This window comes from Gouania willdenowi, chromosome 22 (genome assembly GCF_900634775.1).
Source record: "Gouania willdenowi chromosome 22, fGouWil2.1, whole genome shotgun sequence".
Taxonomy (NCBI): Eukaryota; Metazoa; Chordata; class Actinopteri; order Blenniiformes; family Gobiesocidae; genus Gouania; species Gouania willdenowi.
The window spans coordinates 11,684,660-11,960,608 of record NC_041065.1 but is presented as its reverse complement, the minus strand read 5'-3'; the positions used below and the strand labels follow the sequence as shown (position 1 = coordinate 11,960,608).

General features: G+C 38.1%; 5 protein-coding genes and 1 pseudogene across 6 annotated transcripts; 1 reads left to right on the top strand and 5 right to left on the bottom strand.

Moving 5' to 3' along the window:
- Window positions 1-32,062: 32,062 nt before the first annotated feature.
- mbip (MAP3K12 binding inhibitory protein 1) lies at window positions 32,063-42,086 on the bottom strand. The gene is made up of 9 exons (XM_028438105.1): window positions 41,959-42,086; window positions 40,582-40,698; window positions 40,183-40,392; window positions 37,688-37,784; window positions 37,266-37,331; window positions 35,571-35,729; window positions 34,420-34,517; window positions 32,732-32,770; window positions 32,063-32,638 (listed from the first exon to the last, which is right to left on the bottom strand). The coding sequence occupies exons 1-9, from the start codon at window positions 42,076-42,078 to the stop codon at window positions 32,531-32,533; spliced, it is 1,014 nt and encodes a 337-aa protein (XP_028293906.1). The 5' UTR covers window positions 42,079-42,086; the 3' UTR covers window positions 32,063-32,530.
- A 20,500-nt stretch (window positions 42,087-62,586) lies between these two features.
- nkx2.1 (NK2 homeobox 1) lies at window positions 62,587-65,458 on the bottom strand. The gene is made up of 2 exons (XM_028438113.1): window positions 64,844-65,458; window positions 62,587-63,781 (listed from the first exon to the last, which is right to left on the bottom strand). The coding sequence occupies exons 1-2, from the start codon at window positions 65,346-65,348 to the stop codon at window positions 63,102-63,104; spliced, it is 1,185 nt and encodes a 394-aa protein (XP_028293914.1). The 5' UTR covers window positions 65,349-65,458; the 3' UTR covers window positions 62,587-63,101.
- Window positions 65,459-72,937: 7,479 nt separating this feature from the next.
- On the bottom strand, window positions 72,938-74,589 carry nkx2.9 (NK2 transcription factor related, locus 9 (Drosophila)). The gene is made up of 2 exons (XM_028438114.1): window positions 74,445-74,589; window positions 72,938-73,509 (listed from the first exon to the last, which is right to left on the bottom strand). The coding sequence occupies exons 1-2, from the start codon at window positions 74,587-74,589 to the stop codon at window positions 72,938-72,940; spliced, it is 717 nt and encodes a 238-aa protein (XP_028293915.1).
- Window positions 74,590-90,455: 15,866 nt separating this feature from the next.
- Window positions 90,456-99,437, top strand: pax9 (paired box 9). The gene is made up of 4 exons (XM_028437849.1): window positions 90,456-90,626; window positions 91,072-91,689; window positions 93,312-93,451; window positions 98,629-99,437. The coding sequence occupies exons 1-4, from the start codon at window positions 90,623-90,625 to the stop codon at window positions 98,881-98,883; spliced, it is 1,017 nt and encodes a 338-aa protein (XP_028293650.1). The 5' UTR covers window positions 90,456-90,622; the 3' UTR covers window positions 98,884-99,437.
- An 8,739-nt stretch (window positions 99,438-108,176) lies between these two features.
- Window positions 108,177-235,163, bottom strand: slc25a21 (solute carrier family 25 member 21). 2 transcript variants are annotated; one of them, XM_028438562.1, is made up of 11 exons: window positions 234,921-235,163; window positions 234,750-234,850; window positions 146,749-146,797; window positions 133,295-133,378; window positions 122,534-122,600; window positions 121,132-121,191; window positions 115,613-115,720; window positions 115,358-115,522; window positions 112,925-113,106; window positions 109,818-109,870; window positions 108,177-108,950 (listed from the first exon to the last, which is right to left on the bottom strand). In XM_028438562.1, exons 2-11 carry the CDS (start codon window positions 234,820-234,822, stop codon window positions 108,889-108,891), a joined length of 903 nt encoding a protein of 300 aa, XP_028294363.1. In that variant the 5' UTR covers window positions 234,823-234,850; window positions 234,921-235,163; the 3' UTR covers window positions 108,177-108,888. The 2 variants fall into 2 exon arrangements, with proteins under 2 accessions (XP_028294363.1, XP_028294364.1); XM_028438563.1 differs by lacking the exon at window positions 234,921-235,163 and having other exon boundaries at window positions 234,750-234,914.
- Window positions 235,164-253,486: 18,323 nt separating this feature from the next.
- Window positions 253,487-260,928, bottom strand: LOC114456382 (splicing factor YJU2-like; annotated as a pseudogene).
- Window positions 260,929-275,949: the final 15,021 nt, after the last annotated feature.

Below are 275,949 nucleotides of genomic sequence, written 5' to 3'. Positions count from 1 at the left end.
AAAAAGATTGTTGAACATTTTATCTATAAAAAAAATAGGCACTGTCAGTGAAAATAAAAGTGCTCCTATAAAGGATATTTGTGTGTAAAGGTATCAGATGTATTCAGAGTGGATCCTCCACACACTGCTGTTGGCTGTCCTCTCATTGGCCCACTCAACCACCTTAAATCCAAGCCGTAGAGATGCCCCCGCTGCTCGTCATGACACAAGTTTAAGAGAAATATCTGTGGCTTAAACGCGTGGCATGGTGTTTTGCATGGGCATCAGAGTGTGTTTGTATGAAGGGATGCACTTGACCTCCTCCCTCTCAAGGAGCAACGGAGGAGACAGTGGAGAGCTTCTCAGGACTGTCACTCACACGTTCTGCTCGGGGGGTTGTTGGTGCTGCTGATGCTGCTGCTGCTGCTGCTGCTGATGATGATGATGATGCTGATGCTGCTGCTGCTGCTGATGCTGATGCTGATGCTGCTGCTGATGCTGCTACTGCTGCACGACTCGGAGGAGGAAACTGTGAATAAATGAGTGTGTGGAGTATTTGTTTTTGTACATTTGTTATGTGGTACTCTACATTTATGGTTACAATTAACCATGTGTTCACTTTGTCGACTAAAAATTGTCATAGTTTTTGTTGTCTAAGTGACACAGTAACTATATGACTAATTTAAAAAATAAACGTTAACAAAAACTACATCAAAATATCAGAGGTGAACGTAATGGTGCTCACGTTACTGTAATTGAGTTGGTTTTTTGTGTATATTTCTAATTCAGTCATTTTAGTTGTACTCAACTACGTTTTATATGAAGTCAAATAATTCGATACATTTCTACACCCAACCGTTACTGAGTAAATTATTATTTTTTTTTTGTTTTAAAATGATCAACGGACATTGTGAAACTCCAAAAATTTGCAATGACCAGACAACAATCAAATGCATTACATCATAACCGACCAATCAGATTAAACGTATAACGCACAGCACCAAAACAGCATTGAATGTTGTTTATTTTCTCAGTTTTAGAGATCATAAATTGAGCATTTTTTTTTTTTAAATTTTATTTTGAATCTCATTGTTGTTATATTATTTTAAAAACTATTTCTACATTTTGACAAACCTTTTATTTTATACAGATGCCTTTGTAGAAAATAAATAAGGTTCGATTGGGCAAGATTTGGTCTCTTCCTTTTTAAGTTTACACATGAGATGTTTACTGTATGCAAGGGAACCATGGCAACAATTATTACTAAAAATAAACGTGGGGGGTGAAAATAACTAGTAACTTTTACTTTGAGTACTATTTAATTGAGCTACTTTTTACTTGTACTTGAGTATTTTATGTATGACTTACTTGTACTTGAGTACAATTTCAATCAAGTAACAGTCCGTCTACTTGAGCAGGATATATCAGTACTTTTTTCGCCTCTGCAAAATATGTTTAAAGTATATTTTTGTTGAATATTGGTCATGTTATTGTTTATATGATGTTATTACTGCTGATTTTAATGTTCTTGTTGATTTTTGGGCTGTTGGATGTTTTCTGTTCCACTTTTTGCCTTATAAAAGCAAAACAATGATTTTGTCACATGGGACGAAATCCAATCAGATCTGATCGCATCACATCAGTCTGTGTGTATTTACAAACATTAATACCATTCAATATCCGTCCGTCCATCCATCCGTCTTCATACCCACTTATTCCCGTTTTATCAGGGTCGCGGGGGTCTGCCGGTGCCAATCTCCGGCTCTCATAGGGAACTGGGCGGGGGTACACCCTGGACAGGGCGCCAGTCCATCACAGGGCAACACAACCATTCAATATCATGTGGATAAATAGTATTTAAATATTTAAAATATGCATTAACTCTGTCATGCATCATAACTGTCATTTATTTGACTAAAACTAGACTATAACTGAAATAGTCCTTATGACTAAATTTTGTCTATATTGCATAGACTAAAACTAAATTTAAAATAAATTCCAGCCAAATGTAACACTGTTACCAAAGTAGGATAACAAAAAGGAATAAAGGAACTACTCAAGCTTTAGTTTCTACTCCACATTTTTATATTAACCGGTCTGAATTCTGAGCAAACTTCACTCTGCTCTACCTTTAGCCGAGAGGAAAAAATATACAATGTAAATGCTAATGTAATTTCTTATTGAAGGTCACGCGGCTCTTGTCAATGCACTGCTGTGTGATATCCTTGACCCTTTGACCTACAAAGATATAATTGACAGACGGTTTTCAGGGTTTCAAAACACGCAATTGTGCAAATAAATAGGAGTAAAGGTCACCCTGAAAAAAAAAAAAAAAAAAATGCAATGAACAAGAAAATGCAAATCATTATAGCAAAGAGCGATATGTGGATGCACAGTAATCATCATATATTCATAGCCTTAGCAAACAAGAGCATAAACGTAAGCATGAGCACCAAGTACTGTGTCATCTTTGCCAGATATTGCAGTTATGTGGATCAGTGATCCTCCTCATCATGGAACTATGATCATTGACACTTTAAAAACTCGGAAGAAATGTCTTTCTCCATTAAAATCCATACAGTAGTTTCAAATGTATTTGGAACGCCCATTGTATTTATTTATTTTTTATTTTATTTTTTTTTTTTAAATCGTGATAAAATGAGCAATCTTGATCAGATCCAGATGTAACTTGCTGAATTGAGGAACCAATCCTACATACAGTAACTGAGTCGCATTTCATAAATATTGGTCGACTACAAAACATACTACATGAACATTTGCCAATGATAGGAGATGTAGAGATGTTTTTTTTTTTTTTTTTTTTTTTTGAAACAATTTTAGAATCTGATCCGGACCCTCTCCAAAATATCATGCTCTGCATAGCGTAAGGTCTATATTTGGGTCAAATTCAGTTCAAATTCATCAAATAGTTTTGATGTATTCCTGCTAACAGTCAAACAAATAAAATAAAATAAACGCTAGTGAAAATATTCATACAGTGCTTCCTTCACTGTTGTGCTTAATCAGTTTTTATTCTTGTTTTACTTTGTTTATTTTATTGTTTTGCTGTTGTTTTGTGCACAACACTTTGGATTAGCTGTGTCTGCCTTACAGAGCTATATAAATAGAGTTGAATAATCAACACAAAAATAAAATAATCCAACATCATATAATAACCACATATATACTGTTTTCATTTCCAACGTTCCCTGTCAAAAAATAAATTAAAAAAATAAAAAATACGATAAAAAATTACTCATTCACTTTATTAGTTAGGGGAGTAAGCAACATCTGTAGCTACAGCTGCTCGGTGGTAGCCAGTGAGACGCGTAGCATGCAGAAGATACAGCAATAATAAAGCTATAATGGGATTCTAACAGGGTTGGGGTCAATTATAATTGTAATTGCGTAATTGATAATTATTTACAATTATGACGTAATTATAACTGTAATTGTAATTTTTTTCATCTGTTCCTGTTGTAATCATAATGAAATTGTAATTGACTTTAGAAAATTGACGTTGTAATTGTAATTGCCCTGAAAATTCTATAAAAATGGTGCATTTTAATGAATCATATAAAATATAATGTTACAGCTGTATGTACAGTTCTACATATATTAACAATTATTAAAACACGTTTCATATCAAGCTTTCCCACATTTTACCATTTCAAAAATTCAATTGAGGTGTATACTGACACCCACACCAAAAATATTAAAAACCTATCATTTCATTGATTAGGAAGCCTAACAAGGTAATAGGAAAGACATTAGATTTGTTTTTAGTGTATTTTACAGCTGATTTATGACCTGTTAGCGATGCTAACAGAAAGCTAACACAAGAGGAAGGTTAACTTTTATTAGGTTATTTAATTCAGGCTCAGTAATTGTGATTAATTGTAATTGAGAACGTAATTGTTATTGACTTTCAGGGGAAAATAATAATTGTAATGTAATTGTAACTGAAAAATGTAATAGACCCCAACCCTGGATTCAAACCCCCCTACCCACGTTGATCGGACCACCCCCTTTACTCCTGATCCACTACTTCCCAAATCGTGCAGATTTCCTCCCTAAACCTGCTCCCATAATTCCTTCAAAACTATAAATCATGGCTTTTGTTTTTGTTTTCGTCCCTGTCTCATCACTGTGAAGGCGATAGGGCTGATTGGGATTTTTTCAAAGCCGGAGCGGGAAAAACGTGTGGGTGTGAGGTTGGGGGGGGGGTGTAGGTGTTTGCGTCAGAAAAAAGACAATACAATTAAATGATTATTGCACAGCGGGCCCACTGACAATTAAAACTATTATAGAAATTAAAATGGTATTATGTCACAGTGGAAAGCTGATGATACCCGTGCCGTCTTATTTAAAAGCAATTTTCATAATTCCAGAAAATTATGGCATATTCATTCATTTACTGGGTGAGGAGGGCTAAGAGCGGCTACTAATGAAATGCAATCATTAGCATCCAAACAAAGTAATTGGGTAGTATTTTTATCCTTGGAGATAGGTGATAAGGCACAATCACCCCCATCACCCCCATCAAAATGCAAAAAGCAAGTAATTAAAGCAGAGACAAAGATGAGACCAGCGCTGTGCTGTGCCGTACACCTCTGAAAACAGCACTGATTGCCTTGATTAGAGACCTTAATGTGTCCTCTGATTTTGTTTATGGGCCTCGCAAAAAAAAAAAGGAAGAAGGTTTGTGCAGGGAAAACGGGTGTGGGTTAGGAATTTGTTCAAGAAGTTGTTCAGAAACTAAAAACATCTGAGAAAATGTAAGATATAAGAACATATAATCCATCCTCCTCCTCCTTGGCGATGGAGCTGGTAAAGCACAGCTAAATCCACATTTAGCTCAGTTCGATACTAGCTCCTTGTACATACTTAAGGTAATGGAAAATAGTGCTGCTGTGTGTAACAATTACCAACCTGATCCAGAGTACAGAACTCCATGAAGAAAGAAAAAAAAAAGGGAGAATGGGTGAACGTGGCGAGGTGAGCCAGAGAAGAAGAGAGAGGTTGAAGTGAGAGGAAGATGGGCACATGAAGAGTCTTGAGAAAAAGAGCTCCTTGCACACTCGTCTGTCTAGTGGGGGACACTATTCTCGCTCCCTTTTCTTGGCTGCCACCTCTGTGGCATTTGGAGATGCTTCTGCCCCTACTATTTCCACCAGCAGAACACACCCACCCACCCCCGCCTACAATCCTCCCTCACCTCGCCTGCTATCCTCAGAGAGCATTATCAGGCCCTCCTGGAAGGGAGTCAAGAATATAATGCGAGGGGCCACCTTCTAAAAAAGACCCAGAGGAACCTTTTCTACTCGTGTCGTCCCCTCATTAAGGGCTCCTCGCTCTGTGCTTCAGACTTCCATCTTTCCTCTTTCTCTGCTCCAAGCTTCTCCCAGCAGATTCTGTAGCCACACACACACACACGCCCCGAAGCCCGGGGAGGGAGCTAATCTCTTGCTAGTGGGGAAGAGAGTTGACACGGTGACCTCCACCCACCCCGCACACCGCACCTCCACCTCCTCTGTGATGGACTGACGAGAGGATAACAAAAAGCGCCTGAAGGGAACAGAAACTCTTCGTCTTATAGCCTTGGCCCTGGAGCCCACCATTCCATTTTGCAGCCCTGTGAAAGTAGGGCTTTTTATCTCAAAAGATCAACACATTTCTCTCCTGCAGGCACCTACACTATTTCTGTCTCCCATTTCCTCCCTCTCCCCTTCTTTCTATACACCTTTCTCATTCTTACTCTTTGGCAAATGGGAAAAGTGTCCTTGGTTGGATTCTGTTTTTCAAAGGAATCAATTCTCCTTTGTACACACTTGATCTGACCCTGTGACAGGTATTAAGTGGGTCTTCTGCCTGATACAGAGGACTCGTGTTCTGTGTGCTGATGGACGGAGCCCATTATCACACACAAGTGCAAGCGCACGATCCCACATCGACACTCAAAAAAAACTGCATTTGTTCATACGCCTTTGGACATGCAAGTTGGCAACCTTGTGTGCAAGACAATGGTTTCATGGGCTGCACTGACTACACACTCCACTCGCACGTATAAATATATATATATATATAGACAAGCTCACGGACACACACAAACACGTACAGACAGATACACATGCACACGTCAGCTCAATCCATGAAGCACATGAGTTGATGAGCGGAGAACGCCACAGATGATTGTTTGTGATGGAGGTTTAATATTGTCTCATGTGCAGGTGAATCCAAGCTAATGACTCTGACAGCAACCATGAGAGGGCGCGAGAGGTCAGACGAGAAACGGGGTCGAACATGAGGACTCATAACGTGAGGGAATAGTAGAAACATAGCAATTTAGTCAAGCGTGGTATGACATTTTGGCCATTTCTGTTGCCAAAATTGATTTTATTGTGGGGTTTTTTTTGGCTTAGTTGGAGTTCAGATAAGCTAGAAACATTGGGGTTACATTTTTCCCTTTGACCCCATTTTATGTCACACTTGTCTTGTATATATTAATTGTTTGCATGGTGTAGAAGTTACTTTCAGCCATAGCCATGTGGGAATTATATAAATGTTGTCATATGAATGAAAATTATTTGAAATAAAACTGAACATCACTATAGGTTATTGAGTGAAGACAAAAACTAAATTTTAGACAAATACAGTATATATCCATCACAGCAATAGCTAATTGAAAACAATAGACAATGTCAAATATTCTGGAGGCCATATTGGATTTTCAAGATGGCAGCCACTACATAATCAGTTTAAAGGGGACAGATTATGCTATTTTTTCACCCACCTCCATTTATTCTTATTTTCCCGAACTTACCTGTTTTCTAGAGTTTTAGCCCTCTGAAAAGTGACTTTCTGAGCAGCTCTAAAAATTGGGCTGTTTCGGGGCCTACTTATGTGTATTCATGAGTAGGGGCGTGTCTATAGACGCTGACTTTCATGCCTCGCTTTTTCACGAGGGAAATCAGTGATCACCAAAGTGATTTTATTGTGCCATCCTCACACTGCGTATTTATTGTTTTCAGCCAAAAAACTGCACATTACAGTAAAACACATGGCTATTTATGCGGCTATTGTTATTGTGAGTCTGTCTCAACAAATAGTGCATACACTACGGTGTACGTTCCCTGTGGAGGCACGGCACCGGCAGCAGACAAGTTCTGTATTTTGTTTTACCGGTAGCCATCACTCCTTCGCTAGCAAGATAAACAATGGCAGACTTTTGCAAAAGTTTTCATCAGGATGGGGGTGGAGTCCATGGGTGGAGATACCAGCGGAGGCGGGGGGTATTTTCTTTCCCGATTTCACTGGTGACATCACAAATGTAGAAAATTTGAAACGGAGCACTTTTCTCTGTGTTGTAAGACTCACACAGACCACAAACAAAAGACTTCATGGATTCATTTCATATATTGTGTGCCGTGTGGACACTCAAGTTACCTCATTGGTGTTCAAAAACACTGCAAAAGTGGATTTTTCATTATATGTCCCCTTTAATGTATACCATAATTTTACTTACATTCAAAAACATAGGTTTAGACTCCGAGTTTATGATTATATGTAACCTAGAAGGGTCATTATGTGGCATATTCAACCTGGAGGCTGCCATTTTGAAAATAGTGTCCTAAGACAAGGTTGAGGGGTGGGAAAATTTGAACCCTGATATTTTGCGCTTATTTGACCCCTAAACAAGCCAAAAAATCAATAAAATCAATTTTGGCAAGAACTTTAGACATATTTCTGATATGCCGCACCAGACTAATAAGATTGTAGCTGCTGCGCAGCAATGGTAGGGGGTCAGGGAATGTTAGGCAATACTGACTAAATGGTAAATGTTAAAATGGATTACAACTAAAAAGCATCTTTATGACAAAGTAGTTCAGTGTCTTGCCCAAGGAGACTTCGATACATAGCCAGGTATAGCCTTGCGATCGAACCTACAACCTCTCAATCAGAAGATGAACCCTCTACCAAGTGAGCCACAGTTGCTTATCGGTTATAAGTTATCGTGTAGGAAGATGAAAAGGTTCTTGTGCATTTTACATCAGTTGAGGCTTGAACTCACCATTTCTGGAACAAGAGACGAATGTTTTATGTCACAGAGTTGTTAATTAGTAAGAAGAGACAATGTTTATGATTAAAGCGTCTTCATTATCAATAAATTAATCAACAATAACACTAAAAAAAGTGGTCTGGCTTAGTTAAATCTTTAAAGAAACTTACCAGTGTCATGTACTGAGTTCACATCGTACTGAGATTGTACAGTATATGCACATGTGCGCACATATGCACGACCAAAAAATTGAAAAAAATGTATTCATTTTTGTTTACTTTTGTTTTCAAAGCGAACGGACACGGGTTTTATTTGTTTATTGGATTATGTTAGGGTTAGGATTATACTCTCAGTACGGAGGTAAACTCAGTACATGACACCAGACTAAACCTTTTGATAGAGGTGTATATTTGATTGAAGTGTTCAGTTAGTTTTATAAATTTAGTAAATAGGGCAGTGTTTTTCCATCTTGGGGTCGTGACCCCATGTGGAGTCGCCTGGAGTTTAAATGAGGTCACCTAAAATGTCTATTAAAAAAAACACTGTTTAAAAATGTGTTTTTAAATGTTTTTTTTCTTTTAAATAATTTTTTCCAGTTATAACTACACTGTAACGACTTCAAATAAAAAGCAGTATAAAAATACCTGCGCTGGCAAAACCTGTCACTAATCCAGGCTACGCCAGGCTGTATTTGTAACACGGTATAAACAAACGGTTTTAAATTCAACTTCGCCCAAAATACAGAGCTCAAATCAATCCAAAGTGGGAACAAATTTAGGAGTTTCCTTTCCGAAGGCTTGTAAAAACACATATTAGGCTAGTATTCATTAAAATGTCTATATTGAATAAAGGATGACAGAGCACTGGTAATTTCCTCTGTATGTGAGACCAGTGACCCTGTTTTACTATGAATCATATAATAAGGCTGAGATAAAACACTTTTAAAAGACCGTCAAAAGTTCTGGTAAAAAAATGGCCTGACCTTAGACGGAACACTCCAGATATCGGCTCCTTTCAGCCTCATTGATGTTATAAAAGTGAGTAAAAAAACGTGACTTGTTAACCGCTGAAATGTAAAATTTGCCAAAAGAACAGATTTTTATTTGCATGTTTGAATGGTTCAGAATCTGTTTTCATCTCATCAACGTGATATTGTTACAACTTATAGGCCTAACGTGTGAAATGTGCAGCTGGCAGTGCACCAATTGGACCTAATTCATCTTTAATTATTCTTTTTATTAATGGTTTTACTTTTTATGTAATGGAGATTTTCTAGCTAATTATTCATTGTTTTTACTTTTTATTTGGTAAATTCAAAAAGATTATTGTCTATACATTTGTGTTGGTTTAACTTTAATTCTGATTAATGGCAGAAGAAAATGTTACAGCCAGCTTATGTTGTTGGTTTTAAAAGCTGGGCTGTACTGAAAGTGTTATTAATTAACTAGCCGTACATGAATCTGTTTTGCTGTTTTTAACGTTTTAAATGAATACTAACAAATATTGATTTAATGCCCTTTAAAGGCATTATAGTCTATATCAAGGGTTCTCAACCTTAGGGTCAGGACCCCATTTGGGTTTGTGAGAAACTGGGAAGGGGTCGCCAGATGCCTTCAAGAAATGCATTTATTTATTTTTAATCAAATATTTTTTGAACAATTTGAGCCCATTTTTGCTTATTTTTACCATTTTTCTGCAACTACACCAAACTTGCCATATTTTAACCTATTTTCATCACTTTGTCTTGCCATATTTTTTGCTCCTTTTAATGCATTTTTGCTACATTATTCTCATTTCTGCCACTTCTCCATCAAATTTCAATGCCTTTTCTGCATATTGTTTCCACATTCAAGTCATTTTCAGCACTTATAAACCCTTTCCACCACTTTACCACCTGATGTCACATATATTGACCCATTATTGTCACTTTAAAGCTCCTTTCCCCATATTTTATGCTTTTTTTTTTTTTAATATTTAACCACATTCATGATTTGTAATGTCCAATATTTGCCAGTTTATACTAATTACTCCTACTGTTGAAACTATACATTATACCCCAACCCCCCTCACCCAATTTCTGCCACTTTTAAGCCAATATTGACACTTTAAACCCTTTTCATGTAAGTTTTTTGGCCACTCTTATTTGCAACTTAACCAAATTCTGTGGTTCTTTTCCACCATTTTTGGTCACTTTTTTTTAACCCATTTCGCTTCTGGATAACAGTGGATATTATTCAGATAAATAAATAACTGTGGTTACCACAGATTCATAGAACAATGGACCACAATTTTGCTGATTTTATGGATGGGCTTGAGAAAGGTTCATGTCTGTGCTCAACCACCTAAGTGGGGGGTCGCCAGTCTCTGGAACTTATATTTTGAGGGTCGTACTGAAACGATTGAGAACACATGGTCGATATGTACGATGCTGTCTACAGTCTACGTATTTCCACTTCTACTTGTATGATTTTCTACCAACGGAATAAGAAGGTCAAGCCTCATCCATGCCTTAATACAGTTAAGATTATACACATTTATATATGTTAACATCACAATAATAAACAATTGAATAGAATGTTAATTTTAGATTCCATTCAACTTGGATATAAAACTAGCTTTGTATCTCTGATTTAGCTCCTCAGAGAAGACTTATCTCCTCATTCTCTGCCTGGTTTTCTCAATGCTCTTTAATTGTCTGTGATTTTACACTTTTTGGCACGTCTGGATGCTGATACAAAAACTCAGAGTTGAAAAGGCAAGAAAAAAAAATGAGAAGAGAGAGTGCAGAGAAATGAAAAGAAAAGAAAAAGAGAAAAGAAAAGAAAAGACTCTACAGAAGAATGCGTTTGATTAGCGCAAGTAATGCCTGGGCGCAAGTTCACCATTGTGTTCTTTGGTAGACGTGTGAGTTGTACAGTGAGCAGAGAGGCTGAGAAACGTGCACACTGACATTTCTTAATCAAATATGGCAATCAGGGGGCCAACCAACAGCATACCATTTGCAATCCCTTTAATTCATAATCAAAAGCTGAGCAAATGAGGGAGAAATTGAGAAAGACTGAGAGGAGAAAGAGAGAGAGAGAGAGAGAGAGATGCAGGCCACTACATCTCTTTTCGCTGGGCCGGTGAGAGCCATGTAGAATTAATCAGAGGCCATTAGGCTGTATTTACTTACCCCTGCAGGGGCTCAGATCTCGCTCTCCCTCTTTCCCTGATATGATCCTACTCTGCCCCAACCCACAGAGCAGGGCTAAAGAAGAATGGCATAATGAGAACAGTCCCTCATACAAGTACATATGTGTGCCAGAGCGTGCGTCTGGACGTTCTGCTGCATCATGAGGGTGCTGTATGTGCCCAAGGACCTGAGTGGTGCAGGGAAGAGAGGATCTGGAGAGATGCTCTTAAATCAGAGTGTGTAATCCCTGGTGGGGTCAGCCTGTGGCCTCTGATGTTGACTCACAACACAAGCTATCACACATCCCTTCTCTCTCCCTTCTTTCTCCTAATGCACTGCTGCTATTACTCACCCAGACCCTTCCAACTGCCTGGGGCCAAAATCTCTGTAATAATGGGTTTGTGTCCCCCTGAAACGTTTTGGTGCAAAATTTACGATATTTGAAGAACATGGGGAAACAAACGCCCTTAAAGAAATTATATTCTCAAATCCATAAGCATACATTTCTGTTTTATAAATGTCTATTTGTTAAAAATCCATGCAACCTTTTTATTGGAACCAGTGTTCTCCAGCTAGTGTTCATGCCCTACATCAATAAGGCTTGGCTGCTTATTTTCTTTCCTTGGCCCACTTTTGAAAAGACTCTCAAAGAGCTGCAATTTTAAGTTGCTCTGACCCTTTTAGACTTCCCCAAATCTTTATGATTGTCATATTTTCTCCTGCTTTCAACAGTCTTAACTTTGAGGACAACATTTTAATTTGTCTACCTACAGTATAAATCTGTTCCACAAACAGGATTCTTCAGTAGTCGTCATGTTGCGGCTAAATTAGTGTTCGTTTTTTGTGGTCGGTGAAAGGTTTGACTGAACTGTCACGGCTGATGCTTGAAAGGATAATGTTGCATATTTGTCATTTCTGAAAGGAGTTGAAAGGTAATTTCAAAGCAAAATGATAAGAAATGGTGGAATATACAGTAACGAGTAATATAAAATTCACTTTTAAGGTTTCTTCAGTCATTTTTTTGCATAGGAAAGCGAGGAGATATACGCTTTTGGAATATAATAAAAAATAACCTTCACAAAGACTAAATATACATATATATATATATAGAATTTATTTTAACATTAGCGGTATAGAATTTTTTAGCTATTAAAGTGCACCAGGTGGGCTGTACCCCCTGGACGGAATGCCAGTCCATCTACAAAAATTAGGTAATTCAAACTTTAAACAAAGCAAAACTCGAATAAAATTTGTACCATGATAGCTTTCGTTGTTCAAAATAGACAATAATTAATACTTGACATAAGAAAAAAAATCATCAGTCCAGTTTCTGACTTGCTTGCTCCTTTTATCAGGGTCGCGGGGGTCTGCTGGGGCTTATCTCCAGCTCTCATTGGGCGTTAGGTGGGGGTACACCCTGGACAGGGCGCCAGTCCATCCCAGCAACTTGTATACATTTTACAATAAATTCCCAAACTCAAGAAAACCATGGCTCACTTGAAAATAATAATAATCTGCCTTCTATAAACACACAATGTCATAGAATTCAATCACATTGCGTTACCCTGTTTTGATGACGTTGTATTTTGGTATAATTATGTATCTGTAAATATTTTGTTGAGTAAATACAAAATAATGTCATTTAAAGATGATGAGGGACCCTCAGGTGGCCACGACCCAAATTGAGAACCACTGGTTCATACACTACTTGTCCCACCATGCCTCAAAACCTCCACCATCATCCCCATCCCGAAGAAGGCAGCAGTGGACAGCCCGAACGACTATAGGCCTGTTGCACTTACGCCTGTAGTCATGAAGTGCTTTGAAAGACTGGTCTGTCAGCACATTCGGTCCCGTCTGCCTCCCACTCTGGACCCCCACCAGTTTGCCTACAGGGCAAACCGATCCACCGTGGACACTATCACCATAGCGCTCCACACTGCGCTGAGTCATCTGGAGCATCAGGGAAGCTACGTCAGTATGCTCTTGCTGGACTTCAGCTCAGCATTTAACCACATTATCCCAGACATCCTGGTCCAGAAACTAAGTCACCTGGGGGTCTCCACCCCCATCTGCTTCTGGATTAAAGATTTTCTGACAAACCGCCCACAATCTGTCAGACTCGGCCCCCACCTGTCCAGCACCATCTCACTCAGCACTGGCTCTCCACAAGGATGTGTTTTGAGCCCCCTCCTGTTCACGCTCTACACATCCGACTGCTCCCCGACTCATCTATCAAACTCCATTATAAAGTTCGCAGATGACACCACCGTGGTTGGGCTCATCTCAGCGGGGGATGAGTCTGACTACAGAGATGAGGTGACTACGTGGTGTTCAGTTAATAACCTCCAACTGAACACCACAAAAACAAAAGAACTGATCATGGACTTCAGGAAGAGCCGAGCGGACCCAGCCCCTCCCTATATCCACGGAGACCGAGTGGAGAGGGTCCACAGCATGAGGTTCCTGGGCGTGCAGATCTCCGATGATCTCTCCTGGACTGCAAATACCACGGCGGTGGTGAGGAAGGCTCAACAGCGTCTCCATTTCCTGAGAGTGCTCAGGAAGAACAACCTGGAGGAGAGGCTGCTGGTGACCTTCTACAGAGGTCCCCACAGAGAGCATCCTGACGTACTGCATTACAGCGTGGTATGCAGGGTGCACAGCAGCAGACAGGAGAGCGCTGCAGAGGGTCATCTGCACAGCCCAGAAGATCACTGGCTGCTCTCTGCCCAGCCTGGACGACATTGCTAACTCTCGCTACCTCAGCAGAGCAGGCAACATCATCAAGGACTCCTCCCACCCCAGTAACCACTTGTTTGACCTGTTACCATTGGGCCGACGGTACAGGTGGCACAAAACCAGGACAAACAGACTCAGGGATAGCTTCTTTCCCAGAGCTATCACTGAAACAAACAAATCCGTTCACATCGCTCACACATACTGATCATATTGATCTTGTGCAATAAAACATTTTGTTGTTATTTGTAGATCTGTACATTCAAGCTGCTATCTGTGTATTTATCTGTACATATTATTGTGTCATATTTAAATTTTCTATTGTTTTTGCTGTGTTTTTATATTTATTTTCTTCTCTCACTGGCACCTTGGAGTTGTACTCAAATTTTGTTGTACCCTGTACAAGGACAATAAAAAGATATTCTATTCTATTCTATTCTATTCAGTTGCAACTCTTTTAAAACTTGCACAATTGGAATATTTTCCTATTTTTTTTTTTTTTTTCAACCCCATTATAATCCCTTGTTTTCTAACGAAGGCTCTGTTTTCTGTTGAATCTTTTTAAATGTGGCGACACTTCAAAGTCCGCGTCAGTGACCTACCACGCCATTACAGCACAAGCCTTTTTAAACAACTGATAATGAGACAAAGGAGGCTGCGACATACTTTCTGTGGGCGATATGAGCAAACAGTTGATGACGTTTACTCAAGATTACCACAGTTCACCACCAAAGAAGTTTGCCTCGGAAAAAGAAACATTCAGCAGAGCAGAGAAATAACTGAAAGAACAAAAGGAAGGTAATTCAATGCTTGAGTCATTTAGTCCACATTGTTGTTTGTCTGTTTGTTGGGTGTGTCACAGGAGTGGGGGAATGCAGACTCTGCAGGTAAATAATTTGCCCAGGGTCTAAATGGCAGAGAATGAAACTCTGGCGCTATAACATTATCATATAGTTTGTTGACTAAGAAAACAGGCAAGAGAACGCGCAAAATCTGCACTGTTGAACCAGCATGTGGTGTGTTTGTGTGAGTGACGTGCCATGGAAATAAACTTCTAAAAAGTTCAGTGTTTACTTTTCCTGTGAGTGCCCTACAGAGCCAGACAGACGGCTGTCTCTGCCACTCGGCTCCGACTGCACTTGCACCATCAAAAACATCCCGACAACTGAGGCAGATTCCTTCCAGAACGTGTAATTTTCTCATTTAGCTCACAAGCATTTGGCTCGACACCAATTAACACGAGGCCCTGACCTCAGCTGTCTGCACCAGGATACATGCAGCACCACGTGACACACCTCAATCAGCCTCTCCACTCTCTTTTCTGTTTTGCAGCCATCAAATCATCCCCATATGCATAATTCATACATCTCAGAGTTTGGAGTTTATTATAGCTCCTCTTCTATTGTGAGTGCATGATCATATGTCAGTTTCATTTCTATAAAAACACAAAAATGAAGTTTAAAAGTGTGTGTGTGTGTGTGTGGGGGGGGGGGGGTTGTACAGTTTTAGAGGAAGGGGGGGGGCAGATTTACGGTACTTTGCGTGTTTACACTTTAACTGATTTGAAGATGTCATTGAAGTCAGAGGTAATGTTTTGGACATTCAGAACATGTGCTGAGCTAGAATGCAAAATAACACTTTTCTAATGCAATACCCTTTCTCACCATAGGGGGGTGGGGTCATACCAAAGTGCTAGTGCTGTCACCCATGGCCTCTCCATGATTTAGTCATGAACGTCAATAAGAAGGGTGTCACTGGGTTTGAAATTATCAACATTAAATGTGAATTTTTACATGAAAATGATAAAGAAACCAATGTTCTGTATTTAAAAAATGCTGGAAATGAAAGTGAATGTATTTCATTTGGGGACAAAAAATGTTTTATTATTAAAATATGACATTTTGAAGTATATGCCGCCATCAACACACTTGTGAGCTAATTGTAGTAGACGTGACATCGCAGGCACTTCTTCTATAAATTAGATCACCCATTTATTTTTTCATTAACCTTATGTGCTCATATTATATAATCTCTTTGGCTCGTATCATATCTGATTAGTGGCCTGATACCTTTATTTTGATTTAATTGGATGATGCTTGCACCCGTGGCAGAGCTCAGGATGTGTGCCCATGACCAGGTGTTTACGTATGTAAATGTATACGTGCACATGCGAGCTCGCTCCTGTCAGTCCATTAGCACGTGTGTGAGTGTGCAGCATGCACATGTCTCTCCTCCTTGACGTTGTCTGTGCACCCCACCAGGCAGCTCTTGGCCTCCTCCTTTCATTGCTAAGAAACCATCCATTCTGTGTGAGTAATCAGAGCTGTGCCTCCAGGAGCCCAGCCAAGCCTCTCATCCTTGGGCTGCTCAAGAGCTGCTTTAATTAACCATCATACCACAGATGGGATCGATTTTTACCCCCTCCCCTACTCCTCCACTCCTCCTCTCCCTCTATCTCACTCTTTCTCTATGCCTCCATAGATCTCTCTCTCCATTCTATCTGTGCTGCTTCTTTCCTGCACCCCTCTCTCCCATACACAAGCCCCATAATTGCACTGGAACTGTGCCAGCCGTCAGTCGGGTCCCAGACTGCAGGCCTCCCCTCTCCCTCTGTTCTCCCCTGGCCTCACCTGCTCGATACCTTATTAGTGTCAGGATCTGGAGAGAGTCATTGCGGATTAACTAAAGAGATGTGAGATTGATTTCTGCCCCTGCAGATAAAATTGAAGTTTTCTTCTTGTCCGTGCACGACGGCAGCACATCTCTGAGAGCGAGAAAGAAAGAAAGAAAGAAAGAAAGATGTAACCCGAACGGGAAGAAAGGGCTTCAACCTTGTGGGAAAATATTAAATGCATGTGCATGTTGTGTGTGTTCATGCATTATCCTTCTCTAGTATGTATAAGAGTTTTTGAAATGAGGGTTTGCTAATTTGCTATTAGAAGACCCACTTAAGTCTCTGCCTCTCTCACAACAAATTAATCCCCCCTCGTGCTTTTACCTTCATTGGTTTTCATGTAGTGCTATGAAGGCACAAGGCAGACCCCTATGGCCCCCAGGCTACACCGCATTCTAAAAGCTCCATCTTCCATTATGCATAAATGCACAGGAACATTGGGGGAAAAAAAGGGAAGATGGGGGGGTGAGTATATATGTGGATCTACGTTCACCATAAATCTAAAACTTCAATTTCAGACTCTAATCTGTTGTAATAGTCACACGAAATTACCTGCTCAGGAAAATCTGTCCACCAAAATAGCACTCCATTGATTATTCATGGCTCAGGGAAAGGCTGTATATGTGTCAACGAGGTCTGGAGGTCTCGATTAACATCTGTTTCAGAGGTGGGTGCATTCGTAGCGGTGGGGGAAGAGAGAGGGGGGGGGGGGGGGGGGGCGTGGATGCGAATGTGTGGAGAGTTGCAGGAGGTTGGGGCGGCGGCAGGGTGGAGGGGTGTCTCCTCAGGATTGTGCTGTAATCACAGGCCTTCGTCTACACGGCACATCTCAAGAGCGGTGTCAGCTGGGCTCTCTTCTGTTTGCTAATAGCAGGAGGTCAGGCCTCACTCACAAAGAGGTGCGTTTGATCCCCAGGTACGGGACGCACAGGGAAGAAGATGACACTCTTGAATACTAACAGGTCGCGGCAGATGAATGCAGCTGGAGTGTCTGACATAAGTAACGTCTCTAACTGTTTATTGGCTCTAAACTCACAAAGTCAGCAGTTTTTTTACGAATCAAAACACTGACAATATAAGCAGGTACAAAAAGACGAGAACCTCTTCGCGGCTTACTTTTGGAGCGAAAGAAACTTTTCGAACAAATCTGCCAAGTTCTTGTTGTTCTGTGACAACAGGTGCGTTGCCTTTGTGCGTTACAGCTGCTGATTTCTAGAGTGTTGTTTGTGCGTCTTCGCGGGAGCCATTGTTGTGTGTCAGTTCACAGGTCCCAGGGCCCAGCTGCCCGAGTGAGGCAGAAGAGTCAGACAGCATTGTGGTGTGATTTCCTCCTCTCCTTGCAGATGGAGTGTTTTTGTCAGATCGAGGTTCACTGTGATTGCCTCTTCGCCACCCGTGTCAGCCCAGGATAATACCGCAGCCGTCCCCCCCAAGAGAACAAACAAGATCAGCACAATCCATTTACTTTTTCTTTTTTTTCTAGCAAAATGGAATAATTTCAAAGAGACAATCCCAGGTTGTCTACGAAGCGCTGGTGAAAATCAAAAGACAACCATTATGGCAAAAATTGTGAGAGAGGTGCCCCCCGTTTTCCCCTTGGTGCTCCCAAATACTATGGCCAGTTCTAACTAGCAAGCACAGGCACGGATAGACGATGAGAGGGAATTGAAGAGCAAAGCTAGCAATCTCACCAAACACAGCTCTGAGGGGACACATGAAAGACCCGTGCACACACACTGCACATGAATGAGCTGCAAGTTTAGCCCCTGTGCATGCCCCCTCCCTATGAGCAGCCGCACTCACATCTTTGTATTCAAAATAGGCCTATAGTGGTGTTATCTATGAGTCCATACATCCGCAGCGATCTGGGTTCTATGGTAACCTTCCCTTTTACAATCCAAATGACACTTCAGCAAAGTGCGGTATGCTGAGAGAGGGCGGGAGTTGGGAGGCTTTCCCTTAGAAAGAGCTGAGAGGATCTTATTGGGAAAAGGGGCTAAGAGTGTTGTTGTTGTGAGGATCTGACTCCATATTCTTGGGTCATAGATTTTCAAGAACCACACCTCTCTTTCCATTTTCTCTTCCTGTTGCCACAGCACATCAATCAGGACACAACGTCCTATAGCCCCCTAGAAATGAATCTCCTCCTAGAGATATCAGGCCGACGAGACTTGAGAATCGTAGTTTGGTTGTGTAATAAAGAAAGGATGAGGTGTGAAAACTGAAAAATGCTTTCTTCTGCACATTATGCTCCAAAATGGATGATCAAAAGCACCTTATCTACACTTACCAGCTGGATGTTTTTTTTCTGTGTGTGTGCATTTTGGAGGAAATAACTCTTCACATATTTCTCAAGAACTTGGCTTGACACATGACAGGTTTGATGCTCCTCCATGCACAGGTGCTTGGAGGACAATATCAGAGTGCTGGTCTATTATTGTACAGTGTGAATGAATGAAGAGTGATTGAGTGCAATACTCAATGCCACCTATATAAAGCAGAAGTATTGCAATGTGAGGGATGGAGAGAAAGAGAGAGGTTGAGAGAGCTCTAGAGGCTTAAATGAGGTGAAGGGAAGTGGAAGTGTCCAGTAGGGGGTCTGCTACTGTGGGAAGAAGAGGGGGAGAGAGAGAGTGAGAGCAGGAAGGTAACAAGGAAGGAGGGAGTTGGGGGGTGGGGTGGGGGGTTGCTGGGCCAATGCATGAGGGGTTAGGGCTAAGTGTCTCATCAGCATCCAGCTCAGGTGCTGCCAGGGCCCACGCACTAACTATGCCCTGACTTGATTGTAATTGCTTGAATTCGGCTCCCGCTGCTCCCTCCTGGCAGTATCACAGGCACATTTAACTCCAAAGAGCCCGAGGACTGTGCAGCAGGCCACAGACTGCAGCTGACTGCCTCTTGTTGAAGCCTGTTGGCTGCAGGGGATGCTCTGTGGCAGGGATGGAGGTCACAGGTGCATGTATACACCCCCACCCCCTCCTCCTTCAGCCCTTCATGTGCAACTTTGTTAACATAAAACAAGTGCATCGCGCTGATACCGACAGTAACGGCATGACTGAGGAGTTAGCGGTTTTTAATATCACCACACTGGGATATAAAATTGACCTCTAAATGGCTTTGCACTTTCATACTTGACAACAAAAGCTTGCACTTTTGGGTTTGGAGCAATAAATGATACAACTATGATACTTGACAATATATCAGCAATAAATTTTAGATGATCAGGTCAAAAAACAACACTTATGTGCTCTGTTTGCTTGTGGGTATTGGCTCCAATGCCAAACTAAAGCACAGTTATGGAATATACTTCATTCAACACAACATATTGCAATTGCTGTATCTGAAAATACTTTGCACATGTGGTTTTCTTTCTGGTATCAACCTGTTAATGCCACAAATGGCATTAACAGGAACCAAAAAGGGTCAAATTGCAACATAAGATGAAAAACACTCCATTTCAGTACCTTTGCTAAACCCCAGAGAAGCGAAATGGTGTCGGTGTTAACTAAATTACCCATGAGAGGACTGAAATAAGCTCATATTCTGGTGAACAAAAGTTGCTGGAACAGAAGATGTACTGATTACTAATAATGTTCACATTTTAGCTGTTGCAGAAACCTATCTTAATCATAAGTTTGCAGATGATGCTATACATGTGCAGGGTTATTGTGTTTTTAAGAAAGACAGGAGCCTGTATGGTGGAGGGCTAGCCAGATACATCCAGAGTCATATTCCAGCAAAGAGGAGACAAGACCTCATCATGCCAGTTGGTGTGGTGTGGTGTGGTGTGGTGTGGTGGTTACAGGTATTACCGTATGTCAAACCAATATTGGATGGATGCTGCGACAGGCCACCATGTGCAAACAGCTTGTATCGGAGAGATTTGTGTGGAAATAATTGTGCAAGTAATTCATCAACCAACAAGAATGCTCGTAGTTTTGTCCAGGAGATCATCTACTTGTTTGGAAGAATGGATAACCTAGACGGAAAGCTTTTAGAAATACTGTAGGTGGCTTGTTGTCACATATTTAACAATAGCATAGGAAAAAAAATCTTCCCTTCACTTTGGAAAGTGGCAAAGGTTTTTCCTTTAAATGTGCCGCAAGTGGGTTTTAGTGGCGCAAACAGTACGACGTCGAACAATCAGTCTGCTACCAATTCTTGGCAAACTGTTGGAAAAGATGGTTTCTGAACAAATACAGTGTTTTTTCAAATAAAATAGTTTAATGACTGACTTTCAGCATACCAACCGTGGAGGATACACAATGACAACAGCATTAACATAAATGACAGATGACAGAAAAACTTCTATAAATTCATTAACAACAATAATTTAATGGGGGCTGTGCTACTAGATTTTAGTTCAGGTAATTGATGTATTAGATCAGTGGTTCTCAAACGTTTTTGGCTCAAGTGGTACCCCTTTCTCTTACTTTTGAATGAAAGTTTCCCCCTTTGTCCGACTACAACATTTTGCTCAGAATTCTGTGAAAAAAAACTACAGAGCATAATGATGGCATGAATGAGTGTTAAAACAAATTTTAAAGAATTTAATTTTGTAAATGAGTGGAATTAAACATTATTTAGTGCCTTTCTTTTTTATCATTTACAATGATTTCTATCATCATTTTGCATGTTTTTGTTGTCATTTTGTGTATCTTCTTGTTGTTTGTCTGTTCCTTCTGTTATTTAGAATATTTTTTTCTTATTTTGAGTGTTTTTGTTGTCGTTTCTGTGTGTTGTTTGTATAATTTTAATTATTGTCTCTCACTGTGTCTGTTTTTGGTGTGGTTTGGTTGTTTCTTATGTCATTTTGCATGTTTCTCTGCTATTTTTGTCCATTTTGTAGTGATCTTGTGTGTTTTTCTCTCATTTTGTGCATCTTTTTTGGCGTCATTTTGTGTATTTTGTTGTCTATTCAGTATGTTTGTCTCTTATTTACTTTTGTTGTCATGTTGTGAGTTGCTGATAGTATCATTTTTAACTAAAAATAAACATTATAAAACCTCATGTTTTTAATGCTTTCATTTGTTAATTTCCCTCTCTGTCTCTCTCTCAAGTATCCCCTGTAGTGTCATCGCGTACCCCTAGGGGTACACAAACTCCTACTGCAATCAACAGTAATGTGGGCATGGAGTAATAAGTTAGTTATAAATTACAATAGATTGAAATGGTCAAAGCAGATTGAAAAAACTCTTGCACATGGGGAGTTTTAAACTTAACAATGTATCTCTTAAATTGTTCAAACATTCATTCTTGCCCATATGGATTACTGTCCACTTAAAATAATAATAACTGTATGTTGTTTTAGTGGACTTATCATTATTCACCATTCTGAGATACATTTATAGACAATTATTTTAAGATATATTGTAAATACTGTTTGCTAGGTTTATTGCTGTTGACTTATTGTTTATTATTTTTATGTTGTTTGTATTTTGTGTTTGTATTGTGTTTTGTTTAAATGTACTATTATTATTATTATTATTATTCCTGGGCTGCTATGGCCAATCAGAGATGGTTACAAGACACATGCTTGTATGTGCTGCAGCGAGTCTCTGAGTGCGCTAACAACTACACTAGGGTCCTATAAAATCCACGTTAACAGGATCACAGAATCAACCAATGAAAACGGAATCTACTGTTGAACGCGGAAATGGACAGAATCGGGTTTAAACGCTGTCACCGTGAGGAGAAGGACATTTTTTTTTACACGGAAATGTCCTTCCACTCTCTTCATGGCCATCCTGGCCGCTTCAAACACCACCGCCGAATCTGCAAAAAACTACGCAAATCATCCCTGACTCATAAATCAGAGCCGACCAGTGCGCGCTTAACTTAAACGTGTATGGAGCTCCGTCCGTTTCTCATGTAGCGCTGCTGTTTGTTGTGACACATAGTTTTATTTTTTTTTTGTACTTATTTTGATTCCTCACAGTACAAAAATCGTGAATCGAATCGCAATATCTGTCACAAAAATCATGTAGCCCTACACAGCGGTCCGTGTTTCTAGACGGGTCGGGTGGGTGGCCGACATCGCCACCAACCCCTTACACCAACTGTTGTGATCCGGTCCCCGTGTCGGGGCGCACTGAGGACAGTCCGTGCCCTGGGTGAGGTGGCTTCGTCCTCGCCGGAGAGCGGAGAGGACTCAGTGAGGAAACCATGTCCACGCCCCCGGAAAGCGGAGAGTTGGGAGCGGGGCGGTGCCTTTGCCGCCAGGTCCTTCCAGGCCACAATATGTTTGAGTCTCCGCGCACAGCGGAGTCCAAACTATCCGCACTTCTCGGAGCCTAAACGGCAGCTAAAGGGCTGCAGGGGTCCTTAGGTAACAACGGAAGCACCAAGGCAGATTGCCTGTATTAAATAGACGCTGCGGCTAAGGAATGTGTTTCTCGGTTATGCAGATAAAAAGAGAGATAAAACAACCCACGCACACCTTGGAGTCCCTATTGTGTCCATGTGTGCAACAATTATTACGACGGTACAGATTTAAAAAAAGGAAAAAACAACATAAAACCCCCCCACTTTGCTGAAAACTGAACGTGCTGTGGAGCAACATTACAACGTCGGGGGCCCATACACTCAACAGTGCTGGCGAGAACCCAGCGATTTATAAGAACATTTGGATGCCATTACGGTACATTTTTAAATGTGTGAGTTATGTGGAAAAGCACATGGGTTTTAAGACAATCATGTTACACTCCTACGTAGCGTTAGCTTGTAGCTTGTGTCCAATCCAAGCTAAAGCACTAAACATATACTTATTATTTTATAAAACACAGTTTTAATCTTTAAACATGTAACGTCTACAGCTGCTTTTCTTCTCTTTCTTGTATGACAAACTGGGCTTAAAATCTGCAGCTCTTGAACCTACGAGCCGCCTAGTGACATTTGTGAGTGACACGTCAGTGAATGAAGGACTCCCCTTCACACAGCAACAATAGCCCTCATTCAAACACAACATACCAAATTATGAGCACAAATAGATTTCCCAATGGTAATACGTAATCTACGGTTCCTCATCGAGCAGCTTTATGAACTGCAGCAGGGTTAACTTTAAAAAGTTAGCCTATGGTGCTCCTCATCCTGTGATCATAGGCCTGTCTGTAATGAAGAACAGGCTTGTTGCCTACAGGTGGTCTCTTTAAAAAGACCAGAGCCACAGCACTCGTGATGGGGGGGGGGAAAAAAACTGCCATGGCAAAATGTGTCAGAATCTAATGTTCTTCAGAGTGAAAAGCCTGTTTTCTGCCTTTTGTTCCCAGCTAGAGAATCAGCCTTGTTCCTCATTGTTCAGGGCACAAACGAGCAACAGTCTTTTTTGACACGGAGCCACAGATGAATAAAGACTGGAGCTGACTAGTCACAGGAGAGAGCTTTCTTTTTGGAGGGCTTGGAGCCTATTAAGAGTTTGTGAGATATGAATGGATATGAATCCTCTCCTTCCACCCCACAAAAATACAGGACCCTCAGAAGACAAGGAACACCTCAGTGTCTTTTTTAACTGAGGTTCCCAAGGATGTGTCGGGACCGGAGAGGGACTGATTGACAGGCTGGAATTACATGAAGTCAATAAGGAAGTGGCTCTTTGTTCATTTGAAAAGGTACACTATGGCCACCCAAACTTAGAGCACTAACTACTGACACTAACGTTGACATAATGACTTTCTTATCTTCATATGAGCAGCAGAAGTAAGAACAAACTACTTTTGTGGTACATACAGGAAGTTACACTTGATCTAAATTCACCATCTGCGTTGCCTAATGTGCAAATGTAATAAAACGGAGAGGATAAATATAATGAGTTGTTCAGTGAACCACTTCATACAGATGCCCGTCAGTGCGTTTGGCTCAATGGGCAGATGATGGGTGGATCCCAGTAAAAGCAAGCCCACTAAATACAAGCTTTTGTCCAACTCCACAATCCATTTGTTACACAGAGACCAATTTGTGCTCATTAACCCTCATGAGGGGACCGTGTCTGAGACAAAAGCTACCCAGGGAACAATGGGAGTGACCCACCCCCTTCCCTCACGTCCGTGCTGCCACAGCTCAAGTGCTCCCCTTCCCAGCACACTGTGGCCCCTCACGGCTCAGACGCTTCCAGTCTGTGAAGGAGGGAGATGGCGGAAACCCAACAAGCACAGCACACCTGAAAGAGTGAGTGAAAGGAAATGTCTCCGTTTTCGCAAAGTGAATGAAATACCTTCAGAAACCCACAAAGCAGCGTTCCCATTGAATTCCTGCTCACTCTCAATCAACACAGAGGCCAAATCTTGACAAGACGCACAAAAAGTGACTTTGTAAAAAGGACTGAGGTTACAGTAATTTCTTAAATGAACTTTTGGGTCACAATCCCAGCACAATTAATGCTAAAAATAAAAACACACAAAAAAAAAAACACACTACATATTTTTATTTACTCAAAAGAGCCACAAAACATATATTTTTTTTTAAATAGCAAAAACATTTTTGTAGATATTTTCCATTTAATTCCTATTAATTTCTTACTGTCAAAAGACTCAGAGTATATACAACATTTATTTATAGTTATTATTATTTAAAACAATGAAAAACAGTCTAGCAGTTCTTAATTAGCAATGAGAACTACATACAGAAATGAATAGTATATATACCATGTTAGTATTTACTAATATTGATATTTTACATATACAATATCATATATAATATTTATTTATACTAGTAAAATATAATAACTATATCTATATAATCTTACATATATCTTATACAGTATATATGTACAAGTATATATCAGTAAGCTACATACTGATATAAACTAGTATATATTATATGTATATCTGTATATCCATCCATCCATTTTCAGACCCACTTGTTCCTTTTTCCAGGGTTTCAGGGATAGTAGTATATATAATACCTGTTATTATAGTACAATAACACGCATATATACTATATATTATATATATTTACTTGTGTGTGTGTGTGTGTGTAAATATATATATATATATATATATATACGTACATGTGTAAAATACATTTTGTTTTATATATATATATATATATTAGTACGATAAATATCTATAACATGTATACAGTATTAAATATAAAATATATACAAGTACATGTGTAAAATACATCTTATATATTAGTATATATCAGAATATATAAGATATATAGTATTTATCATATATATAGGTATAGTAAATATGAGTTTGACGTTTTGGTATTTAAATTGAAGATATAATGAAGTGTCGTTATTCCAGTTCAGCTCTGAGGGATTTTTTGTTAGTTTGTTGCCAACTCCTCATCAACTCTCAGGGGACATAACGCGATTCATTTTTATGCTGTTCATGGATTCCTGCTGTTTAAAGTAAAGAAGCAGTTTAATTACAACAGAAGGCACGGTGCACGTTGGACAGGTGGTCAGTCCATCGAAAAACAGATGCACACAATTTGTACAAACCACAAGGTTTTAACTTTTAACTTGCTTGTTTGTAAACTGTGCAGGGAGTCAGAGTACGTACAGAAAAGCTTTCCACTCAGACCAGTGAGAACATGCAAACAAATGTAATTATTAACCAAGTGGCCAAATGTTGCCAGTTCTGCTTTACCTTTTTTTTTTTTTTTTACCGACCACATATCCTGTATAAACTATGCTGTATTAATTTATTGATTGTTGTTTTATGTCACAGGAATTATCGAAAAATGTGTTTGTCACACATAACACAATATCACAAACTAAAAATACTGATTTACAGTAAATAGATATAATTATGTGTTTAATTATGACTAAACTTCATCATTATGTTCAAGTTTCATTTAATCAGACTAATCAACTTTTTTCAGGAAATTTACTTGAAAAAAGTAAATAAGTAAAAGTCGCTTTGATGTGTCCTCCTAAGGGAACATCACAGCGATCAGCAGATGCCTCTGAGGAAGACTGACAGTTGGCAGTTGAAACATGTCAGGAGATCAAAGTAAATTTTCTGAAAAAAAGTTGACTGAATAAATGAAACCTTTACATATTCTTTCAAAAAAATTACGACAAAATGAACTTGCTGGAATTAATTACCTGAAATTATAGTTTTGCCAAAGAAATACAACACAACTATAGTTTGCAGAATAGAACATTGACTGTTATAATTCATTAATTCAAGGTATTGCAATTTCCAGAAAAACATGCTATTCAGTAAGTATTAAGGGTGTTGAAAAAAATCGATTTGGCATATCGTGATATTACGCCGCGCGATTCTTGGATCAATTCAAAATGCATCCATATCTATTTCTTAATATTTTTTTTTTAAACCTTTATTTAACCAGAAAAATCTTCTCCACTGCAGGAGACATTGTAACTACACAAAGAAGTGCTGCAACCTGGGCATGTTGACCAGCTTGTGTTTTTTCAATAAAATCTAAAAAGTAAGTACTGACATTCTGCATTAATTTGTTGTTCTAGACATATACCTCAGTTATGTTGAACTGAAGTCAAAGTTTATAAGCCACAGGCAGATTGTTTATTTTTTATTTGAAGATGTTGACACATGGCATGTTAAAGCCAATGTTTTGACTGTAAAATATGCCAATAAAATATATTTCATACATAATGTTCTCATGAAGGTGGACACATTTACAGATTAGTTGTTTCTAAAGTCATATATTTAAAAAAAAAAACAAAAAAAAAAACGCAATAATCACCTTACACTTCATATCGCCACCTATGTACAGTATCAAGATACGAATCGTATCGCCAGATGCCAGGCAATACACATCCCTAGTAAATATATAAGAATCTGTTGTTTGTTTTGGTATAAAATGCCAATTTATTCTTGTGATTTAGTATCGTTTCTTATTTTAAGGTAAACATGATCAGCTGCATGTCTCAATTTAAAAGCTAAAGTAATGGTGCTGAAGACATATGCTTATAACAGAGGATAAAGTCCTGATGATCGCTTCAGTTAAAGCTTTGGATTAAAAAAAAAAAAGAAGCCTCTGATGGAACATGTCACAGTGTCAAACGCAGCGGCGTCCCCATTTAATGCTGGTTTGTTGGGTCTTCACTGTGTTTTCCAAACAGAGATGCTGTAATCAGGTCATTTGTTATAATGACAACTATTATCGTCACTCAGCAGTCAGGCAGATAAATCATCAGGTGCTCTCTCTCTCTCTCTCTGTGTGTGTGTGTGTGTGTCTCATCTCAATTACACACACCAACACAGTGACAGACGCACACACACACACACACACACACACAATTCACTTCATTAGTCTGGGAGCTTTGCAACGCTACAGATCCAGTTTGTTTTCAATTTTACATACAATTGTACATTAATACTATAACAGCAGTGAGTAATAACAGTATTAGTGTAATCATGGCAGGTTCATGATGACGAGTGAAGTCGTGTTACTAAATATACAAAGACCTGTGTGAAATAGTCACTGTGCATTACACAAGCGAGCACTCAAAAGTCATAACTACATGACCATTATTTTTCTATTCATAATTACTCAAGAATAAGAATTATTATACAATTAAACTATATATTGTGTGATGAATCTTGTTATGTAATGTATGGCACAAATACTGAATATTTTTTTTAAGTTTACTTTATGCTTTGGCTATTGTGTTTTATTTTGGTTTTGTTTTCTTTTTTGTGTGAATGTTGTTAGTACATCTTATCTAATGTGTTTGTAACTGTGATGCATATACAGTATAGTCAGTGATGTAGACACCAGTATAGCTAATGGGGATCTAAATAAAACAAACCAACCAATCAGACACAGAAGAAAAATGCTCTATTTACTCAATTACCACTTAATTAATCAACATTTTACTAAAGTTACTACTCAAAGTCAACTTTATTGTTACTAAGTTTAAATGTCATATTTATTGAGTGACTCACATTGCCAGAGGTGAAAGTAAGGGATTACAAGTACTCATGTTACTGTAATTGAGTAGCTTTTATGTTTTAAAAGAAATAGTAATGTGTTACATTTTTACACCACACAGTTCCTGAGCAATTTGTATTATATTATTTTCATTCTATTCCCGTTCACAAAATTGTGGCACATTTAGCATTGCACTGTTTTAGAGTTCGTAAAAGTAGCTATAGCCTGAGAAGTATTTTATTTTGTATTTCATTTCATTTTATTTTAAACAGATTCAATTCCAATTGTGCAAGTTTTGGTCTCTTCCTTTTTAAGTTTATACATGAGATGTTAATTGTATGCAAGGGAACCGTGGCAAGATTTATTACCAAAAAAAAATGTGGGGGTGAAAGTAACTAGTAACTTTTACTTTGTGTACTATTTAATTACACTACTTTTCACTTGTGCTTGAGTTTTTTAGGCCGGGCTACAAGACTCAAAACACCACTCACTTTGTTCTTCTTCTCGTTGTGTACACTAGTTAAAATCACTACTCCTCTGTTACTTGTGAATGGATCAAACTGAAAATTGGTAGCTATCTACGGATGTGTACGCATCAACGCTCAGGGCCCGATTGTCGATTAAGGGCCTAGGGGGGCCCCAAAAGAAAAAAAAAAACGTTGGGTGGCGGGGTGGTGCGGTGGGTTGCTCCGCCGGCCGGCCTGGGCGTCTTCGCCTGGTTCCCTGGGTCGCGTCTTCGCTGAGCGTGCCGCTGGCGCGGTGGGCAGGGTCGCCCCCTCCCCCTCGGGGGCTCACTTGGGGGACCGCAGGGGCCGGCTTGTGTAGCTTCGGGGGGAGGGAAGGGTGAGTTGTGGGGCCTCGCCCACGCTGGGGCCTCCCCTGGGCCGTGCTAGGTGGGTGTGTGTGGGGGCGCGGCCGGTGGCTCCTGTCCTGGCAGATCCTAGTGGTTGGTCTGCTGGCTGGGGGCGCCGGGCCCCGTGGGTGCCGTGTCTGGGCGGGGGTGCCCCGGGGGTGGGTCTCTGGGTGCGCCCTCCCACCGTCTGCCCGGGGACGAGCTGCGGTTCGGCGAGGTGCCGCGCCGCCTTGGGCGGGGTGGGGCTGTTGGCTGGGGCCTGCTGTCGTCCGGGCTGTGCTGGCGTCGGGGGTGTCTCATGTCGGCGCGGGGGTGATTGGGGGTGGTCTCCGTGGGTGGGGGGGGCTCTGCTGGCGACATTGATGTGGGGTTACGGTGCCTGGCTGGGGGGGCATGGGTTCGCCTACCTATCGGTCCGTGGCTGGCAGGGTGGCCCTGCTTGGGTGGTTGGTGGTGTCCTCCCTCGTCGGGGGGGCTGGGGCCACCCACCTGTGGAGGGTGCTATGTCGTGCGGGCCTGTGCTGGCCCTGGTGTGGGAGCTGGCCTCTCTCCTGCGCGGTCGCCGCCTGCTTTGGCGGGGCGGACCGCTCTGGGCCGGCTGGCGGCGGGGGTCGCCTCCTGGACTGCTGGGGGATGTGGCTGGTGCCTGGCTCCGCCTGGGGGGGGAGTCCCGCCGTGCTCCGTATGGCCGCCGCGGTTCGGGGGGTGCCGCGGGGGGTCTCCGGTTGTGCTACTCGGCGCGTCTCTGGGGCCCGCGGTGCCGTGTGCCCGTCTGCGCCGTCTGCCCTCTCCGGTGGCCCGCCGTGCGGACGGGCCGGGCTCCTACCAGACAGGCCTCCTACATGGACACTTCACATCACTCACACCCAGCTGGTCTGGCTCACCCACTTGTTGCACCAGACTCACATACCCAACCATTGGGGGGCTGGATGGTGGGGCTGGGGGTGGAGGGGGCCGCCGCCTGCGCTACTAAGTAGTGGCGCGGGGGCGGCACTCCCACCTCTGGCTGCCCTACTAATCCCTCCAATTTTAATTACACCTCAACACACCACCCCCCGGAGGGTGGGACCACCACTTCCACCCTCCGGAGCTATTGCACCACATACACATATATACACATAGGCTGGATGGGGAGCCCCGCACCCTCCATCCACCCTTTTTTAATAGCACTTCATACATTCACTAAACACATACATTCACTCAGGGGATAGGGAAGTGCCTCTCCATTGGGGCGCATCGCGCGGGCGGCATCAAGGAAAGGCGATCTGGCGCGCTGCTCTCGGTGCTGCTTCCGTTCCGGGTCCTTCTGGCCTGGGGTCCGGACCCTGCTGGCTCTGGGCCCACCGGCGGGCGCCCGCCGGCTGCCGATTCCGCGCGGCACTGGCCGTCTGCTGGGCGGGGGCCTTGGCTCCTCTGCTGGGGTCTCGGGCGGGGGGCTCTCTGGGCCCTTCCCTCGGGGGGTTGGGTGCTTGGGTGTGGGTGGGGCTGGATGCTGGCGGGGGGCCTTGGGGTTGGTGGGGGGATGCGCTGGGTGCTCGGCTGCTTGGGGCTTCCTTGGATGTGTGTGTGGGGGGCGGTGGCTGCCTCTCGGCCTTGGATCTTGTCGGCATCTTGTCGGTTGCTCGGCCGCGGGGGGGTTGCCTGGGGCTCCCTGGCCTCCGCTCTTTCAGCTGGCCTGGCTGCATCTGCGGGCTTGCAGTTGCGTTTTTTTTTTTTTGCACATATACTGGTATACGATGCACTGGCACGCCTTGGGATCTGGGATAAAACTCATACTGGGCTTAACCTTAGACACGTTAATCCCAAATACCTGCTTTAGGTACTACCATTCACTCATTCCCCCTGTTCACAGCCACCACCATTATAGCTAAGCTTTACACTTGTCACCATACTGGCTGGATTACACAACATAATAAGCACAATATATTCTACAACCTCACATCTCACCCTCACTGCAAAACAGTCTATTCTTCCCCACCTTTTCTATTTCCTGCCTTGAGTCTCTCCTCCCTGCTCCCTTTCCCCCTCCCCCTCTACTTAGGTGTAACACTGCTCTCCCTTTTTATATCCTCCCTATAATAAAAGATTTCTTACCCTTCCTTAGGGAGGGCTGGTGATGGTCACAATTAAGCAATAAAATAAATCAATGTATTTTATTGCAATAACAAAATATGCATTGCTGTCTCATAATGAGTGCACTTCCTGTGGTGTTGACCTTTGACAGCATGTGCAGACAAGTAAAAAAAAAAAAAAGGAAAGTCGATTTCTCATTTATTTGCGAGTAAAATATTACGACGGTTGGTGGGGCCGAATCATTGGCACATACCAATATATAAATGGGGCCCAATACCCCGTATTTGTCACGGGGGCGCCAGGGGGACCCCATTCTTCAAATGACTACTCCTCCGTTAGTTCTCATTAGATCGGAATGCGGTTTGGTATGAATACTCTATGAATGAATATGATGAGACGCTCAGAGCCCCTTTTTGAAATCCCACCACTCATTTCTGATAATTTCCAAATTTATGGGACATTGTCGTGTGATATATCATTTCAAAGGTAATTCAACGTAGATTATGATTATGTCTCGCACAATTTAATTAGGGGCCCGGGGGCCCACCCCCTTTTTAAGGCAATTTCCATTAGTTGTTTTCTATTTATTTGTGAGTCAAATATTACGACAGTTGGTGGTTAATGCTTGTTAAATCGAGCTGTAATTTGACATGGATATTCTATGAGCGGATGTCAAGAGCCTCTCTGAGACCTTTTTGAAAGGGGGGGGACACCCCCTTTTCTGGTATTTTCTCATTTTATCAGAGCATAGTCGTGTGATATGTCGTTCCAAAGGTAATTCAATGCAGATTACGATTTTACGCCGCACAATTTCATTTGTTTTACTCAGTGGAACCGAGTCATTTCACTGAATTCTCGGGAATGTGGTACGTACCATTTGGCGCGGAAATGTTCCGCATTCCTGGCCGTAGTTCATCACATTTTGTTTATGTATGACTTAATAGTACTTGAATACAATTTCAATCAAGTAACAGTACTTCTACTTGAGTAGGATATATATCAGTATACTCTTTACACCTCTGGATATTGCTTTATGGTTCATAATGAAGAATGCCAAAACAAACAAAAAAAACTAATGGTACAAATACACAGTTATGTACATTGAATGCATTAGAGAGGACAATCTGGTCCATATCCAGGATCGAAGTCCGTCACCTTCCTCATGAGCGCTGCCTTCACTGCACTGATCTTCTCATCCAACTCACTCAGACTGCAGGACTGAGAGAGAACGGCTCATTACTCACTCACAACAACTCAGCCTTCCACTTCCAGCTGCTCCGAGAACAGGAAACAAACATTGTTTTTTTTTACCTGGGCCATGGCTGTTTTTGGTCGTTTGTGCAGGTGGCTCTAAAAGACACAGAAACACATGTTTGACCCTTTGTTAAGTGGCTCAAGCTCTGAGAGCCTGACCTCAGCGGTTTTCTTCCAAATGTCCCACAAGGTCAAGAATAGAAACATTTAGACAAGAAACATTGAAAAACGTCGATTTTTTTGTTGGTATTTTTTTTTGCATTGAACTCAGACTACAATGGGTACTTTGACTATAGTTGGAAGAAAAATAAAGGACGGTGGTATGGCCCAGCATGTCCTTGATAACCCCAGAAGTGGACTTCATCTATTCAACCACTTTAGAGCTTTGTTATGATTCTACTTTGTAGATTTTAACTGAAAAAAAAAAAAACCTGCACTGCAGTTTTATATTTTATTATGCTTTGTGGTTACTGCTCCACATAAGATGGAAACGTCCCTGAAATCATGCACCGGCTGCGTCCCGCCTTTCAGCGAACACCAAAGCGCTGAGAGAGGAAAGGAAGAAAACAGGGGAAGTGGGGGAACTCCACGTATAAAAGCCCCCCCATCCTCATCAGTTTATCCCAAGACTCTTGACGTCTCTTGCTCTGCTCACACAACCATGCAGTGAGTCAAAAGCAGATGGAGAGCAGCGTACTCACAGAAGCAGCATGCTGTGCTGAGAAATAGTACCATGAAGAGACATGCAGCATCTCAAGAACACTTGGGGAGCTCGCTCACTGGACCCACTCCTTCAGCATGGGAAATATCAGTCTGTGTGTGCGGATGTCTCACAGCTCCAATATGGAGTCCAACAAAGTAATTATTACCCACTAGAGTGTATTTTTTACCCTTAAACTGTTCTTACAAGAAACATTTAAATATAATCAAACTTGAATTTATCAAATTGAAGAGAACTCTAATATAATTTTTTGTATGTGTATTTGTTTCACTTCATCATTAAAGAATAAATAAAAATGGTTTTAGTTGACCTGTCACTAGGAGGGAAACTCAAAAATGCCTTGATTATGGGCGGGGCTCCTGGAGCAGTTAAGACACGCCCAGTCTATTCTACAGTATAAAATCTCCAAAAAAACAATCTTCAGAGATTCTCAACTGGTGGGTCGCAAACATGTACTGGGTGGGTCGCAGACAGCTGGTTAAAAATAAATAAATACTTAATGTCTCTCGTGTTGGATTTGTCTTTTATTTTGAAAGAAACTTTTCTTTTGACAGGCATGCTGTGAAATACATATTGCACAGGAACATATAAAGATTTATGTTTCAAAAAAACATTACATATGTGTGTGTTTTCAACAACTGATTTTGATTTTGAAAAACTTCAGATCTCTACAGCGTGCACGCACCCTCAGTCCCTCGCACACAGTGCGATTTTTTTTACTAACCAACTGATCTGTTGTGCAGACCACCCAGCAGCAGCACAAGCCATGTTGCAGCTGTGCCGACATCAGCTCGTGTTATGAAGGGGTAGTGTGTTCAGCTGCAGCTGAGGGGAGGGGCTGCAAGTGTGTCTGTTTGCGTCTGCAGCAGCGAATAAAGTTGTGTCAAATGAAAAGGGGGAGGGGTAAGAAAACTGGAGATGAACTATAAATATTAAGAGATGAACACGGCGCTGTTACTGTCAATACTTTATCGTATCCGATACTCACCTTTTGGTATCAACACTAGTTAATACTGATACTCACTGTGGTCTGAAAGTACTCCGGTGAAAGTCCCTCCAACTCCAAAATACGATCCTCTAACTTTTTCAGTCTCTGGTAGACACTCAGAGGAACTGAAGCCACTGTGAAACACCACAGGTTTAATCACCATAATGCTGCACATTTGTTTATGTTTACAGCAGATTATAATGAAAATATTAAAGAGTCGCACAAAGAAACTTAAAGCTGCTACACCAGATACCTTTTTACTAGATAAAATCATAGTGTATACCTCATAAATCAATAAATTACACATCATTTACTGCTAAATGAAATTAATATGGTTTTTATCTCCACCATAAACATTCCGTTTGACATCTTCGCACATTGCATTGTGGGATGTAGAGTCCTGTAAACAGACGCATAGGAGAGTTTTGACTTCATTTTTACTTGGATTTCTTGTGTTTCATAACCAGACAAGGACGACAGTGATTCATTTGACACCATATTGCAGGGGTCCCCAGTCCTGGTCCTCAAGGGCTACTATCCAGCATGTTTTAGATGTTTCCCTCTTCCAACACACCTGATTGAAATGACCAGGATCGTTATCAGGATTCTGCAGAGCTTGATGATGAGTTCATCAGGTGTGTTGGAAGAGGGAAACATCTAAAACATGCTGGGTAGTGGCCCTTGTGGACCGTATTATATTGGTTTATTCCCGGTATTCCCCGTGATTTTGGAATGAAGTAAAAACACTTCCATGAATTCGTCTCCACAACTCCATATCCCACAATGCAATCTGCAAAAATGTCAAGAAATGGACCGTTTACGATGGAGATGAAGACAAACTTTCGAGGTGCAATTTTATTTCTTTTTGGGGTAAATGATGTTTGATTCAATGATATTTGAGGCCTACACTATAATTTTATTTAATTAAAATTTTTACATTAATACTTTTATCTTCTATCCACTGGAACATACGTTTACCATGTTTGCCAATGGTCGAAACATCTTGGCTTTTTAATTATTTGGCCATTATAATAGAGGCTTTTTATAATCTTTCCATTTTCTGATTTTTTCAATTTTGGAGTGCCTGTTTTCCCCATTTTTGATTACTTTTACCATGTTTTCCAATGAACTCCTCCAATCAAGGAAGGGAAATAATAGCAATAATATCTATTTTTCCCTTTTCTCACCTGTTGGGAGTTTCAGGTGAGCTTCGATGCTTTGAAGTCTTTCTTCGAGTGCAGCGTTTCCACAGTTTCTGGCCGATGGCCCCTGTTGTGCCGCCCCAGCCTCTCCTTGACCTCCCCCACAGCGTGTCTGTGGTCCGTGTGCGTTCACCACGCGGGAGACTGCTCAGCCAAACAAAGGCCAAAGCCTGAGTTAACCACAGAGCACCAAACCTTCACAGGAAATACTTCAATCAAGACGTTTAACTTTTCTAATGAAAACAGTAACGATCCTATCTTCATTGCAATGTACTGGTGTTTTGTTTTTTAACAGTTAAATGGGAGTTTCTCAACATCATCACAAAAAGTGTGTTGAAGATCCATTTTTAGTAGGTTGCAGGCAGGGCTGGGGTAAATTATAATCACAAAATGTATAGGTAATTACAATTATGACATAATTAATTTTAAAAATCTGTTGCTGTTGTAATTGAATTCAGATTATTTACTTTGTAATTGGCATAGAAATTCTATAAAAACTGTCAATTATAATCTAATTAAATGCAAAACTGGGGAACTATGTTACAGTTCTATGGCTTACACATACGTAGTTAATTATTAAAATATGTTTCATATCAAGTTTTCCTGTAATTTCTCTTGAGGATAATTGTACCATTTTTGTAAAACGATTGAAATCTAGGCCTATACTGCCAGAAAAACGGCTTAGACGACCACACCAAAAATATTAAAACCAATATTTTTATGGATAAGGAAGCGTAACAAGGTAACCACAAGATGACATAAGTTTTTTGTGTGTTTTACAGCTGATTTAAGACAAGGGTGAAAACTGACCTGTTATCATAAGAAATGCTAACAGAAAGCTAACAGAACGCTAACACAAGTGAAAGGTTGAGTCTTATGGGGTGATTTATTTCAGACTCAGTAATTGTGATTAACTGAAATTGATCGTAATTGAGCTGTTATTAAACATGGATAATAAAAGACGTAATTGTAATTGAAAAATGTAACTGACCCCAACCCTGGTTGCAGGCAATGGCCAAATAATTATTTTTAGCTTGTGAATCAAAAATACTGATGCCTTTCTTGGCCTGTAATTGAAAATAAAAAAACATTTTTTGTTAATTATCTTGGCTTCTGTTCAAACCCACCCATTTGTCATGAAATGAATTCCTTAAGCAAAGTCACAGCTTGTTTTTGTGTTAAATGTTGACTGAGAATCACTGCCTTAAAAAATAAAGCTGTATTATGAGTTGTGTATCACTGTATGGCAGGGTTGGGGTCAATTACAATTACATCTCCCAATTAAAATTACAATTAGTATTTTTCCCCAACAAGTCAATTACATTTTCAACTCCGAAAGTTCAATTACAATTAATCACAATTACTGAGCCTTTAATAAATATGCCAATAAACCCTAACCTTTATGCTTACAATTCCATTATGATTACAACCACAACAGATTTTTCCAATTACATTTACAAACATCATTATGTCATAATTGCAATTAATTACCAATTAAGTGATTACAATTATAATTGACCCCAACCGTGCTGTATGGTGTAAATTGGAACATTTACCTGAAAAAATACATTATGGTGCAATTAACTGATTACTGGGAGTTTTCTGCCTGTGCATCAAATTATAAACTGTAATTACAAGATGCCATTTAAAATGTAGTTTAAAAATGTCACGTTTCTTTACCTTTAATGTGGCTTTTAAAGCCGGGGTATGGGGTAAACACTGCATCCGTTCTGGCACAGCTGTTTTCTGCAGGATCAAATATGACATAAATTGCAATGAGTATCCACATGAGTTGGAAAGTAATTAAAAGAAAATAAATGAATCGAAGGAAAATGTAACCCTCAACTTAGTGCTTCGCCTGATTTCTATCCGTGGTGTCATACACAAGTGAGCTGAATTTTAAAAAGCTCCCCTATCTTGTGTTTTTCTGCACTAAGCGGGTCGTGTTTTGAGGCCGAGTGTGTTAGCTACTTCAGCTCCACTCTTGGAGCAGTTCAGCCTGACCTCTCGCCTGTGGAAATCAGCTCTCTCCCAAACATTGGCAATCTGTGTGCAGGCTCCCTCTCCACCCTGCCCCCCCTCAACCTCTCTCCCATTCTCACCCTGATTGCAGTCGATCACGTTGCAGAACTCGCGAACATTGTTTTCATTGATCTCCATCTGCTTGCGTTCCATAAATGCAGATATCCTCCGCTCGATCTATGGGTTTGGAAAGAGGACACGACACAAACCATGTGACACACAGGATGGATGGGCTGTTCATTAGTCACCAGAATTCAATATTTTATTTATTTTTTTTTACCTACTTGTTGCTAATGAACTGGGACAAAGTAGGAGGAGGGATTTGCATCACACAAATGAGAGATTTAGCACAAAGTAATTCCACATAGCCAAAAAAAAAAAGTTGAACTGCCTGCCATCATTGGATGATAGAGTATGAATACTGTTTGCTTGGCTACTAAAATAAATGCACAACAGAATGGGGCCTCTCGTCCTTCATCCACATGCAATCTCAGAGTAATGAGCATCCACTTCATAATTCATCAAGGACCTGGCCCTCTCTCAAAACCCTCCAGCAATGTGTAGAGCCTCAGATTTTTGCGTTTCAAATTTTCCCCAATTCCCTTTCAGTTTACCCAATCCCCGTCATCTCTGTGTCCGTTTACACATAGCCGTTTAGTTTCCGTTTCATCTGCTTTCCATAATAAGGTGACATCACAGAACATTCCCCAAAATCCAGCCAAACATGTCTAATACGACTAATGGAATTAACTAAAGTCATAAATTCTATATTTATACACAGCAGAAATGCACTGAAACAAGCACGTGGAGAGTGGTGGCCTAGTGGTTAAGGACACTGGCCTTAATCAGAGGGTTCCCGGTTCAAGCCTCACCTGGGCCATCACTGTGGGATGTTGAGCAAGTCCCTTAACCCCGAACAGCTCCCCAGGTGCCGCAAAATGGCTGCCGACTGCTCCCCAGGGATGGGTTAAATTGCAGAGGACAAATTTCAATATATATGTGAAACAACATATATACATGACGAATAAAGGCTTAAAGCCCAGTTTAATTAATTACGTGCTGAGATTTTGAGTGAGATCTGACATCCAGCGTTGTGCTATACTTGCTAAAGCAACACATTGGACCAGAGGTCACCAACATGGTGCGCACTGATAAATACAGATGACAGATGTAGTCAGTGCCTATATTAACATTCTTTTTTTTCTGTAACGGTCTATTTTCACTGAAACATTGACAAATGTTTTCAAGTGTCACAGTTGTGAATACTGATATGATAAGATATGTAATATTTTATGAAAATCCACTTTCCTTAAAAAACATAATGGTTAATTTGTATACAAACTTGTCCCAAAACATGGGAACAATATCACTGTGTCATAGCTATTTAATTTAAAAGGCAAATTCCATCCTATTGCTACATAATGTCCGATTTTGCACGAGAATTGACATATCCGTCTCACTGACCACCTGTATACTAAGACGAATTGCATGTAAATGTGATATTTTCCTAAAACATTCATGCGAGGGTATATTCATTGTCATGTTGCAAATTCTGCTTAATCTTTAGGCCGGGCTACCAGACTCAAAACACCACTCACTTGGTTCTTCTTCTTCTTCTTCTTCTTGTGTACACTAGTTAATATCGCTACTCCGCTGTTATTCGTGAACGGATCAGGCTGAAATTTGGTAGCTATCTATGGATGTGTACGCAACAACACTCGTAGCCCGATTTTTGATTTGGACCCCAGGGGCCCAAAAGAAAAAAACTAAAGTCAATTTCTCAATTATTTGCCAGTCAAATATTACGACAGGTGGTGGTACCGAATCATTGACACATACTAATATATGAATGTGGCCCGTTACTCCGTATGTGCCACGGGGGCCCCAGGGAGCGGCATTTTCTTTACTCAGTGGAACAGAGTCATTTGACTGGATTCTCGGGAACGTGGTACGTGCTATTCTGTGCAGAGACGTTTCGCGGGCGCGGCCGTAGTTCATCAGAACTTGTTTTTAAAGAATAAAATAAAAGTACTTTTGAAAACAAGAGTACTCAGAGAATAGGGGTTATTAAGGAACCAACCCAAATGATAGACAGGGATTTTTTTTTTTACATCTAAACAGATACAAACTCAGCATATTGATCCAGATCCCCTCCAAGAGTCAATGGAATCTGCCATGGCCTTTGGTTAAATATTGGTCAAAATGTATTAAGTAATTTTAACCTTATGCTGTTAACAGTAAAACAAACAACAAAATAAATGTCTGTGAAAGGATGAACTCCTTTATGGAGGTAATAAAAAACAACAAATAATAATAATATTGCCATTTCTGTATTGTCTGTCCATTTTCCACGATCACATAAAATCAAAGGCCATTATTGTTTCTCCACTTCCCCAGCCCACCACTAAAGGACCCTTTTTTCTCTGCCCATTCATCTTATCAGGTCTCCATGAAGCACTTGCTTTTCTACGGAGAATCACGTGCATAATGCACATCCGTGGGAAGAATTACTAATGATAATTCATTTGCTTGACAGAGTAAAGAGGGTTCTAAAATGTTAACCCCAGAAACCAACCTCTGACTTCCCAGCTCTGATTTGAACCATGACATCATCAGATGGGGTCCTGCTGTCTGTAGCCCCCGAGCTACAGGGACGGTTCTCAGACGAGGCGGCTCTCAGCTGTTTGGGTAAAGATGAGGTGATGACATCATCTGGTTTGCTGCCTTGTGCAGATGATGAATCAGGGTTTGCATCCAGTTGGGTTTTGAGACTTTCGGAAAGAGCCTATTTATATATTAAGAAAAAAAAAAAAGGAGTGAACAATCAATACTCCAAATCGATCATAATTCTTATTTAGGTCATTTACAACAGATACAAATGTAGTTCTAATGCAAAGATCCATAATTGTAGGTAAATAACACTTGAATTGAAATGTTTTAGTTACATTATATAAATGACACAGGTGAAAATTACCTGCATTTTTGTGATGTGCTCCTGCAAGCAATTGTACACGTGAGCTGTCTGAGATGAAGGAAGAGTCGCAGCACTGGGGTTGACTTGGACTTTAAGGACATCATCATCTAAATTGAGCTTCGATTCAAAACACACATGGTTAGCGTCACAAACATCAGAACAATGGCGGTGCTGAAATCATAATATCTTTCATTGTTTCATAAATAATTACCTCCACCAGGACTGTTTTATTTTTACTAGCTTTTACTCATTTGTTTGTCTTTTAGGAGAATGAATTATGGTGATATAATGTGTTGTCCAAAACAAGTCTTTTTTGTCAATGGAACTTAACTATAAACAAAGGTTATAAATAAATAAATACTACCAATAAGGCTGAGCAATATATCGTGATTCAAGATATATCGAGTGTTCTATTTTGGCGGTACAGAAAATGACAATATTGCCTATATTGAGATATATCTATTTTTTTTAAACTTGTTTTTATTTACACAATCACAGTACAAATTACATCATAGAAGTATTTAATATTATTCATAGAGTACAGTCAGACGCTGTTGTCCTGTACAATTTTTTTTCATTTTTCTGAGATATAAATTTTGTATTATAATACTTGTTTTAGGAGTTGCTGCGTTCACTACTTCTCAGAACATGTAAAGCTCAGTTAGATGACCTTTATTTAAACAAGCCACACTACAGAACTCACTCACACGTGCTGTCCCTTAGAGCAGAAAAAGACAAGAGTGGCACATATTGATATTGTGCATTTGTTTGTTAATAAATGTGTCCGTGTGGCATTTTTCATCAACACATTTAACCCAGAATTGTCTTTCTGGTACGCCTTTATTTAGTTAAATATATTGAGATTAATATCATATATCGCCAGATATGAGTTTTGGTCCATATCGCCTAGCGCTAACTACTAATGCAACAGGTGTATACACTAGGGTACGTTTTTGTAACTCCTCGTACAATGTAAAGGAAATAATGGGTCATTCTTAGGAGCACCGTGGAAGGAAAAACTAGATTTTAAAAGCCAGTTTACTCGGTCACATAACAGTATGCTACAGAGAGTGAACAGCTTAGTAGAAATGTATTTTTTGGAGAGACAAATCACACTTTTTTGTATTTGTTACCAAAAAAAATCAATGCATAAAAATAATTTAAAAAAAATAAAAAAAATACAGTGTTGAATCTTGATATGATTATAAACACTGACTAAGCCAGAATAAGCTTTATCAGAGGAAAAACAACATGCAACGAGGAATGCTAACAAAGCCAGATGCTAAAAACATTAGCATGTTTCACACTGACCAAACCCACAGAAATACCGGAAGCTCAGAGCTTTCAGTAACAACAGCCTAAACAGTTCAAACCAACCTGTTTAGAGAAGTCTGACAGAATGGTTAACAGCCTGCTCACACATGCCCCGTGGTTAGACATGTTGGTACCCTCACAGGGAGGAGAACAGCTTCCCTTCTGCTTCATCGTCTCCACCATTACTGTGTGACGCGGGTAAAAGCTGCGCGCTGATTGGCTGGGATGCAGCGGCTACGAGCGCGTGCACGTTCATCAAATTGACGTTGCGTGCGCGCACTCAATGGCTAAATTAATTCTGCTTCTTCACTTCCTGTTTTATCACAGCATTGCTTGCTTTACTTCAATTTCTTCATTTAAATAAATGTATGAATATGGACTTGTCACACATTGAACTTGCTCAACTGTGTATTTATTTCTTTTGTACGTGCAATATATATTGTTTTGTGCACTTGTATTGTGAATTGTCTCCAAACAGAAGCAGTGCTTTATTGGAGATTCGATGGTACACGTAAATACGTTCTTTCTTTCTTTCTTTCTTTTTTTTTTTTTTTAACTTTCTTTAATGCTTTATTAAACATCCATAATTATAGGTTCTGATAGTTTACAACAATCACAAAATATTCTGAATTTAGTTTTACATGAATTGTAGCATTGAAGCATGGTAAAATTTGATAATTCGACACGTAATATTTTTTGTTGCCTTTTTTCCCACATCATAAACAATCTTTTTGTTTTGTTTTGTTTTGTTTTGTTGTGTTCCACTATCTTGTGAACAACCCTTTTCTGTACATGAAGTACTCAGAATTGTCAAAAACATTTAAACCCTTTTTTTCCAGGCATGTGACATTTAATACATTTTGAACCTTAACATACATATCAAACATTCTTATACCTACACACATCCAAAAATATATACACCATTTGATGTTAGTAAATAAATTAATTATATTTTATGAAAAAATAATTATACAAAAAATTTAATAAACTATGTTTAATTATACCCACATATACTTATCAACATACATACATACATACATATCTCATATCTGATTATTATGCCTGAAAAGGGGTAGGAAGAGGTAAACTTATCAAATCCTACCCCTTCGCCAATATTTAATAGTTATATATTATAATTGTCTTTCTGTATTAAAAATAGTATTATATATGTAATTATATATACATAATATTATTATTATAACTAATAAGGGCTGTAATCTAATATAGATGTCTTATATATACATATAAATGTATATATACATAGACATATTTATCAGATAAACACACACACACACACACACACATATATAAACACAAAATGTCAAGTTTGCATTCATATACATTCATTCACACAGTGCTCCCTTGTTTTGACATTACAAGTGCATACTGGTGAACAGGTTATACAAAAAACAATGTGAAGTCTTCCAATATGAAATCTGTAAAAATGAAGTTTTGAACTTTATAATTGTTTTTTTCAGATTTTGTCAAAATGGTCCTTTTTTTTGTGAAAAGCCTTTTAAATCGTTACATCACTTGCATCAAAAATGTAATAGCTTTTAGTGCTATATTGGGGGGGAGGGATTTGGGTAGGAGTATTGACAGAAATTGTTCAGGTGCTTACCAATATTAATTGATGTAAACGACAAGACAAATTTCATCTTTAATTGCTGTACCCACCTGAAGTGAACTGAAAAGTGTAGGTTTTTTTCCAAAATATTTGAACTTGCTGTTGAGATGTAGAAAAGTTATATAATTTGTATATAATTAGAAATATCTTGTGCTTAGACTATCTAATTGTAGGGTCAATGACTGCATTTAAGTGCATTCTCTGTCACTTTGGTCTGTGTGCACTGCAGCAGGGCACTGAGATGGGAACTTTTTTTCTTCTCTCTTGAGTGATTGTGGGAAAATCTTTTTTTTTTTTTTTTTTACTATTCAGACTTTTTTTTCCTTTTCATTTAATGAGGAGAGCGACTGAGGCAACAGCAGAAAAAGAACAATTAGAGAAGAGACGGTAGAACCAATCAGCACTCAATAATGTTCTCTAGACGGGTCAATCATTTTAGCATGAGGTCCAAAGACAAGCCCTTTTTTTTTTAGCCTAATTCACCACTGAGGTGACGTCCTCCCACAAAACAGGAAGAAGAGAACACTAACATGCTCTGAGATGATTCAAAGCAAACCTGTTTTTTCCAGTTTGCTTAAATAAAGTTCATCCCCTGTGACTATTTTATTAAGGGGATGTATAAAGACAAAAAAACATTTAAGTTTTACAGGGCTTTGATCACTGAACTTGTCTTTCTTTTTGTTTGTTTTTTGCACCATTGCTGTGCACATTCTAGTGGTTAATCCTCATTTTTGTTAATAATTGCAAAGAAATACAAAAAAACTACATAAAATGGTGTCATTTGTGCAAATAACACACTTATTTCTACCATTGCAGCATCTATACTCTTTCTTTAGTCATTTTATTACTTTTTTTTTTTTACTTCATGCAGATTTTTAAAGAAATATACAAGCACTCACGCAAAAACCCATGGAAATAACCCCTTTGACAAGAAAAAGATTTACCCTTACAATGACTCCATGATTACCCCATGCACACAGCCCATGTTTCATTTCCTTTATTCAAAGCTAATTGTAAGTGCAGCTTTAAAAGCTACAGTATGTCATTACTAACACATTCTTATTACAAAGTACAGGTCACAGGATGTACAGCCAACACACCAAGGTTAATGCAACTAAAATGACAAGGAGAAAAACACAGCCAGAAAATTCAAAATAAGAATACAAATACAGAAAAATATTTCACATACAAAACCATAACATAAATGCACAAAAATTACTTGAAAAAGACAATATGACAACAAAAATACATGAAATTACCCTTAAAGCATGCACACAAGATTACTAAAAGATGCACAAAATGACATCAAAAATACATAAAATCACAGAAATACACAAAATGGCAACAAAATACACAAAAGTTCTCAAAAAACAAGCACTGACAGCAAAATTACACAAAAAGACTTGATAACCACAATATAACAACAAAAACACGTATAAGATTACTACAAAATACACAAAATGTCAACAAAAATACGCCAAATTATATTAATATACAAAACAACAACACAAATACAAAATAAATGACTCAAAAACAATTAAATATGATGACAAAAATACACAAAATGACTGCAAAAACATGAAAAATCACAGAAATGTACAAAATGACAACAAAAATACAGAAGATGACAATAAAAAAAAATTTCAAAATGAATCCAAAAACACAAAGCAACAATAGGTGCAAGTTGTTTTCTGTATTAATGCTCAGATTCTTCATTATTTCAAATACTGACATGAATGTGGATAATGTGGCCCTCGTATCAGAGAATCACATCATTTTTGTGGCCCCAGCTGTGACAGAAGTTGCCCATCTAGGAAGACAGCGCTACATTTGTGCTCTTCACAATGAAACTTTTTAATTAATTATTTTTTTTTTTTTTACAAAAGTTGTTTCTTTTCTGCTGCAGAGCTTAACAACATTATTTTTCTTTTGTTCACAAGAGTGTACTTGGGACTGAGAGTCCGTTTGTGTTTTACAGGAAGCAAGGAGCCGCAGGAGGAGGAAGAGGAGTGGGAGAAGGAGGAGGAGGAGGAAGAGTGAAGAGGGATTGTTGCTGCTTCTTGCCTCAGTCACATCGGCCACCTGCGGGAAAAGAGAAAGGTCCACTTTACAGCCTGGCTGCTGTGTGGTGGCAGATGATGTTGACAGAGCATGAGACAGAGTAAAGGCCTGACAGGGAGGTCAGGAGAAAGAGAGAGCACAATGTAGAGAGCCAAGTGGATTGGCCTGGGAAGGTTTTGTCTAGTTTTACAGAGAGAAGAATAATTAAATGTACTCCTTTCTCACAGGCTTCTGGCTAAGCTTCCCACTCACCAGCTGACGGAGGATTTAGGGTTTTATGAAGGGTACAAACTTCAGAGTTTATGAATGTAGATAACCCAAAATGTGTACCATTTTCCTTCTACTATACTTGCTGCCATAAGCCCTAACTAAAAACAATCGTAGGAAATGCTTATGAACAATAATAATATAGAAGTGAAGCCTATACTGAGTGCAGGTTGAGCTCATTCATTTTTCATAAGTTTAAAAAAAAAAAAAAACAATCAAAGAATAAACACAGTTCCAGGACAGTACATTCATTTTACACATAAAGCTGCAGTATGTAAATTTTTTTGCTGTCATTTGGTCAAAAATCCATTATCACCTTTTAGCATATTGTTATTCAAAGTGTTCTGAGAGTATACTGGACCTCTACTCCTTCTTTAGAAATCCAGGAGCATGACACTACTTTTCAGCCAATCAGAGATCATTTTGCAAACAGAGTGCTCCATGAGCTGTTTTGGGGTGTTACTGTTGGCTGCCCGACTAAAGTCGATGCGCATTCACATCCTATCTGTATTAAAAGAGCAATGACGGACCTTCCAGCAGGAAAAGTCCCCGTGGCAGTCACAAGGCAAAGCAAGCCAAAAAAAGAAAGACCGACATGGAGAAACATCAGTCTAAAGGCCCAAACATACTCGGGCAGAATGGACTCCGCGGAGTTCCACGCGGACTCAATGTAAATGTAAATGACTGCGTGTTGTCTACCTCACATACTGGTATTTAGAGGCAAAGAGATAACAGAAGGGATAAATTGCGTGTAAACCTAGGAGAAGCACATCCAAGGTAGAAATAACATGCACTATTCTTTTGCAATCTGGACGTGGAGTGGTGTGGGTCAACTCTGACTGGTAGCTGGGATTGCTGTGGCTACCTGTGACCGCTTTGGGATGGGGGAGGGGCCGCTGCTCAGCACAGAACGAGAAAGAGTCTTTAAAACATCAGAAAACACTCCAATAACACATAGACACGTTGATCCCAAATACCTGTTTTAGGTACTACCACTCAGTCCTTCCCTCTGTTCACGGCCACCACCATTATACGTAAGCTGGGTGCTGTGTCACCCACTTCCAATTTCTCAACAATTGTCACTACACTGGCTAAACTGATTACACAACACAATAAGTGCCATATGCACAATCTTAAAAGATTCATTCCTCTGGCAAAGGGAGTCGGCAGAACCACCACAAGGACTGTTCATAAACTAATTCTAATAAAGTCATCTCACTAACATCTCTAAGTAATGATGCTCCAATAGTGGGAAGGTGGGGCCCTTTACTTCTCACTGAAAAGAGCCTTAATATCAACAAAGTGCAAAGGATCCTTGTGAAGTTATTAACAGGCTTTTATGGCTATACCAATGTTTCAATCAGCTATGAGAAGATGCAATTCCACTTGCACTCAAGCACTTCTTCTATGTGCTCTTGCAAAATCAGGTTAACAGTCTGCTTTGCATCTAATTCAAGAGGTCATGTTTTTTGTTGTGTTTTGTTGTTTTTTAACCTATATTTAGATCTATATCCAATAGTCAGGCTTTGGTCAGAATTATGAATTGATTTATCAGGTTTAGAGGAAGGACACAGTGTGTTAAATCTATAGCAAAAAAAAAAATCCTATCATGGGTTTTTATCACATAAAGACATTGTGTAGGCGTCAAAGATAAATAAATCGGAGATCATCTACCTCAGAATGAAAAGATATAAAAGATGGCAATTGCTCCCTATAAGTTTGTTTTCATTCCCACTGTAAATTATAAACATTATTGACATTAGAAATGAAAAGATCTGCGCATTGCATTGTGGGATGTGGAGTAAATGGAATTCTTATCATAATGTCTTATTTTATGACACATTTCTGGTGTTCCCATTGGACTGAAAGTCGAGGCAAATAATGGTGGATGTTTATTTCGAGGTGATATCACAGGCAATGCCGGGAAAGAACTAGAACAAAAATGGTGTCAAGCCAATCATTGTTAACTTTGTCTGATGAAGAAACACAAGAAAATAAGAATGAAGTTTAAAAAAAAAACACACACTTCTATGCATCCATCGATGGGACTCCACATCCCACAATGCAATGCACGAAACTTGACGGACAATGTCAATAAGAGAGTGTTTAAAGTGAGGATTCAAATCAAATGATTTTCAATGAAGCGTACATTGCGTTTTTATCCGATGATAAAAAATAAATATTGTTTCCAGCAGGTTTACGTTTCAGTCTGAAATAAAAAGTGAGAATGTGAATCGTTCCCACTTTTAAGTTCCAAATTTTTAACCCTAGACTTCTATGGGCAGCTTTAGCTCAGTGTGACCAGAGCCTGCTTCTACCTTCATAATGTCTACAAACTTGTGCTCATTGACAATAAACACATACAGCTGGAGGAGTTTGCAATTCGTTGTGGCAATGCATTTTTTTCTAGTTCACATTACTGCCAATACCATTTTCATTTACTGGCGTCAAGTTTTAATTTATCGGCTAAGTTCTGAATAGATAAAACCAAATATTAAAAGTGGGGTTTATCTATGTTTTCATTCCCACTCATTAGGAGGCAAATGTGAGTTTTTGTCCATCAAATTCACAACTGGTCAGCTGCAGCATTTGAAGGAAGACATCCCCGGTAGCGGGCAAAGCTTAAATGACTGAAGTGAAGTGCAGTGAGTCAGAGTGCTCCAATCACTCAGCAGTCTTTCCCTGAGAGGCTGTATGTTGATAGTTCCCTTGTTATTACATCCTCAGTCAGAACTATGGAGACTCGTCTGAATCATGGCCAGCTGCCAGCACCAGATATACTTAGTCAGCCGTGCAGTATTTAGAAGGGATGATGCTGGATAAATGATAAATAAGAGATGCCACGGTTGGGGGTATACGAGCATGTCAATGATATTTTGTGCTGTGTTAAGTGGCAGCAGTAAAACATCAAACACCAAAGGGATGTTTGCACATATTATGGTAAAGTAAAGGCTTTTTTTATCATATATTTACACTTTTGTACATGAAAAGAAAAAACGATGAATTATAAACTGGTTATAAAGGGCCTTTTTTGTTTGATGAAGGAACAAATCTGATTTATTCTTAAAAATCTTGCATATTCCCACGCACTATGGGATTTTCTCTTATATTTCCAGGTAATCCACCCAAATGGGACTTGTAAATCACTCCTTTTAGTGTACCCACAAATACATCTTTCTGTATTCATCTCCCAGTTGATGACAGCATCCCTGCCCCCACCTTCAGCTGACTGCACCTGTCACCTGGGGGCCTCTGCCAGTATCAATTTATATAACCTCATTTAGCAGTTCACAAATCAGAGCCATTAAGAGCAACTAACAGGAACCAAGGCTTCTAATTTAGCTTGCCTTTCACAGTGGGAAAATTGTTCAGCTCAGACCTCCAAATAAAGGTTCAGGTCTTGGCTTTGATTGTTGATTGTGATGGTAAATGTACAGATGATTAGAACAGATTTTCCTCCTGTATTGATTTCCTGCCAAAAACACAGCAGGCACGGGTCCTTTACTGGGAAGCCATGATCTTGTTTTTTTTAGGGAGGTATTGTATGTCAAATAAAATGCAAATATTAAAAAAAAGTATTTTATTCACTGCTGGATGTATTCTTGGCAGTGTTCATTATGTTGGCTAAAAATTTTCATCATCATTTTTGTCGACTATGTTCTCAATAAATAGACTATGACTAATTAAAAAAATACATGTGAATGAAAAATAAATAAAAACGTATTGATATTTTTGTCGTCTAATAAAAACTAATCTATAATGTTGACATGGGACGAAATCCAATCACAACTCAGTTTCTTTCTGGTATCCAATCAAAATGACTTTTGTTACATGCACGATGGGATAAGTCTTATCATACATCAGGATGATAAATGTAATTGAAGCTGTAAAGAAAATAATAAACTCCTATGTAGGCCTGGGACGAAAACAGATTTTGCTGAATGATGTATTGTCCCACAAATTATTGCCGATAAACGATTATTGTCAACATTTTTTTTAGACCAAATGAATCACTAATGTATCATAATAATGCAAGTACAACCTTTCAAGTGCAATCAACTTAGTATTGTTTACCTTTGTACAGTAACTGGAACGTCAAGAACTTTTAAATATTTTTAAACAAAGAAAAGAAACAATTAAAATAAAATGGACTGTCAGTCTCTGTTAGCAACACACACAAAAAAACACCTCAAATGCTAAACCACACACAACCAAAGCAATAAATAAAATGGTTTATCAAGTCTCTCTCAAAAAACAAAATTGCATTGCATTGTATCAGACCAAATGGACTCATGTCAGATGAAAAAGCTTCACTTGTCAAACCAAACGCCATCAAGTGAAAAAGACTCAGACTTCAAAATAAAAGTGCGCATCGTACTGAGATTGCGCACACGCACACGCGCACACATGCCCACTACCGGAAAATTAACTTTTGCTAAAAAATAAAATAAAATAAATAGTAATTAATTTTTGTTTATTTTTGTTTTCAAAGTGAACTGACACATGTTTTATTTGTTTATTGGATTAGGTTAGGGTTAGGGTTAAAATCTCAGTACGGAGGTAAACTCAGTACGTGACACCGTAAACATGGCGTTTTATTTTGAAGGAACTGAAAAAAACACATGAAGAAGTAAGTTGAAAAGCCGTTCTTTCCTTTCATTTTTTTTTTAAAGTTAAGATCTATCAACGTATTGTTTGATTAATAAATACATAGTTTAATGAAAAGTTGATATATCTTAACCTTTAAAATAAAACAGAAAATAACAACATTCCACTTACTCTCGTATTGATGATGTCATTTGTATTTCCAGTTTCTTCACAATATGTCATGTCGTGTTTTACATCCTCAGGCCAAGTCTGACGACTTTTATTTTGAAGTCTGTGGCCGTGTCATTTGAGGAAGGTTTTGCTGAGACATGAGTCAGTTTGGTCTGAAACATGACCCCACTCTAAGACCTGAGGATGTCCTAAAATGTACATCTTACCCAAATTCATTTCTCCATCAAACTTGGCCCAAATCTGCTTCCACAAAAGCTAATGTAATATTTCTGAATAATTTCAAAACTTTTTTTTTTTTAGCTGCAAGGACAATATTTTTGAAGACTCGTTCAAAATGTAAATGCTTTTTTAGCGAGAGCTGCGAAACCCAATCAGAGTTATGAATAGCGAAAGTCAAGTGCCTAAAAATTATTTTTCCCCCTGCATTCAATTTGCCAAAGATGGAGATTGTAGAATAAAGACGTTGATTCGGATTTGATCACCACCAAACTTGGTCATATGCTGTCATGAACATCTACTTTTTGTACTATTAGCACAGATTTATTTTGGAGGGCGGGCATGTTTGATTAATCATCAAATCAGCACTCTTCACAGCATTTCACGCCATATGTTTGCACTTCAGACTGCTGGGTGCTGGTGAGGAGGAGGACGCTCTGCCTGGGATGCAACCAGCCGCCTACGGATTATATCTGCAACTGTGATTGCATAATATCAGTCAGATAACCAGAAGCTGCCATTAAAGTGGGCCCATTGAGTTGTCAAGGTTCAGCCCATGTGAGCAGAAAGACCCAGACACCTGTACTGACTGTATAAAAGCATTGAGGATCAGGCTCAGTAAAAAAAAAAAAAAAAAAAATGAAAAAGTTTATGAGGTGTTATTCAGTGAAGTGGTCGTGTCCAGCGTTGGTCCAGCTCATTTTTAGTCGTTTCACTTGAGGGTAATTTATTACAAGTGTGCAGAGTAGGTCTGTGTGGGGGTTGGGATTTTTCAGAATGGTGCTTGAAAATGCTATAGCAACCAACAAGAGGTTGTGGGTCTTTGGTAAAAGCAACTCAGCTTGTGTAAAAAGCAGGGGAGCCAGTGGATGATATTGAGGGTGAAATTTAATATTAAACTCAGGTAAACAACACTGTTGACTTTTTTTTTTTTTTTTTTTTTTTAAATCCACATAGGCAAAAAAAAAAAAAAAAAAAAAAAACTTGAACTAAATTTTTACAATAATGGCAAAATGTGCCTTTTTTTTGGTCATTTTCTCCCCCAGCCATATAATAGTTACTGCTGTAAACATAGACTCCATTAAAAGTGACTTGACTTTCCTAATCCTTCCCTTATTTTACTTTAAATCATTAGTGGACCATAGTAGACCTAATGTTTCAGTTGAAAAACAGAATATTAAATGGTTGCTTTTTCATATCAAACCTATGGTAAATAAGAAAAAAATAAAATAAAATATTTGACTAATTGGCAAAGGTTTTTGCATTAATGTGGGGTTAAAACAGTTGCTTATTCCACTGTTGTCTGTTTTTTTTATTTTTCTTCTATTTTTAGCTATAGTTTGTATATTCTTTTCTTATAATCCTTTTTTTAGGCTTAAGTCGCTTTAAAAATAATAATAATAAATAAACAAACCAAAAACACCTCAAATGTATTTGTTTGAAGGTTTTTGTCATTTTATAAGGATTTGGCTTCTCTGATGAAATCTCTGAAATGATGACAATGTTAGTATGTTTTGCATTGTAATACCCATTCAGACAACAGATAAACTAAACAATGTAGAATATTGTTATGATCCTTTCTCCTATTGGTGGCCATGGCCTTATGTTTGGGTGTTTGTTTACCAAAGGAATGCTACTGTCACATTAATGTTAAAAACTTCAGATGGAAAAGTCTTGCACATTTAAAAAAAAAACTCAAACTTCCTCCCTGTGAAGCCATGAACCCTAAAAAAAAAAAAAAAAAGCGAGCTTGGACCCCAGCCAGTGTGATCTCCATCAGACATTTTAAAAGCACAATTGGATGAGCCAACTGTTGTTGGTGGTGTGTATAGCTGGGAGGAATTACTTTTAATGAACATGTAATCAATGGAAATAGACTGAACGGTTTCAAAGCAAACAGCAATTCTAATTGATTTGCAGATCTCTTTTTTAGGGGGGGGGGGGGTCCTCTGTGACTCCCTTTGTCAGGCCTTTCTATTGATTACCTGCTCTGTGTATCGCTCCGCATGTGTTTTCCTTCATTAACAGATAACGGGTTCCTGATTACTCCCATCCCAGGGTTTAATGTTGCTTAATGTCTACTTTGTCCTCGTGTCATGGCGGAGGGCAGTGGGGATAATGACAGTGTGGGTGGGCCACGGTGGGGCCAATTGCGCCCAGGCTGGAGGCTGTATGGGGATCGGTGGAGAGGTTAAAAAAGCACATCTTTCACTGCTTGTTGCATCGCAGCATGTGGTCTTATTCTGTTAAAGGGCCTTTTTTTAACCAACATAGTGCTGCTTGGTGTGTGCAACATGCATGTGCTCCTCTGCTTTAACATAAACGTTAACATGCAGATATACTCAACCTTTTTTGGCCCATGTATCCCTGTTTTCTTATTTCTGAATCCAAGTATCACTTTGTCCGACGACAATACTTTGCTCAGAATTCTATGAAAAAATAACTGTAGAGAATAACAATGGAATTTATCACTGATAACACACATTTTAAAGAATCTAATTTTGTAAATAAATGGAATGAAACCATATTTAGTGCCTCCTGAATAGATTTATTTCTATAGTTTCTATCATATCCAGTCATCTTCCCCCTGGTGTGGGACCAAGACTGACCCTTGTCTTTTCAGTTCACGATCTGATCAAGATCCTTTTTATTATCATAACTATGATTATCATTTTTAACTAGAAATAAACATGATAAAACCAAATACTTTTAATGCTTTCATTTGTTAATTTACTTTCTCTCTCTTTCTAGTACCCCCTGTAGTGCCATAACGTACCCCTAGTGCAAAGATGGGCAACTTCTATCTCAAACGGGGCCACAAAAAATGTGATTCTCTAATCCGAGGGCCACATTTTGTGTAATTTTGAATTCCATTTGTAGATTTTCTTGTCAATATGGCAAATATTTGTTGCCTTTTCATGTGTTTTTTTCAGTTAATTATGTGTGGTTTTGTCATATTTTTTTTCTGTTATTGTCATTTTGTGCATTTTTCTGTCATTTTGTGTGTCTTTTAAGTCCTTTTGTATATATTGTTGTTTTTGGAGTCATTTTGTGTTTTTTAAGTGGTTGTTTAGTGTGTCTTTGTTGTCATTTGGTGTGTTTTATGACAACATTTTTGTAATTTTTCTTTTATTATAATCTTTTTGTGTTTTTGTTGTTACTTTTTGTACTTTTATTGATATTTTTCCCATTTTGCTGTTGATTTCTTGGTTTCTGGAGTTTTGTGTGTATTATGTTGTTCTTTGTATAACTTCCAACTTCATGGATTACAATTTTGTTTTGGTGGGCCACACAAAATTAGAACAAGGGCCACATGTGGCCCCTGGTTCGCCGGTTGCCATATGTCTGCCCTAGGCGTACTGGCAGTGCCTGATCCTTATGGATCCTTTTAACGTATGTGCGTAGGCTACGTCACTTCCTTCACTCGCAATCTATACGACAGAGCTCCTTGGGTGTGATAATCGAATGTAAACCGACCATACGTTTGTTGAAAATTATCATGCTATTTTGTGGTTTTTAATTTTTTATTAAAAACAAAAAATTGAAAATAAAGACAAAAAGGAAAAACCACCGCAAGATGATATAGACCCCTTAGTGACCCACGTCACGAGTAACAGGAAACAGGAAACACAGCTGGCTAAAGACTGTGGAGGCTAGTGATGTTACAGCTTTGTTGTGTGTTTGGGTACCAGAATAGGACGAATAACATTAGTGGACGTTAAACGAAAGTTTTATAGGAATTCCAGCGGACACTCGTGCTCAGAAAAATCGAAGACAATTGTGGTTTAGCCTCCAAGGCTAAGCCCCGCCCAACAAAATACGTCACAATGTTTACAAACAATTAAAGGGTCTATATACGAAAACGGATCACAACATTGACAATAATAAACAAACAGAAAATAGAATTAAACTTTAAATAAATCGTGATTCACTCAAAACATGATTTTTTTTTTATTATTATGTTTTGAAAAGCTTCTGCAATATACAGCTGACAAAGCAAAAAATATATATATACTCACATAAAATATAAAAGTGCAGACTGATAATGCAACGTACTATACAAAAAACATAGATTTCTAATTTTTCTGAAAAAGCAGAAGAATTTAAAAAATAATAATAAAAAAAAGAAGAAGAAGAAGAAGAAGAAGAAGAAGAAGAAGAAGAAGAAGAAAAAGAAGAAGAAGAAGAAGAAGAAGAAGAAGAAGAAGAAGAAGAAGAAGAAGAAGAAGAAGAAGAAGAAGAAGAAGAAGAAGAAAAAAAGGCCGACCGGATGTAGACGCGTTTCGCGCATGCGTTGAAAGGATCTGCAAGGGTCAGGCCCTCAAAAGGATTGTGCACTGACAGGTACACGTACCCCTATTTGAGAAACCCTGGATTAGATGATATAAGCACGTCTAATTCCGTTCATTTGGCCTTTTCACTTGACCAAGTCAGTAATAAATCACAAGGCTTCGTCATACTGAGCAATTCGACACTAGGACATGACAATAGAGCTGAGAATTGCATGTTAGTTAATTGTTAATTTAAGCGACACGCGGCGGTTAATTATGTCAGCACAGCCAAAGCCATTTGCATGATGGACCGTGTGCACCTGCCAGGGCTAACTATATAATTACCGAACAGCAGAGGGGCAATTTTTGACTGTCGCCCCTTTTGTGTCACATGAATTCCTCGTAATGACATATTTCATTTGGGGGGCAAATATCACCCCCTCCTCCTTGGAAACCAAACAAAACAGCCGAGTCTCAACAGGTTTTTATTATATGGGCCCTATTTACATCCACCTCCAGCCCGTGGTTCATTAACCTGTAGTAATGTGTGAGTTAAATGGGCCCCGTGGAGCCTTTTCTCCGCACTACTGAGGTGAAAATGGACCTGCAGGCCTTTTCATAACAGTGATTGCAGTCTGAACTCATTAAGCTATCTAATGTCTAGGCTTTGGGATCTTGATTGCGTATTGTGCAGCAACATTCAAGGCCTTTTTTTTTTTTTTTTTTTAAACCCCCAAAGAGACGGAAACCCCACTGTTCACTTCCACATGAGCATGGAGTGACTGCGTAAGACCCCAAGTTAGTAAACACGTGTTGTTCATAGGATTCATGCGTTTACACTGAATTCAACACAATATTTAATATGAACTCAATATATATAATGTATCACAAGGTAATGGATTACAAGTACTCACGCTACTAATTGACTTTCACTGAGTTATTTTTTTTTTATTTTTTTATTCTGATTCTGATTCTGATTTATGGGTACTTGTACTTTTTTGAGTATATTTCTTAATCAGTCATTTTACTTGTACTTAAGTACATTTTAAAAGAATTAAAGTAATTTGTGACATTTCTATTATTTTTTGTGATTTTTTTTGTCTTTTTTAACACCCAGCCACTTTCTATTATTATTATTATTATTATTATTATTATTATTATTATTATTATTATTATTATTATTATTATCCACATGGCATTGGCATATTTGACAAGACTTAGAGTTCATACATTTAGCTATGCTTAGATTTTTTTCAAATTTTGAATTTAATTAATTGGAGTTTTTTTTTTTTTTTTAAATAATTGTACATTTTGACAAACCTTTTATTTTATACAGATGCCTTTGTGTACAATAAATTCAATTCCAATTGTGCACGATTTGGGTCGCTTCCTGTTTATACATGAGATGTTTACTGTATGCAAAGGAACCGTGGGAAGATGTATTACCAAAATTTAAAAATGGGGGGTTGAAAGTAACTAGTAACTTTTACTTTGAGTACTATTCAATTGCGACAAGTTTTACTTGTACTTGAGTATTTTATGTATGACTTACTTGTACTTCAATTGCATGCTTTTGCTTGATCAGTACTTTTTACATCTCTAATGTACAATATATAGGAATGTTTAAAACCATAACTAAGTAAAGTGGTTTCCAACCGTAATCATTTTGACAGAACATTTTGAGTGAGTTTTAGTCGTAGTCTTTTCACTAAAATGCAACTTAGTCACCAGGACTATTTCAGTTATAGTCTAGTTTCAGCCAACAAAATGACGGTAAGAACTAAAGAATTTAGTTACAGATACAGTTGACCGAAATATAAAGCAAATATGATTTGATACCATTTATCAGCCTGATATTGGATGGTATTAATGTGTATAAATACACACACTGATCTGATGTGATTAATGCTTAAGATGAGTTCTGATTGGATGTCGTGCCATGAGAAGAAATGTAGTTTGTTTTTATTTGTACACAAAAATATATATTTGAATATAGTTTGCATTTACATGTTTTTTTTTTTTTAAATTATTCATAGTCTGGTTATTGTCACTTAAAACAATGTAGCAGACAAAAACTATGGAGACAATTAACACTGGTTCCCAAACTGGGGGGCATGAGGACATGACGGAGCAGCTTAAGGGCCTCAAGCATTATTCTAAGAAAATGAGCTTTGGCTCAATAAACTTATACCGTTATGTTATTTTTATGAGTTTCGATGAGTAGTCACATATTGAAAAATAAAATGTCAATAAAGGTTAAATTTGACTAATTTTGTTGAAATTTTGTTGTGATAGGGAGGGGGGGCTGAAAAGTTTTCATTCTTCAAAGGGGGGAACAACAGATTTGAAAACCATTGACTTATACAAAGTAGCCTTTTTTTTTTTTTTTTGCCAAAATTGACCAATTTCATGCATAAATATTGCCTTTGTGCAGTTTTGTTCTATAATTTATTTTTTTATTTTTTTTTAATTGACATTAAGTAAGATAGCTTTTGGGTTAGCAGCATGTAAGTAATGAACATTTCTATAGGGGCGGGGGGGGGATGGAGGGTTAACCTTGGACTATTCAACGCTTCATTAAATAGATAAGTTATTGCTGTGAGCCTATGGAGTGAGCAGTGGCACCCTGGTTGTTCTGGAGGGTCTGGTGTTAACAGGGTTAGTGATGGCTGGTTGCTTTCTAAAGGCCTCCTGCTGGCACCGTACACAGACATGACAGCTCTGCTTTAGTCTGGACTCCTTTAATTGGCGTGTTTAAGGGGCTGTGGCGCACACACACGTAAAAAAGTGCAGTTAACTCATTACAGGCCAGCATTCTAAATATAATTTCATATTACCATAGATATATATCGCATGTAAAATCTCGGAAATGTAAAAAGTTACTTTGAATAAACAAAAATAACAAATTGAAATCATTAGTCTTTACTTATCAGATGGAGCAAGTAAATCTCATAATTCACATTGAAATATTTTGCTTCAATTGGTAGAACCTATACAAATTTGTCAAAAAAACAACCTCTATCTTAAAAAAAAAAAAAATTCTAGTTATACTTTGGACCACTCTGCAACATTTGTGATATTATTTTTTTTTAGTTGTTTCTATTGTTTTGTTGTTGTTGTTGTAGTTTTAAACATTGATATCATCATTATGGTATAAAGTACCACCATCAGTTATATCATGAAATTTCCATTATATGAGGGTCACATCTTTAATTAACTCTCTTTAAAGGTTTCTCATTGCTAAATATTCTTAATAATAGAGAGTAAAGAAAAAAAACATCAGTGATGCTAAAGATGGTAATACAGTTTTAAAGCTATAATATTCATTTTTAAAAGTGTGTTAATATTTCTGGTGCATTCATAGCTAAACAGAGAGTTTTAAAGGTTAAAATCAAGTAAATGTAAAAACCGCAAGCAAGATTTAACACTAATCACACTGAAAACAACAAACAAATAACATATGCTTCTGTATGCATTTAAATAATATTTTTTTTTCTCTTGAAATGTTCAACATAGTTTTTTTTTTAACTTTTTCTCACCAAAATGCGACTTGTCAGCTCTATCCATGCAAATACATCCGTAAATGAGTTGTTTAAATGCAAAGTTTGTTGAAGTGTTGTTGTTTTGTTTTGTTTTGTTTTTTCTTGCCTAATTCAATATGAATAGAATATATAACACAAAAAGCACACTTAGATTTTAAGGTTTGCTATAAACCCATCAACATGTTTTTATATTGACAAAAAAACATGCCTATAACTGCTTTAAGGAGAATTATACATCTCTTTATTAGTCTCCTAACCTTTTTATTCAAACATTAGGTATTTTAAGTGAGGGAATCATCCATTTTTTTTCTTCCAAGCCATAATATTTAAAAAGAGGACAAATTGTTAAGTCGTAAAGAGATTTGCCTTGAAAGAAAAGACGTATTAAAGCGTTTTCTTCAGCATGAATGAGAGGGAAAAGAGTCCCTCACTGAACTGTAAATGCTACATTTTCATGCCTGCGACAATTATGCTGAAAGGTCAAGTATTGCAGCATCCTGTGTTCTGCTTTGCATGCAAAGTATTTCAGTTCGCAAATGACCCTCATCTGCACTCTTTGCACAATGGCTTGAAGAACCAGATAAATGGAGGACAATTAAAGATTTTTTTTTTTTTTTTTTTTTTTGCTGCTGGTTTGCTATAGCAGAGAGAGGATTGCAGTTGCTGAGTAATTGTGCTGTTTCTGACGTACATGAATGAACGCCTTGGACTGTAGTGCATTGAAATGTTGGAGTGGGAGAAGAAAAACAGGATTATTCGGACTCAAAGACAAAAAGAAGTATCTGAATATATTTAGAGTAACAGGTGCGCGATAAGGAATATGCATTTTCAGCACCATGGACAGCGCCCAAGAAAAATATTTGAAAACAAAAGCACATATTTATCAGTCATTGTTGTCCTGTTAGTTTGTGAGCTACATTAAATGTTTGGGGTTTTTTGTTTTTATTTCCAAACTAAAGTTATGAAATTATGGATATTATCATATAGGTAAAATGCACAAAGCACCCTATTACCTATTATTGTTTATATATATATATATATATATCTGTACTGTTATTTTTGACCAATATCTATTATTCATTTCATTTATTTTATTGTATAGTTTATTTTTGCCTTAATTTTTCCTTCTTTTTTTTTTTTTTTGCATTTTTCTTTCTTGTTTGCTTGCTCTTTGTGTCTTTGGCTGCAGTATTGTGTCCTTTAAAATAAAGGATAATATAATCCAATAATCTAATCAGATTACTTTTACATTTCAACAAGAAAATGTGTTGTACTTAATCTTATTTGAGGTGTGATTAGTATTAGTTCAAATATGATCCTTCATACAATATATGCAAAAAAATCTCCAATATTATTGCATTTGGAGTTTGTTTGTTTTTTGTTTTTGTTTTTTTTTAATCTGAGACGGACATTCGAATTAGAAATATTGAATCTGCTTGTTGAGTTACTGACTTAAGTGAATTTATATGAATAGGATGCACAATTTTCCTGCATATTTATTTATTTTTTATTTTATTATTTTATTATTTTGTCTATTTCCATGCGTATTATTCAGGTTAATATGCTCTGAAACTTTCCGTCCGTATCGCACGCTCATAATAAACAGGGGAACTAATTCAGCAGCTCGTCGCTAACTCAAATATGATTAGGTTGAGATTAGAGACTAATTGCTTGGGGTTCACGGAGACAGCCCCTCATAATAGCAGGAGGACTTGGGGAGTCGCTCTGTGTGTTTCTACAAAAGGGAATGATGAGAGTACACACGCTTCCAACAAGTCATTCTCAACAGCTACAAGCTCCACACAAAGACCACACACCGCGCTAAAGACATGTTAATGTAATCCCAAACTTCTCACTTCTCTGGCAAACAAAATACCTAATAGGAGATAGTTACTGATGCTGCAACGGTTTCACTTAAAAGTGTCCCCCAAAAAAAGGCTTTGGAGAGACTTCATGGTGGCTGATTGAATTGTGTTTCTAAATGACAGCAGAACCCATGATTGGAAAAAATGCTCTTAATTTAAAAAAAAAAAGTAATAATAAAACAAAATAAATTGTGTATTTTTCCATAAATTAGATCAATACACGCCATCACGAAAAAGCAATCCTGAAACGTCTTAAGCATAATTGTCTTAAAGGGTTAATTTTCAATAACGTGCAACAAAAAAAACCAAAAAAATAAATTATTATTATTAATAATAATAATAATAATAATAATAATAATAATAATAATAATAATAATTTTCAAACACCATGTGCAAGACATATCACAGTTATGCCTTTAAAGTCAAAGACATGACGACCTAAAAATTATCCAGTTATTACCAGGTCAACTTTGGAACAACAGAGCTAAATAGCCTTATTTTACATTACAGATTGGTAAAATGCTAAAATAATATTCACATTTTACTGAGAAATAATATTTCAAAAATGTTAAAATGAAAAAAAAAAAGTTTAAAAAGGTTTTTTGTGTGCACATATTTTACATGAAGAAAATTACTATTGTACATCTATTGCTAGATATGAAACAAAAGAGAAGATGTGTTATTTATTCATAATGATGGTAATTCTTCTGGTCAGGCGTATAGTTCAGAAGATCAATGTGGGCTTTTTGTCGCTGCTGAAGTCATTTCAGCGTGACACTCCTCACTTTGGGAAAAAAAAACCACAAATTGTGGTGTTCCTTTGGCTTTATTTATAGCTAATCAAAAAATAAATCATTTTTGGATTTTTTTTAAATTAAAAAACTCAATAAAAAAACTTAATAGCTAAATAGATTCATGACTATTTTCAGAGGTTTACATGACCGATGAAGATCGGCAACATCTCCTAAATCTATGAATTTAGATTCAAATGATAATAGCCTGTAATCATAACAATAATTTATCTCACTGCTCCGGGACCAAAACTCATTTTTCTGTCACAAAAATAAATTTAAATGAATTTTAAAAGTCCTTTTTTTTTGTTTTGCCATCATTGCATCCCGAATTTGTTTTTAAAATTATAGTTTAAGAATATCTGACATTGCTGACTTGAAAACAGTTTATTTCTGTCCAAAATGAAAATTACCCATGTTTACCCCGTCGCTTAGCAACCGTGGAGTCATAAGAATGGTCTCTAATGATTACTATAGCTTTTATGATCCAATACAGAAAAATAAATCACAGGTTGCGGTTTAATATTACCACCGCTGTGTATCTGAACGTAGACTATCACATGCAGGCGATTGACCTGTTTGTTTTTTTAATTTTTTTATTTAGAAAAAAACATTTGGAATGTGTTTGTTATTCACACCCAACATCAACAACATGTCACGGTTTCCTTTCAGTTGGTGCGAGTGATTGATTGATTGATTGATTGATTGATTGATTATTGATCAACCAGTTGATAACCTCGTGGACAACTGCAGAGAATAATACAGGCCTATGTTTGGTGAGGGATTTCATCGATAAGCTGCCCTTTAAGAAGTGCTGTTTGATGTTTGGGAGCCGAAACCTCACCTTTCTGACTCACACCGAGAGAAAACACACACACACACACACACACACACACACACACACACACACACGCAAAGAAAGAGAAAAGAAAGAGCAAATAAATGGTCCGTTTACTCTGCAGGGCACGCTTGTGTTACCTGAAGCCTCAAAGCGATAAGAAGGACCGCAGTTTGTGAAGAAATGAGTCAGAAAAACTAGATTTTTTTTTGTAATTTGTATATAATAATAATAATAATAATAATAATAATAATAATAATAATAATAATAATAATAATAATAATAATAATAATAATAATTTGAAGTCTTTCTCTCTATCATCGTTTACAATCGTGTGTGAAAATATTTCACAAGAAATTGACCTGTTTTGTTTCCATAATTTATTATTAGCACTGTTTTGTAGTCAAATATATAAGTTACAAAGGAGAGGGGGAGAAAAAACATATACAAATACCAATTAAACGACAACAAACTGTCAATATTCGTCAAAAAGGTTTGTACAACAAATAATTAAAAGTCAAACCTTTTCACGGAGATTTACAAGCTAAATCTACGGTGTACAGGAGTTAGAAATCATTCACTGCATTTTTTTTTTTTTTTTTTTTTTAATTATTATTATTATTATTACAGCACCCATATAATATGGTCCACGTGGTCAGGTTCAACTGTTTGTTTTCCACCAATTATCCTACATGGTCTATATTTGGGTGCTGACTTTTTTTTTTCCGATATAATTTACATAAATAAATCCCAACACTTGCGTCCACTTTTTTTTTCTGGACAGGATGTTATAGTTCCAAATAGTCACAGTTCCGTCCGTCCGCACAAAAAAAGCGCACATTTACAGGGACGCGTGGTCGCGCCTTGGGAGGGGAAAAAAAAGGAAAAAGAAAGCATTGTGTTTTCTTTCTTTCGATAGATTTTAGATGATAACAGGAGTCTCTTGTTGTCACCACGTCCTGCCGTACAACAGGGCTGAGCACTGCAGGGCCGAGCCGTACTCTGCACCGGGGGAGTTGAGGTGGGAGAGCCCGGACACTTGGCTCTGCAGGGACGGTGGACTGGCGGAGTGCGGTGCCAGGTCTGGGGAGTGACCCGTGCTTCCCACCTGCTGGTGCTGCCCGAGGCCGGAAGTGTTGTTGGACATGATCATGACATTGCCTCCCTGCTGGTGGTGAGTCTGTGCGGAGGATGAGGGCGTGTGGCCGCTGCCTTGGCACGGCTTTCCGTCCTTCACCAGCACCGGAACAGCCACCCTCCGTGGTGACTGTTGCTGCTGCTGCTGCTGCTGCTGACAGGAACCTCCATCCTGCTGCATCTGCTGCTGGGACACCTTGTCCTTGGCCTGTCTCTTCATCTTATACCGGTGGTTCTGGAACCAGATCTTCACCTGTGTGGGGGTGAGGTGGATCAGACTGGCCAGGTGTTCCCTCTCCGGTGCAGAGAGGTATTTCTGCTGCTTGAAGCGTCGCTCCAGCTCGTACACCTGCGCCTGGGAGAACAGCACCCTCCTCTTTCTCCTCGGGGTGCTGGACAGAGATCCCATGCCTTTACCCACGTCTGCCAGGGCGCTGAGGCTGCCCATGCTGCCCATGTTCATGCCCGAAGAAGATCCCATGAAGCGAGAAACTGTGGGGAGAAAAACACACATCATATATATATATCAGCATGTCCACTTACTATATGTGCAATATTATTATAAAACCCCACTTACCGCTTATTTATATTTTTCTGTACTGTTATCTTGGTCAATATTTATTATTTATTTTATCATTTATGATTTGTTTTATTTTGATTTGTTCCCTTAATTTTTTTTCCTTTCTGTACAATATTTGTATTTAGCTTTCTTTGGCTGCTGTAAGTGTGAATTCCTACACTGTGGGATAAAATAAAGTATAATCTAATCTAATCTAATCTAAACTGAAAACTAAAAGAGGATTAAGAATACATGCTTTTATAAATTAACAGCATGAATAGCACTATTACTAGCACTATTGTGAATTATCATCACCATTACTATTATATCACTATTACAAATTAAGATTTCTTTTTGGTCACATTCGACAAGTCTGGAAATTAAATAATCAATCTAGTGAGCATAAAATTACATAAACTGGTCATTATTATCACAATCGTGTATAGTTATTAACATAATGGTAGACATTGTTTAATATGCAGTAATAAAGCTGATCATTCTGTGACAGCAATAATTACACTTTCCATAATTATCTTCCCGTATTTTATTTTATTCTTAATTTTCTCATACTATTTCTTTTTTCTTCCTTTATTTGAAAAATATACATTGTACAACAACGATGGCAAAGCACATGCACTCAATTTTATTTTTATTTTTACTTAATATGATTATGTTAACAATTTCCATAAATACAGTTATGTTAGAAATGATTAAGCAATAATATTAATATCTAAATAATTTACTAAAGTGCAAGCAAAAACACCATAAGTAACTTCAGCATTATTTAGTCAACTCATATTAAATAAATAAATCAGTGTCCAGTAAGAACAAAAAAAAAAATGTACTAATTAAAGTGAAAGGTGCTTTAAATTCAGGAAGTAGTATGGGCTCAATAGGACCCGGATCATATAAACCTGCAGGTGTGTGTGAGAGAGAGAGTGTGTGTGCGTGTGTGTGTGAGTGTGTGTGTGTGTGTGTGTGTGTGTGGTACTCACTGGTAGAGAAACGCGGGTCGGGGTTGGCTCCGTACCATCCGGTGGCCGTGGCGCTGCCCCTCATCCCGTCCTGGTAGGACGGCAGGTCGCCCATGTTGCCCAGGTTGCCGTTGCAGTATCCTCCCATTGCCGTGTGTGACAGCTGAGAAACACCTGCCGCAGTCATGTGGTAAGCCGCAGACACACTTCCATTATGGCCCATGTGGTGCTGCTGCATCGCCGCCTGAGAGACCTGAGGCTGCCGGTAGGAAGTGAGCGGAGCCCCCAGGTTGTTGTTCTCCATACTTACTTTCTTATAGCTCTCCTCAAGAGGACTCAAGATATCGGAAACAGAAAAAGGGGTCGTATGCTTGGGGCTCATCGACATTGTTCTGTGGCTGGAGAGGGAGAAATTAGAAGGCAAGGCAATCTCTCCTTCTCTCTCTTTTTTTTTTTTGGCCAATGCCCCTCTGGTTCCTGTTGTCTCAACGTCGATCTTGCTAGATGAAGACGTAGGAGAGCGCATCGAGTCCGCCCTAATTGGATCGAGTGGGAGCTCAGTGCAGGCTTGGGTTTGTTTTAGCGTGGTGCCAGGTTTAAGGCTACCATCAGAGGCGGGGCATCCGCAACAATACAGTAACAGTTCTAGCCTCCTTTCGCCGTGCGTAATTTCACTTAGCAGACATGTGCACTCCTCCCACACCAACAATAACACAAGCGCCCGTGCGTAAAAGTCCACGGCACAGGTGTCCGCGTGCTCTGCGTTGCTGTTGTTGCTGACAAATAAACAAACACTGCATCACCTCAGATCGCAGTGACCAATACACTTTATTAACTGTAGTGATGTTTACGAGGGCCTCTTGATGAAAGAAGGGCCTATATGGACTTGAGAATTGGAGAACCCACTCCTCAGTTGAACTACTGACTTTTAATGGCCATGAGAGGCCTTCAGTGATTGCAGGATTGTTTGTGTTATGCCTTATCGTACTCAGACATGCAAAAGTGCACTTGCAGGGAAGGGAAAATGACTGATACTGATAAGTAAATAAATACACATCCGAGTGTTAAGTGCCATGCGTAAATGATAACCCCCCCCCTCCCCCCTCCCCCTCCTTGTAGTTTTATTCCTTTGGATGTCATTGGACGCAAAAGCAGCATGTTTCCTAAATTCAGATCCACACACTCTCTACTGAGAGACCCAGTACACACACCCACACACACACACACCCACACATACACACAAACACACACACACATACACAAAAAGCAAGAGTCAGGGCTCGGAGAGGCTCTCATGTGAAGTTAACGGCGTTCAAGTAGCTTCTCTCCCGAAGCATAACGCCAGGTAGCCCTCAGTAACATCTTGCCTTAATGCTCAAGGAGCCATTACACTACAAACCAATCATATATCATCCCTAAAATATTACACAAAGCCATGTGAACACAATTTGCCCTTTGAGGCATGGGAAATATGTATTCTGATGCGTTTGTCCACTTTTAGCTAAACAATTAGATATAGAAAATAATAATAATAATAATAATAATAATAATAATAAAAATTATTATTATTATTATTATTATTATTATTAGTCAACTTGGCAAGTTAATAAGTTAACAACCACAGCCAACACATGTAGCTTTTTCTTTTCTACATGCATACATTAAATTGATCTAAGCCTTTGCATAACGCAAGTCATTATCACACGAACTAAAAAAAAAAAAATAATAATAATAATAATAATAATAATAATAATAATAATAATAATAATAATAATAGTTATTGTTTATTATTTGTTTCTAATTATGCAAAATAATTGAATATAAATATTTTTAATATATATATATATAAATGAATATAATAGCGTAAATTTAATATCACTTTTGGATAGGTTTGTAATAGACAAACAAATTGGGGGAAAAAAGAAAAAATGTAAAAAAAAAAAAAAAAATAGATTTAATATAAAAGAGTAAAACACAAAAACCTATTGGAAATTATACCTGATTTATTCCTTCTGATAAATTCCTTATTCCGTTATGACGGGAGACGTGCTCGTCAAAAAAAACAAAAAAAAAAAAAAACAAAGCCTTGCGTTAATACTCAGATCACTGGTGGTTTGTTACGGAGATAACTGGTAACCAGTGCCTTTAACTGGCTTATGGCTGCATATTTCACGGCTGGTATCTGGTGCTGGTGGTGTGTTATTCTGATTTAAAGAAGACTAGGATTCACAATTCTCAGTCCACAATTATCCCCCAGTAGCAGAAACAATATTCTCATGTCCAATTTATTCAACAGGTTTAGTGGCCTATGCGCACAGATGCAGTCCAAGGCTAAACATCACCACTAAATAAGGAACATTTGTTTGCTTTGAAAGTGGAGCTACATGGCAATTAAAAATCCCAGCATCTACCTTCACCCACAAGGTAAATGTGCCTGCATGTGCGTTCTCTGATTAGGGAATCTTTGATAGATATGTATAATCATTTAAATCAGTTCCCTTTCCCTGTTCTGGCACACGGTTATTATGGTCAATTAGTGACAGTTAGCCCTAATGTTTCTGCTAATTCCTGGAAATAACGAGGACACATTGAAGTAGTAGGTCTTATACACAATGAGCTTTTTGTGATTCAGAATCCACTGCGTGTTTATGAACTGATCAGTGCATTACATATCCATGAGGGATAAAAATAAAAAAAACTTCATAGTGACAGACAATTAAAAGTAAATTAAGGTAAAATAAAGCCATTATTTTTTTGACAAAAACAAATTAAACCTGGTTACAAATGTTTTTCAGCTATTTAACAAAGGGGCCAAATTTATTCAACACTTTGCTTCTTATGAAATGAGCAACAAAACACATATATACGGTATTTTATTCTCATGAATATGATATTTATTTTCCGCACAAGTGGGTCTAATTAATTAGCTTATAATGACATGTAAAATATGATGATTCGATATAGATGTAAGCTAAATTATTTATTTATTTATTTATTTATTTATTTATTTATTTATTTATTTATTTATTTATTTATTTATTTATCTTGACTGTGTGGTTTGGGGTTGTATAAGGGTTTCCCCCGTTTACAAATAAACTTTGCAAACTCTAACATATACATATCCATTACGGAAGCGGATTAGGGTGGATTTTGATGGTCAAAATAATTTTGGACAAATCAATAATAAAGTCGAAATGTCCAGATTTAATTTAAAATTTCAAAAAAATGTAACTCAAATTATGATATCGTGATAAAAAGGTTAAAAGAAAAAAAAGTCGGTTTGCTAATAAAGTCAAATCTACGGAAGCTGACGAGGGAGGTTAACGTAAGGCGACTGTTTGCCTCAAATACTTTTTTGTTTTTCCCTTCAAAACCTCTACATTTCTCGAGTCGTTCTAAATAACTCAGTCACAGAAATGTTGTAAGAAAGAATTAAAAAAGAATAGAAAAAAGAGGACAGGGTCACGTGACATAACACGTCAAACGATAATAAGTAACCCCGCCTCTTCCCTCGCTTACAAGTTCTTCTTTGTGTGCGTTTATGTTAAAAACAATATAGTCTAATATTAAATATGTACATTTTAGTGGTTTATCACACATTTTAGTATTTTTAAAATCAATATTACTCTTAGAAAGCTTAATATTGCACACATTATGGCTAATGCAGGATTTGTTTTCCTGCATTTTATTTGGAGTCTGAAGACAAAAATGTGTAAAGATGCAGTAAAGCGCGCCCCCTGGTGGTACAAATATGTTCTTTATTCCATCGTGTTCAAAGACAATGATAATGTGTCCTTTTCCGCCATCTAGTGGACAGCTGGTTCAGGCTCTCAATAATCTTAGGAAATGAGAGAAAACAGCCAAGATAAAGGATAGTAAAGTAAACATTAGATTATTTGGGAATGAGTTTCTGACTTTCAAACCATGAGAACATAATTATATGAAATCATAAACTTTTTAATGCTAATTTCAAACTTGATAATGCCTTAAATCAGTGTTTTTCAGCATTGGAGTTGTGACCCCATCTAGAGTTGCCTGAAATGTCTTGTAATAATAATAATAACAATAATAATAATAATAATAATAATAATAATAATAATAAAATACCTATACCTATTTCTACTTTCTATTTCTACTTTCACTTTCTCAAATATAACTTATATATACACACACACACACACACACACACACACACACACACACACACACACACACACACACACACACACACACACTGGTGCATCTTTTCAATTTGTGCATGAGTAACAAAGATGCAGAACAAACATTAATAAAATAACTAATTAAAAAAAAAAAAAAAACAAACATCTCTGGGTTCACCATAAATTTGTGATATAAAAATGGGGTCACGACCTGAAAAAGATTGTGAACCACTGCCTTACATGAATATGCTGGTTGTAGATCACTTTAACTCTAATTCCTCTAACACCTTCTGTATCACAGATTGATCGAGGTTGTACAGTTTCAACGCATCATTCATGTATATGATAAATATTGATATGTATTTTGAGTGGATCAAACTAATCAAATCATTGGGTCAGAAAAAAGGTTGCATGACTACATCATGAATATACATGTGCAAAGTTAAATAAAGATGCCTTTATACAGAATTTAACGGTAGAAGCATGAAAATCAGAAGAAGCTGCAAAATGAAATGTTAAAATCAGGGCAGATTAAATTTAAAATATATTTGTCTATGAACAATGAACAGTGTTCCACGAGGGAAACTTATAAACTAATATGCATGTATTTTTGTATTGCAACATGACTCAAATAATGCTCGCAACATGAATAATAATTTATTGAGCCTATAAATACATTTATTTAGCATGTAATTGCAGTTTTTTAGACATCCTCACGTCTAGAAATACATATAGAGGTGGATTCATAGCTTATTCTGCAGATAAATTTTGATAAATATCAGCTTATTAAGCAGCACATATAATAATGATTTTTCTTAAAAACCAATGTGAAACTTTAAAAAACTCTCAACATAATTCATTGTTCTTCCTTGTGTTCTCACTTTAAAATGCATGGGTTTCATTTATGTTGTGTCTGAAATGAGAAATGTCTTCCTGTTCTGAAAAGGGAAGAGGTCTATAACCCCTTAGTGAGTGAACTCTTTATTCTGCAGTATTCAAAATAACTTAAATAAACTCTAAAGCACTGACACTATAGATATATGGATATTAATCCCACTCAAAACAGAAATTAAAGCAGTTTGTTGACATGGTAGACTATTTGCTGTGTTTATTTATTGTTTTAAAGTTTGTTTTATGGCATTAAATGTATAAAGATGCTCATTACCAAAGAGCGAGCCTATAAATAACCACGCAAATTGTGGCTATTTCACGTCTTTATGTTAATTTAAGGAAAAACATGAATAAAAATTAAACAAATCAACCTCTGCCTTAACCCTAAACCATCCTAAAACATGGGTTTGTATTTTAAATTATTTACCCAATAGTTTAGTGGTCTGGGGTTAAAGACAGGTTTCTATACCCATGCTCATATCTTTGCGTATAGTGTTTACTGTCCATATAAAGATAATTAATGCAATCTCAACAGTATTGTGTTCCAACTTAACTAAGGACTTTATAGATAAGTTTTCCATGATATCAAAGCAATGTAAATAATAAAAAGTTGACTTTACTTAAAAAAAAAAAAATATATATATATATATATATATATATATATGCAAACTTGTTATTTCAGATGTGATATACTAGTTTATTAACTTATAAGTTAAACAAATGTAATTGCTCGAAGTCAACATAAATTAGTTTTTTTAATGCAATTCTAAAAAAAAAAAAAAACCTAATTTTATGTTGACTTGGACTAATTAGATTTGATGAATTTGCTAATTATTCTTTATGCTGTGATCATGGAAAACTGTGTTATCTAAAAAGTTGTTGTTAAATTGGGAAACAATATTGTTGAAATTGCATTAATTATCTTTAAAGGTAAACATGCACTCTCCACTCAAATGTAATTGATCAACAATGTTTTTAAGGCAAAGAGTTTGCTTTTTTATTATTATTATTAAAAAATATATATAGATAAAGTCAACTTTTTATTGTAGAACTGAAAACTTTTTTTTTTTCTCTCTCGCTCCAGTAATTTGTACTTAACAATATTATAACAAGGGCTGCACCTGCAAATGGCCCACGGGCTTTGAGTGGGAAATATCCTAAAAACAGTATAAATTTTAAATAAAATTAGACAAAAAAATAAGACTTTAAACTTTGACGAAGCAAATCATTCTTTGCAAAGGTTGCAGATATTCATACCTTGGGCAAAAATGTGCTGAGAATGCCTACTATCAAATTAAAAGCCTACAGGATTGAAGATGATTTGTATTTTTTTAAGAGAGGAAAAGCTAAATCACTTCAATGATTAACTGGTTGAAAATCATGTGATTTTGATGTGAATCTAGTAACAACTCAGCAAAACTCCCCCTGTGGCCTACTTTATGTGGACCTTATAACTATCCTGAAAGGGGCCCCAGGGACAGGCAGTGAGTAAAACTATAGGATGGGCAGACCAACACCACCCAGTCCTTTTCAGACGATTCCTCCGACCAACTTAAAAAACCAATGGCAACCTCTAAAAGCCTGTCTTTGTCACCCTTAAACCCTGAGATGCTCAAAAACACCATTGTGCAGTTAAACCTCATAAATTTGTCGCAGGGACTGATTAAACATCTCTGGAATTGAAACACTAAAGATTTTGTCTCGGTCCCTTTGGCACCGGGGGGACAATGGTTCATTCACAGAGAGACACCCAGACAAAAAGCGTGTTTAAGGGGAGAGGCAGCGAGCTGAGGGGTTCGGCCAGTCCCCTCCATATGTGATACAAGGTGGCCCCAGTGAAGATGACAAAGGGCCAGGTGACAGGGACGATGGGCTGCAGGGTCACAGGACGAGCAAACAACATTATAGTGGGCGTGGAAGCACACACACACACATATATATATAGGACCCCCTCCTCACTGACATGATTTTAAACACTGAGCCATATTTCATTATATGACATTCAAATAAGTGGGGCCATGGCCTGTGGGAGAAGACTGCAAAATAAAAATCAGACAAAGCAACATTTCTATTCTAATTTCTGTGATTTGAAAACACAAGAAAACAACTAAATACATTTCAATTAAAAAATAATTAAAAAAGCAAAACAAAAAAAAAATTTAAAAAAAATTTAACCAGTGTATAATCACCTTGATTTTTCCTAAAATAAAATAACACATTTCTTTAAATCCTTGGTGCACACATGCACTTATATACAGAATTAACTAAAAGCTGTATTTATCCCCTTAGAATAACAAAAGTTAATTGTAAAAGTGAATGGGTGCTTGTGGTCCCAGACAACAACAGGCTGCTGCAGTCAGAGGGCCTGTAATGTTTACTGGCTATTCTTATGCGTTGCCCCAATCCAGATCTTCTAAGAATAGATGTTTGCTCAGCTTTTGGCTGCATAATTGAAAGTTTTAACATTAGAAAGGAGTATAGGACAGTGCCTGTCATGGCTCACTGCATGGGTTATAGATTTCTAGAATATACAAATGAGTGTGTTACTTTATTTCAGACTGCAAAATAAATGAAATAAAGTTGGTGTCCTTTATACTTGGGGGGGGACTCCACAAAACTATAATACAACATATATAGGAACATTTTTATTTTCAATTTTGTCAACATAAAAAGGTTAAACATTACATTTCCTTCATGAGCCAATAATCCTTATTGGCTTTGTTGCTACATCATTTTTCTATTACCGCCCATGGCAGCCTACTGGATCCAGTTGTTTCTCACATACAATCAGGCTCATATGTTATAAATTCATTATTAAAAAATAAAAATAAAAAATACGTATGTTCGAAAAAAAAAAAAAAAAAATCTACATACATCAATAATAGGCAAAAAAAAAAAAAAAAAACATTTTCAAAACTCGTTTACATTTAAAATACGCGTCAAAAAATCAGCAAAAAAAGTGTGCAAATTCTATTGATATAGAAGTAAATACATCAATTCCGAAACATTCAGAAAACATTTGATGCTATTCTAAATGAGTTTGTGCAGTGTATAATGTGGCCTTTCATTTGAGGGGATTGAAGTGGAGCGAGTCGCTCCAAAAGTCTCTCCAGGCGCATCTGGAGGCCGCAGCCGCCGGGAAGTGCTGCTGGTACCGAGGAGGAAGAGCCACCGGGGAGGGATGCTGCAGGGCCGGGTAGGACAAAGGGAAAGGTACCGCCTGGGAGGAAGTAAAGCAGCCAATTTTGTCTGTTTCCAATAAACAGGGATGGAAAGGTTTCCCATCACGGACCAGGATGGGAACGACGACCCTGCGCAGCACCGGAGGCTGAAGCGGTATCTCCAGATCCTGCATCAAACCCTCAGCTCGGCCCCTCTTCATCTTGTAGCGATGATTCTGGAACCAGATCTTCACCTGGGTTGGGGTTAAGCTGAGGAGCCGAGCCAGCTGCTCTCTCTCCGGGCCGGACAGGTAGCGCTGCTGGCGGAAGCGCCTCTCCAGCTCCAGGGTCTGCGCTTTGGAGAACAAAACGCGGCGTTTCTTCATCTTTTTGCAGCGCTCTGTCACTGAGAGCTGGGGGGCGTCATCGGGTTTGGTCGAGTCTGGGGAGGCCTCAAAGCTGCCTTCATCAGAAGCTATAGAAACAGATAAAACAAGGTGAAAACACATTAATCACTGTATAAAATATTATATTTGATTACCAATACCTTTTGTTTTATTAATATTATCGAAAATACATATAGATAGATAGATAGATAGATAGATAGATAGATAGATAGATAGATAGATAGATAGATAGATAGATAGATAGATAGATAGATAGATCTATTATTGAAATCAATAATTACATTCTATAGAGTGAAATATAACATGTTTCATATTATTTTACTGCCTAAAATGGTAGTAAATGTTTTCCTTACACATATAGGGACTCGGCTCTGGATCGATCTATCTATCTATCTATCTATCTATCTATCTATCTATCTATCTATCTATCTATCTATCTATCTATCTATCTATCTATCTATCTATCTAGCGATGTATTTTTGATACTAATAAAAAAGGTATTGGTAATAATAACATCTATTGATTGATAGATAGATCGATATCTATTATAAATTAATACAATCAATAAATACATTCTAAAGAGTGAATTAAAACATTTTTCATATTATTTTACTGTCTAAAAAGGTAAAAATGTTTTCCTATAGGGAATTGCCTCCGGATCTATCTATCTATCTATCTATCTATCTATCTATCTATCTATCTATCTATCTATCTATCTATCTATCTATCCTTCCTATCTATCTATCTATCTATCTATCTATCCTTCCTATCTATCTATCTATCTATCTATCTATCTATCTATCTATCTATCTATCTATCTATCTATCTATCTATCTATCTATCTATCTATCTATCTATCTATCTATCTATCTATCTATCTATCTATCTATCTATCTATCTATCTATCTATCTATAATATATACATACATTCTATATAGTGAATTATAACATCAATATTTCATATAATTTTACTGTCTATAACGGTAGTAAATGTTTTCCTTACACATGCATGGACTGGGCTCCGAGTCTATCCAGGAGGTGTAGGGGGAGCTGGAGGAGCAGGTGGAGTAAGAGGCTGATTCCTCCCTCTCAGGCAGGTCCAGGATGCTCCGGACGGAGAAGCTGAACTTGTTGGGTGCAGCAGCCATGGCCCCCTCCTCGAATGTTATGTTAACTTTGTTTTCCCACGAGCAGAAACAAACACTCCAAGTATCCAAAAGAGCCGCTGCGGATCCACTTTACGCACAGTCCAAACAGAACAGCGATGTTTACACACACACACAAACACACACACACAAACACACGCACGCACGCACAGCTCTCCAGAAGCTGCAAACAAACACACGGGCTCTCGCTTATAAAGCCTCCTCCTCCGCAGAGTACCTGAAAGGCTGGAGTGCTGTCACCCAATGGTGGTAAAGGTGTGGTGCCAGACCCTGAGAGCGTCAACAATGAGCGAAGGAAACAGTGCTCATCATTACGGATTCGGCCCGTATAGCGTCCAACAGATAATGGTGATTGTTGGAGCTCAATCACGTCTTGGGTGGCAGCTGACAGCAGAAGCCCATCCCATCCACATCCTCAGCCCCCCCTCCTCTGCTCCACCCTCCCTCTTTCACGCGTCCAAACAACGTGTCTAATATCTGCATACAAAGTGAGCAATTAGCCTGAGTTGGTTTAACTAATACGTCCATTAGTGCGTGAGAAGTTCTGTGGAAGTTTTATGGGCGGCGGAACCCCGGCAATAATGTTTGCACACATGCTCGTGACTTTTTACAAACTCCCATTAGATACAGATGATGGCCAAATAATAATAATATTTTTTTTTTAGACAAAAACTTATAATGAAAAACATAGTTGAGTAATATTTATTTATTTATTTATTTTTTGTTGTTGTTTTTTTGTTTTTTTTTTAAAGAAAGAAGATAGGGATTAGGATCAACTGTTAATTCAGGATTTATTTATCATTCATTGATATACAAGCACTTATAGGCGTTTGGCTTGTTTTAAAGGACGATTTTCAGAATCAGAATAAGATTCTGAATAAGAGATATAGGCTACAGTATTGTATACTATAACTACAAGTAATACAATTATATTGTAAGTACACATACGAGTGTAGTGTGCAATACTTTACTTGCATCTTGAAAACAAATGTTTTCTCAACACAAGAAATTTAGTTTCATGTATAAAATCATAATAATAACAATAACATTTAATATAGAAGAAAAAATACAGAGATGAAATATATATATATATATATATATATATATATATATTTGTATGTATATGCGTGCATGTCATATATTGTCATTTTAAAATATCCATCCATCCTGACCCACTTTGTCCTATTTCAAGGTGTCAGGGTCATTTTTAAAATATTATTTATTAATTAACAGCTTAAAATGCGTGTGCTGACTTTTAGCAATTAATAAAAGTGCCAAATTAATTCTTACATCTTTCTAGATCTGCCTCCCATGCCTCTGACGCTGAAATGTTTTTTTTTTTTCTTTTATATATAATCAAATTGAATAAAACTGAACCTGACAGGCCATGATCGATCGTCTTGAGGCAAGATTTTATTAATTTGTAATTAAGTTTACTTAAAAGTCATTTATCATCCTGCAAGCGGTGGATTTAACTGGAATATTACAGTCAGAAATGTGTTGGTTTTCTCTGTTGTGGACATGGTTTGAAGAGTCCCATCATCCTGTAATATAAAACATATATAATGCAAAGTTTGCAGAGGGCTGTTTGATATTGATACGGACTCTCATCCACTTCAGTGAGGTGTGTGAGGGCCGTGGCGGAGCGTGTTGCTGATGGTGATGGTGATGGTGGTGGTGGTGGTGGTGGTCAGGACTCCCCATGTCGTCCTGGGTGGTCGGCCGAGGGGGGAACACAAATACATGCCAGCCACAGAAGGGGAACAAAGGGGGGAAATGTAGCTCCGCGTCCGAGACCCGTTGGAAGCATTTGTTCCAGTCAAGATTTTGCATTTGTTCAGTCTGGCAATAATGCGTGATTGACGCCCCGCAACAATGTGCTTTAACTTAGCAGGATAAATCCGAGCTTGTTTCGTGTTGTCATGGTTTTGAATGGAGCTGAATGGGATGTGGGGACACTGTCTATCTGCTGCTCTGCTTCCACATAGCCCTGCTGCAACGTCACGTGTCATTTAGCTGCACTTTACATTCAGCATCCTCACACATCACATAAAAACATACCTCATCCAAGCTTAAGATGTTTGCAAAGAACACGAACACAGCAGCACGGTGTCAAACTCAAGGTCCGGGGGCCAAATCCGGGTTCTCAAAACATCAACACATTTTGCCACGGTCATTAAATCACAACCCTCATTAAAATGTTTTAAATCAATGTGTCAAAAGTCTTACATTTTAACACACAAGTATGAATTTATGATTGTAATTAGTCTCAGATTTCAAAATAAATGCTAACATTGTTTGTTTGCTTTTTTTATTTTTCTTAATGCCTTTTCTTAATGGTTTTTATTTTTTGTATTTTTGTTGTTGTTTTATAGATTTCTGGCTATTTTTGTCATGTGTTATTGGAGTGATTTTGATTATTTTAGTCTAAGTTTTTTGCGTGTATTTTACTGTCATTTTGTGTATTTTTGTGTGTTTAATTTGGGAGGCCAACAGTTGCCCGTCTACACTAGACACTGGAAAAAAGTGACCCTAACCCTATAAGTAATTGATGTGGCGCTTTTTCCCCCTAATTGTGTTTACTGTGAAGTTGGTCTTGAATTTAAATTCAAATGGCAATAAAAAGCCTTAAAAAGTCTTGAATTTAATTTGACTGAAGCTGTAGGAACCCATGGTCTATTTTGTAAAACATAAATCTATCTATTTTCCTGTGCAACATGCATTTCACAGCATGCCTGTCAATAGAAAAGTTTCTTTCAAAATAAAAGACAAGTCCAACACGAGAGACATTAAGTATATATTTTTGACCAGCTGTCTGCGATCCACCCAGTACAGGTCCGCGACCCACCAGTTGAGAATCGCTGCTTTGGATCATCCAATTCGAAAACATGAATCATTGTGTAAATGAAACTCAACAATATTTGCAGAGGCTCACAGTTTTCCCAGTGCTTATATCACATGATGGCAGTCGTCGAAAAAAAAAAAATCATATAAAATCCTTTAATTTTCCTCAAATTATTACATAATATTTACCTTAATTGAATAAAAATGTTTCACAAAATCTAGGAAATTGAAACTAAAGATCCGTATAACACTTGTTACTTGGATATCTTACATAATTTGTATTTTATATATACAAAGAAGTGTAAATGGCACAATAATGTTGAAATTACCCATTTTCCGGCTTAAAATCTGTGGCCCTTGAGATTAAACTGTTCCGTATTTGGCCCCTGAACTAAAATGTGTTTGACGCCCCTGCTTTAGAGCGCAACATCTCCAACCAAATGTGTACACAACACATGACAAACAGCAAGGGATTACAGTAGCACACTGGGTGGAGTGGATGGTTTGCAGAGGGCACTCCAATGGAGAGCAGAAACTATACGTAAAGCAAAGAGGAGTCATGTCCAAAGAGTGGGAATTTCTTCACCACAATGACCCAGCAGCCCCTTAATCTATTTAACACCCAGTGAGAGGGCTCTCTGCAGCCCACAAGTGCTCTCCACGACCAAATATTTACTCTCTTGTTCAGATCTCCATTCCCAGTCCCTCCACATCACAACCCAGTCTGCATGGTGTTTCTCTCACAGATCACATCCATCAGTCAGTGGCTTCAAACACAGTCAAAAAGGTTTCCTCAGATAAATTCCATATTTATGAAGTTTGTGAGTCCCATCATCAACCCTCAAGAAAAAAAAAAAAGTTACAAACATTGCAAATATATATAGTTTATGGCCTCTCTGTGTGGGGTTTACATGTTCTCCCTGCACATATAGTTTCCCCCACATTCCAAAACATGCTGAGTCTCTTTAAGATGATGTGAAATGACAGTTAATACATAACACATTTGTGGAGAAGTTTTTTTTATCTGATCCAGAAACTCAAAATTAAATGAAACCAAAAAAAAGCTTGCACGAGTATAGATTAACACTTTATCAGATATAGTTAAAAACGAAGAGAAAAAAAAGTCATATATGTGAATGAACTTATTAAAAAATATTAAAGCTTTATTTATTTATTTATTTATTTATTGACTGTGTATTACCCACTGAAAACCAATTGAATAAACTAGTTTAGGTCCATTTCGTTCATCCAAAAAAAAAAAAAAAAAAAAAAAAAAAAAAAAAAAAAAATGTTTAAACAAATGTATGATTGCTTTGTAGGATTTGAGAATATATATTTTTAAAAAGATGGACAAGTGTTCTAATTTCCTAATTTGTTGTGTCCACTATATTGTTTCTTATTTCATTACTCATAAAACAAAAGCAGAATTATTTGATTGACAAAAAAAAAACAAAATATAAAACCATTTTTTTTTTTAAATTGTAGCCTAATAATAAACTGCAGTCTATCCCAAACTTATATTTTCGCTGTGCCCAGTTTATTCAGCTTGTAAATCCTGAATGAAAGTTTTCAATGTCTCATTTTAATGAATGGTTTAATTAAGCTTTTTTTAAAAAAAATTTATTTAAACAGAAAAGCACTTGATAATCTTTAATTTTCCTAATTACAGCAATTCTTTGACTTTCATAGAATTGTTCTTCCATGAGGTCGTATAGTCAGTATTTCACTTTAAAGACTTTTATTTGATTAATTGTCTATCCTAAGGGAGAGACTGACTGATTGTCCATTATTCAAACAGCCACAATGAGCTGACTGTTAAAGCCATGGCTGAGTGTAACACATGCTGCACCTGCTGGTCTCTCCTTCTCCAGTAAATGCCTCATCCTCTGGGAGGGAAGGAAGGGATCAGTGAGAATAATAACTTTATCTTTAAACTCTCGTGAGGTTCCTGGCTTGGCCATGCAGCTGCAGCTGTTTTGATGCTAAATGAATCTCTGGTTAAACTGTATAAGCAGACTCAACTGTTTATTTTCTTCTTTAACCAATCTTTGAGCATCAGAAAACTCTTTTTGTGTATGATTAAAAACATCAACAACAACAAATAAATAAATAAACCCCACCTTTCATTTCTAAACCAGTAGATGAAATTATAGTTAAATGTATTTATTTCCTATAAATAACTCTGCTTTGATCTGCCAAACATTGTCCTCCTTCTCTCAATGTTAAAGACAAATTGTCCAAAAATTAATAATTTTTTTTTTATTCCCCACAATCTCATATACTGCATTCTGTTTGGTGGAATGGTGCTTTATTTGTTTTCGCAAATTGAGTTCACTTCTATCATTTGTTCTTTCAGTTCATCACCATATATCAATACATCAGGGTGACTATGCTTAAATATATAGAATCTCTCCCGGTGTGTGCTGAACCCACTTAGTATGAACTATGTCTTGTAACCATTGCAGTTTATTGGATCATTCAAGGTATTATTATTATTATTATTATTATTATTATTATTATTATTATTACTATTATTTGCAAGCACCACAATCCATTTTGATATCTCTGCTATGAAGAAAAATATATTTCTTCTGAAATTTTGTTATCGTATAAGCCTTTTATATTGTCTTATCTTGTCTTACAATATAATATATTAAAATATATATTCATAAGCTCCTATTCTGTACTTGTTATTGCTCTTTATTGGGACTATATAATAATAATAATAATAATAATAATAATAATAATAATAATAATAATAATAATAATAATAATAATGGCATTTGAATATCTATTTTGCCTGATCACTTTGAATTAAAAATTAAATTAATGTGTTAAAACATGGCTGAAAAATCTGAGTTTACAGCCTGATGTGTATGAAGTCTGATGATGATCCACATTATATTTTTTCTATATAAGCAGAATAAATAAATAATCCATTTAAAAGTGAAATAAACTCTGAGTAATAAAGAATACAGCAGTGCTCAAAAAGCTTTAACTTTAACCACAAACTCCAAGCAATCGATAAGGGAGGAATCAGAGCAACTTCCAACATGTGTGATACTCGGTTGCCCTCTACAGGTCAGATATTTAAAACTTCTTTATTAGTATTAAAGAAAACTAAACAAATCAACATCGACACACAAAAAAAGTAATTATTATGTTAAGAGAAAACAGAACTTAAAATACTTCTTATTAGTTAGACTTTTAAATGTTTCCTTTGTAATGAAGGGGAAAGTTGGGACGTTAGAGAATCTATTATCATCTTATTTGCATACTTTTACTCTTCAAAATTAATTTTCTTGAACATAAATCTAACGAGTTTTGGAACTGACATCATAACTCCACATTATGGGATTGCTCTAATAAAAAATGAATATTGCCTTTATATATATACTGTATATATATATATTTTTTTTTTTTTTTTTTTTTTTTTAAATCAAACTAAATAATTCTTCTCTGAATCCATGAGGTTTAAAATTGACCAAATCCCTCTCCCTTAGGTCAGCATAAAACACATATATCTATTGAATCAAGTTTAGTGACACCGAAATCACATTTGTCCATTAATGTTGTATTAGTGAGTTTAAACCAGAAATGTTTTTCTAAATAAAGTTGTATTTTGCTTGGTCATTTGATTTAATAAAATGAAGTGGAATAGCGATGGAAGAGGCTGGAGACAAAACTTCAATTTTAGTAACAAAAAAAAAAAAAAAAACACCTGAAGATTGAAAAAATAAATCCATTTGTAACCAAGAATTAAGCTTAGCTTTACGTTTGTTTATATCCTAATACTGAATTATTTTTTATTCATGTCCTTTGATATCATTACACCCATGTTTGCTCCAACCAACCAACCATCCAACCAACCATCCAACCAACCAAACCGTGTCAAAGCATGAGGCGGGGACTGTGTGAACGGCAGTGACAGTCGTTTAAAGACCGCCAGATGGCGCTAATGCACTTTACTGCATAGGAACCTGTTGGATAAACACCGACGCCCATAGACACTGGTTTATCATTGGCAATAACAATAATAATAGTAATAAAAATGAAAATGTGCGAATAAATTAATTAATAATAAAGTCAAGGTATATGTATATATATATATATATAAGACCGAAAAAAGCCTACATGATCCCTTCCCTATAGCTTTATCACAGCCAACTATTCTATTCACTTTGTCCATACTTCCTTCATTATATAAATAGTCTATTTAGTGGAGCCTATATATATACAAACCACACCAGTGACTGAGGCCCCAGCGTTGATTTAAATCTACAAAATTAGGAGAAATAAATCAGTTACATACAATTTACTAGCATGTTTCAAAGAGTGAAAATAATGAAATGTTCTTTAAAAGGTCTTAATATATAATCCCCTAATTTCCATTCATTTGTTTTCTGGCTCCGTGCACGCTGGTGATTAAAGAGCCCAAATGTAGCAGAGTTAGTGTTTTGTCTAAGCCCTCACTGACATTATACATCTGACTTCTCTGACCTCTGTTTGTTTATAAGGAAATTGAAAACTAGCTGTGCTGCAGTAATCTAATAACACTGTGTAAAAATGTGACGCTCCTTTGCCCAAATCTGACTAATTGCACAAGTGTTCCTGCGCTTATGAAGTCATCCTAATGGATGAGAAATGTAATCGAAGTCTATTCCAGGTATGACTGAACGATTCCACCATAACGCAGCAGTGTGGTCTGTATCAACACCCCATTTGCACTTTCCTGCCCAAGGAGAGCGCTGCGCTATGGCGCAGTAAAAGTGGAGCTCCTTTTTCCCCCCAAAGTGTCCTTGGTTGGCGACAAGGAGAACTTTAAATTAGAGTGCAATGAAATATTCAATCCTAATGGATGCCAGGTGCTAGACGAGCCGATGTCAAAGTGATGTATGCGTAAAAGTGTCGTAAATATTGTTTCTGTTTGGGCTCGTGCGCTGCGCAAAAAGCCTCTGAAACACGACGTCGTTAACCTGCGTCCGTCCTCATTAAGGCCGCATTAAAGGTACATGAGAAGTGAAGAGAAGTTGTAGTAGAAGAAGAGAAGTGCTAACCTGCACCAAGGATTTAATGGTCTCACAGCTCCAAAGGTTACAGTATGCCCTTTAATGATGATATCGCACTATATCTGCACAACAGAACAAACACACACTGTTATAATATCTGATTGAAGACAAATGTCTTCAAAGAGAGAGGACGTTTCCATCTCCACGTGATAGTGCGCCTTTGTGGCGTTCTGGGGCGTCAACGTATACAGAACCCGCAGCGCACAATCCACCATAACTTCCACCATGTGTGTGTACCTTAATGCACATGTCAATCAGTGCGTGTGCAGCTATTACGAGACGACAAGACTTCAGCCACTTTTTCTAAACCGGGAATTACGCACAAATTCCCTTAGTAACTTATACTAGAGGCCGTTTTGAGTTGCACATTGTAGTGTGTGGAACAATGGTAATGTATCATTTACCATTACACAGTGCAGGGAAAGTGAAGGAACGGCCTGGCAGCGTTTATTGTGCGCGTTTTAGTCAGAAAGAAAGATAAGAAACTGCAGAGTGTAATAAGTGGGGGGAAAGCCAATAGCAAGAGTCAAAGTATCACATTTGAAACCATTTGGATTGGTACCTATATCAACGAAATAATAATAATAATAATAATAATAATAATAATAATAATAATAATAATAATAATAATAATAATTTCTTGTTGCACTACAATATTTATTTTTAGCGATTTTTGTCGTCTAATATTTGATTCGTCGTTGACACCGTGAAGCGACCCCAATTACCGTTAATTGACGAATATAATTAATAATTGCTGTAGATTAAAATACAATATACGAATCTTTTTTTTTTTAACATATATGATCACCTTGTGTAAACTACACAGCGTCGTTATTATTATAAAAGGAAACCGACTTTTTTTCTGTATTTAACCCTTTAGGAACATATGGATTAAATAATCCGTCGTTGACTTATTCTTGCTGTACGACTATAGAAACATGCGTCAAAGAAGAGATAGGTCAAATATAAATATCTTTAAAAGAAAATCTGTACGATTCAACAATATTTGTCATTTATCAAATATCATCCAAAGTTGTACATTTAATTGTAAAATAAAAGCCAGTATCTTCTATTCAGTTCCGATGTTTTCATTCCCTTTTTAATTATTTTAGATCTAAAATAAGATTCAGGCCTTTATTTCTGATATTATTTATATCTATTGCATTTCAGATTAAAGCTTCGCAAGTGAGCGTACCGCCACTTACTCTAATTTTCGTGATCTCATTACATTTCTGACGAGACTGAAAAATAGAAAGATTACGATATAATCTGTAATTAAGAAAAATTAAAGACGGAATAAATTAATTTACTGCGCAAAGGAAAAAAAAAACGGTAAATGCAGCATGAAACGAATTCAAGATGTCTTCAATAAACTCTGAATTTCATATCGAATGTTTGATGTTAAAAGGCGTGTTTTTGTCTCAATTGTGTTCAACCTTTATTTTGGATATTAAATGTTTAATGCATGTGAAATGGAATTATGCATTATAGATTCAATAACGGGTGCACTTTGAATGGGAGCTGTACTCTATATTGATTTTAATCAGATTAGTTTCATGGATGTAAACGAAAAGTATAATAGTTGCATAATTTGGGTCAAACATACAGATGATTTCTGCACATATTGGGGAAAAAAACACAAGTTTATATTTTAGACTTTTTATTGGCACTTTGAACTAAAAATGAACTAATACAATAAGGATTTAACTTTAAATGTCAATTATTTCCAGAATTATAATTAAATATAATCCATCTGCATCTGGAAATAAACTATGGAATGCACATCATGAGTTTTTTTTTTTCTTTCTTTTTCCATGGACACGCTTCACCAAAGGCCTCCTTCAACAGTCTGATCGCTCTCACATTCTCAATAATCCCAATGAAACGCACCAAAGACAGGGGCGTCTGATTTGTGGAGCCCAGTAGGTGTTTTCTAACAACTGGTTGTTGGTTCCTCAAGTTCTCACTTGTCAAAAATGAAATAAATTCAAAACAAAAGAATGACTCCGTCTCTCTGCTCGTACATTATAGGAATTTATGAGGCAGGAGTGTCAGTGTCATCTTAGTTTATGACTGTTTTACGAGTACAGTCAGAACCCTATACACAGGTAAACAACTATTACTCCTTTCTCTGACGATAATCAATCACATAATGTGTTAAAAAAAAATTCTTACACAGAGAAAAGGAATGTAAATCCAAGATATGGTGATTTTTTGATGTTTGAGTAATCACAGTTATTAAAAATGAATAATTGGGGAAAAAAATCATACAAGCACATTTATTGTGACAATAAATAAAATGAATCTAAAGTATTATTTTTCATTTATCATGATTTAAATTTACACCTTACACAATAAGGGGAGAGCAGCAAACACTTCCAGATGCAGGGAGAAACGCGTGAAATAAACAAGTGCATCAGTGTTGTATATTTGGCTTCTCGTGTGTTTGCTTTTGCAAGGTAAACAGAAAGTGTGAAGAAGAAAAAAAAATCACATCAAAGACAATTCACGAGTAAAAATGAAAGTTAGACTTAATCTTAATTTTAATGAGCAAAACATCCAAATTTTGCAATAATAAATGGCTCATATTGAAATACAACCATAGCTGGGGTTTACAGAGGATTGCATGAATGTGAAAAACACCCAGTTAGCAGCAGGGCTTTAGGTCAAGATAAAAGGATTTAAGTCATTTCTTAGCAAGCTTGAACTTTAAGGCTAAACATGCAGCAGAATATCAAATTATTTGCCATTTTTGTGAGCTCACAGCAGGAAAATTAGGCTGAAGTTCACACATAGGCTTGTAAAAACTGAACAATTGGTGATTGGATGAAAAAAAACCCTATTATGATTATTTATGATATTTCTGGCATCAATAAGCTGCTTTCACACAAAAAAACAAATAGTGTTAGAACAGGAAGGCCTGAGGTATACTGCTTATTATTAATGTGTTTTTAGCACACCAGCATTATTATTAGAGTTATTTATTTACATAAGTTCCAATCCTGACTCCTTTAACACCAAAATATCGTCAGATGTCTGACACATGATGTAACAATGCTCGAACATTTACTTCAGGGGCCACAGTCAGCAAACTCAATCCAAAATTGTGACTTATGCAACAAAAAGTTAAAGCTGTCGCGTCTCTGCATGTATGAAAGCGATTCAGCCGCAGTTCCAAATCTTTAACCTAATTCCAGCAAGTTCATGTTGTCTTTTTTTTTTTTTAATAATATGTTAAGGTTTCATTTATTCAGACGACTGGATTCTGAAGAAAACTGGCAGTTGGCATTAAAACATGTCAGAAGATCAAAGTCAATTTCCTGAGAAAAAAAAAAAAAAAGTTGTTTGAATAAATGAAACCTTAACAAATTATCTGCATTTTTTTTTGTTTGTTCTGAACCTGCTTGACATACAATGACGACCCATCTCTGTGTGTTTGGATATTTGCATGTTTGGGTGGAAACAAGCTGGATTAAACAAATGGACTATTTTAGAAATAGCTTTTGTAAAATAATGTGGACAAAAAATTGTCTTAGAATATTTGGGGGAAAAATGTTGGATGTTTCCTTCTGTGGCCATAAAACTATTGGTTGGGAATCACTATATTACAGCACCTTGAAACAGTATTCTAGGGAGTTTTTTTTAATTCATTATGTAGCTTGTTTCATTTCTAAAATCAGAAAATGTCCCTTATTTTATGATCCAGACACGTGTGCAGCCAGCACGTTTCTGCATGGTGTCACAAACTGTCGCACGGCCCTTTAAAGAAGGAAAATCTGAATCTGAAAAGCAGAAATGGAAGGAAAATAATATCATGAACGCCTGCACATGCATTGTTCATTTAGCTGTTGCTGGTTTAGAGAGACTGTCCAAACCAACATCTATAATTATGTTAGAAAAAGTTCAACAGGGTCAAAAAGACATCAAATTTTGGAAATCTGCATGGCCTGATGTTCAAGGCAAAAATAATAAGCACAAGTTTGAAATAATTGATGCTCTCTTTGATCTAATGGTGGAAACCACAAGCAGAAAAATGCTGGAACAAAACCATTTACACAACAATAGGCCTGCTATTTATTTTATTTGGAATTTGTTCACAAAAAAAAAAAAAAAAATGTGCAAAATGACAGGATGTCTTTTTATTTTTCATTTTTTTCATTTTTTTTTTAATCTCCATAACAATAAATAATGTTGGGCCCAAACACATGAATCATGCTGTCTAAGGTTTTATTGAAACATGCAAATATGAGTTCTAATTCCTAATCATGAAGTGGAGATAAATCCAAGGGTTGAAATTCCAAAAGTCTAACATTCAGGTATGAAGACATCTCGTCCCATCATCAATCTCTTCCCTCATGCACCCAGAGGGTGTGTCTGCGCCCTCCTGCAGGGAACATGTCCAAACTATCATTTTGCAATTTGTCCGACATGGTGATGCGTTGCACAGGCGCTCTGAAGGACTCAATTTGACATGGAAGTCTTTGACTGTGTGTTGTATTAGTACACACAGCACATATAGTGCATGGGCGCGTGACAGCCATGATGCAGAACGTGCACAAACCATGCGTCAGTCTGCAAACAGTCCGTAGACAAGGAAGGAACAGACAATGACACGGGCTGGTAGCTTCAAGCTACTGAAAAGAAACTAATTATAGACTTGATGATTATTATTATTATTATTATTATTATTATTATTATTATTATTATTATTATTATTATTATTATTATTTGGTAATTTACTGATTATTTGCAGCTGTGCATGTCACTTTACGTGGTTCCCAACCTTTTCCTTGTCGTGACCCCATTTTCATATCACAAATTTCTGGCAATTTCTTTCTCTAAAATTACTATTTTGATCATGTTTGTGATAATGTATTACAAATACAGAGTGCAGCCATGATTAGTGCACAAAGTGACAATATGTGCGCCAGATCAGTGTTTTTTTTTTTTTTTCATACTGAATTTTAAGTTGAAACTATTATACACTTGTTTGAGATTGTGTGCATGTGGTGTTTTAATTTGAAAAATAGTTTGAGCTTTCTGCACTGTACATCTGTTTCTGTGATATTACACATTGTTCTTTAACTGTGAATAATAATAATAAATGTGTAAATAAATTACATTTTTATTTGTTATTATTACTAGACATTTCAGGTGACCCCATTCTTTTTCCAGGAGACTCCAGGGTTGAAAATCACTGGTTTAGCTGGATTATTTCCCAGCTCCTGATTGATGTTATTAATTAAATAAATGTAAGTTTAAACCTGCAATACCCCCCCCCCCCCACACACACACACACACACGCTGCCCCCGTACCATCAAGTCATCACCTCGTATACGCATAATAATGTGTTAGTGCGGCCTAAACTCTTTTACTCTCATTATGACCTTTGTGTCTATAAGCAGAGGCTCCATGTAAAAGTTTCCTTTTTAATATATTTCCACCAAAAAAAAAAAAGAAAGAAAAAAAAAGTGACATCAAGCACTTCCACTATTACATAAGGATGAGACTCTGAAAACCACTGAAAATAAATATAAAAACACACATTTATTTCTCATTTGAAGAATGGGTTCAGTTTGAATTATTTACGCTTTAATTTAACAGTAACCAAGCAAATACAGAGGAATAGTCAGGGAACATTAGCTCCTTAAATAAGCTTCTGTGAACTTTCAGTACAGGCTTTTAGCAAATATCCCTAATTGTGCGTCCACCTTTTGATGTTGGCACGCACTTTGATCCCTTTAGACTGTACCCAGATGAAGGTCAGTCATGCGCCGTGGCGTTTTTGAAGCATAACTCGAGAAAACTTAAAGCATGTGTCAAACGGGATGAGAGAGAGAGAGAGAGAGAGAGAGAGAGAGAGAGAGAGAGAGAGAGAGAGAGAGAGAGAGAGAGAGAGGGACGAAGGCGCAAAATTATGGCCTGTGTTTGTTTCTCATGTCGGGAAGCAACAAATCTTCCTTATGGGGTTTCAACTGCCTCTGCACGTTTTATTCTAATGGTATTATATATATAATCCCAGTGATATTTGTCTGCAAGATATGACTAAAAAAAACCACTGTGTGGATTTAATAGAGATTACATAATTGTATTTTGTTATAACTCCAAATATCTGCATACTATTAGGGGTTGAGAGATTGATTTGATCAAAAAGGGCAAAATAATAATAATGTAATTGGGGTGCAGATGTGCGTCTGGCACATATAACGCAACATAAATGATAATATAAATGAAAAATCCCATCTGAAAATCCATTTGCATTATTTAATACTACTAGTTTGGAGTCTAAAATTGATTAAAGGTGCTATTTTAGAATAGAATTTAAACAAAGGTCACAGTGAATTTGTTTTGATCTGTGCACAGGCCTTTTTTCTCAATTCATTTATTATTTACTTCCAGTTGGAAAAACAAAAAAACTCATCGTGAAATATGGAATTTATTTTGCATTGAACACTACTTCTACTACTACTACTACTACTACTACTACTACTACTACTACTACTACTACTACTAATACCATACTACTACTACTTCTACTACTACTACTTCTACTACTACTTCTACTACTACTACTACTACTACTACTACTAATACCATACTACTACTACTTCTACTACTACTACTTCTACTACTACTTCTACTACTACTACTACTACTACTACTACTACTACTACTACTACTACTACTAATACTACTACTACTACTACTACTACTACTAATACCATACTACTACTACTACTACTACTACTAATACCATACTACTACTACTACTACTACTACTAATACCACCACTACTACTACTACTGTGTCAGACCTGTTTCTGTTACTGTGAAATAACCTGGAACTAAACATATCAACCCTGGAACAACCTGTCACTGCGAAATGTTCATGGACATAATTTTTTCATTTAAATGTTCACCTGCACTACTCATCAATGCACTACTGCACTATTATCTTATTATTATTATTATTGTATTTTTATTTTTTTTAATTATTATTATTATTATTATTATTATTATTATTATTATTATTATTATCTTGTTAGTTTTATTTAGTTTGCACATATTAGTCTAACCTCTCTTATATTTATGTTTATACTTCTTTTTTTTAATTTATTTTTCTTTATTCTAGTTGATTGTTATTATTTAATGTTACACTACCTGAGAGAGCACAGGTCACCAAAAGAAATTCCTCGTGTGTATTCATACACCCCTGGCCAATAAAGTTGATTCTGATTCTGATTCTGATACTACTACTACTACTACTACTACTACTACTACTACTACTACTACTACTACTACTACTAATACCACTACTACTACTACTACTACTACTACTACTACTACTACTAATAATAATAATAATAATAATAATAATAAACTGATAATCACGATCATTTTGAAGGCGTTATTTGATTAAAGGGGGAAGTTAAAGGTGGAGTGTTTGAGCAACAAAGCTAATTGAAAGGGTGAAATCTGCACATTTTGTTTGTTTTTATAAAACATGTTATTATTATTATTATTATTATTATTATTATTATTATTATTATTATTATTATTATTATTATTATTATTATTATTATTATTATTATTATTATTATTATTATTATTTACTTATCGTAGTATCCATCAACCACATCATGTTTAATAGAGTAAAGATCAGATTCAAAGTCTTGATATTCCACCAAACTGTTGGGACTCACATCTGTGACCAACAGACCTCTGTTTAACCGTGTGATGGGAGCGCAGGGTGGGCGGGGCTTTGAGTGGAGGGGGAGGGAGGGGCTCCTGTCATGTCAAACTTGTTCCAACCAATAGCAGCTCAGCTCTGTGACATCTCCGACGTGGATATGGAATAACGGACCAATCGTTGCGGAGAAGAAACTTCAGATGCCCCGCCTTTTAGCGTTTGGCTAAATTGAAACGTAAAGTCTGTCTCCAGCAGCGCCAGGAAACACACACGGACACTTTGGTTCCTCTTGTTCTTTGACTTTATCGCACTAGACGCGGAGTGTTGGACTGTGGACACGCTGGACGCGGAGCGGAACCCACGCGGGAGGCACGAACCGGACACCGTGTTGTTCTTTTACAGCTTGAACGCGATGGGTGAGTTGCATTAAAATGCGTTTGAAGGGATGAATGTGCGACTGTGAGGTACAAATAAAACTGTGTCTGTCTATGAGTGTGTGTGTGTGTGTGTCGGCTCACTTCAAACAGAAACAAACAGTTTCAATCATATTAGACAAATATGCACGCGAGCTTCACTCACACCTGGTATGCACGTGAACTTATAATTGCAATACGTGTGGTTTTAGTAGTGACTGTTTATCATTATGTGGTAGCATGGGCTGAATTATCATTAGCTCAAGCCTCACAATGAAATAATAATAATAAAAAATAATAATAATAATAAAAAAAAAAACTGTTAAGAACTTAAATAAATACGTTGTGTTTTTGGCTTAATTCTATTTAAATGATGGTTGTGTGTGTGTGTGTGTGTGTGTTCCATCAATCATTGTGCTTTCCTCTGTGTGTGTGTTGGACTCCATAGAACCAGCCTTCGGTGAGGTGAACCAGCTCGGCGGTGTTTTCGTGAATGGCAGGCCGCTCCCTAACGCCATCCGGCTCCGGATCGTAGAGCTGGCCCAGCTCGGGATTCGACCCTGTGACATTAGCCGACAACTGCGGGTCTCCCACGGCTGCGTCAGTAAAATCCTGGCCCGCTACAACGAAACGGGCTCCATCCTCCCGGGGGCCATCGGAGGCAGCAAACCTCGGGTCACCACGCCCACAGTGGTCAAACACATACGGACATACAAGCAGAGGGACCCGGGGATTTTTGCGTGGGAGATCCGGGACAGGCTACTCGCTGACGGGGTCTGCGACAAGTTCAACCTCCCCTCCGTCAGCTCCATTAGCCGGATCCTCCGGAACAAGATCGGGAATCTGACCCAGCAAAGCCAGTACGAGTCTAGCAAACAGGCGCCCCATCCACCACCCCATCAACCAACGTTACCCTACAACCACTTGTACTCATACCCGGCTTCCAAAGTGCCCACCCCCCCGGGTATGCACTCCCTCCCCGGACACATGGCCATGCACAGGATATGGCCCTCATCGCACTCGGTCACTGATATTCTGGGGATACGGTCCATTACAGAGCAACAAAGTAAGCATGTCCACACAAAGGGGGCGGGTACATGTTTATTCCACACCACATAACTAACTTACTTTTAAAAGGCTTTACATGACTTACTTACTTTACTGTGACTTTGTGTTAAATAGATCTGGCGTTAGTTTCTATGTTCAGGAGCGTTTTTTTTTTTTTTGTTGTTGTTGTTGGTCCCAAGAAATTACAAAGTTAAAGGGCCTCTGTGGGGTGAGAAAGGCTAAATACTATGACATGAGTGAATACTGATGACCGATTGCACAGTTAGCTTAGAAACAGATGGTGCATGCAGCCTGATTTTCAGTAATAACTAAATAGCGAGTATATTTAAATGGAAACTGGAAGATGGAGTGTATCAAAATAAGTGGCGCTGCAACGTTTGAGTAAAGTTCTCTGCTGCATGCGTTGTGTTTATCCATGTAGGCCACATGCAGGTAGGCCCACATAGTTTCCCGTGCTCACCGAGACCGCAACTGTTTTGGAAACAGTGAAACAGGATCCGGCATAAATCAGTGTTAATGGTCGGCTCGGTGCTATGAGAGGGATTTCCTCAGCTGAAGGGAAATGAGAAGGATTGCTGTCAGGATTCAAACCTTAGCAAGACAACCGCTGTAATGCAGTGGCTGTGTCTACGAGGAACAACTGGCGCTTTTTTAAACGACGCTGAATGATGAGAAGGCATTTGGAGGAAGGTTTGACGCACGATAGATGAGAATCTCTATTTGGATTAAGTTTTTACGCACGGTAGATGATGATCTCCATTTGGATTAAGGATCTACGCATGACAATATCTGCAATATTTTCAAGAGAAATGTATAGAGATCGCACAACTTAAAACAAATAAGACGCAGAGGTTGGAGCAAAATGTACATTTTACATGAGCTTTGTTTAAACGTCTCCACTCGGTCCTGCTGTTGTTGCTTTCCCGACTTTAAACATCGGGGTTTGCTAAACATAATATCCATTACGCACAACAGAAGGAGACGGTTAAAGTAGCCCAAATTGAATTTGTCGGCGACAGGAGGAGAATTTGGTGGGTTGAAAATGTCCCCGGCCCACCACCAAAGAGTCGCCTCACATGAAACCGCTCCTCGGCTGGGCCTCACGTTTCATCTGATCTTCAAGTAAAAACATAAATATTTAGCCTCATTTTATTCGAACGCTTTAAGGGTACGGAAAGTAAAAACACGCGAGACTATTTCACTTTTCTTATGTAATCTGTCACAACTTTGAGTATATACTTTTTAATAACAATAAAATCTTACAAAGTAAGACTTTAATTTTATTCTCAATGTTTTAAATTTCTTATTATATTTGTTAAAAGGTGAAATAGTGATATATAAATATAAATAAATATATATATATATGATTTTTTTTTTTTTTTCTTTTTTTTTTGTAAAAGCGTGTTACAAAAATACTTTTACGCACAGGGGTGTTTTAGACATTCGTGCGTAAAATGAGAAATTACTCCAGCGCAAGATGTCACAGGCTTTTTCTCTCATTCACTCACCTGCGGCTGATGGATGAATGAAGCGGACTCTTTTAACCAAAACACAAACAAACAAACAAACAAAACCCCTCCCTGATTCCACTCTTTTCTTCTTTGTTTCTCTTCTGCCCAGTTAGTGACTGTCCACCTTTTTCCAGCACCAAACTAGAAGAATGGAGCGCTATAAACAGGACTAATTTCCCACCATCAAGCTCTCCGCTAGTCAATGGCATGGATAAACCGCATTTAGAGCCTGAGGCAAAATACGCACAGGTAAATAATAATAATAATAATTATCATAATAATAATAATAATAATAATAAAAAAGTTTCTCTTTTCTTTAAAAAAAAACAAAAAAACAACAAAAAAACGCTTTATTGTATTGCAGTTGGAAAAGACAGTTTGTATTTAATTAAAAATATTAAGGCTGACATTGTTAGAATAAGAATAAATACATCATGAATAATTTATTTTATTCTGGAAATTTCGACAAATATTATTGTGGGAGTTTTGTTTTTTTTTTAACCATCCTAATGCTGTCCATCTGTTGGCTGGAAATCAGCAGTGCATTGTTCTTGTATGAAATCTTATTTCATTATTATTTTGGCTTCACTTTAGCTTCAGACCACACTCCCCTGGCCTGTGCTTTATGAATGATTACTGTGTAATTCAGCGAGCTGAAGTGCATCGGGCTTTTTCCAAAATGACTGTATGCAATTTAATAGCTCCATTGTCATTGTATTAAAAATAGAACACACACACACACACACACACACACACACACACGCACACACGCACACACACGTCGCACCTTATTAATGATGTTTGTAATAACCCTGTTGTCCAAATTGGCTCCAGTCGTTAAATTACATTTACAGGGATAATTACAGTTTTACTCAGCTTTAAATATATATATATATATATATATATATATATATATATATACAAAGATTGATTTCTGCAGCAATATTTAAAATAATTTTAAAGTGGAATAGGCGGATTTAGACGTATGAAAATAAAATATTTAAATGTATGCACCAAAATCGCAATTATTATTATTATTATTATTATTATTATTATTATTATTATTATTATTATTATTATTATTATTATTATTAATAATAAAAAATAATAATAATCATAATAATCTTTTTCTTGACATATTTTTCTGCTTAAAGACTGTTGTGATCAATGCAACAATGGCTCTTTTTTTTTTTTTTTTACTACAATTTCAAGTAGTTGTTGATCCTCCTGTGTGACACACACACACACACACACACACACACAAATTCCACGCATGCTTGAACAGGATCTACGGTGATGTTTTCCGTCACAGGGGAGATTTCACGCTCATTACGCAAAACGTGCGCAGATCACTGTTGCGCAGGACGGTTCACGGGGGGTCGCATCTTTAGAAAAGCTCCGTTTTTTAAAGCACCGATACGTTATTTCGTCTATAAATGACGTATAGATATATTCATAATTGTATAAAAACGAATAATATCCAAGCAGGCGCAGTCACTAAAACAATGTGGAGACTGATTTTAACCCTGAAACTACTTCATTCGATGGTGACAAAACGACGCGCATGCACAGAAAAGCCATTAAATATGGATTTTATTTTTTAAAATTAATTCTATGTTATTTTAAAAATTTCTTTATTCACAAATTAAAAATAACACTTCAAATAATTTTTAAACCTAAATTTAAGACTATTTAGGACAATAAAGCCAACTTAATTAATTTTCTTGAAGTTTATTTAAGAAAAAAAAATGCGATTTTATAAAACCAAATACAAGCACATTTTTTTCTCTAAAATAGGCCTGAATGGTTTAAATATGTTGCACACGGGCGGTTTGAAGGTCAAAGCTGGTTGGTACCCACGGGAATCTTTTAATATTAGTTTTTGCAGGAAGTTGAGCATCCTTTCATTTAAAGAGATTTAATTTAATTTAATTTAATTTAATTTAATGGTTTCCTCTGTGCGCTGGTTTGGAGGCGACACATACAACCCAAACACGTGATTATATATCGATCTTTACTTTTACAAAATATTTATTTTTTTATTTTTATTTTTTTTAATTTACAGCTCATTTAAGGCAAGGTAAAAATATTTGTAAATCACATTTCATACACAAGACAATTCAATGTTTTTACATGATTAAAAAGTGCAACAGAAAACATTTAGGCAGTTTAAAAATCAGTAAAAACATTAAATCAATAATAATATGATTGAAAATCTACCCCACAGTCTACTGCTTATGACCGAGAATAAGAATTATAGCATACGTCTATATTAAAATATATATATAAATTATATTGGCTTTTTGCATGATGGATGACATTTTCCAATTCAGATTTGTCATTATCTATAACGTGTCCTTTATATGTTGTCATGCCACAAAGAAAATTAATGTATGTGTCCCCATTAAAAAAAACAAAAACAAAAAAAAAAAAACAGTTTAGTATGAATTAGTATAATCATCAAATAAGAAAAGTAAATACATGCACATATTTGTAAACCTGGTTAAGTTGTGTACTTTGTGTCAAAGTGGTGCCGTAAACGTATACGGTCATGCAATGATGGATTGCATTTTCCTGCTAAAGCTTTTCGTTGTTGTTGTTGTTGTTGTTGTTGTTGTTGTTAGTGTATTCTACATGTAGCTGTTATGCAGAATAAGACATTTGTGATTGCAGTATATACGTGCGTACCTTTAACACAAGGGGAAGTCTTTATAGCACTGACTAAAATATATGTATGTGTGTCTGAGAGTGAGGGAAAGACATCCATCAGACACCCACAGGCCCATGCATGCAAACACACACACACACACACACACACACACACATCCTTTTTCTGTATATTTGTATGTTTATAATCACCACAAATGCCAGTTTACAGGATCATTTTTAAGATGTGCTTTAGAGAGCCACTCAGTCTCCGTCATTCAGGGCAAGTCGTGAAAATATGTTTAAGGATCAGAAAAGGTCTCAATTGTAGAAATAACTCTCAGGTCCCGGACCACCCAGGAACCAGAATTGGGCCTCCCTGCTCAAATAGTTTTGGGTGAATTCCTCATGTTTGGTCCTGTCGTTGTGCCAGAGAAGCAAAGCCCATTCATGCCGTATATTCTCTATCATATTTCCCCTCCTCCTGCCTTTTCATTCTCAATCTATCATGACATCTGTTTTGTGGCAGTCCCCGAGCAGCCTGTCTCCCATCGTCTGGGCTCAGTATATCAACACGGAGAGAGCAATGACCACTTACCACTAGAAAACAGTGACAGGGCGATCATGCATGTACGCCTTTAAACTTTCCTTAATCTGTTCCAGGGGCACAAGAGCACATAATTGATCATTCATACTTTCATCAAAATTGGGAAAATGGGATTTTTATGTGGTGGCTGTGAAGTTAGGGTTCAGGTAATTTACCCAGCACCCCTTTCACTTTCTTAAACATAGTTTCTTTTTGCATGTTTCCACTGCAGTGTGTGTGTGTGTGTGTGTGTGTGTGTGTGTGTGTGTGTGTGTGTGTGTGTGTGTGTGTGTGTGTGTGTGTGTGTGTGTGTGTGTGTGTGTGTGTGTGTGTGTGTGTGTGTGTGTGTGTGTGTGTGTGTGTGTGCGCGCGCGCGCGCGTGCGTGCGTGCGTAGCTCCTTTTACCAAATAACAGACAACAGTTTGTTTAATGTCAATTGTTAAATTATCTAAATATTAAAGACAAATATAATCTAAGGATATATATTGTATTTTCATCTAATTTGTTGGATAAAAATGATGTGAGCAGTTTGCAGTTATGGCTACAGATATAGCTTCCCTCCAGTAGGACGCCTTTGGTGTGATAAAATAAAGGGGGTTTTTTGCTTTTTGTTCTTGAGAAAATTAATTAATTTTAGAGCTCAACCGATAAAGGATTTATATATATATATAAGCGGATATATGAAATGGAATAGATAGAATCTTTTATTGATCCACAGAGGAGAAAATCACTTTTTCAGCAACATAATAATACAAGAGCAGATAGTAAAAATAAATATTAACACAAGATAATTGTGCAAAAACACAAGGTAATTGTACAAAAACATAAGATAATAGTGCAAAATATAATAGTGCAGAAAAAATAAGATAATAGTGCAGAAAAACACAAGGTAATAGTGCAAAAACATAAGGTATTAGTGCAAAAACATGAGATTATAGTGCAAAAACACAAGGTAATAATGCAGAAAAACACCAGGTAATAGTGCAAAAACACAAGATAATTGTACAAAAACATAAGATAATAGTGAAAAATATAATAGTGCAGAAAAAATAAGATAATAGTGCAGAAAAACACAAGGTAATAGTGCAAAAACATAAGGTATTAGTGCAAAAACATGAGATTATAGTGCAAAAACACAAGGTAATAATGCAGAAAAACACCAGGTAATAGTGCAAAAACACAAGATAATTGTACAAAAACATAAGATAATAGTGAAAAATATAATAGTGCAGAAAAAATAAGATAATAGTGCAGAAAAACACAAGGTAATAGTGCAAAAACATGAGATAATAGTGCAAAAACACAAGGTAATAGTGCAGAAAAACACAAGGTAATAGTGCAAAAACATGAGATAATAGTGCAAAAACACAAGGTAATAGTGCAGAAAAACACAAGGTAATAGTGCAAAAACACAAGATAATAGTGCAAAAATATAATAGTGCAAAAATACAAGATAATAGTGCAAAAATAATAATACACAAAGGATATATATCAACACAGTATAACAACACTTATAATACCCAAACTATGATTCAAGACAAAAATAAACTACCAATTCAAAATAATAAACTTTAAATAACACAATAAATGTAACACTGTCAACATAAGGACTGTAAAGCCACAGATAATTATGGAATAATATATAAATAAAATTGTTTAAATCTCAAACTGTAAACATGGATGCTTCAAATAAGCTAAAATGTGACGGTAAAAAAAGAACTTGTCATTTCAGTGTATTTTGTAATGTTGCCATGATTACTGCTGATTCTAAAGTGTCAGATTATTATACACAAAGCACAGCACAGAATTTCCACACAGCAAAAAAAAATAAAAATGTTTATACATCAGTTACATATTAGAGCCCGACAATTAATTGGTAATAGCTAAAATCGGCCGATAAATAGGTTTGTCTCTAATAAGATAATATAAGATGACCTTTATTTGCAGTGTTTCAGCAGTATTAGATAAATAAACATATTATTAAATATATATACACACACATGGGCCTGTACACAATACAGAGAGGAAGAGGAAAGATAATGCTGCATTATTTATATATATATATATGTACACTAAGATAGTTCTCAGTGGATTGGCTAATGTTCTGATTATATTAATCCATATATAAAATAAAAGCTCAGTGATGAACTTTAATGCGTTTTAACGGTAAATGTCTCTTGTGTTCTTCCGTAGACGCAGAATGGATTGCCCACAGTGAGCAGCTATGTCACAGCGCCCAGCATGCCTCCCTACCACCCACCCACCCCAGCGTCACACTACACGGGGTACAGCGCCACCACGTCGGCCTATGTGACCGGACCCACATGGCAGCCAGCCAGTGGCAGTGCTCTATCTCCCCACAGCTGTGACTTTGCCAGCCCGCTGGCCTTCAACAGCCTGACAGCCAACCGTGACGCCTTCCACTCCGTCGCCGCCTCAGCGCTGTGAAAGCAGCGGCCCCACGCACTTACGGCGGGCGGACGGACGGAAAGCCACCCGGGGTGGGGGGGTGTGAGCGACTGGAGTCCGTCCCCCGTGGCTCCTTGAAGGACTGGGCTCCCAGGACTCATGTTTGTGGGGCTCACCCTGCCTCTCAGCTACACAGTCTGACTGAAACGCACCAGGAACCAGCTAATCTGTAACATGTAAGAAGTGGCAGCACAGGTATTCATGCAGGACTGCAGCCGTCTATCAACAACTCCTCTCAGATTCTTCACTGCACTGCACACTAGGGCTGGGCAATATATCCAGATTTAAGATATATCCAGGTTTCTATTTTGGTGGTATAGAAAATTACAAAATCGCCTATATTGAGATATATATATATATATATTATTTCAAATTAAAATACTTGTTTTAGTGTCGCTGCTTTTATTACTTTCCAGAAAAATCACAGTTAGATAATCACTGAGTGCGTCCTAACCCAGACATTTATCTAACCCAGTGTTTCTCAAATGGGGGTACGTGATGGAGAGTACTAGAGTACTTGGGAGAGAGAGTGGAAAATTAACAAATAAAGTGTCAGTCTTGGTCCAAGTGTGAGATGACTGGAAATTATAAAAAATATAGAAATAAATCTATCCAGGAGCCACTAGATCAGTGTTTTTCAACCTTGGGATTGAGACCCCATGTGGGGTCCCTGAATTTTTTTGAAATTTCTTGAAAAAAAAAAAAAAATCTAATAAAACAGCACACAATCAAACATCTGTATTTCTATACTTTCACTTTGTTATATATGAATCTATGCAGTAAAAATAAAAAAATTTGGGTTTAATAATCTCAATAACTAATTCTAGATTAAAAAAAAAAAAAAAAAAAAAAAGATGTCTTTGGGAGTCCCCAGAAATTCTTAATATCAAAATAGGGTCATGACCCAAAAATGTATAAAATGAGATTCTTTAAAATGTGTGTAATCACTTCTTCATTCCATCATTATGCTCTATAGTTGTTTTTAAATAGTTTTCTAAGCAAAATGCTGTCGTCAGACAAAGGGAGGACCAAAAAGTTTCAGAGCCACTGATATAGAACACTATAGACACACACTAGAACTCACTCACACGTGCTGTCCCTGAGAGGAGAAAAAGACTAAAGTGGAACATATTGATCAGCTGTTTGTTAGTAAATGTGTCGGCAGCTGTGTTTTCATTTCCCTTGGAAATGAGAAAACATCTAAATAGTACAATAAAAACACCTGAATTTAGAAAAACCCACAAAATTATTATAAAAAAGTTTTTACTCTTTCATACTGAGGATTTTCCAGATATTTCCATATGGAAATGTATCATTATTGTTCACTGGAAACACGTTCAAAGTATAACTGTACTTTGTTGAAACTTTAGAAATAAAAAGTGAAAAACTGTAATGACATTTTTTATTTATTTTTTTTTACTTAATTTGAATTCAAATGATCGGATTTATATCGTATATTTCGCCATTTTGTGAAAAAAATTTCGAAATATGAGTTTTGGTCCATATTGCCCAGCCCTACTGCACACGTCTGCATGTGACGGTGGGCTTAGTTTTTTGAATATGCAATCTAAAGAAAAGGGGAAACACATTGTTAGTGTTTCAGGGTGCTTATTATGTGCTATTTTTTCCCATGTGTCCTTTGCTTTTTTGTGGTTGTTGTTGGTTATTGTTTGATAAAAGTCATTGTCCAATGGGGCGACGTTTTCACCACTTCTCCAGCCCATGTAAGAGCTGCAGAGAAGCTTTATTTATTGGATTAAGAGTACGTTGAATGAAGTGCAATTTATGCAAAGTATGGACACCTCCAGCACGCTCATGTAGACTAAATTGGCATTATCGGTCTAATGTTGGAGTCTGTAGAGCAATAACAATTGACAAATGTTGCACAATGAAATTGAATGTATCTTATTAAAATGTTTGGCCTTTTTTTGTGCATTTATAGATTCCTCGCTTTTTTCACGGAATTTAGACTCGACACACATTACAGGGTTGGGGTCAATGAAGTTCATTTTATGTCTTTAAATGTCAATGTTGAATTACAACTCAATTATGATTACGGTAACTGGCATTTTCCCCCAATTATAATTAAAATTACAATTATTATCCTACTGAAAGTCAATTGCAAATACTAAAGTTAAATTACAATTGAACACAATTATAGAGCTTGAAATCAATAATCTCATGACAACTTAACTTAGCTTCCTGTTAGCATCTCTTATGATAATGGATCAGTTTGGTCTTAAATCAGCTGTAAAATACAGCAAAAATGTTATATATCATGCAATTGTTATTTTATTTTTTCTAAATAGTAAAATGATCCGGACAAAAAGTGACGGGTAGTAAGAAAAGTTGATATGAAACATATTTTAATAATTAACTACGTATGTGTGAGCCAGAGAAGTGTAACATGGCTCCACAGTTTTATTGTGTTGAATTAAATTGTAACTGACAGTTTCTTTTTATAGAATTTCCATGCCAATTACAATTACAAATCAATTATCTGAACAGTTGTGAAATTACAAATATAATTGACACCAATCCTGACACACAATTGACAGTTTAAAGCAGCTAAACGCTGACTCTGGGTTTATATCGTGACCTCCCGACCTGTTTTACATGAGCAGGAAACTGTTTTTCATACTCACCCCTACAAGGCTCAGCACTTTCTATCACCATTCTCTCCAAGGTCGTGCGTTAAAAAAACGCTTTGTGGAAAAATAATGTTTTTTTTGTTTTTTGTTTTTTTTTTTTTACAACCGTAGCTCATTAAAAAGCAGTCCAGATGATACATTCATTCTCACCTCATTACATTTATTGAAACTTTTTTTTTTTCCCTGATTCCATTAAAAATAAACCTGCAATTTAAGTGCATGGTGTAAAGATTTCCTACAGTTAACTTCAGACATTTTAAGGAAAATGCATTGACTTTTAAAATAAACTGTGACACATTGAAATAAAGTATAAAAAAAAATCAATGCAAGGACAATTTTTATTGAACTTGTTGGGATTTTAAAAAAAAATGTCTGTCAAAGATTGTCTTATGTTTTCCATTTTTAAAAAATAAATTTCTTCCCAAAAAATAAAATAAATCAAAAATAGATGAATAAAAATGAATAAATGTACAGCCCATGTTAGGTGGGCTACTGGGCCGAACCAGAAAAATATAAATTTCTTTGAGGGAAAAAATGCAATCAGATTTTTATTTTGCCCTAATTTGCTCTCAACTTTGAACAATATGTGTGATTGACTTCTTAGAACATCCTAAAGCATAACCCAATCATATTAATGTCTATATTTGACCTTAAGGATTGTTGAATTTGCATCATTAAAAAAAAGAAGTTAATGGTAGGGATTTCTACAGGACTGTGTGTGAAATAGTCAGTTTTGAGGAAAAAATTAGTTATACCAACGATTTGTGATGAAATCCTTAAATAATGAGCATAGAAATATTGCAGACTTCCATTTGTCAGATAATATATACAGTATATATTTTTTACCTTGTCTGCACATGCTGGTGAAGGTCAACACTACAAAAAGTGCAATCTTTTCACGACAGCAATACATGTTTTATTATTGCAATTAAATAAATTAATTTATTTTATTGCATAATTGTGACCATCCCCTAAAGAAGCGAGAAACACTTCATTAAAGGGAGGATATAAAAGGAGATGTCAGTGTTATGCCTCTAGGTGAGAGGGAACAGGGAAGAGGGAGTCAGGGTAGGACAATGGAAGGGGTGGGGAAGAGTGGACTAATTTTAGGTGAGAGTGCAATGTGATGTTACAGTTGTGCATATTGTGCTGTGTAATCAGGTCTCATTATCTGTCCAGACCAGCCCACTGGAAACCATGTAGAATCAGTTATTAAGTCAGTGATACTCAACATATGTCTTCATTTTAATTATTATTCCCCCAGAAAACCACAAACTTTTTAGCCCCTTCTTACCTATTTTCTTTCACTTTTTTTGCAACTTCCGTTGTCACATTTTTGTCCCTTTTAAAAATGTTTTGACACTTTTTTTTTCTCCAGATTTTAGCTTCATTTTGCCAATAATAAATCTCCCTGTTTTCCTATTTTTTGTCCATTTTCATTGTCTTTTTGACACTTTTATTCAATTTTTGTCCTTTCTTTGACCATTTTTGTGACCTTTCATCCAAAAATACTAACTTATGCCCAATAAATAACACTTCTTTCCCTTTTTTTTTTTTACCTTGTTCACTAAAATTTGCCACATTTTGCATATTTAAGCTACCCTTTGCCATTACATATCACCTGTTTCCTCTTTTTTTTTTTTTGCCCAATTATTTGGTCACTCTCTAATGCTTTTTTGCCCACTGTGGTCTCTATTCACTCTTTTTTTTTAAAATTTTTTTTTTTTTTTTTTGCCACCGGTGATTACATTTTCATGACTTGTATTGGAGTGAATTCAGAAAATGAAGAAACTTGCACCGCCCCACATAAACCATCTGATGGCTCATGTCAGACGGCCAGTCCACCCCTGGTTCAGCCTGCAGTCTGGTGACAAATGTGGAGAAATCGAAGCTGAAATCATTTAATTTGTGGACTTAGAAGAACAGAAATATTAGCAACTGAACCATCCAGTGATAATATGTTTTCTTAATCATTTTCATTTTAAACAAAATCCAAATAGAGAGCTCTGGCGGGGCGGATTTGGCCTCCAAACATTTTCATTGGTCTGCTGTCTGAAGGTCATCAGACACCATGTGACCCTATTGCCACAAAGAGTCGACTGGAGGAAAAACCACACTGTGGCGTCTGAAAAAAAAAAAACTCCCGACATGTTTGCTACATGATGTAAAAATACTTCACTGGAGTTTTTTCTCGAGTAGAAAAGCTGCACGGTAATAAATGATGTGTCAGTGGAACAAGCCTCGTCTAGCCCCTGCACTGCAGTGGAAACCAGACTCCTGGACACCTTTTAGCCTCTCACCTGCAGCTCTTTCCTTTCACACAACAACACTCTCTGTTTGGAAAAAGCTTAGGAGTTGTGTTTTTTTTTCTACTTCCTGTGTTACCACATAAACAACTCCACAGCCTGTGTGTCAACAGTCCCTGTCCCAATGCAGGAGCTGATTTGACTTGGAAATCACTCTCTATCCCTGTATCCAGTGGTCACGGACCGTTGCTCGGTGATCGTCATTTTTTTCCTGTCTCTGACCGTACGTGAACCACATCACAGGGGCGTGATGATCATACACTGGCAGCAGTAGCAGCTCAGGCCTCACAGCTATCATTTCTACCATCCACCATTCATCTCAGACAGAAAATAACTCTCCCAGTGGCACGAGAGGCTTGTTCCACTAACCTCAGCCTGCACACAACAAGGTCAAAAGGCTTTTTCCTTTTAACTCAGCGACACAAACTTCACTCCGTCTCCTTCTGACTCACAGAGAAATGAAATGTGGTCGTCTCTAATTGACACCAGCGTTTCAAACACCATGTCTGAGAGTCTTAATACTTTCTGTTTTTGTTGTGGAACGTTGGTCAGCTTCAGGATTGGGGTCAATCACATTTTTCGGTTGCAATTACGCTTTTAATTACCCATATTTAATTATGATTACAGTGACATGAGCATTTTTTCTCAATTACAATCAAATTTCAATTATTTTTTTCATCATCAGATGGTCTTTTTTTTTTTTTTTTTACTTTGTCTGCATATGCTGTTGAAGGGCAACACTTACATATAGTGAAATCTTTTTACGATGTTTTGTTATTGCAATCAAATAAATGAATTAATTTTTTGGCATAATTGTGACCATCACCATCCCTCCCTAAGGGAAGGGTAAGAAACATTTTATTAAAGGGAGAATATAAAAAGAGAGGGCAGTGTTACGCCTAAGTGATGGGGGAGGGAACAGGGAAGAGGGAGTCAGGGTAGGAAAATGGAAGGGGTGGGGAATAGTCGACCTTTTTAATGTGATGTTAAACAATTTTGTTCTCAATTACTAAAGTTCAACTACAATGAATCACAATTACTGAGCCTGTGTTAGCTTTCTGTTAGCATCTCTAATGCTAACGGGTCCTAAATTAGCTGTAAAACACACTAAAAACAATTATTTATCATCTAATTTCTTTCCTATCTATTTTGTTACTTTGTTAGGCTTCATAATCAATGAAAATATAGGTTTTAATATATTTATGGTGTTGGCGTCTGAGCCTTTTTTTTGTCTCAGTATAGCCCTATATTTGATTATTTTTAAATGATAAAATGTGGGAAGGCTTTATTATTTATTTATTTCCTATTGTTTACCTTATTAAGCTTTCTAATACATAAAAATATAGGTTTTAATATTTATGGTGTGAGTCTTTCTCGTGTCAATATACCCCTCGATTGCATTTTTTTTTTTTAAATGATAAAATGTGGGAAAGCTTGATATGAAACATATTTTAATAACTGTTAACTACATATGTGACCTGCATTACATTTTAATAAATTATGTATATGATGAGTTTTATATAATTTTTTTATGGCAATTCCAATTACAAAGCCAATCATCTAAACTCAATTACAATTTAATTATGACAGCAACAGATTTTTTAAAATTATAATTATGCCATAATTGTAATTATTATTACGCGATTACAATTATAAGTGACGCTGGTTAGCTTTAGATGGAGGCGAGGCCTCGAAATGGCATCGTTTTAAAGCACTGGACACGTGTTTATGATTAATTACGTTGGGTCTGACTTCAGTGTCATATGGTTATCTTTATTTCCCTGCATGCAATCAGGAACAAGACAGAGTAACACTGAGCAGAGAGTAACACCAGCTGAATAATACACCACTTGACGTGCGCACTTTCTTCTCATTAGGCTTTTTTTTTTTTTTTCCACCATTTTTTTTTCTCCAAGCAGCTGACAACCGACAGTGTTTTCTTAATGTGCTGAAACAACAACGTTGAGCACACAGAAGAAGAAGAAGAAAGAAATTAGTATCGTGTTTGGTGAGAAATCCCATCTGGTGCTGTGACATAGTGTCAGATTGCATGGCTGGATGTCTTGAACATGTATGTGTAAAGTATTATTTAAGTGCAAATTTGTATTGGCACAGACAGACAGAGTGCCCTGCCCTTGATTGTTAGAGTGAAACGTCCCAATGAAGATACACGCCAAGAATGTTGTCCATGTTCCTGTTGAAGATTTATGACTCGCACGGGTACTGATATATCCTGCTTAAGTATAAATAATGTTACTGGATTTAAATTGTACTCAAGTACAAGTACAAGTAAAAAGTAGCTCAATGAAATAGTACTTAAAGTAAAAGTTACTGTAGTTACTTTCACCCCCCACGTTTATTTTTGGTAATAAATCTTGTCACGGTTCACTACTTAAGTACAAGTAAAATTACTGATTTAGAAATATACTCAAAAAAGTACAAGTACCCATAAAAGTAACTCAATTACAGTAACATGAGTACTTAGTAATCCATTATTTTCACCTCTGTTTGTTACTTTCACCCATAAATCATTCATAACATCTCATGTATAAACTTAAAAAGGGAAAAACCAAATCTTGCACAATTGGAACTTCATTTATTTTCCACAAAGGCATCTGTATAAAATAAAATGTAACATATTTAATACCTTTTTAACTACATATGTGTAGAACTGTAATATGGTTCCCCAGTTTTGCGTTAAATTCTATATTTGACAATTTTTATAGAATTTTTGAGAATCGTAATATTTTCTGTTTTTGTTGTGAAACGTTGGTCAGCTTCATGGTTGGGGTCAATTACATTTTTCAATTACAATTATGCTTTCAATTACCCATATTCAATTGGAACTGAATTTATTTTCCACAAATCCTCAGACTTTAAGTATAGCTACATTTATGAACTCTGAAATCTGATTGGTCGGCTATGATGTGATGCGTTCGGTTGTTGTCTGGTCATTTCAGTTTATGTAGTCACACAATGAGCGTTAGTCAGGGGTGGACTAGGACACAAATTCAGTCATTTTCTGCCCAGACCAGAACCCAGAGGACACAGAAGCCATTATTAAGTTAATAATGCTCAACACGTGGCTCTTTATGTATTCATTTTTGTGATTATTATTCCTCCAGAAAACCCTAAAAGGGGGAAACTTTTTAATCCCTTTTTATCTATTTGCTTTTTTGTCAATTTTTGCAAGTTCTTTTGAAGACCTTTATTCAATTAATGTCCTTTATTTTCTTTTTATTTTTGTCCACTTTTCATCCAAATAAGCTAACTTTTGCCCAATAAATACCACTTGGTTCCTTTTCCCCTTACATTTTCCCTCCTTTTGTTTAACATTTTTGCCTTTTTTCACTATTGTTTGCCACATTTTGCTCATCAAAGCTACCCTTTGCCATTACATTCCTTTTTATTTGCCCATTTTCCGGTTACTCTTAACTGCTTTTGGCTGATTTTAGTCCCTTTTCACTCTTTTCATGCAACGTTTTAGCCACTTTTGAACCATTTTTACTATATATGCGTCAACTCGCTCGTCGGCCCACTGGGACGATGCACGATATGCCAGTTGGCCAGTACACCCCTACTGTTGATCTCTTTAACACAAATAATAATCATTTACTCAGTAACGGTTGTGTGTCGAAAAAGTACTTAAGTACAAGTAAAATTATTACCCATAAAGTACCCACTCAATTACAGCTGTAACACGAGTACTTGTAATCCATTACTTTCAGGTAAAGAAGGCTTTGTTTTGTTGCCATAGCTACAAGAATACAGATCTGTCAAAGCTGAAACAAACATAAGGTTATTGAGCACTTTAAGATAAAATGATGATATGATATGATATGATGAGATACCATTATGAGAAGAGTTCCTGCAGGCATGTTTGAAAACTCTCCAGCTTGTTGTTTTAACTCGGGCTGAAAGTATGTTGAGGCGCTGCCTCTTTGCCGCAGAGAAAGAGAAGACTGACACTTGGTTGGCTGACACGTGTCTACGGTTGACAGGTTTCAAACAACATAAAGCTCAGACGGGAGAGTGACAAGGAGGAGGAGGAGGGTGATGAAGTAGTGAAGTGGAGCAAGGTGATACCTTTATATCAGAGCCAAGCTGGAGAAAGAACCAAAAAAAAAAAACAAGAACTCATCCACTGAAGACAAACACAGTGTGGAAACATTTGTGCAAGCAGTCAGTTATTACATGGGCCTGTTTTGAAGAAGAAATGACGGGAACCCAACGGTGTTGTAAAACTCCAGTTGAGCTAAAGCACAAAAACACGTCATGCAAAAACGAAACAAAGGAAAAACAACTGGAGACGAGCCTGAGAAACATCAGTTTTATTGCTGCAGAAACCGTACAAGACTGAACATTACATGTGTGATCATAGAACGCACACACACACACACACGTTAATGAGTCATAGAACATAATCAGTTATGCATGTGTGCATACGGACATAAAGCTTCACAGTGTGCAGTATTTAAGGCCAAATGTGCATCTTTGATAGTGTCATTTTCATATTAAAGCTAGAACAGAATCAATCTCTGGGATGTACAGTATTTATTCATGTTTGGATTCATATTTTAAAAATGAATCAATTTAAAATAGCCAAAAATAGTGATGCTCGTCACTAAATTTGAATGTAAGCTTAATCCTAGACATATTCTGAGTATAGTATGTCTGGGAACCTCTTTTCCAGATTAGAAACTACATTCTTTTTAGAAATCATAAATCCCTTATTTGATAGATTTGAAATTACAGGAGCAACACTGTCTTCATTTTAAGGACTGACTGATAACTGACACTATTCAGCTCTATTCAAGTTTTGTGTAATGGACTTGCATAAAAAAGAAATTCAGTTCTGTATTTGGCATGAGAGCAGCTACTGTACGTATACTAAAGCTTTAAAAAAAAAAAAAAAAAAAATCTTTAAAATCCATATTTTACACGGATGTAAACCCTATGTAACAATACTGATAAAAAGATGATTAAAAAGGCACCAATGTGAGTCTCCAGCTCTGTTTTCCTGCAGGTCACCAGTTATTCTTCAGCCATTCAGACACATATTCATAGACCAACAACATCACTGCTCCACCTGAAACACATCATAACACACAGTCACACACCAACAACCAAAAAACAATGACTCACTAATAGATAGATTTTTAGATTTGAGTTCAGAGTAGTGAATGGACACACATTTATAGCAGTTTTATTTCTCATTTTAAATTCCAACACATATATGCTATTATTGAGTCATTTTTTGTCATCAAATATACTAAAACAGTGGTTCTCCCTTAGAAAACTATCGAAAAACATCGTGACCCCATTTTAATATCAAGAATTTCTGGCGACCCCCAAAGACATCTTCTTTTTTTTCTAGAATTAGTTTTGATCATGTTTCACCCCAGATATTTATATATTTTTACTGCATTTTAGTTGAACTAGATTTATATTTATAAGTGAAAGTATAGAATTACAGTTGTTTAAGATTGTGTTGTTTTAATTAATTAAAAAAAAAAGAAAAATAATTAAATAAAATTCAAAAATCAATTTGACTTTGTCAGATATTCCAGGCAAACCAATTTAAAGTCCAGGTGACCCCACATAGGGTCCAGACCCCAAGGTTGAAAAACACTGATCTTGTGGCTCCTGAATAAAGGTATTTCTATAGTTTTTTATGGGACCAAGACTGACACTTTATTTATTAATTTTACTCTCTCTCAAGTTCCCCCTGTAGTAGTGCCATTGCGTACCCCTAGGGGTACACGCACCCCCATTTGAGAAACACTGCACTAAAAGAACTGCAGATTAATATGCCTGAAAAATATACTTTATTTGAGACACTGTTACACACTGACTTCCATCCAATACTGAGAATTAGACTTTTTGAAAAAGACTTAAAAATGTGTTAAAAATACACCATAAAGTCAGTGTCTGCATAAGGAAGTGTTGTTCTTACCTGGTCCAAGCCTCATTATCTTAGGAACCAGTCCTTTGTACAGAGCCAGATATCTGAAAAATGTGGATGACAAGTGAAATATTCACATTACAAAATGAACCTGAAATCAGACGAGTATTATTGGGAAATTAAAACACTGTACATTTCTTTTTTTTTTCTTCTTTTTTTAATAATTTTTTTGAAAAGCATCGACAATGTACAGCTGACGAAACAAAATGCTTATATGTATATTCACATCAAATACACATTTAAAGTGCAGACATCCTATACAACTGTTAACTTTCTTTTCTTTTTTAATCTACATATATGTATATAAACACATACATGTATAGACAAACAGGTTCAAATATTCTGGCAAAAAAAAAAACCTCATGTCGCTTTTCTAATATTTATAGATTTTGTTTGTTTGTGAGGATATTCAGATATTTTTTTTAATAACAAAAAGTAATAAATCTGAAAGATGAATCAGCCTCTATAAAAAACATTATGACTGAAGCTAAAATTAGAGGAAAACCACAAACACTTTATTAAAACCTTTTAATCAACCCAGACTGTGTGACAACTACAGCCGTCTGTTATTGTCACAACGGCTTTTGTTCTAAAATGGACAATTTCCATAATGATGTATTCTAACCCTGAAAACTATGAATTCTCTTCATTTATTTGCCATGTTTTTCCCTTACTGGGCTCCTTTTCATGCATGCGTCTGCCTGTCTGTCTGTCTGTCTGTCTGTCAGTCAGTCTGTCTATCACCCCTTTCAGGTCTAAAGTGTCCGAGTACCTGCTGCTTAATGCATTCAAGCTGATCAGTGGCTGGCGGCCTGTGCCTCGTGCTCCCTGTCCCGCTCCCTGCCCCCGCTACTGATGGCGTTAATAAGGCTCGACCCACTTCCTCCTTGGCCCTGTGTCTGATTAGATTGACCCGTGGAGCGCCGCGCGGCTCGTTAGGCTCTGCTTAACGACGTCTCCCATAGGGACCACTAATTAGCTGGGACTGTGTTGTGTTAGGGCAGGGGACTGGATGTGGCACCCTGCGACAACAATGTTCCACTGCTATTCTTACTGCAACCACTAACTACAAACATGTCGCTGGGCCTTGTCTCATGGGGGGGTAGGGTAGTGGAACGCCCGCGGCAATCACTAACATAACATTCATCTTTTCTTGAAGCCTCCATTTACAGCTGTCATTCCAACAGTCGGGTATATACATATATATATTTACCGCTATTGCACCATAGACTAAATGTATCACACTTTAAAGCAGTGGTTCTCAAACAAGCACCCCTTTTCTCTTATTTCTGAACCCCAAGTTCCCCCGTTATCCAACAGAATACTATGAAAAAACAACTATAGAGCAAAATGATGGAAGGAATGAGTCATAACACATTTTAAAGCAGGGGTTCTCAACTGGTTTCACCCTGGGACCCACATTTTGCAACACCTTTTTTTTTTTTTTTTTTTTAAATGCTTCAGACCAGGTTTAGTTTTTCAAAAATAGCTCTTGAAAACACACATACATAATCTTTTTTAAAACATAAATATATATATATATATATATATAAAGTTTCTTTCAAGTCCAACATGACAGACATTACTGTCAGTACTTATTTATTTTTGACCAGCTGTCCGCGACCCACCCAGTGCTGGTCCGTGACCCACTTTTAGGTCCCGACCCACCAGTTGAGAATCACTGTTTTAAAGAACCTTATTTTGTAAATAAGTGGAATAAAACAGTATTTAGTGCCTCCTGAAGAGATTTATTTCCAATGTTTCTTTCATTTACATTTGACAGTCATCTCCCACCTGATGTGGGACCAAGACTGACCCTTGTATTTTCACTTCCTGTTCTAATAGGGCTGCACGATTATCAGAACCAGGGGGGAACTTGCTTTTGTTACAGCCGCTCAAGAAAGTATCACAAATAAAAGAATAAATGTTAAATAAGTGAATAATTAAGTAAAAGACTGTTAAAAATAAGGATTAGATACAAACACATTACAGTAGTAAAAAGCAACGTAAGATAGATAATAATACAAATATGAAACAGATATGGCTAAAATGATAGTCATGATTATTTTGATCAATCTTCACAGTAATCACAATTATTTGTCATATTAGGGAGAAAAAAATCTGTTTTTATTACACTACTTTTAAACAAACAATATGTGTTTAGTTTACAGTGCATTATTAAGCTTTACAATTGAATTATAATTACAAAAAATTAACCCAAGAAATTAAAATGTACCAAAGGTTAACTGAATAAATGCACTATTAAATGTAAATATTGCCGTCTATCAGCTTAATTTAATCGTGGTAACCAAAATCGCGATAACGATTAAAATTGGATTAATTGTGCAGCCCTAAGACTATTTCTATCATCATTCTGTGCATTATTTTGGTGTAATTTTGTGTATTTTGTTTTTGTCTGTTCTTCTTCTTATTCAATATATGCTTTTTTTTTAATCTTATTTGGTGTGTTATTGTTGTCGCTTTTGTGTGTTGTTGTATTGTTTGAGTTATTCTCTCTCAGTGTGTGTTTTTGGTCACGTTTTGTGTTTTGCTTCAAATAGTAAGTATTTTTCTCTGTTAGTGTTTGTTCTTTTTATTATTCAGTATATTTTTCTTTTATTCTGTGTGTTTTTGTTGTCATTTTGTGAGTTGCTGGTAATTATTAGTATGATTGTCATTTTTAACTAAACATAAACATTATCAAACCCCATATTTGTAATGCTTTCATTTGTTTATTTTCCTCTCTCTCTCTCATGTACCCCTGCAGTGCCGTGGCGTACCCCCATTTGAGAAACACTGCTTTAGGGGAACATATGCCAGAGTCTAAGGGAACTGCAGCTGTACATTAAACTGCTCATGCACTTCCTCTATAGATAGAATCGGAAATTCTCCCCTCGTAATCAAACCCGCTGCCGTTGCTGCATTCGTCATCCCTGACAGCTAGCTTGGCGGCGAACCAATTATCAATTGCTAGAAAAACACACAAAGTGGTTTAATTATTCCTGGATGTATTAGTGACAGTGCATCAAGTGGTTCCTCCAGAATCCCCCCACACATTCCCTCCTCCCCACCCTCCCGTCTGTGTGCATATTGCATACCCCTCCTCGCGGTACACCAGCGCCATGGTCTGGAAGCAGGTGCGATACTTGATCTCTCCCGGCACTGGCTGTGGGCCCTGGATGCGGCTCTTGGCGACGTCAAAGGGAATGTTCACACAGGAGGAGATGGTCCCAGATGTTAGACCGATTGCAAATTTCCTCAGAAACTCAAGTGTAGGATCCTTTAAAAGAAAAGAAAGTTATGAATAGCAGAAGAAAAAAAAAACTGTTGCAACTGGCAATGGTAAACTGGTAGCCCCCAAAGTAAGCACACAAAATGACTCCAAAAACACAGGAAATCACAGAAAAAAAATTACGAAACAGCAGAAGGACATACGTTTATTCTAAAAACACAAATGATGAATACAAATGTTTGAAAAAATAACTGAAAAAATCTAAAACAAAAAAACTTAAATGCCTCCAAAAATACACAAAACAACAACAAAAACATAAAATTGAAGAATTTACAAAATGACTTCAAAAACACAAAAAATGACTCTAAAAACACACAAACAACAAAATTAAACAACAACCAAAGTCCAAAAAAAGACAAAAACACACAAAATAACAATATAAATAGAGAAAATGACTCCAAAAACACTCAAAATACGGAAAAAGACATAAATTGACAAGATGATTACATATGCACAAACAACTGAAATATGTAGAAAAATACACAAAATACAAATAAATGAATCCAAAAACACACAAGGCTATAACAAAAATACAGTCCAAAATTACCTAAATCAACAACAAAAACACACTAAACAAAAATAATCCACAAAATTGTTCCAAAACACACAGAACCACAAAAAATACACAAAATGAATCTCAAAACACACAAAAAGAACAACAAAACACACGAAATTACAAAATAAAAACAAAAGCCCTTCAATCTTTACTGTAATAACACTCATTGGTCATTATTCTAAATGCTGGCATAAATGTTGGTAACATGGCCCTCGAATCAGTAATTCATTTTTTGTGGCCCCCACTTTAGAAGAAGTTGTCAATCTGTTCTAATGGGTCAACATGATGTACTTTACAAATGTGTCTGCTACCAGAAACTAAAGCGTTACATTTGGTTCCAAAGAACTGGATAATCAATAACCAAAAAAAACAAGCACAGGAAGTGGAAGCAGTGAAAGTGAGCGCGAGCATGAGTGGACTTGTGCATATGATTGCAAAGCTAGCATAAAAGCCCTGATCATTTTATGGTAGCGGGGGGTAAATTAGTACTTCCTGACTGTGGTGCAGCATTCTGATTGGCAGAACAGAAGCACATGTTTTTTGGGGGAGCCAAGACAGAGGATTTATAAACAGGGTTCATGCAGACAGACTGGGGAGGCATATGGGGACAATTTGGGTAATTGGGCTGTGACTCGGCACAGGGGTATTACTGTACCAAAGAGGGCCAGACTCAGAGAGCTCTGACAGCTAATTGGCCAGGATATCTTTACAAATGACAGAAGCCTCACTGGTCCGGGCCTTTCTCAAGCGACTGGACACCCTGAGAGCCGTGGTAAATCAACAGCTAATCCCACTTTTTCAGGTTTTTTTTTTTTTTTTTCAAGCGGGATGTGAGGAAGTGTGTAACATAGCCGCAGCCTAAGTACACCCATCGACCCACTTCCTAACAGCCTAAAGCAAACATCTCCTTACACATTCGCTGGTGAATGATGGCAGTGTGCTATCTGCCTCAGCTGGGATATTCAAATGTCATCTCGAGGCAAGCACAACCTCGGTGGTCAGAATTTGACTACAGACACGTTTGGGTTGCAAGGTCGTCTCTCACATTGCTGACAAAGTGCAGTGAAGAAATGCCACTAAATGCTCCATCTACACTATATGCTGATGATACCCGTCTAGATACTGAATCACATGATCATATCCTATTCTAATGAAGACAGTAAACAGAAAAACCCAACAGAATAGTCACATATGAAGGATGTCCGTATATCATCTCTGACTCAACAAATGCTAAAATATAGCCAAACCTTGTCTCTCACTGTAACCGCCTCTTGGGAATAACACTGTTGTCTGCTTCCAATTAGTTCATCGGAGTTAATCTAATGCTCTAGTATGTACACGTGGAACCAGCGTATGGTAACGTTTCCATTAAACAAAATTAACTTTTGTTTAGGCCATCAGGACCTGCCGGATGTGTAATCTGAAACCATGAGGATGTTATGAAGAGCAAACATGCGAAGTATTAGCTGGGACTGATCTTAAAAGCTCCTCGCTGATTATTGTTTCCTACTTCCCCAATGGCTAAATAATTATATACATGTCTATCACACAGCCTCAGGTTGTCAAAATCCACGTGTAGTCACCAGTGGAAAGCTAGTGTGGCGTTTTAGTCACCTGATTTAGGAAAAAAAACTCAAAACAAACAGGTCAGAATGTAGAGGAAGATTTCAGTTGGCATATTACCGGGCTGGAGGGGAAAGAATCCTTCACGTTGAAGTAGAAACCAAAGTAGATCATGTTGAAAACTCCATGGCGTCCAAGTGTTGATGTTAGTCCTTTATTCAGGCCCTTCAGTCCAAAGCCATCCGACTTGATTATGCGTCTCGCTTGGGCAAAAGACGAGGGTTGCTGTTTTGGCATGAAACGGACGTGTCAGAGAGGCTTCTCATGAAGAAGTGCACTTTACCGTTCCTTTAAAGGTATTTCATTTCACTCTACCTCTTTAAAGGAATCCCTGTTGGCCTGGAGACTGACTTTGACCACTTCAAATGGATTGACGACCACAGCCTCAGTTAAGCCTGAGCCAAGACCCGCGACAGACAGAGCCTGAATAGATTGTAGACATATTTGGGACTGAGGGATAATCATATTTGGTTTGAAGAAACTGTAAAACAGACAAACTCAAGCAGACGTTGGGGCCTCAATGACCTGTGAAACCGTTGCCTTCGGGATTTTCTTTGTCTCGCCTGAAATAGAAACTTGTTTCATGGCAGTCACTGGATGGCAAATATTTGAGGAAACAAAGCGAGACCTGTTTGCTTTCATTTAAAACACAGTTAGATGGTAGATAAGAACAAGAGGAAGGCAAAGGAGGGTGAATCAGGTATTGAAGCATCCAATGTCCCATGTAAGGAATGGAAACGTGTAAAGAAAATGCCTTTTTCCATTTACTAAAGTATCTATTTATATATCATGGGATCTAAATAGTATGTTTCAACCATGCACCATGCCAGAAATGTCTGCATTAAAGGGGAAGTGTAACACTTTGACATTTGGATATATTTTGATTAATTGGTAGTGAAGCATTACTGTTTCATTGGTACTTTTGTGTGTTTTTTGTGTTATTTATAGCAATGCGAGCCTTTTGAAAGCCACAACTTTTGAGCATGTGATTCGCCATTTTGTGTGGGACGTCAACGGCTGGCGGACATCGCTCCTTGCTCAGAAATATACGTTTCAGTGTCTTTAAACAACCCCAAGAACATGGCCAGAAGCATGACCTAATCTTTGAGACAAACAAACCAGCTGCTAAGCTAGGCTAGCAGGTGATCGCTAACAGCCAGAAAAAAAAAACAACTTCATCATGTATGTTGAGTTGGTGAAGCTACAGACCAAGAAAGCAGAGGAGAAGTAGAAGATAGTGGACCTGGAGAGCTGAGTGAGATCAAATAATGATGTTATCATCACTGGCCTCCATAGAAAGCCCTGGTCCTTTCCCAGAGCGTGGCTATGGAGAATGTTACAGCTGGAGGTCAAGGGGCTTTTGAGATGGAGAACATCTAACTGACCCCGTGACTGTATTTCAGGGTTTTTTTTTTTTAACACAAAACGTAAGATCAAGATGCTTAAAGAGGAAAGAAAGATTAAAGGCTCCAAGGTTTTCATGAATGAGCAACAGGCAGAGGATTTGGAGAATGCTGCGTTATTTCCATGGGCTCAAAGGTGGGCGTGGAGAGCTGGTGAGTGAGTGGGAGGGACCACTGGGTCAAACGTACCTTCTTGGTGTCACTGCTGTTAGGGGGTCAGCACCGCAAAAAGGGGGCAACGAAGAACCGCACAAAGTAACAAAGTGGTGGAACTAGGGCTGGGCGATATGGAGCAAAACTCATATCTAGATATTTTTTCTCAAAATGGCGATATACGATATAAACGATATAAACCTTCAGATTTTTTACTCAATAAACTCTCGCCTGAAAAACCATTCTGGGTGAAATTTGCTGATGAAAAATGCCACACAGGCACATTTGTGAACAAACAGCTGCAAATATGTGACACTTTAGTCTGCTATAAGGGACAGCACGTGTGAGTGAGTTCTGTAGTGTGGCTTGTTTAGGGGAGGGTCTGGATTAGGAGAAGCTGTTCTGAGAAGTAGTGAGAGCAGCGACTCCTAAAACAAGTATTTTGATACAAAATAAGCAACAAAATAATACTGTATATACAGTATACATTGATAAAAGCGAACGTGGCTCAGTGGTAGAGTAGGTCATCCAATAACCCGAAGGGTTGGGGGTTTGAATTCCACTCTAGCCAATTTATTGTCGTTGTGTCCTTGGGCAAAGCACTTTACCCACATTGCCTAGAATGAATGTGGTGCGTGAGTGAGTGTTGGTGGTGGTGAGAGGGACCAATGGTGCACTATGGCAGCCTCATTTCTGTCAGTCTGCCTCAGTGCAGCTGTGGCTACAATAGTAGCTTCCCACCATCGTGTGTGGAATGAAATAATAATGCACATCAATGTAAAGTGCTTTGAGTGTCTAAGAAAAAGTGCAATATCAAATCAAATGCATTATTATATTACAAAATAGAAAACTTGATACATCTTGAATCTCGATATATCGCTCAGCCCTAGGTGGAATGCTGCTGGACAACAACAGTATCCATATATTTATATGCCATAAATGCAAAGGTAAATTAAGATTATTTTCATTTAAAGGAAATATATACTTATCATAATGCACATAATGTATAACAAAGAACCCAGTGGACTTAATCAAGGGCACTGGGAGTGTTTCACTTCTCCTTTAGGTGTGTATGTGTGTGCATGCTCGCATAGACTCGTAATAGAACATGTCAAGAACGTGTCTATAGCTCATTACTCTTCGACAGTCTTTATCCTGCTGTCAGAGCCCCGGGACCCATCCTCTCAGACATGCCTCGCAATGTTTACACAGCCAGCTAGTCACGTTTTAATTCCTTTTTTTTTTTTTTTTTGGTATTATTACTGTGTGTCCTCATTAATCAGAGTGAAGGCATTCAGCTGCACATTGCTGAATAGAATGGTGAGAGCAATTCAGAGCCCATCTGTAATTCTTCGCTGCTAATGATGTGATGTGATTACTGCACTTGATATGTAAGGGCTTTTAGGGGAAATGGGGTCGGAGGCACTTGAGGAAGAGGAAAAGCAGGAAGTAGATAGTGAGAATAAGGCGAGGTGAGAGGGGGAGGAGAGGATGATGAATGGAGACAGGTAAACAGTTCTCCACCAATGGCTGTAAAAACAAACCCAGGATATTCATCTGCTGCCTAGGCGGCTCCGACACCCAGTTACAGGTAATGCATCCATCATGGCTGACACTTGACTGCCACCTGAAAAGGGCTGTGTGTGGTAACCGCACCCTGGTAAAGTGAATCTGTCCACCTTAAAACTCCGACTTTAAATAATGGAAAACCAATTACTCAGGGAAGATTGAGCCACGTGTACAGTGTATTCATGATGCAATATAACCGGTCTCAAGAGAACTGGCTGTAAAACACACCACAGCGTAGTTAAACACAGCAACAGGCGTAGTTTTGGTTCTTCTCTCAAACTCTGAAACACAAATGCAACCAAAAAAAAAAAATGGTATTATTTTGGTTCCAAATGGTGTCCTTGGTTCTCTTCTGTGCAGACGTTTACCCTGAATGAAAACAAGCGTGTGAGATTTAGTGGAGTGTAGTGGTGAGGGTTCCAGTTGTAACCAGTTAAACATTTCTATGTTGGCCTCCTCTTCCCATGAGTTTGTGGTGGCTGCAAAACTCACAGAAGTTGTAAAAGTCCTTTACTAGCGCTGAAGTTGGCCTTTGTTTCATTGGAGCTCTGCTACAGAAAAACATCGAGATAGAAAATGTTCATTCATGGACATAGAGCTATGTTCTGGTCATTATATTCAATGGATGACAAATGGATGCTATGAAATTATACTCACCCATCCAATAAAACCTATAAACAATGTGTCTGGTAAACTCATTTTGAATGTAGTTCTTTTAGTAAGAACACTTATTTAGGAAAAAGTCTTTCAAGTAGTACCAGTTCACCAAATTTTACCACCCAAGCCCATTTAGGATGAACACGCAAATTCTTCTCCGTTAACCCGTATCTGCGTTACGATGATTTATCTTTCAAATTAAACACACTTTTGATGAGAAACGGTAAATTGTTAATATAGACATGCAGTCTGATAAGCTAACGATGTTAACCAATGTTTAATGAAATATATTCTTGTGTTGTGGTTTTGTGACTTGGATCTCTCAGATGGCCTGGGACAAAAGAGGAAAACAGCCCAGTGTGGTTTAATGTAAAGAGTGAATGTGGCTAAAGCAAAAAGATTTATACGGCTTTGTTATTGTGATGCCACATGCTGTTTTATTGTCGTATAAAATGCAAAATAGAGTTGTAGAAAACATTAGCTTTACTCAAAAGGACGATACTTGATTTTAAAAAACAATGAAGGTTTAATCGTAGTGTATTTTGCCGAGGTAGCTAAAAATGGTATGGTTTTACCACGATGGAATAATAATTAATAATTGGACAACCTTACACAACATGATTCCAGTTAAAGATGCTTTGTCTTAACAAGCAATAACGTCAGCGACACCGTATTACAGCATTATACCTTTTCTTTATTTTTTGGGTTGGTAGAGCAGAGAGGATCAAAATAATGAATGATATTATTGTGCCATCAATGCATGATTATTAATTTGTTACTAGAGGTGGGACGATGTGATAATGATAGGATATGATGTTTTTGGAAAGGAAAAAAAATAATGCTTTTACTCTCATTTTCTGCTTTTATTTAGATGCGTTTCCTTTAATTTTATGCTTTTATTTTCTTTTTATGCATATATTTTGATGCCTTTACTTTCAATTAATACTTTTATTTTCTTTTTATGCTTTCCTTTTTATGCTCTTATTTTTATGCATTCCCTTTAATTTTATGCTTTCATTTTGATGCCTTTACTTTCAATTAATGCTTGTATTTTCTTTTTATGCTTATATTTTTATGTGTTTCCTTTCATTTCATGCTTTTATTTTCTTTTTATGCATATATTTTGATGCCTTTACTTTCAATTAATACTTTTATTTTCTTTTTATGCATATATTTTGATGCCTTTACTTTCAATGAATACTTTTCTTTTTATGCTTTTCTTTTTATGCATTTCCTTTCATTTTATGCTTTTATTTTCTTTTTATGCATATATTTTGATGCCTTTACTTTCAATTAATACTTTTCTTTTCTTTTTATGCTTTTCTTTTTATGCTTTTCTTTTTATGCGTTTCCTTTCATTTTATGCTTTTATTTTCTTTTTATGCATATATTTTGATGCCTTTACTTTCAATTAATACTTTTTTTTTATGCTTTTATTTTTATGCGTTTCCTTTAATTTTATGCTTTTATTTTCTTTTTATGCATATATTTTGATGCCTTTACTTTCAATTAATACTTTTCTTTTCTTTTTATGCTTTAATTTTTATGCGTTTCCTTTCATTTTATGCTTTTATTTTCTATTTATGCTTTCCCTTTCATTTTATATCTTTTCAACACAATAGGAATTAAAACATGAAAAGAAACCATAACGATCTGGTGTGTAGTTGATCGTGTGGACTTATTTCCCAACGTGACGTTCTAATATCATGTCACACAATATATTGTCCCACCTTTATTATTATCACTTACTGGCCGTAGGTAAAACATTAAGCCTAATTGTACATGTTAATCTATGGACGTGTCATGTCACGAATTGAAAAAGAATCATTTAAACTGCTATCGAGAAATTATTTTTGACGAATGAATTTGAAATTTAGGCTGTAAATGTATCTTTGTCTTGTGTTTGTTTTCAAAGTCTAAAACTGCTGAACCAACCTGTCGACTGCAACATTCTAACATTCTTTGGGCTCCTTTGTATGAACAAGCATGATCCACTATGCTGATTGTTTCAAATGAGAGTGCATTCAGGTGTTTGTGTGTTTCCAAACTCACCATACCAGGAGACAAAGGGGTCAAACTCAGCAGCTTCTTGTACTGCTCGAAGGTGAAAAACTGCAGAGGTGAGATGAGGATAAATGAGCTGTCAGAGGGGCTCGGTGCCTTCATAAAGGGGCATTTTTACACACAAACACACCAACTGAAACATAAACAGGCTAACTAGTAAATACAGCTGCCTTAACGGTGCTCAGGAGGAAAAGAGAAAATCACATGGACATCATTTTGACTTAACTGGCGCATAAAACTATGCAGTAATTTCACTTTAGAGCTCCATCTCAGAAAGAAACGTCTAACACACAGTTTGAAATGGAAACAGATTCACTAACTCGTGTATTAGTGCACTGCAAGTTAAAGCCAGAAGGTTTAATCTGCTGCAAACGTTTGTTTTTATCAGCTGGAATAGTTTGCAGTGTGAATAATAACATCTTTTTTTTTTTTTTCAGCATTTCCACCCAAGAATCCATTAAAGACAGTGTCTGTGTCCCGCCTTCATGGTTCTAGTAATATTTTTATATTTTTTATCAGACACAGGGAACCTTTACACAAAGCTCAAGAAATGGCATCTGGACTCTTATTTGTTTTTATGAGACAAAACCATAGAGTGTGCCTCATTGATCCATAAAATAAAGATCATTTGATCAAAAAAAGATGTAAAAGGTTCAAATTGTGGCTAGAAAGTTAGTTTTTTACTCCACCATTTCTTGACATTTTGCAACAGTTGTAAAAACGGGCGTATAGAAGTATTTCTTTTTTTTTTATTTCATTATGATATAAGATAAGATAAAACTTTATTGATCCCCCAATGGAAGAAATTTAAATGTTGCAGCAGCTTCGAACCCCCCCCCCCGCCCAAAAAAAAAAGAAAACAGGAAATATACTATAACAGGAAAAATATTATATAATTAAATAATACAAGGCATAAATATATAAGAGGATCAAACAATAATTAAATAAAGGAAGAAAATAAAGGAAGAAAAAATACAATAGAATTAAATAATACAAGGCATAACGGGGAATTCTGGGAACGAACAAGAACAAAAAAATGCCAAAAAATACTGTTCTCCTTTTCTATAGCGAAGAAACAAGAATTCACAGTAATGCGTCTGTTTATGGGACTCCACATCCCACAATGCAATGCGTGAAAATGTCAACAAAAGCAGTGTTTATGGTGGAGATAAAAACAAACTTTCAAGCGCTAATAACGTACATTTTCCCTTTCTTTTTGGAGTTAATGATGTTTGATTCATTGATATATGGAGCCGAAATAAATTATCAAGGTTAACACATTTAAATAAACACATGCTCAGGTATTACTATATAAATATATAACAAAGCGATCCTATCACAGGAAGGTTTTCAGCTTCATTTGAACTCCGTTGTAAATGTTAAACTGCACCTTGACGGCTCTCTTCGGTGTCTCTGCCAGGATCGGAGGAAGGATTCCCTTGTAGAAGCCAAAGATTCTGCAGACAAATAAAGAAATTCAAAGAAGTGGTTTAAAGTTTCCAGTGGGGCTTTGAGTTAATTATTATATAAAGTTACAGAAAAAATGTCAAGCTTTCTGCACAACGGCACGTCATTGGGTTTGAATGTGTAGCAGGATGACTTCTAAACCAGACTGGAACTTTAGGAATTCAGTTAGAGATCCACTTTAGAACTGAGCAATAATTATTACAGGGGCCTTGATGCCTCTATAGCTCTTACTCTGTATTCGATCTCTTGGTGGTGATCTGGTACTGACAGGCTCCTCAGGGCAGCCAGAGAATGAGATCATCTACAACACACCAGCTCACTGTCCCAGTATGACATTTTGTACAGGCATTTAAAGGGCCCATGTTACGCTAAATCAACTTTTCTGTGCTTTAACATGATAAAAGTGCTAAATGGGCCTCATGAACATGTTTAAAGTGTTTTTTTCATTGATTCCCTCAATCGTTAGTTAGAGGGTGATTTGCTCATTTCTTACTGCAGGGTGAGTCCAAACACCTCGCTCCAATTTAATGACGCGTTCCCACTTTGATGACAAATTTGACGTGGCACTGAGCTGGAGAAGCCACGCCTCCAGGAAGCTCTCTGCCGTGATTGATATGTAATCAGACACACCCACAAAGGTGAGCATTTCAGCGTCCTTCGCGCAGTGCTATGTACTGTATGTATTTTCTACAGTCTATGTATGTACCAGTGAACGCCCCGCCCCCACGCTCTGTCTCGTGTTTATAAAGCAGCATGAGCTCAACTACGGAGTGGGTGGGAGGACAGTGGGCCGTCCTCTGGACCTACGTCACTGTGCTGGGAGGAGGAAGTCAGTGTCCCGTCTATAGACACGCCCACTCATGAATATGCATAAGTAGGACACAAATCAGTCTGTTTGTGTAGAGTTGCTCAGAAAGTGACTTTTCAGAGGCTAAAACTCTGGAAAACAGGTGAGTTTAGGAAAATAAACCTCAAATACTATGTTTTTGGGTTCTTAGAACAAATGGAGATGGGTGAAAAATAGCATGACATGTGACCTTTAAGTTTAGTCACAACCCATGGTCAACTAAAGCAAAGAATGCTTTTGACTTGCTTTTGCATTCACTATGTATCAGAGTGGGGGAACCATTTCCACTTCTGTTGAAAACTGTTTGGAAAGAACAATTTTTGTCATATAATATTAGGCCTTTTTACAGTTTAAACCTTTTCATGGCCTGAAAATAAATAAAGTGCAGAATCAGCTAGTTTTCTGATTCTGTGTGCAGCACAAAACCATGTTTTCAAATAATTATCTTTATTAAAAAAATGATAGAAATGCAATAGGCCCATGCAAAGACCACTGGAAAGATTCATTATTCACTTCTGCTGTCCTATTTTACTTGAAGACTGATGGAAAACATTTAAAACACAAAAAATAATCATATATATTACAACATATATAAAGTATTTCTAGGATCAATGGGGTAGATGTGATTTTTGGCACGTGATGCAGAGGAAGCAAAGCAATCTTCCAATGATAATTTAGCGTGCCATTGTTCTTATTTATAATGACACATTTATCATTATATCATTTCATTTTGTAACAGCATTTATATATTCAGCTAATTAGTTTATAATAAGTGTATAATTAGTACCTGAGGCTCTTGTTGGGAAAGGCTGGATGCAGATGTCGGTGTAATGTGAGTGCAGCACTAGACAAAGTAATGACATGTTTTTCACTTTAAAGAACCTCTGTATTTATTATTCGCCTATCAATTTATAAAGCATGATTTTGTACTGTATATAGGGAAGTAGTGGCTCCAGGAATAAGGTTGACGTCTCAATAATTAAAACCTACAACCATGATACAATAATTTTTTGGTTGTGAATGCCCAAAACCCCTTAAAAAAAGAAGAAGCACTTTTAACAAACGTCTTGCACTCTGTAAAGTGACCCGATTACTGATTATAAGAAATATTGTAAACAGCAGGACAGACTAAAAAAAACCCAAAATGCGAATACCAAGTTCTTCACGACTGTTAAAACATCACCAACATGTATTTTCAGACCACAAACCTCAGTAAACATGCTCAGTGGCAACATTGGGAGGAAACTATGATTTGTGTGATTTCTCAGGAGCTCATATGCAGAGCATTGTTCAAATAGCAGTGTTTAGCTGTTTTATTTCAGCTGTTCTAGTGCAAGTATGCACCAGTCTGTCCACTGGTGAATATATGTGGAATATGTAAGTTTAGCAGCTGCCTGCATTGAACAGAAGCTCTATTCTAAACTAAAGATTGACCTCTTGGATGATGATTGATGAGTGAAAGAAAAGTATTGCTGGTTGGTTTGCTTTTCTGTTTTAAACCCACAAACACTGATTTTCACTCACAAGCCTTTTCATGTTTAATATTTGATTTGGTTGATGTGTTAAATTAGATGAAAAAATAATTTCACTTAAAAAAGTCAAGTTTGACTAATTCAATGAGCTGTTTTTGTGTTAAATGTGGTATTTTGTAGCATTTAAGTTTAAAATTGAACAAGAACACAATGTATTATGTACACCTTTAACCTGCTTGGAACAGATCTCTGTTAAACTTTCTCAAAAACTCAAATGATGTCATATTTTAAACTCCAATTAAATATACCTTTCGTTTGCAATATTGCCTAAGCCACATTTTATAATTGGCTGCTATTTTCAGTTATATATTCTATTAAATTCTTCACTTAAACATGAAATATATGGATGTGCACCTGCTACTAATGTAATTCCAGGTAATAGAAGCTAGTAGGGATGTCCCGATACAACCTTTTCATTTCCGATATGATACCGATATTACATAGGTATGAGGAAAAACTGAACCATTTATTATTAACCAATTGGTTACATACATTTTAACCTTCAACATAATATCTACAGTATTCTACAATTGAACTAAATTAATAAAAAATGAATTTGAATCCAATATTCGTTTTCAGGCTGATATCTGACCGATATCCGATATTGATATGAGATTGTGACATCCCTATAAGCTACTACTGTATATTTAACTGCAATACAATAAAAGTGATCTGTGAACTTGTGTGTACTTGATGTGATCAGACACAAAGAAGGTTAATTGCTTTTCAATAGGTCAAAAATGATTTGCTTGGAAAAAGTAAACGGATGCATAGATCTGTTTTTTCTTTCATTCAAACTGTGATTTATTGTGTTTCTTTGCCAGACAAGGACAGCTACACCTTCCAAGCCCTTATTTTGAGTGCACAGTGCAGCCTGTAAGGCGCACCCAGAGCATCTCTGTGTGTTGCAGTGAATGCAGCGTGGGGTGTCGGTGTGAGCGCGTGCGGGTCTGTGGGCGTCTGTCTGACTTGGTGTGGCTTGGCCGTGAAACCCTGGCACCGCTGCCTGCGGAATGTTGACTCTCAAACAATAATCCACTTATTTTACCGTCTCCTCTCATTTACGTCTGCAGCCAGGTTGCACTGAGAGCTCTTACGCACAGCATGCTGAAGATTTGGATCTGTGAGCATCAGCTGAGAGGAGAAGTTTTGCTGAGACAGCTGAGCCACACACACTGCACCATGCACTATTATGAGCCCGCTGTATAGTAAAATGCAGATAGAAGTTAATGCAGGTCAACACAAGCATTGTGTCTGCAATCTGCACCAAACTATGTATGTGATGTAAAACACTTTCTTCCATGGAGCAAACTCAGTTTTCTAATCAATTATCATAGCACATGATGCACCGTGCTGTCCTCCAACTGAACTGCACTGCAAAATCTCGACACCACACCTGATCTGTAGGGACAAGCCTACAGTGCTAGTTTGAGAAATCAGGCCCAATAATAAAAAAGCAGCGCCAAAATAGGGTCCCAGGCCCATGATAACACCAGAATTGTTGAAAAGTCACTTTGGCAGAGTTTTTGGGGGCCAACACAAGAAATCACAGTAAGAATGAAGTAAAAACACCTCTATGCACCCGTCTATGGGAGTCCACATCCCACAATGCAATGCGTGGCACTTTTCCGACAATCTAAATAAGAAAGTTTTTACAGTGGAGCTCAAAACAAACTTTTGAGTGGCAATTTCAACCTTTTACAACTTTTTTCAGAACAAATGATCTTCAATTTATTGATCTGTGAGGCCTACACTATGAATTTATCTGCTAAAATAATTATCATCGGCAGTAGCTTTAAAGGATTTGAAGCCATAAGTCTTAATCCTATACCTCATCAGATGTTGGGTTGGCTGTTAAAGATGCTCTGCCAGTTGCTGACTTCAGCTGTCCATATTTCCTTCCAGTTCTGCACCATTTCTTCAGTCAGGTGATTAAAAATTAGGATGGGTTATGCAGTATCGTTCAGCTATTGTCCATCTGCTACATTATGCACTGTGTAATGAGTTTTAAAGCATGGATTTAAATTTGATCATGATGATGCCTGAACGAATCTGAATAGAGAATCTTTATTTTTCAATGTGCTTGCACTAAAATGGTCCGATAGAGTAAAGTTGCACATGGATGTTGCCAAACTGTTAAAGAGAGCTAAAGAGAGTATATTGGTATGGAGCACAGGCCAGTGGACAATGGACAAGGTGGCGTGACAACAGCAACAACTCTGTTGTGGCAACATTCTCCTCGCGGCAGCAGAGATGATCTTGGTTGATTAGGAAGGAGTGTAAATACGTTTGCTGCTGGCACACATTTCCACTGAGAACCAACATTTTTTACCCTTGCACAGAATCCACAGCATTGAGTCTGCTTTGGTATAATATCTGTGGACTATAATAAAGCATTCAACACTCACCAGGGCTACCTATTTAATCAGCCACCATAAAAAGGTTGCTGTGAGGAATAATATGAGGGAAAGACTCCTCCCAAAGCCAAAAATGACTTATATCATTTGTATAAACAAGTTATTTTAGTCAGATGGCCTTTAGTCAGACCTTGCCCCCGGCTCTCTTTGTCCATGCAAATGGTGGCCACAGATTTCCCGGGTGTGGTCAGGCTGGGGAGCCACCAGGTGATGAAGGAGGAGTGTAATTTGTTACAGGACAAATATGGCCTCCAGTGAGTGGCCATTATTTGAATTCTAATTTGATTGCCAATGTAAAGTACACACTAAGTCCCATTTTGTCTTTCCTAAACAAATGTTTTGCTGACAGAAATGGAAGTGTGTCCATGTGTTGTTCAGCTTTTGTTTGCACTTGTGTGTTTGTGGGTGTGGGATTTGGCTTTTATTTTCATAAACCTTTTTCTTTTTTAACAGCCTTTGTCCGTCCGGGAAGTAACTTCCTATCGACAAAGTGGCATGATATGACTGAAATTAAACCTAGCAAAAAGATTTAAAAAAAAAAACTAAGTTGAATTATTGCTCAACACATTATCTTTTGTAAAACTGCTTAGAAGTCAAAAGAAATATTATCCCTCTTGGAATATATTTCAACGTAAACAACCAGCATGCTTCATCTGCAAATATTTTCACTTTCCCAGTGACTGCTGTCACCTTGACATTATCACCAACACAGTATAGGAAACACATAAATGTCTATTTCTGATCCAGAGACATACATTTAACAACTGATAACATGATGAAACTGGGTGCTTATGTGAGGAAAGTTTTCCTATTTACGCCTATAATGTTCATAGGTCCATAGACTTTTCAGCCCACGCCCCAACACTCTGTAATGATCTACCCAAGGAGATCAGGTCTGCTGACTGACTATAACAATTAATAAATCACATCTTCAAACATACTTTTATCAGAGAGTCTTTCTTGATTTTAAGTAACCTCTAACTTGTTTATATGTCTCTGTTTCTGAAAGTGTTTTAATCTCTGGCCACTCTATATATTTATTTATATCCTCCCTCCAAGAAAACTCTCTCTTCTCAACTTCCTCCCAAGTCAATCACTGTCCTTGCCTGACTTGTGAGACAGCCTTTGCAAACCTTGCTGCCTGCTTGTGCTGACGCACCTCCTCGATGACCAGCCGTTGACGCTGAGCTGGAGTTACCCTATGCCATCGTGGTCTGCTCTCTCCAAGGCTAAGGCCTCCTCTTCCCTGTTGCACAAGACCAACAAAGTCTCTGTGCCTGAGGTCTGACTTAGCTTGCTGAGCAGCCACAGTTGTGGTCCACTTCCTTCCAGTCACCAAAGTAGGTGCTGTTTGGGAATCGCATGGGTCACGAGACTCTGTTAGTGTCATTTCCAACTTTACTTTGGAGCATTTAAACTCCTCTGCAAGGCCGGAAACAGTAAGATCCAAAATGCCTTTTCCATACAGCCCGATGTTACTGAAGCATCTGGGGAGTCTCAGCCACTTTCTGATGTAAGAGCTCACCGACCTCTCCAGTTTTTCTTCTTTGGAGATTGGGACTTCATATTTGGTAAGGGGCCATGTCAGCCTAGGCAGTAGCCCAAACTGAAGGCACCACAGCTTCAGCCTGCCATGGAGCATGGTCTCAAGGCCAGTTCTGGTGTCCTGCCTAAGCTGGTCCACTTGCTCTGTGTTATTGAGGGTGGAACAATACCAGTGTCCAAGACTCTTGACTGGTTTCTTTGATACTGTTGGTATAGGCTCCTCGCCCACATAGAACCGATGCTCCGACAGCTTCCCCTTGATGAGTGAAATGCTCCTGGACTTACTTGGCTTTATTTCCATCTGTGCTCACTGTATGTTTTCCTGTAGCTTGTTCAGTAGCCGTCGAGCACACTCCTTGGTTGTTGTGAGGATGGTCATATCATCCATATAGGCTCTGATGGGAGGGAGGCGAAGACCAGATTTGAGCTTCTGTCCTCCAACTACCCATCGAGAGGCTGCTGATGATTTCCATAGCCATTGTGAAAGCTAGAGGTGAGATGGTGCATCCTGCCATAATTCCTCTCTCTAGTGGTTGCCATGTTGTGGTACACTCGTCAGTTATCAGGCATAGTTGTAGGTCATGGAAATAGGATTTGACGAGGCAGGTAATTGCTTCTGGGATGCTGAAATAGTCGAATGACGTCCAGATGAGATTGTGAGGCACTGACTCAAAGGCATTTGCGAGGTCTAAAAACACAACATGGAGATCTCTTCCATCCTTTTTGGCTGTTTGGATTTGATTCCATATCATGTTAGTGTGCTCCAAGTAACCAGAGAAGCCTGGAATCCCTGCTTTCGCCACCGGGGTATCAATATAGTGGTTCTTTTCCAGGTAGACTGCCAGCCTGTGAGACACTACACTGAAGAAGATTTTGCCTTCAACATTCAGGAGGCTGATTTGGTGAAACTGGCTGATGTCCACAATGTCATTTTCCTTGGGGATTAGGATGCCTCCTCCCTGTTGCTCTGACATCAAGCACCTTTTCAAGCCTTGGTGTCCTCTCAGGCCTGCATAGGATGTTACTTTGGTCCAGCCACATCTACAACTCTGGAGCTTAACTCCTGGAGTAGGTGTTGTCATCTCAAGTGTCTTGTTGATCATCATTCTCTTTGTCTGTTTCAATACTGGGTCAGTAGCCGTGAAGTCTGTCGGAGAGCCATTATCCTCCCCCGCTCTCGCTGACTCTGGAGCTGTTTTCTTCTTTGTGCTTTTTGTAGCCAGAGATGGGTAAGAGATGTACACTAGTAGTGCCAGGTCCCTCCTATAACAGGGAGATAGCCTGTGGCAGGCCTGTTGGGGTCTTTCCCTCCGGTCAGCTACCTTTCCAGGCTGTCAACAGGTTTTTCCCTAGGATCTATTGGTTCAAGGCAATAAATGTGATGATGAGAACTTTTACAAAAGAGCCCAAATCTAATTGGAATCTGGTTTGGGTACTTGCACCAGCCAATTGTAAGCAATCAACTGAAAAAAAACAAGGGTTTACAATAATTCAGGAACACAAATATATAATAGTGTTAACCAAACCACTAGGGATTAAGCTCTAAACCTAAAAATAGGAACTAAAAAATAAGATTATATAGTAGAACACCAACACTATATTCAAACTCAATCCATCTACACATAGCTCTAATGGGCTGCAATGGGTGAAGTCCAGTTAGACAAGGTTGTGCCGGGTTACAGCCAACCCCCTACTTCTGAACCTTGTTGTATACCCATTACACTGCTCACACTGCTTACACATCATTTACACTAATGTCCACCCCATATTCATTCTCATTCCACTGTATTCTTGTATCATGTTTTTCTGCAGACAGTGCCTTCTCCTCGCCCTTCTCTCTCTTCTCTGTTTCAGGTGTCGTGAAGCTGATGATGGCAGTTCCTGATCTGTGGTTCATGGCTCAACTATTCTGGGACACTCTGATGTTCTATCTTTCTATCCTGTTCTGTTCTCCTCTTTCTGTCCACTAACCCCAACCAGTCGCAGCAGATGGCTACCACTTCTGAACCTGGTTCTGCTGGATATTTCTTCCTGTTAAAAGGAAGTTTTTTCTTCCCACTGTCACTAAATACTTGTTCATGTGGATCTTGTTGGGTTTTTTCCTTCTTATTGTGAAATTTATATTTTGATAGCGCTTTGAGATGACTTTGTTGTAGTTTGTGCTATATAAATAAAGTTGAATAACAATTCATTATTTTAAGTTCAGATTATTACACAATATGTCTAAATGGAGTAGAAATACAGAGAGGTAAACAACAAAAAAATAAGTCTTCCGTAGTCCTTTATGAGTTGAGACTGTGAAATCCCTGTATGGTTTGTTGACCCTGAGGGTCCCAGTAGGCTGATTCATAGATTGCTTCTTGACTTTAAGTCAGGCTAAGCCTCTTCATTTGGCTTTAACAATATCATGGCCGTGCTTTGGGTCCTGCTCCAGCTGCTGGAAACCACCTGAGTGAAGAATGCTGAAGAATAGGGTCTTTTTGTTTGCCTACAGACGGAAACACTTAACACATGCTCACTCTGCTGCTCCCTCATGCAGAAAGGAACATGTGAGGCAATACATAACCAAGTGCTGGTGAGCATAATTTAAACATTTTAAACAAATGAACAACTCTAGCTTTCAATTTTATATTTATGGCTTTTCTGAAAAACTGGTCTGAATTGAAATCATTATTAAATGGGTCTTCAAACGAAAAATTGTGTGTAGGAGCGTACGTGCATTTCTACAAGTGTAGCTCAGACCTTGTTCTCGCTTTGGTTTTGTTTAATCACTGAGCTCACATTATGGGATCAGGTTTCCTTCCTCATTGACTCAGTAAGCGAGCGTCTAGGTGTCCGCTCTCTGCGCTGCCATTAGCAGAGAGGTGATATTTATTTTTTATTATAATTCTATAACAGAAGGGCTGTCAAATTTTTGAGTAAGTGGTTTGGCCATTGATAATCCACAGGGAACAATGTAATTGGTCAGCTAAAATATTTTATCAGAAAGGAGTGTATCTCAAATGGGGGTACGCGATGGCACTACAGGGAGTACTTGAGAGAGAGAGAGAGGACATTTATCAAATTAATGCATTAAAAATATGGGGTTTTATTATGTTTATTTTGTTTAAAAATGATAATCACAATGATAATGATCAGTCTGGTCCCACACCAGGCAGGAGATGACCAGACATGATTAAGAATTATACTCTTTCCTTCTACCTTTTTACAAAATTAGATCATTTAAAATGTTATCACTTGATTATTATGCTCTCTAGACATTTTTTTCATAATATTCTGAGCAAAATGTTCTAATCTGACAAAGGTGGTAATTAGATTCAGAACCACTGTCATAAGGGACACCTAAGAATCAGAATTCCGTTGAATTCAGTTGTGTAATTTGGCAACCACGTTGGCGCTCTCAAATTCTCTTAAAATTCCACCCAAAGACACGCCCCAAGAGCACATATCCAACAAGGTGTTAAATGTCTCACAGTAAGCACATGCAGAAGGTGCCGGAGCAGGAAAAGTATCTGTTGAACTCCAGCCAACGGAGGATTTCCAACTGTCACAGGCCAGCCTCTCACCGTGTGCTCACTCTAACACTTCACAGAAGATCAATTTTATTTTCGTAGTAAAGCTGTCGACTCGCCGTAAACAGAGCGAGTGGCAACCGCTTTCTCCTATGCCTGCACTGTCTCACAGAGCTGTCACAGGCAAGCAGAGGAGGAGGGAGCATGGCCGCATGACTGTCTTTAGTAGCTCTACTTCTATCCACTCACAGGGAAAACTATTCTGTTGGGTACAAGACACACACCGTGCTAGAAACCATTTAAACTGGTAACATCATAAGCTCTCAAACTGCTCAACAACCTTGCTACCTTTCTTACGTAGCATTAACACGTGAACTTTTGCATGCTTGCTGCTGTAGATTTGCATTAGATTTTTATACTGAAGGAAAAAATACATGAAATACAACTGAAGACCTTCAGCAACTTTTTTATGCTGAATAGACATCTCAAGTCTGTTTATAGCTGCGTAAAGTTAAGTGCTACACACACGGAACACCAAAGCAGCCTTTCACAACAAATGCCAGAAATGTGGTCTGTAAAGTAGTTATCAACAAACAAATGTAGCGGCTGCTACCTACAACAAAGAATTAAATAGCTTACATTTCCCCGCCAAAAAATAAACAAAAAACATTACCTTAGTACCTTTAGGAATGAGCTGGAGAAAGTATAAAGCAACAAAGTCAATGTAATTTTGTCCAGATCACCAAAAAGTGGACTATATTAAATGGACGTGAAGTGAACTAATGATGATCTTTGTGGATTGGTTTGTAACAAAGGTCGTACAAGACTCACCCTTCTCTGCGAAAGATTGTCCGAAAGCAATCCCCAAGACTCTTGTAGCTGTTGGGACCACTGGAACTTGTTTGGATCTGGAACCTACGAATGAGAAAACTTTAATTTAACCTTGTTTTCTTTTACACATCAGAGAAATCAACTGCTAGTGTGTGTTGGGTTAATGATCTCAAAACATCATGATTTACTGTATCTAAAATCTACTGGATCCAATCAAATAAAACTTTGTGAAACAGACAAATCTTTCTGTGATCATTTCCTCCCTTCTCTATTTCAGTTGAGCTTTTCTCTCGACAGTTTAGATGTGCTACTCCTGCCACCAGGTCCCCTTGGTACACAGGAGCACTCAAACATTTATTTAACCCACCCAATCCAATTAGCCACCGCACACGACAGGACCAGGCTTTCTTCAGCTAGAGTCTCACTCACTGACATTGCAGGTAGCCAACTGCAAAAGCTTCATATGAAATACAATCTGTTGGAAGATATTTTTATTGTACAACGGACATGCGAATGCTCCTTAATAAAGGCTGCTACATTGTGTATAGATCTTTAATTTGAGACCAGTTGGAGTTAGAAGTTAACAGAAATTTGTTTTGTTGGTAGTCATGTGTCCTTGGTATTGAGAGGATTGATAGTTGTATTGCACTGTTCATTCTGACAATCATTAAAGGTAAAGAGTAACTGATGAAACACATGGAAGAAACTTGTCTTTACCAAAGAGAGATTTATGTGAAATTCTGTCAAAGTTTAGCTGTTTCAAGGAGGAAATAAGTGATGTGAGAAAGTCAAAGGTAACAGGACAAGAAAAAGATTCCCTCCTCATATGGCTTCAACTGCCGGGTCATGGGGTCAGCAGTAAGCAGTCCTCGCGGGTGCCTGATGGGCCATAAAGAGCCCCCGGATTCCAGTTGAGGGGGAGTTTAGTGGGGTGAGCGGCCTTTCATATCACTAACAGATTAACATCTTGCAGGGGTGTCCCTCAAATCCTATTTTGTGGATTCCCAAAAAGCTTGTAACTTGCTCTTAAAAACCAGTTAAATCAGTGTCATAAATATATGTCGGACACCATATTAAAGCAAAGAAGAAAAGAAGGATTCAAGGTATGAGTGGATGGAGGAATGAAGGACACGAAAGAAGAGGGCAAACGTCCATAAGATTTAAGACTTCTGAGGCTTGTAAACAAATTTGAATCAAGCTTAATTAGAGTCACATGTTGGTCAGGGATGGAAGGCACTTTTTCCCCAATCTACCATTGTCTCCTTTGCTCTCGCTGCTTGGACTTGGACTGACCCAGAGAGGGCTAAGCTGGTAGGACCAAGGTCCATTTCCAGCCCCCTAACTTGGCACCTGACCCTGGGGTCACCTCATTTCCTCATGGCCCTCTGCTACCCTGTCATAAAAGCTGGGGACCAAACAGAAAGGCCCAGGGAGTAAGAGATAATAGGAGAACTTGTGGCAGCAGGGGAACTGCAAGGCCTTTGGCCTGGAAGCTTCTGATGCAGTTTTTCACTACAACCAAACGGGGAAAGCTACAGTGATGATTCAGTCACTCATGACTGATGTCCCTGTTTGGACGATCCATGAACAAAGAAGCAGATCAAATACCCTTTGCAATGCCTAAGTGAACAAAATGTTCTGGTTAGATTAATAGACCCAAGTAAACACAGATACTTCCTGATTTGATGAAACTTGTGAGTTCATCTATAATCCTTTCACAGCTTTTAACATACAACCTCCTTTTGCCTGTATTTGAACTCTAGTGCCCGAGTGTTGCCCAGGTGAGGGTGACGTAAAGGGCAGTTTGGTGCCTCTCTGAAATACACAAGCTCCCTGGGTTAATGAGCTTAAAGACTTTGTTCACCTGACCCTCAATGCTAATAAAAGTACAAATGATAGGCAGTCACAAAGAAGTCAAAAACCTAAATGAGGGCATATCGACAGACTTCACCTCCATTTTTTTGTAATTCTATGGACAGCAGTGCAGTGTCTGAGGGTAAAGCTAGGCCGTGTTGGCCCTCAAAACCCCAGAAGTTATGGTCTAAACAGGGGATGCACAAGATAAGCAGTTTCTTTCGAGAGTCTCAGATCGTGAGGTTAACAACGGCACTGAAGTGCATATGCGAGTAGATTTTTTAGGGTTGACTAGAAAAATCATTTGGTGATGATGTATTTAATTATGTCCCACTAAACTAGAGGTATATTTCAGTGTGATTAATGGTGATTCAGATTTAATTTTTGAAGACTAAAAAAAATAAGTAAAAAATTATGAAGACTAAGGGCCGGATTCACAAAGATCAGAAATAAAGGCTGGCGAATGGGTTGCTTCTCTAAATCCTTTAGTTTCCTCACCTGCTGCGTGGAATTCACTAAGATTGTAGCAATTATTAGTGCACGAGCAGAACTGGTGCAGACCGCCCCACATTAAATGAGCGTTTTGCTCATTTAATGTGGAGACGTCAGTGCGCACAAGCACACTGACATTTGAGGAAGTTCAATTTGAGGCAGATGGACTTCTCTGTTTGCTGCAAAAACATTAAATAATGTAGAAAACTAAATAAACAGTTAAAAAGGTTTTTTTTTTTTTTTTTAAACAATTTTAAAACCAAATTATATTTTTTCCCCCTCATTTAATGCGGGTGCTCTATTTGGTCCTGTAACTTTGCTCTTATCAGTGCATGCAAAATAGGCAGAATAGGACAGAAACCATCCTATTGATCTACCATTGATCTGAGTTAATTGAGCTACACAGTCTGTCAATCAGTCAGATCTTTTATTACCACTAAACCTTTTGTGAATCCTCCTCCTAAGAGTACTACTCATCATGCTTTGGATTTCTTAGCTAAAATGACAAACCTCTATTAACACAAATAATGCCAATAGTTATCCTAACATTTTAGTCATCCATTCAATTTCAAACCATGCAAGTTATTACTAGAACAATAATTCCTATAATGTTCCATATATTTAGAGAGGTTGTTTGCCTTGTAGCCTTGATCTTAGTTCTCAAAAACTTCAAACATATGCTATTATACATTTCCCAAAAGCAAACAAGTGGAAAAAAATGTTTTCTCACAATGTCATGTTAAATCGGATGTGCATGAGACAGTCCAAAAGCCAACATTAATGGAAAAAATCTATTTTTTACAACCAGACAGTTAATTTTAATGAGCAGGATAGTAAAGAAGGTAAAAGCCCATTGCAATGGTACATAAGGTTAAGACCAGTTTTCTGAAACTAAACGATCCAACACGGCAAATGCTGCTATTTGTGACTTGAGCCTTTCAATCTTTCTGCTGGATGATGAACGGATCCCTTCCAGATGAAGTAAGTTTAAATGTTCAGTCTGCATCAACAGCTTTCTGACTGCCTCTACAGTATATAAAAAGTGTGTTTCATGTTTATATTCCAAGGTTATAGCTGGCAAGGAAAAGTCCCGGAGTCTATGACAACCTTAAGCTAAAAAATTTTAATACAGGAGGAGGCCAATAAAGAAAGTCTTTTGCTAGGAGACGATAAAAAAAATTTCAAAGGGATGACGATGTAAGATGGGAACACAGGGGAAGTGATAAACACGGCAGGCTGCCAGAGCATGATCTGGACAGGGGCAGGTTGAATTTCACCACACATACCAGTTCTAAGAAGGGCCAAGTTATATTGTGAGCTGTCATGTGGATAAGAGAGAGGGAAACAGGAGATCTAGTCATTAAAATAGCAACAACATCTTGCTTTCAATTTTATTCTTCTTTCTTCAGATAAAGTGATCACTTCCATTCCCAACCGTAATATTTGCAGAAGTTGGCTGCTCCAGATGTTTGCTCATATACTCTGACCCCGTGACCTGAGATCAGACTGTGTTACAGGAGAAGAGCAGGAAAAGACCTGTGTAAAACAGCACGGAGACAAGCTCCACAGGGCCAGTCTCAGGAATCCTCTGCAGAGGTGAATTCCCTGGTGGAGAGTGTCAGTCATTTTCTAGTAATTGAAGAGAGGGATGTTTTATCTGAGATTTAATGTTTGAGATACAGTTTTGATAATAATACGCTAAAACAGGAGCTGGTATGATCAAATTAAAAGACAGGACATCAGGTCAGAAAAGTCACGTCAAGCTTACCTGGTCAAAGACTGGCTAAGGTCGTCTAACAGAAGCAATTGCTTTGATGTGAGGAAATGCTGCAGGACTTTGGAGGGTTCCCTGACAGCAGGTAACCACTAGCTATAACACAGTATGCACCAAACAGAGGACAACTGTTCTGCATGTGACAAGAGAGAAACTTCCAAGACTGCACAGTCATGTCAAAGCATTGGCCAAGACTCAAGTTTTTTTTCTAAATCAACTTCTTTTTATTGTAAGTCCAAAACCAGCCTGGCTTTCTTAATTATACATTGTTTATGTGAAAGAACATGCAATCCCATCCAAACTGTGTGCAGTATTGACTGGCTGTTAGCAGTAGAAAGTACAGAAAGAGCAGAGGAGGATAGACAGTCTAGATACTATAAAGTGCTGGTTTGGTAATCTCAGGATACCTGCAGGAATAGACTGAATGAGAAAAAAAGGAGAGAGGAGAAAACATAAATAACAAAGAAACAACCAAAATGCATATTGCACTAATTATGGAGGGGATGCAAGCCATCTATCATCCCACTAGTCCTCTGACATGATTTTAGTGCTATGTGCAATAATTTTTCTCTTATACAATAGGGATATTTTTGGGTATCGTCTTCATATTACCTACACCAAGGAGCTTTTGATTTTGTGTGGGTTATTTTATTTAGTTAGTTATGAATTTGTCTGTGAACAGTGTACCTCAAAAACTGATGAATGGGTTTTGATTACATTTTCAGGAAATATCTGAATTAGGATAAGAAACAAGTGATTAGATTTTGGGGATGATCCAGATCAATATTCTGATTCTGGATTCTCGGATAAATCCCTATGTTCAGCTCCTTGTGCAGGCTACATGCTCTCATCAAGAGTTCCGTTTCACTTTCTGATTTGATTACACAACAGCAAAGCCACTTGCTGGAAATTTCCTCCAGCCTTTAAAGTGTCAATGATCATGGTACCATGATCAGGATCATTGATCTAGATAACTGCCAATATCTGGCAAACAAGATATTTAGGGCTTGGCAGAGGTCTGCGCTCTTAATGCTTTCTAGTTCTGTGGTTTAACTTCATCAACTTAACATTTATTCAACCCTTCAAATATGTCTTAAAGGATAAACTGTTCATTTGGAGAGCTATGAATGTGTTATTACTGCTATACTGTCACTTTCTTTAGGGATTATAAAAGAAGTCAAAAGCCTGCTGTTAGGATTTTTGGGTGTGTTTTTGGGAAATTCCTTCTTACAGCTGATTCTAATAGACCAATGTTCTTTTCGAGGGCAAAAACAAAGAAGTAACTCAATACTCAGCCTCCTAATTGCCAGCCCAACACAATTACAGATCATCATGCTTGCATCTACCAGGAAGAAAAAAAGGGTTTTTGGTGCTTCGGGCGATTCACGATAAAGCAAGATCATTTCCCAAAATGATTTTAATGATAGGGAGCTCAAAGAGGAGTCATTGAAACCTGCCAAACAATTGCAAACAGCAGCTTGTGTGTGTTTAATTGAACAGAGTGTGAGACGAAAGTGTCAAGTATATTTTCTGGTTTATCATGTGATTTAAAGGTGCAAATTGCTCCTTTTAAGTGACTGGAAAAGAGGAATGATGTTGGAGGAATGAAGGATGCTCAAGTTTGCATGTGTGAGTTTTGAGATGTTGCAGCAGGAGGGCAGCATTGTGGTTGCAGCTCAGCCAGGGACTCGTGAAATCAAAGCGCACGATGCTTTTACTCTGTAATTAGTGCACTGGAATGTGAACCCCTCCACTGATAATGATTACAGGTGCTCGAGAAGGGCATACGCACACTGACATGCACATGTGTTCTTTATGTTTTACACCAATTGCTGACTAAAATCTGAATCTCTATAGTGAACCACGTGTGAGTGATGTTGTTGTTGTTCAACATCTGTAGAAAAACTACCAAAACATCTGTCAGAAATAATATAAATAATAGCAGAGGTTTTTGTGTGTATTTGCAATCATTTAATAGTGAATGTGTAAGGGGAAGGCTCTTGTATTTAGACACTGTTGAAAAAGTAATAAACTAATAATTACAAAGTTTGTAATGAAGAAGTGATACAAAACTGTCACATTATACTGTACATTTATCTTACCTATGATTTTAAACATTAAGCATAGCACTATCATAATGCTTACAGTATATGATGATGCTAACATGACCTTATTCCAGTGGTTACTTTAGCCAAATTGTTATGGGAATGTAATAATACACTTTAGGTTGAATTTCACTCAAAATGGAGGTTTAATTCCAACCTGGCCCTGAATCAAGGTGCTCTTAGGCAATACACTACAAAACCCAAGTTGTGCTAAATGAATGCTAACACCTTGCATAGCAGTAGCATCCCCATTGGCATTGAGACACGTTCTGTTTAAGTGAAAGTTTACTTATTACAAGCAATATAAATTATGTATTTCTAAGGAATCTGAACAACAGTGCACTTGCAATATGCAGTAGGAGAGTCTCCAAATTTTATTACCTTTATTTTGTATGTGGTATTTATTAGAAAACCCAGTGACTGGTGCAGTGATGCATTCCTTCATTGAATTTTGTGATCCACAAGTCATCATCGACTTCTAAGTTTGCTCTTTTTACTCGGCTGTTTTACCCATCAATCTATCCATCCGTTGTAATGCTACTACAATTTTCACTTTTACAGTAGAGCACTTAGGTTATTATTTTTCTTCCTTTTGCCTTTAACAAATCAAATATGGTTTTTATTATAGAAAGAAAAATTGGATTTTGGGTAAAGGAAATTCCAAGGTTCAGACCCATAAACTACAGGGTCTTGGGCAGGAAAGGTCTGTGGTCACAGTTCCTAAAACCTGAAATGTTAATAGCCGGTTTGTCATGTGAAGAACTGTCAACACTATAAACTTTGGATGTATTCACCTTCCCTATATCATACCCCTTATACCCACTGCACATGGCTGTCTGACGCTAAACTGCGAGGCACAGAATTGTTTATCGTGTGTGTAATTTTGGGTAGGGGTTCAAGAGGTACCGAGGAGGTCCTTTAATCATTTCAGTCTGTTTCTGTGACAGACATGTGACACTCTGCAAGGAGCATTAATCGAAATCCTTGAATATAGTTCCCAGTTCCTCTGATTTTTAAGGGTTGGTGGTGAGACTTTGTGAAAGGGGCTCAACCTTCGCCTCAGCAAAGTGATGTACTGGCCGCACTTGATTTTTTTCCCTGCATGTTTTGTTGGCATTAGAAGCCAGCTTTGACCTGTCGGTTCCTTTACAAGAAAAGATCAGGTATCAGACGGCCGCTGCTTTGTGCCCTGCTGTTTCAAGGGTTTGTCCGGGATTCCTTTGCAAGTGCACAGGGGTTCAGTAAAGCAGTTGGGGGACGGTGAAGCCTTTCTACCATCCTCTGGGCTCATCTATCCAAGTCCTCATCAAAGATCTCGTTTACGCCCCTTCCCACCGAGCGGCGCAAACTTTCATATGTGCTGTGACAAAGATGGAGGTAGCTCTGCCACAGATACCGCAGTGAGCAAGGGCCAGTACCAGGTTTTTCTAATCAGGCTTGAAATAGGCTACTGGTAGGCTTAGTGGTTTGCTTTGACAACCATGTCTTACAGCACTATTTAGGAAGTTGATTAGGATTTGAAGCAAAACATTATTCCTTCACCTAAGAAAATGCTCATTTCTCTAAAAATGGTCAAAGTTTGAACAATGATTGAGCTCATAGGCGATACTTTATTGCAAGAAAAATCACATTAACAAACTGTGTGGCTGAGCAGACGTCTGGTTAACAGAGAAGGCTGCTGAAAAGCTGAAACCACAGCAGACTGTAAATAGAGGGGTGGTTGTTTATCATGAGGAGGAGGTGTTAAAACATTTAAAGAGTAGTTTTATTGAGAGACAGTGAGCACCCAAAGAGGAATGGACAGCAGAGAGGCCAGAGTAGATAAAAAAATGTTCAAATCAATAGCCTTTGTATCAACATGTCTTTATACACGTGCATTGATGCTTTCTCTGTAAAAAGCCTCAAAGCCAAAGCTCATTAGGACATAAGAAGCGCCTTTGATACAAAGGAACATGGAAGGAGTTGTTACACTTGGTGGCGGAAGCCAAACAGGTTGATGGGAAGCTGCTTTCAGATGTGTGCGAGTATGTTTGCGCATGAATGTTTATATGGGTGGAGCTCCATGTAACAGGATCTTAACATGAAGGGAAATGCGGGTTCAGTGCAACTCTCTAATGAGAGGGGCAACCTGATCAGAGTCAGATGGGGTGCCCCAAGCACACGGCCCCCTGCAGAAAGTGCCGCGCGACACCCTTTGTTACCTCCAAGTGAGCTGAGACCAGCCCATGAACCATGTAACAAGGAGGTTTCCAGGTTAATGAAAAGCTGTAACTACGGTCCAACTGTCTCTCTTTGCTGAAATGACGACTGCCTATCTCCACTGAATCATACCTCCACGTTTCTGACTTGAATCATAACGGCTGTGTCTGGATCAAGGGCAGGAACTATACTCGAAACTTCATTTTTATTTACTTTCCTGTCAGAATAGGTCATCAATCAGTGGCTTTACTTCTTTTTTGGCTTTACTAATTTTCAACCATTACATCATCAATAGTGCTGAAGCTGAAAGTATAGTTGCCTTAATCTACGCATTGTTCATATCAAAGAAGCAAACGGTCAAGGCCAAAACAACTTCCTTTTTTTTTTTTTTTTCAAAGGTCATTTATCTGCAGCTTTGTAAATAGTAAATACATTAATGAGAGGAAAAGGAACTTGGGAACTTCATACACCCAGATTGGCACAAGCCATTAAAAACCTAATGTAAAAACAAATATTAAACTTTTATTTAATTAATATGATGATTGAATATGGCAACTAGAGGGAATATTATGAAATTGAGAAAATCTTGATCAACTTTTGTAAAAAAATTCTTTCTCAAAGGTTTTCTTGTAGTGCCATCAATGACCTTTCTGTTTGCAGTTTGCATGTTCTCCCCATGATTATCTGGCTTGCTCTTTGTGTGAATGCTTTTCTGTCTATTGAGCGTTGACCCTGTGAGAGACTGGCTAAGTACAGGATAAGTGGGTACAGAAAACAAAATACATGAATCATTCTACCTATTATTCCTGATTGTCTAAAAGGGGAGAATTCATGTGGAAACTGAAGCTATTAACAGCCTTTCTTTGTGGCTAAAGAAGCCCTAAAAAAGGTTTTAAGCCTTTACTCTTCTCCTTTTTGTACTGACATAAAATGCCTTTTAGTGCCTTCCCTAAAACTAAATGCTCACCTCTTTTTCAAGAATAAAAAAGGCTGTATGTCAAACCGGTGGAAGGAAGGCTCAGCAGGATCCCCTTAGATGTTGAATTGATGTACTTGTTAGCAAAGGTGAAAAACGAGCGCCGCGCAAACACGAAAGGATTCACTTTGACTCAGTTTGACTTGTTTATTTCCGGGCTACACGGCAATAAATGCCTTCACAATTAGAGGTTGTTTTTAAAACCACTAAATTTGGAATTTAATGCAAATTTAAGGCATTTAAGGCAAATTGGAAATGAAATCTAAGTGTCTCAAAATCTTGTGCTCAATTAACAAATTGTAAATTGTAATACGGCAAAAAAAAAAAAAAAAAAAAAAAAAAGACTGCTTTTTGAAAAAAATAGACAGTATACATATAGGGTCAGCACAACCTTAACAAGCACGAACGTGCACACACAGACACACGCACGCACGCACACGCACACACACACACACACACACACACACACACACAAAGGGAAAAGAAAGGACGAAAAAAAAAGCTCTTTGATTCTGCGTTGGTGGAAAAAAGTAAATTTACTCCAGTCAGTTGCTATACAATTTGGACCGGTGGACATAAAAGCAGGAGCCAGTCCTAACAAGAGCCATACCTTAGAGAGAGAGAGAGAGAGAGAGAGAGAGAGAGAGAGAGAGAGAGAGAGAGAGAGAGAGAGAGAGAGAGCGAGCAAAGTGGAGGTGTGTCTGCCTCGGCTCCAAAGTTCCTGCTAATAGATTTCAGGGCCCTCCGTGTCCCAATTAGCTGGTCTGTAGCTTGGTTTATGAATTTGCGTGTGGGTAGTAAGTGTATGCGTGTGTGTGTGTATAAGCAGAATTATGCTCCAAAGAACAATCGAGTGTAAAATAGTGATTCTCTTCTTTGCATCTGATCAATAAAAGATAAGCAAAAACCAGGAAACAGGAACCAGTACAAACATGCCACAAGACGCCAATCGACACCAACACATGGCGACACAAACAGAAAACAGATAAACCTGTCTACTTTTAAAGCCGCTTTTACCACTTTTAGGGAGGAATATTACAAAGAAAATAAAGAGTGCCTTTTTAACCCTGACCTTATGTGAGGATGGACAGCCAGAGCCCGAGACTTACCTGTAATAAACCCTCCTCACTTCCAAACGTGAGCGTAAATCACCCAGTGGGCCTTCAAAGTATCAAATATCAGCTAATACAACACCGCTCACCTCGTGGCTTTCATCCCCGCGCTCCCGTCTCCGTGTTCTAGTGGTGGCACTGCCTTTAATGTGCAACCAACTCACTTCTTTTTTAAAAGGCACGCCGAGCAATTTATTTACCAAGAAACTGCTGCCATAAATGACAGAAAAAGCAGTACAATTTACTGACAAGTAGTGAATGGGGCAGGGGGCCACTGAGCGAAGCCAGAGGTCTCGTCTTGGCCTGTGAAGGACTATAAAGTTTAGTAGTAGCCCACGACCTGTTAATGGCTGGCTTAGACTCTGTGGTGTGAGGCTGCTGATCACAACAGTTGTGGCTTCAATGAAAAACAAGCCCCTAATTTCAATGCTTTTATATTAATCTGATTTTCTTTGCAATTTGTCATCCCATTTTAGAAAATGCAGGTGGTTCCTAACGGGCCGAAAAAGGTTTAGACTTTAACTTTCTTTACATGGGAAAAAAAAAAAAAAAAAAAAAAATAGGAAGATCTGCTGACAGCATTCAAGCCCATAAAACATTTGGCATTAACATTGTGTGAGAAACAAAATGGGGATATTGTGCAGGTCGTTTTTCATTAGTGTTCTCTGCATTGATGCCCATTTGTGGGGAGAATGGCTGCAAGAGCAGGCCAAGCATTAAGAAAGTGAAACTAAAGACGGGTCTGCTATGATCCACAAAGAACAGAGACATGGCACAAATGTAGTTGGAACACTTAAAAGGGTAAAGTACAGAGAATGTGTTTGTGTATAGTGTATGTGTATTTTCTCTTATGAAATGACTGCAGGGACAGATAAAAAACAGGTAAACAATGCTGTCTTTTAATGTGGACTTTACATGTTCCCCGTGTGTGTGTGTGTGTGTGTGTGTGTGTGTGTGCTTTGTTGTGCTGTTCAGTGGATAGAGCCGTTTCCTCCACGAATGAGCACGTTTATTTATCACAACGGGGCCATAAAAATGGGATTGTATCTGATCCGAGTGCCACATAATCGTCAGTATTTAGAATAATGACCAAGCTGTGCATTAGCACAGGAAAAAACAAATGTTTTGTATATTGTTGTGTTAGTTTTGTGTGTTTTTGGATTCTTTTGGTGCATTCTTGGAATGATTGTTTATTTTTGTTTGTCCTTTGGTACATATTTGCTTATTGTTTTACAGTCATTTTATGTATTTTTGTCATTGGTTTTGGTTTTTTGAGTCATTTTGTATGTTTTTTTTATAGGTGTGTTGTGTATTTTGGGGCTCATTTTATTCATTCTTTGCTCATTTTGTGTATTTCTGTTGTCGTTTTTTTGTTTTATGGATCAGTTTGTGTACTTCTGTTGTATTTCTTGAGACATTTCGTTGTCCTTTGGTGTATTTTTCAGTTTTTTGTGCATATTTGTTATCGTCCTGTGTGTTATTGAAGTCATTCTTGTGTATTTTTGTGTTTTAGGAAGTCATTTTGTGTAGTTTTTGCTAATTTTATTCATTTTTATGTTTTTTTTTGTTGTTTTTGGAGTCATTTTGTGCATTTTTGTGTTTTAGGGAGTCATTTCGTGAATTTTTGCATGTTTTTCATGTAGACTTGTAGTTGCTTTGTTTGTTTTTGGAAAAAAATGTGTCAATATTTGCTGTTATGTTGTATTTTTCTGTCTTTTTGTGTGTTTTTGGAGTCATTTTGTTCATTTACTAAGGGCCACGTGTGGCTCCCGGGCAGCCATGTCTGCTCTTCAACAAAACCAGCACAGATGCCAAAACACATCATTTGACTCCTGCTTCCACCTTCCAAGGAATTGAAGCCCTGGAACGCAAATACAAGGACAAATAGAGCAGGATCAACTGGTTGTGCACTCGGAGTGACAGTGATAGTGATAGTATTTGTACAAGCACACTCCTCTGCTTGGTCAGACATCGATTGCTGTCAATCATTGCAGCGATGGATGTGCAGTCAGATTACAGAACTGATTGTCCTCTAACTGCACCTCCCGGTAGCGCGAATGCGAACAACAACATACATTGCACATATGTGGCCCCTAGCACAAAATATGGCCCCCATAGAATATAAGGCCCTACACACAGTGAGTATTCAACTTTAGGTAGGGGTAGCACTGCTTACTGTCCTCAGAAATGATGCACTCCTAACACGCATCATCGTTCTTTGTAACGTTGCTTCAGTCATATCCACGGATACAGCAGTGCTACTTCCTGATTGGCTGATGTGTAGTGTTATGTTTGATTGGCTGATAGGTCGCTGATTCAAGCAGAGCTTCATCTGTTCATAGATTACTAATCTCTTTTATATATCGTCTGTTACTAACATGCAGTGAGTTTTAGCACTTCTCAGCGTGAGTTTTTCACTATTTATTTATTTATTTATTTTTCCCATTTCAAACTGTATTGTCAAATTATTCTAAACTAGAATAATTTCCCTGCTGTTGTGCAGTGGCGAAATAAGGCTACCAATCGAGCGGCTAACGTTGTTAGCTTTTTTTTATGTATCTAACACATCTTTAGATGGTCAGCACACAAATCTCACTCTTTACTAGAATAAAATGAGATGCCATGACACAAACTCATTGTGTGTGCTTGTCCTAAGTAGCTCTAACATTCATACAACATCGATACATACAGTATATACTGTATTTATACAATGTACTGTGTAATGTTCACCTTTTGTGCTGTACATTGATTATAATGGCCTACCTCAACACTGAAAGCTCTGAAACAACATCACACCCCATCGTGGACCAGCAAAATTGTCCATATCTAATTTATTGTGAAGAGTTGATGAAGAAAACTCGAGATTTCAATGATATCAACTGTTTGTATTAAGGGACGCGTGTGAAAACAGAACAAAGCGTCATTGAGTAAACAGGGCTCACCTGGTCTTCACCACATCCAAGGGATGCATTAAGCAGATTTCCACCAGACCTGTGAGGAGAAAAGTAAGGATGAGTCACATTATGAAACAAAGAGGAAAAAAAATCCAGGAAATGTTGTTATTGTAGCTGACATCAGAGCTGAGTTTATTTCTATTTTACTTGAACAAGTCAGCGTTTGTAAAAAAAAAACCAAAAAACAAACAAACATAAGAAGTTTCAACAGGTTTAAAAACAGAAGCCTGTGGGGTATAGTGATGATAAGCATTTGTGGCCGGGAAACAACCGTATTTTACCGCTTTTTCCAGCCATCCTCCCGTATTAGTATTTTTACAGTAATATCCTGTATTATAACGCAGTAATAATGAAATAATAATTAAATATAAATAAATAAAAACATTCTTCTGCCTCTCTAAACTGAAAGCTGTCACTAGCCTCGAGAAAACTGCCACCTGCAGTGGCCTGGGTGGCAGTTCTCGCAATATTAGTGACGGCAGTGGGAACAAACCCAGAAACAACTAAGAAGAGAGATAGATGGATGTAAGAAGAAGCCAGAGAACCACATGACTGAGCATGAGAAATAAAAATTAAATATGTAATAAAAATTAAATGTAACTATTTAACTTAAAGAGTAACTAAACCCAGAAGAATACCGATGCATTTGGGTATGAAGTAGTGCTGTTGATTGATCCTGGTCCAACTTTTAACATTTTAGTCAAAGCATTTCAATTTGGCGTATTTAGTTGTAAACTGTCAGAGTGACTGCCCTCTATGGGTTGAAACCAGGCTATTACAATTGATTTTTGATACTGGCTGAGAACAAGGTCATGTGATGTTTTGGTAGCATCTTGCATCACAAACAAGCACTGTTAGCCCTTGCCCCTTTTATAAAAACTAGCACCTGTGGCTCTACAATCTGTGGTGAGTAGGTTGAGATTTTAGAGAATAGACTGGGCGTGTCTTAACTGCTCCAGGAGCCCCGCCCATTTCCCTCCTAGAATAGAATAGAATGCCTTTATTGTCACTGTACACATGTACGATGAGATTAAAAAAGCAAACTCCAGTAACCTATTGGCAGGTCAGGAGAAAGCAGGGGTTTGTTATGTGAAATTAACAGTAAATATACAATGTGTTGACTTGTATATAAACTGTAAGTATAATAGATAAATGCATATATGAAGCACAGTTGTTTAAGTTTTCATTTAAGCTGTATTATAATGTTGGAATTTGGGCTGGGCATTACATTGTGTTCTATTTTGGTGATATAGAAAACAACAACACAATATTGCATATATATATATATATATGTATTATAACTTATTTCATATCTAAATATCTGTTTTAGGAGTCACTGCTTTTACTTCTCAGCAAAGCATGTAAAGCTCAGTTAGATAGATTAATGAGTGCGTCCAAACCCAGACCATCCCCTAACAAGCCACACTACAAAACTCACTCACACGTGCTGTCCCTTAGAGTAGAAAAAGCCAAAAGTGGCACATAATGTGCATCTGTTTATTAATAAATGTGTCTGTGTGACATTTTGCATCAGAATTGTCTTTCTGGTCAGACTTCATTTGAAATAAAATTATCAAAATTTATATCATATATCGGCATTTTGAGAAAATATATTAAGATATGAGTTTTGGTCCATATTGCCCAGCCCTATTAGGAATGTTCACAGCATTTCAATGTTAATAAAGATATGTCTACCACATTCTAATCAACTAATTGTATTTAGTAAGTGATTGACAAGTGGGTATTATAGGTTTCTTGTACACCCGTCTCAAAATATAAGGGATAGTGGAGCTTAATCCAAAACTTGACAGATATGATGATAAGCAGAACTATAACTTCTAAAATTTAACCACATCATCAATGTAAATCAATTACATCTATCTAAATATCATATTTACGTTATTGTTGGGGTTGGTTCAAATAATCCAACTGCTAAAGACTAACACAAGAGAGGACCGTGCGTTTGCTGTGGAACGATCTGCGTAAGCACCTTAAACAGGTCTCATCTCTCTCTTTTCCTTGGCCTATGACACCTAGTAAGACGTTCATTTAACTTCTTTTATAGCGTACCTTAACTCATGTTTCATGCCTCTTAATTTACTTTGTATGTCATATTTTATGCCTTTTAATTTATTTTGTATTTCAAATGTAGTTTTATCTCATGTTGAGCTGTGATGTATTTCATTTTTGTCTACACAGCACTTTGGTCAGCTGTGGTTGTTTTAAAGTGCTTAACAAACAAAGTTGGATTGGATAAATAAATTAATTGGCCAAACCAAACCATTTTTCTATAAAATAGCGTTTTCTCAAGCTTTTGCGAGGAAGTGACAAAGTGAACCACTGAAAAAAAAATGGTGTTTACAATGATATCTTTAATGAATATATGAGCCAACTATTGACCTGGCTCAGAGTGAATCAAGGGCGCATCAGTCACAGCTCACTTCACCTGGCTTTGGCCTTTAACGATAATGCATTGAAAAGTAAACACCAAATGGAACAATTGCACTCATGCCTCTCCATTAATGGCTCTAGTCAGTATTAGGAGCGTCAAATCCATCAGCAGGTAATCAGATTACACGATGAATCCAAACCTGCCAGGTAGCTCGATCGGTTTGTGCAAACACGTGGATGCTGGGAGGTGCCCGGACTTGTTGGTGATCTAATCAGGAAACGAACAACTGAGTTTGTCAACAAGTTTCCTGCCTGCTAAGAATAAAACAAAACAAAAAATAAATAACTCCCGTATCTAAAGTTTAAGGAACAGTGTTGTCACTAAACAACAAATTCAATAAAAAGATTACAGATTACAGGTTGGATGTGATTAACTAGGATTTGGACGATACGATGAGTTCATCATACGATAATTTTGGAAAATAAAAGGGAAAAAAATGTATCGCAGTTGGAACGATAACAGTGCATTTATTTTATTTTAACTCTGCACCTACTGACAGAATTTGGGTAAGACATTGTCAACCCAATAGGAAAATAAAAAAGAACTACACTATAACAATAAAACAATTTTTTTTTTTTTAATCTCAAAGATACATTTTTGTGGCGTTTTAACATTGCAATATCATGTTGATCTATATATCCTCCCACCTTTAGTTATAACTAGTGGCGGGACTCGATCAAAATATTTAATCTAATTAATTTGAGATTTTATCATTAATTCATTTAAATTAATCTCATAGCAATATTTGACACGAGAAGCAACATTTTTCCCATTTAAATGAACTTTGGTTTACGATTCAATCAAAGAAAATAAATGAGCTTAAACAACAACATTGTGTTTATTATTATTTTCATCACAGAATGTGAACATAATGTGTGATATGAATAGAGAATATTATGACAAAGCACAAAATTAAATTCGAGTAAGCTATATTCACGCTTTTCTGAATTTTTTTTAAGCTTTCTAAAAAACAAATTTGTTTTTTGTGCATTAAAAAAAACGAATAAAAACAGCAGGAAACTGAACAGTGCAAAACATGAAATAAATAGACCAACTGATGAAACTGATGATGCATCAGTATTATGAGAAAACCGGGAACTTGTGCAATGAGAAAGGCTCCGTAATTTTTCCGTAGTTAATGCGTTAAAGTCCCAGCCTAGTTATATAACCATTTATAAAATAGTTACACGTAGGGCAAGGCAAAAAATAATGGAATTTGTAGATAAAAACAATTTTTATATTGCAAATTCGAGTTTAAAAAAAAAAATATATATATATTTTTTTTAATTTTTAAATATTTTTCTTTTTTCCCACCAGTTTTTTTTGGAATTTTTCGCGTTCCGATGTGAGCCAGCCCCCTCTTTGTTTACATGTGTTTACCCTTTGAGTAGGCTAAACGTGTGTCACAGGCATGTTACATGTTTTATTCGCACTATGCTGCGATGCATATGTAATGTTATATGTTATAGAATATGTAGTTATCTGATTTATTAATCAGAAAATTTGAAGCTACTGTGAAGTTGCTGTTGCACTTTTACTTAAACCTGGGTTAAAACTTGAAAATGTTGAATGACAGAGATTCATTTACTTGAGGACAATCACAGCAATAAAGTTGCACTTTTGACAATATACAGTATCTGATGTCTGCAGTCATTTTTAAGCGCATTAAAAAAAATTTTTTTAAAAAAAATCGAAAATCGAATTGAAAATCTAATTTTCGCACAGCCCTAGTTACACATTGAAATCTTTAACATTGTTACAGGTATGAGGCGCATAGAAAAATAACATTCGTCAGCATTCTTTTGAGATATCAATGTGATTAACCCAGTGCCCTCTGTGTCCTTATCGTCTGTGCTTTGAAATTCCCAGGCCTCTGGTTGTCAGAGGAGCATTTTTACACATGCTTTGAGCAAGCAACGTGCGCTGTAATGCACCTCTGAGACAGCGGTTGTGAAAGGACGTCGTGATGACAGGCACAAATACAATCGTGGCTGTTTTTCTTGGACATCTGTTTGAGACCCTCGCAGACAAAGCAGCCTGAGAACAGCAGATGACAGATTGGATGTCACGCTCCAGGACTTTCAACAAAAACTAAAATAGGAGAAAGTGTAACGATCATTTATCCTAAAGCGACACGTCTATGAAAGTTGGAAAAAAAAAAAAAGTCACATCTAGTTATTTATAACTCAAGCTTACACACATTTCCATTTCCATTATCTGAAGTCCTCCATGACTTCTGTATGACTTGGCGAGGACAATGAATTACCTCTGTTTGGTTCTGTCGACCAAATGTCAATAATCGTCGTAAAACTGCTGCAGTGTGAGATAAAACTTGCCTTTTCAGGATTCCAAAGCAAAGACAGTTAACAGGATTAAACTAAACAGACAAAAGGATTGTGTTTAACTATGAACGTGAAGACCAAAAAAAATGTTTCTTAAAAAAAAAAAAAAAAATCTGCTCAAATCCTTTCATATCTAAGTGTTTGGAAATTAACCTGTGACGTTAATTAATTGCACAACATAATAATAATAATAATAATAATAATAATAATAATAATAATAATAGCACAATATGTGTTTTTCTATACATTATAATTAAAACTGTACCAAAATACAAACCAATAGTGATCAAGACTATGCAGCTCTATTGTGTTCTTTAGTCAAACCAACTCAACATTCTGTTTTGTATATATATTATATATATATTTCTTTGTTTTAATCACTGTTTTTGCTATTGTCGTTTTAACTCGTAAAGTGTTTCAGTTTCTTGAAAAGCACTTTTAAATAAAATGTATTATTATTGATTTATATATACGTATATATATACAATCAATAATAAAAATACATTTTATTTAAAAGTGCTTTTTAAATGTTAAAAGCTGGGTGAAACAGGTGAGGTTTGTGGTCGGTGCAGTTACGAATATGATGATATATTAATATAAAAAAATACGCAAATTTTTACCAGTGTTCCCAGCACACTGTTTAATCATTTCATCATAAACTATGGTACAGTAGTTTCAAACTCACACTGACTCAGAATCCTTTCACACTATATTTAGCATCACATGCTTGACACACACATGTCATGGAAGAAAAATATATATATATATTTCGCCCAACGAGTGAAATAAATTGAAATTTCTGCAGCATTATGGTGACATGGACAGATTGGAATTCATAATTTTTTTCCACAGCACACAGTTAGGGCCATGGTGGTGTTTACCAGCTGTGAAACTATTAGAGCACACGATGCCCACGGGGAAGGAGCGATAAGTTCATCTTTAAAAAAAAAAAAAAAAAAAAAACTTAAATAAATGCTGCATCATGCTTCAGTCAGCCACGTTATTAAATTTGCATCCGCACTGCAGCTGGTCTCTGGAACACAACGGACGGGTAGCGCGAGTGCAGCCATAACAAGGCATTTCATGATCGTCTAATAACTTATCATTGGAAGAAAAAAAAAAAGCATACATCATGTTGATGAGAAGATTATCTTTGTTAGTTTTGGCTGAGGAATGCATACTAGTTGCTCCCACGCAAAAGTGAGAAAGAAAAACAATTGTGAACCAGGGAATTATTGCTCAACGGGCACAGGTGTCATCCATCAATGCCGAGCCGCTCACTGAATGACTGTAATTCCCAGCAGCCACGGGGAGAAGGTCACTGACACAGGAAGCATGTATCCCCCGGTTAAACGAACTAATACATGAGAGACGCACTGGTTGGTCAATTCACATGGCGACTTCACCCAGTAAGTCTTGCCCTTTTCTAATGATGGGTCACGCACTACTTTCTTTGCAATGGGATTCATTATTCTGCAAAAACAAAAATCATAATGAATTTGCTTATTAGTAATATATCTATTTATATTTATATTAAGGAACAAACTTTGTTTTAACTAATTGTTTTACAGACACAATGCATTTCGTGGTTCAAAAAAACCTCTGCAGTTTTAACGTACGCCATGTGACAGGAGGCTGCTCGATGACAGAGCTTCACCTCACAGGCCCGGTCTGGTTTCGACAAGAGAGCTGAACTGAACCTGCAGGTAATATCTCATGCCTCCATGTCCACCATTAATACCTTTCAAAACACATCAGACATGGAATGCTAAACAAACCCCGTAAGGTGTTGCTGCCCTGCAATTTGTCAGCCGCTGCAACAAAGCTTACGTGATATCCATCAGCAGCTGGGACGGGCGCTCTCATTCGCCAAATCATTTCAGGTTCTTTTAAAGTTCAAACAGGAAAAGGGAGAAATAATATAAAGGTGTTAACTAACCATTGACGCTACAGCTAAGCCAACAGCTAATATGAAATAGAAAAATCAGGATTGCTTTGCAAAGATCACATTGTCCAATTGTCTTTCTTTTAATTATCAACTGGAAAATCCGTGTCATCTGTCATGTTAAATCATGGTAATAGTGTTAAATATAGCATACAATTACAATGTCAGCATCATAATGAAGGAAAATAAGGAACATGAATAAATAAAGGCTTAAAAGGAAGTAGGGCCTGCTTTCTTATGCCTTACTAATAAACTATACATATTACCAAGTGAGGCACACTGTAGTGTTGATGTACAGCCTTGGTGTTTAAGTTGTTTTTAAAGAAAACAGCTAGCAGAGCGTTTTTAAACTGACAGAGAAGCATAAATACTACCTCAGGGAGAGGCTAAAAATTCCTCTTCAGAAATATAGGACACATTTGGCCCACAGGAGAAAGTAAAAATGACTAAAAAAATATGAATGATTGTGTAAGTTAGTAACTAATTCATCGGTAGATATCTCAGCTCCTCTAAAGACAAATCCTATGAAACGCTACAATATCTGCAGTCACGATGGCAGTCATTTTTAATCTGAAGTTGTTAAAAACGAACTCTCAGTCTTTTCAAAATCCTGCAATCGTTATTTTACAAAATCTGCCCAAATATCATAGAAATTTGTTATGAAATGAAGGGAATTTAAGTGAAGCTCCTGCAGGGACTGATATTTGTCACTTATTATGAATTTTGGTCATGTTTTTATTGCTGATTTTAAATGTTTTTGTTGCAAATTTCAATGTTCTTATTGATTTTTAAGCTATTATATATTGCACTTTTTGATCATGTAAAGCACGTTGAGTTGCCTAGTGTATGAAATGCGCTACACAAATGGATATTGCCTGTGCCTTACATACTTTATGTATCATTGATACATAGAAATTCAAATTAGAGACCATTATGTTGAAATTACTTGTTTACCACCTAAATATCTATGGCTCACCTTAGGTTTAACTGGCCCGTATTTGACACTGCTGGTATAAAGTAAGAGATTAATTTCAATAATGCGAGAAAAATCTATTAATTTAAGTTCAATATACACTTATAAGATATTATTATTAGAGAATGCAAATAAACAAAAGGAGATAGGGGAAAGCAAGAATGTAATAATTGCAATAATAATGTTAGAATTAGCAGATTTCATAAAACATAATAGCTCAGCAAAGATTAGAACATTACCATTTATGCCTGTAGGTCAACTTTTCATAAAGCTTAAAAGCATGCTTTTAAAAAAAGGCAAAAGCGGATAATTTTAATGTAAAGATGACCTGTTATTCAATGGCAAATTGTGTAAGCTTGTATAATGCAAAATGACATTTGAAATGTGTTCATTTGTGGAATAACAAATGCAATATGTCTGTCTATACATGTTAATATTATTCGAATTTGACACTTTCCACTCATGACAGTTTTGACAAAAAAAAAAGAAAAAGAAGTGTCACTCAACCCTTTGTAGACATTAAACAGCAGCTAGACTGAATTCAACATATATAACCTTAAAGAATGTAGGTTGTTTGTAAATGATGTATTGCATTTTTAATTAGTGTGCTGTCTCACGCTTGCATTTATCTTTGAAGAGAAAACACCTTTTTCTCCTCCTGGTTATGCACAGAATGCAGGGGAATGTCCCCCGCGTGTCAGACGTGAGATGAACTCAGCGATACTGACAAAAGTCTGCAGGTGAAGGCGTGTGTCGGTGAAGCCGGCGCGTTGTGGACGGGGTCGGCCTGACTCGCCTTCACTGACAGGTCGTGATGGATGTCAGTTGTTGGGTGTCTCATGTCAGCAGTGGGAGTCTTTGTCTTCCATTACTGTCATTGCTTCTCTTGACACCAGTGGTGTCTTTATTTTTGGCTTTCCATTACGCTCGTATGCAAACGGCTGCGTGGCTTGGGCGGAAGCTGGAGAAGAAAAGGCTAGAAAATGGATGCAAAACCTGGTGTAACTGATGTTTGAGAGGAAGCGCTTGGTGTAATTTTGGTCGCATTTCTTTTCACGAGGTTCGCTTTTTAAACAAATTTTCTTTAACTCCCACAGGACACCTGTGACCATGTCATTAACCAGTATAATCCACCAACAAAGGGCTACAGGCTTTGTGGTAAACCTCTCTTTCTAATAACACTCCTATTTATTTTTATATGGACACATACAATGGAGACAAATTACAAGTGTCTTTGTTTGATAAATACATTAGTCTATGTCTGTTTGCTGGAACTTATTCTTCATAAATTAGATTGCACTAACTTTACATACTTCAACCTTTTAATATTTTCCATAATGAAAAATCTGGGATTATTTCTTCATAAAACAACTGAATTAAAATAGTGGTAACACTTTATATTAGGAAACACCTATTCACTATTAATTAGTTGCTTATTAGCATTAGTAACAACATATTGGCTCTTAATTAGTCATTATTAAGTACTTATTAAGGATTAGGGTTAACGTTAACCCTAATCCTAATCCTAACCCTTGCATGTTGAGATCATAATTCATATACAATAACTTCCTTACTTACCACTAATAAGTAATAATTCTGAAGTTATTGAGGGAAACTCTTAGTAAATGGTTTACTGGTTGTATAATAAGGCATTAATAAATACTTAATAATGACTCATTAAGAGTCAATATGTTACTAATTTGCATGCTAATAAGCAACTGACTAATGGTTAGCAGGTGTTCTATTTTGGGGATTAACCCATTTGACCCTTTCCTTAAAGAGAAACTAAACCCCAAAACTAATATATGCGGGTATGAAGAAGGTCCAACTCAACATTTTAGTCACAGTATTTCAATTTGGCGTATGTTGTTGTAAAAAGTAAGAGTGTCTGCCATCTATGGGTTGAAACCCAGCTATTACAATTCAATTTTGCATCATAAACAAGCACTAATGGCTCTGCCCCTCCCATAAAAACCATCACCTGTGGACTCTGCAATTTGTGGTGGGTAGGTTGGACTGAGATAATTGTGAATAGAGAGGTATATTTTGCATTGAAAATCAGAGATTGTTCTTTGGAGATTTTATAGTATAGACTGGGCGTGTCCTAACTGCACCAGGAGCTCCGCCCATAATCAAGGCATTTTTTTTGAATGGCAGATCAGCCAAAACCTGGGGTTTACTCTTTAAAGCTGATATCCAGAGTTTCTGAGAAATCTATGTTTATGTATGATTCTTTTGAAATGTGAAAAAAATACTTAACTAGTCTTTTACTATGGTCTACTGCCGGTGGTCATTCATATACATTAATGTACTGTATATAAGTCCCTCCTTCGTCCTATAGACCCCTATACAAATAGAAATGATCGCAGAGTGCGCCCAGCCAATAGGCTTTGACTTCCTGTTTTTGGACTGTCAATCAAAGTGAATGCGGAACTTTGCATGGAAACAAGGCCGCGTGTCACAACAGGTAAATATGATTTTGGCTCTTACCTGACCCATAGACCTATATCAATACGACCCGATGTGACCTTGTTATGTTACATGATGCGCGTGCAGAAAAGTAGAGGTGTGGCTTCTGGTAGATTGGCAGAGGCAGTGGGAAGAGGTGAGGCTGTTTAGGGCGGGACATCGAGACGTTTCTCAGAAACTCTGGATATCAGCTTTTTTTTTTTTTTTTAGCAGCTTCAATGATAACCAAGCAACTGCATGTGTGACCCTAATACTAAACTTTCTTTGTGGTACACAGACCATAATATTAGACCTCACCCATCACTGCACCATTTCATCTACATCAGATATTCACAATCACCTTTGACAACATGAACATACCATGTCACCCACACACCAAAATCTTCAGTCTTTGAACAAAAGAGTTAACCTTTCGGTTGTGTAATGAAGTTAAGCTTCAATCAGTTTCATCCAAATAAACAGGTACGAGATTGAAAAGGATCTATCAATCATCTATTCTTTTGGAAAATCACGCTGTCAATTTCTTGTGTATTGCCGTGTGCGGTTGGACCAGTTGAAAGCTCATAATTACTGCCTTAAGACAATAACTTGTAGGTACGTTCCAGTTTTTGATTTCTTCATATTTACAATGTCAACAACTGACATCGGTCCTCTATTACATGTGACACAGAGAAGGAAAATAAAGTGTAAAAAAGGTACAATGATTTACTTTGACTGTATTTAGAATAACAGCGTACAAATTTGCGTCATAGATTTCATAGACTACATTTTTTTAAGGGACAATAATGAGACAAAAAAAAATACATGTCAACAAAAATATTATAAAAATATACTGTATGGATCTTTTCATTCACTAATAAAAACAAAACTATAATGTTCACATGGAACAAAATCCAAATGCAACTAAGTAGTTTTTTGGAACGTATCCAATAAAAATGACTTTTGTTGTAGCTTGGAAGACGTTACAAGCCGGTAAGTGATGTAATAGGAAAAAAACTCATTGTGTTTGCGGATGTAAGACGGCCCATGTGGTCTTACGCATTGATCACATCAAATCTGTGTATTAACAGATATCATTAACATTCCATATCAGGGTTATCAATGGTAATTCAATCTCAAAAAACCCAAAACTCTAAAGTTGTTTATTTTGTTCTACTATATCTGTAACAAGTTTAGTTTAACTAAAATCTTAACATTTAGTTGCCTATAACTCAAATTGTGACCAAATTTTGGCTAAAACTAACTTTCCTTTTAGTCATAAGACAATGGCTGAAACTGAATCAAAATGACCATTGTCTAAAACGTGCTGGATAGCAACTCTCAAAGACTGGACTTAAAGACAGATGGTCTAGAATGCCTAAATATTAGGGGTGTTGAAAAAAATCGATTCGCCGATATATCGCAATATTACGTCGAGCGATTCTCGGATCGATTCAAAATGCATCCATATCCATTTTTTGGATTAAAATTGTTTTTTTTTTTACCTTTATCTAACCAGGAAAGTATTTTTCCACTGCAGGAGACATTGCAACTACAAAAGAAGTGCTCTGAAACCTGGACATGTTGACCAGCTTGTGTTTTTCCAATAAAATCTAAAAAGTACTAACTTTCACAATTTATTTGTTGTTCGAGACATATACCTCAGTTACATTGCACTAAAGCCAGATTGTATGTTATTTTTTTTAATTTTAAGTTGTTGGCACATGACATGTTAAAACCAATGTTTTAAGTGTAAAATATGCCAATTAAATATATTTCATACATAATGTTCTCATGCAGGTGTACACATTTACAGATTAGTTGTTTCTTAAGTCATAATATATATATAAAAATGCAATAATCGCCTTATTCTTTAATATTGGGATATATATAATATCGTATCGTGACCTATGTATCGGAATACGAATCGTATCGCCAGATGCCAGGTAATACACACCCCTGGTAAATATCCTGATAAATCATAAGAAGTCCAGATGGAAACACCAACAATGCCTTAACAGTGTTATGCACTATGGCTATAGCAACAGTTGAACCATGACAGCTAATTTGAAAAACCAAATTCACTTTCAATTAGACAAGAATTTTATGTCAGGTGTAAGAATGTCAACTATAAAGTCAAGATTTTCCTTTTAAAGAACATCAGTACAAAAAAAAATAAATAGGATTGTGACACTTTGATAACGAAGATAAAACCGAGCCTCCAATGAACAGCAGGTGGGCTTCCCTCCATCATTACCTTCAACTCAACATGACCAAGTCTCTATCAAGTCCCACTGTAACACACCCAACCCTCACTGTGCAAGGCCTCAGAAAGTTCAGCAGTAAACAATAATTTACATAATAATCCCATCCTTAAGGTGCATGGGTGAGAGCCGTGTCATTACTGTCACCTAGTGGACGGAGGAGAGACAAGTTCATTAATACACAGAGGTGAGACAGACAGATGGAAAGCACGTGTGGTGGAATCAGAGGGAAAAATGGCCGCCTGTCTGAGAGAGAACAAACACAGCTGGTGTAGAATATTCTACTTGACACAACATGAAAAATACATATTTACACGATCCATCCCTGGAGTTTTTCCTCTTTAAAACACATCAGAAACTTTACTATAGACTCTGACACTTTGTGACTGTTAGAGACAATCATGTCAATTCCTAAAGAATTAACTGCGTTGCAAAAACAAGCACAACTTTCTCCGGAAGCTCACCTGAGTCCATAAAAGCTGATAATAGAGCCAATAATTGGGAGGGAACAGCAATAATGGAGTTTTAGTGAGGCAGTAAATTCTTTAATTAGTTGTTAACACCCTGTGTCTGTATGGATAGGTGGAGGTCCGACTCATTAAACGCTGCTGTCTAGAGCGGGCTGGACAGACACTCAAGCACCTATTCATGGGCTGAAAAACACAAAACAAAACAAGGAGTAGACCAGTTCTCCTTCTGATGAGCACATGTTCACAAAAGCACGCCGCTGCGGTGCATATAGAGCTGCATAAGTTAGAAAGGAGCTAAAACTAATTCTTTGGTTTGAGGTTAGAGATTCAGCCAGATCTGGTAGGTCCAGGCCTTGTCCCACATGAAAGGAAATGACATTTGGCTGAGATTTCATGGTACATCATTGTTGGGAATAGGTCCAAGTATGCAATCTTTGTGGGCATGAAAATAACCTCAAGCAAGGCAAATGCAAACGATGCAGGAACAGAAAAGCATCAGATTATAAGGAATCATAATCTAAATCAAAGATGGGCAACTTTTATCACAGTGGGGGCCACAAAGAAGAGATTGTCTGATTCTAGGGCAATATTATCAACAATCATGTCAGCATTTAAATAATATAGAATAATTAAAAACTAAAAAAAGGTTTGTGTGTGTGTTGTTGTCTATATTGTATGTTTTTAGAATCATTTTGTGTTTTTTTAGCATTTTTATTGTCTATTCTAGTGACTGATCTACTGTTTTCGAGTCTGTATATATGTTGTCAAATGTTTCTACATTTCCTTGTCATTTCTTCTCCCAATTTTTCATGCACAATATTCAGCAATATTCCCCACTGTTGTCTGTTTGAGAACCACTGGCCTAAACAAAAAAATAAAGTCCATCTCTTGAAAAAAACAATTCAGATCTTGTTTGAACCAACATGACTTGCATTCACACTTGAAATAAGAACTGCCACTATGCTCATTGTCATTAAGTTTGCTTTGTCTCTCTCCAAATATTGGCTAACACAGCTCCAGACATAGGCTGGTGGATCAGGAGTCACTAGAGGCCATGATTATGTTACATATGGCTGATGTCGAACATTGTACCACAGCGATGATTAATCAAGACTGTTTGAATCAGACTAATTGATTGTCGCAGATGTATAGTGACGGCTTTTGTTTTGGCAGATTGGCCTGTGCCAGGTCAGCCAGCCAGCACAAGGGAAACCAAACTCATGCTCGATCACAATGTGTGACATTGAAAGCACAAATACACAAACAGACTATAGATGTAAAAATAAGGAAATGGAGGCATTGAAGCTTTGAGGAACACAAATTAGTTGCTGGTCGAAAAAAAAGGGAACCCAGAAAGCGGAAACCATTCTTAGGCGGTTAAAGGGAACCTGTCGTGGATTCTATTTTCAAGCTCAAACAAAATATCATATACTGTATAATATGAGAGGTTTTTGTTGGGTTATTGTCTTTAAAGTCCTTTAAGAGCAGCCAGGAGTCAACTACAGTAAATTAGTGATAGACCAAAACATCGGCCAGCCGATATTATCGGCTGATTTTTGCGTTTTTTACGTGTATCGGCATTGGCGGAGGCGAGCTGCTGCGCTCGCCGATTCGCATTATTTACACTGACTGTTTGCAAGCTCTATCAAAAGATCATATGCTGTATATTATGAGAGGTTTTTGTTGGGTTATTTTTTTTAAAAGTCTTTTAAGAGCAGCCAGGAGTCAAATAATTCAGTGATAGACCGATACATCAGACGGCCAATATTATCAGCCGATTTTTGCATTTTTTACGTGTATCGGCATCGGCCGATGCGAGCTGCTGCGCTTGCCGATCCGCATTATTTACAGAGAGCAGAAATATTTTTTTTGTTCAACATCACCTGTTTTTAATATTTGTTAAATATTTTTCACTTGTTGTCATTCTACCTCACCTTTGTTAATTTCAATAAATGTTCCTTTTTTTTAAAAAAAAAAAAAAATGAGACTCGTACCATTTGTTATCATCATTGTGTAATTTTGATGATGTAAATTGAGAAAGTAAAAGTAGCATCGGCTCCAAATATTGGCTCAAGAAAATCGGCAGGCCGTATCGGTCATTGGCTAAGGCTGATGGAAAAAAAAAAAAACGCCCTAAAAAATGCTTGTCGCCATGTTACACATCCGAGTCGTATGAGATGTTGTGACACAATCTGTGACTCGACTTGCACTATGTTCACACTGAAGGTCTTAATGCACAATTCAGATTTTTTTTTAAAAATCAGATTTTTTTGTGAGAGCGTTCATATTACATATTAAAAGTGTTCTTTTTTCAATCAGTTTGGAGTAGGAACGGAATGCGACCCTGAAGTGACCTGAATGCGCAGAAGCGGCCCTGAGGTGACACATGACCCCGCAGGCATGTACAATGTTTAAGTAAGTAAAATTAGAGGCTTACGGTATAGGACTGTGCGGCTGTTGTTTTTCCACTCGCCTTCTCCTGGGACTCAGAATTACGGTGTTTTTTCGCATGGTGATGACGTAGGAGTCAGACACACGGATGTCCAAACAAAAACTCTGATACGTATCGAATTTAGGACCATACCTGTGTCGGATTTGAAAAAAATCGGAATTGTGCTGTTCAGACTTTAACAGATCGGATACAGGTCGCATATGGGCAAAAAGATCGGATTTGGGTCACATTTGCGTGCAGTGTGAAAGTAGCCTAAATGGTGATAGCGGTCACTTCGGTGGAGCCACCATCGGCTTCCAGCTTTCGTGGCTGATGAAGTTCACGAGTAAACATGGACTTAAGTCATCAGAACGACCGGAACCACCATTTAGTAGGGTCACAATTTCACCACCGTCAGCCTCCATCAGCCATCAAGGCTGGCGGCTCATTGATTGCTCCACTGAAGCGACCGGAACCAGCAATGAGTCACAACATCTCATACGACACCCTTGTCTGGTGCATAGGGGCAAGCATGTCTGAAGAAATGGTATGTTTAATTAACTCCTGGCTGCTCTAAAATAACTTTTGAAGAAGATAACCCAACAAAACCTCTATCATTATATATGATCTGTTGACAGAGCTTGTGATTAAAATTCACTCCAAGTACCCTTTAAGTTAGTGCTGATGAATCTGAGACCCTACGCTGAGTTAGGAGGAAATGCCCTGAGATGCTTCACTGGCAGTGAATGACAAACCGGATTTTCCTAACAGACTCGGTGTCCGAGCTGATGGTGAGAGAGGTCAAACAAACAGACTTTAAAGCATGAGAGACAGATTCAGTGTCAGTGGAGCAGAGCTTAGGTCTCATGATGGCACCACCTTTGGTTCTTTGGTTTCACAGGTTAACTGAGCTGTATTTAGAAGGAAGTATTTCAGGAAAACGGGTGAGTTCTATTTTTAAAGACTGCAGTATTAGTACAAGTGCATGAAAAATCAGTGTCAGCTGCTCCTGAAATGAAAGCGAATAAGAAGAAAAATGAGCCCATCTTATTTTCAAAGCAGTTCCGAGGAAATTCCACATGCGTGAGTGCCAAATTGGTAATGAAATTCAGCGACACGCAAAAGAAGAAATGGTTCCATCATTGTGTAATTGAGGGGTCAGGATCTCTACGTTGGACAAACTCCAGCTGAACCGTGCACGAATGTGGTGGTCGCTTTTATCCTGTGATTTGTCAGAAAAGCTGAACAAACTCCAGACTGTCAGCGGAGAATTATGAATTCCAAACAGAAAAGAGCCAGTTTTTCTTTTTCTCCGGTGGGGAAAAGTCTCACGGTAATCAGACTATCACATAGTGAGGCTGTTTTAGGTGTTAGAAAGCAGATATAAAAAAAAAAAGTGGTGAAAAGAAATCCTGAAAATAATGTGCAACTGTTTACTCTTCATAAGGCATGGAACTATATTTAGTCTTCTCAGGGGAGGGATAAAATATTCATCACTGCTTCTGCGTATTATAACAAAACCAGAGGATTTTTCACAGCTGGTTCGTTGACTTCCAATCACAAGAATCAAATGTAACAAAACAAAATAAAAGAAATGTATATATGCACTTTCTCAGGATCAAATACAAGAGCAAACATCCAATGACTGAGTGGGAGATGGAAATGGACATCTGTATTTTTGTCTAGATTTGAGTAAATAAAGGATCATAAACCAACAGATGACACCTTGGCTCAGCCTCTCCACGATGTGTGAGGGCTTTTGAGCAGAAGCCTCCGAAATCCAAGCAAAGTTTCTTCCGTGCCCTGAAAGAATCTGTCCGTTTGCTTATGTATAGCCACCGCTGAAGCCAGTTTGGCGACTGCCGTTGCATTGCCTGTGTACATTTCAAGCAAGAGCGAGACGCTGCGGCGTGAGAGCATCCAGTGCTTTTCGTCCACCAGCTTTGCTATGACAGATGCTGCGGGTGAACTTTTGACACTGGCTCGACCAGTTTCTGTTCAACATGTGTGTCTCTGTTACTGTCTCTGGTTTCCAGAAGGTTAACCTGGCTGGCGGACGTAGGTATGCCCTGTGTGTGTGTGTGTGTGTGTGTGTGTGTGTCCTGAGGCCGGCGAGAGATGAGAGGAGCAGCAGGATTCGTAGCTATCTGGGAGGTTGAGCATAATGACACACCGGGGACAGATTAAGTTCCTGTCCGTCAGGGTTCCATCAGGAAAACTCTGATTTACAGCCACGCTGACCAGCCGGCTTGCCCTCCACCCAAAGCAAACACACACGGAAAACACCCTTGCCTCTGTGTGGTGGCAGCTGGTGGGCTCTCACACATGTTGCATTTGGCTTACCTCACACTGCCTCCCATCAGTGTGGATTTACCAGCTCAGCGTCAACAGCAAAAAAGACAAGCCTAAAATTACAATTAGCCCAATTTTCTACATTAAATCCTTTGAGCGTACGTGTGTGCTTTCATGCACTTCCAGAACATACAACGCCGTGCATGCAGCTCGGCGCAACAGCTACCCCGAAACAGGGCAAGTAGGAAGATGGACAGATCCATTAAACAAGGTGTCACGCCAAAACACAACAATGATTAATCACGCGGTGCAAATTATAAGCACCTGTATGAATGAATGGTGAAGCAAAGGTTTCTCCCACTGTCTGACTGCATGCTTTCACTCTCTTTGGACAGCCATCCCCCCACGAGCACACCCCTCCCCCTGGCCCCCTTCTCTCCCCACTGACCCCAAACACACCCCCACCGTCGCACAAGAGGAAGTCTGGGAGAAAAAAAGAAAAAAATCCCACTGCATACACAAAAAGCCGTTTTGACTCAAACCCTGCATGAACTTCTAGATATGGATGTTTTATGCAAAGTTGACCTTTGATAATGACATTTAAGATAAGTTCTATATTTTTTTGTTTGCAAAAGAACCTCAAATGTAATATGTTGTAGGCACTTTCCTCCTCATATTTGCTCATTTTTATTCGTTATTCCATTTAATTTGTAAATCTATTTTAATTTTCTACTATTTACAGAGCTGTGACTAGTACTGAGGTACAAATATTTCATTACTGTACTTAACTGTTTTTTCTGGTATCTGTCATTCGGCGGCTTTTTACTTTTACTGCTTACTTTTTTAAATAAACATCTGTTTTTTCTACTCCTTACATTTAAAAAATGAGCTAGTTACTTTTAAGATCTTCCAAGATGATGTCACAACATAAAAAGACGCAAACCAACAACTGCGAAGCTGCTTGAGAAAGGCTTTTCAGCACAGCACGACTCATTTTCAGACCAAAAAGTGCACGTCTCTGTTCCAGAAACCAGGACAACGTGATTCTCTTGAGGCTAAATAAATTGTTCTTTCTGCGAGGCAGGTCCCTTAGTTTAATGGTTAACATTTTCAAGTTTTTTAAATCTGGGTTTAATTGAGCATTTGCAATTTTTTTCTTTTCTTGAAACATTTTATTTACAAATTTTGATCTATAATGAGTGCTAAATTCTCCTGATGTTCAAAAGTAACAGATTTAACTTGTTTCCAAGTACCGGTATTCTACAAGTTCATGAAAAAATAAAAGATATAGAATTTGCTGGTTTATTATTGAAGGGACATTTTTTTTTTTGGTCTTTTTACTTATGTACATTTAGTAGCATGTACTTTTTTACTTTTACTCAAGTAAGGGAGCAACGTCAATACTTTGACTTTTGCCAGACTATTTCTACTTGTTTATTGCAGTTTTTGTTTTTACAATTTAAACACTGCTTTGCATTTCATTTTCAAAAGCAATGTATGCACTTTCAGAAACACTGGCCCTGAATTCATTATGCTAACAAGCTAGCCCTCCTGATGGGCACACGGGCTGATGTGAGGAAATGTGAGTTTGATTAATGTGGGCAAAATTGAGCTGTGCAGACGGCTCCCCGGCCCCGGTTAAAGGAGTCATCTACCATCAGCCTCATACGCTGCGAGCCAGGCTGCACTTCCCTCCAATTCACGACCAAAGTGCAGCTGTGCGTTGGATTTTCTCTCTCCCTGACGCAGAAAACAAAAGAAGCCCCAGCCTGGATTAGAGTACATTATACACACACACGTGCACGCACACACACACAGCAAAATGAAATCCATATTTCTGATAGCTTACACAATCTGAGAGATGTGCTTTGTGTTTAGCGTGCATGTATATACATATTTTAGGTAGACCTGGGGTGGCTGCTCTCTGCCTGTGATCTTCTTGTTCTTTTAAAACTAGCCAGACCACAGAAAGCAGACAGGACTAAGCAAACCAGCAAATCAGACTCCTGAGAGCTTGTTCTAAGAAAGGGAACCATGGCAATAAACAGCTTCAATGGTGAAAGATACAAGGTTTAGTAGATATATGAATTAAGACTATATTATTGCATTTGTATGTGTAAATGTAAATATACATGTATGTATATGTACAGAGATTTATGTGTGATATATGTGGCTTGGTTGTGAATTCGGGCTTGGTGCTTTGTGTACTATTAGCAGTATAATATTTGAGTTAATAGTGACAGTATTTATGACTGTGGCAATTATGTGATGATGAGTTCATGATAGGGACGTCCCGATACATCTTTTTTCATTTCCAATACGATACCGATACTGCAGCCTTGCGTATCGGCCGATACCAACATTGATCCGAGATCAGCATGAACTTTTATTACTTTTTTTTTTTCTTCTTTAATAAAAATAAAATACTTATTTTGTAGTGTGAAATGTCAGAAAAGTCTTGATCAATTGATGTTACTCAAAGAGAGAACAATAGTCAGCAACAGTAGGTATGAGAAAAACTGATCCATTTATTATTATCAATTGTTTACATACATTTTGACCTTCAATATAATATCTACAGTATTCTGCAATTGAATAAAATAAATAAAAAATGAATTCAACAACAACAACAAAAAAAAGAGTGATATCGGACCAATATCAGATATCGATATCGGATCGGGACAACCCTAGTTCATGATGCTGGGAATAAGGATAATGATATAATACTACAAGTAGTAACTATTATTAATAATAATAATAATGAAAACAATCATGACGTTACAGACAACAATGATGGCGGCAAGAAGTACAGAAACATAAGTTCATTTTTATTAAGGGCCAGGAATGAAATATGTGTAAAACTAATGAAATATGTGTAATAATTCCAGTAAGATCATTTTGTCTTCTTTCTTGAAACATATGTTACAGTTTCGTTTATTCAGACAAGGTTTCTCAGGATTGTTTTTTTTCATCTCCTGACATTTTTTACTGTCAACTGTCGAAATCAGAAAATTATTTGATGCTTTCATGGTACATCACCTCTGAGGAAGACTGGCAGTTGACAGTCAAAACATGTCAGGAGATAAAAAAAAAAAAAAAAATCATGAAAAACCTTGTCTGAATAAACAAAGTGTAAACGTCATCCTGCTCTTTTTCAGGCACAGTTACACACAGAAGAATGGTTTATTTATTCATTTTTGCTTTCTTAATTGTTTTATTTGTCGTATATTTTCTTTTTCCTTTTGGAATGAAAATTGTTCATGTCTGAAACAAACATTGCATACGTATATCTCTTAACGGAGCATGGCTCGCTGCTGTAAGAAGCCAATAAATAGGCAGGAAGGAGAAAAGGAAAAGTGAGGAACTCTCAGGTAACTGCCTCTACAGTTGCATCTCACTAAATGTTTACTTTGGACCAGACCGACGGCCAACTGGTTGCAATTGACCCTGTCTACCATGACGAGTTAGAGAGCGAGAGTGAGACTTCTCCTTTTTGGACAAGCCACACACGCAGAAACAGACAAAACTAGATCTGTAAACTCTACGTTTAACCTACAAATTCATTTAGTTGATCAAATATTACGTAACATCTTGCTGTTGTTCGTCCAATTCAGCACAAAGCCTCTTTGATCAAAAAGTGTTGAGTGAAATTTGAAAAATGAGCTTCCATGCTAAATGTCAGTAGTAGAAAGAAGTGCAAAAGCACGTACGTCCACCTGCCACAGGTGCTAAAACTCCAGCCTGCAGATGAATAAATGAGATCAGCCTGCACGACTGAACAAAGTGGGCCAATAGAGCCCAACACATGCACCTTTGCTATTGGTTAGCTCTCCTTTCATATATTAGTCATCCTCCCAACATCAGGGAAAGGCTGGATGTAATGAAGGATGGTTGCAAATTGAGGGCCTGCTCCATCGACTAAATAAAGCCTCCTAATCCTGATAAACTGCTCCATATGAGTATGATATTCCTCACTCTACGCAGGACTTCCAACGGGAATGGAACTCATTTTGTGGGTAAAACATTACCAGAATTCCTCCTGATGCTGCCTGGCCTCCATAATAGATTCCGTGTTCCGCTGAAGCCGACTCTGATGCCAACCCTCAAATTTCCCCGCAAATATTGATGACAGAACACGCTTATGAAGAAAAATGCCCCGGAAAATGTAAATGAGGGAGGGCGGTTGGACGCAACGGTTGCCTTTTATGAGTGAGAACGTGTGCTCGGACAGGCAATGCAAACTGCCTGACAGGGACACAAACTATGTGAACGTGGCCCCTTTGGGGATTCTGTGCAGCTCCAGTAGAAAACACAGTCCAACTAATGTAACACACACGACACGATTCCTGAATCCAAAATGCATTCAAAACAAGCATGTTTGTGGGACTGGTTGCTCTATTCATGCTCAGTCTACTGAGCATACACCTGAGCTGTGTAAGCATGTGTCAGGCCACTGCAGGCAGGAAACCAAAGGAGGAGGAGGTGGGGGGGCGGGTAGGCATTTCACTTCAGGCCAGTCATTCGTCATTATTGCCACCGAATGCACAAACACAAATTACTAAATTATAACTGCGGATGTGTGTGTCCTGCCTTGGTTAAATCAAGGCCGTACTGGGAGCTGTCATAACACGGCCTAGTTGTGTCTGGCCCACCGTGACGGTTCATTTAATATGTAAAGCTGAAGATTTAAGTGACTTTAGTTATGGTCATTAGGTATTTCATTGGGATAAATGAATGATAAACCTAATAGAAGTGACAGATACAGAGGAAGTGATTTAAGTATCAAGCAGTTTGTTAGGAAACATTTATTGTTCCTATATTTATTGTTTGAAAAGATCCAAATAATATAAAATAATAATAAACATATCCAATATATATATTTATTATTATTATTATTTTTATTTTTTTCTAATTCAACAAATAAAAAAGCAACTAAAAAGAAAACATTAATAATCTTTTTTTTTTCTTCTCTATCTCTAAATAGATTAATAATTATTTTCCTCCATGAATACAATCAGCCTCTTAGTATTAGATTAAGATTAAACATTACATACGTTCTAACGTAGATACATATATATAGACATAACAAGTTTATGATGGAGTTTGTGGGACAAAACCTGTGGAATAACTCTGAGAGCAAATGTTATTTTTTATCATATTTTTTGTCTTCTGACCAAAGATGTTTTTAGATTTAGTCTTTAATCATTCCATTAGTTTCCTGTTTTAGGCTAGAAATCTGTAGAGGTTTGAATTAATTCCATTCATATCATTGTATTTTCAATAACTTTTTAGATTTACAATTTTATTTAATGAAATACATTTGAATTGTTTTTTATTTGACAAAAATGTGAATCAATTTGAAATCTTTAGTTAATTGGCCTCCGTTTCCATGTTGTTTGGACTTTGACAGGACAAATAAATGTGTCGTTGATGATGATAAAAATAATTACCAATAATATAAATGAAAAAAAAAAATCAATGATAACTTCTTTTGTATAGCACCTCTCAAACATGCAACAATAAGCACTTAACAGTAAAACAAGAAAAATATCAAACTAAGTTCCCGTCGTCAATAAAAGTTGCAACAAGAAAAAACAGATAGAATGAACAAGTTAATAAAAAACAATAATAAAAAGATTAAAAGATCATGTGCTAAAGGACCAGCTAACTATTAATTGGCAGTAATGTACGTGTGTGTGTGTGTTCAGCTGTGGCTACAGATGTAGATAAAAAAAACATGTAGCCCAAGTTATCATTAATATTGTTCGTGGGTGGTATAAACAACAAAGCCAGTAATTTGGCAGCAGTTTCATGACTGGGGTCAAATCTCATTTAAACACAAGTGGAGCAAACATGACCTGTGCATGTTTTGTGCTCAGAGATTATGCTTCTGTAGCTGCAATTATACAGTATTTAATGTAGGACACATTATATGAGAGTTTGCTGCTTCTCAACAGCTGAAAAATGAACATACAGGTCAAATTGTGCCTAAACAATTGGATGAAGTCAACTCTTTTCTAGATTTGCTTTTTTTTTAAAAAAAAAAAAAAAATGCATACCTTGTGTCTGACTTTCTTTGTTTGGCAGAGTGTGTGTGGAGTTGAACCACACAGGTAGGGTGACCCAGACACAGGAAACATATTAACACAAACCACTGTTTACTCTCCTAACCACACAGAGTCCCAGAGGGACACGGATTAAAAAGCCTCAGCTCGAGCCTCTTCACGCACTCACCCAAACCCACACACGAACACACGACTGAATCACAAGCATTAGTGTACGTTTCTCAAAAAGGGAGACATGCATGGCAAAAAAGAAAGACAGAAAAATGACACACAAACATCCCAAATAATTAGCTCAGTCGCCAGATGTAAAGATATTTACTAGGGGTGCTCCGATCCGATATCGATCCGATATTAGCCTGAAAATAAATATCAGATTCAAATTTTTGGATTCTCCGATTTTATTTTTATTTTTTTCCCAATTGATTTTTTTTATTTTTTTTATTCAATTGTGGAATATTGTAGATATTATGTTGAAGGTTAAAATGTATGTAAACAATTGCTTAATAACTGGTTAATAAACATTCCACACTACAAAATAAGTAATTATTTTTTTATTTTTTTATTAAAGAAAAAAAAGAAGAAGAAGAAAAAAATAAAATAAAAATATGAGTGATTTATGGTGATATCGGATTAATATCAGTATCGGCCGATACTTAAGGCTGCAATATTGGTATCATATCGTAAAAAAAAAAAGTTGTATCGGGACGTCACATTTAAAAAATTTTTAAAGCATGTACATTTGGATACAGACCGGTGTGTTGAGCCTGAGACAGACATGTGAACACCTGTCCTCCACACACTGTCTTTTAACACTAAACACCTACAGGCACCCGTATTCTATCAGAGGTCAGCGCCGGCTCCTCAATTTCATGGCCCATGTATGAGGGCGGGAAAGGTGAACGTGATGACAGACGGTGCATGCCTGGGAGCTGCACTGTTTTTCACGTGCACCATCCCACAGTCACACACGTGCACACCGGCTGCACACAGCAGAGTCGTCTCTGTTAAGTCTGACACCAAACTCGCCTTCTTTTGATACACAGTAGAAAATACAACTTTAATTAAATATTTGTGTTAAAATAGATGTTTTGACCTAATTTAGAATTATTATTCTAAAATAAGTCAGTAAAAGACCAACAGCTAATTGTGCAGTGTTGGTTTTGCAGCTAATTTAACTTCCTTAAGTCCCTTCATAGGACCTCTATCTTTTCCTTGGCCTTTGTCAATTTTATTTATTTTTTATTTATTTTACTGCGTACCTTGACTCATGTTTTTTGCTTCTTAGTGTATTTTGAATGTCATGTTTAAGGCCTTTTCATTTTTTTTGGTATTTCAAATGTTATGTATTTTATTCATTCTTCTGTACAGCACTTTGGTCAGCTGTGGTTGTTTTAAAGTGCGTAACAAATAAAGTTGGATTATATTGAATAACTAGGGTGACTACATTATGATTTCCAAAAAAAAGGGCACATAGATCTACCTCGACATACTCAAAGTACTCAACGTTTTCTTGAATCTATCTTGTAACGGCAAAATACAATATCATAAATAAATAAGTTGTTATTGTCCACAAGGTTTAAAAATGTATTTATTTCTATAACAAAGACTTAAAATCTCATATAAACCTTCTTAAAATCTCTCAATCAATAAAACATTGAGCAACACTATAAGAAAAAAATATATACACTTCAATAAATAACCTTTTCAATTACCGCTAAATGGTCTCCTTTGGCTTTTTCTCATGTGTAACAATTTCATCAAAACACAGCGGCATCTTTAATGATTCTGTCACGTGTGAGTGAAATTACTGTAATGATACAGCAACTCCGTAGCTTTCAGAAACTGGTGGAATTTCTCAGATAAAGCAAATATTAACAGAGTTACGGCCTTTTAAATTAGGCAGTGGCTATCCGTACAATTGCCGTACCAATATACCGACATTCTATCCGCTCGCAGCGCCCCTATTTGGCCAGTTTAGGTCATGTGACTAAGACTAAACCTAACCGTAAACCTAACCCTAACACCTAAACCTAAAAATGGTTGCGATATTGGGTTATAACGAACCCTAACTCTAAACCTAACTCTAACCCTAAAACGCAACGTACTTGTACTTCGGTAACCGTACTAATAGAACCGGGGGTTGTCCGTACGGCAACCGTATAAATAGACACATTCTTTAAATTAACGTGTGCCCTGAGATGCGTTCAGGGTCTGTGGGAAACTCAGACAATTTAATTCATTTGTAAAATATCCCCGGACAAGACGTGAGAAGAGGACATGTCCAGGTAAATTCTGACACTACATATTTAACGAGGCAAAAAATATTGTGTATAATGCTCTTTTAATTTCATGCTCTTCGCTTAGTCAGGGTTCAGCTTCAGTCAAATTAAATTCAAGACTTTTTAATTCCATTTGAAATTCAATTTATTCATTTTTTTTAATTACATCAGTTACATAGGGTTAAGGTCAATGTCTTACACTGTCTAGTGCAGACGTGCAACTGGCGACCCTCAAAGTAAACACGAAAACAGACAAAATGACAGTAAAATACACACAAAAAAAACAGACTAAAATAATTGAAATCACTCAAAACGCACACGATGACTATATAGCCAAGAATCTATGAAACAACAAAAAATAAAAACTATTAAGAAAAATCTTCATTGGACAGGTAATTGTCTTTAAATTTACATTTCCCCATGTTGTTAAAAGTTGCTACAAGCATGACAAGAATCTGCAATCACGTCACTGTTTTGTAGTTGGTCCCGCTGTCGTGATGGTGCAATGTTACAGTACATTATATATATATATATATATATATATATATATATATATATATATATATATATATATATATATATATATATATATATATATATATAATGTACTGTAACATTGCACCATATGTATATATATATATAAATATATATATATATATTTTTTCTTTTGAAACATGACGAATTACAATCATAAAATTATACTTATGCGTTAAAATGTAAGACTTTTGAAACATTGATTTAAGACATTTTAATGACAAGTATTTTTAGATTCATGAGTTTAATGCCTTTTATGACTTTTTAAGGATCTGCAGGAGGAACCCTGTTATTTCACCTGACCAGCTCTTTCTGTTTGACTATCAGCCTTTCCTCGGAGCGCCTGCTCTCCCCTATCCGACCCCTCCTCTCTGGAACTCTGTCTCTTCCATGGCTGGGAGGTTGTAATTTGTTACAGGCGGCTGGGCAGGCAGAGAGCTCTCCCTCTTATCTCGACAAGGGATCGCCAGCAAAATCATATCAGAGCGAAGGCGTGTTTAAAAATAGCCCTAATTGCCGCAATCATTACATGCTGTCTCTTCAAGCCCTCCCCCTGCCACCCGCTTTGAAGACCCCACCCTCTTTCGCCCCTTTAACATTATTTTTTTCTCCAGTCTCCCCATCAGGCCCCCACCAATCCTCAATCCTCCAACATTTATTTCCCCTGGCTTTTCAGAACAAGCTCCCTCTTCCCCAGCGTTTCCTCCTCTAGTATCCAGTTAATCCCGACTCGTGGTGTGGGCTCCAGGGCTGACAGTTGCATGACAAGGAATGTTTCCCTTTGTAAGAACCTACTTCCTCCTTGCGCAGTTTTAGCCTAATTGAAATGTTTCCTATTGAGCTCAATCAAGGGGGCAATTACCTAATTATTCGCTTATGCCTCACTCCACCATGTAGAGAGAGAGAGAGAGAGAGAGAGAGATGGGGAGAGGGAGGAGGCAGATGAGGAACGTGAGTGTAGCAGGAAGGTTGAGACGCAGGTTGTATTAAAGTGAGGAGGGATATAGAAAATACATCAGAAGCAGAGTTCTTCTCTTTAATCAGGGATAAGAACCAACTAAAGCTTTATACTAAATACACAAGTTACATTCCATGAGAAAATCCAACCTGGTGTATTTAAAGCTGCTGATTTGAACTTTTTTTTTATTTATTTTTTTTTTTACATCAGATAAATGCATCGTATGAGGGTAAACGATCAAAAATAGAAGATAATTTGCTTGACAAAAAGACATAAAAAGTCAAAATTGTCGCTTGAAAGTTTGTTTTGTTCCCCACTGTCATAAATGAACATTGGTCTAATTTCCATTTACAGGACTTCACATCCCACAATGCAATGTGCAAAACTTTCAATAGCTGGGTTTTGGGGCCGGGACAACGCGTTGACGTAATCAATGACGTCGATGCAAAAAATGTGCGTGGCGCAAAATGTGTGTGACGCAAAATGTGCACGCCGATGCGTCGTCTGACCAAAACAAATATGGTGGCGCCGGAGAATAACTAACGAGAGTGGTTCATCACACACACACACACACATACACATACACATTAAGGTAAAAGGAACATTTATTTTAATAAACAATGTATCTTGCAATGTTAAGGAATTTTTTTTCATTTTAGATATGTAAATCAACATGTATAAATTACTTCTAATGGGGAGATAATCAATCAAATTGAGTCGAACTGGAAAAATTAATCGTTAGATTAATCGATGCATCAAAAAAAATAATCGCTAGATGAATCGTTTATCCCAGCCCTACTGGGTTTCCATTACCCTTGGAAATGAGCAAAATGAAAATAGCGCAATAAACACTGGTAATGCAACGCCTGAATTTCAAAAAGACACATTTTTACGCTTTAATGAGGAAGTTTCACAGACGTTTTGATATTAAAATGTGTCACAAAATCACAATGGAAACATTTTCCACAAACACACGTCACAGAACGTGACGTACCTGGTCACATGACCACTTCTCTCCGAGAAAACATGGCGCGGTACGGGTGGACAGAAGAGACATTTCTTAGCATTATACGTTATTACACAACAAACTAAAAAAGAATGCAGAGTGTTATAAAGTGGTTTTGTTTCATGGGAGTTACGAGGCTTCAGCTCAAACATCTTTCAATGGAAACACGATCAAAGCACATTTATAATTTGCCAACATTTAGAAATATCGCTTTTAATTTGCGATAATCTGTAGTGGAAACAAAGCTACTAAGTGAGTGTTTACAGAGGAGACCAAAACACATTTTTGAGCTTTTTTTCCATTCTTTTTTAACCAAATGATATGCGATTAATTGATATGAGACCTACACAATGATTTGACCTCATAAAAATGATCATGAGTAGCAGCTGGTTAGTCAAAAGTTAAAGTTGTGTCGCAAACGGCACAAGAAAACTACCAATACATAAAAATCCACTTCAGAAATTGCTTCAAACACACGCCATCTTTTCCCGAGTTCCTTTCGTTTCTTAAAGTTCCCGAAAATGTCTCCAAGCGTCCACTTTTCACAGTACACCAAGGAAAAAGAGTGTTTCTTTCTGAGAAGGCATTCGGTTTTATGGGCTCATAAGGAGAAGTTTTATCAAAGAAGGAGCGAGGCAGACGGGGGAGACGAGAGGGAGACATAAAGCGTGCTGGAATGTTTTGTCCGAGCTCAGCCAGGCTGCAACACATTTACTAATGAGACAGGTAATAAAACACACAGGCGCATGCACTCTCAAATACACGTGCACATCACAGCCAATGAGAGGACGGCTTTTCATCTGCTTTTTTTTGTTTTTTCCACACTCTCCTTACATTAAAATAGATTGTTCAGAACCATAATAAACTCATTTGAAAACAGACTGCGTTAAAAAGCAATCAGTGGATCATTACGTGTGTATTCCACTTCCGTAAAGTAAAAGTTTACATCTGAATCATTTCTTCCAGCTCTGTGATTAATGTCCTCAGCCTGCTGTGACTACCTGTGAGAGAAACAACCATCAATTTTCACTTCTTTCCTTTTTTCCTTCTCATCTCCAAAAATGCTCTCCCTGTCCGCAGGTTCAACAAGCGTTGAATGGATGACTCCTAACTCAATCATTTAAATATATGGATGGATTAGCCAGCCGTCTGGGCCTGAGCACACATGCCATGGCTTAATTCACCCGCGCAAAGGAGCAGAGCGGCCATATTTCAGCCAACATGTGCACCACTGTTGTCTAAACAAGCGCTGTGAGGCAAGCCACGGAAGAGGGTCCTGGCTGGAGGTCATGGAAAGCACTTATAATGCATGCACACAAATATACATGTAAGCAAATGTGCAAACACACAGGTTGTGCAGTGAGTTAAGGCCTTGGCTTGAAGTTGTGGAAATCAGTTATAATGGCGCCTTTCACCGTGGAAAGAAGTAGAGGATCACAGGCAGACGTTACTTTTGTCCAAATAAATCGCTCAATGGCCTTAAAAAAGGCACAAAAACAGGGATTTGAGTTCAATGGTGGCCTGATGGGCTTAAGCTTAAACGTAGGCATGCACGTGCTCGTGCACGTTCACCTCTCTGGTTCACAGAGAAAGGAAACGTGGAAGCCCACTCTCTCACAGGCTGGGTGGGCCGCTCAGCTGGACTAAGCAGGGCAGTGCATGTGGGAATTCTGTTTAAATGCTTCACACGCGCAAATACGCACACTATTTTAAAAGTGACACAAAAACATAGTCATTCCCAACCGCGCTTCCTCTCTGCTGAGGGTGGCCTGGAAAAAACTGGTGAAATGGGTTTAGGGCAAAATAAAAAGTTGGGGGGAAAGCATTACTTCTATATTTTGGGGGGCATTGAGCTTTGAAAATGAAGAAGAGTCTAGGGTTCATCTGGGGCTTGAAGTGACACAGCAACAACTTTAAGGCTAAAAGCTGAAACAGGGCTGAACGATTTTGGAAAATAATCTAATTGCAATATTTTTCCTCATTGTGATTGCGATTTAATATGCGATTATTTTTTCAAGGGGCTCTTGTCTTGTATTTTTCAATGAACACAAGCAATACATCAATCTGTTTCATAATAAACAATTTCAGATTTATTTAAACTTTAAATAAATATAAAATATTAATTTTAAAGCACAGACTACAAAAATAAAGCAAACAAATCTGTGGCTTTATCTCTTCAACATATCTAACTCTTCACGTTTCATGAAACATGTAAACATGTGGACTGCACTTCTTCAACTTAATGGGACAGTACAAGGCAGGACAAGAAAAATAATAAAATAAAAACATAATAATTGCAACCGATAATATCGCAAATGCAACTAATCATACAGCCCTAAGCTGAAACTCTTTCAAATGTGAGGCTTATGATTAAAGCAGCTCGGGAAGGTATCTTCTTATCAGATAAAGTTCACATAGATGATAAAATCAAAGAACATTTGCACGGAAAAAGATGTAAAAGGTTAAAATTGCCGCTCGAAAGTTTTGTGCATTGCATTGTGGGATGAGGAGTCCCATAGACAAATTAAAAGAAGTGTTTTTACTTCATTTCTTGTGCCAAACTCCACCAAAGTGACTTCCCAACACATTTCTGGTGTTTTCACAAAACGAAAACTGCAGCGACATAAAGACAGATGCTTATTTTAAGAAAGACCCGAATCAGGCAGAAATGAGTGAGGTGATATCTCAAGGAATACCGGGAACCAACTAGAACAAAACATGGTATGAAGAGGATCAACGTCCTCCTTATCTGGTGAAGAATTATACTTGTATTATATTTGTATATTTGTATTATATTTTACTGGAGGTGTGCACAGGTCTTTTATTTAATTATGTACATTTTCTATTTTTGTCTTTATTCTTTTCATTCGAAATATTTATGGAGTATCTGTAAAAAAAAAAAAGAGTAATTTCCCCCTGTGATCAATAAAATATATCTGATTCTGAAACAAAAGAAATCACGGTAAGAATGAAGGAAACACACTTCTAATCATCCGCTACGTTTCCAACAGCTGTTTTTGAAAAACTAAATTTAGTTGTTTGAATTCTGAAATATATTGGGTCGTGATTTAAAGACCGTGGCAAAATGTGGGTCTCAGGGTGAGACCAGTTGAGAACCCCTGCTTTAGTGGATTTAAATAAGTATTATTTTAAAGAAGGATTTTAAATACCTCATCTGAAAGAAAAGGTGTTGAGGAAAAAGAAAAAAAAAAAAAACCTTTGCAGGACGGTTAAAGCGGAGGAGATAACGACATGTCTCAGCTCTTTCAAAGTGGGGCTGGTTGTTACACGCATGCAGGGTAAGCAGTGAGTGGGGAGGCTTTTGGAGCAGATAAAGTAGTGTGGGGTTCAGGGGCAGGCCCGTCACACTCAGATGATTGATGGCTTAGTCTCAATGCTTAAGTCAACAGAGCATGAGCACGTCCCGGCAGCACCAGCCCAGGCCCTCCACTCAGCACTTATTAAGGGTCAGGTGTTTGAGCGCACACTCACTGTGCAACTGCTGCCATTATCTTATCAAAGCCTACACTGAGCAGTGAGGGAGGAAAGGGGCCGATCACAAAACGGTTTTGAACACCATGACGTACAATTAGACCAACGTATATTTGAACTTCCATTGAAATCCATTCATCTTGTTTGTTTTTCCACACTTTCCGATTGGGTCTAAATACTTTTCAGAGAGTGAAATCAAAATTTCAGTATTTGCGTGAGAGCCCAAGGGAATTATGGGAAATTGTGTGTGTGCAGAAAACATTTTATGTGTGCGAGTGTGTTTATACAACCCTCTTTTGTGTAAAGAAGGATTTGCTATGTTCAGGGTCACTTGCTCCAGGGGGCAGGTGTCCACCCGGTTGATCTTTGGGCTATTCCACTTCAACACCTTGTCATCCAATCTCCCAAAACTGCTTCCCACATCTCCACCCACTTTACTCAATCATGTTGGAAAAGAATTTAGGTTTAAATGTCCACAAAGTGCCTATACATTTCTGGGTAACACATGATATAAATATATGGGTTTTATATTGTGTTTATGTAACATATATCAGTATTAGAATAGAAGCTGTTACATTGTTTTTGCAAAATATTAAAAAAAAATGTTTAGACGAATGACAATTTGATTTGACATTATACAAATTTAAATAAATATTTAGCCAAAAAATAAAAGGGTTGAATTTGTTTGTGTGTTTTAGTTGTGCTTTAGTTGTCATTTTGTATACTGGTTTTCATTTTGTGCATATGTTGTTTTTTTAAATCCAATAGTGTATTTTTGTTGTCACTTTACCATTCTATACGTTCTTTTGTTATTCTCTTTTATGTTATTACAAAATTACAATTACAATTTCATTTAGTAGACACTTTTATCCAAAGTACAATTACACTAGTTAAGGGGTTTGCTCAACACCCCACAGTGACACGCCCAAGTTGGATTCCAACCGTTGACCTTCCGCTTCCTTAAAGCTTCTATCTGGAGTTTTTATAAGCCTATTGGTTGGGCAAAGTCGGCGCTTTCTTGCATTTGTATAGGGGTGTATGGCGGGACTTACATACATTAAAGGTCACATGTCATGCTATTTTTCACCGATCTACTGTATATTTCTAAGAACCCCAAAAACATAGTATTTGAGGTTTATTTTCCCAAACTCACCTGTTTTCCAGAGTTTTAGCCTCCGAAAAGTCACTTTCTGAGCAACTCTAAACAAACAGGCTTATTTGCGGCATACTTATGCATATTCATGAGTGGGCGTGTCTATAGACGGGACACTGACTTCCTCCTCCCCGCACGGTGACGTAGGGCAAGAGGACGGCCCGTCCTCCTCCCACCCACTCCGTAGTTGAGCTCATGCTGCTTTATAAACACGAAACAGAGCGTGGGGGCGGGGCGTTTGCCGGTACATACATAGATTATAGAAAATACATACATAGCACCTTCGTGGGAACAGAAAAGTTGATTTAGCTTAACATGGGCCCTTTAATGTATATGAATGACCACCGGCAGTAGACCATAGTAAAAGACTAGTTAGGTATTATTTTGCATTTCAAAAGAATGACACATAAACAGATTTCTCAGAATATCAGCTTTAACCGTTATTTTTGGAGTTGACATGTCTTGTTGGAGTTCATTTCTGTATTTTTGTTGTACTTTTGTGCCACATGTGGCACCCAGGCCACCAGTTGCTCATGTTGAATGCAGACAACCAATTTCTTGTATGTATCCATGTCTATGACAACAAAAGTTTCTTCCTCTCAAGGTTCAGTGTTCTGTAATGATGATGCTAAACCAGCACAGGGTGATTTAAGAGTTGTATTGTTTTGTCTCACATCATGTTTCCCTTCAGATTCTGACATGCTGACTCTCTCTACCCTCAAATGTTGTTGTTTTTTTTCTGGTAGACTAGATGCAGCAAAGGCGTGCTGCTGCCCCCACAGGTCACCAAAAGAACTGTGTGTGGACCATAAACAGTCTAAGGTGTAGAAACAGTTGATTTTTTTCTGAAAAAAGAATGTAATGATGATGATGACCATATATTATCTGTCTGGTTTACATCTGGCACTTGAAGTTTTTGCACTTAAAAATGGAAAAGTCTTATTTTATTGTTTATTTCACTTGTTTCATTCAGTTTGAATCTTGAAAAGCTCATACAGACTTCAAAGACAAATACATTTTAATTCAATAAACATGATTAATGATAATATATATATATATTTATATATATATATATTTATTTTTATTTTTTCTGATTTTCAAAATATTGTATAGTAACCATCAAATGAAACTGATATTGGTAATCGTATCAAATCCTCACCCCTAGATATAAACCCTTGTTTTGCAAAAATCTGCTGTTACTGCTACAGTGTCTGCTTTGCTTTTTAAAGACATTTATAGTGATGAATTCTATCAACAAAAAAAGGGGTTTTCAGTGAATTGAAACTCAGAAATGTGCAAATGGACTCAAAAATGTAAATAATGTAATGGGCGTAATCAAATAAAAAATAAAAACTACAATTTTGAGGAAATACGTGTTTGGTTTGATTTATTTTCGAAATAAACTAGCAGCTAATGTGCAACTTGCACCACACCCTGGCCTTTCATAAGTCTGGACCATTCTCCCAAATAAAAACTTATTAACTCTCTTTTGGGCTGATGGACAACAAATAGCCCTGGAAACTAACCAAGTAATGCCTTAAAGTCATACTATGATCTTTACTCCACAAATCAAACCCAGATGCACCACTCATACATTCTCTTACATCTCAGTCTTCACCAAGAGTGTGTTTAAACAAAGTGAAATTCAATTTTGGAGTTCAAAACTTGCCCCGTGAGCCGCTCAAACATGTGTTTAAAATGCAAGAGATATGTGCGTATACAATCGGTTGGAAGTGGCCATTTGCTACTTTTTGTAACCCAGCAGAAAAAGAAACGGACACACACACACACACACACACACACACACACACAGAAAGAAAAAAGATTGTGAAGTCGAGTCAGGAAGTGAGGAGAAAGAAGCAAATCTATGAAAGAAATGATCCTGCGGTCTGAGTCATTTTCATCAGTGTGTTTGTCTTTTCCGCCAAATGAATGGCAGATGCTACAAGATGGACTACTAACAATTGCACACTAACACACACAAGAAGATAAGAGTCAAATGCGTCTGCTTCCCTGTAAATGCCGTTTGATTAGAGGCAGTCCTGAGTCATCAAAGACTAAATTGTGGAGAGAAAACTTTGACGGACAGAAAGGTTCGGCCACCAAGGCAGATTTGTCATGCAACAGAGGGCTGGAACTGTGCCACAACAAATGGCAAAGGATTTCAGGCTGTGGAATGGTTCTACACGGTGCTTTAGGGATATCCTGAGTGCGAGTGTGCGTGTATGTGTACGTGTTTGCCATCCTGCAGGGCCTGCAGCTGTGTGACGAGCCCCGCATCACAAACACAAACATCGAGAAAATAGCATTCAACACAATCACTGGATCAGATTTAGTGACACAGCAGGGGCCTGGGGAGCAATGACGAAGCAATCACAAGAAGACAAAACACACAGCATGTGCACACACACACACATATACACACGAAATAGGATCATTTCACCTTCACATTGTATGTTGTATATCATCTAATTTTTCCAATTTCTGGGATGAAGATGAAGGTAAACAACAAAGGCTGGTGCTCTTTATCTCCATCCTGGCCATCAGTGTCCACATCAACATCCACAATAACACCCTGCACCTCTTCCTCACCCACCATTGCTGCCACCCCTCACCCCTAGGGGTTGGGTGGCTCCCAGCTGCAGCCTGGCTAGTCCTGATTGCGCCTGATTTGGGTTAAGTGATTATTACCCTGCTGCGGTTTGGGTAGGGACTCTCCCACCGACTGGAAACAAGGACGCATACACGCATACACGAGCGTAACATTGTCTATTTAGGTGTGTATCTAGGAGTGAGACACACACAAAAAAGAAACAACCAGATGGCAAAAGATGAGCGACGCACGTTTAAAAGGGAAAAGTTGTATTCATTTTCTTATTTATTCCATTTTTTTTTTAATTTTTTAAAATTCTTTATCACTCATTATATTCAGTCTGAAGCTTACAATTCTCATACAGAGTTCAATACAACAATTTATTTTACTTCAATAAACATAATAATGATAAGTGGCAGAAGTCAAAGCAAGGAAGGTAAATATTAGTGTTTGATTTACCGAAAGGACCGCATTGTTTCTGCAAAAAAAGTAATGATTTTTGAGTTCCAGTAGTTTGAAGGCATTAATCACTCCTTGTTTTACAATCTAACTTGCAACATTAAGAAAAATAAATAAATCTGGAAAATGAATATTTTTTAACTATTCTCAACTGAGCCACTTTTTCTAATGATTTTCTTATTTCATCTATGCACAGCGTGATTCGAACCGATGACCCTTCAATTACAAACTCGCTTCCTTTACCGTTACTCTCAGGCAGTCATTTTATTTCCTCTCAGAGTGTCAGTTTATTAGTATTTATTAGGGGTGAGACGATGCACTCAGTTCATGATACGATAAGATGGATGACAATGGGTTTGCAATAACTATATTTTTAGGCCGGGCTACCGGACTCAAAACGCCACTCACTTTGTTGTTCCTCTTCTTTTTCTTCTTCTTCTTCTTGTGTACAGTAGTTAAAATTGCTAATCCTCTGTTATTTATTAACATAAATTTGGTAGGTATAATCTATAGATTTGTACGCAGCCCCCCCCCAAAAATAAATTGATTTGATTTCATATTTATTTGCGAGTCAAATATTACGACGATTGGTGGTACCAAATCATTGGCACATATCAATATATAAAAGTGGCCGATTACCCCGTACGTGTCACGGGGGCGCCAGGGGGCCCCATTTTTTTAAAATGGGGGCCCAGGGACCCACCCCCCATTTCTGGTAATTTCCAAATTTATGGGAACGTAGTCGTGTGATATATAGTTTCAAAGGTAATTCAACGTAGATTACCATTATGCATCGCACAATTCGATTAGGGGCCCATGGGGCCCACCTCCCTTTTTTCGGCAATTTCCATTAAAGTCGTTTTGTCATTTATTTGTGAGTTGGTGGTACCGAATCATTGACACATACCAATATATGAATGGGGCCCATTACTCCGTATGTGCCACGGGGGCACCAGGGGGCCCCAATTTTTTACTCGGTGGAACCGAGTCATTTGACTGAATTCTCGGGAACAAGGTACGTTCTATTTGGCACAGAGACATTCTGCATGCCTGGCCGTAGTTCATCCAAACTTGTAAGAAAGGAAAAAAGACCAAAAAAATTGCAGTTAGAAAAATAACCATGCTTATATTTGACTTTAACCCTGGACATACTAGAATAATTACTCTGGGAAAAACCTTTCAACTCAATAGGAATATAAAAAAATAAAAACAAACTATAACAATCTGGAGCGTGGCACACTGTAATACTACTCTTACCCTCAATGACATCTTGTGATGTTTTAACGGAAAGTTAAAAGCTAACGTGTCACACTTCATGTAAAATAAAACTTGGCATAAAACTATCGTCACTATTCATCCGGTCCGACTTGTGAAACGCCAGATTTTTAATTACATTTCACATGTTCACAGATAAAGCTGGTCCATTAGACAGTAATGTAAATATTGTGATTATTACACCAGAATATCCCATTAGTAATGCTCTCAGTATATTAATGATTAAATCATCAAGCTTGATCTGGTTTAATTATAGTAAACCAGGGAGATATTTATCAACCATAACTTTATGTAACTCATTATCAGATAAAAAATAAACTAGATTCAGCAGCAGTGGTTTATACTAAACAGTAAAAACACTATTGCCGTTATTTTTGCTTTTTATGTGCATTTTTTTTTTTTTTTTTAAAAAAAAAAAACAATTTCAATATAAATGAGGAAATAAATAAATTATATACAGTAACACTAATGGAGTGACCCATATGCACAAACGTGTTTCATAAAATATCAGCCCATGGGCTCTGTGAGTCAGCAGCTATCGTAGCTTTTTTTAATGTGTAAATGCTAGCACATTCTAGTGTTGATGTATACAATTTAATTTGTGTTTGTAAGGAACTTGTTTACACCTTGAGTTGAGAATTGTTTTATTTATTTATTGTTTTTATTTGTCGTAATTTGACCGAAGCCAAATTTAAAAGATTGTAGCATTATAGAGCAAATAACCGATTAGTCGATTAATCGTTTCAATAATCGATGACGAGTCGACTATTAAAATAGTCGCTAGTTGCAGCCCTAGTTGTTGCCCATGGAGCTCCTTGCAAAGATCCTCAGCCTTGGACATGAAAACAGAAACAGCAACAACTTCAAAACCCAAAACACACAGAACCTCCGGACGACAGGGAGCCAAAACACACACTGTAATCTAAAACATGCCATTTTAATCATGCTGTGAAAGGTTCAGCAAAGCACGCTCACCTGGTAAATGGAAAAACGTCAACGCGGAAGGATAATATTGCAAGTTCGATGATGAATTTTAATAGCGCAGCGGTATCCGACAGAATGGAAACGTCAACGTTCGGAATAGATCCATCAATGGACATGTCAGAGAAATACCACAATGATGCTAAACACCTCTGAGTGGCTGAACAGATGGTGGGCTTTAAATAAACATCCCAGCAAGAATAACAATACAGCATGTTCACCATCCTGTTCCAATGTTACACTCCAGCTACCACCTCAATATAAATAAAGTGAGTAGCAAATTTTGAAATATTGATGGCTTCTGTATAAAAACATCCAAAACTGTTGGGATATGCACATTAAGACTTGATTAGTCTCCAGTGTAAGCAAATTATACTATTGAAATACCATTTTTATACTCTAGATTCACTAATTTTATTGTTTTATAAAACTGGTCCGAGTTAGTTGGGATAGGGCTCCCATCACACAGTAAGTAGAAGAATAAATGTGTATGGAATGATGAAAGATGGATCCATATCCGAGCAGTCAAGCAGTTGATTTTCTTTTTCTGGCTGATCACCGATTTTTTTGAAAGCCTGACCAGCCGATTCCGATTTTGGCCGATCCCGATTATTTTATTTTTTTTATAACTGACATCGTACACCTTGAATGTTTCAATCATATTTTTTTTAACAATACCTGTGAAACAATACAAACGTGTTGTTTTAACTGCACATGACGTAGTTATTTCAAATAGAAAATGAAAAGTTTTGAACATTGCTGTCCAAAATACTAAATTATATCAGTTCCTTAAGTCTTTCATTTTAAACATTTTAAAAACAAAATAAACGTGTCCAACAGGTTCCACTGCAGACCTGTTTGGAGCTCTTGGACTAAAATCAAGTGTACAGCAGTATTTTGGTTTTACAAATACAGAAAATCACAGGGTTTGGGGTAGGTGATTAAATAATAATCTACAGAACAAACTAACAAAACATCCTAAAGCTCCAATAAAGCGTACTGAGTTTTAAGTTTCCTTGTAGAGCAAAACTAAAAAATGTCCAAATGCAGCAGCTTTGTGGATATTTAAATGTCAAAATATTCATCTAAAAATAACTTGCAACAGCTGACAGGACAAAAGCTAAAAATCAAACATTCTATAGAAATAATAAAGTGCATCATCTGTAACATTTTCTTAAGTCAAAGGGTAATGACAGAATGAACATGACACAGGTTAGTTGTTCTCACAGTTACTACAGTCACTTATTCATTAGTGGACGGTTTTTATTCAAATCCAAAGCCATGAATTCCATCGTTTTCCTCGAGGTAGCTTTGCTCTTTTTATAAAAAAGCGCTCTCAGTGGACAACTGGCTCTTTGGTCTGCTAGCATTAGCTTTAGCATTAGCTTGATTTCTAGCTTCAAATGCTGCACACTTGGTTTATTAAATGGTGAATGAGGTAGCGTTTTGTTTGCAGCTCCACCAGGACTTATTTTCGCATTACAGGAATTACAAATTGCGATTCTTTTTGCTCTCTTTTTTTTGTGTAAAACTGCCAAACTGCCGACATGCTAAGCTAACTGTGCTGTTGTTGTTATCCTGTGTAGCAGAAGCATGCACACGAGCACACCATAGACTGTACACACACACATGCACAGTCAACTCACAGCAGGAGAGGACAGTGGCTGACTTTAAGACCCACTTTAACATCTTTAAGGAGGTAAAAAAAATCGGCGGAAAAGATCGGTTTCATATGCAAGGATCGGCCGATCACCAATTCCCCAAAATAAGGGAAATCGGCACCAATCAATTGGTGCATCCTTAGTTTAAAGTTAAATAATCGTCCCACTATTTAAATGTTTTAAAAGTTTTAAAAAAAAATCAACAAATAATCTAAACCTAAATCACAAAATGCAAAAACCTACACCAGGTTGATCTGAATACAATTTTCTTTTTTTAGAAACAACACAAACTCAAATGAAGATTCTTGCGTACATATTACACACTACCATTCTGCAATACATGCAGCTAAGGTATGCAATGAAGCTCTTTAAAAATAGTCAATGCAGCCCCATTTACAAACTCTCAATAAACACTCAAATTCCACACTACTTTATCACGGCTCAATAGGAATGGCTTTGTAATACTAACCCAAACAGCTGAAGCGTGTGAAACGATGCCTACAACAAATTATCCAAAGATGTCACTAATGACTCACACACAAGTGTATAAATTTCCGACCCTAAAAGTGAAAACGCAAATCCTGAGAACAAACTATGCATAGCAAACTATGTTGGTAAGGTTTTTTTTTTTGTTGTTTTGTTTGTTTTTTAAAGCCAACTAGTCTGCTTTTAATTAAAGGAAAGCCAATGGACATTAATGCTGGAATGTAGAGTGTGAATAGATTCTTCAGCAGCAACTTAAGTCAGATGTTTTCCATGCCTGAACTGTTTTAAGTTACAATTAATAATGGTTCTTGAAAATGGACAAATGAAAGATTTTTTTCGATAAATTATATAGCATAATCTGATCGAAATGCTATATTGCACTGCATCTACTGTTATCAATGGCACCACAAAACATGTCTTGCTTCAAGAAGTGCAGGGGTGTGTGTGTGTGTGTGTGTGTGTGTGTGTGTGTGTGTGTGTGTGTGTGTGTGTGTGTGTGTCAGACCACCACGGTGATCCTCCAATCTTTATATTTACTTGAACTTTCATGGCTTGGCTTGACTCGACCAGGGCCATCTTTCATCCCATGTTTTCCCCTCCTTCACACCCAAAAGCAGCATGCAGCGGAAGAGGGTTCCTGTAGCAGCCGTCCCACTGCTGCGTACATCCTAATCAGACAAATCCCCACCGGTCAGTTTGACCTGTGGTTAAGGTCATGCAAATGGAAATGTTTACCATCTAGATTCACACGGGATAGCATTAAGTGCTAAAAGGGCATTATGTTAATTTTTGGTTACCTTGATTATTTAAAATAACAACTCATAGCATTAATTGTTAACACAATTTGTTCCTTTGAGAAAAGTAGAATTTAAGAATCAAAATGTATAGGTCTTGTGCTTGTGTTCTTCCTTATGCAATGATGAGCTGAGTGGAGCAATTTATATATACAACACCATTCATTCACTCCAATTATTTATCATTCAAAGCTATAATTATATTCAATTTTGGTACACTTAATACAAGTAAACAAGCAATGTCGATCCTTGTTAGGAGCCCCCGAACTGGGGGGGTGTCTCAAAGAGCTACTAACCATTATATTACAGCAGGGACAAAGTGTAGTTAATGATCCAATGTGTCCCATTTTTTTCATTTGCATTTTATTGTTGTTTATTTATGTATAAGGTTGGTTTTAGAAATTTCTCATTTGAAACCGTAAGTGCATTTATGCATATTATATTTATGCTAACACTACATTCTATCCATGACAGCACCAAAAATGCAATCTTTGACTAATACAACCTTCGATGAACTACAGTCGGGCCTGCGGAATATCTCCGCGCCGAATAGCACATACCATGTTCCCAAATATTCAGTTTTACTGAGTAAAACAAATCAAATTGTGCAATGTAAAATCTTAATATACGTTGAATTGCCTTTGCCTTTCACACGACTATGTTCCGAGAAATTTAGAAATTACCGGAAAAAGGGGTGGGCCTCCGTGCCCCTCATCAAATTATGCAAGGCAAAATCGTAATCTACACTGAATTACCTTTGAAATGATATATCACATGCCTATGATCCCAATAATTTGGAAATGAATGGAAATGGGGGGTGGGCCCCAGGCCCCATTTCAATAAAAGGGCTTAGAGCGTCTCATCATAGTAATTCATAGAGTATTCATACCAAACTGCATTCTGATGTAACGAGAACTAACGGAGGAGTAGTCATTTGAAAAATGGGGCCCCCGGGTGCCCCAGTGACACGTATGGGGTAATGGGCCAATGATTCGGTACCACCAATGGTCGTAATATTTGACTTGCCAATAAATGAGAAATCAACTTTCGTTTTTTTTTCTTTTGGGGCCCCAAATCCAAAATTGGGCTCCAAGCGTCTATGCGTATACATCCATAGATTATAGCTTCCAAATTTCAGCCCATTCCGTTCACGAATAACAGAGGAGTAGCGATTTTAACTAGTGTACACAACAACAACAACAACAAGAACAAAGTGAGTGGGGTTTTGAGTCCGGTAGCTCGGCCTAATAATATTGAGGTAACTTCATAATATGGTAAATTCTAGAACTCTCTCTCCTGGTCAGTTAGACAGCACACTGATAACGCACACCAAGGTCTCTGCACAAAGACATGTTTTGACTAATGTTATTAGCTAGATGTGTAGAAAAACACTCTCCAACCTGTTAACCTATGAATCTCACACAACTGTCTGTTCATAGAAACCTTGTTCCCTGTCCTCTTGTAAAACTCTCACTTGCCAGTGAACAGAGTTGCAGTTTCATTAGCTAACATAAATAGCCAATGAAAACAATGGAGCATGTCATTAAAAAAACAAGGCAAACAAGAATTTAAAAAGGCCTCTTTACTGGAAATAGCTGCTGCTCTCCTGTCCTGGAGAACACTTTTTCACTTCTGACACGATATCGATATTGCAGCCTTGAGTATTGGTTGATCTGATATCAGTCAGATACAATCATGCATAGTCTGATTACCATACTTATTATGTAGTGCGGAATGTTAGGAAAGTCTTGATCAAAAGATATTACTGAGACAACAATAGTCAGCAACAGTAGGTATGAGGAAAAACTCACCATATGCTACATACATTTTAACCTTGAATAATGTTCAAATGTTGAACAAAATAAATAAGAAAATCTTGAAAAATAACCTAATAAAATACAATATTATACATGTAAAATAAACATTAGCATATTCTACAATTGAAAAATAATTAGAAGACCCTTGAAAATAACCTCAATTATTCGAATAAAAACAAATGATGTGTAAAGTGCTTCTATCAGAGATTGTAGATACAGGCTGATATGAGTGGGGGAAAAAAAATTGATTCACATAAGAATCAACAATTTAAATTTATTTTTCTTATTGCAAGTCAAACAATACAAGTCGGAACACAAAATAGAGATTGAGACTTTACATATGAAAGAAAGAGGGCAGATGGCCTAAGCTTTTATTTCAACAATTTTATTTATGCAAGTTATTTCTTGTACAGTAAGTACATTTTTATTTGTTTAGCATGAATAAATGTTACCTTTTGTCTTAAATTTGCCTTTGTGTGATTACATCATTGGAATAAGTTTATTTAAAATTATCTTATACAAAACTGTAATGTTTTAATGCCATAATTTGCCTTAACACACTCGTTTGAATCGAGAATCGATTTTGAATCGAATCGTGATTCGTGATCCTAAGAATCAGAATCTAATCGAATTGTGAGACACCCAAAGATTCACATCCTACAGGCTGATATAACGCGATACTTTTTTTCCTTTTTTCTGGTATCAGACCGATATCCAATATCATATTGAATCGGACACCCTTAAGGAATCCTTCGACAATACGACACAAGTAGCTTGGTCAAAGTTACTTAGATTAGTTTCATTAGTTAAGTTCCCACACCATAGCTAAACAGACAGAGCTGTTCCCTATACATTCCCCACTGATTACCTCTCACACACACACAGCACAATACACCATCATCCTCTCCTCTCAAATCAAACTCTGAGGTAGAGGTCCTTTCTGCTCACATCCTTAGAGGTTGGGGCCTAGAGAAGTTCTCATGGGTTTTCAGTGGCAATCTGTCCTGGCAATCTTCCACAGCTCTCTGCAGGCACTTTGTTTTGCAGAGAGGAGGGGTGTCACAGCGTGGACCCACTGCATGTGGGTGGTGGAATGGGCACAGAGTCGTAATTCCATATTACAAAAGGAAAGCTGCCAGGCTACTCTAACTCTGCACTAATTGTAATTGTCAAGCTCGCTATATGCAAAAAAAAAAAAAAAAGAAAAGGGGGGGGGGGTGCATGTCGACTAAGCCTTGAAGATGAGAGAGCAGGAAACGTCAATGTGGCATTGCTGTGGGGTCCTGTCTGTATGCGTCCATAGGCATATGCATTGTGTACGTGATTCATGTGCCACATGCTATTAGCACACAACAAGGGTTGAGTGGAGACAGAAAGACTTGGAACACGAGGAGAGGGACCAGGCCTTTGTATTCTCATGGATTTGTAATACATGCTAACGAGAGCGATTTCCAGTTACATGAAATCCAAGTGATGGTTGACATTAACATCAGATGCATTCACTTCTTACTGTGCGTATTGATGAAATCCACTGTAACCCATGACCTATTTAATCCTCAAAAATTTCAAAGTCATTGTGAAACTTTACTTTTCAAAATAAAAGATGGTAAATTTTGAGATGATATAAAATATCACATATAAATAAAGATCTATTTTTAACTTAAATGTAATTCAATTGTTTCTCTGATAACCAGATGTTCACAACCTACAAAACTGCATACATCACCAACTTGAATATACAGTCTTCAAAATGAAAGTTTTTTTTTAAATTTCCAAAACAAATCTCAAAGTGCACACATTTTCTATTAAACACAATGTTCCCCAACTATAACAAATATACAAATATTTTGGCTGATAAAACAAGTTCATTGTTGAGGTTGATTTCTGTGAAACACATCCTAGCTATATGGTATTAAATACAGATGATCGTAAATGGCTGCGAACATCTCTTGTATAATTATTATGAGGGTCCATCAACAAATATAATTCCCCTCAGGTCGACCTCCAAACATCTGAGTAGCTGATATGGTTGTAAGAAAAAAACTAATACGGCGATATATCGCAATATTTCACCACGCCATTATTGTATCGAACCAAAAAATGCCCAAATCAATTTTAAGAACTTAGAATCATAATCAGTTGTAGAAGCAAAAGTGAAACTTTTTTGAAAAACGTAATTAGACAGTTTGATAAACATACCACTTGTTTTTGATATTGGTTCTTGAATTACAGTTAGTTATTTACTTGTTCTCGCAAGTTTAAAGAAAAATTAAATGCATTGTTTTTTATGCCATTTTGAATTTGTAAAGATGAAATTTCTAAATGTTGATATTGCAATATATTGTGATGTATATCACATTGTTTAGTATCGGGACATATATCGTGACTTGCAAATCGTGAATCGTATCATACCTTTAGATTTTTTTTTTTAACTTTTATTTAACCAGAAAAGTCTTTTCCAAAGCAGGAGACATTGTAACTGCACTAAGAAGTGCTGAAACCTGGGCATGTTGACCAGCTTGTGTTTTTTCAATAAAATCTAAAAAGAAAGTACTAACTTTCTGCATTTATTTGTTGTTCTAGGCATATACCTTAGTTAAGTTAGGTTTAAAAGCCACAGGCAGATTGTATGTTATTTTTTATTTTAAGTTGTTGGCACATGGCATGTTAAAGTCAATGTTTTGAGTGTAAAATATGCCAATAAAACATATTTCATACATAATGTTCTCATGAAGGTGTAGACATTTACAGATTAGTTGTTTCTTAAGTCATACGTTAAAAAAATCGCAATAATTGCCTTATACTTTAATATCGGGATATATCGTTGTCTTTAGCCCGCGGGACTTTATAACGGCAGGGGATCTAAAACTGTCGTACTCAAACAAGAATTCCCCCTCTACCTTGTCACCGAAACTGGCTGCCTATCCTCTACTATTGTTATCTATTAAAGAAAAGGACTAAGTGTACTTCCTCCATTGGAAGTCTATCCTATTTTTGGTCTCTGAGTAGTCTCGCTATAGTTTTGTGGGATTGATATTAAGACCCATCCAATATTGGTCGAAGCTGGAAACAACTCTTTTTTACAACAGCATGAGTTAGCCCACCCCGGGCACCCCTATTAAGAGGATACCAAGGGCAGACTCACTTACCAGAGGCCTAGAAGTGTGTCCTCCACTCAGGCGCCGTCTCAGATGTGGGTGTTTGCAGGCGGTTAATTTAATCAAGTAGGCTTCTTAATAGTTAATGAATTTTTATTATAGGTTTACAAAAATTAAAAGTCAATCAAAAAAGTTTCAAAATATCAAAGTCTTAAACTATCAGCCGATAGAGAAAGAAGGGGCTTTCATGAACAACTAGAATGTCCGTGTAAGAGAAGCCCCCGAACACAATATATCAGTGGTATTGTATCGGGATACAAATTGTATTGCCAGATGCCAGGCAATACACACCCGTAATGACAAGGCACACCCCTAGTAACCCATGCATAGGGAAATGCAAAGAGACTCAAAAGTGTCTTGAGGATGTAATGAAAAATGTCTTGACTGTATCATCAAGACATATGTTTTGTGTTGTAGCATTACTCAAGTCACTCAAGTACAAGTTAAAAAGGAACAGGCTGCAAATGTTGCTAAGGCAAGACTAATGCTGGTTAGGTGCAAGATGGATGCTTGATAGGAGACTTCTGTGAAGACTTCCCATCGAAAATGCCTGCCAGGCCACCCCATTACTTATGTAGTTGGAAGTTCTATTACAAAATTGGCTGTGCATTACACTTGGACCTCATGTGGGCTGCTGGCAGCCCTGCCTGCTGACTGCGGTGAGGCTATCTCACACAGTCGTTGGGGTTTATCTGCTGTTATGATCAGACCCTCAGCAGACCTGCTTCAACACAACTGAACTCCCTCTACGTCCTTGAGAGCATCCAGTCTACACCAATAATCAGACTAAAACTTAAGGTGTGCAAATGACTCTCAATCAGAAACTTCAATTATTTGCTTAAGTAGTATTTGAACAATAAAAGCACCTTCTTTATAAACCCTCCCCTCATTTCTCAGCTCCTCCTACAATCTCTCCCCCCCTTCACCGGCTCCATCGCTTCAGGAGATCCTATCGTTTCTCCCACAGACTAGATTTCTTGGGTGACTTCAAAGCTTGTTCGCTAAGTGTTTAGAAGAATGCAATGGAAACAGGAAAATAATGTTCTGATTTCTGTAAACTTTATAACATCTGCTTTAGCTTAGTGCGGGTGCAGTGTGAAGCAGAGACTCTATAGTGTGTCGGGACTTTTTTCTCACACACTTTAAATGGCATAGGGCATTTCCAACTGTGAGCAATCTTAATTGTAACAAAAGTGACACACATTAGGCTTTGTTAACGTGAAAAGCTGGTTTTCATGTTGGAAAGTTCAGTTTGATTAATTCCCACTTTCAGAGATGTCACTCACCATTTGAAAGGCAGGTGAGGATGAATCCCACTAGAAAGCTAATAGTTCAACCCACTACGACCTAATTTTCATCGTTGTTTGTTTGACCTTCATCTTGGGAGAATTGAGAGGACGCAGTGAGTACATTTCCACAGAGAGGGAAAGGAACCAGGCGAGGCTTTGCTCGTGTCCCAAAAGACCAGTGAGTAATGTTGCTGGCACCGTGCAAGCGTACACACAGACTAACGCTACGTTCCTGTGTATACACAAGATGACAAGCAGTTTTTAGGGCCAAGTCAGATAACTCCATCACAATCTCCCTATGCTAACAGGGCAGCATGACAAAAGCACTGTGTATACATACACACACACACACACACACACACACACACACACACTGACTGGCAGCCTCGGGGCTCCTGTCTCCTTTCCCCTAACTCAATCATGCTCAGGTTTCACTCTCGCCCATCCGAGGCTAACTCGCTTCCTCTCTCGATCCCCTTGTTCTAGTTCTACCCCCATCCTTGAAATCCTTAACCCACATCCCACCCATACAGTATTGGTCACTGGGCTAGTGGGCATTCAGCTAACAGAAAAATAAAAGTCTTGAATATTTGATTTTTTTTCTAAAACTCAAATTAAAAACACTAGTTTAAAATTAATGTTCAATTAAGGAGTCATTTCCAGGGCAGGAGCAAGAAACTCCTGAGCTGTGCGAGCTTTAAAATATTCACCAAGTTTAATTTTCCATGAACAAATGTGAAGGAAAAATCTTCTCTGAATCCCTCTGACACATGAAGAATAATAAGGGCTGGCAATGCAGCTTCAACGTCACCGTTTGTTGATTACTTGACAACTTTTTCCCATATTCCAGGGCAGAAGCCAACATATCAAAAGTATTAAGTCATGTTGAGCCGTTTCCATTCCTCGTGGAAAGACACTTGGCAACTTTGCGGAGAAATGTTTCAACATTTGTAACCTTTAAATGTCAGATTTCAGTGTTGAGCGCTCGGCTTTCACACAGAGAGAAAGAGACAGAAGCTTTAATAAAAGGCCAACACAAGACACCCACAAGATGGATCAGGTTGTCTTTTTCAACAACACAAAAACACAAGATCGCTGACCTGACAGCTTTGGCATATGGGCAAACACAAGTTGTCCTTTTAGGGAGCACAACTTTCATAGGGTGGCTTGGCCTCGGAATGGCCTCGGTGTAACTGACATTTTGCTTTGTTTATCAAAACCCAACAATTCTTAACTGGTTTTACTCAACTGGAAAAGTTTCCTTCTTGCACTCTTTAATAAGCGGATTTCTGAAGCTTTAATAGACTGTTATTTCAAAAGGATGAAAGTAATGATGGTGCTCAACGAAACATGAACAGTAGTGGCCTGAAAGTTTAAGAGGTGAACTTGAAACTGGTGGATTGCCAGTTTGGACTCCGCAAGTACTGTTTACATGTAGGCGCTGTATATCATGTTAAACCTTAGAGGATCTGGTGTAAAATACAAGCAGCCAAAGCGAGTTTCCTTCATGTCAGTACCTGTATCTCAGAGATAGGCAACTTCCGTAAGAGCAGGGGCCACAAACCCCATGACCGTCCGATCCAAGGGCCACATTAGTAAAATGATCAATGTGAGCTTTAACACAGGAAAGTACAAAGTGTGTACTCAGTATTTCTGTTATTTTGTGTTTTTGTTGTCGTTTTGTGTATTATTTGTCATTTGGTATTTTTTCTGATATTTCTGTAGTAATTTTGTGTATATTTGTTACCCTGCTATGTGTTTTTATTCAATTTGTGTTTTTGGAGTCATTTTGAAAAAAATGTTCTCTCATTTTATGTGTTTCTGTTGTCATTTTGTGTATCCTTCTGTAATTATATAGTTTTTAAGAGGCATTTTGTGTATTTCTTGTAATTTAGCATATTTTTCTGATATTTCTGTAGTCAATTCTTGTGTATTATTTATTATTTATTTGTGTTTCTGGAGTAGTTTTTTACATTTTTCTCTCTTTTATGGTGTTTTGTGTATTCTTATGGATTTTTGTACGTTTCATGTAGGCATTTTGTGCATTTTTTTGTTGTTTGGTTTATTTTTCTGAGATTTCTGTTGACAATTTGTGCATTTTGTTACTTTTTTGTGTGTTTTTATGATATTTTGTGTAAATGTTTGCAAATTTGAATATTTTGATTGTCGTTTTGTACTTTGTTTGGTTATTCTTATGCTTTTTTGTAGACATTTTATGTAGTTTTTGGAGTCATTTTTTTTCAATTCTTGCTACTATCTTATTTATTTTTGTATATTATTTTGTAGATTTTAGTCATTTGTAAGTTTACCAAGTTGCCCATGTCAGTTGCACATGCTCATTGAAGGAGCTTAAAGTAGAGCTCCAACTCCTCTATGCTAAAAGGAGCAAAGCTAAACGAGTTGGTGGAGTCTGATTGACGTAGCCCTGAACTTGATTTAGAGATTATCTCTCTTGGCTGGCCTGAGAATGCCAAAATGTTTTATAAAGTTTTAAGGGGACCATGTATCTTTGTGTCTAAACTATCATTTTTAATACTGTAACATATTTAATAGCTTGACCTCTGGGCAGCCTCTTACAATTTGTCCGTTTACTTTCTGGAAATGTTAAAATATTTCAGGAAACAACATGAGTCACTGACTTGGGGAATACACTTTTGCAAATTTGTTTGCTCTCACAGCAGACCACTGGAGGTATGCAAATGTTAACTAAAACTGAACCAGGCCACGAGCAAGGGGAGCCAAATCCTTGTCAACCCAGGATGAGGCTGAACACGAGCCGAGGCCACCATGCTAGGTTGCACTCTGTTCTGTTTGCTGTGACTTTACACATGCAGTTGTAGAGACAATGACAACACCGCATTGTTTATAACAATATCATACTGAAAATGTTAAAGGGTTAATGGCTTGCAGACGAATTGTCAGGTTTGCTTCTAGGATGAGGAATCAACACTTTGAGGGTGTTAAACACAGAACTGGCTGAGCTCAAGTGCTCTATGCTGAATCTAGTATGAGTTCCTATCGCTGCAGTCGCTCAGACAAATGCTCTCCTTCTAAAAATTCCATTTAAATTGCATTAACTTTCAAGCATAAGACATTGGACAGGTGACACAAAACAATAATGGACAGGTTTTACACACTCACCCGTCACACATCACATATTTGATTTTATTATTACATTGAGCCTTAAATTTAGCAAATGAGAATAAATATAGCTGGAAAATCCAGAAGAAACAGTAAATGAGATTGAATTGATCACATGAACACAATAGATGAATTTTCATTCATGTTGTCACGGCAAATTTGACTCGTTGTACAAAATGTAAAGTATCTTTGTTAACTTGACTTAAAAAAAAAAAGATTATTTGGTAAATTGACAATTTGTTAATTGAGATTGAGTTCCGCATGCCTTTCTAGTTGATAAGTTGTCACGTGAAACAAAAAGAGTATGGATATTGTTTGTTCTGCATCTTATTCTTGCCTCGCCAATCCTGCTCACGTGCACTACTTGCATGCCTGTGTCCTGGTGATATTTAATATATTGCTTCGGCAAAACAATTACTTTAAACACAAAGCAAAGCTTATACAGACCAAATCAGGAATTTGTCAAGCTTTGGATGACCAATATCCCTGCAGATATAAACGCAGCCCACATGGCGCACCTAGAGGCCCAGTTGTGTAAAATATTCAAGGTGTGGTCAGGATGTGTGTTCTTGGAGGAGAGCGGCGGGGTATCTTTGCGCTCAGGTTTATGGATCAAACTCATTATTCAGGGCCATGGTTCACTAAGATAAACATGTCTGAGAGGAGAGTTGGAAAGAGACCCGGCTGTATTCAATCCACAGTTAAAGCTCATTCACCCATCTTACAAATACAAACACAACGGCAGGCTGCGCCTCCCGTGCCGCAGTGTGCGCAACGGCTGTGAGCACAGCATGTCGGGCGCGTGCTGTGGAGCTGTTTGGGAGGGCAGCTGTGCGTTTCTGTAATGTGTTGCTGGGGTGCCGGTGTGGGCACGTGGGGTCTATGTGCGTCTTTCCGACTTGGCGTGGCTCGGCCCGGGAACTAGTACAAGCACGGCCCGCCACAAATAAATAAGGCCTGTCGCAGATAGATTTTGGCGCTGTTTGAGCTGCTGCAGCCGGTTGGTCAGTCAAATTACCCAATTTTTTTCACCCATACTGAGCTCTTATGCACGGCCTGCTGCATCCATTGTGCGTAAAGACGAAAGTTAACGATATCCTTCATTAAGAAATGTCATTTTGAATCTGTGAACATCAGGTGAGAGAGGAAGTTTAGCTTCGTCACTGCAGATGATCCACAGATGCATACTACTGAATCACACACTATTATGATCCCTTTGTCTGATAGAAATGCAGATGTTTTAAAACCTGTATATGCAGGTTAACACTAGCATTGTGTCTGCACTCTGCACCGGACTCAGCCTGCGATGTGAAACACCTTCTTACACTGATTTGTTGGAACTGAAAAAAATAGCTACAACAAAATTTGCACTTTATTACTGTGTTAACCTTGCGTGGATTGGACTGGTGATCTCTTCATGGTGCAGCCTGGTTTTGGATAAATGGATCCTGATTTATTGACAGCTTGTATCTGAAGTAACTGTTAAAGAACCCAGAAAAAAAGCCCAGAGAACATCTGAATTTCCTGGTTCCATAAAGTGGCACAAGCAGCTTAGGTGTTGCCAATCATTCCTGGTTATAGTTAAGTATAGATTTCATGGCTAGTTGGCAATCTAGTTTTATCTGTCCTAATTGCACTAATGGGAAGGGGAAGATCTTTCTTCTCTAATGGTTTGCTTTCCAACCGTCTCATCACCTTACACAATATACACCGACCAGGTCCAGTCGTTTACTTCTTGCTTAGGATGCCCACAACTGTGATGAATGGGCTCAAGCTTCATTCAATTAAGCCCAAAGTGCGAAGACGCATGAACAATGGAAATTGGGCCTCCGCCGTCCAGAGCAGAGCCCTCAGCATTCTTCCCAACAATTTACTCTAATTTGCATCAACTCCTGCCCCATCCATCATACTCCTCAAGAAACATAAACAAACTGTCACTACTAGCGTAACAAACAGATCGCCCAGCTACTTAGCACAAATTATTCTTACATAAAACATAGCTTCTCAGGGATCAGGCAACCCCTCCCCTCCCTCCCCCCATCAGCCCATCTGGGAGAATGAAGGGCTATTAAAATTGAACACATATGTTTCAGTCAAGTTCAACTCTCCAGAGTACCGCAGAGCTCATGGTGACAGTTCTCTGACATGCAATAGGATTGTATGAAGTGCGATGGCAGGAATTAACACAGAGTATTGTTAGTATTTGGAAAAATATAGAAGTATTCAAAAGAAGGTGTTGGGAATTAGCAAGTAGTACATGGTGAATCATCAGGTTTGTCTCGTTATATCAAATCCCCCTAATAAAATTATTGCTTTGGAAATATATCAAAATAAAATAGCCTCATGACTAACTGTGGACACCATTATGTTGAATATGTTACCGCATAAATATTTTTCTGATACAGTCACTCTGGCTTTGACATGCATCAATAGTTCTGTCTTATTTGGGGTAAGATTCCAAAACCTAAAGTTCATGCAAATGTTTTTTATTATAAAAGATGAGGACTGTAAGTGGCAGCATTTATTTTGATAGATAACCATTCACTTATATTTTATATGATATTTTTTCTTTATCAGAGTAGGTTAAAAAGTATATCTAATGATTTAAAGCTGCAGTACATGATACATTCTTTTATCAGATAAATCCGTAGTGTAGGTTTCGCAGCTCATTTGCGTGAAGAGAAAAATTATGTAAAAGTTTCTTTTCATTGCCATGGTAAACACTCTGTTTCATCACATTTTTGGAAGAGTTTTGCACGCTGCATTGTGGGAAGTCGAGTGCTTTTCTTTCATTCTTACTGTGATTACTTGTTACCCTTTTTGTTCTAATTTGTTGCTGGTATTTCCCGAAATATCACATCACTCCGTGAGACTTTTCATTTCTGACAGATTTGGATTATTCCGTGTAAGCCCCAAAATAAACATCCACGATTGTTTTGCCACAATTTTCAGTCTGTGAAAACACCAGAAAAGTGTTAGGAAGTCACTTTAGCACAGTTTTTGGGGCAAACACAGGAAATCACAGTAAGAAAGAAGTAAACACTTCTATGGATTCATCAATGGGACTTCAGATCCCAAGATGGAATAAGCAAAACCTTTCCAAGAATGTCAATGAAGTGTTTATGATGGAAATCCAAACAAATATTTGAGTGGCAATTTCAACCCTTTACATCTTTTTTTGAGCCAGTGATCTTTGATGTATTGATCAACGAGGCCTACACTAGGGATTTATCGGATTAAAAAATTTCACCTCCAACAGCTTGAAGCTTAACAAAACATCGAAATAATCAAATAAAAACAATGATGACTGAACTTTTTCCCCACACAGACTAAAAACAGAAGCATTGTGGATGCCTCTAAATACCTGTATGTGTCACACTCAAAGTGCAGTGACCAAATCCAAGAACATTTCTCTGGTTAAAAAGCTGATTCGGCATATATTGCGGTTGTGTTGAAACACATTTTAACACATTGTGCTCAAATCTAATCCATACGTCTTTCGCCAGAAGCTCTTTGCGGTAAACAACAGTAATGATAATAATTTGGGGATTATAAATCCACAGCTTGTGGACTGGCCTGAGAGTCAAAGTTATCCAGTAACCATGTCTTAACCTTGTTGTATTGGACTTAGACCAACTCTTTCCCTTTACTACATTTGATGAAACTCTGTTTCCTTTTTGGTGTTTTGCAGAATTTGAAAAGCTTGAGATATTATTTATAAAGGTTGTCAACTGGGGCTTGTTTTCAGAGAGCTGATGCAAAGCCTCACTTAGCCTTGGCAACAAGGAAACATTGACATTCAAACCAGACTTCTCCCCTCTCTGTTACTGGCTAAAAATACTGTATTACACACACAAACAAGCTCCTGTGCTCATTATTTGTAGTTGCTTATTTCACATGACAAACAGCGATTTGATGAGAAAGGTCACAAAACCAAAGCCATTGCAGTTGAAGAGGCTTTGACAGGCAAAATGCAGAGGCCTGGCTAAGGTGAGTAGTGAAAATTAAATTAATCAAGCCAAAAAAACTCCAAATTAAGTCACCAAGTTTGCTAATTTGAGGTCTTTGTGCGGAAGTCAAAACTAATTCTCATCCAGTCATGAATGCAAATGAGGACCTACTTTTTCTGTCTCTATGTCTCTGATAGAAATGCAGAGGTCACTCAACCAAAAAGGGAAGAAATCGGGCTGCACTTAAGTGGGTAACATTTGTAATTGAGGCAACTCGCACTACTGCTCGACTCCCCTTTCAGCCAAAACACTCATTTATTAAAATGTCATAGGATGCATCGTTGAGAGTACGCACCATGTTGTGATGACTTGTTTTTATTTATTTTTTATATTCCAATGAGTTGAAGTTCATACCCAGAGTAAGTACAGTATGTCCAGAGTTAAAGTAAAATTAAAGCAAGGTTTTTTTCCCAACAGCAATTTTTTTTTCTTTCCAAAAATATTGGATAATATCGTCATTACAAGACCATCATCGTCTATCGTATCGTATTGTGAACTCGGTGTATCGTCAAATCCCTACCTGTGAATCATCAAATGCAGCTTTGGATTACACAAATTACAGTGTGTATGTACAGTATGTAATATTTTGTAGATGTGAGTAGGGTTGCTGTGCCTTTGTTGGTAAAGTCATCCGACTAGAAAACTTGTCTTTTATCTCCTTGTTACTTCTAGGGCTCTACAAACCCTGGCATCGCTGGTCTCGTCCACAACAACTTTATTCAGAGATCTTCTATAGCACTGATTAGATGTGTTTTTCAAACACTCTGAGCAAGTGAAGCTGATCATGTTTTCACAGAGTGCCGCTCAGCGCTTCACGAGAAACGGGCGGAGTTTCACAGACACATTAAAGTTAAGCAGGCACTGATGGCTCAGTATCTTAGAGTGAGGGATGAGTTGCGTATTTTTTTTTTGTCAGTTTAGACGGTGTTTGAAGCAGCCAGGACAGGAGGGGGGCAGGTGGTGCACCTAATGAGTAGTCCCCGGAAACATTTCCTCAAAACAAAATGTTCCTTGCCTCACGGTGACGGCGTATCATCCACATTCTGTCAATCTCCGTGTCCAACAGTTTTCGTTGGTCGATTCCGTGATTCCGTCTGTGATTCGGTTAACGTGGATTTTATTGGACCCTATAAAATCCACGTTACATGTCAAGTTTCATTGAGTAAGACAATTTCTCTGAGGAACCAAGTCTATTTGTTTATCTCCTACAGCAAATTTTACCATCTTTAACTCTTAACCATCTTTACTCCTCCTACACTCTCCCTGCCCGCTTTCTCTGCACGTAGGCTTCAGTATCCTCTCTAGACAAATCTTGAATTGGTAGATTAATATGAAACAGAAAAGTTTTTTTCCACCTTAGCTTACAAAATTGACAGCATTGCACATACTGACACACGGCCCACTAGCTGGAGGAGGAGTCTAATTGGTCAATCCTATTGTCAGATCAAAAACATCACCAGCCCTGCATTGTTAGGCTGAGGCAGAGGCTGTAATTTCCCTCCCTTGTGTTCTTTTATCTGTCAGTCCAACACAAATCCACCTGATATTCCAGAGAGCTAATGTTGGTGGTACTTGGCATAAGGCTATAGATTAGGGCCCTCTGCTAGTCTTACGTGGCTAACACACAGGGCCCTATCAGCACTGGATTCCACAAAATACTGTAAAAAATAAAGTAACAACTGAGGAGCAATTGATTAATCTTGCAATTTTGACCACTGTCTTTTACTATGGAGCCCTAAAAACAAGGTGTAACCAAGCAAGTTATTTTGCTTGTGTTAGTTTTAAACTGGTGCAAATGACAAACAAATATTTAGGAAAACAATAAAACAATAGGATTTTTAAAAAAAAGCACTTAGAGAGTATAAACCTTCACTGAGTGCCAAATATCCGGTATCTGGATCAGTGATCCTGATCATGGTACCATGATCACACTTTAAAGGCTTGTAAGACATTTCTAGCCCCATTATTAATGCTACAGTAGGTCTAAATAAATTGTACAATTTGGCTCTGATCCAGAATATGGGATAATTATGGAAACAACCGAACATAACTGAGTCAAATCTCACAAAGATCGATTACTCAAGATATGAACTTTGGAAATGTTGCCAATAATAAAAGACTGGGACTTTGGGATTTTTTTTAAATGATCCAGAATCTGTATATCGATCCCATCTTTTTAATGTATTTCAATGGAACCTTTGGTTAAAATTCTGCCAAAAGTTATTCGGTACTTTTGACGTAATCCTGCTAACACAAAAATACACACCAGTGAACATATAACCTCCTTGGTGGGGGTAATAGACATGAAGCTATTTAATTGACACAATGACTGCATTGCAGGGCCACAATATATACACACATATATAGGCTTTACATGGTCAGGATTTTTGGGCTGATCACCGATCAGTGAGTTTAAAAAAAAAAAAAGATCACACATCCAATCATATGAATTCAGGTTGTTTTTTAGGTACGGAGCAATTTTTTTTAAATTTTTTTTGCCTTTTTTTTTTTTTTATTTCATTCAAAAGTAAAATATAAAATAAAACTACAAGAGAGTTGGAGATGAGACTACATGAAGCCTCCACCAGCATTAGGAGCAAACACATATTTCCTGACTGTGGCATCGCAAAACCTGCTGTTGCTTATAGTCCATATTTACAGGTGCACAGCGGAGGTGGGGCCTGCACACACACACGTGCGCGCTTCTGTCTCTACCATCACCCTGAAATGGGCAGATGTCTCCGCTGTGAAAGTGAAAGACCGGGAGTGCATTGGTCCGCTTTAGGACTCTCCCTTTTAACAGCTCGAGCTGAATAAACAAAACATGCACACAGACACACACAAACAAACACAGACACAAACAGCAGACGCTGTCCCCGCTTTCAGAGCCAGTAGACTGGAGAAGAAGTCTAGCACCCAGCCGCTCCGCTGCAACCGAGAAATATTTTCACCTTTGTACACAAATGCGAGTGAAATAAAGCCGTGTCACGTAAAGCAAACAACTCTTCGGTGTAAATAAGACGATAAAACAATGCAATGGGAGCATCTACAGAAAAATTCATCACGACAATGACGTCATTGATCGAATTGGCGAATTAAGACTTTGCAGCCGATCACATTCATTTTATAAAATGCTAAATATCGGCCGATCCAATATAGCCGATCAGATCGGTGTAAAACCTAATACTGTACGTATATATATATCATTATAATTGCCTTACCGCTTCAGTTTGACACATTTTTCCTTCTATGGATTATAAGAGATTTAAAAGCATACTGAAAAATATGAACAGGATTGAATTATGAAATATGTAGAGCTGACAGAGAACAGCTTCTACATTTGTCCAGTTAATTTGTTTGAAGAGAAAAATGAGCTATTTACCTTCTAGGAATATCACTTAGCATTTCCCATTGTGCTACAAATACCCAATGAGAGGAAAGCTAAGATTTTCCCTCTAGCAGTGTGAATTAGAGATTCAGTTATTAGTTTAATTGCTAAACGGAAAACCACATTTAATACCAGTGTTCTGGTATAAAATGAACATTTTTAAAATCTCTTCAGTGCCTGTAGTGTCTTACGGCAACAGCTTGGGGCATCAGCATGTTTGTAGGTCCACAAAAACAATATCAAGCTTTCGTAAAGAGCAACTCACACCATTCCTCCTCTCCTGTATTGCATTACAACGAAGCCGAGGTATTTCATGCAGGCACATCCATCCCAAGTACAGTAACTCACTCCCTCTGCTGTTCATGGTGCGTTTCAGGTGCAGATCATCTGGCACATGTTTTAGAGTTCTGCCTCCAGAAAAAGAAAACAAACCGTGATCTGCTTCCCCACCAACAGAGAGGCAGCCAGCGGCCTCCAGGAGGCTGTCCAGCCACTCCAGCCTCTTGGACCAGGATGTTTGGGTTAGAAAATGAGTTTGCTACTCCCTCAACCCTTTTCTCTAATTGCCCCAAGGATAATTACCTTGTCTCCTTTTCACTTAAGAAAAACCAAGAGCCATAGTGTTATTGTAGCAAGTAGAGGCCAACATCAGCAAAGTTATTTCAACTATTATATCTTTTATTACAATTACACAGGTAAAATAATAAGTATCATATTTCAAAAGCCGTAGTAAGTAGGAGGTACAACTGACGGGCTAGTATGAGATCTACTTCTAGTCTTGTGTTTATACAGGAGCAGAGTCGGACTAAAAGACTACAGATGAATAATCATAACTAAAAATGTCCTCAACAAACAACGTATTGGAACCTCAGACACCTGCACACAAACGTTTCGGTCAAAAAACAAAAACATGTCCTCAAGTAAATTCTGAATAAGATGGCAGGGGTCTACTAATGGAACTCATGCAGAGGCATGTGCATGTCATTCTGCTTTCCTCAGAGTCAGGACTGATAGATTGGTGGAGAGTGCAGTTTCTCCCTCGGGTGCGATACATCAGGCTGCAACGGTCCAAGTACCATTATGAAATACACCCGAGAGTACTGCAATTCAGGAAAGACCAGAACACCAAAGAAGTTTGACAAAGATTTCGTCTTGTGCGGTAGAGGAAGAGAGAGGCAAATGTTTTAATGTCCAACCAAACACGTGAAAAAGTGGATGAGACAAACACAGGTGGAAAAAGACGAGAAGACGGAAAGTAAACCCAAGCATTACACGTTCCAGTATCTATGCAACAGCAAGGAACATTCCTGTGGATACCCATTTCTTGAAGACTTCAACACCTTGTGATCAACCTGTGCTTGCAACTTCTGTGGATTCCGATTGAGAGAACATCTGTAAGAACATCTGACCACAGAGCTACGCCTAGCTGATGGTTCATAGGATGAGACTGCTGATATCTTAACCTTCCTCCGTCCCATTTCTGGGCTGCTGAATTTTCCTCTGGAACTGCTTCAACTGCCAGGCCTGCGCCTTGTGAGGTCTTTGTTCTTCTGAACGCATCTCTGTGTGAGCTCGTTTTAAAACTTGCATGGGCCATAAAATACAGTCTCACTATGAGTCATGATTTTGATCTCAGCTTAGTGAAACACTTTCATTGCTCAGATGAAAATTTAGAGGAATACATTGTAGATGTGTGCATCCAAGTTCATAGAGGTAATGTTCACATTTCCAGCAGTACCTGCTGCTAACAAAACACAAATCCAATCAAATGATCTCATATTCTAAGAGATGTATGTTTCAGTATGAGTTAAATCAGAAAGATCAACAGTAATAAATCACCATATTTCTCCAATGTTCTAAACTTCACCATTGATTCCAGATAAAATGCTACCTCTGCCTACTAGTACCGTACCAACTACTCAAGCATAAGATGTGCTGTGGCTTAGAACATTTCTGGAGCATTACAAAGCACCTTATTACATCCTATTCACCAAACTCCGTAACTGATAATCCTTGCAATATCCTGCATGATAAATATACAGATTTCAAGTAAAAAAAATTACTTTTATTAAGTTAAACAACAGATATTTACTGCCACACACAGACAACCAACTCCAGTGCAAGTATACCACAAGAGATCTGAATATAAACGGATAACTTTTGTCCGCTATTATAATTTAAAATAAGACTCAACATACTTCCAACTACATTTAAAGGCCCAACGTTCCCACTTGCTAATTGATACCCTGTTAATCACATGGAAAGATGTAGCCAGTGGAAGGAACTCCCCTACTAAACAGGAGTAATACAGCAACCTATAGCTACAAATGCTCAAGGCCATGACGTGGTTCTATTGCGTAATAATAGGGTTGCCAACCATCCCATAAAATATGGTATCATCCTATATTTTTATAAAAACTCTACCCTTCCTATATGGAACAGACATAGGATGCACTTTGTCCTATATTTTTGTGCAAATCCAAAATAGATTGTGAACAAATCTGTGTCCTAACACTAATGAAAATTAATTTTAAGATAATCTTAGTGCAGTGCTTTCCTACTCTGTGACTAAAGAATACAAGAATAGGCTGCAAAAAAAAGTTTTTTTTTTTAACATAAGTGCTGTGATATGCTGTATTATGTCAGCTAAAACGGCTCCATATTTTCATTTATTGGTATACAAGTTTAAAAAAAAATAATTTTGGTTGTGCTAGGGCTGGGCAAAAAATCAGTTATCAAATTTGTAGATAGAAACGATTCTTATTTTGCAAATTAGAGTTTAAAAATTTTTTTTTAAAAATTCCCCACCAGTTTTTTCGGACTTTTTTGCGTTCCGTCCTTGTGAGTTACTGTCACGCGAATTAAGTTGGTTTACATTTGTTTACACTTTGAGTAGGCTATATGTGTGCCACAGGCATGTTTAATGTTATATTTGCAATATGCTGAGATGCTAAGGGAAGAGTTTATTATTTATTTAATTCTAATGTTATAAAATATGTAGTTATCTGATTTCTTAATCAGAAAATTGAAGCTACTGTGAAGTTGCTGTTGCACTTTTGCTTAAACCTGGGTTAAAGCTTGAAATTGTAGAATGACAGAGTCTCATTTACATTTTTATTTTGGGATTGTTCTATGCATTTTAACTCTTGAGAACAATCACAACAATAAAGTTGCACTTTTGACAAAATAACTGATGTCTGCAGTCATTTTAAAGTACATTGAGAAAAAATAAATAAAAAATCTAATTTTTCTTTTAAAAATCAGAGATTTTTTTTTGGCAAAATCCTCCAGCCCTAGTTTGCACCAAAGGTTACGCAAGTTGAGAATCATTGTATTATAATGCGTATTTAAGTACATGTCAAGTATTTTTCAAGTATGCTGAGGTCAACATATCACAACTGTTATCTAATTTTGCAATCACCCACAACCCCCACCATATCATATTTTGTGGAGTTGGTAACACTATGTAATAATGATGGCACATTTACACACCTTTGAGTTGACTGAGTAAAAGTTTAACACTTTTCCATTATACTCCTGATCTCTGATGTCAGTCAATTCAACCCTTGCTAAACTGTTGTCAAGCTATGAACATTTTGTTCAATCCATGGAAAATACACAGGTTATTTATGTATCTTTACTTTAAATTGTTCCGTTCTGTTCAAATGATCTGTATAACCTAAGCAGCGGCCACCTTTCACTGGTCTCAACCATGTGACATTCAGGGCTTTGACCTCAAATAAACAGCAAACAAATCCCCCTTACATTTCACTTGGTTCCTCCTGCCAGTGTTCTACCCTTAAGATTGTTTTCTTCGAGCCACTCGACATCAGATATGATGCAACGTTATCTATAAATTTCAGTCTCCATAATTAAAGCTTTGCTGTGGGAGAGTTTCATACAGGGCCACCGGGGACTTCATATTTCTTCTGAGATGACATAAATTGGCCATTGAGCACGACAAATTACATTATGATTACTGAACTGGCCTGAATGTTGCGCATCTTGATGGAGTTAACCCAAAGTGGGTGAGCCTGTCTCCCAAAAGCGAAGCTAAAAGACTGAAAGAATTATGGCTTTTGGCCGAGGCATACTGTAAAAACCTGTAATGTACATTTCCAGCTCATCCAGTGAATGAAAGGGCAGAATTACACACGATACACACATCACTGAAGGTACACAAATATATACAAACACACAGCGACTGGCATGTAATTCAGGGTGTTTAGTTTGTCCAGTTTCCTTTTGTTTTTTTGACAGTACTTATTAAGTTTATTTATATTTCAGAGCTTCGAGAAGCAGCATGGAGGGTTTGTAATTTCAGTAGTTGAACTTTTGTGTCAAATACAATTGTAATACCGTGTGGTTTGCTGTGAACCTCGAAGACGGGTTTATTTTTTGGTAGATTTCTCAGCAACAAAACAAAAATAAAGAAAAGCTGTAAAAGAAATGACAGCATTAGAAATCCACGCGTTTCCTCGTACACCGTAGAAAAGCTCCATATGTCTGCTGATCTACCGACTGGGACTGAGTTCCAGGGCAAGAGGTTAAATGCCCAATTCAAGGGTTTTCAACACACGTCAATGTTCGTGAGCAACAAAGTGGTGGAGAATAAACAGAGGGCACATTGTGGCTTTAGAGCAGCTTAGTCAAATATTTAAAATGTCCCGTTGTTGTCTTTTCTGTCATTTAGAAAACACTGCATCTAGCACAACTACAGCAAACACACTGTCTACAACTACCCAATGGAAGAGCACCATTTTACTGGGATTTAATTGTGAGGTTGCTTTCAAAAGACCCACATTTAAATCCTTGACATTTTCCTGCATGTACGTACATGCACGTCTGCTGTAATTATTTCCGATTTCCTGGCATAACTTTCCAACTTCGATGTGAATAAGCACAAAAAAAACAAACAAAAACAACCAATTTCGGTGTTTAACTACAGACCACACACGTAAACACACCCATTACCTTCACACACAAAAATCTTAAAATCTTTTTGTTTCATAACAAAGTTATGGTAAATTAACAAAGTTTCTTTCTCCCAGATTCAAATCATTTATACCATATGCTCTATACATGCTTTGCACCTACACTTAAATACATCTTTCTATAGTTCTGAAAAGAAAACCCGGGGGAAGATAAAGAAGATCATCCATGTTACACTGAAGCAGTATTTCAAACTCTGTGAAATTATAAAATCTGCACTACAAGCATTAATATTCAAGTTAGTTTACAAAGTAATGAGACTCATTTCACCTTGAACAATAATACAAAATATTACTTCTTCATTTTTATTTGTTTCTTTTCGTTTTGATTACTATGGCATAATAGATCAATTACTAGAGTGTAGTCTATAGGCTACAATATTTATCGTTATTAAAATCAATATCGTCATAATTATAATTAGCAAAAAACATTACTAACATCCACAGAAAAAAATGCACAAAATGACTCTGGAAAAAACACAAAAACCCCATATAAAACATGCAGGGGAAAAAAATACACAAAAAGACAATAATAGTCTACAAAACCATACAAAATTCCTTTTAAAGCATGTACCTATTGGTTAAGGTAAGCTACATCTGTAGCCAGAGTTGCTCTGAGTCAGTTAGAAGAAAGTGAATCATCACAAAATGGACTTGATTTATTATTATTATTATTACACAAGTAACAATAACATACTGACTGAAACCTTTTATGAATAGTTGTGAAATAGGCACAATGGATCAGACATGAGTGTGATTCATATGGGTATAGAGTAGCTGTACTGTTATCTGTTACATATGACAGTGCAAATTCACTGTTTTCAACGTTTAAAATAATATTTCATTGGTAAAATTCAACAAATGAGATCAAACGCATAGCATTTCAATTCAAAATAGAAATAAAGAAACTGAGATACTGCAGGGTTGGGCGAATAAGTGATCACATCATGAATGATATGCTGCAGTGACGCCAACAAATTCCCCACGATTTTATCCGTGCTAGTTATGAATAATCCTGTAATAATGCATAGTTTCTTTTGAGGGCCTCACATGTGACACACCGGCCGCTGTAGACGACTTTTTGCCTCCTTCACCTCCTCCAAGCTTGAGCGTGTTTCACTCTGTGTGGCATTAAAATCCTGTCTGTGCAGAGGGAGCGCATGTTGGCTGTATAAAAAATTAGCTTTTAGTTTTCACATTCACATTTATCTTAAAAGCCTGTCTCCCTCACAATCATTGAGTTTCATTTATTCCCGCATTTTATCTTCAACTTAGCCAAGAAAATTACGTACTACGACAGTCTTCAAGTTGTTGCATTTTTTTTGACTAATGTCAGTCCGAGGCAGGTAATATCAAGGATAATTAATGAAGCCTGTCAAAGTACAAATGATTCACACACAGCCTGGAGCTCCAAAAGTTCACTCACTTTAACTGACAGTAATTAAAGCGAAACATCAACAATAAAGACTTCGCAGCTGGCTTTTACAACAGGAAAATACTCGGGTTTATTTAATCAATCATTAAGGCTGTGACATTTTAGAATAATTTTTTAATGCAGTTTAGATAACTTAATTTAGGTCACATTATTGTCAGTTGGTGTATTTGACAGTCAAGGATCATAGCTGCCAGGAAACAGTTTCTTTTTATAATAGGTGGATGTTCTGTTCAAACTAATGAGGTCACATATATAAAATGCTAATAACAATAAGACAGTCATCAACACCCCCCCAGATCGGTTATCATTATAACTCACAACCTTTTCCTAAATGTTCTAAATCTAAGAACTTAGATAAGAAAATATTATCACATCAGAATATAAAATTACTAACTATTTTAAACGGTTTCTAAGAAAAGCTTTGAAGATACCTTGAACAGAGTAAAAAAAAATGGCACAAGGGCAATAACTCCAGAAAAAATAATTGCGCACTTCTCATTTCCGAACTCCATCAAGGTATTGATACCCTGAAGCCACACGCCGAATTTGATTATCCTATGTTAAACGGTTTCTGAGAAAAGCTGTCCCCTTTGAAGGTACCTCAAACAGAGTCCAAAAAACAGAACAAGGGAAATAACTTCAGAAAAAATAATTGCGCACTTCTCATTTTTGAACTCCAAGTTATTGATACCCTGAAGCCACACATCAAATTAGTTATCCTATCTTAAACAGTTTCAGAGAAAAGCTGTCCCCTTTAACTCAGACGCACGGACGGACGAAGCTCAAACCTACATCCCCCTTCCACACTTTGTGGCGGGGGTTAATAACAATTTGTGCAAAAACAATCTGTGCCTTTTAGGAACTACTTGATCCAGAACAAGATCAGTTTTAGTTTAACTTCTTAAAATTTTTTGCATGAAAAAATATGATGGAGACTAATATGATGGAGACTTCGCTGCAAGCATACACAACTGTAAGGTGTGTTTTTTTGGTTTGTGTTTTTAATGCATTCTTTTGTTTAAAAAAAAAATGGCACTGGAATGAGAGCTTAAAAAACAAGATGGAACATTGGCCACAGTGACTCTTCAATTCTAAGTTGTGTTTGTTTTTGTTGTTTTAATAAGTATGCAGTATTTTCCTATATCATATACTTATATGAATCTTTTGTTTACCCCTGCTTTTGTATTTGTATTAGAGGTGTTTCTGTAACTACTGTAACCCATACAAGACAATACAAATATCACCAATATATGAAAATTAAGACCAAAAATGTATAAAATTAGAAACTCTAAAAAAACAAACACGTAACTGATCATTTGGTGAAAAAGCAAAATCCCCGGTGATAAATGCAAGCCTTGACTTGATGAGAACCATTGACACGTGTTAAGTAACAATCCCTCGACACCATCATGGCTCATTTTGTCCAAGCCATCCACGACCTCCGACATGTGTCCGTCAAAGATGAAGTGAAGAACGCATAAATAAGGCTTTCCTAATGCGAGCAGAGGAACATTGGCTGTAACCAAACCTCTAGAAGGAGCGAATGAAAGCTGATTTAGGGAAGCAGATTCCGATTCCAGAATCAACAAGACTTCAAACATGAGGTCACCTAAACATCTGTCTCCAACATGTCCTCCGGGAGTTCAATCAAAGCTCCAATCAAACGTGGACGACTGCTTTTGGAAATAAATATTAGGCCTAATTCTCCTCTGATTGGTGCAGCCGCAGAGAGGAGGGAAAATACTCTCACGTGGTAGAATACACACACACACAAACACATACACACTGTATTTGTGTGCTTCCTCCTCTTCCTTTCCTTCGTGAGGAGCTTTATTTGTTCTTTGGTTGATTTCGGGCTCCTTTTTAAACCCTGACAGGCCAGGCTGAGAGCTGCACTAATCACAGCCTGACGTCCGTCTCATGTCGTTACAGCCCATTTACAGGAGACAGATCGATTTACTCAGAGTTATTAAGGAGCACTTACAGAGGAAATAACAAAAAAACTTAGAAAAACAGCCAGACGCATGCAAATCAAGCTGATTTTTCACTTACTTCATGTCATTTTTTAAATATTGAAATTCATTTAATCTGTGTTTATTATTATGAAAAATATAAATCTAATGGTCTTAACTTCAACTGTTTTATCCCAAGAATTTATTTCTCTAAATGGCACACAAGGTGTGTTGTACAGTCGTCCAATGGCAAAGAAATAAGAAGCATGCTCTTACTGCCCCCATGTGGACAAAGGTTGAACAAGTATGGACTGACTGAATAATTTATTCATCCATCCATCCATAGTATAAATGTTTAGGAGTTCATCATCATGTTTATTCATTTAGTATGCTGACTGGGATTTGCTAAAAAAAAAAAAAAAAAAAGACAGATAATGCTATGCAGATAATCCACTATAAGGCATTGGAATAAGTTTATAAATAAAGAGAGGTTAGTTTGTTCATGGAGGGCACATGTGTCAAACTCAAGGCCCAGGAGCAAAATCCAGCCCTTTAGAGCATCAAATTCAGCCCAATCGACAAAGTAATGAAATAAAATAAAAATTAAAAATAAAAATAAAACATTTTGTAAATGACCAACTAATTCAGTTGTCTATATCTCAGCCCCTCCAAATACAAAAAAATGAGTTTTCCAGTCCTTATATCACAAGACGGAAGTCATTTTTATTCTCAACCTATTAAAAGAACTCTCAATTTTTTGCAAATTTCTCCCAAAGTATTCCACAAAATGTCCCCAAGTTTCTAGAATCAGGGAATTTTAAGTGGAGATCCTGAAGGGACTGATATACTCACACACTTGGCATATTTGGCCCCTGAATTAAAACGAGAATTGATCAAGTGATGTTACTCAAACAGAGAACAATATTCAGCAACATTAGGTAGGCTGAAAAACTAACCAACCAATGGGTTACAGACATTTTAAGTTAACCATAAACATAATACTCTACAATTGAATACAAATTATAAAAATAAAGTAGAATAACCTGAAAAATAACCTCAATGAATCTAATAAAAACAATTAAGATTATATTGGAGATCAGAGATTTTTTCATGTAGTTTGTTTTGTTAATATTGGACAATATCAGATATCAGTATCAGATTGGGACAGCCATAGTGCTCATTATCCTTCGACAATACGCACCACTGGTTGAGAATTATTAGTACAGAGGATGCAAGAAAAAATACAATCTTTAAATTATACAAATATATACCGGGAAATGTATAGTATAATATAAACTGTCCGTGAGAGAATGGTAATTCTTACAAATGTGTAGCATTAAAACAGAACTCTAAATTAATCTCACTCTGCTAATGCTAAATCATGTTTTATTTATTTATTTCAATAAAACTAGAATTTATTTACAACATCAAAACTTCCATTTCGAATGAAAAGGAGCAGAATAATATATTAAACACCCCCCCCCCCCCCCCCCCCCCCGTTTCAAGAACACATTGATCAACAAATGATCACAATGCATCGTAAGAAATCCAAATATAATAAACAAGCTGAAGTCCAAAACAGTGGTTTATATACTGAATCTGTTCCTCTTTCAGAATACCAAACAAAAATAAACAATAATACGGTTTCATGACCCCTAACATATCTACTTTATTTCTTCATATGAGCGTTAATGTTTCTTTTAAACTGATGTATAGACTTAACCTTGCCTGGAAGATAGATTCTCCTGGTGTTCACAAACACCAGAATCCATCTTGTGCTGCTCCCGCCTTTGCCTTTCGAACAAGAACCGAAACTGTTAGAACCAATCATGAAGCAGTGTTGTGGTTTAGGGCGGGATATCCGGGTGTGACAAAGGCGGAAGCGCCGAAGCAAAACTGGCACATGCACATTAATGGGGAGAGGAACTAGCTAGGCTACCCCCATTAGCATAGCTCCAAATCAAAATAGAAAGATGTCGACGCAGGAGGATGGTTAACGTGCCCTTAAGTCGCATACTCGTGTTGCAAAAACAGCAAAAGTCACTAAACGACATAATGACAGCAGCATTACTATCCCAAAAGAAAGTTTTCACCAGCGAAGTCTTGTTGTTGTAGCAGCGTCTCTACGGCGCATGCCAATGACAACATAATTTGTTACCGTGTGATTGGCTAAAACAAATCATGGTGGACAGGCGCTTCGTCCAATCAGCTTCAAGCATTCTGTTCATGTCCACCCTGGTTCCGAAAGGATTCGCCAGACACAGACACAGATCAATGTGGAGAACTCAAATTAATCTGGCTCTTGCCAGGTTAGTATAGACTTGGACCCTTTGGTTTCTCTGTGGAGATTGTTCCATAAGATAATTCCCTTTACGGAAACACAACATTCCATATTTGACATAAAGTCTGTGACTAAGTTATGTATAAGAAATTCTCCCAGATATTGCCCTCATGGCTAATAGTGAATTTAAAAGTGAGGAAAATGAGCTCTTCTATGGAGGTGGAAGACTTTAACACTGAGCTCATTCTGGTTAGGTTTGATCATCATCCTTTGAAGAACAGGCAAGAACTCCTCAGCTTCATTGGACAACTTCAGTCCAAAGCGTCGTATAGGACCACTGACTGTGATCAGCAACATTATATGTCAAGAACACTTCATTTCTTCTAAAACCATGTGATGACTCACCCTTGATACATTATTATTGACTGTTTATTGAAAGTAAACTTTAAAGCTGGCTAAAAGGCCGTTTTTCAGCCCATTATCTTTGTTATGTCTGAGCTTGGTTCACGCACACACTCGGCTGCAAACAGCCAAAACACTCTGTGGGGAAGAACCACTGGCCTGTTCTCTAAAACAGTTATGTGAGTGAGCGAAGTGCTCGAGAGGATGAGGTAAACATTGGACGTCTGCAAACAAGCTCAGCATTTGGCTGTGAAACACCTGGAATACCCTGCACGCGCTCAGACCAACCTCATCGTAGCATCATTACATTTGCGTGCATGACTGAAAACCATGTGTTTAAATGAAGAGATATTTGGAAGATGCAGAAACATTTTAATGCGTTTATTACTTATAAACAGTGAGGTTTTCAAATTGAGACAATGCAATAAGGTATAGATTGAAGGGAGGCAAATACAAAATAGCATATCTGGCAAAGGAAAAGCCTACAGTGCGGTTGTAAAGGGAGGGGCATATCGCTGGAAATGTGCAGCTGGTTAGAGTAATGAAGGATAGAGATGGAGAATGAGGAAAAGAGATGAAAAGGGAGAACGAACTGCATGAGGTAAGAAAGTGAAAGAGGAAATAAAAGAGATCAGCGGGGTGACACGAGAGCAGCTTTGAGGAGGAACAGTGAAAAGGTGATGGGTCTAGAGTTTTGGCTCAGGTCCTGTAGAGAAGTGTCGTAAACGTGATGTTTTTAAGTAAAACGGTCAAAGCTAGACGAATGTGTGCTTCGACTAACTAAAAACATAACGACAGCAATGCTGATTATTTTCAAGCTTTTGTTTTACCTCAAAAATGTGTCTCTAATCATGAAATTCTAAATATATTACTAGTAATTGTTTATGAAGAGAAAATATAAAAGACATGCATGCCACAAAGGATTATGTTTCACATAATTGTTGATGCAACTCAAGGCAAGGCAGAAAAACTAGCATTGGTCGATTAAGCAGGATTTATCAAAAATGAATAAATGAATGAGTAAATGACAAATGTATTGGTCACTCCAAGGGTATAAATTCTGGTCACAACCAAAGAAAAGGGGAGAAGCCTCTGCTTATGCATAAATCAAGTGATAATTCTAAATAAAATGTTTATTGTGTCCTTTCATATTATTATTCTTTTTTATGATATATTATTCCTACACAGGATATGTAAAATTCAGAAACATTTCACTGTAGGGCTACATTGTATCTGAAATTGCAATATTTTTTTTTTAGTGTGCAGGAGTAGGGGGTACATGGCTTCAGGTTAAATGGGTATGGGAAAGAAGAAAAAAACATACAAAATACAATAAATATTTATCAATTATTGCAAGAAGCATTCAAACTAGGGCTGGGCGATTAAGCAATAATATATATTGTGATAGAGATGTGGTCAATATCAATTGAAAATATGTGATAGAATGTTCATTGCAAAAAAGGGGAGGAAAAACCTAGAATGTTTTGCTCCCAGAAAGGATTTTTATTACTGGAATAAATTGTTACATGCTCCAGGACAGCCATAACACCTGAGATAGAGAACAAGATTGGTGAAATGGTTGTCCTTGCCTTTTTATTTTTTACTTTTACATTGTTATGCTGATTTGATACTGACATATTACTGTTTGTTTCATGTCAAAGATGTTACTTCTACCTCAGGTGTTCACTGATTTATAATTTATAAAATACCTTGACAACTGTGCATTTAATGTATGGGTGTGTATTCTCCCGCCTGGATTTAAGCGTTTTTTTGCGCGCCTTCAGTTACGTGCTTCTCTCCTATGCATATTCTCCAGTCCAGGCTGCTGACATGCCCACCGCGCGGAAGGTAGACCAATGTGTGTGTGAATGAAGGCGGGCTGAAGGAAAGGAGGCGGTGTTGTCATTTTTTTTGGGCTGTCTAGAAATCACGAAACCTGGAGTTTTCCCAGCGCTTGTAAATGTCATTGAAATCTGTGAAAATGATAAAGTTCACTTTTAATTTGAAACGCCTTCATTGATAAACAATGAAACAGGCTGATTTGATCAGATTATTGCAGTGTGACTGAGTTACAGATAAAACCATCATCATCTTCATCATCATCACCATCATCATTGCTGTAAAGCGTGACCAAGTTAGATGCGCTGGAGATATGAGTAATTAACGCGGGCGCTGAGCGTCCTGCTTTAATACAGAGGGATGTTTGCAGTGAAACAGAACTATTGGCTTCCATAATACACAGTTTTAAATATAAATAGTTTAAAGCGACCTGAGCCTCATTAAAATGTGGGAACAGTTTCTGGTCCATCCTCATCGCATATGACAGCTTGTTGCACTCTGTAGTGTATCAAACTGTGACTTTACGTTGGACATAGTATGAAAGTAGTTGAATCACTGTGACCAACATGGACAAAAGTCTGCGTCCGTCAGAGTTTTGATTAACCGCGCAGCAGCAGTTGAGTGATCACAGCTGCTGCTACGTGAGGCAAGAGTCCGTGTGGCTTCAAATGTAATTAAGTCCATATTTCTAGAGCAATATAACGTTTCACCTAATCGGCGCGCTGCACTTATTCCAGGGTTAGAAGCTCATAACATGAAAAGGATTTACGCACACCGGAGAATGTGCGTAAAGCCAGATTTGAATGGGAACGCCCACATTTTAGGGCTGCTCCACCCACAGTGCGTAACTGGGATGAAGGTGCGCAGCGACTGACTTAAGTACAGGGGGGAAATAGCACACAGACAAAAACAGCGCCGCTGCGCGGCTTTTTAAACTTCCGCAAATGGGAGACTAGAGCACATAATGTCTATATTTGCACAATGAAAAAAAATTCAAATAAAATGACAAAATGTTAAATTTCTTTCCATAGTTATGTTGACCTCTTCAAATGTTGAAGATTACATTTAAAATAAAAGTGTTGAAATTTGGGCTGTTTATCTCGGGGTCCTTATTTTGAATAGGTGAATCAATAATTGTCAATATCAACTGATGTGAAAAACCTACTGTATATCTTGATACACTTTCCACCCATATCGCCAAGCCCTAATACACACACACACACACACACATATTTACATCATATCATTGACATTTACACACACATACATACATGCAAATGTATAATACAAATACATGCACATACATAAATACCTGTACCCTCATATATGTATATACAGCACAGTGAAAAGTATTTGCCCCTTCTCGATTCCTAATTACGCTGCATATTTATCACACTTAAATGTTTCATATCAAACCAATTTTAATATCTCACAAAAGCCCTACTCGCACGGGATTAGTTTTACCAAGGGACCACATGCGATTTGCAATTATTGCGGAGAATGTCTGTGATGTTAATCCCATGCGAATCGGCAATGTCAGTAATTTGTTAAGTAAAAATTTCCCCGCAAATTACCTGCTATACTTTGCTGAACTCCGAGGTCCTGTGATAATACTAATCCAATGCAAATATGCATCTCTGTGTATCCTTTGTTCTTTGGTTATTCCATTTTAAAACCAAATCAAAATAACACAAACAGTGTGGTTATTTTGTTTTACTGAATTAAAACCAAAAAACAAATACAGAAAAACCAAAAACCTGGTAAGCAGGATTTTTCTGTTTTTTGTGGGTTTTTGTTTTGTTTTTATTAAACTTGTTCTGTTTGTGTAATATTTGGATATTTACGGGGAAATTAGAGCAAGAACTGAAGTCCGCTGCACCTCCCTGGTCCGGTACCAGGTCTCCACACACAATAGGACTATTAAGGATTTATTTAAGCAGTTTTCTAGTCCTGCTCATGTTTTCATTCAGTGTGTGGATGTTTTAGCTCGTAAAAAGCTGCTCACGTTTTTCTTTTGTTTTGCTGTATTATGATCCAAATACCACCCAAATAAACTGGTGACAGACTATCAACTGTGAAGCTGGTGTGAGGAAAAATAGATTTCTACGATTTGACACGTTTGCAAAAACAATTACAGCTTTTTTGAGGGCAGTTAATCAGAATCAGAATCAGAATCAACTTTATTGGCCAGGGGTGAATGAATACACACGAGGAATTTCTTTTGGTGACCTGTGCTCTCTCAGGTAGTATAACATTAAATAATAACAATCAACTAGAATAAAGAAAAATAAATAAAATAAAGAAAAATAAAAAGAAAAAAGAAGTATAAACATAAATATAAGAGTAGTTAGACTAATATGTGCAAACTAAATAAAAATAACAAGATAATAATAATAGTAATAATAATAATAATAATAATAATAATAATGAATAAAATAAGAATAAAATAATAATAATAATTAGATAATAGTGCAGTAGTGCATTGATGAGTAGTGCAAATAGGTGAACATTTAAATGAAAAAATTATGTCCATGAACATTCACAGTGACAAGGTTGTTCCAGGGTTGATATGCTTAGTTCCAGGTTATATCACAGTAACAGAAACAGGTCCGACACTCTTTGACTGTTTAGTGTTGATCAGAGTGACAGCCTGAGGGAAGAAACTGTTTTTATGGCGGGAAGTTTTGGCGTACAGTGATCTGTAGCGTCTGCCTGAGGGGAGGAGTTTAAACAGATTGTGTGCAGGGTGTGAGGGGTCTGCAGTGATGCTACCTGCCCGTTTCCTGACCCTGGACAGGTATAAGTCTTGGATGGAGGGCAGATCAACACCAATGATCTTTTCTGCAGTCCTGACTATCCTTTGTAGTCTGTGTCTGTCTAGTTTGGTTGTGGATCCAAACCAGACAGTGATGGAGGTGCACAGAACAGACTGAATGATGGAGGTGTAGAACATTATCAGCAGCTCCTGGGGCAGGTTGAACTTCCTCAGCTGACGCAGGAAGTACATCCTCTGCTGTGCCTTTTTCCTGGTTGTGTCTATGTGGGAGGACCACTTCAGGTCCTGTGAGATTGTGGATCCCAGGAACCTGAAGGAGTCCACGGTAGCCACTTTGCTATTCAGAATGGTAAGGGGGGTGAGTGGGGGGGGGTTTCTCCTGAAGTCCACTGTCATCTCCACAGTCTTGAGTGGGTTCAGTTCCAGGTGGTTCTGACTGCACCAGAGAGCCAGCTGTTCCACCTCCCGTCTGAAGGCAGACTCGTCCCCATCCCTGATGAGACCGATGATGGTGGTGTCGTCTGCAAACTTCAGGAGTTTCACAGAGGAGTCCCCTGAGGTGCAGTCATTGGTGTAGAGGGAGAATAGCAGTGGGGAGAGAACACACCCCTGAGGGGCGCCAGTGCTGAGTGACCGGGTGCTGGATGTGATGCTTCCCAGCCTTACTTGCTGCTTCCTGTCAGTCAGGAAGTTGGTGATCCACTGACAGGTGGAGGCCGGCACTGTGAGCTGGGTGAGTTTCTGGTGAAGGATGTCCGGGATGATGGTGTTGAACGCAGAGCTGAAATCCACAAACAGGATCCTAGCGTAGGTCCCTGGGGAGTCGAGGTGATGGAGAATGTAGTTCAGTCCCATGTTGACTGCATCCTCGACAGACCTGTTTGCCCGATAGGCAAACTGCAGGGGGTCCAGCAGGGGTCCTGTGATGTCCTTCAGATGGCTCAGTACCAGCCTCTCAAAGGACTTCATGACTACGGAGGTCAGGGCAATGGGTCGATAGTCATTAAGTCCTGTGATGGCAGGTTTCTTTGGGACTGGGATGATGCTGGAGCTTTTGAAGCAGGATGGTACTTCACACAGCTCCAGTGATGTATTGAAGATCCGTGTGAAGATGGGGGCCAGCTGCTCAGCACAGGCTTTCAGGCAGGAGGGAGATACTCCGTCTGGTCCTGGAGCCTTTTTGATCTTTTGTCTCTTGAATAGCTGGCACACATCTGTTTCATTGATCTTCAGGGTAGGTGGGGGGTCAGAGGGTGAGGTAGGGGGGGGGGGGGGGGTGGGGGGAGCAGGAAGGGCAGAGTCCAGGTGATGGGCTGATGCTAATGAGCTGGGGGGTGGGTGAGAAAACCTGCAGTAAAAGCTATTCGGGTCTTCAGCCAGTCTTTTGTTACCTGCAGGGTGGGGCGAGGGTTTCCTGTAGTTGGTGACTTCACGCAGGCCTTTCCACACTTCTGAAGGGACTTTGTTTGAGAAGCTTTGTTTTAGCTTCTCAGTGTAGCACCTCTTGGCTACTTTGATCTCCCTAGATAGAGTGTACTTGGCCTGCTTAAACAGGACCCAGTCCCCACTCCTGTAGGCTTCCTCCTTAGCCTGACGCAGCATCCTGAGTTGAGGTGTGAACCAGGGTTTGTTGTTGTTGTATGTGCAGAAAGTCTTGGTCTGCACACACATGTCCTCACAGAAGCTGATGTAAGATGTCACAGTGTCAGTCAGTTCATCTAGGTTGTCTGATGCAGCTTCAAAAACACTCCAATCAGTGCAGTCGAAGCAGTCCTGTAACTCCTGCTTTGACTCCTCTGTCCATTTCTTTACAGTCCTTACTACAGGTTTAGCAGATTTAAACTTATGCCTGTAGGTGGGGATGAGATGAATCAGACAGTGATCAGAGAGCCCCAAAGCTGCACGGGGAACAGAGTGATATGAATCCTTTATTGCAGTGTAGCAGTGGTCCAGTGTGTTAGCACCCCTGGTGGGGCACTTTATATGCTGTCTGTATTTTGGGAGTTCGTGGGTTAGATTTGCTCTGTTAAAATCCCCGAGAATGATTAGCAAAGAGTCTGGGTGTTGTTTCTCCACGTCTGCTATCTGGTCAGCCAGGTGCTGTAACGCCTCTGTTACACAAGCCTGAGGTGGGATGTAAACACCGACCATAACAAACGAGGAGAACTCCCGCGGAGAATAAAACGGTTTACAGTTTATAAAAAAACTCTCCAGATTAGGGCTACACGTCTGCTTCAACACTGTGACATCTGTACACCAACCTTGGTTAATGTAAAAGCATATTCCGCCGCCCCTCGTCTTCCCACAGAGCTCTTTTACGTGGTCCGCTCTGAGGAGCTGAAAGTCTGGTAGATGTAGAGAGCTGTCCGGGATGAGTTCACTGAGCCAGGTTTCAGTAAAACACAGGGCGGCGGATCTGCAAAAGTCCGAGTTTCTAGTGTTTAGGAGCAGCAGTTCATCCATTTTATTTGCCAGAGAGCGGACATTCGCCAGGTGAATGGATGGGAGCGCAGTGCGTAATCCCCGCTGCCTCAGTTTTACGAGCGCGCCTGCTCGTTTACCCCGTCTGCGTCTGCGGCATCTCCTGCAAATTCCATAGAGAGCTGCTGCTCCTCCGGTGAGAATCTCCGCATAACTTTCTGGTTCAATGAGAACCGGTGAAAAAAGATCAGCAGAGGACTGTCCAACTTGTAATAGTTCTTCTCTGGTGAAAGAGACCAGAGAAGGGGAGCAATAAACTACAAAAATAAAGAAAAACACAACAACTACGAGAGAGCGCAGTACCGAGGCAACCATCCGCGGTGCCATCATATGTAAATAAATGTTTATTTCGCACTTTATAATTACCGCTGACGGCAGCCGTCAACACACGGAAGTTGATCACAAGAAACGAGGAGCACCAGTAAATTCATTACACCACCTCTGGTTCCACATATCATGTGCATGTAACATCCATTTTTTGGTTTTGATTTATTCATGTAATAATAATGTTTCAAGTCACCAGTAATGTGACTTATCATAAAACAATGAATTGTGCCATCTACCACAAAATCCTGAACCTGAATGTCTAGCCATCAATTTGTGCCTAAACTTCAAGCGTTCTTGAGTTGTGCAGCAGGACAACAAACCAAAACCTACAAGCAAATTCACCTCTGAATGTTTCAAATAAAACCAACTGATGTTTTTAGAGTGGCCAGGTAAAAGTCCAGAATTACATCTAGTATTGTGACCCTAAACAGGCAGTTGATGCTTAAAAACCTAAAATATGTCCAAGTTAAAAACCATTCTGCAAAGAAGAGCGAGCCAAAATTATTGGACAGCGATGTAAAAGACTTGTCATTACTTATTGAAAATGCTTGATTTTAGTTATTGCTGCAAAGGGGGACACAGCCAGCTATTAAGTTCTGGGGGCAATTACTTTTTCACATCAGGTCAGACAGGTTTTGGATTCCCTTTGTTCAAAGTGGGGAATATCTAAAAAAGTTTCAGAAACTACAACTTTGTCTCAACAGCAAGGTCTTTAGCCAATTTTTAAGGGTTGACTTGACATAATTTTAAAAGCACAGCAAAGGTGGCGACACATTCCACAGTCTGGGGGAGACGGCTTAAATAGTGGTTAAATGGAACGAGTAACAGGCAATAACTGGAAGATCAAAGAGAACATGTAGAGTTATACAAGTTACAACAGCATGGAAATACAAGCTAGGGCTTGACCATTTAAATCTCTGAAAGTGAGCACCAACACGTATAAATGAGTCCTGAGATGAGTCGGAGCCTGAGTGATTCTGCTAAAGCCGTATTATGTTGACTCTTTTACTCTTTTAACTCTTTTAAAAGCTGTGCTCTGAACAGCCTGGAGGTGAGGATGTTCTTTCTGGCTCGCACAAGTAAAGAGGCTCTTACAGTGGTCTAAGCAGGAAGAAATAAAGTTCAAGTTAATGATCATCTTAACTTCCGCGTTTGACAGTGAAGTTCTTATCTTAGAAATACTTGTCTGCTGAAACAAGCAGTTCACTTTCACTGTTTTGTGGGATGCTCTTGGCATAGCTGAGTTAAAAAAACGCTGGCATCTGTTTGTCTCGAGAGAAAATAGGTTATTGGGCTTGTGTGTTTGTCAGTTTATAATGGTGCAACGCCTGCTATGGCTGTATAAGCCAATTCTGGAAAGGCATGCCTTATTGCAGATGTTGCATAGAAATGTCACATTAGGAGGTTGATTCAATGCTGGTGTTAATGTTTTTTTCTGCATTTTCGCTTTTCCACCCACTGCTGTACTCTCTTCTGGTCACTCTGCCGTATGCCCGCCTTCACTAGCTGCCTCCATTTTTCCTGGTCAGCTGAAGAGGCTTTCCAGTTTGACGGGTTGATGTCACTGGCCTTCATATCCCACTTGCAGACAACTTTTTAGCGGAGCACAGGTCTTCCAACAGCCCTGGTTTTAGAAGCAAGCTCTCCGTGCAGGATGTCTTTTGAAATACGGGTGTCATCTATTCAGCTTACATGACCAAGTCGTCGTCGTGTGAGGAGAGCAAAGATTGTCATCATTCCTGTTTTCTTGAGAACATCCTTATTTGGGATGTGATCCTGCCATTTGATTCCCAGAATCCACCTCAGGCAGGGTAGATGGTAAGAGTTCACACAGCGCTCTTGGCGTGCATATGAAGTCCATGACATGCTGCCAAAAGGTAGAGTACTGAGAACACAGGCTTGATAGATTTTCATCTTTGAGTTGATGGTTAGGGGTGTGTTCTCCCAGGTGCGCTTGGAGAACCTCGCCATCATTGTTGATGCCTTGCCAATGTGGATGTTAAGCTCAGCATCAAGAGAAACAATGCTGGATATTGTTGAGCCAAGATATATAAAGTTCTCAACAACTTGTAGGGTGTGATTTCCAATGGAGATCCTTGGAATGCTGAGTACATCTTGTCCCATGATCTTGGTCTTATTGAGCCTTATAGTCAAGCCAAAGTCATTGCATGCTTCGGAAAAGCAGTTGATCAGCCTCTGCAGTGCTTTCTCTGATGGTGAAGACAGAGCAGCATCATGTGAAGAGCATCTCTCTGATCAGGACTTTTCGCACTTTGGTCCTTGCCCAAAGACGTGCAAGGTTGAAAAGCTTCCTGTCACTTCTTGTGTGCAGGTAAACGCCATAGTCAGATAATTTGAATGCGTGTGACAGCAGCAATGAAAAGAAGATGCCAAAGAGCGTGGGAGCAAGCACACATCCCTGCTTCACTCCATTTCCAAAACAACACTCCAATGATAAAGACTCAAGGATGGGTGAGCCTAGCACTCATGTGATTGGGATCAGAAAATCAAAGTCACTATCAAGATTTTTGGTGTTTTTAAATGCAAAAGAGAGGAGACAAGCTCGATGTGATGATCACAAGAATTTATTCTGCATTTCTTACACTGTCGTCTCAACTAAGAACACATTTGATCCCAATCAGACAAACTCTTTCCAGCTAACCCTCGACAATCTGTGTCAGATTGGATTATCTGGCCGTAGTACTTGCAGCACTAAATGAAGAGTTATATATATATATATATATATTTGTAAATAAAATAGTATGCTTCACTCATTATGGACTTAAGAAATCCAAGATGGAACAACAATCTGCTTTTTGAAACAGGCAGAAAAACTGTTCTCCAAATGCAAATAGATAATTATAGATGCTGGGCAGCAATGGTCAGGCAATTTTAGGCAAACCAAGACAGCAGCTGTTAGCATTTAAAGGCAGATTTCAAACAGCTGCCAAAAAAATACATATTGCATAAAGACAGCATGAAGATGTTGGTTATTTCTTTCTAGCAATGATTTATTGGCTCAAATGTGGAAAACTGATTTTTAAAATGCTATTTTTGCATTGACTCGAATTGTTTATATTAGATTTCTGTACAAAATTGAGTTTGAGATAAAATTTTGATATTTTCCTAACATTATCTATCTTGACTCCAAAATGCTGTAATTAAAATAAAAAAAACAACATTGAATGTATATTTAGCAAGAACTTTCAAATTTATTATTACATTACCGTTGAGATTTTTGAGATTTTGATGCATTGTAGTTTCCAGTGACGTGCCGTAACCACTAGGGTTGGGTAGGCACGTTGCAAATCGAGACCACCAATGACAATTTCATATGTTTCAGCTGGCAAGTGTTAATTCAATTCAAATCAATTTTATTTGTATAAAGCAATTTACAACAAAGTCATCTCAATGCGCTTATCAAAATATAAAATTCAAAATAAGAAAGAAAAAACCCAACAAGATCCACATGAACAAGCATTTAGCCATCTAACAAAATCAACATCATAAACACCATTAAAGAAACAAACAAACTATTTAATATAGCCTCCATACTCTCCCAACAACATGTATCTCATGTGACACGACAGCACATCTATTGTTTGTGTTGGAAACACAGAAACACGGAGAAAATGACAACAACAACTTAGAACAGCCTCAGTGAGGAGCATCACCAAGGCAAACCTTCCTTTTGTTCCATTCACCGTAGAAAGTACCAACAATGTTCTGATCTTACCTTTGCTGAAGCTCTGGTAACTCAGGTGTTGGTCTCCATCTTTTAAAAGCTGTCGTTTTTTCTCAAAAAAAGTTTCTCTATCATCTCTAGCGCTGTCATCATGACTGTAGTGTTATCCCACCCACTCGCTAGAGGACGTAGCAGCAGCGGTCACGTGATATCAATTCACGAATGCACTGTGAACGCACGTATAGCATTTAGCATAGCGCGGTTATGTGCAAAGGCAGCTCTCTACACTGCCTTGGCACGTAAATGGTTGTCATCTTGGCGACCTGACTGCGCATGCGCAAACACGTAAAATCACGCAATGGGAACGGAGGCAGAAGAGCAACGTGCCTTTGAGAGGGGGCGTGGCCTCCCTCTGCCTTACAGCGGAGTGAAAAAAAAAAAGAAAGACTGTGCAGCTGTTCCAGGAAATAGCGCTGTTTAGTAATTTGGACAAAATGCGGACACTTTCAAACTTATAGGTACTGTAGGCTATTGGAAATGGAAAAATAAATAATTTAAATTATATGATAATTTAAAAAATTAATAATAATAAATTATTATTAAAACAAATAATCAAAATATCAATTCACCCTTGGGTAGGCACTGCCTACCTTGCCTACCCTGATGGCACGTCACTGGTAGTTTCAAATTTTGATAAACCAAAAATCTGTGTTCAGTAAGGATCACTTTAGTCAAATGGCTTTATTTAGCATGCATTTTAGATTTGGCGGTAAGGCCATTCCAGCAGCTGCGTGGAAAGCCCAAAGCAAAGATACGCTGCAGCAAGTTTGGTGTCAATTGAGCAAAAATTGTGGGAAGAGATAAGTTTAATATGGTTTACAGTTTTTTGAGGGGAAAAAACAAAACAGAGTGATGGACTTAATAAAGGCAACAGGTTCAAATGTACAAAAGTTTTGTTAGTATTTGGGGTTATATTTCGGTGAAAGTTGGAAATCTATAGCACATAATATGGTTGATTTGTTGTGAATTTGCAAAAAATGACTAATAAACACAAAGACGCAGCCTGACCAGGGCAGGGAAGACAAAGCAATGACAATGCAACAGCACACATTCCGTGTTCAAACACTTTTTAAAGGAGCCAAATCATACATTTAAATCCTTCCTTTTTACATCATACAGTTGTGGTCTATATAAAGCGGAACTGCAATGCTTGGGTCTGAATTTCTCATTATTATAGCTCCACAGGCCCCTTTTCTACCCTTTTCTGATGTGCTTCTGAGAGCAACTCGTTTTGGTGCGGTCTCTTTAAATGCAAATGAGACACTTCATACCCCGCCCCCTCTCCAGGTTGCAGAGGTGACACTCTGTTCAACTCCACCCTGTTCGGCCATTTTTGTAGTTTGATAGAAGAGATACGATTGTCTAGCAGTGCAGAAAATGTTTATTCACACGTTATTTACAAAACGGAAGACTTGTCCATCCAGCCTTACATGTTTGAGCCAGAGTCGGACCCGGCGAAGCGAGTTGAAAATGAAGATGATGAACCTGCAGAACCCTAACAAGTGAGCTAACACAAGCACCGAGCTAACGCTAGCGCCAAGCTAACGTCATGAAATGCATTATACATAATACAGTATTTCGGAGACAAAAACGGCAAAATGAAATGACTAATGAAAACTTTAGACTTAAATTAAATCACGTAGGCCATATCATCAAGGATCTAAAACGAGCACACAGCGCTAACATATGAAGACGGTGCAACTGCTAATGCTAACAAAACAATGACAGGGACGTCTTATCATCACACTTTTTAGCGTTATTTACAGCTTACCAAAGTGCTCTGTTCGTCGTCTCCAAAGATAGAAGGAATTGAACCCTCAATCAGACAAAGTCTTTCGGCAAATCCTTCTTTATACTGGCGAAGCAGTCATCCTTGAAGTGCTTCGCACACACAAAAATGACCTTACCCACAGATGTTGGTACATTTCCGTGAAAAATAAAACTCAACCAGGCACTTTGAAAAGGTTGTGATGCTGGGAGACGGTGTAATGAAGCGTGTAGGTTACTACATCCAACAACCCAACATTTTGACTTATCCTCTCGTAAGTTCAGTATCCTTGAGCTTGGACTACAAAATAAAAGCGAGAAAAAAAAATGGCGGATTGCTCGAAGTGTTGGACCTGGAGTCGATGTACTAATTTGTGACATCATTGTTCAAAAAACGTAACAGAGAATCAAAAAATCGAAACAGATTGAAAAATATGACCGAAACAGAATATAAAGATATCAACGGAGCACCTGAAGAGATTAATTTGAACTTTTCTGTACTTCTAAACACTCAAATATACAACAAAAAGTGGATTTAGCATGATATATCCCCTTTAAGTAGTGGAGAGAGGCAATTGGGGGGGAAAAAAGTGGAAACAGAAGCACAGAGACAGACTACTCAATCTCTCTGCCCTAACAACAGAAATCCATGACCCATAAGATAAAAATGAGGGAACCTTAATGGGGCGTGAATTACGCTTAAATTTAAGCACAAAAATTAAACAAAATCTCAAATGAAAAACCACCAAGACTTGAACTCATTGTACCATTACAACAACTAAACATCCACTTACAAACAAAAACACAAAAAATATATCCCAACTCAACATATATGTGAAAAATGAATCCCAGCTCAAAAAAAGATCCACTCCTCTTCAGTGTGTATCAGACATGATCCGCTGCAGTTTAAAATCCTACATCGCCTGCACTTTTCCAAACAAAGACTGTCCAGGATGTTTCCGGGAGTGGATCCCTCTTGTGAACGTTGTAGCTATGCCCCTGCTTCATTGTCACACACATTTTGGAACTGTCCATATATCACCCTCTACTGGTATAAAATAATTGAGACTATGTCAGTCATTTTCAATGTTAAACTTCCAGCCGATCCAGTAATGTCATTATTTGGTGTTGTACCTACAGATATACATTTGAACAGTTCGCAAAGTAATGTTTTATTTTTTGTGTTGTTTTGTGTCGTCTAATTTTACTAAATTGGAGAAATAAAATCCCTCCGACTCATCAACACCTTCTCAGAGATGTAATGCAACATTTACAATTGGAAAAAATTAAATATTCTTTAAGGAAAAAAGAACAAATGTTTTACTCAATTTGGCAACCCTTTATTAATTATTATAATGATATGTAAATTTGGATGGACCTCCTAACACTTAATTTGACATAATTATTTATTTTATACTTCAAATCTGTGCAGGATTGTATTATTATTATTATTTTTTTTTTTCCTTCTGTTGTTTTTTCTGTTTTGCTTGGTCTTTCTTTTTGTCTCAGTTTTCATTCAATGTATATATGTGAATGATAAATGTTTTGTATAAAACCCTTGGAAAAAGGTAATACAAATAATTTGGAAAAAAAAAAAATGAATCCCAGACCATTGCTAAATAAGATTGTTGCAAGTCTACAGTTTTGTTGCTGTCACATTGTTTTGGAGTTCCATCTGAAGCTGTAGAATCAAATTAATTTATAGCTTCCCCTCCTCCTCAGGTCCAAAGGGTGTAAGTCCAGTCTACTGTAATCATTCATCAACTCATTCATGAACTTTGCTTTTCAAATCGCAGAGCAACTTGGGCAAATCATCTTTATTCCTAATAGTTTATTCCTAATAGTTACACACTTTCATACAATGTGTTCATATAACTTAACAATATATATGATCCAGAATAGATGGCAACTACCACATGTATAAAAAAGTGCTGAAAGCACAACAGTACAGTTTGTAGGACACTGAAGTAGAACAGAACACCCACTCATCAGCGTCCTTTGTTCTGTGTATTTTCTCTGCTTGTGTCAAAGCAAACAGGTCTGAAACATGCCTGAAAAATGATGCAATATTCGCACATGTCAGGCTATTGGGACAGAGGTGCGTTTCCTGGCACGTTTAGACACGTTACATGCAGTATTTGTAAGAATCCAAGCTAATTACTGGTACTCGCACTGCTGCTACCTTAAACAGCTCTACATGTGTTTGAGTTTAAATTGTTTTACCTCCATCATGGGTCTTCTCATATGACATTTTTTTTTCTAAAGAGATGAATAAAGCACATTTTGTCTCAGGCAATACAACCAAAAAATAAATAAATCAATCCCAATCATTCTTTATTTTCATCCCCTACACTTCCTGTTAAAAAGGAAAATGTGCTGTTTTAACATTCACGGCTGTGTTGACAGCAGGGGACGCAAATACCAACGCAGAGGGTTACGTTTGATCTTTGAATATTCAAGGGGGAAACCAAATCCAGCCACTCTCCATCTGGCCTAGTTGGAGGTCTATTGTCTTCATCATCATTTCGATTATTTGGAGTGATATGGAGCCATCATCCCCAAACCCAATCAAAGTTCTCCAAATCTCTTCTTTGTATAGGCTCTAATAATAATGATATGGGTTGTTTTCATGAAACTGAAGGCCCGTAACAGCAAACATTGTTTATTAACAATACTACAGTTAGTGAAGTTATATTGGTAGATTTAAGATACATCTGTAGCCACAGTTGTTCTGGAATACTCTGAGAAAAGGGACAGAACGTGGAAATTATCTCCGAGTGAAGAATCACAACATCCTCCTGCTAGCAGGAGGCTAATATTACACATGTATAATAATAAAGTTATATTCTGGGTGAATTCACTTGACTAACATTACATTCAAATTTTATTAAAAGAATAAAACAAAGTAAAGCACTTAGCATCAACATGACTTTTGGTGTCATGTTCCCCATTAATAATAAACATGTATGTTATGGAGACTTTGGATTGGACACTTAATTACTTTCAGTGCTTAATAGTATTATTAATAGCATTTTTTTATGCAAATACTTCAGTATTTTCACTTCAGTAACATTTTGACTGAGCTACTTGTAGTTTTTGAAATGAAGTATCTGTACTTTCACTGAAGTATTAAAGTATCAATAGATTGTCCTGCTCTGTGTACGAGGCAGCCCCCAATAAGGATTCATTTCACCCAACAAGTATTGAAAATGTACCATTATATGCAGTACTTTAAGCGGTACACGGCTGCGTGACACGTAATAAACAATTTTGATATTCAACATGCTGATGCAGAGACTGTGAATATCATGAGTTTTTAAGATATTGACACATTTTCAGAGAAAAGGCAAGATAATGTTGCTAAAATGGAGAAAAACAGAGGTCAGGCCTAATCTTGATGAAATATACATATATGTATTTTACAGAAGGAAACCATAACAGTATATTTTATCTTAATGGGATTCACCACTTCTGTATGTTTTTAAGGAGATTATATTCTATATATTTATGCTTTCAATGATATTTTTTATGTCCACGTTAACACCATGAGGCTCCAATATAATAAAAGTGGCTCCATGACACTTTGAATTTTGCTCATTTTGTTTTTATTTAGAACTGCCTTTGCTTTGCTTTTTGTTCTTTGTCATTTCTGTACTATAAAACTACTGATCTATAGATTGATAAGTAGATCAATATATAAATATATATCACCTAAGCCTGGGCGATAAAACGATAACAATACATATTACAATAGAGATGTAATCAATAGAGGTGTCTCGATCCGATATCAGCCAGAAAACGAATATTAGATTTTATCGGCCTGCATCTAAAATCACCGATATAAGCTTTCCGATTAAAATTTTCTGCTCCAGCACTTCTATCCATAAGTGACTGTGGTTCACACTCCAGTAAAGTAACCTACTGCTGCTGACTATTGTTCTCTGTTTGAGTAACATCACTTGATCAAGCCTTTTTCTAACATTCCACACTACAAAACAAGTAATAAAAGTATGTATGATTTGTGCTGATATCATATCGGATCAATATCGGTATCGGCCGATATGCAAGGCTGAAATATCGGTATCATATCGGAAGTGAAAAAGTTGTATCGGGACATCTCTAGTAATCAATATCAATTAAAAAAGATATGTGCAATAGAATGTTCGATAAATTCACTGAACAACCCCCGACTCAGAACCGTAGATCAGGCAGTGGTTTATATTAAGCAGTCAAATACACAATTTAAGTTATTTTTGCTTTTCAAAACAGAATTTCATTATAGATGACTAACTAAATGCCAAAATTTCCCCCATAATATTTTGTTAATTTCAGGTGTGCACTGATTTACTATTCACAAAATGTGTTGCACATTTTGATTGATTAAGCATTTATTTAATGTCTATATTTGTACATTGAACAGTTTATTGTTTTTAATTGAGATTCTTTAGGATTTTTTCCATAGTTTTTGTTGACCTATTTTTTAAATGTTAAATATTAAATTTAAAATGAAAGTATATAAATTGGACCTTTTTTCTGGTCCTTATTTTGAATAGGTTAAATAATAATAATAATTTTTAAAAAATGATCAATGTCGACTGATATTAAACACTTAAACGCTAGATTTTTCAGGCATATCGCCTAGACCTAATATCACCCATATGTGTATATGACAGACAGGATATTTAAGGTTACCTTCACTTACTATTTATATGTGATAATATACAGACAGTTTAAATGGCTGTATTTTAATTCATAAATGTGAAAAAGAATACAAACGTCAGTCACAAACTTTTCTTGTACCAGAAGACGAAAGAAAAGTATGGAAGCCCGTTTCTGCCACTAAAAAAAAATTAAAAATCACCAAGGAAAGTCATAATTATGAGTTACAAAGTCATAATTATGAGAAAAAGTCATAATTATGAGTTAGTAAAGTCATAATTATGAGATAGAAACATTTTTGGTACATCCATCTGTACCCATGACACTGACCAGAAATCTCCATTTGTTGTTCAATAAACTGAGCTACTTCAGCCACATCAGTTTCATCCTTTCGACACCAGAGCCTCTTTTTGCTTAGTATCTTTTCAAGGTTGCGTTTACTCAGCATATTTCTATGTGAATTTGCTAACAAACAAAGTATTTCATCATTTGTAAAGCCTCGTCTAAAGTAGTCTGTGATAGTCTTATCAGCCATCTCTCAGTGTCAGCTCACCACATGAACAAGCTGCTGTAAATGTGTTTAAGTATCTCATAATTATGAATTTTTTTTCTCATAATTATGACTTTCTATTTCATAATTATGACTTTACTAACTCATAATTATGACTTTCTATCTCATAATTATGACTTTCTATTTCATAATTATGACTTTACTAACTCATAATTATGACTTCCTATTTCATAATTATGAATTTCTATCTCATAATTATGACTTTACTAACTCATAATTATGACTTTCTATCTCATAATTATGACTTTCTATCTCATAATTATGACTTTCCTTGGTCATTTTTTTTAGTGGCGGAAACGGGCTCCCATAGAAAAGAAAGAGGAGAGAAAAAAAAAAAAAAAAAAAAGTTGCCACTATGTCGTAGTGCGCATGCGCCAAACAGCTTTCAGGAAAAGTCGTGTTGCGTCTGACAGTGAGGAGAACTATCTTGTAGCCTACTTCCAGCCGCTAACCTTTGGCTGCTAACACTGGATCTTCATGTACAACCACACTGTGGAAAAGTTTCACAGGAGGGCGCCAATCCATGCTAACATGTAACCGTGTTACAGTGTAAACCACCCTCGTGTTGCGTAAACGTGATAAAGAATGAGAAGTTATAGAAACTCACCAGCGGATCCACCAGCGATGATCTGGTGAGACGCTTCACGCAGCATGCTGCGCGGCTTCGGTGGTTCGGTCATGTTTACAGCTGTGAGTGTGAGTGAGGTCCTGCAGAAGCAAACATACTGTGTGAACGCGTTCTCTCAACCGTCGCAGTGTGTGTGGTTTCCTGTCAGACCTGTCGGTGTGTGTGCTCCTCTCTGCTCCTGTGCAGCTCCAGCTCTGTGCTCACCACTCGTATCTCTCCGCGTGCGCTAATGTGGAATCAATTAGCTCCACTGAAGTGTTGATCCACAGCTACACTACACACACACGTACACACATGTCTAGTGACTACAGACACCCCACTGACAGAACAAGCTCATTATATCATCTTTAGTTTCTGACTCAAACCTATAGGAATCCTCAGAGATGTAAAGACTACTGATAGATCCTAGTATGGAAGCCAGTGGCGGCTGGTGCATTTTTCTCTAGGGGGGGCTACAACTCCAAAATAGACTTACACCAAAAGCGGCTTTGTGTAGCTTTGAACAATTTTTAATTTTTTTTATTTTTGCAAAACTGCTTTCAAACTAAACACATTTATTGCCACAGAACCCATAAACAAGCAAGATATAGTATATACCAGTGGTTCTCAAACTTTTTTTGAAAGTGTCTATTTGTACGCTTGCCGTCCCGACAACTCCCGTTGCTATTGGTACGGTTACTGAAGTACACGTACAAGTACGTCTAATGTTGCGTTCACACCGGATGCTTCACGAAATGTCCGTACGTCCAGATTACATACAAAGTCAATGGATAGATGCGTCCCAGATGCGAAATCTTTCCAGTGCGGTGCAATCCGCACGTCAAGTGCGTTGGCCGTGCGAGCGCGCTGCTAATTTTACGCATATCCACACACCCGCACATTCGCAAGAGTTGAAAATATTGAACTCCTGCGACTGTTTCGCATGACGAAAGCCAATCAGACTCTTTGTTGACGATAAGGTAAACACTGACACCGGTTTGTTCACTCATTCAACCAGTAGAAGCTGTGTGTGACCGCCTGGAGCTGTATGACACGGCCTTTATGACCGGGACTGAACTATCAAGGATTTGGCGTGGAGGAGAATCAGCGAGGAGGTGTTAGTACCTGGTAGAAGTTCTCAGCACTGAGCTACGATAGCATTAGTAGCTAATCACACCGGCTTTTTTCACAGGTGGTTTATGTTTTTGAGAGGAGAAAAGGGAGCGCAGCTCCTCGCTTCAGCAGGCAGTGAAACTCACCGAGTTGGATGTGTCGCTGGTGGGCGGAGCTTTGCTTCAGACGTGCGTATGATGCGAATGGGGACAGTTTTTGATCCTGCGGTACGTTTCGTGCAGCAGATGCGTCTGGTGCTGCAGAAGACGCATTCGGTGTGAACGCAGCATTACCCTGGATTTCCACTGGATGCGTATCTACACCAAAACTGCTCCGCTGCCGTGACTTCATCGCAATCTGCAGTCCAGCAATCCCCAGCACCTCTGGTTTTACTGCGCATCTGTTGCAGCAAGGACTCAGGAGATCCCGTTAATTCGTGTGTAATCGTGTGATTCAACCATGGATAAATGCAATATTTATATGTGAAATACAAATTTAAAAGTGCTCGGATTGGGCCAACCGTGATATCAATGGGTCCCCCCGAGTCTGATTATGTGCTTGGTTTTTGGGTAGAGTTCGAATTGCGTCCGCTAGAGCCGAAACGCACAATTTTTTACTGAAAGAAAAGTGTTAATTTTTTTGAAAATGTGGTATCAGCGGACAGGTTTTATTCTGCTGAGTCCGAATTTGAACATGTAGTATTTTATTTTGAAAATAATCCAGATATTTTCATTCTGTCTATGTACTACTTTCTGTCCAGCACAGGTTTATTTTTGTTAAATTGCTGCAGCACACCTCCAGCGTCCAGCAAAAATACAAGTGCTGCGTATTTGCTGCAGAGGGCTCCAGCATGCTGCAGTTGTGACGGTGCTGTGCTGGAGCAGATTACCATGCGGTAGAAATTGACACATTGACTTTAATGGAAATCAGAATCAGCTGCGTTGCTGTTCCGCAGCAGTTACGGAGCAGTTACGCATCCAGTGGAAATCCCGGGTCAGGGTTAGGGTTAGGTTTAGGTTATAGCTCAATATCGTAACACTTTTTAGGGTTAGGGTTAGGTTTAGTCTTAGTCACGTGACCTGAAATGGCCAATGACTGACCTATCACGTGACCTAAACTGGCCAAATAGGGGCGCTGTGCACGGATAGAATGTCGGTATATTGATACGGCAACTTTTTTGGCTCAAGTCCCCCCTTTCTCTCATTTCTAAATCCAAGTACCCCCATATGTCCAACTACTACATTTTGATTAGAACACTGTGGAAAAAACAACTATAGATCATAATGATGGAATGAATAATTGATAACACACATTTTAAATAATTTAAATTTGTAAATAAGTGGAAATAAACAGTATATAGTGCCTCATGAATAGATTTATTTCTATAGTTTATGGTCATCTCCCTCCTGATGAGGGAGAATAATCCTAGTTTTTTCAGTTAGTGTTCTAATCAATATCATTTCAATCATCATTTTGTATGTTTTCTGTGTCAATTAGTGTGTTTCTGGTGTCATTTTGTGTATTTTGTTTTTGTGTGTGGTTGGCATTATTTCTTGTCATTTTTTGTGTTGCTTGTATAGTATTTTTTTTTTTTTAGTGTGTGTTTTTGGTGTAATTTTGCGTATTTTATTGTTGTTTGTCCTTTTTATTATTCAGTATATTTTTCTCTTATTTGGTGTTTTTGTTGTCATTATGTGAATTGTTGATAATATTTAGTATTATTATCATTTTGAACAAAAAAATAAACATGACAAAAACCCCATGGTTTTAATGCTTTCATTTGTTGATTTTGCTTTTTCTCTCTCTCTTAAGTAACCCCTTTAGTTCCATCACACACCCCTAGGGAGTGAGTGAGTGTGTGTCAGGGTTAGTATTCTTCTTGAAATTTATTTATTTTTTGTTTTTTAATTTGTTTTTCAGATTTTACCTATTTTTTTTTAGTTTTAGTTAGTTTAACCAGTGACTGTGGGCGCAAAGTCACTCCATTGACTCGTATTGAAGAGGGGTTACTACGCATGTACAACTTTTACCGAGAGTGGACGATAAAGATTATTGCTCCCTATAGTGCTATTTGTCACCCATCTCCATTTGTTCTAAGAACCCCAAAAACATAGTATTTGAGGTTTATTTTCCCAAACACTCCTGTTTTCCAGAGTTTTAGCCTCTGAAAAGTCACTTTCTGAGCAACCCTACACAAACAGGCTGATTTGCGGCCTACTTATGCATATTCCTGAGTGGGCGTGTCTATAGACGGGACACTGACTTACTCCTCCCCGCACGGTGATGTAGGGCCAGAGGACGGCCCGCCCTCCTCCCACCCACTTCATAGCCCCTTTAAGAGACGAAATCTTGCACAATTGGAACAAAATTTATTTTCCACAAAAGTCATCTGTATAAAATAAAAGTACAATTGTTTTTTTGCTGTTTTGGCGCTGTGTATTATGTTTAATCTGGCTGGTTGGCTATGATGTGATGCATTTGATTGTTGTCTGGTCATTTCATTTTTTGGTAGTTTTACAATGTCAGTTTATCATTTTAAAACAAAAATTATATAAATTTACTCAGTAACAGTTGGGTGTGGAAATGTAACAAATTACTTTACTTCTTTTAAAATGTACTTAAGTACAAAATGTACCCATAAAAGCAACTCAGTTACAGTAATGTGAGTACTTGTAATCTGTTTATTTCACCTCAGGGAATCCTCTAATGAAAACATAAAAAAAAAAATTGGACAGACCTTTTTATTCTAATATTCTAATCATTTTTTGAAGATTGTCCTCAACCTCTGGTGTTTGTATGCTGTCAAACTGGATTGTCCTATGCAATAAATGAAGCTTCTAAATCTGTAGTAAAGACGAGGTTAACCAACATGAATTTGCACAAGAGCATACGTTCATTGAACAACAGTGTTGGCTGTCAGCTTCTCTGTTTGCCAGCTGGCTTTGGATAAAAGGTGTGGTTTGGAAACATGCTTGAGGGCATGACATGTTGTCATTTTGTTGCTAGTTTCAAATTTCTCCAAACCCCAGCTTTGCCTTCTTTGACTTTCAATTTCTTTACTATTGACCAAGGCCATGAAACTCCACTTTTTACACTTTTGTCACTTTTCAATCAATACATTCATTGCAGCTCTACTCACTTTGAGTTTTTCTCCCCCCATTAGGACATTTGCACCACCTACCAAGTGATTTTTATGTATCTGGCTTGAGCTACAACTCGAGGCCCATGGGTCAAATCAGTCAGCCAGAGCATTTAGTTTGGCCCGCAGAAAATGTTAAAAGTAAAAATAATAATAATAATAATAATTAACTTTATTTATAGAGCACTTATTGACCAAAGTATAAAGTGATGTACGTGAAGAAAATGCACAATCAATAATAAAAATGACATGATGAGCAATATATATATATATATATATATATATATATATATATATACAGTATATATATATATATATATATAAAGCCACTAAGCCAACAAAATGAACATATAGTAGGATCTATATAAAATCAGGATATGCTTTCCAGTAGAAGTGTGTTTTAAAAAGTCTTAGAAAGTCCAATTTCCTTAGGAAGGTCATTCCAAGGCCTTGGGAAGTTTACAGACCAGATCCAATTCCTTATGACAATAAGGAAATCCTGTAGAAAACTCAGTGTACTGACATCTGTCGAGTCGACAGGCAGGTACACCTGTGAGTCATTTCCATAACAATGTAAAGTTTCTGCCCATAAGGGATATGCAAAGGGTTGTACATGTGGGCGGGGCTACAAACACAAAGCTGTTGCATGTGCTGAGAAGTGAAAAGGAGGGAGAGAAGAGAGAGTGAGGCAGTCAAACAGAAACTAGTGAAGGGTGAGTGAAACGAGTGGGAAAAAAAATGGAGTAAAGTGTGGACACATTTGAATGTGATGGACGCATATCACACAGGCCCCATATACAACTGGCACAGACACATGATAGCATGATATCAGTGACATTAACTGTACCTGTGGGTTGGTTTGAATTGAATAATAATAATAATTTAAAAAGAAAATGTTAATAGAATTAAATATATTTCATTTATTTTATGTTATTTATAGATCATTTATTAATAATGTAATTGTAAGCTACAAAAAGTCCAGTATTTTTTAAACATGTGGAACCCAGAGGGTGCTACTGCCATGGCCATTTTGTATTCCACTAACAGAATTCCTGACTCATATATCTTAGTTTTATCAGCCTATTTTACAAAGGAAATGGGTAAATATATCCAGAAATCTCTTTCATGTGAAAATGGACACTGTGCAAACCCTTTTAATATTAAAATCAGAATATGAATTTCTGAGTGAAATACTTTAAGCTACTGTATGTGAGATTTTACAAGGGCAGATTGTTATTATTATTAATATTTAGATTATTATTAGTTCTGCTGATCAGATATTGTTCAAAAAGAGCAAAATTAATCTTGCTGAAACTATTATATGGAAGTCAAATGAAACTTCAAAGAAACCATCAAAGACATTTATCAAAACTCCTCTGACAAGGACTGGCAGTTGACAGTCGAAATATGTCGGGAGATTAAAAAAAAAATCCTGAAAAACCTTGTCTGAATGAACAAAATCTCAACTTTACATACTGTTCAAAATGAAGAAAAAATGACCCTCGCTGGGTCCTTAGAAATATAGAATAAAATCTACTATCATGATAGCATTCACCAAGGTCTCTGCATGAAGAGGCTCTGCTATGTTATGAATACCGCTATCAGCAACATAAATAACCCTGAGATCACTGACCAACAGCAGATTCACTGAGTTCTTCTGGCGCACACGCGCTAAAAGCTTGTTTACCTCTTAATCCCAGACTGGTCTGTTCCCCAAAACTCTTTGACCAAATAAACCCAGTGTCCACATCTGACCAGCATCCCTAAAGTTTGACTCCATCTTATTCATCCAAGCCACCACAACAGTCCTGATGATTAAATGTTGACAAAAACTTGCATTTTAGTCAAAAGACTATGACTGAAGTCAGTCAACACTTTGTCAGAGCTGTGAATCCGATTGGAAACGCTATGAGTCCGGCCAAAACAAAAACTCTAGACCTTGTTTGCCTGATCCACTCTAGACTTTGTTCGGCTGCTCACACTGGACCAAACGAAGCAGACTTTCCTGGAAAATGGATCCTAAAGCAGTTAAAACGCTTCAGGATTTGCTGGTGTGAACACGCACACTGGGTGTGATTATTGACAAGTCATTTATTCGCAAGTAAGTTCCGTCAAAAAACTTTATGTATCGGCGGTGTGTAAGCTCAGTGGGTTGAGCGCCCGCCCCATGTACCGAGGCTGTAGCTCCTCACCTGCAGCGGGTCCAGGTTCGATTCCCGGCCTGGGACCCTTTCCTGCATGTCATTCCCTATTCTCTCTAACCCCCTTCCTGTCAAGCAACTGTCATATAAAGGCCACTAGAGCCAAAAAAAATCCTTAAAAAAAAAAAATGTATAAGACTTTATGTATAATATAATGAAATTCCCTAAACAAAAAAGTTGGATTTTTAAAGAAATAATAACAAATCAGGATCTATCCTGCTTTTTTGCTTCATTGCATATGGTAACTGTTTCCCCTGAAATACTGTGATTGAGTTGGAACCCAAGTTTGACCCCAATAACTTTATTAAATTCTAAACTCTATAGGATTACATATACAGTATGAACTGTATTTTTTTTTTTTTTTTGCAAATGTTGTCTTTTTGTGCTGTGCCTTTAATAACTCATGTAGCATATATAATGATACATAGCCATAAAAAGGGTTTAATGTCAGGCATGGAACCAGAATGTCCATCCTTACCACAAGACTAGAGTGTATTATTTTTAAAGTTGGTATGATTTAGGCTCTTATAAATCAACAAACCCAAACCTTACTGCAACATGGGAAATAAAACCAACCTTAAATTCCTTTTTGATGAGGAATGAAGGCCTTCAGGAATTCAGCGTCGAGCCCTTTAATGAGGATTTCATTTTGTTAGGAGCAGCAGAGGAACAACAGGAGCTTTAGTCAACCTATAAAAATTCTGGGATTTACAGCATATATTTGGCAGGAAAACGCCATTACCACTTCGACCCCCTTGGATAAGAAAAAGCAGCGCCGCTTCCACCCTGAAACCTCAACTCCAGTAAAACATGTACACCAGGAAGACTGTGAGCAACCAGCACGGACGCTAACTCTGAGTTTATGAGCAGACAGAAAGAGGAAAGATGTGTTTTAGAGACTCCAGGTTAAAGCAAGGAGAGTTTTCTCTACAATGCAACTTTTGTTACTTTAGCACATTTTCTCTTGACTCTTAGCTTCCTAAAAACTGTTTATTACACAAATGCTTCCACAGTGGAAGTCTATTAATGTTTTTGGTAACACTTTATTTGAAGTTTTATACATGAGGCTAACATTACGTCATCATTAGCATGAATAAAGTGCCATGAAGGCTGTTATTAAGTGTCGTTCGTTATCCTAACCCTTTGTTACCCCAATCCCTAACCCCTAACCCAAGGGTCATCACCCCTTCTGAAACTGTGAGCTACTTCATAGGTACTGTATAGTCCAAAAGGTTACCAGTTTGAAAAGAACTTCTTAAATACTACATTTTCACGGTCTCCCTTTAATTAGAGGGTACATTTATAAGAAAGGCTAGCAGGCACCTAAAAAGGTCAGAGATGTTTAAATTTCAACATGCAACACTTTAATTCTCCTAATTTATGTAACTGTTTCACTTTCTACTTTTCATAGAAAATCCTACGGAAGAGGATTAAGGGCCACGTGAATTTTGTTATTGGAGTTGTGACTTTAATCTCAGAATTCTGACTTTTTAAAGAGTTTTAAAGTCAGAACTCCATAAAAAATTTCACATGTGGCCCTAATCCTCTTCCGTAAAATCCCCATGCTATTTTACTAGTTACAAACAACTTTTAACTAATTGTAAAACATTCAAAATTTGTAAATGTATAATATATATATCATATTGTATATAACATAGCACAACCTGTACATCAAATCTGCAGCATTTAAAAATGTTTTTCACAATGTTTCCATGAAAATAAACATTTAAAGATGGTTAATTTAATACTATAACTTCATCACATCCAGCAGTATTTAACTACATCATTTACTACTGTCGACTGTATTTATCTTTGTGAGTTTGAATCCTGGAAAGTTAATCAGATTTAAGATGCAGCTCATTGGTGACTTGAGCTCATGAGGGCACCTCACATGGTCCATGCGTGCTACCTGGTGCCTGCGGGCACTGTGTTGGTGACCCCTGCCCAAACCCTATCCCTACGTAACCCTAACTGTAATCCCTAAATTTACCTAATCCCACTAGATCCCTCCACCTAACCAAACACATTTGGATGAATTATGGCCAGGGACGCGGAATGTCTCCACGTCAAATAGCACGTACCACGTTCCTGAGAATTCAGTAAAATGACTCGGTTCCTCCGAGTAAAAAAGGTCTGCGATAGGCTCTTGCCATTCGTTCATAGAATATCCATGTGAAATTACAGCCCAATTCAAAGAGGAGTAGTCATTTAAAAATTGGGGCCCCCTGGCGCCCCCGTGGCACATATGGAGTAACATATTGGTATGTGTTAATAATTCGGCACTACCAATTATTGTAATATTTGACTCACACATAAATAACAAACCAACTTTAATTTTTTTTTGTTCTTTTGAGGCCCCTAATCAAAAACAAAAGCAAAATTCTGAAGGTCAGTCGTAGTGTTCAAGTGCAATAATAATATCTGATCAATCTTGAAAATGAAATATATACAGGACCAGTATCAACAACACTGATCTGATACCAATACATTGTAATGGTTATTGTGAATGAATCATCAAAATTCTAAATCTCAATAAATTTAGATTTTTTTTGTGCTTTAAAACAATACAAAAGCACTATACAAAATCCAATGCATTATTATTATTATCAGATTTAGTTAGAATCTAGGACAGCATTTAAACAACTTCTACATAGATACTGTAAATACAAAATCTAAATGAGCAAATAAAGCAAAATGTTACAATGTATTTTATTATCACACAAATATAAAACATTCTGCAACAATAAGATCCCATCTTTGTTGAACATTTCATTACAGTAACAAACACACCCTGCTCTTAAATTATCCAGATACACAAACAACATGTTTCTGTTTTATGACACAAACGTAATCACTGATTCAAACATTTCATTACAAAGCCCCAACATGGTGAAATAAATACGACAGTGGTTTATCCAAGTAGTTCAAGTCACAAAGGTGTTTTTATAGCTTTTTTTTTTGTTTTTTTTTTTGTAAATTGTGTCTTTAATAAAACACCAAGTATTTTAGTGATAAATTGAATGATTTTAAAGAATTCTGTTTAACACAGGTAATTCATTCTACATCATCTTTCTAACCTTTTTTGTTTTGTTTTGCCTTAATGTGCATATTTTAAATTTGTACAGTATAGGATGATTTATTTTGATTTTAAAACAATGTTTTTGCACCAAATATTGAATAAAACATCAAGAAAAACAGACTTGCATTTAAAAAAGGTGAAATATTGTAAGCAAATTTAGGATTTATTTAGTCACTTTATTAATTAATTCAATGGGTTAAAATACAAGTAACCAATTCATGGTTTCAGTTATGTAAACCGTTGCTTTTTATTCAGTCATATTAGACATAAATATTCTGAAAGCAAAAAATAGTTCATGGTAATCGATGCAAAAATGAAGTTAGTTGTAAACATACAAATAATTAATCTGAATTATTTAGAATTAAATAATCTATTTAATTCTAATCTAAATGGATTTCATTAATGTCAAATTAAAAAGTTACTATTGAATAGAACTGTAATCTCATTAGCATATTAAATTAATTTAGTACTAAGAGAGTACGTACTCGTTAGTAATCAAATTCATTAATCAAACATTAGGAGAGATCTCTGATCGTCTGATTGTGTTGTTGAGTTCACAGTAGTGTGGGACCCTTGGTGGTGTAGTTCATGGTGGGAAAATGTCTGCTGTCTAAGTCCCAGTGGCCGAGCTGCTGGTGTGATTGGTCGACCAGCAAAAGTATCAGTTTCGAATGCCGTTAAAAAAAAAAAAAAAAAAATGCAATGCACTTATATGGGTGATGAGGATTAAATATCAAATATAATTTATTTAATGTCTAAACATGATTATATGTGCAGCAACAGCTGTTTAAGTGTGTGCTGTGCTGCAAAAAAAGGAAGGAAAAAAAAGAAGAAAATAAAGTGTTGTGCTTCAGCTGTCAGGGCAGAGAAACTGTCTTCTGAGCAGATCAGAGAGGGAACGAATGAAGACAGGCTTGAAGCACAAGTCAAAAGAAAAGGTTCTTTTAAAATAAAACACAAGTCCAACATGAGAGACATTAAGTATTTGTTCATTTTTGACCAGCTGTCCACGACCCTCCCAGTACTGGTCTGCAACCCACTTTTGGGTCCCGATCCACCAGTTGAGAATCGCTGTTCTAGGCTATTTATGCACTACTAAAAAAAATAGTGAAAAACAACAACCGCATTCAATATTCGGCCAAGCGTTTATATTTTATTCGGCTTTGATCAAAAATGTTCATTTCGGTGCATCCCTACTATACATCCTACCTGTAATATTCACAGAAAAAAATAAAAATCTAATTAAACACTGTATAAATATAATCAATGATTATATGTTAACCGGTGGAGTATTACTTTAATCTGCTCTATGAACATAAATTCAGAGTTAAATTCAAATACAAGTCAGTCAATAGCCATTAAATATATGAATTCTAAAAGTGAATTAAATCTGTCAGGATCTGACTGTTACCGGAGCTGCAGTCTAGTTTGTAGCGTTTAGGGTAGAAGCGTTCTAAAGCCTGCAGCAGAACCAATAGGAGACGATGCACTGGGTCGATACAGATCCCCGTGTTCCACCTGTGGAAAGAGGACCAGATTATTAGAATGAAACGTAACGCAGGATACAGAGAGCACACAAATAGATCATTCTTAAAAACACCAGATTTAAAATTCAGAAATGTCTAAATTATACGCATACCCCACCCCCTTCAGCAGACTCTCCTTGTTCTTTTGTATATAGTTATTGAGATAAGGGAAGAATTGTATATATTTGAACTTCTGAGTATGAAGATATTAGGTTTTAAGGAGTTTAAGGTCACAAGAGCCAGAGAAGTGGTTCAGTACAGGGACTCACGTGATCCAAAGGTGGCTAAAGCAGGGATCAAAGTGAGAACTGGAAGGAAATGGAGGGCAGAGAACGCAGTTCAAGAGGCAGAGGCAAGGCTGCGCCAGAGGAGCCTGGTGGGAGTGGTCACACGAGGCAAAGCTGGGCTAGGCTCCTTTCCAACTCCCAGAACAAACACCAGCGGGAAGGAAGGGCGCCGCCTTGTCCAGGAGGAGGTGAGAGCTGCTGTGGAAGAATCAAGAACCATCAAGGCAGTGGGAATGAAGCAACAGGGAGCTTGGACAAGATGGGAGAACGAGGTCGAGAGGAAAGTGACTTGGGCTGAGCTGTGGAAAGCCGAGCCCCACCGCATCAAATTCCTCATCCAGGCAGTGTATGATGTACTCCCAAGTCCATCAAACCTGCACACATGGGGCGTAGCAGAGACATCAGCATGCCCACTGTGTTCCAAGTGAGGAACTCTGGAACACATTCTCAGCTGCTGCACCAGGGCACTTGGAGATGGGCGGTATCGCTGGAGGCATGACCAGGTTCTTAAGACCATCGCTGAAGTTATCAGCAAAGGACTTGTGTACTTGTCAGAGCTGGGGAGCAGCCAACCCCGGCTAGAAGTACCTCTGCAGGAATCCTAACCTCTGCAAAAGACTGGCAGCTGTTGGTGGATCTTGAGCATCAGCTGAAGTTTCCCGGCCACATCGCAGTCACCACCCTGCGACCAGACATTGTCCTTGTGTCTGAGGCCAGTAAGCAAATAGTGCTGCTGGAGCTGACCATCCCGTGGGAAGATCGCCTGGAAGAAGCCTTTGAGAGGAAGCTCTCCAAATATGCGGGACTGGTCAGTGACTGCCAGCGGGCTGGTTGGAGAGCAAGGTGTTTCCCAGTGGAGGTTGGATGTAGGGGTTTTGCAGCCTGTTCCCTAACCAGAGCACTCAGCTGTTTGGGCATCGAGGGAGAGAGAAGGAGGAGAGCCATTCGCAGTACCACCAATGCGGCAGAGAGGACCTCAAGATGGCTGTGGCTCAAGAGAGGAGAGCCATGGAGTCATGGTAGCTAGTTAGCCATCTGGACACGAGCCGGGGCCTGATCAGCCATGGCTGGGTCACCTGGAGGAGGGCGTATTATGTTGAAAGACCCAAAACGCCCGATGAGACCAAGCACATAACTGATGATGTGTCCAGAGGCATCAGTAGATGTATGTACACAGAGCCTGAGGATTTTTTCAGAATTTATTTTTAATTTAATTATTTGGTGTTATTTTATTTAGAAAAATAATTTGGTCTCTTCCTTTTTAATAGTATACGTAAGATGTTTACTTTATACTTGTATTTGAATATTTTATGTATGACTTACTTGTACTTCTACTTGAGTAGGATATATCAGTACTCTTTACACCTCTGCATATATCTGCTATCGACAGATATGCCGAATATTGGCTTTAAAAGAAAAAACAACAATAGAGGGTTTTCACTGACCACTTTCTAAGCAGTAAACCGGATGCGTGGCCATGCTGGAGGTAAGCAGACTTTGACACTACATGTTGGAGGCTCACAGAAGTGTACTCTGCGATGGATAAATCGCATAAAAGCAACTCAAAATGCATTATAGATGCAAAGGCATACAGGGACTTGGTCCGCAGGAACGGGCACCATATTTGGAAAAAATATGGTTTATTGGTGGTGCAGATCCACATGAGTCGGCTTCCTCGTCTTGGATCAATGACGACCTGGAGAGTCTTCCGTCTATCATGTATCCTGATGTCGTCAATTACCTGGATTTCACCAAGCCCATACAAAGCGGAAGACCTTAAATCTTATAGAAGTTTGGAGGTCGGCTGCGGATGCAGAGGCTCACGTTAGCAACGAATAAACTGTATATCAGCAGATAACTTAGTCAGTTCTTATATTTTCACAGTGAACCTGCAGCATACTTACTCTAAAATAGTATACGACCGCCAAGCAATCTTAGATTTAGGCAAATCAAAGAGTAGATGCGACTACTCTGGACCTCGAGCCTCGGATTGCTACGTCGGCTACATCCAGTGACCTACGAAGCAGCGGAGCCTTGTACCAGAGGTGTCCACCAGTGGAGGAGACATAAGCGGTGTGATCGGAAGCAGGAGCGGGGCTAGCAACCAAGCTAAAAGCTAAGCTCAGAGAACGCCACTTCCTTCCATCCAGTGTTCTAATGTTTGCTCCCTGGAGAACAAAGTGGACTACCTGAAGCTGGATTTAGATTTAACACAGGAGATGAGGGTGGCGGTGTTTGTATATACATCAATAACAACTGCTGCAACAATGGTGAGCTAGACTCATCTTGTAGAACTGCTGGCTATAAAATGCAGACATTGTTATCCCTGATCTGTTATAACTTTTGGCAGTCTATAAAAATCCACGTTTTTCTCGGTCTGGCCGATTAGTACAGCCAAAAACACGGCAATGGTTCATAATTTTTGTAAACCGCCTGCTTATCTCCAAGATGGCGACTTCCGAGTTGATGACACGTTTTATGACACCGTGAAGACCCTCTACATCGGTATTGCCATCGACCCTAAAAATCCAATATCGGCCAGTATCTAATGTTCACAGAAAAACTCAAGGATTAATCAAAGCTATTTTCATACAAGCATAGAAAAATTATATATATATTTTATGTACAATATTCACACATTAAAGTTGGACAAGCCTCTGATTTTTAGCACTGCTTAATGAGATGAACTCCAAGTATTAGTAATGATTAAGGACACTCACAGATCCTTGTATATCACCTAACTAATCCTACTTTCTCTTTTTTATCATGAACACAGATCTCAATAACAAAAGGTCAGTAATGCTAACAAATAACCAAGTTAGTCTCAGAAACACTGAGTAAAGAGTGTAAAAATATCCTGCAAACATTACTTTTTGCACTTATTTCATCATCTATAAGTGCTTAAATAAACGTGGAGTGGTTTTAGGGGGTATTTGTTTTGAAAAGGAAGCAGTGAAAGTGCTGCAGTGGATAAAGGCTGAGTTAGCTTCACTCAGACTAACGTTTGAACCGTGAATGAGTTCATGCTCATCCTCTTTTCTTTGTAGTGACGATAAACCCACTCCAGCCCAGTCTGCCTCTTTACCATCCGCTATTTAGCATGTTGGATGTCTGGTCTACAAATAAAAAATGTATAAAATGTAAAATAAAATAAAAAAAAATACTGTAACTGACCCCTGGCTCACTTATTAGGAATCTTAATCACTGTTTTTTTTTTTTTTTTTTTTTTTGTTTGGACTTGTTTCTCTTATGTTTAGACTGTCAATTTCATGTGTTTAAGACAACTCATCCCTGCAGTTACCTGTAGTCTCCACTGGGTGTCAGGATTCCTTGTCGGTGCTCTTAAACCGCATGGGTTTTAGGACCCAGCAGCAGGCTTACCTGTGCAGGGGGGATAAAAGGTGGTGTTTACCCAGGTGAGTGGTGTTTTTTTCTGTGTATGGATAGCAGTGGGAGAAGCAGCTGTCAGCAGAATGAAAGATTCCTTTTAACGCCCTTGGTGAGTGGAAGGAAGTACATTACACATCGCTTATTTGGCCCTTGCTGCAGGTGAAGTGGGTTTGAGTTGTCTTGTTGTAAATAAATTGGTGCATTTATTCACTTTGTTTATTTCTTAAACATGAATATTATAATTATAGGTTACAATACTGAGGATCGACAATTACTTGTGTCTGGTTTTACAGGATTAAAATGATTAAATAAAGTATGTTCATGAATTGTTTGCACTGTACAAAACTATAAAATTAAATAACTTGTATTGTGTATTGTCTTGCTAGGCTCAATATCAAAATAAAGGGGCATTGAGAAGCATCAGTCGAGACTCCAGCATCTTGTTCTTTCAACCCAAGGGCCGTTACAAACACTGTTAGGTTTAGGCAGAGCTTCTCCAGCCAAGCAGGTCAGACTGCTAATATTAGCCAGTGTTCCGCATCCACTGGTGCACATGGTGGAAGATGTCCTACTTCCGATGTGCAAGGGAGCACTTTTGTTCCTTGTTGCGTATTTTTTTCCATTATAAATTAAGATGAAATCCAAACGAACTTTGATATAAATAATCAAATTTACTCCTGCCTCTAGCCATAGTTACAAAATCAATTATTCTGCAGCCTTCATTTGTTTTAGGACGGCTTTCAGTTTTAATGAAGCCGGAAGTAGGTCATCAAATAGCACAGATCATCGTACGTACATGACACCAGTCTAGACCTCAGAGCAGACGGTCTCCGACACAACACTGGTGTGTGACTGGTTTAAAGGGAGGTCCCTGAAACACTCAGCTGGTGGATTTTAAAGCTGTGAGCACAAACTGGTTTCCACCAAATGCACACATTTAATCCGTTTATTTTTTTTTTTATCTATGTCTTTATTTATGGTGATGGTACTGTGACATGACTTTGGAAACAGCTCCCAAATTTAGAGACTAATAAATGAGAATGTAAATCTTTAAATGTACTTTGTGACCTCTGCATGTGAAAGGTGCTATATAAATAAATATTACTTACTTAGTGTTTATTCATTTGACAATACCCATATTTTAAGAATTTTAAGATAATTGTTGATGAAAAAGACAGTAAATCCAACATCTGAGGCTTTTGCTGAGTGAGAGCTAATAGTGGACTCAAGCATCTTGTTTTGGTAACAGACCCCGATATGCAGACCCTGTTCATAATAGAAACACTGAATCATCTGGTGCTACTTAATTTAAAATGACCAAACTAGAGTTGCAGTCTTTGTGTATAGTTTATAATTTTTTTCTAAATTATGTTGAATGCATTGGAAGGAGAAAACTCAAAGCTCTATATATACACATGTGACCAGATGAGGAAGTGTACGGTCATTCTAGTGAAATCAGGAGAACCATGTTGTGAACACAAACTTGCATATTTAAAGTAATAAGAAATTCCAACAGGTAAGTGTTAAGATTTGGATTTTATCTAGTGCCCTAGGAAAGTGAAGTTACTGTTACTCTATGCTTTAAAAAACAAACACCAGATTTAACATTGGCTATAACATTTCAGAATCAGAATTAGAAATGTTTTATTTGCCATGTACAGTTTTGAGGACAGTACAAGGAATTTGACTTGGTGGTTGGTGCACAAAACAAGCTACAAAAAGAAATAAAAGAAATAAAAACAAAAACAACAAAGAACAACCCAGCATCAATAATAATAATAATGATAAATATAAAGGATGAGGGATAAATAAAGGATAGATAGAGAATAAAGGATAAATAGGATAAATATAAATATAAATATATATATACAGTGCAGCAGGTATCAAGCTGGTGGAGGTGGTGATCGGGGGGGGGGGGGGGTTCAGTGGGTGACTTGGGGTGTGTTCATGTGGATGGTGGCAGAGGGAAAGAAGCTGTTTTTGTGTCTGGAGGTTCTGGTCCTGATGGACCGAAACCTCCTACCAGAAGGGAGAGATTGAAACAGTTTATGACCGGGGTGGGAGGGGTCGGCCACAATCTTTCCTGCACGCCTCAAAATCCTGGAGGCGTACAGGTCCTGGAGGGAGGGCAGATTGCAGCCGATGACCTTCTCTGCAGAGTGGATGATACGCTGCAGTCTGGCCTTGTCCTTGGCCGTAGCGTACCAGATGGTGATGGAGGAGCAGAGGATGGACTGGATGATGGAGCTGTAGAAGTTCACCATCATCTTTGTTGGCAGACTGAACTTCTTCAGCTGCCGCAAAAAGTACATCCTCTGCTGAGCTTTTTTGATAAGGGAGCTGATGTTCAGCTCCCACTTGAGGTCCTGAGTGATGATGGTCCCCAGGAAGCAGAAGTACTCTACAGAGCTCACTGTAGAGTCTCCCAGGGTGAGGGGGGTGAGGGGGGCTGGGTTCTTCCTGAAGTCTGCTATCATCTCCACTGTCTTTAAAGCATTGAGCTCCAGGTTGTTCTGGCTGCACCAGGACACCAGCCGGTCTGTCTCCCACCTGTAGTCGGACTCGTCTCCATCAGCGATGAGACCGATGATGGTCGTGTCGTCTGCAAACTTCAGGAGTTTGACCGACTGGTGAGAGGAGGTGCAGCTGTTGGTGTACAGGGAGAAGAGCAGAGGAGAAAGAACACAGCCCTGAGGAGATCCAGTGCTGATGGTCCGGGGAGCAGAGATGGTTTTTCCCAGCTTCACGTGCTGCTTCCTGTCAGACAGGAAGTCTGTGATCCACCTGCAGGTGGAGTCTGGCACGTTCAGCTGGGAAAGCTTGTCCTGAAGGAGAGCTGGGATTATTGTATTAAAAGCAGAGCTGAAGTCCACAAACAGGATCCTGGCGTAGGAGCCTGGGGAGTCCAGGTGCTGGAGGATGAAGTGGAGAGCCAGGTTTACAGCATCGTCTACTGACCTGTTGGATCTATAAAAACCATCCTCACTGTTAGTGCCTTTGCACATGTTTTTAGGAAGATAGATCAGTTTGCAATAAACAAAATAAATGTTCTGCTCTGACCTACGATGTTAATCATCGAAATCAGTGAGAGAGAAATAAACTACCAACAGTTAAACATTTCAATAAGCAATAGAAATGAACTGTTTTCAACATCATTTAAAAGTTTGAATCATCACTGAGGAGAAAATAGAGTATGTTCTCAATATATTTATTTAAAATTCCCTTGGCTGTCACTGTCGCTGTCAGAGTACGGCACCAACGATAAGCCCTTTGGGGCAATAGACTTGGATGGATCTGTGAAAGACAACACACAAAGTAAAATGACATGAATAATTACACACGAGTGAGGTGAGGAAAATATTTGTAATGTGATAAAACAGCTGAGTCATAACATTGTAAAAAAATCTGTTGCAGTTGTGATCGTAATTGAAATGTGTTCAGATAATTGACTTTGTAATTGGCATGTAAACTCCATAAACTCTTAATTTAAAGAAACACAAACCTGTGTAAGATGCCAAGACCAAAAATATTAATACCAATAATTGTATTGATTATGAAACCTAATAATGTAGCAAGACATGAAAAACAAGTTTGATAAGTAATATCTTTTTTGTGTTTTACAGCTGATATAAGACATGGGTCAAGCTGACCAGTTATCATAAGAGATGCTAACAGAAAGCTAACACAAGGGGAAGGTAAAGTGTAATGGGCTTATTTATTAAAGGCTCAGTAATTGAGAACGTAATTGTAATTGACTTTCAGGGTAACAACAATAATTTTAATTGTAATTGGTAAAAATGCAGGTCATCATAATTGAGTTGTAATAGAACATGGATAATTGAAGCCGTAATTGCAACTGAAAAACGTAATTGACTCCAACCCTTATTTAAATGGTAAGATATCACATTGTTTATGTCTTTTTTGTAGTCATACACATGAATGGAAACACAGATGCCATCAGGAACTACTGTGTAATGATTATGATATAGAACTGCAGGGTCATCATACCTCTGCCTTGGGTGGGTTGCCCAGGGTGACAATGTCTGCAGGTTTGCCTGTGCTTGAGCTCTGCAGCTGAGTGCTGCTTCTGCTGCTCTCCTCTTCATCGTCTGAATAAGGGTCCCTCTTTCTCTTGTGCCGCTGAAGCTCCAGCACATCTCTGTAAAAAAGTAAGGATAAAGCAACAGCCGCCAGTCATTTTGATTGGCTGTGGTTTGCAGAAAGAACACACAGATAAACAAACGTGTCACGGGACGGAACTGAGGCTCAAGCGCAGACAGCACAACAGGAGGCACAGATACAATTAACTGATTTATTTCACAAAACTGAATACAACAAAAAAACCTACCAGCACCCTAAGTGGGGTGGTGGAGAAATTAAGGAAGTGCTGAGCAAACTGAGGGAGACCTAATACTAAGATTAACTAAAAACGATCAGGAAACTACTGACGAAAAAACAGAACCCTAGGTCTAAAGGCATAAACTCAGAATGACTAAACTAACAAAGGAAACCTCTGAACCCCAAATGGGCAGGAACACAGAGACGCTCGAGCTGCAGCCAAAGCGGCCGAAACGAAGGAGCCTGGCACAGGAGTGGGGAGAACCGGCTGAAGGGTGGAGTGAGCTGAGGGATTCCAGCGGTGATGATGGTTCCAGGTGGGAAGGAGGCAGGAGAGATCCCATCGGCTGAGAGGGTCAGAGTGTGCAATGTTTACAGTTTGGCGTCGGTTTGTGGTCTGCCGGTGTCTTAAGTAGTGGTGTGACTACTTGCAGGTGGGGAGACCACTCCCCGCCGCAGCTGGAAGCAATCCTGATGATTAGAGTTGAGTAGTCCGGACAGTGAGGCATGGAGACCACCAGATGGTGCCAACGAACCAATTCAGGAGATGCCAGAGGTAGAGGGCATGACAACATGATGTTTGTCATGAGATAGAATTATATTGTTATTGTTTGATAAAATTTATAATCATGTCATGACGGGAAAAATCTATGTAATTTGATCTCCCATCAGGCATCATATCAGATGTCATTACTTTTGGAGGTGAATTAGTTGGCTGTCACTGTCAGTGTCGCTGTCGGAGTACGGCACCAACGATAAGCCTTTTGGGGCAATAGACTTGGATGGATCTGTGAGAGACACCACACAAAGTAAAATGACATGAATAATTACACACGAGTGAGGTGAGGAAAATATTTGTAATGTGATAAAACAGCTGAGTCATAACACAGCACTCAGTCTGTAGTGTGTGTTACCTTTTGGTGGAAGGGGCTCTGCAGTCTTTGCTGGTTTCTTATGCTTATCCACCACCAAAGTGTTAGGGGGCACTTTGTAACCCAGCGTCCAATCATTCTTCACCCAGCTTTCTGTCTTGGCTCACTTCACTCCTGTGGCTGAAGATCCCTGTGGAAACACAAAATGAAGAAATCAGGACTCTGTTACATGTGATCAAACAGCAACAGGAAGAAACTCCCAGAGACTTAAAACAAAATTGTATTTAAATAAGGGTTGTGGTCAACTATAATTGTAATCACGTAATTGATAATTAATTACACAAATGGCACAATTACAATTGTAATTGTAAAACTTCTGTTGCAGTTGTGATCGTAATTGAAATGTGTTCAGATAATTGACTTTGTAATTGTAATTGGCATGTAAACTCTATAAACTCTTATCAACAATTTAAAGAAACACAAACCTGTGTAAGATGCCAAGACCAAAAATATTAATACCAATAATTGTATTGATTATGAAACCTAATAATGTAGCAAGACATGAAAAACAAGTTTGATGATAAATAATTTCTTTTTTGTGTTTTACAGCCGATATAAGACATGGGTCAAGCTGACCAGTTATCATAAGAGATGCTAACAGAAAGCTAACACAAGGGGAAGGTAAAGTGTAATGGGCTTATTTATTAAAGGCTCAGTAATTGAGAACGTAATTGTAATTGACTTTCAGGGTAACAACAATCATTTTAATTGTAATTGGTAAAAATGCAGGTCATCATAATTGAGTTGTAATAGAACATGGATAATTGAAGACGTAACTGTAACTGAAAAACGTAATTGACTACAACCCTTATTTAAATGGTAAGATATCACATTGTTTATGTCTTTTTTGTAGTCATACACATGAATGGAAACACAGATGCCATCAGGAACCACTGTGTAATGATTAAGATATAGAACGTCCTGTTTTATACAACTGCAGGGTCATCATACCTCTGCCTTGGGTGGGTTGCCCAGGGTGACAATGTCTGCAGGTTTGCCTGTGCTTGAGCTCTGCAGCTGAGTGCTGCTTCTGCTGCTCTCCTCTTCATCGTCTGAATAAGGGTCCCTCTTTCTCTTGTGCCGCTGAAGCTCCAGCACATCTCTGTAAAAAAGTAAGGATAAAGCAACAACCTTCAGTCATTTTGATTGGCTGTGGTTTGCAGAAAGAACACACAGATAAACAAACATGATGTTTGTCATGAGATAAAATTATATTGTTATAGTTTGATAAAATGTATAATCATGTCATGATGGGAAAAATCAGTGTAATGTTATCTCCCATCAGGCATCATATCCGATGTCATTACTTCTGGAGGTGAATTAGTTTTATATTGAAGTCACATGAACAGTAGGAGTGTGGAATCAAACATTGTGATGCAGATTTATGTTGGCTTTATCCTTCATTCTTCACTCACCTTAATTCCCGCTCATCCTCATCGTCCTCCCTCTCCTTCTGTCTCCGTTCCATCTCTCTGCACTTGGCAATCATTCCCTCGTAGTCCACCTGAGCCTGCCTTTGGTTCACCTCCTTCAGCTCTTGCAGGTTCTCCAGAACTTCCATCTCCCGTTAAGTGTCTTTTGTTCTGTTTTCAAGCACCTGAATGAAGAACAGTAACACAGAACTTAAAATCACTCACACACATAATACAGTGAAAATAACAAGTGAAATATTTTGCCATATTTCACTTATTGTGTTGAAGTGTGGGGTAACATATATACTAGAAATATTTTACCAGTGATTTTGTTGCAAAAAAGAATTATCAGAATTATTTACAAAGTTGGTTTTAGAGACCATACAAATTCCTTATTTATCAAATCAGGGTTATTAAAATGTAAGAACACAATTTAACTGCAAACATCAGTTTTTATGTTTAAAGCCAAAAGCAGAACAGAGTGTGTTCATAGATTATTTGTAAGTGCGTCTGAGGATGACGATCACAGGAGGAAATTATATTTTAAGCACCAAGTCGCTCGTACTACTTCAAGAATAATGTTCTCGTCTGTTGTGAGGTTGTGGAATGCTCAAGAAAATGATTTGAAGGTTTGTACAAATATTTGTCAATTTAAAAAAATTATAGGGCAAAAAAAAAAATCTGCCAATGTGCTTTAGAAAGTTGACTTGTAAGGTGATTTGTAAATTTTGATTTGTCATTTTTGGGTTATCAGAGAATAATAATAATAATAATAATAATAATAATAATAATAATACATTAATTTTATATAGTGGTAAGCTACTATTGTCAGTCTGCCACAGCTGCCCTGGGGCAGACTGACGGAAACGAGGCAGCCATAATGCGTCATCAGCCCCTTTGACCACCACCAACAGACTACATTCATACTAGGCAATGTGAGTGAAGTGCCTTGCCCAAGGACACAATGACAGATACCACTGGAGCAACTGCCCCCCACTGTGCACCTGGAATTCTCAGTGGTCTCCCATCCAACTACTAACCAGGCCCAGACCTGCTTCGCTTCTGAGATCTAACAAGATCGGGAATAGTGGAAATGGTGTGGATTGATGAGGGGAAGGTTGGTGGGATCATCAATTACGTATTGATTAAGTTCAGGGACAGAAATGTAACAATATTATTCTTCTTATTGCTCATTTCCAACCAATAAATAGATTCATTCAGACTTTGATGTTATTTGATGTACATGGGGAATCTTTGTTGGTTTGCATTTTCATAAAATGAATGAATAAATAAATAAATAAACAACAACAACAGAAACCTGACCTTCGTGGGGTTGTTCAGTTCTTCATCATCCCTCTCCTGCTGGACCCTTTTCATTTCCTCCAGTTCGTCAGCATGGAATTTTCGCGTTGCACCGTGCTCCATGGCGTAGTCTGAGTTCTTTGGGTCAGTCTACAATATCAAAGAAAGACATGTTTTTAAAAATGTCTGTTTTCAGAAATATTAATGTCAGCAAAGTATTAGGGATAGCCATGGCATTCATTCTAACCTGGAAAGTAATCTCAAAAAGACATCTAGGGCACTTGATATAAAAACGGAAGATTGGCAGCCCCATGTACCGCTCTTTCTGAACAGTCTCTTTACGAGCATTGAACTTCCTCCCCTTGTAGATGTATTCACCACATTTACACCTGAAAAAACAAAGATGATTAAAGGAGGTTGTGAGAAAAAATGATCATTTTAATTTAAATAAATCGGAAATAAAGAAGAATGAGAAGATGGCTTGGAGACTGAAAGAAGATAAACACAGTGGATTAAACTACTGCTTGGTTCCACAGATGCACACAGAAGCATGTGCACAGGTCTTGCAGTAAACGGTCACCTGAACGGTGAGTAAATAAATAACCGTGTTACAGTCGCAGTGTGGATCAAGCCGCATTTTAAAGTCCAATCCAACAGTGAAAACATCATTGTTTTCTTAAAGATATTACATATTTACGTTTGTTTTTGTGGGAAGCGGATGAGTAACAAGAGAAAGTGAAACACAACCAGTGGCGCAATGCACGCAAGAGACCCATGGGATCTATTTACATAATCCATGTTATTGTGCAGAAAAAGGAATTTTTCAACTGTTTATTCCTTTAAAATTGTCCTCTTCTCCATTCTCATTGCCATTCTCGTTGCAGTTGGACCACTGCTCTCACCATTTAAACTGCACTCTGCAGCAGCTACAGCAGGAAAGGAAGAACGCTGCACGCAAACAACATTATGTGACTGAACCCGACCACTGGTGCTAAATATCTGTCCGAACCCGACTCGTCCTGTGCCGTCGTGTCCCGTCAGGGTTTGGTCGGGTATCCATCCTCTATCTACAGTATCAGCTGTAAACAGTTGATGCGCGTCACTGCAGCAGCTTGGCTGATGGCTGCAGTTACCCTATCCACCGTGGTGTCACTATGCAGTCAGATTTATAGATCCTGCCCTATGCTCCTTTAAGGAGTAAACCCCAAACCCACTTTTTTCTGCTGAATACATATGTATTTTGGTATTAAGTAGTGCTGTTGATTGATCCAAGTCCAACTTTTAACATTTTAATTTATTTTCATTTTTTTATTTTGCGCATTTAGTTGTAAAATGACTGGGCCCCGCCTCTCATATAAAGGCTGAGAGGCGGGAGGAGGGTTTCCTCCAATCGCAGCCCTCAGTGAGCATTGATTGACAGTTTTAATGAGGAAGTCTAATGCTCTGTGTGAGGCCGCTGGCTGCAGTTGTGTTGTTTTTTACTCTGTGCTTCTATAAAGAGCAGATTATGGTCTAATCAGAGGGTTGATCAAGTTATGCATGTATGTACAGACACATAGTGTGTGTATCCACATGTGTCTCTGAGTGTGCGCGAAAGTGCATTTACTTCTAATTGCTGTGTGTGTCTCTATGTGTGAGGCCGCGGTGTTCTGAGGCTCATGGCGAGAGTAATTCAGGGACTGTTGTGAGTAAGTCTGTCACTGGCAGAACTGACCGGCAGCCTGAGTGGGCGTGCCTTACTGCGTCATGAGTAATGCCCATAATCAAGGCATTTTTTTTAATTTGCCCCCTAGTGGCAGGTCAGCAGAAAGCAGGGGTTTTGTTACTCTTTAAGGACTTTTCTATGGAGAAATACCACTGACTGTGATAATAATCCATCCAACATGAAAAATGTTTCATTTAAATGAAGATAGTTAGGTTTGGCCAAGGTCATTGTTGGAATAACACACCTTGTGAAAAATAGCCCAAAAAACCAGGGATCTGGTTTTAAATTAATTAAGGGATTAACACACAGGAGTAACTGCAGCTGTGCTTTTCTTTATGGTTGAATAATGCTGTAATATTTCATCTTCTACAATAGTAACTGTAAGCAACAGTTAGGCCAAAATTAGAAAAAGTAAAGTAACAATTTATTCGTCCAATAATACATAAATTATATCACTACTGTAGCAATAAAAGGAAACTTAAGAGATAAGGGACAATAATGCAAACAGAAAAGTGTATGAAAGCTACACACCTCATGTTGAAGGGAGCCATCAGTCATACCACATACTGTTGGCCTTTGGGGTGCTTTAGTTTGGGGATTTTAGCAGGGTCAAAGTCTGGAGGGTAATATTTCTGTGGGAGGCAAAATACAGTGGTTAAAAGTCTGAACTTGCACTGACAATTGTTTTAATTATGTACTACTAAAACAGAGGAATGCATTGACGCAGTTAAAAACCCAATGTGTGATTTCACAGTGTAAATCTTTACAATGTTTGTTGAAAAAGACAATCATGTCAGCCAAGCCTCACTCCAATCTACATGCTATATTTTTAGAAATCAACAATCCTAAATACTTGACTTCAGTCTCAACTCTAATTGAGGAAACAGAGGAATCAAAACAAGTGTGGATAGGGAGTAGTTCACATTTTTTACATTAAGAGACAATCCAGATGCTTTACAAAATATTGCAATGATACTGAGCATTTTATCCACCATTGATTTATCCTTTAAAAAGAAACAAGTGTCATCCGCAAATTGGCTAATCTTGAACTCTTTGTTCAAAATTGTAATTCCCTGTATATCACTGGAGTTATTGATCAGAAGTGTGAATAATTGTGTTGCTAGTGTCAGGGCAAAATTGTTAGTTATGTTTATTAACATATTTACTCATAGACCTTATTCTTTTTAAGGCTTTAAGTTGAGACTTTTCATTTCTGCTGTCTCATGTTTTCTGCTCTCTTCTCGAGGTCAGCTTCCCAAAACACATCTTGTCCCTCAGACACGGAGGCATCACACACTCACATGCCTACACACACTCACATAGTCACACATACACACCCAATACACATCCATTCATACACACAAACACCATACACGCACACACCTCCAACACTCACGACAATCAGGAGATACCAGAGAACTGGTTGTTTTGACCTAAAGAAGAAACTGTCTCTTTTCACTCTCTTCTTTCACCTCCTCTGTCCTCTTTATCTCCTGGGGGGAGGAGGGAGGGGGACTGAGGGGGAATATACGTGATGAGTTAGAACTGTGGGCCACTTGATCATCGGACGTCCGCCCGGGCGGTCACTAATTTTGTCCATCTTTGTACTCTTTTTTTATTTAGTTTTATAATAAACCTTTTTTATAAAATCATCAATGCCTCGCCTGGACTTCAACCAAAGCAATAAATCATGTCTCCAAATGAGGTCAACCGCAAATTTGCCGTGACAAATTGGCGATCACGAACAGGATCCATCTTCTACTCTGGGGGGCTTCTGCCGTGGACCAGTGGACGCACTTAAAACCCCAAAGCCAGTTTTTTTATGGAATGGGACTTCCGAGTCTGCCCCACGGTGGTCTGCCCCTCGGACAGAGACTAGACCACGAACCATCGGTTGATCCACAAACACCAATTCGGACTATTAAGGTAAAGCTGCCTTTATATATATATATATATATAAATTTTGATTTACATATATATATTCGCTCTGTGTTGATAGAAAGGCAACCAGTCGAGCACTGTATTGATTTTCATCATTCTGGAGGTTCTCTCCTCCTTCAGCTGTTCTGTGTTTTGACGCAGTGAAAGAAACTGCCATGAGAGAGGGTGAAGTTTTTTGCTTTTTAATATTATAAGTTCCCTCTATTTTTCTTCGGGCTCGGATATTTTTGTTTAGGCATCAAGTACGGCTGGTCATGATTTACTTTGGTTTTGTTCAGGCACCTCCACGGACAGCCTGTGAGGTCCTGACCATAGGATAAACAGGCAACCAAAGTTTCTAAAACACCCCGGTACCATGTACTGAGTTCACCTCTGTACCGATATCAAAATAGATTAAAACCCCAACCCTAACCTAAAGTGTAGTGAAGACTACAGGGAGTAAAACACTTATAATGGGAATCAAACAGATGAACAATCCAATAAACAAATAATATATGCATCCGCATATACAATCTTGGTATGATGTGAACTCAGATCATGCTTTCGGTGAGTTTTACTTCTTTTTTATCTTTGTTTTTATTTTGTTTAAACGTGTGAATGGAATCAGATTTCTCCCTTTGGTTGTTTTGTTTTCATTTTGGACGAGAGTCGGCTGCTGTGTTTCTGTGCGTTTTGGGTTTTTTTTTTTTCTCTCAGCTGAACGTTCGGACGTGTGGCACGGGGAGGCACAACCACACACACACACACACACACACACACACACACACACACACACACACACACACACACACACACACACATTAAAATTTTATTTGATTTCATGTTTGATATATCTGGGGTCCACTCGAAAATGACTATGAGCAACACACACTCAAACACACACACAGATGAATACAGTATTTCATGTTATTTTATTTTAATATTACTGTTATCATCATTATCATTTTTTATTATTGTATTGTTAGTTTCTGTTGGCTTTGCGGTTGTCCCTGAAGAAACGACATCTTCAATGAAAGCTCTTAATGAATGAAATCACCTCCAACTCTTATGCTAATGAAATGTCAACATCATACAAAGGACCAAGGTTCAGAAGGAAATCGACTATCAAAGGACTCAACTCTCCCATTCAGCAAAGCAATGCTGCAACGAAATAACTCGCTCAGTCCCAAGTCAACTCTTCATCGTCTATGGAATGGGCCGCATGCCAATGCTGGGATTAACACATCCTGCCCCATCATCAAAGACTGAGAACCTGTGGGCGTCGGAGTTGGTTGGACACTCCCCCACCAATGAGTTGCGGGTTAAACGCCACGATTACTGCCTGAATGATGGGCAACAACTGCAGACTGATCACACGTCTGCTGGAACATCTTCACCAAAAAAGACACTGTTTCAAAAGCCACGAGGACACCAAGCCATAAGAAGTCCACCACAGCCTTTGGTGGTAGTGCTATATCACTTTAGCCTTGAACTTTGGCATGGGGGGGGACAACTAGCAAATAGCCAACAAGCTTCTCCTTCGATAGGACAATACTAACCCCTCTATTTTCTGACTGTACGCTAGATTATTTTGTTTTCATTTATTCTCTCACACGCTTTGAGATACACTTAAAAGAAGGTGTGCTCTAAGCAGACAGACCAGACATACAGTCACACACTCACGTTCATAACTATGAGCTGCAACACAGGACCACCGTAACTTCACACAGAACCCTTCTGTTTGCCACATGAGACCATGTGTGCCCATCATTTATCTTTGCTTTTATTCATTATGTTGCTCATTTATTTACACTGCTTTTGCCTTTATGAGAAAAAACAAACAAAAGGGAAGAAAATAGTGTTACTAATAGGTTTGTTTTTGTTTGCTTTTCTTTCCTTTTATTTTCTTGTTGAGGGGAGACCCCCACAATGCAAGATATGGTTACATCCGTTGAAGAAAGAGCCCTCTGTTGCCTCAGCTTTTGGAGCTGAAGTTTTTATTTTTTTATTCTTTTATTGGCCATGATTTTTTTTGAGCTCACACGTTTTTTCTCCTTTGTTATTTCTGAACGATTCTTCTTTTACTCTTTTGTTTTTACTCAATTTCAGGAAAATTGAGACAGAGATTGAGGACTGCAGCCTCAACCAAGTTTACATTTTGACATTTTTGACCGATACCCTCGTAAACAATCTGTACCTTACCCTCTTGAAGCTGCTTGCGACAGACAGCCTAGTTCAACATTCATCGTTTTCATTTTGCGCGCCTCCTCCTTACCGTGTCGGACTGTCTTGCCGGCCCGAAGCCACTCGACAGCAGGGGGGGTACCAAATTTTTCCTGAGAAAACTGTCCAATCAGTTGCTATGAGTACATAGACAATTACTCTTCAAACAAGAAGTCCTGGTTTAATGTGCAGAAAAAGGATAAACCTTGCTAGGGGAAGCGCTCTTTGGGGGATAGTGGTCCATCTGATTTGATACATGCTTGGTAACCAAATACCGTTCTGAACAAATTTCTACGTTCTCTTAGAGTGAGGGTTATTAGAGGTTGCATGCTCCGTTCAATATTGAATAATATTAGAGGTGCCCAAAAAAAGTCCTGGCAGTTGTGCAAAGTTTTCCCCCGGTTGCGGACCGGGGTTGAGGTTTTCCCTCGGTTGCAGAACGAGGTTGAGTTAATTTCCCAAGCCCTTCATTTTTCAAGGGTGCAGGTTGAGGTTCCTGCTGATTCAGAATTTTTTCTTAAATTTCTGGAATATTACAGTTTTCCCCCGGTTGCGGACCGGGGTTGAGTTTGGTTATTAGTGCACGGCCGTGCCATTCCTGCCTGATCAGCAGATAGCAGACTGTCAGTACTACCATGGGCAATAATCTAAGTGTAGACTCCGCCAAGGCGGAAGTAAAAAGGAGCGTAGCTTTTATTAATCAGATGATACCAGTGAAAAGCAATTAATTAACGCTAAAAGGTTGCCAAGCATGGGGGGACAATAAGAGCTCATTGACCCCGAGAGAGGAGGTGGACTGGCTATCGCCGCTGGTGGGTTAGATGAGGCCTATATTCTACTTAGACACTATGCAGCAAAACCTTGTGAATGCATGGACGTGAAAATTGAGGCATGAATGTGTGCGATGCATGAATGACTGAATGATGACTGTATGCCTGAGAGAACTGCGTTGTGAGTGCGAATGTGCCGTGGACGTGTCATTGAGTGATTGACCGATAAATGGCTGTTTGACTACACATGTTCCTCCACCAAACGACATTTTTAATATATAATACCACTTTCAGTGGAATGACTGGCTTTGACCTTGACTGACCTTACTGTTCATGTTCAGTGTCCATGTTTTTGTTGTTGTATGTGTATACTCGTTGTTGTGTACACTTGTCTATGTCTTCGTCTTAGTTGTTGTTATTGTGTTGTTTTTTTCCAATATACAGGTCGCTGGCTGTATACTCAAAGGAGACGAATCAAATCCAACTAAAGAAAAGGGATATTTGAAATTATTCATTTAAGTCTTAATGTTTTCCTCACTTTCTGTTTCTGAGTGTTTCCTAACAGAAAATTCCACCGCCTTTTCGACTCCGATCCTGCCTCCTACAGCCGTCATGCCTGGTCACTGCTTCTTATGATGAAGGATGAGAATTAAAGGGAAGTATTGTCCATGACTATAACTGGGAAGCAAAGGGGAAATAGATTGAAATAGACACGTGACAGTTTGACATATTGTGGATGTTCTAACATAATATCTATTCCAGAGACTACAGAGACTTCCAATCCAACTGCGAAAGTCGGGACAGATCTTCAAATTTCCAAAGGGAGCGTACAGTTGACCCTGGCTTTGACCTTTATGGCTGAGGAGGAGGAGGTCGAGGAGGCTGGAGAGCACAAAGGCAGGTGGACACAAGAGAGAGGAAAACGGAGACACATCCAAAATGATCAGATAAGTGATTTTCCAATGATATTTATCATATGGTTTTAAGAATCCAAATGCATTCTTATGTAAAAAAAAAAAAAAAAAAAAGGGAAGGGAGAGGGCCAATGTCCCTCTGATTTTTGATTTAAATTTTTTCATGGGAAAATAATATACCTCAAAACCCTCCAACCATTTTCTTCTTGTTCCACCAGCACTTAGCGTGCAAGACCATAAAACACTTTCACTGGGTTTAGACACTTTTAAGAGTAAAATTAAGTGTTCTCAACATTGGGTTGGTGGCCCAATCTGGGTCGCCTGAGATTTAAAAAGGGTCCTCCTGAAATTCTTGATAATTGATTGATATAAGAGATAGTTTAATGTTAAGTAACTTCCAAGCATTTAAGGAAGCTCTCCAAACCGTGCTATGGCTCGTCACTCCTACGAATGGGATAAATACACGGCAAAAGACAATATGATTGTTTGACTCAACTTAACTTTAATCCTGTCTAACCTTAAAGGGCCAATAATCTTGCTTAACTGTGGTTCAGACACAGAATAAGAGACACTTTTGCCACCAATTTAGCTTAAAAATTAAGTAAATTACTTCTCAAATAACAATTATGGGGGAAAATAACGAAATAAATGAACTGACAAATTCAGCACTATAAAATAATTAGGTTATTTTATTAGGTGTGGAGTGTTAACATTATTCAGAATAAATAAAGGATATAATAAGATTTCTCCTTCATAAATAAGAGATAGAAAAATATAACAAACAATTTAAATAAATAAATAACATTATTTATTTATTTGGTTAAACTTATTTAGCTTTCTCACATCTCCATGTCTCCCAATTGTATGTATTCATCTTGAGATGACATGTAGTCACACTCCACACTTCTCCGTCTGACTTGCATGTCCTTGTAAACAGTGGTTCTCAAATTGTTGCTTCTCACCAGGTATCAGCGTACCACTGGTAGTAGACGTACCACAGTTTGAGAATCACTGCAACTCCAACTATGCTTCTCCTTGCTCCAGGAAAGGAGAATCGAATTAATACTTCCTGCTTTTCTTTCAGCCTCATATTTTCCCACTCACGTGTGAATGGGCTACAGATAACATTGAGCTAGCATGGCTAAAAGCTCACTAACCCACACCTAACCATTGTGTGATTGTGCAGCAGCACCTTTTAGGATCTGAAAAGCTCTCAGATCCTGACCTCTGACCTGTCTCTGCCTTCCTGGAAGCTATAACTGAGCACCAGAGCCATACTAACTATTCATTTAGTTATTTAACTAACCCTAACACCCCTACTCTTTAAACTTTATTTTATTTTATTTTATTTTATTTTATTTTATTTTATTTTATTTTATTTTATTTTATTTTATTTTATTTTATTGTTTGGTTTTGTTTTGTTTTGTTTTGTTTTTTTCCCCCCTCTTTTCTTCTGTTCAGGTACCAACCGATCCAAAGAGAGGTTGCCAGGTGTGTGGAGACTACCCTTCCTCTGACAACAACTGATCATCTACACGATATTCGGCCTAATGACTTCGTGATCATCGGCCCTTTTCAGGTTCAACTGACGACACACACGGCTATGAAGGTCGCAGAGCGAGCCACGTGGATTCACGCATCACACTGCAGGAAGGTGCCAAGACCAGCCGACCCTGATCTTGAGGCGACTGGTCCAACGGAGGAAGAACCAACATCACCACTGATCGAGGAACCGCAGTAAGGAGGTGCGCCTTTGGGAGCAGTTTCTTCTTTTCGGGAGCAGTGCTTTGATGAGCTTTTGTTTGCTTTGAAAGTTGCAAACGAAAGGAAAAAGGAAAAGACCTCGGGGGGTCACCGGCTGACCTTTCTTATGAGACATATGGTCTTTTGAAGCATTTGAAATCCAACCTTAAGGACATCGTGGGAGAAATACCGATCGCACGCCTTTCTCGCTGTGATTGAAGCTGGTCATCGATTGACGCGATGGTCCTGTCCGCAATTCCAGTACTCCTCTGGCTCCTGGCCTCCAAGGGGGCAATCGAGGACACTGGGCTTGAACCAATGAATGCAAGTGTTGATCCTGATGTGAATGTTTCCTTTTACAGGGATACTAATGCTAGCAGAAATAAACGTTGGATAGACGACATCGCCCTGCACGACACTTTAGCTGCTACCAATGTCACTCATCCGTTTTTCACGAACACCTGGTACCGATACGCGCATTATCAAGCTAAAAGTAGAAGCCTATCCAACTGTTATGTTTGCTCTTACATGCCTGTGTCATCAACACACCCCCGCTTAACCACGATACCAATGGATGCTTCTGACTCCTTTTGTTATTTGTCTTACTCTAACTTCGGCATGGGGGACCCCAACCGTTGTTCTAAACAGCCAGTAAAAAAACTGGCTACACTACGCGATGAGACGTCTTCCACTATGTACGTAGATTACACGTGATCCACACTTTTTTCCTTCTGTTTCGCCAGAAATGGAACTCATAAACTAGGCCAGATTCCTGGTCACAATTGCAATTATACCCTGGGTCCTGAATGCGACACCGCACATAATTCGCACACATGTGCCCACGTTCATACACCCGGGACTAATGGCACGTTTAATTTTGCAAACGGTTTTTGTCTATGCTCAACTATTCCCCTTTTGTCACGACGTAAATACGAATCCCACACTCCTTTGGGACTTGACTTCCGGCAGCTGAGCTGACAGCAGCAAAAGAGCAGAGCGGAGCTCACAGAGGAATTTATTTACTAAACATGAACTTTTTCTTCTGAGAAATGATACGATACCTCAACATCAAACTCTATCATTTACCATCTGACTCTGGCTCTGAGGTAATCATCTACTGCTTTTTTATTTGCTGGCTTAACTGGAAAGCTAAGTAGCAAGCTAGCTAGCTACAAGTAGCAAGCTAACTAGCAGAAGAATGGCTCTTTCCACAACAGAATACAGCAGTCTTCTCCAAAAGATTACTGAACTGGAGACTACAGTGCGAGGAATACAAGTAAACATTGAGGTTAATGGGCACTGTGGATATGATAATGATACGACTGTGCCGCTGTTTCAAAACAGCGGAGTGGATAAAGCTAACTCGCTACCAGCCCGTGCTAACAAAGCTATCAGGCCTAGGGAGGATCCTGTTCTCGTTGATAAGCCAACAGGTGTGAGTCCTCCTTGTAATACCCTGGGAGCTACGCCTAAGAAAAAGTCATATCTACTTCAAAGGCTAACGGGCCGAGCAAAGCGCCCTGATATCAATAATGAGACATCAACTCCCTTGTCTGCCCAGGCACAAAAGTGGACATCTGCTAAAGGCAGGAGTATCACCAAGTCACAAACCCAGTTTCATGTAGAACTGGGTAATCGATTTGCCCCACTGCTGAATGACCTAGGATCTGGCTCTAATGAGGTCAACACACAACCTTCTGGAACTGCGAAGACTGAAAGTGCTTCAGGAAAACAAAAGCGACATGGTAGGCCAAAGCAACAACCTCACACACTGATAGTGGGAGACGTTTCTGTTAAAGATGCTCAGAAGATGTTTAGCAGCAACGTGAAAGTGATCTGCTTACCTAATGACACAGTATCAGACCTGGCTGAAAAAATCTTGCATATCGTTGCAGATTACCCACATTTGAAAAATGTTGTGATTCATTTTGGGTTAAATGATTTAGCCAAGGAGGAGTCTGAGGTGTTAAAGCAGGATTTCACCCATCTGCTAAAAACTGTGAGCTGTTTACAGCCTAAAGTGTTCATCAGTGGCCCGATACCTCCAGTCCGCAAAGGAGATCTAAAATTCTCAAGGATTTACTCTTTGAATAAATTTCTGTCTTCGGCTTGTGCTGCCCTTTCACTAAATTTTATAGAAAATTTTCCTATTTTTTGGGAACGTCGTCATCTTTTTAGAGCAGATGGACTGTGTCTAAACAAGGCTGGAGTAAAACTCTTCACATCCAACTTGTTTTACTTCACCAGTCACATTGCTATCAGTCCTGATAAAGACAGAGGACAACATGTACCATCGGAGAACAAAACAACAAGGAAAGAACATGGAGTCGATGAGCTTCCAGCAAGAAATAAAAATCGCCAAAATGAAGAGGTCAACCCAACCCCCACATCTCAGGACCCACCTGCTTCACCCCAAAATTCACCTACTTCCACCTCATCCAGCTTCTCACCTACCCCTGCCTTCTTGGATTTAACTGCCCAGATGAACGAGCTGGTTCTGGCTGGCACAAGATTGACACCCCACCCTTTACCCCACCATGGTCCCATCTTATCTCCTCTAAAGAACCAATCTGCACCACCCATCCCTCCTCGACGATACCAGGCCCAGGATCACTCTTCTCCTCAGGCCAGCTGTGTTCATCTTAGAGCGACACAGGCCTGATGTGTGCTGGGTCCAGACTGCAATAGCTCTATTTTTAGGAACAACCAGAAAAAGTCAGGGCCCTATGGAGTTAATGCAGCTTCTTTAATTCCTGTGGTGACAGGTAACACAGGTAAAATTGTGAAATTAAAGAAAAGCAAAAAGCTTTATAGAGATAAAAATTTGACTCCTATAACATGTCATCCAAAAAGTCCACCAGTGTCTCCAGTAAAGTTTTTAAAATTAGCTCTTCTTAATGTTCGATCTCTTGTTAACAAGTCACTAATAATTAATGATATTATTTTGACACATCACTTGGACTTTTTATTTCTTAATGAAACGTGGTTGAATGATGGTATCAGTAATACTATTCTCAATGAAAGTGCACCACAAGACTTTATTTATTTAAATAAGTGTCGTACTTGCAGGAAAGGTGGTGGAGTTGCTGCCATTTTTAAATCAATATTTCAGTGCAAAGAAATAATATTTGGGGATTTTATCTCCTTTAAATATATGTCATTCTTACTGAAGGGTGATTCAAGAGTTTTGTTTTTAGTCGTTTATAGACCCCCAAAATATTCTGGAGAATTCATGGATGAGTTTGCTGAACTGCTGTCAGTTGTATGCACTGAATACAACTTTTTAATAATAACAGGTGACTTAAATATTCATGTAGACAATAACATGGACAATACTGCCAAAGAACTGTATGCTTTAATGGATACTTTTGGTCTTACACAACATGTGACTGGTCCGACACACACTCAAGGTCACACTTTGGATCTGGTAATCTCTAAAGGTGTTGATATCTCTGCTGTTGATGTAAGAGACTTAGCTCTATCTGATCATTTCTGTGTCTTTTTTGACCTCGAGACTGTAACATCTGTCCCCCCTAGTTATGTGTGTTTAAAGAAAAGGTTGTGGGGGGCGAAATTATTAGTTCATATATTTTAATCCTTAAGCCTTGGGTAACTTTCCATTGTGTGATTTTCATGTCTTCAACTTTGCTGGGTCAAACTGCCTTGTCAAAAGCCACCACCTTATCTCCCCAAAACAATAATCGCACAAGGACGCATAGGCACTCTGTGTGCGCACTCACATGCTCACACAGTCACATGTCACACACACACGCCATACACATTCATTCACACACACAAACACAAACGCACACTCCTCCGTCTCTATGACAACCGACAGATAACAGAACTGGTTGTTTAGACCCAAAAGAACAAACTGTCTTTCCTTTTTTACCCTCTGTCCTCACCTCCTCCCTCTGCCTCTATCTCAATCTCCTGGGGGGAGGAGGGAGGGGGACTGAGAGGAATATACGTATTGGAACAGAACTGTGTCTCACTCAATCATCGGACCTCCGGCCGGGACGTTCACTTCTTTGTTCCATCTTGTACTTTTTTTCTTAGTTTAGAATAAACTTTTTTTTATATAAAATCATCAATGCTTCTCCTGGACTCCATCATTCTACCAGAGCAATAAATCATGTCTCCAAATGAGGTCAACCGTAAATTCAGCCGTAACAATTGGCGTCGACGAACTAGATCCATCTTCTGCCAAGGGGGACTTCTGCCGCGACACTTAAAACCCCAAGCCTCGCGGTGGTCTACCCCTCGGACAGAGACTGGAGCACGAACCATCGGTTGAACCTCAAACACCAATTCGGACTAAGGTAAAGCTGCCTTTATAAACATATATATATAAATTTTCATTTACATATATATTCGCTCTGTGATGATTTTTTTTGGAACCAGTCAAGCATTGTATTGATTTTCAGCTTTGAGCTTTGATTTTGATCCTCAGCTGTTCTGTGTTTTGATGCAGTGAACTGTGCCATGAGAAAGGCTCAAATGGTTGAGGTTCTTTGTTTTTTAATGCTGTAGGTTCCCTCTGGTTTTCTTCGGGCTCGGATATTTTGTTTAGGCATAAAATACGGCTGGTCATTATTTACTTTGTTTTGTTCGGACACCCACAGACAGCCTGTGAGGTCCTGACCATAGATAGACGGGCAACCAAAGTTTCCAAAACATCCCAGCGGTGCCATGATCTGAGTTCACCTCTGTACCAAAAGCAAAATAGACTAAAACCCCGAACCTAACCTAAATTGTGTTTCTGTGAATCAAACAGATGAAGAATCCAATAAACAAATAATATATGCATACGCATATACAATCTTGGTATGATGTGAACTCAGATCATGCTTTCGGTGAGTTTTACTTCTTTTTTTTGTAGTTGTTTGGCTTTAAGGCTCTCATTTTGGAGAGAGCCGGCTTTGGGTTTTTTTTTGTTTTGTTTTTCTCTCGCAGTGAGAAACACACACACACACACAGAGAGAGAGAGAGAGCCAAACGCGCACGCACAGAGCGCACGCACGCACAGAGAGAGCCAAACACGCACGCACGCACCCACGCACAGAGAGAGAGAGGGAAGCGCGCACACGCACAGGCACGCACGCACGCACCCACGCACAAGAGAGCCAAACACACACACGGGCTGCTGGGTTTCTGGTTTTTTTTTCCTCTCAGAACGAGGACACACACACACTCAAACAAGAGAGAGGTGGCGCCCCTCACTGGCCAGTTTAGTGCACTACACACTTGTGACACAACATTGTGATTTCTCACTTCTCCCCTGCCTACAGAATAGTGCCATTACACACAGACACTATTTTTATTTTTATTTTAAATTTTATTTTGATTTCATGTTTGATGGGTTCACTCTAAAATGAATATGAGCAACACACACTCAAACACACACACAGATGAATACAGTATTTCATTTTATTTTTTTATTTTTTTTAATATTACTGTTATCATCATTATCATTTTTTTATTATTATTCTATTGTTGGCTTTGTGGTTGCCCCCCTGAAGAAACGACATCTTCAATGAAAGAATGAAATCACCTTCAACTCTTACGCTAATGAAATGTCAACATCATTCAAAGGACCAAGCATCAGAAGGAAATGGACAATCAAAGGTCTGTGACCTTTCAGGACTCAAGGACTCAACTCCCATTCAGCAAAGCAATGCTGAAATAACTCGCTCAGTCCCAAGTCCACTCTTCATCGTCTATGAATGGGCCGCATGCCAATGCTGGGATTAACACATCCTGCCCCATCATCAAAGACTGAGAACCTGTGGGCGTCGGAGTGATTCGACACTCCCCCACCAATGAGTTGCGAGTTAAACGCCACGACTACTGCCTGAACGATGGGCAGCAACTGCAGACTGGTCACACGTCTGATGGAATATCTTCACCAAAAAAGACACTGTTTCAAAAGCCACAAGGATACCAAGCCACAAGAAGTCCACCACAGCCTTTGGTGGTAGTGCTAAATCACTTTAGCCTTGAACTTTGGCATGGAGGGGGACAACTAGCAAATAGCCAGCAAGCTTCTCCTTCGATAAGACAATACTAACCCCTCTATCTTCTGACTGTGCACTAGATTATTTTGTTTTCATTTATTCTCTCACACGCAGACAGACCAGACATACAGTCACACACCCACATTCATAACTATGAGAAACACAGGACCACCAGAACTTCACACAGAACCCTTCTGTTTGCCACATGAGATCAAGTGTGCCCATCATTTATCTTTGCTCATTTATTTACACTGCCTTCATGAGAAAAGAACAAACAAAGGGGAAGAAAATAGTGTTACTGATGAGGTTGTTTTTGTTTGCTTTTCTTTCATTTTATCTTCTTGCTGAGGGGAGGCCCCCCACAATGCAAGATATAGTTACATCCGCTGAAGAAAGAGCCCTCTGTTGCCTCAGCTTTTGGAGCTGAAGTTTTAATTTTTATTGGCCATGATTTTTTTGAGCTCACACGTTTTTCTCCTTTGTTATTTCTGAACGATTCTTCTTTTTCTCTTTTGTTTTTACTCAATTTCAGGAAAATTGAGACAGAGATTGAGGACTGCAGCCTCAACCAAGTTTACATTTTAACATTTTTTGACCGATACCCTCGTAAACAATCTGTACCTCACCCTTTTTGAAGCTGCTTGCGACAGACAGCCTAGTTCAACATTCATTGTTTTCATTTTGCGCGCCTCCCCCTTACCGCGTCGGACTGTCTTGCCGGCCCAAAGCCACTCGACAGCAGGGGGGGGTACCAAATTTTTTCCTGAGAAAAAATGTCCCATTAGTTGCTATGAGTACATAGGCAATTACTCTTCAAACAAGAAGTCCTGGTTTAATGTGCAGAAAAAGGATAAACCTTGCTAGGGAAAGCACTCTTCGGGGGATAGTGGTCCACCTGATTTGATACATGCTTGGTAACCGAATACCGTTCTGAACAAATTTCTACGTTCCCTTAGAGTGAGGGTTATTAGAGGTTGCGTGCTCCGTTTAATCTTAGAGGTGCCCAAAAAAAGTCCTGACAGTCTTGTTGTTTATAATTCTCCTGCTAATTCGGAGGGTTTTTTTTTTAATCTCTGGAGTAACGAGTGGTCGAGTTGGAAATTCTCCCTAGCTTTATATTTGCATAAAGACACAGGTCGAGAGGTTACCCTTCCCCCATACTCCTCCCAACTTTATATTTTTCATAAAGTCAGAAGTTGGAAGGTTCCCCTGGAAATTCTCCCTACTTTATATTTTCATAAGGCCAGGTTGAGAGGGTCTCCGGCTAATTCAGATATTTGTTTTAAGTTTCTGGAATTTGCAGCTGTTGAGAGTTTCCCCTGGTTGCAGACCGCGGTTGAGTTTGTTGTTAGGCATGGCCATGCGATTCCTGCCTGATCAGCAGATGAGCAGACTGTCAGTACTACCAGGGGCAATAATCTAAGTGTAGACTCCGCAAAGGCGGAAGTAAAAAGGAGCGTACCTCTTAGTAATCAGATGATACCAGTAAAAAAGCAGTTAATTAACACTAAAAGGTTGCCAAGCATGGGGGGGCAATAAGAGCTCATTGACCCCGAGAGAGGAGGTGGACTGGCTATCGCCGCTGGTGGGTTAGATGAGACCTATATTCCACTTAGACACTGCAGCAAAACCTTGTGAATGCATGGACGTGAAAATTGAGGCATGAACGTGTGCGGTGCATGAGTGACTGAATGATGACACGTTACGTATGCCTGAGAGAACCGCGTTGTGAGTGCGAATGTGCCGTGGACGTGTCATTGAGTGATTGACCGATGAATGGCTGTTTGACTACACATGTTCCTCTGTTTCACCTTCCTTTCCTCCTGGGTTTTGATGCACTAGATCTTCTCCCTGTTTTTGCCAATTATGTAGTGGGGTGTTCAGAAAACACTGCTGCTTGTTAAAAAATTATTGTTTTAGGCCTTGGGCCTTCTAAAAAGTTTACCAGGTTTTAAAGGTTTTTTTCTGGGTGTTTAAAAACACCAAACGACGTTTTTTATATATGATACCACTTTCAGTGGAATGACTGGCTTTGACCTTGACTGACCTTACTGTTCATGTTCAGTGTCCATGTTTTTTGTTGTTATATGTGTATACTCGTTGTGGTGTGCACTTGTCTATGTCTTCGTCTTAGTTGTTGCTATTGTGTAGCTTTTTCCAAAATACAGGTCGCTGGCTGTATACTCAAAGGAGACGAATCAGATCCAACTAAAGAAAAGAGATATTTTAAATTATTCATTTAAGTCTTAATGGTTTCCTCTCTTTCTGTTTCTGAGTGTTTCCTAACAGACAATGCCACCGCCTTCTCGACTCCAATCCTGCCTCCCCCAGCCGCCATGCCTGGTCACTGCTCTTATGATGAAGGATGAGAATTAAAGGGAAGTATTGTCCATAACTATAACGGGGAAGCAAAGGGGAAATAGATTGAAATAGACACGTGACAATATGACATATTGTGGATGTTCTAACATAATATCTATTCCAGAGACTACAGAGACTTCCAATCCAACTGCAAAAGTGGGGACAGATCTTCAAATTTCCAAAGGGAGCGTACAGTTGACCCTGGCTTTGACCTTTTAAGGCTGAGGAGGAGGAGGTCGAGGAGGCTGGAGGGCACAAAGGCAGGCAGACACAAGAGAGAGGAAAACGGAGACACATCCAAAATGATCAGATAAGTGATTTTCCAATGATATTTATCATATGGTTTTAAGAATCCAAATGTATTCTTATGTAAAAAAGGGAAGGGAGCGGGCCAACGTCCCTCTGATTTTTGATTTATATTTTATCATAGGAAAATAATATACCCCAAAACCCTCCAACCATTTTCTTCTTGTTCCAACAGCACTTAGCGTGCAAGACCATAAAACACCTTCACTGGGTTTAGACACGTTTAAGGGAAAAAATTAAGTGTTCTCAACATTGGGTTGGTGGCCCAATCTGGGTCGCCTGAGATTTAAAAAAAGGGTCCTCCTGAAATTCTTGATAATTGATTGAAATAAGAGATAGTTTAAAGTTAAGTAACTTCCAAGCATTTAAGGAAGCTCTCCAAACCGTGCTGGGGCTCGTCACCCCTACGAATGGGATAAATACAGAGAGCAAAAGACAATATGATTGTTCGACTCAACTTAACTTTAATTCTGTCTAACCTTAAAGGGCCAATAATCTTGCTAAACTCTGGTTCAGACACAG

Excerpts from the sequence above, each read along its gene's own strand:
- mbip (XM_028438105.1), bottom strand. The coding sequence starts at position 42,078 with ATGGTGGAGACGATGAAGCAGAAGGGAAGCTGTTCTCCTCCCTGTGAG. Across the intron at positions 35,730-37,265 it reads CTTTAAAAGCCACATTAAAG|TCTCCCGCGTGGTGAACGCA; the intron begins GTAAAGAAACGT and ends TTGGCTGAGCAG. Across the intron at positions 32,771-34,419 it reads CGGAGTACTTTCAGACCACA|AGCCACCTGCACAAACGACC; the intron begins GTGAGTATCAGT and ends TGTGTCTTTTAG.
- slc25a21 (XM_028438562.1), bottom strand. The coding sequence starts at position 234,822 with ATGACCGAACCACCGAAGCCGCGCAGCATGCTGCGTGAAGCGTCTCAC. Across the intron at positions 121,192-122,533 it reads CACCGAAGAGAGCCGTCAAG|TTTTTCACCTTCGAGCAGTA; the intron begins GTGCAGTTTAAC and ends TCACCTCTGCAG. Across the intron at positions 109,871-112,924 it reads CTGGTGTACCGCGAGGAGGG|ATATCTGGCTCTGTACAAAG; the intron begins GTATGCAATATG and ends CACATTTTTCAG.
- nkx2.1 (XM_028438113.1), bottom strand. The coding sequence starts at position 65,348 with ATGCGCTCTCCTACGTCTTCATCTAGCAAGATCGACGTTGAGACAACA. Across the intron at positions 63,782-64,843 it reads CGACCCGCGTTTCTCTACCA|TTTCTCGCTTCATGGGATCT; the intron begins GTGAGTACCACA and ends TTCTCCCCACAG.
- pax9 (XM_028437849.1), top strand. Across the intron at positions 91,690-93,311 it reads GTCCATTACAGAGCAACAAA|TTAGTGACTGTCCACCTTTT; the intron begins GTAAGCATGTCC and ends TCTTCTGCCCAG. Across the intron at positions 93,452-98,628 it reads CTGAGGCAAAATACGCACAG|ACGCAGAATGGATTGCCCAC; the intron begins GTAAATAATAAT and ends GTTCTTCCGTAG.
- nkx2.9 (XM_028438114.1), bottom strand. The coding sequence starts at position 74,589 with ATGGCTGCTGCACCCAACAAGTTCAGCTTCTCCGTCCGGAGCATCCTG. Across the intron at positions 73,510-74,444 it reads GGAGCCCAGTCCATGCATGT|CTTCTGATGAAGGCAGCTTT; the intron begins GTAAGGAAAACA and ends CTGTTTCTATAG.